The following is a 288,358-nucleotide window of genomic DNA, read 5'->3' as shown; positions in this document are numbered from 1 at the left end:
AAGTATAATCACCAGAAAAGCTGCAGCAAATCTCTTGATGTGCTCTATGTAATTCCATTAAAAAAACACAAATACAGCCTCCCGATCCATTTTGTATAACCTTTGTCACCAGAGCTCACTGACAGATGTACAATGTGTTTCACATCAACTCATTGTGTGCATTATGCAATTTGATAGGAATTACGCCTTATGCAATTTTATGGAGCAGTTTGTGGTCACCACGTGTTATTAAGAACTGCTGTGTATCCTGAAGACTTACACTACATCTGACGTCGATTGAAAAAGGGCTTCAGAAAATAAGAGTGTGGCATGGAATCAGTGTGTCTAGAAAGGTAAAGAACACATACAACTGACTTTGCAGCTGATGATAAAAGGTAATGGTAAGGCTTTGGGGGGTGGGTTGAGGGCTCTCCCAAGAGAATATACACCTCTGTCCTTTCAGGTTCACTTATGATCGATGGCAGAAGTCAGGGAATGGGATGGTGATGGTGGTGGGGAGAGGGGGACCCAGGGAAGCTACATTTAGAACCCTAACTCTGGGAGGGGGAGGGCATAGCTCAGTGGTAGAGTGCGTGCTTAGCATGCATGAGGTCCTGGGTTCAAGCCGCAGTCCCTCCATTAAAAACAAAAACAAAAATAATTACTTCCCACAAAAAATTTAAAAAAAAATTTTAATGAAAGAAAAGAAAAAGAAAAAGAACCCTAAGTCTAGAGTACTCACCCTTGTTCCCCTCCTTTCCTGGTCCTGGATTGCCCCAAGGGAAGGGGGAGCTTGGAATGGGGAGAGCCCATCTAAACCACCTCTGTGATGAAAAGAAGGTCCTAACTGATTGAGTGGAGGCTGTAGGGGAGGGCGGATCAGGATGCCCAGGGAAACACTGAAGGTGCTCGTGGCGTGGACAATGGGATGTGACCAACAGCCAAAGCACATACACTATCTCCTTTCTCAAACCAGGGCTGTCCTCAGGACGGCTTTCCCCCAGGTCTGAGTTCACCCAAGACGTGAAGTGCGTCAGTGTGGAGAACCTCATTCCAGTACCTCGATGAAAACTGAGTCTGAGACTTCCTCCCGGTGAACATTTACTGCACAGGGGAAAAAAAAAAGATAGGCGACCCTTTCCACATTTAACACATGCACACACAGAACCACTAAGCCATAAAGTAAGCTCAAAGACGCTCCCTGCAAGGACTACAAAGTCCAGACCTTACAAAATGATAACCAGGACTTCATAACTCGTAACTCCACGCACGTGAGATTGCAAGTGGAAGGCTTTTTGAACTGCAGCCTTTACATCCCAGTCCAATCGCTCTCTCAGCTTTGAAATATCCACAATCTGAATTTTATAGGGATTATTTTTTATTATAGGTAAAGCAATTAAATCTCCATCCTGAAGGATGTAAACCTTTTAAGGCCCTTCTCAGAATATCAAAAGAAAAGGAGGCTTATATTTAACAGGTGTGACAGCCCAATGAAGGACATTTCATTGAACAAGGGCTTGACATTATCCAGTGACAAATACTTAAATTAATCCAAAACATCTTTTGGATAAAAGGGATTTCAAAAAGAATTAGGTCAACCACAAAACTTTATATAGAAAGATCATCTAATGTATGAAATACTTAAAAATCCTAATTCTTGTGGAATGTGTCAAGCGGTGTTTTTATAAAAGTTCTTCCTTTTAAATTATATTTTATTAACTCAGAACGACTGTATTTCATATCTGTCCTGTGGCACAAAGAGAGAGTGAGTGTGTCTCCATTTCTTGTATTCTGTTGGCCTTTCAAATGAACTCAATTGATTTAACTAGTTGAAATTGATTTCCTACTGTGTCACCTTGATTATGGACCAGATTGAAAGGGATGCTGAGCCAGTAGGTGGGGATTGGATTAGACAATAAGAACTTCCTAACTATGACTGAAATTTACAGTCAGTGGGAGACGATGTCCTAACTTTGTAAAATTCCGGGATCGTAAGATTTTTCAACATTAATAACCTCAGCTTTGTAGTAGGCTTAGTATGTGCTTTTTTGTCTTCTATGAAATTCTCTCTCCTTTCTCCCCTCCCCTCTTCATCCCTGTCTCTGCCCCCTTTCCCTCCCCTCCCCCTCTCTGTGCAGTGTATTTTGGGGAATGGGAGAAGCTAGCAAGTGGGTGCCCCAAATGAGACTGTTTCAAATATTGTGGTTTTTCTGAACTCATTTTTATCCTGTTCTCAGTGATAACTTAGACTGTTGCAGTCATGTTCTACTATGAAAGTACAGTTCTTTATTCATAAAGCATGCTCTTTTGACGGCAAACGTAGTATTATTTTCAGCATTGTTCTCTATTACTAGAATATTCGGTACTAGTGATGCTGTTGAAGGGACTTTGCTAGGGGAATGCAGCCTTATAGAGCAGTCATTGCTGTGGACCCCGGATTTCATCGAATAGGTTGAGAATCTGTTTACTTTAAAGCACTCCCCTAAATGATAACAGTGCTTCTTGTGGTGAGTTTTGGACATGAGTATCTAAGAGGAAGATTTCAAAATACAGTGAGTTTTCTTGGATCTGGAATATTTGGAGACTATTTCTAAAGAAAAGGAACCAAAATATGCAATTGATAGTGAAGGGGAGAGACAGGTGAATGGCAACATTTTCACTTCTGTGTTGCTGGTGAGGAGTCAATTTTGCAAACAATGACCGGAGCACAGATTGTAAAAACGGACATGACCCTTTTACTAAATAGGCACGTTTTAATATTCATGCTGCTTTTTGTGCCATGACCTCAGAAAGAAAAGGACTGCATGCTTCTCAGAAACTTAATCTGTTTTCAATACTTGTTTTTATTGGTATCTTCTCTTGGCCACCTGTGGCGAGGTGGGTTTGCATCCCGTCTAGCACGGTGTGCCTGTTTGTTCAAGAAATTTCCTAGGAATGCATCTGTCGTTTGTGAAGGCTGTCCATTTAAAAGAGAAACACTTCCTTGGAGAGTTTGTAATGGGAGGTTCTCCTATCAAAGATCTCACTCTGGCATCTCTAGGGTTAAAGAACGTCTCAGAATCTATAGGTCCTGGAGAAGGCGGTTTCTAAACTCAGCTGCTTAGATCCATCCTATTTTTTTCCCCAGCAAACAGGAAATGGAGCCCTGACGGCTTTTTTTTTTTTTTAAACTGGAAAGTGCGCGGGGAGGGGGCACCCTCATTATGCCCACTTACAACTCTGAGCCTGACCCAGACTTGGGGGTCTCTGTGTGTTTTTTCTTCCCTCTCTCTCTCTTTTTTTTCTTTTATTTTGGCAGACTTTTTGGAATGTCTGGGAGCTAAGGGCTTTGCTTCATGGAGCAGAATTCTGAAGCAAGAAAAAGAGAAAGTTATAGACTAAACCACAGAAATGTAAACACGTCTGCAGCTAAAATAACTCCACTTTCATTGAAAACACTCCTCCTTCACAATCAGACTTCTGTGTGCTATGGTCAATAAAACTGCATGTTAATAGCGACCAATTAATAGATTATGTTGCCCGGCCTTAAAAGTTGAGGGAGTTTTAATTATTATTTTTCAAATTAAAGGAGTGCTTATTCCCTCCCTTCCCTTGGGGTTGGGGGGGACTTAGCTTTCTTTCTGGCTGTTTGCTGAAATTCTTGGCTGTTAAAGTTTGGAGAGAGAGGGACATGAGTAGCTTTCACTTGGTTGGAAAGGGGAGAGTCTGCGAGCGGACGCTCTGGGATGGGCTCCTAGCCATCACGCAGGGACGCCGCGACGGCCCCCGCGGGACATGAGTGAAGAGCAGCAGCACTCAGGTAAGCGTGATTTTAATGTCAGAATTCACTTATGAACTACAGCATCTGGAGGGGCTTTGCACAGTGTCCCCCAGGCGGATGAGCCCAACTTCGAGACTCTTCCTTTTGGAGGCAGTATCTTGAGGACACTATTCTCACGAGGGCTGCTGTCACCGCGTCTGTCCGTCAGGCCGGGGTGTCTCCTGGATTTCGTGGCATCCTCCAGACCGCACCCTGCTCCTCCTGAGCCTCCCCCATCCCGTCCCGACGCTCTCTCTGGACGCGCAGGTAGTGACTCCGGGTCTTATTAAAGCCAGCGGCACCTGGCACCGCGTCTCTTCATTAGCCTGAAGGCGACAGCATCTTTATTCTGATCAGCATCGAAGGCACTCGGTGGTCATTTTAAACTCCCGAAACAACCAGTTTTAGCTTAAATTTTTTTTTTTCGTGTGTGCAACGACCGAGGTTGGGAGGGAAAATTTACTTCTCGGTGAGTTCCGTAGAGCAAACACCTCTGCGGCTGCCCCCACCTCCCTGTCCCTCCCCGCCCCTCCCCTCCCCTCGCCTGCTCTCCGATCCTCGCTCCTCTCCCCTCCTGGAGGCGCGTCCTGGGTTCGTCTCCCGCCGGGGTCTGGACTCGGGCTCACTGCGTCCCAGCCTGCGCTCCTCCTCCTTCTCCTCCTCCCCTTCTTCCTCCTCCTCTTCCTCCTCCGAGCCGCCAGCCGCGTCCTAAACCCGAGCAGCGTCCAGAGCCGCCCGCGCCGCCCGCGCTCCCCGGCCCGAGGGCGCGCTCACAGGCACGCGCGCTCGCAGCCCCACGCGCGCGCGCGCGGACATCCACGCGTACCTGAACCCGCGCTCGCGCGCGCTCGCAGCCCCCGCGCCCTGGGGCCCGCGCGCCCCCGCCCCGCCCCCGGCGCGCACTCCGGGATCGCGAGTCGCGCGTCGGGGCGGCCGCCCTGCTCGGCGATTGGCGGGAGCCGCAGCCTCCCGGAGGCCGGCGCCCACACCATGGGCTGAGCCCGTCGGCGCCCAGGGAGTCAGTGCCGCCCGGTTCGTCGCCCACGGCCAGGCACGCGCTCGGGCACACGCGGGCGCGGACACGCGCGGACACCCACGTGCGGGACACGCCCTCCCCCGACGGCGGCGCCGGCCTCCGGGTAAGTCCCGCGCCCCGCGCGCCCTGCCCGGCTCCCACGCCGGCGGCGGCGGCGGCGGGGACGGTGGTGGCGGGGTGGCCTGGCTCTTCCGACGGCGGCTCGGGGGACAGGTGGGATGTGTGACGCTGGGAGGGACGGCTCGTCATTGCCCGGGTCCTCAGAAGGCGCGCGCGGTCGGGGACGGATGGAGGGGAGCGGAGACCCGGCCAGCGGCGCGGGCCGGGAAAGCAAACCGCGGGGCCTCGTCTGGGGCATCCAGCAAGAGGTTATTTGTGGTCTGGAATGGAAATAAGGGTTGAATTAAAGCCCACGCTCGGCTGAAAGTAGAGACCAGGTGTGGGCTTGGCTGTCACTGCGGGTGGGTCGGCCTGTGCGGGGACTCGCCCTCCGACGGCGCTCTCGCCGCGCGCTCACAGACCCGGGCTCCGTCTCCGTTTTTTCTACTTTTCTGCCTTTTCACCTTCTGACACTTCAGCCCTCAGCTGCTATGTTGATGTGTTTTACAGTTTGCCACGGATTGGCAAACTTGGCATGTTTAAAAATGCAGCGTGTATTTTTTAAAAATCAGCTAGCCTTCTTGGTTTCTGACTGAAATCCGTCATCCATTTATCACGATTTCATATTGGATAGACGTTTTACAAAAGGTACTGCATAGATTTACTTTTAACATATTAAAGCGTAAGATTTAGATGTTATTATTAATAGCAGACTAACTGCCCAATAAAATGGATAAACAATTTCAATGCAGATGCGAGCTTAATACAATTCTTCGTTGATATAAAGATCATTTCGTTTATTCTTCAAAAGAACACATTCATCTGTGCCACAGATTTCCCACCCTGCGTGTTTCTGGAGCTTCTGTAGTTCAGAAAACTTTCAATGTGAATATTTATTTTATTATTTTTATTTTTATTTTTATTTTTATTTTAGTCTTCCCTGGGTGACATGCATAGAGCACAGTTTATTTACCACTGGGGCTATTTTTGAGTATTTTCAATTCTGTCCAAATAGTTTAGCGCCTTTAACCGGGCTGGGCTCCCCATCACCTTATCACCCAGAGAACTGGCACATTCCTGGGATTAACCCTTGCTCTGCCAGCAGCAGCCTACGCTGGCTCTTCACGAGTAGGGAAGACCAGGCAATAGAAGTTCCATTAAAACCCAACCAGATAAATTAACTCACCGTGTGCCAAATTATGAATAAGCCAATCATGCCGCTGAAATTACAATGCTAGCAGAAACAGGGCGAGCTGTGCAAACTTGTGGCTAATACGCCGTTTTTTAATTCCAAAGAAAGGCTTTGGGAGTGCTAACGCATAACAAATGCTGTTTGCGGTTTGGTAGCCCTGGCTGCCATTTGAGTCGGTGACTTTTGGAAATTAAACTAGCAAATGGGTATTACATCTTTTTGAGTTATTTGCTTAGGAATATATAATTCCAGTTACACTTCAAATTTTGGTTTCGTCGCTCTTCTAATACTTTATAATTGCTTCATTTTATTTTTAAAAATTCAAGGGAGAATTGTGAGATGTTATTTTCCATGTATCTGTTACTGCATAATGAATTCTTAGCGATTTAATCTGATGTGCCTTCTTTAGCTAAATTTTTGAAAATTCTTGTTTCCCATTGGCTGGATTATGTTATAAGGCTGCATGTACATGTGTTTATAAACATTCCCCCCTCCACTTCTTCTGTTTTGTTTTGGCATTAAGGAAAAATCGTGTTGAATTGCTGATCTCTTAAAAATCAGATATTTTATTTGTGGTAAGAGCTGAGATCCCAATGGAGTGCCAGTTACATAAGTTAGATGTGAAGCATTTCCGAAAGATGTCAACATTGATTCTTAGTTTACATACTGTATTCAAAAATGTTATATATTGTGCATCTGTGGAATATAGCATATCTCGTAAGTAGGTAATAGTAAACTTTCAGCTTAAAAAAATTAATATTAGCTCTGATATTTTTTCTTGTTAGCTGTCCTTAAACAGCAACCAAAAATAATAAAAAGGGGGGTTCCTTTCTTCACAAGACAGAGGAGCTAATGTTTCTAAAATCTTCCTGTTCCCCAGTGAAAAGCCATAGCAGGTCAGCCTCAGTCGTATGATAGAGAGGATGGGGAGACACTGTCACGTTGAATAAATGTTAGTGTTGCCCGCTCTTCCACAGAACTCCATTCAAGAGGTGTCAACATAGAGACACCTACATGCTTCTAATGAGACTGCTGGAGCCTGGGACGCAAGATGTGGTCCAGGCAGCCTGGATCAGAAGGAGGTCGTTATGGGCAGAATCCCAGCGTTTGATGCTGCGAGTCAGTTCTCGGTTTAAGCTGGGAGTCAGTCTCTCTAAATGCAGGTCTCTTTGTCACCTCCTGGCTTTATCACCCTTAGCTCCCCAGGCAGGCTTTTCTAGTGAGGAGGAGAAGGCAGAGGGGTCTCGTCTTCTTTCCCCAGTGTGTAAGGGTACTTGGGCATTCCCTGGGAGGTGTTGTCCTTCAAAATACAGCCTTTGTTTATGATCTGCACCTTGAATTGGAAACTCTTCAAACCTTTGAAGTAGCGTCTGTAAGAAAAACAAGCTGATGCATCAGAGGTATTCAAAGATTTTGGACCCAATTTCAGAAAATTCTGATACCTAGTGGCAGCAGTGGGAGCTGGAGTTTTGGGGGGACTTTGAAAGTCCCTGCAGTAGTTGGTGCTCCTCACCCATGGGGTCTGCCAGCCCCCCTGTATTGTTGGTATCATGGTAGCATCTTCATTGGTACCTGTTCGTACCCTCACTTGTACCCTCACAGTTGTCCTTTGTATGTTGTTAATAAACACCTCAACACATCTGTGGATTCAAAACAGTTACTCTGTAGATAAAAACAACAGAAGTTTCCAAGGGCTGGACTATCTTCGGAACCACTTTTTCAAAATAACCAGCGGGAGATGTTGTCCTTCTGACTTTTTGCCTTTTATTCTAAACATTTTTGTGTTGAAAAGAGAGAGGATTTGGTGCCTCGTGTCTGTAACACTGCAAATCTAGGGAAGGCAGTGAAGGCGGGTGACCTAAAATTACTCGGCTAAATTTAAGTGTAAGTAAGATGTAGACGACACCAAGTAATTAAAGGGTGCATCTCAAAACGGAGCACTGGCTCTGAGCTTCAGAGTTAAACTAACTTTTAAGTTTCTTCTATTTTTATAGTGGCATGTCATAATCTGGAAGACCCTGATTGCGTATGAGAAACAGTAATTTAACAATGAAAGTAAGGGGTTCAGTTACCCTGACTCAGTGCACATTCTTAAGCTTGTGCGAAGGAAGTTTAGTATGGGCGCGTGAGAAGACTGAAATAGCCTTAGAGTGTTTTGTAAAATCCGTCTTTTGAATTAATTTGTTAAAATCATAATCCTAGAGAACTAGATTGAGGTCTGATGTAGGACGGACCGTTAGCATGCCTCGGGGTTTCTAAAACCCGGATGCCCTTGCAGCATCCCCTGTAATTTTGAAGTTTTAGTAGGAATGAGATTTTCCCACGCTGGTGTCCCATATGGGGCTCCTCTTCTTGCTAATAGTATTTCCATCATTATCCCCCCAGGAAAACCTACTCTGGGGGGAGAACAGACCCCCTCTGGGGGTAGGAAAGAGGATAGGCACATCTATGGTGAGTTTTCAAAAACAGGAACCCCTGATCTTCACTGGATTAAGGGTTCAAGACAAAGGTTCCCAGATCTTTATTTAAAAATGAAGAAGAGTGTTTGCACCTCAGTTCGAGTGCAGGGGAGCAAAGCGGGTTGACCCTTTGTGGTGATGTTGGTGATGACCCTCATGTTGTCATATTTCCACTGAGCGAGTCTCTGTTTTTGGTGGGGGGATTCGTTTTCTCTGGGATGGAGTAGAAATGTGAGTTGGGGGTGCTTTACTGAAGTAGTTAAGTTGCAAAGCAAAAGACAGACAAAGTTGGAGTGCGCATGTTTTTCTGCACTCCAGGCGGGGAAGTCTGTGTGACCCCCTTGAGGACGTATGAGTTTGTGAAAAGTTGTAAACTGCATTGTGGAAATGGGTCACTGATGTTCACCTTTCTGTCTGGACTCAGCTGGACATCAGACTCCGCACTCTTCTGAACAGCAGGAGAACTTCAGAAATCTTACTATGTCTGTTAACTATCCATTGCGTGAAATTGGCAAGGGGAAAAGTGCTCGTCCCTCATCTGTGCTGACGCTTGGAATTCTGCATGTGTGGGAGTGAATGAGGAGCTCAGGCTTTTGAGAAGAGACTGAAAGAAACTGTCATTCAGAACCTGGTGGGAGGGAGGGGATGATGGAGGCGCCACGTAGGCAGGTGAAACTTGGGACCCCACGAGTGACCAAGGATAGATTCAGGATTCTTACCCGGGACATACATAGAATTAAGCTGAACTAAATAATAGCTGAACTGTGTGCTAGTAAAATGGGACGTTTGGAAACACAAACCACGCACACTTGCAATCTCAACATCAAACTTTAAATTAAATGCATTAGAAAGCTGAGATTTCTTTTATTAGGAAACGAGGTAAAAACATTCAGAGAAGAAACCAGTTGGTGGCTTAGGAACATTTTAAGAAGATCTCATACTTTAAATGGCTGCTCATTCAAATGCTATCCAACCTCACAGAGCTGATGTGAGCCTGCTGTTGGATTTACAAATCCGAGTCTATAATCGCACAGCTTTTAAGCCTGTCTTGTGCAAAGCTTGCTCTTTTTTTTGGAGTGCAAGTTACAGCAGCAAGATGACAGAATAAGGGAAAGTGGAGGGAAAATTCGCTCCTGCTATATCGAAAAGTACTTCTTAGGCTATTTGACCCTGGCAGTAAACATTGCAGAGTTTTAAAATAGAAATAGTGACAGTAAAGATCAAATCCAGGGAATAGCGTTGAGTTTTTTTCTGGAGAAGAGATGTTAGGTCAGCATGTTACCAGCATTTACTGTAAGTTCTGAAAGTCCACCCTGAGCCCTGCCACTGAAACAGAGGAAGGGTTTGTTGCTTGCTGGTTGAGGAGTCAAAATGAGAGGGTTTCACAGTTGAAACAGTGTCAGTTCTGAAGTGGCTTATAATCCTCCCTCATGATAAAATCCATTGATTTTTGCGGTTTTCTAAGCCCTGTATGTATAGGTGATTAAACAGAACGCCCCAGCAGAGCAATTTACCCTGCGTACTCGGTACCCAAATTGTAAACTACGTACTCGGTACCCAAATCGTAACAGTGGACTCTAAGTCCAGAAAATCATCCCATCAGAAGGCAGAGCTCACAGTAAACTACCGGGAGGCAGACAAGGGGTTACGTTTGTGTAGATGTTAAAATCGCATCTGGAGCTACATTCTACATCCATATAAACTTTTCTTTGCAAAAATTAAGCATTAAATCATGTTGAATTTTCTTTATTCAATTTGAGCAACCTGGAAACACAGTTCTTAGTCAAAACGTATTGATCACCTATGAAATGAGAGCACTGTCCTCAGAGATGGGGACATGGATCATGCAGGGACTCTTAAGGCGCTGGGCACATCTAGAGATTAGAAAAGCAAATGTAATGGAAAAGCCAGAACATTCTGGCGTGGAGCGCGCCTGTCCGCCTGTCTGACTCCAGCCACTAGTGGCCTGCCTGAATTATTCTCTGCTCAACTAGATGTATTGACAACATGTAATCAAAACTCCAGCCCTTTCCACACCAGAGAGCTAACAGCATTCAGTCTGAAGGCAGCGTCCTCGGGCTGAGCACCCACAGGTGGAAATTCGTGCGGGAGGTTGTGGGGAGGGCCGAGTGGGCAGAGGCCGGCTGCGGTCAGCTTTGCCCCAGGCTTGGAAGGTTCAGGATTCCAGCCGAGGAGGGGTGTTCTGAGTCACAGGAGGGCAAGCGCCAGGAAGAGACTAGAAGTGCCAACTGTACCGGGGAAAGGCCGGCCGACCTTTCAGTGCCAGACGCCCTGCAGGGCACTGTGGGGAAGCCTCGGGTCCTGCCTTCAGGACCTGAAATCTAGAAAGTGCACAGGCCGTGGAATCTAGAAGTGGGTAAAAGCACAGGCCACGAGCTCCAGAAAGGGGTGAATGCACAGGCCAACGATATTGGCACGTTCAGCAGTGCCACATGCTTGCGCCAGGCCAGTGTGACAGGGAGCTGGGGCCCAGGGGTTGTGCAGGGATGGAGGCAGTGGTCCCTGGGTTCTCGGATGCTCCGCGTTGGGCCCACGGCCTAGCCCGCCCCCGTGTTCACTGTAGGGCAGCTATGGGCCCTTCTCCCTTACAGACTCTGGGGAGAACTTCATTTTCAGCCTCAGCGTCAGGAGTCATCTGAACTGGACACGCAGCGGGGCCCTGTGTGTGCCTGCGCTCCAACACGTGTGTGGGGCCCCGTGGCCGGCTCGGGGGGCTCCTGCCTCCTTCGCTCCTCTCCATCTTCTTACCCTTGCTTCTGCTTAGCCTCATCTCTCTTCTTTATTTTGCATCTACTTCTGAATTTTTTTTAAAAAACTTTTGTTATATTGCATATGTCCTCGGAGATCACTTTAAATAGTTTTATGGAACAAGATGGAGTGTAAATAAAACAGTCCACTTCATAAGACTCATACATCAAAGAGTGATCTAGACCACCTCCCAGGAAGATGGGGAAATGCACTGGGGTGCATTGGGGTGCACTGTGACATACGTTGGCTCGAGAGGGGCAGGGAGGAGGGCAGCATTTGGCAGGAGTTGGGGGAGTCAGGCCCTGCTGGTGCTCGGAGTCGGGGAGGTGCCACCTGCGAGCTGGATCACGCGGTGCAGAAACTGCCCGACCTCTGGTTTTGAAGGGACCAACCTGGACACCTGTTTCAGTAACCTGAGTGTGAAGTGAAAAGACCGGGAATAAAGTCATCTTGCAGAAGGGAAAGGAGATGTGATGTTTGGCACCTAGTCACTGACCTTGACATCACCAGGTGGCACAGATGTGGGAGACCTGCTGACCCAGGGCGTCCTCACCACGGCCCTGTGAAAGAGCTGCCTCGTGGCCCCCATGTTCCAGAGTAGCAGAGTGAGGCTCCAGAGTGCTGAGTGATGTGCCCCAAGCGACGTGGCTAGTCAGGGCGGGAGCAGAGCCCAGGTGGGTTGACTCTGGGGCCTGTGCACAGATCCCTGTGGCTGCGGGGAGTTTTCTTGGTCAGAGCAGAGGGTCCACTGGCAGAAGGAACAAGAAGGGACCAGGGTGACACAGAGGCAGAGTTGGTGGAAGGTCACAGCAGTGCTGGGCAAAGGAAACAGAACATGAGTCTTGTGTAGTTTTAAATTTTCTAGTAGCCATGTTAAAAACAGAAAAAGAAACAGATGAGATTAATGTTGATAAAATATTTTATGTAACACAGCATGTCCAAAATATCATCACTTCAAACATAACCAACATACAAATATTAATGTGCTGTTTTACATTTTTTTTCTATATTGAATCTTCAAAATCCAGTGTATTTACACATCCAGCACCTCCTTACTTGGACTGGCCACGTTTCACAGGCTCAGTGACCATGCGTGGCTGGTGGCTACTGTATTGAGCAGTGCAGGTCAAGAATGCTCCGCATAGGAGCTCAGCTTTAATATAATCAGTCACCATGAAGTCTGCTCTGTAACTTGATCACAGGCATAGAATTTTTGTGACTTCGTATCTCCCTTGGCGATATCACCCCATAGATCGCGCCGGAACCAGATATGAGAGCAGTAGAAAAGTGAATGCTGGCGTGGTATGTTCAGTATTAAATCTGCAGTTTTCCAATTCAAGGGATCGTGTATATATGATTTCCTGTTGACTCACTTCCTGCTTTTAAAAGGCAAAACCAAATATCTGCTTGCAGACTGAAACTTGGCATGGGTGGTGACAAACAGTGCTGCTTTTGTTGGAATCACTCTTTGACAGCTTCATGCATCAACATCTTATTTGAGTTTTCCCTTTTTAAGGATGGTCCCATGCGATGATGTATGTCTCATTTTGCATGTGGACAGAGTCTTGAGTCTCATACAATTGATCGTTTTGAAGAATAGCATGCTTGAGGTGCTAGAATCCCAGAGAAAGAGAGGATAGCCATCAGACGGGCTGCGGCAGAATTAACTTCTCAGAGCACACGTTCACATGACTTGGTGGCGGCAGACTGCATCCAGGGCAGGCCCTTCCCTCCCGCTGTGACACTGAAGTTCCCGGCCGTGTCCTTCTGTGCATCTTCCTGGGTAGTTTGTGTTCATTCCTGCTCGTGCAGGAGGGAACTTCACTCCCTTGTTCTGGTTTATGTTCCTGGTGGGCAGTGCTTAAACCGTGAACAAAACAAAACTGGTAAATGAAATAGGGGTGCCTTTTCTGAACTTCAGTTTGCCGGGCAGAATCTAACACCTAATTCAGGCCAGTTATTGACAACCAGATACTGAAAGGAGAAAGAATACTGCAATTTACTAAAAAAAAAAAAAAAACAGAAAACTCAAAACTAACAAACGTGGCTTTGTGTTCCAGTCTGTGCATCGCACATCTCTCATGGCCGGGGCGCTTCATTTTAGGTCAGCGTGGGATAAACCCTCGTGTGAGAACGTTTGTGTTGGGCAGGGTCGGCTTTGCTGTTTTCCAAGAGAGGCAACAAGTTACGTTTTGCAGCCCAGTCCTGTGTGGTTCAACCTGGAGCCCTGGCCTCCAGGTGAGATCCTGTCAAGGTAACCGAAGTTCTGTTCCAAGATCTGCTGCCTGTCCGCTCAGTGCCGTCCGCTGCGGTCAACACACCGCTGTCCTGTGGGAGTACAGATTTAATCTAAAGTCTAAATTATATTGGAGAAGCCTGAAGCACATTAAGCTTTCTTAAATAATTCACTTGGGGTTATGTTCCATGAACATGTGTAAATATGAGAATGTGCGAGGCGAGTGGTCTAAACACAGAATGAATACGAGACCACAGTGATGGGAGCCACGTGTGCTTACAACCTTGGAGGGAAGCCCGTGTCGTCGCTGGTGCCTGGAGCCTCAGACGGGCAGCGTGGCTCGTAAGGGAAGGTTGCTGTCCGGTCGCTTCTGCGTGTGGTCCCGACAGTTTACCACTTCGTCAAGTAAGATCTTGGAGACAAACCGCTTAGGCAAGGTTGACACGTCGTGGTGCAGCTCTTGGGGGTGGTGCCGTGAAGGTGACAGGGACCCAGCAGGGATACGTACCCTGGCTGCACAAGGATTCCCCACCAACTGCTCAGGCTGGGTGTTTGTGGGCGTGAAATGGCCAAAATGTGCTCTTGGAAACTGCTGTATTTAGTTAAACTTGGATTAATACTGTCAACTGTGCAGGGTGATTTTTTCCCCTTCAGGCTGAACTTTCATACGCCATAGGGATGTGTGGGCGGATTCCGTGGCAGAACCAGGAACACCCAGCAGTCGCGTCACCCTGCAAAGGCACTGCTAAGCGTTTCCCTGTTCTGGGATCTCTGAATTTACCGAGGCCCCCTCTGCAGCAGCACCCCCGTCTCTCCTGCCCTAGTCTTGTTTCCTTCAGTCTGGGCAGCTCAGTTTTGGATGTCAGTGTCAGTGAAGGTTCACCAGGGGTGGACACACACAGGGGCTAGAAGAAACCAGCCGGCGAGTCTAATGAAATCAGGCTGCAGATCTGAAGCGATTTGGGAATGCCCTGCCCCTGCTTTCTGTCCTGTGTCTGGTTTTCATGGAAATTTGTGTCTGGGAATGAGGGGGAATTGGAGTGGATTTGCTCGAGGCAGGTGCCTGCGTTCTTTGGCGTGGCTGTGAGCACTCAGGTCCAGGGACCTCCGCGGAGGGGCGGGAGTCTGAGGCCTTAGGAGATTTGATGAGCAGCACCATGCAATCTTTATAAGACGGAGGATTTTTGCAGACTTCCTGATTTTTGAAAATTATTCATAAGTCTGCCTTAGGCTGGGAGTTTTAGGAGAGAAAACACACTCCAGTTACTGTCCCTGCTCCACACATTACCCTTTGAGGTCATCACAGAGTTAGTCCGATATCCTGTGATGCTGGTGTACATGGCCTCTGAGATTATGAGTAAAATGACCATCTCTCTCCGGCACGGGCACAGCCCGCACGGGTCAGGAGAGCAGGCAGCAGCATCATGGGTGGCGCTGTTGGAAATATAGGAGACCTCACCGAAGGGTTGGGACTAAATTCTGCCCCCCCTCCCAAGATTAAAGAAGATTAAAGGAGGTGTGGAAACAAGGATGAGAACTAGTTACATCGGCATTGGCAGAGGAAGCCAGATTAAACAATGTTTTTCAGTCTTCGCTCCAAGCAAGTAAAAATAAGAATTGCACATCATACACTTGAGAAAGTTAAATGCCTGCTTCCTTTTTGAAATAAACAAGATTCCTAATAGACTAAGGCAAGGCAAAGATTGTTTGCTGGGTTGGGTACTTAATATGGGATGAAATGATGTGCTGAGAAATCTTAAGTTCATCGACGTTTAAAATAACAGGTCATTGTTTTCAGATAAGTACAGTCATCTGCTTCCTTTGCATCCAAACGTTAGCTCTTTATTTCTTTCCTTTTCTATTTGTTGGTTTTTCTTTGGTTTTGTTTCTTGTGCCAAACACCAACTGGCTTCGAAAACAAGAGAAGACACGTAATTGAGTTGTGAGTTAAAGAGTATCTCAATGCAGCGTAACTCTTTCAATCCCCAACTTGTGGGAATTACCATGGGGACGTCCTGAACAGACTGGAGTAAATGCTGGCAGTGTTTATCACTGAAGCATCGGTGCTCAACGCAGCAAGAAGTAGCGATATTTTGTGATGCTGTTACCCTTACGCTTAAATTCATCTTTTTCAACCTTTTTTCATGATCAACCCCCTAAGGAGTCTTTTCAGACATTTTTTTCCTTAATCACACCTCTCCCACATGAAAATTTAGTACCACAGATATCCTGAATATATGTTTAGGAATTTTACATTTTATGTGTATATATATATATGTATATCTACAGTTAGATCTGTGCTTTGTACATAAAAGAGCAAGACATTTTTTTCATCCTCCAAGAACAGATTTTAGCCTTCTTGGGAAAGCATGTCTGAACTTTGAAAAAGATGCTGACTGTTTAAAAGATGACAGATGCCAGTCCATGATCTGAGAAAGGACTGAAAGAGAGGAGGTGATCCAGAGGCAGTCAGGACGTTACACTGGCTAATCATTTGCCCTTGTATCCAGTGTAGCCTGAAAATGATAGTCATAAAGCAGAGGCAGTTGACAACTGCTGGAGTATTTCTCAAAGGGCTCCATCAGACCTGCACTACCGCTGACCACACGCTCTCCGTGTGAGCACAGGTCAGACTTGGTGTACACAATCAGCAAGTCTGCAGAGACTCCCAAGTTGCAGAAGCATGTCCCCAGGATGGGGGGTCGTAAGCCCTCCCAGAGGCCAGTGTGCCCTTGTGTGTCAGCGACTGGAGAGGCCACCTTGACGTCCCATCAGCAGAGTCTGGGCAGGAGAAGCCCTCCTCGGCTTCTGCAGACAGCACTCCCCCATCGTCTTGATGTAGAAATGCAGGTCGTGTGGCCGACTGGATGCAGCTGGATCCCGCTGACGCTAATGTTTCCCCTCCAGTAAAAATGGAAATATATTAAAAAATAAACAACCAAAAAAGACATGCTGAGTTGAAACCAAAAATCAATCAGAAGAGAAAAACACTTGGGCCAGTGTCAAGAGAAACAAAACTGTGCCAGCACAAATTTTTACGAAAATGATCACTGAATAGTATTTCCATGAACAGGCAGCTGACTCAGAGCTGGAGGGCGCGTGTTCTGCGAGGCAGAGTCTGCAGCCTGCCCACGCCCGGAGCTGCCGGCACCGCTCAGCACACTTACTAGAAGGGACCCAGTGACACCGAAAATAGGAAAAACTGCATGAGGGAAAAAACAGATTCTTAGGAAGGGAGAGACGGGGTTGCTGTGAAACCAGAGGGGCTGGGAAGAAGCTCAGATTGTGTCTGAGTCACCAGCAGTCCTGTCAAATCTGCTGGGTCTCAAAGTGAGTAATGATATCCAGAGTCCCTTCTCTTCTAGAAAAATCAAGTGATGAATAACGTTACTGTGAGTGTGGAAGGCATAAAGATTAAGTTTTTTGAAATGCTTACCTCCAGCTCCTGGTACACGCAGTGTTAGAATATTTTCTGGCAGCATACTTCTTTCTGGAATGTCACAAAGAAGTCTGCTTCTGTCGTGGTGGGAGATCCAGGTGGGCGTCTGGTCCTGAGCATCTTTGAGCCTGTGATGTAGAGCCTAGCTGCTCCTTCTGCCCCTCCCCTGATGCTGCCTGTGGATTTGGAAGGTAAAAGGTACATTTTCATGAATTCTTTTCGCATCTGTTGTCTGCATTTTAAGAAGTGCTTAACTCCAAGCAAGTAACATTTAGTTATGAAAGCTCGTTCCCCTCTTCTTCTTGACACATGATCTCTGTAAAATTTCTTACGGACAGACGTTAATTTGAGTCAGCCACGATCCACAGTCAGAATTTTGAACACCAAGCAGGAGGAGCGACCAAGTGCTACGTCGTGGTCCCACGGAGCACAGATTTGGAAGTCTGTGAGTGCTTGCCCTCAAGAATCACTTTTCAAACCATAACCGCTTTCACAGTGCATGCCAGGGTAAAATCACATTGTTGTTTACCTGTTTGGTCATAGGGCCAGATTAGATGACACAGCACGATGTATGCCTGAACGCTTGTTTATGTTAAATGTATTTCTGTTACGAGTTGTATGTCTGGTCTTCTCCAGCTCTAGTTGACACTTATTTCACGCTGCCTTTTCTGGGGAATTCCCTTTGAACTTTCTAGTTGGGACCGTTGACTATAAAACAGTCTAGGAATTTAGAAAATATCGGGGATCCTGACCAGCCAGGGTCAGTGATGACATGAAGTCACGTCTGTATCCAGAAAAAGTAAATATCAAATACCACTTAGTTTCCTAGACCATTTCAAAATTGTTTCACTGCTTGGCTTAATTTTATTTAATATAATTTTTTCTGTGGCATTTCCCCCCCAAATCTTTTAATAGCCAAGCTATTACATATATATATATATATATATATATACATATATATGTATGTATATAAAGAATATATAAAATCTAGTACATAGATTTCATGTGTACTGTACATATAATCTATTGCATAGATTCTAATACTACAATAATCCTGTAAATATTGTGATAACCTCATCACCAGAGTCTAGAATTCAGGATAAATTGTCTCTTCTTAGGCTGCATTCAGAGAAGTCCAGGGAGGACCCCAGACTTACTGAATTCCACTCTGCTGCTAATTCCTCAGGTAGAAAAAGACTGTCCTCTATGCTGATCTCCTTCTGTGGGGTTCCCATGGGATGAGGCACTGACAGCCCGTGTACAGGGAAGGCTCCACACCTAAACAGAAGCCTTCGCAAGGCTAGTGGGATCTGGGAAAAGTGCTTCTAACACTGGAGAGTTGAATCCCCTTTAAGAATATAAAATCTTAATTTTTTAAATTGAAGTACTATCAGTTACAATGTGTCAATTTCTGGTGTACAGCACAATGTCCCAGTCATGCATATACGTACATCCCTTTAAGAATATGAGATTTTTAAAAAGCAAAAATGTCTTCTCATCATGTTATAGTGTGTTGTAATAAATAGAAGCTTCTTTTATTTTTTTTTGAATTTTTAAAAAATTTTATTGAAGTCTAGTTGATGTACAATGTTGTGTTAATTTCTGGTATATAGCACAGTGAGTCAGTTATGCAGGTATACATGTATTCTTTTTCATTATAGGTTTTAACAAGACATTGAATGTAGTTCCCTGTGCTATACCATAGGGCCTTGTTGTTTATCTGTTTTATATATAGCAGTTTGTGTCTGCTAATCGCAAACTCCTAATATATCCCTCCCCCTTTCCCCTTTGGTAACTATAAGTTTGTTTTCGATGTCTGTGAGTCTGTTTCTGTTTTGTAAATAAGTTTATTTGTACCCTTTTTTAGATTCTACATATAAATGATATCATATGATATTTGTCTTTCTCTGTCTGACTTACTTCATTTAGTATGATCATCTCTAGGTCCATCCATGTTGCGGCAAATGGCATTATTTCATTCTTTTTTATGGCCGAGTAGTATTCCATTGTGGGTATACATCTGTGTGGGTACACACACACATATCTTCTTTATCCATTCATCTGTCATTGGACATTTAGGTTACTTTCATGTCTTGGCTGTTGTAAATAGTGTAGAAACTTCTTTCAGAAGGAATTCTTCTCAGTAAAATCTCAGTGTCTACTCACACTGGTGTGCAGACAGAATGCCATCCTAATAAATGGAGCCCCATTTTTCACTGGAGTCAGAGAGGCAGTCATTGTCCCTGCATTTTCCCTCCTCTCTCCATCCCCTGGCTTCGATTCAGGCTGGCGTCCCCGAGTCCATTCGCAGTGGATGCATGGATGTCACCCACAGAGGGGCGAGTGTGGCTGGAAAGACCCTTCTGGGGAAGACGGCCAACTCTACTCATATTTGCTGAGTGAGTGGGACAGAAAGGGAGGAGGGTGACAGAAGGGACTGACTGTTGTGGTCATGCTAGTCTCTGGGGCGCCCAACCTTCGGCGGAGGCTGGTTTCTGTGGGTGCTGTGCTGTGAGTCTCCCCTGCAGAGGAGAGGGACTTTGTTACCTACCCCACATCAACAGCCAACATTCCAGTCAAGGCCTTTCTGTTTCTCTCCTCATATTTACTTGAAATCTTTCTGAGAACGTGTGGAATTTACATAAACACACAATGTAATTATTTTTTCCGTTGACCCAGAACGGTAATTTTCAAATGATCTTGCTGGCACAGAAAATGGCAGCTCACAGGTGCAAACCGATACATTCATGGCTGAGTTGAATCTTCCCGCGACCTTTTGAGTGTGGTTCTTGTGGTTTGGGATATTTCAGGAGAGGGCTGATTGAATGGGTTCTTTTCTGTTCTGCACAACTCCTGTGTGTCTGTGTGTGGTCTGAAGATCTGTGCTACGGCAAGAAACTGTTTTGCCTCTTAAATAAAGGACCAGGGACTACTGCGCTCTTGGCTCAGGGATGTGTCAGGTTAGAAGCAGGAAGAACCTGCAGACTCGCGGATCCACGGGCTGCAGGTAGGGTTCATGGAGGGCACGCAGGCTTGCTAGGTATGTCCAGAAAGATGTTTTTGTTCCCCCACTTGGGGTTTTAGTTCTGAGACTACCAATTAAACCATCCCATAAATCCTCCATTATAGGTAGTACAACCTAATTTTAGATTTCCTGCTTGCTCCAGTGTCCGGCTTGATTGCTACTGGTTGGCGAAAGGCCGGGCCTGGGAGGCAGACTGTTCATGCTGTGCCATGTGTTTGAGCCCTTTTCTCACATATCTGGGGTTTGGTCTTAATTCCCTGACTGCTTTTATCTTAAGTTTTACAAACTTCTGAAGATAGAGTGATTTGCAGCTTACTCTTTTGAGTGGGCAGCTTTGAGGCAAAGAATGAGGGAAGGGGGCACGGAGGAGGGAGTGGGCGTGGGTGGGTAAAGCAAAGGATGAAGGCCCTTTGCCATTTTTGCTCAGAATACAAGGGTCTGTCCCCTGCGGGTGTTTCCTATTTTGTGATCCGTAACTCAGCCCCTTCCTTGTGCTGGAAGCTTCTTAGGAAGACACATTCATGCCCTGAATGCCCACCTCTCTCCACACCTTCTACCAATGATCCTGAATGTTAAAACGAGTCCAAGCTCACACTGCTTGCTGCACCACCGGGCATTAAATCCAGAGTCGTTGGGGCGAGGACTAGCGACTTTATTCAGAAAGCCAGCAGACCAAGAAGATGGTGGACTAGGTCCCAAAGAACCATCTTCCCCAAGATAGAATTCAGGCTTCTCTTATTCTAAAAGGGGAGGGGATCTTGCTGGGGGTTGCAAACTCTTGGTGTTGGAATCCTTTGTCCTTGCAGCTGTCCATGTAGGCCGGGTCATGGTGTTCCTGTAAACCTCCAACAAGATGAATGTCATTCTCTGTTCTGCAACTTTTTATCTCTGTATGATTGGAGAAGTATTATACTTTAGATCAGAGCCTTGAGGATGGGCTCTCCTGTATATTTCAGGCTCTAGGCAACATTCTGGGCAGAAGCAATAGAAAACAGAGGTTAAAGTAAAAGAAACAGACCCAACATGGAGTCACATTTGTTCTTCCCTGTGGCACAAATGGTTTAGCGGGGCTGGAATTTGGGGGATTGGCAGGTGTGCTTGGGACTTCCTCATTGTCCTTCTCAGAGTCACAAATCCAGTGTCTGGTGTCCTGGTGTTATTGCAGTAATAACAGCTCCTCTTTCATCCCTTGAATTTAGGAGGTCAGTGGGTGTGAGGAAGTTACAAGGACATTCTGGGTCTGAGGCAGCCGAACGCTGTTACCTACAAAGGAGAGACAAAACTCACGGGAAAGTTATTCTTTCCCCCTGGAGACTTGTCAGGGAGCAGTGTGCCCTGAAAGACTGGCTGAGAGTTTGGGTGTGTCTGTTTGTATAGATTTACTGGCCTGGGCAGCAGTGGGGCATGAGGTGAAATCCACGTGGACAGTGTTAAAGTGTTTAAAGTCACTTACAGGTGACATGTCTGAGCATTTTTGAACTTTGAAAGGCAGTATCTGCAATACACATTATCTGTAGTACTTTTTCCATTGGAAATGTTAGAACATACAAATAGACAAACATATTTAAATTAAATCTTTCCACACTCAGACATTATGGCTATAGACAATGATGCATTTAAATCTAGGATAGTGGCGATTTTTTTCGTGTACACCTTTTTCCAAAAGTGAATCATATCACATATGCCTATTACAACTGTGTTGTAAGTATCTGCTCATGTCAGTAAATATGCTTAATGAAATATCTTTTTTCCCACCACATTATTTTAAGACTATCTAGAATTCCATCGTATGACCCTGTCACAATGGACTTAACCAGCTCCCCTGTTGAGTATTTATGCTGTTTCCGGTTTTCTTTATTATAAACCAAGAGTTCTTCATCTTGGCTGCAGAATACAGATGTCCAGGCCCCAATCACAGACCAGTTAAATCAGGCTGTCCTGGGGGTGAGGCCAGGAGTCAGAATTCTCACGTGCTTTTAGGGTTGAAGATCACTGTTGCAAACCATACTGTAGAGTTTACCAAAGACTAGGTTACATTATTGGATGTGGAATTGTAGGGTCAAGGTTGTGTGCCTTTAATCTTTTGATGTGTATTGCCAAATTACCATTCAGGAATTTTTTTTTAAACTTATTTGCACTCTAAGATTTAAGGCTTTTAAAAGGTGAAGGATGAACAAATTTGCATGTGGATTTGGGGAAGAGGTTTGCACAACACCCAATAACTACACCAAGCTGTTCGGCTTTTGCTAGTTTTTTGTATTGTAACGTGACCTAAATAAACAAATGAGCGTGTTACTAAAATAATGCAGAAGGGTGTGTTTGGTCAGACTTCAGGGCAGACACCACAGCCCTGACAATGAACGCGTGACAGTCCCTGGGGACGAGCTTTGTGCCACCTGTAGTCTCCTGATCCAGCCTCAGAAATCTCTTGCACATCCATCTGTTCTTCAGTTTATTCACTCTGAAGGTCCCCTTTGATCACTTTCCTAAGGTAATTGTTATTTTTCTCAAAACAATACATTTATAAGATTAAAAGTTGTATCATATTTCCACACGTATAATGAAAAATAGCAGTTCTCTGCCTGACGCCTCCAGAGGTAACTGCCGTTCTTAGCTGTTCCTCTGTCTTTTACTTCCATGTTTATAAATCCCGGGCTCACGCAGCTCCTTGATGAGTTTTCAGTTTGGACGCTGTCAATTTTCTATTAAGGAAGGTGAAAATTTGCTCATGCCCCACCCGTCCATCCCCTGTTCCTCCATCCTTCCGAGTATTAAGCAATGACGGTTACATTAACGTTCACTTCTTTTTTTGTTTGTTTCACTTAATGTGTCATCGGCATATATTTATTATTATTTACATTATTTATAAGCATTCTGTGCCCCTTCCACAATTTTCTTAGCTGTTTCCCTATCATTGCATACTTAGGTTGTTTCCCAAAACATCAAAACACATTAAAAAAAACCAAACTTACTTCTCTCCTTATTATACAGCATTATCTCTAAACTATAGAGCTGTTTGACCCTCACTGCTAGTGAAGTAACATGCCTTTTTGAAAACCTTATGGAGCATGATGTATTAGATACAGAGTGGTTGAAACGTGGTGGGAATGAAGCTTCTTTATCTGTGTGGGAAGAACATGATGAGGTATGAGAAATAGTAACAGAGTAAAATACATTGAGCATTTTATATGTTCTTGGTGCAGAACCATCTCAAATGCTTGTGTGTATTAACTTGCAACTCACAGCCCCCTCAAGTGGTAGTTCTATTATTATCTCCATTAATGTTCACCTCTGACATGATTATAACTGTGTGACTGTTACTAGAGGTGAGCTGGATGGTGTGCTGTGATTGCCTTTTGTTTTTTTCCTGGGATTTGAGTGTTGCCTTAGTTTTTCTATGTATTTATCAATGATGCCAGTCAACTCCCTAGCAGGACTGGGATCTACCAGGGTGGGAGGCTTCATTCGGTAATCTCCCAGATTTTTGGAGGGAGGGGAGAGGATGTGCTTGGGAGCCCTGTGCTCTTTGGTTCCAGCTAAGTTGGCTGCTTCCAGGCACTGGGGAATCTCTTGTCCTGGACTCCTTGTTCTCCCCACCCCCATTATCTCATCTGCCTAATTCTCAGGGTGGCCCTCAGCTTGGCCATTTGGCTGGGCATTCAGTTCTCTTTAAAAATCATTTTCCTCAAGACTTGGAAAATGATGCTTCGTTGACTGCTGATTCCTATTTCCTTTTCCTTTAAATTAAAGAATAAATGATGTACAATATTTTATAAGTTACAGGTGTACAGTATAGTGATTCACAATTTCTAAAGGCTATATTTTCCTATTTCTTCTCTTTGCTTTCAGGGATTTCTCCTTATTCATGTTGTTCTGAAATTTCATAGGAATATGCCTCAGTGAGAGTTTTCTTCCTTTTATTGGGTTAGGTGCTCAGGGGCCCTTTCTGTCTAGAAGTTCAGGCCTTTCTGTGATACAGGAAGTCTTCCTGTATTATTTCTTTGATAATTTCCCTTCTGTTTTTTTTTTAGTGTGCTCTCTTGGAACTCTCATTAATTGAGTTGAATCTCTTCTCTGATTTTTTAGTTTTTAGCATCTTTTTTTTAAGTGGTGGTAGTATCTATTCTTATCTCCAGCATCTTAATGATAGTTTTTACAAGTTAAGACATCTCTTTTACTGTCCTGTCATGTCTTTTACTTTACTTTTTCTCTGTCATCCTGTCATCTCTTTTACTTTACTTTTTCTCTGTTTATGTTTGATCTCTCATGTTGGAGGGTTTTCTCCTGTCTGGTGGTGCTTGGATGCTTGTTTTGATTAATAATGAATCACCAGGACAGTGACCAGGACCCTGTGTGGGGTTGTTAGCTGGGGTATGTGCCATGATGGGGCCTGGCCATGGCATTGAGGAACAAGTGGCCATCTGGGAGCTTTTTCTTTGAGGCTGGTTGATATCTCCAGAGAAGGGTCCTGCATCCTTCTGTCCTGGGGAGGGCAGTGGAGCAAGGCTAGGGTTGTGAGAGCCTGGCTGCACTGTGCTGAGCGTCAAGTAGAAGAGAAGGTCCTGGGGGCAGTGTTTCACTATTTACTGAGCTCTCTTTCTAGTGCAGTACCTCATGTCCACACTGTGCAGGGCTTGGGGTCCTCACCATCTCTGGAGATTATCTGCCAGGGTGTGGATCGACACTTACTTGAAGGTGGTTGTGTTTTCTGCAGCCTCTCAGAGCTCTCTTCCCAGTATTGGGGAAAGCCTCAGATTCCACGTGGATTTTTCTCCCTGAAGAGTCCCATGAGCCAAGCTTCCTCCCTGGGTCACACCCCATCCCCAACATTTATTTCCAAAGTCACCTGCACCATGTTCCATCCCTTACCATTTAGTCCTTTGTTTTCCCTGAAATTCCCAGGCAGTGTGTTTCATGGATGTGAAAATAACGGGAACTCTTCTGGTCTTGAATCCATTCAGTTAACATGTCTGCAGTGCTGAATATCTTGCTTTTATTATTATTATACAGATTCCGAGGAGAACTTCTAATGGGCAAATAGGAACTCTCATTGGAACACATACATGTGTGTATACACACACACACACACACACACACACACACAGAACCTGTGAAGAGACACTGTGAAACTGGCAACACCACAGATTGAAAAAGGACAAGCAGAATATACAACTGAGCAGGAAACAAGTCAATACACTATTACATTCGGTTATTAGTATAGTAAGTTAAAGACAGTGGAATTATTTTAAAATCTTCTTTATTAGTAATATTAATAATTAAAGTCATTAGTAATATTAACATAATAGTAGCTGCTGCTCCTTGGGTCTCTCATACACTAGCTCATTGTCACAGCAGACTTGCAAGATGGACATTTTAATCCTGGTTTTAAATAGAGAAACTGAAGCTTGGAGATGTTAAGTCACTTCCTATAGGCATCTAATTAGTGGTGCAGGATCTGCTCCAATGTGTGGGTTCTTCACACTATGCCATGGTTGCATTCAAAAAATTGAGTCCAAATAAATAAAGACTATTTTGAACATTCAAGTTTTGATTGTAGTAGGAAATCCAAATGGTTGTTTCTTGAGCTCTCAGTCAAGTATTTCTTCATTCAGTCAGGTGCCGTTTGCCAGTTTGCAGGTAGGTCATTTCCTTCTGTGAGCTTCAGCAGAAAGGCGCACACCTACACAATGACATGCACACAGACATGAATACGTAGACACGCATACGCCCCTTTCAGGAGACTATGAAGTTCAGGAAGACGAAACGTTCGAGATGCTTTTTACACTGACCAGCAAACACAGAGAAGCTGATGCCTGAGCAGAAGGATCTTCATCTAGGTCTTCGTTTAGAATAGATCATCACTGGACCAGCTTTAGATCTCAGATCTGCCTCCTGTTGTGTGACATTCTACAGCATATTTCTCCTCTGAGGCTTTATTTCTTTCCTCATTTAAAGTCTCTTCCAACTTAAGAGTCCTTGATTCTTGGCTGTAAACTGTAATGGATGTTTTCCTCTTTCCTTTTTGATAGTTTGTCTTATTATTTAATAAAGCCTTTTGAGTAAACATTTGATTCCTTCTAAGTAGGACAAATATGCAGATAGTGCTCACCTATCCCTCCAAACACAGACCCCAGTATTTTAGGTAGAATCTTCCTCTCCTTAGGCCATTGGAATGAGAGAGGAGCTCTTTGGATAACATTCTGCAGCATTGCAGCAGTGAGCCATGGTGGGAGATGAGATATTGCATGGGTTTATAGGAGCCAAAGTACATTCCTCCTTCGATAATCCCCTTTGAAATGAAAAAATGGTTCCCTCAAGTTTTTTTTGTTTCCAGCTTTCATCTGCTCCTCACCTGCAGGTGCTTCATTCCTTGGCATGAGTAAATACCTTCAGGGAAAAGGAACCAGATGTCTTTTTTTTTTTAGAGGAGGTACTGGAGATTGGACCTAGGACCTCATGCATGATAATCATGTGCTCTACCATTTGAGCTATACCCTCCCCAAGGAACCAATGTCTTAAAATTTTTTTTTTTTTTAGTCCAGGAGCTCTTTATTCAAATAAAATTGTACATAAAAGCCCAGTAAGTAAAACCTCCTGCCAAAAGAGTGGAACCCTTTTGGTGGAAGCCAGTCCCATCTTGCCCCTCCCTGTCCCACCACTCCCACTGTACTGAGACCTTCTTTTCCACTGGAGACCAAGGTCAAAAGTACTGCCAGCTCTGTTCTGTTCAATTCTTGCATGAGAAAATCGACACCTGTCAAGTCCCTTGCCCAGTATTGTCGAGCTAGTGATTGGTAAAGTGGGGGCCCTGCCCAATATCTTACTTCCTGCATCTCATTCCAGCTTAGTCATGCTGGAGCCAAGCATGTTTGGACATTTGTGGCAATCACCAGAGGGGACCTCTGTCACTGTGACCCCAGACTTCTATGGCTCAGTTTTCAACCGTACAGTTGACCTTAACCTACAGGCAGAAAGTTATTGCAAAGATGTTTGTTGTCATATTGTATTTTGCACTCCATAACTGTGTTTTAAAAGTATCACACTGAATTCTTTTGTGATAGATTTGGGTTTTAGAAATGAGAACTTTTTTTCCCCCTTAAAGGAAGACATACCTGTGATGTTTCAGGATTTTTTTATTTCTTTAGTTATGTACTATTTAGTTATCTATGAATATACTATTTTTTTTATCCATCTCTCTCTGTGGTTTCTTTTTTAATGTGGTACACGTGTTATACTGACTAGCCAATATTGATACATTATTACTAACTAAAGCCTCTTGTTTCCATTAGGATTCACTCTTTGTGTTGTACTTTCTATGGGTTTTGACTGATGTCTAAAGCTATATATCCATCATTATAGTATCATACTGAATAGTTCTACTATCTGAAAAACCCTCTGTTCTCCACCGTTTTGTACCTCCCTTTCTCCCTTCAAACCCATGGCAAACCCTGATCTCTTTAAGGTCTCAGTATTTTGCCTTTTTCAGAATGTCACATAATTGGAATAACACAGTATTGTGATTTGGGGGGGGGGCTTCTTTTGCCTAGTAATATGCATTTAAGGCTCCTCCATATCTTTTTGTGGCTTCATAATAGTTCATTTTTTATTGCTGAATAATATTCCACAGTATGGGTGTACTACAGCAGGTTTATCCATTCACCAATCGAAGGGCATCTAGGTTGCTTCCAAGTTTTAGCAATTACCTGCATGGTTTTTTTTTTTTTTTTTTTTTGGAGGCTGGGATGGAATTTGCAAGAAGAGGTACTACCTCCAGGTGAACTGTTATGCGGTTGTCATTAACATAGAGTCTGATGAGGGGCCACCTGTACGCACCCATGCAAAGAGACATGCTTATATTTGGTACAGTGAATGTTGCAGATGTAGTATAGGTCTGCATCATTTTAGGTTTTGGTTCAGATTGTCACCTGAAATGAGTGGTGAAACTTTGCTGAGCATTCTATCCTGACGTCACTCGGAATGCACTGGCATGCTCTCCACAGAGTGTGTTTTAAAAGTGGACTTCATAGAGTTTCTGGTTGGAGGAGAGGTAGATTGCTACCTTCACTACATCTGTTTAGAACCTAGGATAGAAGTTTTTTCTCCACATTCTTACTGCTCATAGTGCCTCTCCCTGCATAGTCCTAGGGATAGGGAACTCACTCCCTCACTAAATAGCACCTTCCACTGCAAAATAGCTGTTTGTCAGTATGTGCTTCCGTAGACTGACCTCAGATTTTCTCCTTCAGCTGGTCTGCTTTCACCTTCTGGGATGACACAGCAAAGTGGCTGCTTTTGCTCTCTAATAGTACTATTAGCACGTAGCACAGTGCCTGGTTCTTAAAAATCTTATAATAAATATTTATCAAATAATCTCAAAGCTGAACAGATGAATGAATGGACATTTAACTGACCTCCATATATTTCAAATGAGTATTTCCTTAAACTTCTCTTTTTCAGGTAAAATGCAACTAGTTTTGTAAACCCCTATTTCACGTAATTTTTTTTTAGAGCTATTATATATTGATTTTATTTTTCTGGATATATATATATATTTATCAGTGTTCTTCTTAGAAACTCATGCCCAGAATAATCCCTAAGAAATCTGGAACCATTATTTTCTGTGATCTGGGCTTTATGCTTCTAACTTTGTGTTACCTCCAGGGCAGCCCTGTCATACTGCCTTTGAACACAACCATGTTTCTTTTTGACATCAGCTGCTGCCAAGTTCATGGTAAATAGGAAGACCCTCAAAAAGTCTAAGCAAATAAAATAACCCAAACTTAAAATTGTATCTTATGAAATTGAATAAATGACACTTAATTTTTTTCTTAAAAAAATTTAATCGTTTTTATTTTATTCTTTTTTATGGTTGAATAGTATTCTATTGAATATATATAGACAGCAATATATATATAGAGAGAGCAATACATGATGTATATAGATATGCCTAAAATAGACTAAAATAATGCCATTTGAAGCAACATGGTTGGACCTGGAGTTGTTATACTAAGTAAGCTAGAAAGAGAAAGAAAAATGCCAATATCTCTTATATGTAGAACCTGAAAAAAAAAGGCCACAAATGAACTTACCTACAAAACAGAGACAGACTCACAGACAGAAAGCAAACTTACGGTTACCAGAAGGGAAAGGGGGTGGGAAGGGATAAACTGGGAATTTGGAATTTGTAGATGCTAACTACTTTATGTATAATGAGAAGGAATATGAAAAGGAATAGATGTATATGTATGTATGACTGAAACATTATGCTGTGCACCAGAAATTGACACAACATTGTAAACTGACTATACTTCAATAAGAAATAAAATAAAATAAAATAAAATGGATAGGCAATGAGGTCCTTCTGTGTAGCACAGGGAACTATATTTGATACCTTGTGATGGCTTATGCTGAAAAGGAATATGAAGAGGAATATATATACATATAACATATATATAATATGTATATAATATGCATTATATATATATAATATATATATGTATGAATCATTATGTTGTAAACTAGAAACACAGTGTTGTAAATCAACTATACTTCAATAAAAAATAGTGTTTTGAAATTGTTACCTTAATAATGAATAATTTTAACATAGAATATGTAAAACTTCTGAAACAATTTGACTTTAGAGAGCAAAACACTATACAGAAAATTGGGAAGATGAAAAGAAATAAGAAAACAAAACCCCACACAAACAATAAAGACACCAAACCAAAGCTGAAATAATTCACACGTGTTGACGTGGTGTGGAACAGAATATGCGGATTCACTGATAACAATGACATTTATAAAACATTCACTCTCTTCCAGCCAGTGTTCTGTGCTTTGCACGTATGAACTGATTTAATCCATACAATAGCTCTGTGGGGAGCACATTTTTGATAATACTTTTTTTTTCCCCTGTGGCAAAAAATGCATAATATAAAATTGACCATTTAAACCATTATTAAGTGTACCATCAGCAGTGTTAGGTTTATGCAGTGTTGTGAAGCAGGTCTTCAGAACTTTTTCATCTTGCATATCTAAGACTCGGTCTCCATTAAAGACTGACCCCCCCATCTTCTCCCACTCTAGTCCCTGGTAACCACAATTATGCTACATATGTGATGTCTTAGGATGCCTCATGTAAGTGGAATCATACAGTATTTGTCCTTCTGTGGCTGGCTTTTTTCACTGAGCCTTGAGGTTCATCCATGTGGTAGCATGTGACAGAATGTCCTTCTTTTTAAAGGCTGAATAATATTCCATTACAAATATATACCACATTTTTTTTTATGCATTCATCTGTCATTGGACACCTGGGTTGCATCCACCTCTTGGCCAGTAAAAAAGGCTGCTATGGATATGAGTGTGCAAATATCTCTTTAAGACTCTGCTTTCAATTCTTTTGAGTAAATACCCTGAAGGAACTGCTGGATCATATGGTTATCCTATGTTTAATTTTCTGAGGACCCTCCATCCCGTTTTCCATAGAAGTTGTACTATTTTATAGTCTCACCATGGTGTGTAAGAGTTCCAGTTTCTCCATATCTTGGTCAACACCTGTTCTGTTCTTTTCTTTCCTTTTCATAGTAGTCATCCTAATGGGTGTGTAGTGGCATCTCATTGTGGTTTTGATTTGCATTTTTCTGATGGTTAGTGATATTGAGCATTTTTTCGTGTGCTGGCCATTTGTGTGTGGGGAGTCACTTTTACTACACGCATTTTAAGGATAAGAAAATGGAGGCAAGGAATGATTACTCCACTTGCTTGAAGTTATATAGATAGTAAATTATGGAGTCAGAATTTGAATCTGGTGGGAGGAGGGGTAAATGAGGAGTTTGGGATTAACATGTACATACTACTATATACAAAATAGATAAACAACAAGTATCTACTGTATAGTACAGGGAAAATATATTAATATCTTGTAATAATGTATAATGGAAAAGAACCTGAAAAAGAATATATATATATTATACATATATATAATTGAATCACTTTGTAGTACACTTGAAACCAATACAACATTGTAAATCAACTTGTACTTCAGTTAAAAAAAAGAGACTTTGAATCTGGACAGTCAGCTTGAGTCTTACTTTCATCCATGGTGTTCTAGCCTTCCCTATGAGGGGAGAATTCTACTCTTACAAGTAACTTTTTTCTAACATTCTTCCTTATATTGGGCTCATGACTGGATTTTGAGCAAGAGGAGTTGGAAAGAGTCTCTTTCTCGCCTCCCTCCTTCCTCCCTCCATCCCTCCCTTCCTTCCTTCCTTCTTTCCTTCCCTCCATCCCTCCATCCCTCCCCGGCTCAGCTGCTGTATGAGGGGAGGGTCCTTGGAGAATGGAAAGGTTCCCAGGACAGTGTCTCCTGTTGTCAAAGAGGTTACACACAAATCTGAGCGACTAGTTGAGCATCCCTATAATTTGTCTTCCAAACGCAAAGTGAAAGAGGGCACAATGATTGTACTGACAACAGGCTAGCCTAGAGCGGCCCTGGACAAACCAGAAAGCATGATTCCCTTCGAGATAGGACAGCTCGGAAAAGCTGGATAATAAATGCTAAAAATAAGGGAGGGTTTGAAGTGTTCTCAAACCTGAGCGATGACTTTCTGTAGTGGTGATGCTGACGGACTGATGATTCCAGCGGAAGCCACTGAAGCTGGGTTTCCTCAGCCAAGCACACCCTCTTGAACTGTCTGCAGGATTTTGTTTGCAGACCTTGGGTCTGAAGTGATTCCTGACTTGAGGCAGTAGACCTGGCAGGAGACAGGTAATGCCAGGAGGGCTGAGTTGGGGTAAGGGCTGTGGCCTCCAGAAGGTCAGAATGGGGGCAGAGGGACTCTTCGCCTCCATGTACAAATAGATCTTTGCCAAAACGGGGTGGAAAAGGCGTGGGAATCAGGTGTGCATGTGCAGTAACACAGAGTTGTTCTAGTGTTACTGAAGATCACACAGATTTTGTCCAAAGGAAAGGAGTAAAAGGAGGGCCAAAACTGGGACCATGCCATCCCTTAAAAAGGATGAGAAGGCTATAAAAGTCTTCCCAGGCTGTGAGTTATTTCGTCTCTGCTGAAAATGACATATATAGCAGCCACGGAATGTTAAGTTACCACTAAAAGCCAAAATCTCCCCCAATGCGCTTTCAAGAGACGAGACGTGTGGGCGATTCGTGTTCCTGATTCTTCCTCCTGCCATTTTTTTTTAAACCAAACTTTCTATGACTCATAAGAACTCCCGTTCCCTCTCTTAACGGTGTGACTGTGTGAAATCTTGTCCTCGGTACGCTGAAACTTTCAACAAAAGAAGCCTGGACTGGAAACAAAGTGTAGGGAAGGATGCGTTTTGAAGACATTGAATCTTTTTCCTTGAGGGCAGGATGTACTCAGAGTTGAGGCAAGCGGGTGCCCTGGAGAAGACAGATGTTTGTTACTCACCTGAAAAGTCATGAATGTGCCAGCGGGTGCTTCCTGGTCTCTCTCTGCCAAAGCTGAATGCAGCCCAGATAACAACAGCTTGTTTTGCATTCAATTATTCCAGGTATTTAAAATTCTACAAAATAGATGGGGTGAGGCATTAAGGAAGCGGCCTTTTATCCTCATCGTTTTATTTTTAATTATATTCTTTCTCTTTCTTCTTTTTCTTTTCTTTTTCAGTATTTCTCAATTTAGCTGTACTAACTCCTTGGAGTATAGGGTGAATAACAATTTTTGTGTCACATCCCTATGAGGGTCCAGATTCCTTGTATGTTGCCAAGCCAAGCAAGCTTATCAAAGAAGAAAGAACTCACTTTGTTATAGCTCTTCCTCAAAGCTCCCCCTTTCTGCGTGTGATCCTAGGGAAATCTTGAAGATGTGCAGCTTTGTGCCAGAAAAACATTTGCAAGGTGATTTTCCACTTGTGCAGAGATGGCTTGTTGTCTGTCAGTACTCACACTGCAGTAACAGAACTCTTCCTCAGTGCAGAGCTCCTGAGTGTTAGCTGACATGATGGGTGCCCAGAACAAAGACCGCATTTCCCAACTTCCCTTGCAGCTGAGTACAGCTCTGTGACTATGTTTCTGGCCAACAGAACATGGGAAGAAGGGCTCCATGCGACTTCTAGGAAGTTGACCTTCCAAGTAGAATCTTCAAAGGGAAAGGTGTGCCCTTCTCCTCTCCTTTCCCCATCCTACGTGCTGGATTGCTGATGTGATGACTGGAGTTGGAGCAGCCATCTTGTTATAAGGAGTAAGCTGTGTGTTGAAGTGGCAGAACCTCAAAACAGAAGGAGCTGTTAATCATACCAGCCCTTATCTGTGTATTTAAGGTATGGTTTAAGCCACCATTATTTTAAAAAACTATATTCTAGTGAAATATACATAACAAAATGAACCATTGTAACCATTTTTAAGTGTGCAGTCCAGTGGTATGAAGTACATTCACAGTGTTGTGCAACCATCACCACTCTACATTTCTCAAAATTTTTCATCATCACAAATAGAAACTTTAAACCCATTAAATTAACTCCTTATCTTAGTCAGCTCAGGCTTCAGTAAGAAATTACTATTTAAATGCTTAACAACATTTAATGCTTAACTACCATTTAATGCTTAAAAAACATTTCTTATAGTTCTGAGGTCTGGAAATTCTGAGATCGGGGTGCCAGCATCAAGATTCTGGTGAGAGCCCTCTTCCTGCCTGCAAACAGCTGCCTTCTTGCTGTGTCTTCCTGTGGCAGAAAGAAAGAAGCAAGTTTTCTTTTGTATCTTCTTACGAGGGCACTAATTCAATCATGAAGGCTCCACCCCATGATCTAATTACCTCCCAAAGGCCCCACCTCCAAGTACCATCACACTGAGAATTAGGGCTTCACCAGATGAATTTTAGGGGAACACTATCAGTCCTTAATACTGCCCATTCTTCCATCACCCCCCCAGCTCCTGGTAACATCTATTCTACTTTCTAACTTTATGAATTTGACTACTTGAGGGACCTCATACAAGTGGGATCACACAGTAGCTGTCTTTTTGTGTCTGATTTATTTCACTTAGCATAATGTCTTCAAGGTTCGTCCATGTTGTACCATGTTTCAGAATTTCATTTCTTTTTTCAGGCTGCGTAATGTGGCATTTTATGTCTATACCATATTTCATTTATGTGTTCATCTGTTGATGGGCATTTGGGTCATTTCTGCCTTTAGGCTATTGAGAATAGTTCTGCTATGAATATAGTCACGCAAGTATCTGACTCTCTGCTCACAGTCCTTTTGGGTATAGATGCAGAAGTGAAATTGCTGAATCAGATGGTTATTTTACGCTTCATTTTTTGAGGAACTGCCTCACACTCTTCCACAGTGGCTGCACCATTTTCTGTTCCCACCAGTAGTGTCCACGGGTTCCAGTTTCTCCACATTCTCACCAACACTGGCTATTTTCTGTCATTTTGATAGTAGCCATTCTAATGGGTGTGAAATGCATTTCGTTAATGACTGGCTCTTCATGCATGTGTTGGCTGTCTGCATATCTTCCTTGGAGAAATATCTGTTCAAGTCTTTTGCCCCTTTTAAAGTTGAGTTGCTTGTTTTTAAAAGCCACCATTGTTTTTAGTCAGTGTTATCTCTGCTACTCGCAACTAAAGTGAACCTAACTGAGCAACAGCTCTTTCTCTTGGGTTGTGATGAGAACCTGCTGGGTGGGAGGAGGTCACAGAGTCCTGGTGTACTGATTCTGGAAGTCAATTGTAATTGCTTCTAGTCTAGGGCAAGGAGCATGGGTGGTTTGCCCAGAGAGAATGGGTTACCTGCTTAGATACTGAGCAGGGATGGAGGCCTTAGGTCTCCTACCTCCTGTTCCAGAAGTTCAGATCTCACTGCCTCCCACTGGAGGTCTACAGGCAGACATCTGAGCTTTATATATTCCTGTGCAGGGGCTGCAGGATGTTGCGAATTGTGCACTCAGCATGGGAAGCTTTATTATTGGATTGTAAACGTTACCTACCTAAAAACAGATCATTTCTAAGCATTAATAATACTGATAGTAATAACCACAAAAATAATAATGATGATGTTAATTAGTTTAGGATACTTCGGTGGAAGGGGACACTTTGGATGACCCTAGTCATTTATAAACAAAAGCTGTGTATTGCTTCTCTCTTTATCTTTTGATGGAAGAGGAAGAAGTTAATCGTGCAGACATCACAAACAGTGATTGTTCATTAGAAATTGTGTAAAAATGCCTGACTTAGCCTGGTTGGCTCTGAGCAAGACAGGTGTTATTCTGAGAGCTTGGAATACGTGGAGGGAGGAGGCGAAAGTTTGATGGGAAAGGGATTGGGGCAGGGGAGTGGAGGTGCTGGGGACCCCCTGGGAGGCCCCATTTCCACGGGAAGCGAGGCCTTGGGAAGGAGGTGGCCAGGTCCTCTGACCTTCCCAACTGGCCGACTCTGCTGTGTCCCTAGTGGTTCTGCTGTAGATCTGCCCCAGAACAAACGCTCAAACTCTCTGCTTGGACCAGTAGCTGGGGACGGGAGGTCGTGTGTTTACGTGAGGTCATCACATTCATATTTAATGGGTTTGTGGTTCTGGGTAGCGTGTGGGGCCCATCAGTGACTGACGGCTCATGTGATCCCTTAGACAGGCGAAGCTCTTGGGGACTTTTTTAAATGGCTGAACCCACGTCACTTTCTCAGGACTCTGTGGTCTTTGTTTCTTATGGCATGAGTGGAAGTCACTGTTGAGAAAGATGATAAATACAGAGAAGCAAAAGTAAGAAAAAAACTCCCTGTAACGTCTCTGCCGTTAGCCACTATTACTGTGTTGTCTTACATAGTTCCAGAGTCTCCTGTGCATAGTTACATAAAGATACATATTGAAAAAACACTACATCCCTTTTTTGTATGGCAATATCGTGACTGAAAATATTGAGATCAGATGAATAAGCAAGTCTGTCTAATTCACGTCTCGAAAAAGTTGGGAAAACACTGGTACCTTCGAGAGGCTCTGGATTTCATTTATGCTCATCTTCCATAATATCAGATAATGAAGATAGAAATGTGGACTGGGATGCATTAGCTCTCACGTGCTGGATCACTAAGCGTGTTATGCAGCTGACTTTTTGTTTTTCCTTGTAGCACGGACTTCTCAAGAAAGGAAGCCGTTTGTTGAGTTATATTTGGGTAGAAGCACCTTCAGCTGGGCAACTGCTTCATACTGTGTCCGGGCCATTGTAGCGAATGCTCAGTGCTCAGTCTTGAAAACCCTGAGTTATGATCTCATTGGGAAAGGACCCTCTCTTTGGGTCACAGATTCACCTAACATTCCCAAGGAGACTTCTTTGGTGCAGTTTTACATGAATGCCTTGAGATTTTTTACTTATTTATTTATTTATTTATTTAAGCTTTTGCAACCCAAGTACTGCCTCACAAGAAGGCTTCAAAAACATTCATTTTTATATATGAAATATTAGATATCTGTTTCTGTTGCTTTTCAGTTAGTGTTCTTTCCTGCAAATAATTTTTCTTTGTTTTGAGCTTTTAAAAAATATTTTGAATGTAAAGTGCTGTGTAAGCTTTGATAGTTTCATTGTTTCATCGGCCAGTGCATCTTTGCAAGTGACACACCGTGGATTTTAGCACTTCTCCATCAATTATGGATACAAAACTGAATTTGGTTGGTGTGTGAGGGATTGTACGCACGTGGAAGAGCTGGTGGAGCTGAGACTCAAACCCAGGTTGTCCCTCGAGGCTGGAGGAGACAGGTGCTCTAGGAGGACCCATGAGAGGCGGACAGGGATGGCTTCTCAGAAGAGCTGGCACGTGCATTGGATCTAAAGGGCAAACACCAGTTAGCTGGATTGAGTAGGGAGGAGGCTTCCAGGAGAAGCATATGCCATGGTGTGCCATCTAGTGCTTGTGCATTCTGGACTACAGCGTGTCCAGTGGTGCGCTGAGCCTGGGCCACAGCATGGGTGGCGAGGAATGGCCAGAGGTGACCCAGAAGGTAGGAGGAACCTCTGAGTCACATGGTTGGTGAAGGAGCTTTACTTTAAGGCTTCAAAGATAGCCTGAAGGATGAAGAAAGCTGAGACGATTTAATAAATAGTTTTGCAATTTGAAATGAAAAGCATCTCAAGAATGTTCTTATTTGATGTGATTACTATGACTCTGAGAGCTTTAAAGCTTTTTTTTTTTTTTTTTTTTTAATTTGCCAGGGAAGGAATTACTCCCTTGAATTGTGTTTTATTGAAGATGAAGCCAGGGTGTCCTTTAAGAAATCTAATGGCCGAATGTTATGAATTGCACTGTTTAGTTATGGAAGGATGTTCTTTGTGCTTCCTAGGCAAAGGGCCCAAATGCATAGATTCATTTCAAGTTCAAGTCGTCCCAGGCAGGTGAAAATCTCTCCCTTAGTCGTAGGTTTTCTGTCAGTACGAAGCAGCACATGGGCTTCATTCCTTTAGGCTGAACACAGCTCAGTCTGGGACTTTCATTCTCTGTTGCAGTGATGGGTAAAAGAAGGTAGCACATATAAGAGCTGTGTTACACCATAATGCTGCCAAATGTGCTGTTATTGTTCAGGTGACAAAGCCCCCAGATGCTGCCTGACAGATGAAGAGATAAATGAAATCATGTTTTGAGCATGACAACCATTTCAGAGATAATGTATAAAGATCTTAAATCTCGTTGGTCTTCTGTAAGTTTTAATCTAATTTGCACTGCAAAAGAAATGAGTCAGTGTTTTCATTTCTTTTCTGTTTACTTCATGCAGACTGTGTGTGTGTGTGTGTGTGTGTGTGTGTGTGTGTGTGTGTGTGTGTGTGTGTGTTAGCTATCTGATATTGAAAGAGATCTAGGAACCCTTTCATTTAGCAATGGCAGAATCTCATTTTCCTAGTTATCAGCCAGTCTTCAATCTCCCACATTGATCTGGCTGAGAATCCAAAGAGGAATGCTGTTTAGTGAGTTGCATTTACCTGTGGAGAGTGAAAAGCCCAGATTATGGTCCCAATGAGGTCCTATCCAGTCCCCCTACTGAATGGAAAGCCTGTGACAGGTGTGCCCCAGTGCACTGGACGGCAGCATCTGAGGTGGCTTCCAGGGTGTGCCCACCTTTCTCCCAGGGACTTGACACACCTGAGGCTGCACCTTTGTGGTGTGGTGTGACCCTGAGCCTCGCCAGTGCTGAGTCAGGCTGACATCCAGAGCAATCGCTTGTTTGTTTGCTCAGAGACTCAAGGGAGTCTCTGTCCTGTGTCAATTGCCAGTCTTCTGCACTCAGTGAGTGGACTGGCTGGCTGCCCACCCAAGGCAAAGATTGTCTCGTGTTCATCTTTGTTTGTAAGCAACTCTGCTAGCTCATCGATCTTGTAAATGCTTGTGGAACTGAGCTACACAATGACTCATATCAGAACCCTCTTCAAGGCTGGTTTTCACTGTGGGAAAGGCACCAATGGGGAGTGCAGTGGACAGCACCTAAGTCTGGACGTTCCAATGGTAAGCGGGGACCATTTCCTCTTCTTTCCTTGGGCCGACCTTGCACATCTCCCTGAAACACTCTCAGACTTGGGGGCCTGGCATCTTTGAGGTGGACTAACTCTGCTTCTTTTGGAGGTACCTCCTTAGAGTGATTAAGCTTCCTTGATATATTAGTTAGGTTTTGCTGCAGTAACAAACAGCCTAAAGCTCTCAATGGCTCATCACAGCAATTATTCACTTCTGTCTTGGAAGACTGCAGGTTAGATGTGGCTCCGTTGGGCTCCATTCTGGGTCCCAGGAGGTCGAGCAGAAGCTCACAGGTGGGCAGAATCCTATGATTCCTCTTGGAGTTGCCCCCTGTTATGGGCACATTTTTGCATTTGCCCACAGTTATTGGTCAAAGCAAGGTGTGTGGACAAGCCTAAAGTTAATGGGGAGGTGAGTGCCCTGTGCCCACGGGAAGGCCAGGGCAAGTCACAGACAGCGAGTGAGACTGCATTCACCCTGTTATGGGAGGGATGGAGTTTCCAGTTGGAACAATAATTGACAATAATCTGCCATGATTCCTTTATCACAGAAGGGAGTTAGTTTGTTGCTCCCTGTGGCTTCATCCAGTCTTGCGGCTTCCAGGACCACCCACGAGCCTATGACTCCCAAATATCTCCATCCCCGATGGTCCTTCCACACTCAAATTCCTGCACCCAGCTGTCAACTTGACATCTTACTGAGATGCCTAGTGAGCATCTTTAAAATCATTCCTCCAGTGGTCTCTGCTCTTTTAAAATATGCTGAAAACCCGTGGCACCATCCTTAGCTCAGAGGCCAGAGGTGAAATATGTTAGATTCTGTCTAAAGCCTCCCAACTCAACAAGTCTGTGTGTAAGTGAGTGCACGTGAATGGCTTCCAAAGAGGTTCCACTTTCCAAGCTCGAGACCAAATTTATCAGCCTGCTGTGCCCACCTGCTGCCCACCGACCACATCTGCAGTGGGAAACTTGACTTAGCTCTGGACTAGTGGGCAGAAAGCCCTGTGCTTGGACAGTAGTTAATGGTGGTGCCCACATTCGAATCCACATCTTTCTGTCTTGTAAATCCATGCTTTTTCCACTACACAGATGTCATCAATAAAATCAGCTGCTTGTGGCATCCTTAAAATCTTGGTGATGGGAAACATCTTTAACAGTTCAGAATCCCTGTGCTTTTTTAAAATTTGTTGAAAAAAGTCTGTTTATTATTCATGAGACAGTGTAACCTGTATTTTGAAATAAATAAAACCAACGTTCTCTTTCGTTGGTCATTTTCGAATTACAATACTGTTCCTTCTTAAGCAGACAGACTGGCTGCGGGGCTGCGGAATGCACTGGGGATTCACGAGCTAGATGCCAGAGGTTCTTTTTGGCTATTACGTATGGGCAGTGGACTTGACTTGGCATTGTTTTTAGTCCTGGGAGTAACATACAAGAACAAAAGAATAAGTCACAGCTCTCCCGCTGCACAACCTCTTCAACGCCCGAACCAAACCCAACCCACAACTGACCACATAAAACCAGACCAGTCCAAACAGCCAAAGAGCAGAAGATCCTTGCTGAAGACTCTAAGATCATGTTGAAGGGATATAATCCTGATTTATGGAGCCTCTTTATCTAACACTTAAAATGTTGGTTTTCGGAGGGAAGACAGCCCAGATATCCCAACAGCGCAGCACTTCTGCTTGGCTGGCGTGCTGTGGGTTGTCAGTGGGCTCTTCACCACATATTTTCTCATTCAAGTGTGTAAAGCTTTTTTTTTCTTTTTTTTTTTTTTGAGCTGAAATAACACTAAGCACATTCAGAAATCATCCAAAGACTGCAAACTTTATCAAGTGTCTCCTTTCCTTTTGGGACTGATTTCAGGCCATTAGACTGTAACCTACATAATTTTCTTCCTCTTTTGTTTATGTTGGTATTCTCATAATAACTGTGATGATTTATATCCCAGGACAAAATTAATGCTCACAGTACTGAAAAGTGATGGCAGGGATGCTCCGTGAAGCCAGAGTACCATAAATTCATGGATACATCAACGCACTGAGATGGGGCAATGGCTTGACTAGCTAATTTATGAAGCTGTAAGGCTGGTAATAAATTCTGGCCCTATAAACTGTGTCAGGCAATGTAGATTGAACTATAATAGATTCACCTAGTACATAGTGCAAGGCCTCCTGAGCTCTCCCCATTAGGCAGAATCTCAGAAAAGTGATGCTTGGAGGTTTGCCAGAAGAGCTTGTGTGCCATTTTGTCTCTTTCTGCGGGAGATGGAGGGCCACGGTGTTAATGAACTGGGAGGCCAGGGAATGAGGGAGGCCGGGACTGCAGTGAGATTGAGTTGGGGACAGAGGAGGAAGGGAAGAAGGAAGACAAAAGGGGAGGGAGAGAATGAGGAAATGCCACAGCGGGGAGGAGACATTTACACGTGCCCAAGGCTGTTCTCTGGATACTGGGTCTGTGGGCCACAATTCCAGACCCCACTGGCCCACGAAGCTGGAGTCCTTCAAATACTCTCAGCTTGGTATCTGGACTGCCTCGGGGATGAGGAAGGAAGCAGGTCTATAGATGGAATCCATCACTGCGCCATCTTGGGGAAGTTGGAGATGGATGGCAGCAGAGCCCCAGGAATCTGATGGAATTGGAAACACCTAGCAGACGTGATAGTCTTCCCACTTAACCCAGCTTCACAGGACCCTTTAGAACTGCATCTTTGAGGGGTGGTATAGCCCAGTGGTAGAGCGCATGCGTAGCATACACGAGGTCATGGGTTCAATCCACAGTCCCTCCATTAAAAAAAAAATAATAAAATAAATAAACAGAATTGCATCTATTTAATGTTTTAGGCTCCTCTTCAATTCCTTCCTCAGTCAGTAACTTTGATTGTTAAGTGCCTGCTAAATTTGCCTAACTGGGTTCTACTCTCTAACACAGAGTCACTCACTTAGTTGTCCCAGCAATCCAGGGGGCTTAGGATAATTTTATTCCCATTTGATAGTTGGTGAAACTGAGGCACAGAGTTGTAACTGCTAGCGAGTGGTGGAGGGGAACTGGAGTGCACCTCAGTGTGCCCGATCTTTGTGTGCTCCGACCCCCGTCCCAGGGCTGATGCACTAGTTTTCAGCACAGAAGGCTCTGCTGGCTGGTCCTGAATATCCCCGTGTTGTGGAGGAGATGATGTCGTCACCATGTTCTAGTGACAGAATAGCGGCATTGCCCACGGCCATGGTCTTTCTCTAGAAGAATCTTCTGAAGGGCTCAATATTATCCATTTTATTAAGATCTGAATTTTTAAGCTTCAATTTTTTTTTCTTTCTTTACTTTTTTTTTTTTTTTCCAATAAGGGAGTTTGATCTTTCTTGCTAGCCTCATATGTTAAGGTGATTTAAAATGCTACCAACCAAGCCTCTTGCTTTTGGGGTCAGAGAATGTCAGATTCAATGTAAGTTGCTTTACAATGATCACTGTTACTTTTTCATTGCCGACTGTGTTTCTAAGGGGCCTGCATAGAAATTTCTACCAATTTCTATCCTGAAGTTTGCTGTTTCCACTCCTCTCATCTCCTGAATGAATGTTTATTCCCAGCTGCTCTTTGGGCCCTGACTGTCACAGACCACGAGGCTACTTTCATGCCTCAAAGCATCTTATGCTATGGGGTCTTACTGCAGTCGCGGTTTCTGACTTTTGTGGGCTGGTTGTTTTGGGGGCCTGGATTCTGCCAGTTTCCCACATATGGCTCTGCCTTGGTTTTTCAGTATCTTTTTACTCTCTAATCTGACTGCTGATGGCCTGGAAGCCTCCATCCCCCATCCTCCCACGAAGTGAGCAAAAGTTGTACGTGACACGCGTGGCCTCCTGCCCGCTCCTCATCCAACCCTTCCGCTGCTGCTCCAAGCTGCCCTGTTTCCCAGCTGCTGCTCCAGGGGCTCATCCCCCATGGGAGCATCCCCACGGGCTGAAGGGGGCCTTCCTTGGCCTCTGCTCTGGAGACGGAGTCTTCCTGGTGCTGCCTCAACACAGGATTCTCAACAAACCATTTGGGAGACAGATGACATTGTTTCTGTCTGAACAGGTCTCGTCAAATGTTTATGATGAGGAACTGAAGGAAATCTCGCTACGACCTGAGTGAAAGGGAAACTTTTTCAGTGACTCAAGTCAGTATACTTGAGTTCAGGACTCGCACTGTCTCCTGGTCAGTGGGTTTTATCCTGAGCTGAAGGGGTGGGGAAGGAGGTTAAGCACACAGGGTGCCCACTACACTTATTTCTTCTTTGAAAACTCCATCAAGACCATTTGTTACCAAGGCCAAACTTGTTCTGCTCACCCCACAACAGGCTGGTAAATTGGGAGACAAGGTGTTGGGGCAAGGAATAATGACTTTATTCAGAAAGCCCGCGGACTGAGAGGATAGGGTACTGATGTTCTGGAGAACCATCTTCCCCAAGTCAGAATTCAGGCCCCTTTTATACTAGAAAAAGGGGAGGGGTGTGGTTGGTTGTTGCGAACTTCTTGATGTCAGAATTCTTTGTTCTTGCAGCTGTCCATGTAGGTCAGGTCCTGATGTCCCTGTAAACTTCCAAAAGAACAAATGCTATTCTCTGTTCTGCAACTTCTTATCTCTACACTAATGGGAAAGTGTTCTACCCTTAAGGGCCAGAGCCTTGAGGACGGGCTCTCCTGCTCTAGGCCACATTCTGTTACAAAAGGTGCAGAACCAGCAGGACCCAGCACAGGAGACCGAGCCCAGGGTTGGAGCCAAAGGAACAGACCTCATATGGAGTCAGGTTTGTTCGTCTCTATGACACATTTAAAATGAAGGCAGAGGTAGGGGTAGGTACAGCTCAGCGGTTCAGCACATGCTCAGCACGCACGAGGTTCTGGGTTCAATTCCCAGTACCTCTGTTAAAACATAAGTAAACCTAACTACCAACCCCCCCCCCCCAAAAAAAAGAAGAAGAAAATGAAGGCAGAGGGATATTTTTCAAGACCACTTTAAACTGATTAAACAAAATGTGCTCTTTAATGGCAGCGGTGGGGAGAACTGGCATTCCTGGGCAGGCTGTCCACTCACCCTTCATTTGGTTTGGGGAGAGGCTGAACCCGGGCCTGTTTGCAGGACCCTCCGGGGAGTCGGTTCTAGATCTGCTGTGGTTGGAGGAATGGCCGGAAAAGAACATTTACTCTGGGCCTGAGGTGTTCGGGGCCCATGTTTGCCCCAAATAGCTCTTTCCAGAGGAATTTTTCATTAAATTTCTTTATTTAAGACATATTTATGGTACCATTGAGTCTTAGAATTGGAAGAGTCTTGAAGTTGTCTCTGCCAAAATTCATGAGGGAAAAAAATGACATTTACCCCAGACACAGCCTTGTTATTAAACGCGACTCTGTTATCCCAGGTGGAGGTCATTCAGAAGTTGGGTTTTTCAACAAGAGACTCACGGACATAGAAAACAAACTAAGGTTACCAAAGGGAAAGTGGAAGGGGGACGGATAAATTAAGAGTTTGAGATTAACAGACACACATTACTAGATACAAAATAGACAAGCAACAAGGACCTACTGTATAGCACAGAGGACTAAATTCAGTTTCTTGTAATAACCTATAATGAAAAAGAATCTGAAAAAATATGTATGTATATGTGTAACTGAATCACTTAGCTGTACACCTGAAACTAATGTTGTAAGTCAACTACACTTCAATTAAAAATAAAACTAAAAAAAAAAAAAAAAAAAAAAGAAGTTGGATTTGGAGAAGCAGACTGTGATGTGACTCCTTAGGTCTCTGGGCTAGAAATCCAGGCAGATAATTGGATGCAGTGCCACCTCTCTCAATATATTCTTTTGAAAACAAGTTTTATTATTATTTTATTTTGGCAGTGATGGGGGGAGGTAATTAGGTTTATTTATTTTTAGGGGAGATACTGGGGATTGAACCCAGGACCTCATGCATACTAAGTGTGTGCTCTACCACTTGAGCTATGCCCTCCCCACCTCTCAATATATTCTGACGCATGGATGGACCTCAGGTTAAAGAAATATCTCGTTTCCTTTGGCAGTCTCCAGGGAGTTTCTTGGTTTTCTGAGTAGTGGCGCTTTGGGAATCCTTTGTCTCCAAGAACATTTCAGAAGTCAGTATATATGTTAGTATGGACGTCGATGAGCAGGGGTAACGGGAAAGCACTGTTCTCACCCTCAGTGCTTGTAGTGGAGTATGGGCAGCAATCCGCGCTCTTAATTTAAACGTATCCCTTCCCTTTCCCAATATTCATCAAAATATTTTTTTTTGGAGTCTCAGCCCAACTTTGTGCCAAATGATTAAGAGATGACAAGCAATTCTCCAAGGAAGAAATACAAATGATCAATAGACACATGAAAAAATGTTCAATATCACTAATTATCAGAGAAATGCAAATCAAAACTACAATGAGGTATCACCTCACACCAGTCAGAATGGCCATCATTCAAAAATCCACAAATGACAAATGCTGGAGAGGCTGTGGAGAAAGGGGAACCCTCCTACACTGCTGGTGGGAATGCAGTTTGGTGCAGCCACTGTGGAAAACAGTATGGAGATTCCTCAAAAGACTAGGAATGGACTTACCATGTGACCCAGGGGTCCTGCTCCTGGGCATATATCCAGAGGGAACCCTACTTCAAGATGACACCTGCAACCCAGTGTTCATAGCAGCACTATTTACAATAGCCAAGACATGGAAACAGCCTAAATGTCCATCAACAGATGACTTGATAAAGAAGTTGTGGTATATTTATACAATGGAATACTATTTAGACATAAAAACGACAACATAATGCCATTTGCAGCAACATGGATGTTCCTGGAGAATGTCATTCTAAGTGAAGTAAGTCAGAAAGAGAAAGAAAAATACCATATGAGATTGCTCATATGTGGAATCTAAAAAACAAAACAAAACAAAACATAAATACAAAACAGAAACAGACTCAGAGACATAGAATACAAACTTGTAGTTGCCAAGGGAGTAGGGGGTGGGAAGGAACAGACTAGGATTTCAAAATGTAGAACAGATAAACTAGATTATACTGTATAGCACAGGGAAATATACACAAGATCTTATGGTAGCTCACAGAGAAAAAAATGTGACAATGAGTATATATATGTTCATGTATAACTGAAAAATTGTGCTCTACACTGGAATTTGACACAACATTATAAAATGATTGTAACTCAATAAAAAATGTTAAAAAAAAGATGACAAGACCTTAGTGCCTGATTAATAATAATCAACCATCCGTTCATTCACTAAACATGTCTTAGTGCCCGCTGTGTGCCAGGTGTTGCCCCAGACACGAGGATCCACAGTGAACAGCAGGCGTCACTACAGCCCGACCCAGGAGGGAGCTGCCGTCAGCTCTCACTGGCTCATAAGCACTGGTAGGGTACTCACTTACCTTCCTGAGTCTGCATTCAGTGCCATCACGTTGGTGGCTGGAAGCTGGCCACAGTGGAAGTATTTGCACCATGGAAACTGGTAATCACTATAAATTGGGGCTTTTTTCCCCTAAGAAACAGACAACACTTTTTACCAGCACAACCCTGGCTCACGCTTCTGTTGTGATAATCAGCCATCAGGTATTATGTGTATAATTACAGGCATATCTTGTTTTATTGTGCTTCATTTTTTTTACTGTGCTTCGAAGATAAGTGTTTCTTTTACAAACTGAAAGTTTGTGGCCACCCTGCATCGAGCAAGTCTATCGGGGCCATTGTTCCAGTAGCATTTGCTCCCTTGGTGTCTGTGTGTCGCGGTTTGGTAGTTTTTGCAATATTTCAGACCTTTGCATTATTATGATACTTGTTACAGTGATCTGTGATCAGTGATCTTTGATGTCACTGTTGTAATTGTTTTGGGGCCATGTGAACCGTGCCCACGTAAGAGGGTGAACTTAATCGATAAATGTTGTGTGTGTTCTGACTGCTTCACCAGCCCGCCTTTTCCCCATTCATCTCTCTCCCTCTCATCTGGCCTCTCTATCCCCTGAAACACAACAGCAATATTGAAATTAGGCCACTTAATAACACTTCTCAGTGTTCAAGTGAAGGGAAGAGTCAGTGGAATGTGGCAAACTTCTTTATTGTCTTACGGGATTGCTGCGGACACCCCAGCTTCACAGCCACCACCCTGGGCAGTCAGCAGCCATCAGTACGGGGGCAAGACCCTCTACCCAGAAAAAGTTTGCAACTCGCTGAATGCTAAATAGCATTTTTCTTTTTTTAGCAATAAAGTATTTTTAGATTAAGGCACGTACATTGTTTTGTCGGAATGATGCCCTTGCATGTTTAATAGACTTCAGTCTTGTGTAAACGTGGCTTTTATATGCCCTGGGCGACCAGAAAATCCCTGTGACCCACTTCACTGTGGTGGTCTGGAACCAAACCCACAATCTCTCTGAGAGGGGGTGGGCCTGCGTTTAAGGTCATTATTATTCTTTGTATAATATAAACGGTTCATTTATTCTACGTGCCAGATGCCTTACAGACCTTGTCTCGGTAGCTTTACAACTACCTCTGAGTTGGTTTCTATCGATTAGAAATCGGAGGCTCAGGGACGGTTAGGCATTTAACTCGGGTCGCACGCATAGTAACCGTAAGAGCCAGAGTCGGAGCTGACCCTGACCTCAAGCCCACGATTCCCGCCGTCTGTGCTCCGCTGCCTCCTTCCGGGAGACCTTTCCAAAGGGCCGCACGTGCATTTTAACAGGTGCTGTCCACACGTGCGGTGGCTTCACCTAAGGGCATAAGAATGAACTTGGGGAATTCTCGGTCCCGTGTCAAGTCAACCAGGATAAAGTTTTGTTCAGATAATCATTTTACTCAGATAATTCAGCACCTCTTAAGTTTAATTTCCATCACTTGGCATTTTATCTATTGGCGAGATCTGTCTATGGGTGGGTAGCACTAGTTTTACCAGTTAAGTTCTGCAAGCAATTTATTTGCTTTGTTGATGTGCAGAATTAACGGGATATCTCAGATTTTGTGGTGCCTCTCTGCTTCTTGTTGTCCTGGGTAATCTCATTTCTGAAAATGTATTTACCGGGCAGTGGTGGAATTCCTGTCTTGATAATAAGGAAACGAACAGGCTGGCTGATACATCACCTCCGATACACACTTACCCACTTACGACGTCCCAGGCAGAACTGGAAACCCCCAGGCCTCCCCCAGAGAGAGCCTGTTCTGGGGATCTTGCCACACAGCAGACCAGAAAGTTTCAGGTGTACAGCAGAGTGATTCGGTTTTACATATACATAAGTATATATTTTCTTTTCAGATTCTTTTCCATTATATGTTATTACAAGAAATTGAATATAGGTCCCTGTGCTATATACAGTAGGTCCTTATTATCTATTTTTTTTTAATATATTAATGTGTCTATTAATCTTTTTTAAACTCATGGCAGTTTAACAGCTGGGTCTCATTTGTGAGTTTACAAAACAGTCTTAAATGAGATGATCAATGTGTCCCCGGCTCTCTGGAGTGGACACCTCCGAGTCCCTGCCACACTGACCCAGCTGTGTCTTGAAATGCAGCGGACGCAATGGACATTTCACTTCTGCTGATAAGAACCAGCAAGCAAACCAAGATGAACTGGGACGTGGGGGGGCGGTTCTCCCTGGTTACCCTTGTATGTCTTTCATGAATTGTGAGCATGGTTTGCAAACATAATCTGCTGCTTAGAAATGTCAGAGCAAATAACTGTAATGGTACCTAGCTGCTGTACATCTTCATCTTTTTATTCATGAAAATTTAAATAATTCTCCAGTTGAAGTGGATGATGGAGGAAGGCAAGGGGGCATTCATTTCTGAAATGAACATGTAAGACTTAATAGGTGTGAGATGCTCTTTTTTGTTTGATTTGTTTTTTTTTTGTTGGAGCGAGGAATAACGATTTTATCTGGAAAGCCAGCAGATGCAAATGCTTTTGATGTAAAAGGAATCTGCCCACATTACACGTGATTTTAGCTTTATGAAAAGTAAGCCTTCTATAAAGGAGCCACCATGAATGATGAGAGAGAATGGAAAGTATTTTATAACCAAATAAAGTCTCCAAGTTTTACTGATACGCTGTATCAAAATGCTACTCCCATTATGTTATTTCTAAAAAGAAAAAAAAAGGAAAAAGAAAAAAAAGTGGGAGAACTAATTCCACTCAATCTTTTCAGGAGACTTTTTTTTTTAATCCAAGAAATTGTTCATTAAGTGCTCTGGATTTACAACTCCTTGTTTTTTTTATTGAGTTTAAATCAATCAGTCGATATTTTAATTGGTCATAGGAGTAATGAGAGAACAATGTGGTATGAATTTTAGTTCGGAAAGTTATTTCTGAGCACATTTTTAAGGTTCCACTTAAATAGTGTTTTAAACTTTTCTAGACGTTTTATGACTATGGTTTTGTGAAGTGGAATTCTTCAAAGCCAGGACGTTGCTAGACCCTCAGGACATTTTGTGTGATTTTTCACATGGCTGGCGTTTGCCACAGTCTTGGAAACGTCACCCACATTCTTCCTATTTATGAGCTAGAGTACGTATAGCTTACTTGACAAAAAATGATTTAAAATGGCTCCAACTAAATTTAGTTTATTTAAAAAAAATTTAAGACATTAACATGTTCACTCAGGAAAGAAGTATCACACAGAATGCTTCTTTATTTTTCCTGCTTAGCATGAATTTCATAAGCCACAAAACTGAAATCTGCCCCCCTCGTCCCCCCACGTTTTGTCGTAGACTCGCATCACCACTCAGCTAACAGATCCCTGTTGGGTGCTCCCTCTGTGCCAGGCCTTTCTTGGATGCTGAGGATACAGCCGTGAGCAAAGCAGACTGAGGGCCCTGCCCTCGGAAGTGTCCATCCTCCCCAGGGAGACAGTGAAAAAAAAAAGAGACACACAGCAACAGGGCCTGATTGGGAAGGAATGAGAGCTCAGGAGGAAAACCAGGCAGGCACAGGGAGCAGGGAAAATTGAGGGTTAGGATTTCATAGTGACCAGCAAGGGGAGGAGTGACCTCTGGGTGAAAACCCACAGGAGGGGTCTGCTCTCTGGGGAGGGATATTCCAGACGGAGGGAGCAGCCGGCAGGTGCCTTCCAAGACTGAGGAGCAGGGAGGAGCGGGGGCAGGGGCTGGATAGAGGGACGGGGAGGGCTGGGGATGAGGTCAGAGAGACTAGGGGGTGCCGCTTGTGAAGGACGCTGACTGGCCGCTATGAGGACTTGAGTCTGGTTTCTAATCTCTGTGGGACGGGAAGCCCAGCTTTCAGGGTTCTGAGCAACAGAAGTGACATGCTGTCACACATGTTGTTACGAGATCACACTGGTTGCCAATGAGGATGGTTTTTTTTTTTTTTTGGTCCAAAGCAGAAGACACATGAAGCTAAGAGAATAATCTGGATGAGAGATGGTGGTGGCGTGGCCCAGGGTGTTTCCCTGGGGGTTGGGGGCCGGTATATGACTTTCCCGAGGTGGTTTGGGTGTGCTGCTTGAGGAAGCCGCAGTTTTGGGTCTGAGTGGCTGTCAGGGGTTTCACATCCACGTGTATCCCGCCTTCCGCCCATCTTGGTGGTTCCTGGGTGTTGGGGATTTTTGGTAGCAGCACCGTGAGGAAGAGCGACGAGGGCCTTTTCTTCGAGCCATCTTACTCTAGAGCTCCTTCCCTCTGCCGTATGATCGTCCTCTTTTCCAAGCTCTCCTTGGACCTCCTCTACCTCCTGCTTGTCCCTGCTCTGTGTGCACGACCCAGTGCTGGACGGGAGAGGCTGCCCAGAGGCACGTCGCTGTGTGGTCGCAGGAAGGCGGGTATCATTCCTGAGGTTTCCTTTCTCACACCGCAGAGTGGAATGATTGTTCGGATCAAAAGTTCATTGTCCTTAAGTGCCGGTACAATTGCAATTCAATATCTCCTGCCTTGGTTTGCATGCTGTGTTTTCATCGAAACTTCGAGGAATCCAGCCCCCTCCTGCGAGCCTCATACTGCTCAGCTCAGGTTTACGATGGAGGAACAGGAAGGTGGAGACGTGGGTGGATGGGAGCCAAGTCGACCTGGGCAGAAGGGAGACTGAGGCCACGGGGACGGGCTGCTTTTGCGTGGTGACTGTTGCCGTCACACAGAAGCAGGCATGGCTGTGAGCTGCCAGCAGCCATGAAGGTGTGCCCTTCACCCACGGGGATCTGAGCTTGGATCTGACAGAATCCAGCTGGTTGAGAAAAACCTTCCAGTTTTCATTCCTCCCTGGGAAGCTTTGCTCTTGCAGGTGGGAGAAAGTGAAGCCTTAGCTGCACTCAGTTACTTGCCGTGTGTTTGAATGCTGTGCCAAATCACAGACCCCCGTGAACTCGCCCCTCCCTCCCCATCCTTCATCGTGGCTTCTGGTCCATCCCACACGGAGGGTTCCTGCCAGAGCTGCGCTCAGAGGAGCAGAAGCTGTGTTAGAAACAGCTTTGCAAGTTAGAACGGCTTTTCTTCTTTAATTGTGTGTATTTGAAATACACAAAGCCCTGTCATAATGAAACAAACAAAAATCTATGTACTCACTCACCCAGTTTAACCTTTGCTGACACTTAGCTGTATTTTCTGCATATTCTTTTGAAAGAGATACAACTTACAAATGGAGTCGGTGATTGATGTATGTCCCTTCCCAGTCCCGGCCCCCCCCTCCAGGGGGTAGCCAGAAGTGGGTGTGTCTTCTACCTCCTCACCTGTCTCCACTCTCTACACGCACATGCCACCCAGCTCGCATCCACACAGGTGCACACACCTGTATTCTAGCACATTAAACATGTTTACACAAATAGTATTATTCCATACACATTCTTCTACAGTTTGCTTTTCCACTCAGCATTATGTTTTGAGATTTATCCACATTCGTATGTGCAGATCTGATATCTGTAGCTTCCTAGAACAATTTTTCTGGTGGTTCAGTTATAAGTTTTCATAATTTTCTTTGACTCATCAGTATTTTGATTAGGTTTTCATTTAAAAGCCCCCCCCCCTTTTTTTGAGATGTCTTTTTGTTATTTCTAATCTTGCTTCGTTGTGGTGAGAGAGGGATTCATTCTTTGGCATTTGTGGACCTGCTGCCTACTCAGTCTTTATGAATCTTCCACCTGGCCGTGAAAAGAGTGTGTTTTTTTCTATCTGGGGCTGGGTCCTTTTCATTCCTGTTAGATCTAGCTGGATCGTTTTCAAGTCTGTCTGTAACAGGCACATTCAGCAGTTTTTTTCACCCTCTGCTTTTGTTCATGATGAATCTCTTCCACATCCCTTCTTGCTGACTTGCTGGTAGATTCAAGAAGTTTCCAGTCTCCTTCAGCCATTTACAAAAGTCTGGTATAGTCTAATTAAAAACTCTTACATGGTTTTATCTCTCCTTCCTCCCTAAACGGCCCCCCCAGGCATGAGGGCCAGGCACGAGGATAGGGAGGGGGAAGTCTGTCTGTCATTTGTTCCCCACCTGCTTCCGGATCCCCCGTGTGTGGGGCAGGTATAGGATGAAACGACTTTTCTGGCTGCTTCTGAAGGAGATGCTTGGCTGTCGCTATCTGTCTGATGCTGTCCTGCCGAGACCCGCTGGGTAGCAGCCCATGCGTGAGGGTATTGGGGTTGGGGGGTGGTCTGCAAGGTTCCCTGGAGTGGGAGACCCCTTTTGGTCTGATTGCTTCCAGGCTCCCTCCGCTTGCCTTGGCGGGTCTTGCGGGATGGGCAGCCTTCCTGACTCCCAGGCTCATCTCTGTATCAGCAAGAAGCTTCAAGCCTCCCTGTCTCCCACAGCATCCACAGCAAATGCATCCTCGAGCGGCCCCTATGTGCACTGGCCAGGGCCACTGCAGCCATGGCTTCATAAGCCCAGGCCTCGCATCTCTCTTCAGAATGTAGACTACCAGACCCCTCCACATTCTCAGTTCTGTGTTTGAGCCACCAAATCTCTGGTGGCGGGTAAATTCTCACAAAACGTCTTCTGAGGACCATTCATACTAATTTTTTTTATCTCTTTGATAGAACAGTTTTTGAAAAAGTGACAGTTTCCTTCTATAACCTATAACAGATTTGTCTATTTTTCCTTATAATTCTGTTAATTTTGGCTTTCCAATGTTGGGGCTTTTGTTGGGTGCAGAGAGCTTCTAGATTTTTATATATTCTTAGTAAATCACTCCTTTTTATCATTAAGCACTGCCCAGCTTTACTTCTGATGACTTTTGTCTTAAAACTCTATCTTTTCCTGATATTAAAATTGCTGCTTTTTGTGGCAGGTGGAAACTTTCTTGGTGCATCAGGTTTATCTTTTCCAACAAGTTTATGTTAAACTTTCCTGTTCATTTATGTTTTAGATTTGCCTGTTGTAAACAGAACACAACTCCAATTTAAAAAACAACCCCCAAAAGAGGATGTCTGTGTTTTGACAAGTGAGCATGAGGCATATAAGGCATATTTATAATATACTTACCATGTATATTTGTGTTTATTACTGTTAACTTATTTTGAGCTTCTTGTTTTTACTCCTTTTCTGACTTTATCAAATGTATTTATTCCTCCTCTCCCCATCTACTGGTTTTGGAATGTATGTATTCTAATTTTAGTCTGATTTTTTGTTTGGGTTACTCCTACAATTTTACAAGTACTTCTCACCTAACAAAGTCCAGAGTTAGTCAGTGTCTCTATCCTCTGTCCACACAAAAGCAAGCATCTGACTCTCACCCTGCCTCCCGCCTCTCGTGCTGCTGTTGCCATGATCATTAGTTCTACTCTGCTTTCAAGTCCTTCTCAAGTTGATCATTGTTGCCATGTTTTTAATTGTATTGATGTTTACCTGGATTTGTCAACTGCTTACTCATTTACGTCGTGTGCCTTTGCTTCTTGAATTTAACTTTTTTCCTCTTTGGGGCTTAATTTCCTTGGTCATGAAGATGTATGTAGGTCTTTTTTTAGTTGTCTATGAGTAGTAAAATCTTTCAGTCCTTCCCTCAACATTTCAATTCCCCTTGTTCTTTTTTTCATTAAAATTTTTTTTTAAATTGAAGTATAGTTAATTTACAATGTTGTGTTAGTTTCTGGTAGACAGCATAGTGGTTCAGTTCTGTACGTATGTATATACGTGTTTTTCGTTATAGGTTATTACAAGCTCTTGACGGTAGTTTCCTGTGCCATCAGTAGGACCCTGTTGTTTACCTATCCTTGGGTTTTGAGTGATCACTTTGCCTGACAGTCGTGTAGGTTACCGGTCAGTTTCCCTCAGCACCTGGAACACACGGTTTCATTGTGTTGTGGCATCTGTCCTTGCCGGTGGGAAACCTTGTATCCAGTGCATTGGCTCCTTTATAGATGATCTCTTCTCTGTTCTCTGGTCACTTTTAATACTTCATCTTCGTCTTCCATGTTTCATCCTTCTCTGACTAGATGTGGATTTAATTATATTTATTTTGCACAGGAATTCTTTTCTTTTTTATTCTGAAGTCTTACTGATTTCCTCAAATCTGGTCATTATTTCCCCCCAAGTATCTCTTTGGAATTTTTTTTTAACCCCCAGTTTTCACTGTTCACTCATCATAGAAATCCTGGTTGGCGCTGAACATCGCATTCGAACATCCATGCTCCTTAACACCCTCTCTCTGTGTCTGCCTCACTCCTTCCTACTTTCTAGGTAGTTCACAAACTTTCCCATCATTTATGAATGGTTACTTTTTAAAATTGTCTATTACGTGTTTCATTTCTGGAGGCATCTTCAGTTATTTCAGCTCTGCTTGTTATTGGTTTATACTGTCCTGCTTTTCGTTACCGTCTTAAATACTTTTTGAAAAAGTCATTTTCAGTTTATCTTGTAGATTCTTTTGGTTTGATCTTGTTTGGGGTGGTTATCTTCCATTTTTTTGCACCTGCTACCTCTACTAACATCTATTTGTTTTAGTTTTTTCCTTATGTACTTCGTAATATTTGCTTGTGAACTCATCTTCAGTGGAAATTAATTTTTCTTTCACTATAAACTAAGATGTGAAAGTGTCCCTACAGAGTGGGTTTTCTGTTAACTTCTGCCAGAATCCTAGGGGTTTTGATGATTATAAATCAGTCTATCACACTATCACACTATCACTCTATCTATCTATCTATCTATCTATCTATCTATCTATCTATCTATCTACATCTGTCTATCAATGCTAGTATGCACTGTACAGATAACAGAGGTGTGGTTTTGATTTCTCACAGATAACTTTTTTTTCCCCCTGCACATTGCCTTGGGCACTTACCAAGCTTCCTTGCTAGGGAGAGTCCCAATTCTAGTTCTTCTGCCTCCCCTGGGCCATAAGCTATCTGTTTTGTCCCTGCTTGGGCCTTGGGACATCTCCATACCCTCTCCAGTCCTTAGAACCTGTATTTGTGGCTCAAATTCCTATGGGTTACTGTGATTTCAGCTAGCACTCACCACTCTTGCTTTTATTTTCTCATTGATTCTGGAGCTGAAGGATTTCTTTTTCTTCCTTTTGCTCTTGGCTACTATACAAGTTCTTGTTCTGAGTGGTGAGTGCTGGGTGCTGGTGGTTATTTGTTCTATAGCATTTTAGTGTGCTTGTAGTGGAAATAGGGCCTTGACTGTCTCAGAGGAGTCTGCCATGTGGTGACCTAGGATTGCTTTTTAGGAAGAATATTTATTGTCCTTCTAGTTAAGCTGAGGGACACAAGGGGTATTCAATAAGAGATAACATTTTTTTAAAACTGCGGATGTCAGTGGATGCTGTACCACTCAAAGAGGGTTTTCTTTATATAATTTTCTATTATTTGTGATGAAAGCATTAGGATAGTGTTGATGGCTTCCTGATGGCTTAAAAACTGGACAGAAGTGAGAAGGAAGGAAGGAATTAAAAATCATGCCCTTCATCTTGTAGGAAAAACTGAGAATTTGGCAAGAGAGTAAACCTTCAACTATGGGAAGGAGGAAGTTGGAAGGGAGGACAGTTGGAGAAAATGATTTCATTTATTAAGCACTGAAGGTATTACTGTTATTATGAGAACAGTTAACGTGAGACCTATCCGTTTAACACCTTTTCAAGTGTGCAGTACAGTACTGTTAACTACAGGTACAGTGTGAAGATTGTTTTAAGGGAAGCCAAAGTAGAGTCTTCAGTTAGAATTGGAAAAGAAAAGAGGGAAGAAATACTCTCTCTGGTTAACATCTCAGACTCCCACTAAGACAGCAAATGGATGGTGAATCTTGTAGTGGCTTGAGATTAATAGGAATTTTATGAAGATTAAAAAATCTCTCCTGTTCAAGCTGACCCTACCAGAGAAGGGTCTTTGAGTATGGCTTCTGCTGTTCTTCAGGACCTAACAAGGATATGAGAATTGGATTAGTACTTAGATAAGTTACAATAAATAATAATCATTATGTATGCATTGTGAAAATGATAAGAGAGCTAACATTTATTTCAATATTTTTGGAAAGACACACTCCGGTAGTATAGAGAAGTGTGTGTGCTTGGACAGGGAATTTATATTTGTCTTTTGATCTCCTACTCATTATAATAATATATATTCACTCAAAACTTCTTTTAGTGTAATAGTGCCATTTGCAGCAACATGGATGGACCTAGAAATGATCATACTAAGTGAAGTAATTCAGACAGAGAAAGCTGAATACCATATGATACCACTTATGTGTGGAATCTAAAATATGACACAAATGAACTTATTTACAAAACAGAAACAGACTCACAGACATAGGAAACAAATTTATGGTTACCGTAAGGGGAAAGGAAGGGAAGGGGTAGGCTAGAAATTTGGGATTAACAGATACAACTACTGTATATAAAATAGATAAACAACATGGTCCTACTGTACAGCACAGGGAACTAGACTCAATATTTTGTAATAAACCATAGTGGAAAAGAATGTGAAAAAGAATGTGTGTGTGTGTGTGTCTAAAAAACTGAATCATTTTATTGTACACCAGAAAGTAAAATATTGTAAACCAACTATACTTCAATAAAAAGTAAATTTAAAAAGAAACTTCTTTCAATTTCAAAGATAATTCTATTAGAATATTAAAAAGAAATTAAAAAACTTTGACATTGTCCCAATTACACCATCCTTATGCAACTATTTTCATTTTGCATTTTATATCACATTTGTGTATTATCTTTCCTGGTCATAATCATACTGTATATAATATTTTGTATTTTCTTATATTTATTTAACGGTAAATGTTTTCAGGTGTCTAATAAAATTGTCATAAATATTTATTTAACGGTAAACGTTTTCAGGTGTCTAATAAAATTGTCATAATTCTGTAGACATTTTAGAGTGGAGACTTGATATTAATGTATAGGACTAGTAAAATAAAAAAATAAAGGGAATCAGGATTTTCAATTTGTTTTAAGTAAGGACATTAAGAGCAAAAAAAAAAAAAAAAGAAAGATATAATCTCAAAAGAAAGGAAAATACCTTCAGTCACTGTAACTTAGCTGTGTGAATAAAATTACTCTTTTTCCACTTTTCCTCCTTTTTCTCCAAGGGTGGTTGAAAACATCATCAGGGACCTTTCCTGATACAAGAGCAGGGTCAAGTGTTCCTTAGACTGGGCGATGTCTAGAGGAACTTACTGATTTCTGAGTTTGTGATACTTGCTTGCAAAATAGCTGATTAATTCAGTAGGACCAGTGAGAAACCTGGCTGTTTTAAATGGTGGGCCTGAAATCCATCACTTCCCACACAGATGGAGCCTCCCCAAGCAGCCCTGCAGCAAGGAACCCCCAAAGGATGGCTCTGGTGTTTGTTTGTTTTAATACAATTTTGTCTTGAGAATCCTGGAAAATGTCCAGATAAGTCCCACTGTTAGAGACATTGGCATCTTTCTCTATGTGCATCTTTGTTGAAAAGGATATGATTTGGACCTCTTTCAGATCTCTTCATGTGACAGAGATACCCTCTCAAGGAAAAGTTATTTAAGATACAAGGATATAAATTAAAAGTGTAAGTTTTTTTAAAAAATTGAAGTATAGTTGATTTACAATGTTGTGTTAGTTCCTGGTGTACAGTATTGTGATTCAGTTATACATATATATTCTTTTTCATTATAGGTTATTATAAGTTATTTACTATAATTCCCTATGCTATATAGTAGGACCTTGTTGTTTATCTATTCTGTATATAGTAATTTGTATCTGATAATCCCAAACTCCTAGTTTATCCTTCCCCTTGCCTTTCCCCTTTGGTAGCCATAAGTTTCTTTTCTGTATTTGTGAGTCTGTTTCTGTTTTGTAAATAAGTTCATTTGTGTCATTTTTTTAAGATTCCACATATAAGTGATATCATATATTTGTCTTTGACTTACTTCACTTAGTATGACAATCTCTAGTTCCATCCATGTTGCTGCAAATGGCATTATTTCATTCTTTTTTAGGGCTGAGTAGTATTCCAGTGTATATATGTGTACCACAACTTCTTTATCCAGTCATTTATTGATGGGACACTTAGGATGCTTTCATGTCTTGGCTATTATAAATAGTGCTGCTATGAACATTGGGGTGCATGTATCTTTTTGAATTAGAGTTCCCTCTGGACATATGCCCAGGAGAGGGATTACTGGCTCATAGGGTAACTCTGTTTTTAGTTTTATAAGGAATCTCCATACCTTTTTCCATAGTAACTGCAACAAATTACATTCCAACCAGCAGTGTAAGAGGGTTGCCTTTTCTCCACACCCTAAAAGTGTGACATTTTTGAACTGGCTTGATTTGACATCACTGCATGGTGCCATGGCCTGCACAGGATTTTGAATGTCACCTTGCCTGGGCTCCTGCCTGAAATAAGTCTGGTCTCACCCTGCCTCGATGGCCCAGTTGCGCTCCCGCCCCGGCCGTGGCGAGGCTAGCTGTGCTCAGCAGAGGCAGAAAGTGCTTCAAGGGCTTTTTTGATGTGGTTTATCTTTCACTTCTCAGGAGGAAATTCATTCCAACTGGATATAATTTTTTGAGGACTTTCACCAGATCTTAAAGGTTCAGGAATGAAAGGCTCGTGTGTTTTATTCAGGAAACTTCCAGCTGCTGAAAGGAGTTGAACGTTAAGCATCAAATCACTGGTGCTCAAAGATATTCTTCAAAAGGACTTGAGAGAAAAAAGAGGGAAAAAATGACAAAGCCAGCACACGAATGTGTTAGTAAGCTTTACTTTTACCATGTGGTTGCCAGGGCTGCTGGTTACGAAACACAGAAGCACTTTTAATGATAATTTTGTATAATATATGATAATTTAGTGAAACATTTTAATGATAAGGGTGAATTTAAATTACCGTAAATATATCACTTGGTGCTTTTTCAGTCCTCACCACCTTTCCTCCCCGTTTAAGGTCAATATTTATCAAAAATTATTTGATTTTTGCATGCCTAATGTTTGTACAGCTGTTCTTTTTTTTTTTTTTAAGTTCCTACATTTGCAATGAAAGTGTCAAAAGTTAAAGACTGAAATTAAATCAAGAAGCAGGAGGTTTATGCCAAGCTCGCATAACAGGATGAAACGTGTTCAGAAAGACAATGAAATTGGCTTCGAGGACCTTCAAAGTCTTCCCAAGTTCAAAATACTTTTCATAAAAATAACTTCCTTTTAAAAATGTGCTTGTTAGGCTTTGACTTCTGCTCCTTTTGATTTTTCGATGCCTATGAATTTATTTCAAAGTTGCTTCTATGATTATTCCAGGAGAAAATGGTTATCCTCTCTCCTTAAAGTGGTGACTGGAAAGGCTGGCAAACAGAAATAGAAGGATTGATAAAAATAGAAATAGGGGTAAAATGTTCATGGGAGCAAGTCCAGGGGGTGAGAGACTTGGAGAGTCAGGGTGTCTGAGAATTAAAATGGGGGAAATTCCTCTGGTATGGGGACCATGTTTAGCTGTGATTCTGTGCCCTCCCGTGTCCTCCCATATCTCTGCGGAGTTCTCTGGTTAGCCTTTGGCAGTGAAAACTCAAAATAGTGTCAATATCTGTCTATTCTCTGTGTCTATCTATCTGTCACCTGTCTGGCATCTTCACCTCCCTACCTTCATCTCTGTGGTTTTTTTCCTATTGAGCAGGTCTAGTCCAATAGTATGGCATTGGATTGCTTCATGAGTTAACTTAGTACATTGTCCTTGTCCTGAAAGAGATTAGCCTCGATTTCTTTTAGTCTTTACAAAACTCTGTAGGTCTTTCGGGACCGTGGTACCTTCGCAGTTGAGCCTTCATTTAGCGTCCTCGTCGCTGGTGTTACCTGAACGTGAGGTTGGATTCCTGCCTCATGGGGCTGCTGAGTTTTAGGTGCTGTCATCTGAATTGCTGGGAGTGGGGAGTGGGGGTGGGGGTCCTGTGACCAATTCTGGAATCCAGTGGCTCTGAATCACATGACGTCCATCACTTCCAACAGTAGAAGCTAAATGAGCCCCAGGTCGTGTGGGTAGAGGAGATGTTTCTGGCCATCTCTTGTTCCCTGGAAACCTGACTGCTGTAATCGGAGATGAAAAAGACCCAACAGTGACACCACGCGAATCTCTGAGCCAAGGATTTCCGAGTGGGGCTGGACACACAGGCACGTTGGCATCGCCAGGGCTGCCTTTCATTTTCAATGAGCTCAATCAGAGCTTAGGAATGGCCTGGAGTCTCAGATTGACATCCTGTTGGCTCACCTGCAGAAGATACTCCATATTAGTTACCGGTTGTCTAAAACAATTAAAACATAAACACAGAAACAAAACAAAACAACAAAAGCCTCTTGGCGTATTGCGGCCAGAAGTGTCTCTTGACTTTAATTCTGCTTTCAACTGGTGCTATGATTTCATCTTTGTTAAGATTTCTTATTATAGCATTTCTTGGCCAAATAAAATGGAACTTCTCTTACCTGCTCTCATTCCTTTCAAGAGCAGGGAGGGGTGGTGGGCGGGACTGATGACGTCCTACAGTCCTGGCAGGAGATGGGCTGCCACCTAGGCTGGGGACACTCCAAGGTCCCATCTGGGCCCTTTCATTCTAGTTGAGATGGGGGACTGCCTCCTGTGGGGCAGGTGGAGACCCTGTGACACTGCACTGGAGCCGAATCCTGTCCCTTGGGGGACATTTTCTATCTCACCCACCCTTTCCAGAAGGAGAATGGGAGCCCAGCCATGAACTTGAAAGTCTCTACACAGTGGGACATTTCCTCCAGCCCCTGGCCCACTACAGGCCAGTACTTCTAAGTCTGATGTCATCAAAGTTCCTGGAGGCCCAGCCATTCTCCCATCCAGGCGTTTCCACCCACTACCTTTGCAGTCCCAGGTGAGCTGAAGCCAGGATGGGGAGGTGGGGGGTGGTGGGGGCGGGGGTTGGGGCATGGGTGTGTCATCAGCCTGGAACAGTGACAGATCTGTCAGTGTTTGTCCAGACGCGTTTTTCCCATTTTGGCCCAGTCCCCGACAGAGGACCCTACTCCTCCCTGATTTTATGTCTTCTTGCTTCATCTCTTGCAGAGACCAGGTGGGCTGTTGCTCACTCTTGGCTCACCCACGTCCTCCCACCTGGCTGGGTTACAGGTTTTCCGCCCAGGGCTGTCCACCTCACTAGTGCAAAGCTGAGCATCTGGGTTTCAAATGAACTGGACTCACTAGGATGCAGTGAATGAACTTGATTTACTTTTCCCAAACTCATGGCTCAAGTCTAAAGCACCTTCCACGCCCGTTTCAGGTCTCGTAGGTGCCAGACTTCCCTGGCACTTCCAGGTACTAATTAACAGTCTAGGTTTCAAGTACTGAGAAGTCTAGATAAGTCTAAAGACAAGTCCGTGCCCAGTCCTTTTAAATTTCCTTGGCATGTTGAGCTCGTCTCAGGATTGGAACGGCCTCTGGGGCTGCGGCCGCCCCTACATCTCCCGGCCCACCTCTTTCATGCCTCCTTCCCGCTGACCTTCGCCTCTGGTCCTCCAGGGCTGGGGCAGGAATGGGCGTCCCAGCAAGGGGCTGCTGGAAGGCTTACTCACCAGGGCGTTGTGAGTTGGAAGGCTGAGTCCGGAACAGGGGCTGTCCTCCCGGGGGTGTGCTGGAAGGCTCCTCAGGGCTCTTGCCGGGGCTACAGCTCTCTGTGGCGTGGTGATGGGTGACGCTCAGTGTCTGTCTACCTGTGACGCCCTCTTTGTAGCTTCTTCCCGCCGCAGGACACCTCCAGCCTCCTTCTCTCAGGCTTGACTCACCCTGGAAGTCTGGCAAACTTCCTTGGGGCCCGTGGGACCAGAGGATGCTCAGGCCATTGGTGGCAGCTCAGCGCGCTCCCACCATGGCCCTTTTACCTACCTGCTCTCAGGTGGCTGCAGGCTGCCTTTCTGAGAAATTCTATAGGGTGGGTCAGCAGGTTGGAAACTCAGGCAGGAGATGGTGTACCAGTCATTTGGTTTTTAATTGAAGTGATTTACAGTATTGTGTTAGTTTCAGGTATATTTCAAAGTGATTCAGTTATACATATGTATATTTTCAGATTCTTTTTCCTTATAGGTTATTACAAGATATTGAATATAATTCACTGTGCTGTACAGCAAATCCTTATTGCTTATCTATTTTGTTTAAAGTAGTTTGTCTGTTAATCGCATACCCATAATTTATAACCGCCTTCCCCTGGTAACCATAAGTTTGTTTTCTATGTCTGTGAGTCTGTTTCTGTTTTGTAAATAAGTCCACTTGTATTATTTTTTAGATTCCACATATAAGTGATGTCATATATTGTTTGTCTTCCTCTGTCTGACTGACTTCACACCATATGATAATCTCTATGTCCAATGTTCCAGGCTTGATTCTGAAATTTGTAGGGCAGGCTGGCAGGCTGGACACTCTACTAGGATTTCTGTGTTAGTCTGGAGGCAGAATTCCTTCCTCCCCTCAACACCTGTTTTTTCTCTTAAGGCTTTCAACTGACTGGGTGAGGCCCCCCATGTTAGGGAGGGTCATCTGCTTTACTTAAAGTCAACTGATTGTGCATGTGAGGCACATCTACCAAATGCCATCACAGCAACACGTAGACTCGTGTTTGACCAAATGGCTGGACACCATAGCCTTGCAAGTTGATGCATAGAGTTAACCACACAGCAGGGGTTAAAGGCCTGGCCCCTTGCCACTGACTCCCGGCTGTGAAGGGCTGGCTCAGCCAGCTTGGCTGGTGCTCACCCCAGAGGGCTGTCTGAGGCCCTTCCTACGGCTGTCTCACCGTCCACCCTTCCCTGCTGCCCAGGCCTGCTTCCTCCTCGCCATCCACAGATGTTGATCCCACAAGCACACCCTATGGAATGCCCTCCACCTTTATTTCCAACTCAAGTTCGCTTCCCTGGGAAGCCATCCCGCTAAACCAGTTAACTGGCAAAGCTGAGTTGCAGGAGTGGACACCCTGCCTTTACTGCCCTGGGTATGAAATTCACACACACTGGAAGCACTTGCTCTTAAATGACCTCTAATAGGTAATTATTAATGTGATTCCAGCGGACAAAGTACTTCAAATTCACAAGTCCCCAAAACTCATTGGAACTTCTTCTCCATAAACGATCTGATGCAGCTGAGTCAGTAGTTAGCATTTATTGAGGGCTTGCTGTGTTTCAAGAACTCTTCTAAGCTCTTTAAATATATAAAATATAAAAATAGATTATTAAATATATTACTTATATATTTAATATATAAGTAGCTATCACTATTGCATCCCTTATAAAGATGTTTAAATGGAGGCACAGAGAGGTTAAATAACTTGCCCAGGGTCACACAGCTTGTCTTCTCTCACTCGTGAAGGTGTCAGCATGATGTGGGAGTGTCTGGAAGAGAGTGATGGGGTTGTCTTGGGTTCACACAGCCTGCTCAGCACCAAGGGCAGCTGGAGTGTTTTCTGGGCCCCAGGCCCCAGGTAGATCGAGAGCAGTGAAGTGGTGTGGGACCAGGGTTTCATTCTCCAGAGCAAGTAGCAGGCTGGTGGTTGCAGGGAGAAAAGGGAAGACGGGGATGTCAGAGACTGTAGCTGAGCTCTCATCCCAGACCTACTTTACTGGTGTCTGTGCAGCTTTCCTCTGCAAGGCTCTTGGTTCGGCTGCCTTTTGTTTTTGGAAAATACTGGTGGACAGATGGGGTGGAGAGCGGGTGGTGTGATGTCTGAGGCCACACCACGTCTGAAACATCAGTGAGGGGAGCATCTGCTGGGAGGGTACCCACGACCAGCTCAGCCTGAAGTAACATTCTTGAGCCTTCCTAAGAAGACCACCGCAGCTAGGTGAGATTTTAGGACATCGATTCAGAAAATAGATTGCCTGCACTTAGCACTTCAGAGACATCTGGTAAACTGAGGGAGAAGCTGGGAGGCCTTAAGGCTAATCTTTGCACGTATCCATATGTGTGGACTTTCTGTCTTTGGGACGTGAATTAGTTCTGAGTGACCCGTCCAAGTGTAACAGTGTTCAGCTCTCTAAGGGAAGTCTTCCCACGCAGCCTGGGTTTTAACTGAAAGAGGTTCATGGATCTTGGGAGGGGGCCCTGCGGTGGAAATGACTCACGGAAAGGGTTCAGGGAAGCTTGTCTCCTGTTTGCCTTCTCTGCTGTTGAACCAGCGTGTGGCTTTCCCTCCACTGAAAAGACAGCAAGGCTCATGGAACAAGTAGAGGCTGGGCTTGAATTCTGAGTTCCAGTCCCTGCTCATCCACTTCCCAGATCTGTGGTCCTCGCAGACCTCAGCTTCCTTATCAGACGATGAGAATGGTGATAACCCCTTTCCAGCCGTTCTCTGTAAGTGGGTGGACCGATTGGTGCCACCAGAGGCTCTGCGATCTGGACAACGAATGAGGCCGTGACTCCCACCCAGAGAAACAGCAGGTGCCTTGCCGGGTGAATTGGCTCCTGACGCACTTATTCTTTACACAAAAATCAAGATATTCCATCTGCTCTAAAATGAGAGAGCCAGCCTGGAAGATTTGGTCTCGGGACAGCAAAACCTGGCCATACTTCCGAGGCCAGCAAAGAGGAGTCCAGGTCCTCGAAAGCTCTTTTCCCAGCAAGAGGGGGAAAGGGCTGGAGAAACGTTCTAACTGTGTCTCATGAGAGCTGCAGATGGAAAACGCAGAGAAATTCCAAGCCAGAAAAGAATCCCGGAGCAGCGTGTGGGATCAGCTCTGCCTCCCAGGGGGGCGCCCACCCACCACCCACTGGCTGAGAAGTGCCTTTCCATCTCCCTGCCGCCCCCTCACGGCCCACATCTTAGCATCCCCCCACCCCGCCCCGGGAAGCTCTGATGCTCTGCGCCCTGGAGAAATCCAAGGACAGTCCCTGCCTGGGCCAAGCTCCGGGGCCCCCGTCCACCTCGCCCAGCTCCACGGGTCGGGGCTGAGGCTTGGGGCTGGAACAGAGCGCCCCACCTTCATCAAGACCCCGCTCTCCTGCTTTCCACCCTCTCTCCTTCTCTCTTGCCCTCACGCCCCGCTGCGGGTGTTTCCGCTCACCCTCCATCGTCCTGCCTCCTTCCTTACTGGCTGGACCACGGCAGCAGCCTCTCCCTCCCTGCACTCAGTCACCTCGTGCATCTTCCCAAAAGCCTCTTTGAGAAGCTCCGTTCCATGGACGCTCAGAAATCTCCAGCTGCTATGTTCAGAGTAAGGGCGAACTTTGCGGCGCGTACTTCTGGGCGCTCCCGATGGCTCCGTCCAGCCCTCTGTGATCCGGCCACCATGCCCAGCGCCCCCACCCCGGGCTCTCCCTCGTCTCTGCTCTTCTAGAACCTCTGCCTGAGGGACCAGCCCAGCTGCTCTACACAACCTCTCTCTGAGGCCGTTGCCCTGCTTTGCAAAGCCCTCCTCAACCACCTTGGGAGACGGCAGGGATGATTTAGATGTTGTTATGCTGCTGACAGAGGCTTTTTCTCCCCTGTCTCGGTCAGTCCTGCCCCGCACCCCTTCATAGACACACATTCCTCAACCGCCTCGCACTTGGTGGCCTGTGTCCCTCATTTCCGCTGCCTGAGCTGCCCTCCTCTCTGCGTCTGTACACATCTTCCTGTTTTTCATCAGCTAATTTAAATCCTACCACCCAGAGCTGAAGCTCCCTTTCCTGTTCCCTGAGCTGTCTCAGTGCTCCTGACTGGGGCTGGAAGTCACCCCTTACTCTGCACTGTGCAACGCTAGGCCACACGCTAACGCCCCTGCAAGGTGTGTAGGCTCTCTGGGAGCGAGAGACACACCTGGGAACTTTCTCGTCCTACGTGCCCCCTGAATACCTATTCAAGGTCTTGGCAATGACGCATTTCATGGAAAATTCTGTGCGGATGGGATGCAAAACTGTACAGCCAGGGGCATGTGATAAACCTCACGTCCTGAGTGTCAGTGAAGGGCATTTGTGGCGAGGCTGCTGATTTCTACTTAAATATATGAGAGGATTAAAAAATCTTTATTTCCAGACTGTGTCCAGTACAAATGAGGCGATTGTGATGCAGTTCTGTTAAACTAGTCAAAAGTCAGTGGACTCACAGACACAAAAAACAAACTTAGGGTTACCGGGGGGAAAGTGGGGGTGGAGGGATAAATTAGGAGTTTGAAATCTTCAGATACTAACTAGTATATGTAAACTAGGTGGACAACAAGTTTCCACTGTAGAGCACAGGGAACTATATTCAATATCTTGTAGTGACCTATGATGGAAAGGAATATGAAAACGAATATATGTATGCCCATGGATGACTGGAACATACTGCTATATACTGGAAATTAACACAGCATTGTAAACCGATTATACTTCAATTAAAAAAAAGAAAACAAAGTCAGTGGTAATGGAAGAGCCAGTTCCAGTGCTCCTGGTGGTGAAATACTCATCACCAGAGGGGCCAAGTGTCTCAGCCAGGCCAGCGGGCACAGAACGAATTTCATGACGAGTTCGAGGTTCTTTGAAATTTCTCACTCTAAGAGCGTTAGGAAGCCTTTTTCAGTTGGTTCTCTGAAAGTATTTGGCAGTTTGTTTTTTAACAACAGGGCAGTGATGGCAGATACCATAGAGAATTGCCTGCATTATTGGCAAGTCTCAGTATTTTTTCCATTTTTTTTTCTTTCTGCCTTTACGCCAGCAGATTTTCCTTAGAAGAACTTCTAACTCTCCCTCCCTGCCTTTCCATACTATATTCAGAATAAAGACACCTGCCTCCTCCAAGCATCAGAATGATGCCGACAGCAGGAATTTCATCTCAAAATGATGCTCTGTAATATTCTTTGGGTCCCTTACATGTGATCTCTCTATTAATGTAAGTTATTTTTATTTTTATTCTGTTATAGATCATCTTGCCACGCAGGGATTTTGCATTTCTTAGTTATAATACTGAGCTGTTAATACAACATTGATTAATTGAACCGGCAATTAGTTATTTTGTATGCAGCCTCTAAAGCAATGATGCGTGAACAATGTTTAAATTTTTTTTTTTCTGCCCAGTGCTGTTAATTTAAAAATATGAAGCAGACCTCATTGTTTGCAGGGATGGTCATTGATGCTTGTGCTTTCTCTAGGACGTGCCCTTGCGATTGTACCAAGACAAAATTCATGCTGGAGGCCAAATTTGCTTCTCACACAGACTTTGGGATTCTGTTCTCAAAGATATGTTTTGTTTGATGAACTTTCTTAGAAATACACAATGTTCCTTTAGTCTGTGGCCTGCTTGTCAGTTGTCTGCTGTTATAAAATGACTAAATATTTATGTTTTTCCAGTTGAGCTTAGGAGGAAAAAAAAACACAACTCTGGTAAACGTGTTTCCTTCAACAGAGGCTCAGTGTGAAACAGGAGAGAAGGAGTATTTATGGTTGTTTTCCGTTTCTTGATGTCACCCGCCTTTCAAGCGCAGCCTGTTTTCCTTCAAATGTCCCGTGTTTACTGGGGACCTCGAGGCAGGCTGTGGTCCCCGGACCGAGGTCGGGGGTGGGGCTGTTTGGCCGCTGTGTATTTCGTTCTGGTGGACACGGCGGCACATCTCCCGCCCTGCCAGCAGCTTGATCAGCCTGAACGCTGTCATGTGCGCGTGGCAGCGCCGAGAAGGAAAGACAGACCCAGCGCTGGTGCTCGGAGAGCATCACGGGCCCCAAAGGCGCGTTCACGACTAGATTCCTGTTGCTCTCTCCATGGAAAGAACCCAGGAAGAAGCATGAAGGATGGAGGTGGATTTAATGCTGTGAATGGTGAAAAGATCGACCCTGAGGGACGAAGTGAAACGGAACCAAACAACCACAGAAGAAAACAAAACAAAACGGACAAGCCGCGTCCGGGCGTGGCCGTGACTCGGCTCAGACGTGATTCATGAAGACTTTTGCCGTTTTCTTCTGGCACAACTGCTCTGGGATATTTTTCCAGCATTTTTCTATGATGGGGAGGAAAAGGAGCCCCTTTGGGGAATTCAAAAAGATGCCAAGAATTGCCTCACTGCGTTCTCAGCTATAGCGGATCACGCAGCACAGGGATTTACGAGTGGAAACGTACGTGCACACGCACGCGCGGTGTCAGCTTGAGGGGAGGTGACCATCAACAGAGCACATCGGGCTACTGACTGGGTTTGGGAAGCAGCTGGGCTTGTGCGGAAGCCATTTGAGAGCGCTCGCTGCCGTATTTTTTGGCTTTGGGACTCCGTCTCCCTAGTTTTCACTCTCCCCGCAAGTGACATGTCGCGGGGATTTAGGCACTAGGAGAGCGGCTGGTTTTGGTTGGTCTTCACAGACTTCCTCTGCCAGCCATCACCCCGTTACTTCCCGACAGCCGCAGGGCCCTTTTCTCTGCTTGGCTCGGGAGCACAGGTGTGCCTGGGCTGGCACCTGTGGTCTTGCTAGAGAGATCACCTGCATCTCCGTTCACCTCTGGACTCAGGGACTTCTGCTGGTTTCCTGAAATTGCCCATGATAGGAAGAGCTGCTCCACAGAAATTGTTGAGCGCTTCATATCAGAGGTGTGCCCCGTGGAGAGCCGGTTGCTAGCCATCCAGTAGCGCACCACGTCTTCCGAGGCTCTGCGGTCCCAACCACCTGTCAGAGCTGAAGTCGCGCCCTGGCCTTTCCTCTGACTCTTCCAGTCTGGACCATCCCTGTTCCTCTGTCTCTAGAATCTGTCTCTACCACAGCAACACTCTTCCCTCTATTCTGCCCATAAAGATCCCTGCTTTGCTCATCCTGAACAAACCAACTAGACGAACAAGATAAACCTTCTTCTAGTTGGGCTGTAAGCTTCTTGCGGGCAGGACTGAGTCCTCTGCGCTGAGGCATCCCTCGCTGCTGCCACTTTCTGAAACACATAGGCACACAGCAAATGTTGGGCGAGGGGATACCTTAGTCCTTTCTCCTTGAACTACTCTCCCCTTTTCTCTTTTTGCTGTAGCCTGTGTTGACTTTCACATCTCTGCCCAGACGTCCACTCTGGAACCTTTGGAGAGGGGCAGGTCGTTGGAGGTCACACAGAGGTTTCGGCTTGTCGAATCCAGTGCCTGTCTGGCAACGTGTGTGGCTGGTTGGTTGACTGAATTTCTCATCCTTATTCAGCTGTCTGCAGCTTGATGCTGTGACTATTTCTGCCTCCTGAATGCCCCTCCTTGGCATCAGGACCTGGATCTTTTCAGCTTGCTTCTAATTCTCTGACTGCTCCTCCTTGTGTTCTTAGCTGTCTAATTTTCCTCCTCCAGTCTCTCAAATAGTTCATGTGCTGTTCTCAATTGTGTTCTGCTTACATAACTCCGTCATGGGAGTTATTCTGCAGCTGGGGGTTAAACAAGGCAATGGGGGAGTTAATATTTACGATTTTTTCTTTACAACCTTGTCTTTCCCACTAGACTCTGAACTTACGGCAAAGCCCACCCCTAGTTAGTGCTTCTCAGTGATTGCACTGGAGGAAATGGACTTAGTGCATATTGGATAGATAGATGGATGGATGAATGGTGGCTGACTGGCTGGCTGGATAATGGATGGATGATGATGAATGGATAATGGATGGGTGAATGGATGGGTAGATGGATGGATGATGGATAAATTGATAGATGGTAGATGGGTGGATGATGACGGATGGGTGAATGGATAGATGGATGATGGATGGATGGATGGAAGAACAATTTGAATGAATGAATGGATTTGAAGGGCAGGTTGCACTTAGATCATGGAAGGAGAAAAATAGCAATGTGACTTCTTAATTTTAGAGACAAGTCATCAACATTTCTGAGCTACATTCAGAGACTAAAAGACACTCTGTAGTGTGCCTCTCCCAGGTATCTTCATACTTTTGCTCCTCTGTCTCCTCTGCCTTCCTTGCTCTCCTCCGCATTACCACCCAGTGAATACTAAGTGCCCATGATATATCTACCCCTTTGAAGACGCACTGCTATTCCACGGTGCTGGGTGGGATTGGTGCCTCCTTTGTACTTGTCTTATGACTCTCACCACATTCTGCCCACAGTCAAGTAACTAAAAGTGTAATTCTCCCATCAAACCTTTTTATTGAAGGCATATCCTAAGTTACTCCAGTACCTGGACACTCAATGCATATGTAGATTGAGATAAGTCACTTATCTTGGTAATAGTTATTTGTTTCCCAAGTCTTAGATATAATGTTGTTAAGTAGGGAGATTTATGGGCTGGGCTAACTTCTGGCAGATGATTTTATTTTAAAATTAGAACATAGTTGGAGGGTGGATATAACTCCGTGGTAGGGCACATGCTTAGTGTGCATGAGGTCCTGGGTTCAATCCCCAGTACCTCCATTAAAAAATAAAGAGAAAGAATTAGAACAGAAAAGTGTATTCAGCATATCTGAGTTGGAGGCAGATAGTAAAAGAGGAAGGTGACTCTTTTGAACATAGACACTGGCTAGACAGGATGCTTTGTGCCTACAGAGTTGATTAAATCTGCTCTTCTCCATTCCTGAGCAGAATCCCAGGCAGTTGCCTTCATTTATTCCCAGATCACAGCATGTTGGTTTCATCCTCAAGCTACCTCCTCTCATGATCTTGAGATGGCTGTCACAGTTCTGAGTGTCACACAGACGGGACAATATCACATGACCTTTCTTTGTCAGCCAAGAGACTTTCTCCAGAAGTCTTCTAGTCACTTCCCCCAGTGTTGAGTTGCCCCAAATTATGTCACATGCTCATCCTTTAATCAATTGGTGGCAAGAGGAAAGGATGCAGTGATAGAATTTAGCCCTGAAGTTGGGGCAGGGTCAGCCTTCCCCAGGGCATATTGGGAGGTGGGTGGGCTGCACACCCAAACGATGTTGGGTTTCCTCTGTCAGGAAAGGGGGCAGCCAGTATGTCTGCTGCCTTTGTCACCTATGTGGGCGGGGCTGTAAACGGACCAGCAGGCGCTTCCATGGCTGCTCACCATGACTGTGGGGTGCGTGCTGCCCTCTGCTCCTGGTGTCAGGAGTGGGACAGAGCCTTCTCACAAACAACAACAGCTGTTGTTCACTCAAGATCCCCGTGTTTTCTGTCAAGAAGGCAGCTCTTCGGGACATCTAGTTTTCCATCTTTCCAGGAGTTGACGTCCGCGTATGAAACGTTCACTGTTGCTGAGACAAGGTGGCCGCGAAAATCTGTGTGTAGGGAGTGCTCCTTGTCTGGTGGTTTGGGGAATGAGGAGGTTTCACATACCTGAACGTACAACGCCTTGCGCGTGTCCACTTGGCACTGCCACAAACTCTGTCTCATTGGACTTGCACCATCTCTCTTTTACCCACAATTTGCAGATGGGCAGATGGAGGGTGAGAGTGCCTACTGGCCACTGGTGGTCAGCACCAACCCGGCTCTGAGTCCAGGTCTCTCTGGGCACCATGGCTGCTTTGCAAATGAAACCTGCCCTTCAGGTGCTCACGCGTGTTTATTAGCTTTGACCATTTGCAATGAGAATTTTCCAACTAACACAGTCACATGTGTTCTTCTGCCTCTCTCTGCGCAGAACATGGGGCTCCCTAGATCATCAAATCTGGGGGGATGGGGCTCATAGCAATTGACCATGGCAGGGTTGGCTCCCACATTCCTCGATTTCTGCTTTCTGCAGGACCAGGGGCTGTTTGGCTGCCTTGAGCAGTTTGCTCTCATACCAAAGTTCCCAAATGGCTGTGTTTTTGGAGTTCTTGCACAATTTTCTGACTTTTTTGCTTTGATGGGGCTGGCTGTTACCTCATGCGGCTGGTAGCGTGTCTTTCTCTGGCAAAACTCCCCTCTCCCCAGACTCTGTGACATTTTTTTGGATCCTTTGTGGCTTCTCAGCTGTGTCATGGATAATTTACATTGTCAGATAAATACCTCCTGAATAAATGAACTATTAATAACACCATAATGCGAATTTAAAAATACCATTGCACATACTTAATAGAATCTTCTCTGGGCTTTGCTCTGGTCTTTAAGTCAGATCCAACAATATTCCATCATAAATCAAGTCGTTCTTTTGGCATAGGAGAGGTTTTGGCACAAATGTGTACTATAGGATGACACAACATAGGAAATTTCAGCCATGCTTTTTAGCCCTCATCCTCTTTGCAGCAATTGGAAACTAAATATTGTTTTAATCGCTTGTCCATGGAGAGCATTTAACCAAGTAATAATCAATATGGGCTTTTGGATTTAGAGAAAAAGAAATTTGGCAGCACCTTAATTAACTCAAGATCTGTGCAGCCACGCAAAGCAGGACCTAATTCACTGCTGTCCCTGCCTTCCCTGCTGAGTGGCCTGTCACCGAGCATGGGAGGCTCCCACGGCTCCAGGAGGCTGGTTGGTTATCCTACATCAGTGTGAAGAATGCACTTTGAAATTGTGTTTAGGATTATACGATCATTTATCAAGGTGAATATTCTTGGTCCTGAAAATTTGTAAAACGTCCACAGTTATAAAGAAGAAAGTAAGACACCCTTGAAATTCATGCTGGAAACTCAACGACCACTTCTGGTAGCGAGTTCATGTGCTTCCTCAGAGTCTGCCTCCTTCTCCTTCTGTCTTCCCTCTTGTCTGTCATTTATCTGTTTTCTTTTTCTTTTTCCAATATTGGAATCAGACTATAGATATGGTGTTGTACCCTAATTTTTTCCCAAGAACTTGGGTTTTCCATATCCTACCAAACCCTTTGCTCCACCAGTTGGGCAGTTTGGATTAAATGCCTTGAAGTGCAAGCCCACGGCCTTGAGGCTGGGGGCCTCCTGGGTGGAGTGGGAGCTCAGCTGGCCTGTGGAACCATTTATAAATAATATTGCCCATTGCAAATATTGATTTTGATGCAATACTTAAGGCATTTTCTAATTTGAAAATATTTTCAACTGAAAAAGTTGCCATTTGCAATTTGTCATGTTGTGAGGATTCTGTTAAGTGTAATAAATATTATGGGATTGGATATTTGACTTGGAAAGTTGCATGAGCACAAAAATTCCTGTATCTCCAAAAAAAGTGATTGGATTTTAGAGTTATACTGACTGGCATATTCTAAGAAAGATTTTTGTTTTTTTGGTATGGTAGTGCTCGAATCTCTTAAAAAATGCAGATCCTTGAAACATCTATGAATTGAAAGAATTGTTTCTTTCCTGGGGCTAAAACAATTGTCTAATTACTGTTCTCAGGATGTTGAATAAACCCCGTTACTTTTTGTTTGGACCAGAGAAATGTGCTAAAATAAATGATCTGGAGAAACTATTATTACTAAAGCTGGGGGCTGTAAGGGAAGGAAAACATTTTCAAAATATTTTCTTTGCAAAATTAGATGTGGGCTTCAGTACGTTTGTTCAGGCTTGGCCTTCATCTCATTCCTACTTTTTGCTTCATAATGCTGCACTTCCTTTAGAGAAATGTTGCCACGACTCCCACCCCCTCACTTTTTTTTTTTTAAAGGGAAGGATTTTAAGTTCATTCCGATTTTAAGTTCATTCCCCTTTTAAGCTATTTAAAAATAATGTTTAAGGGATAGGTTTTGCTGCTAAATGTACAGTTGATCCTTGGTTTAAATATTTGGAAAAAACCAAGGTTTAATATATTTAAATTCTCTTTCAGGTTATTTCAAGATCTTTGAAGACCCAAGAAAAGCCGTGTTGACCAAAAAAAAAAAAAAACAAGACAAATGACTCACAAAGAAAAAAGATGGGGAAGCCAAGGGCAATTAAAGGTAAAGCAAAAAACCCAGATAATCCCACCCTCCTAGTCCAGAATTTTTTTTAATATAAATATGTGAGTATTTTGTATCTTTAATATTTGATATTTGTGGTCCCAAACCTCCAAAGACTTTTTCTTGGAACCTTTGATGTACTTTGAGGGATTGTATTGGTTCCATTGATTCTCTGCCCAGCACCCTCTGCCCAGCACCCTCTGCCCCAAATAAGTTGCCTCTTGCCCAGTATTACCAGTTCCTGCCCTCAACACTATAGAATTTCAAAATCACTGCTTTCTAAGTACTATAGCCATCATGACTCCTTTTTCCACCGCCTTCTACTTTCTTCTGCTCCTTCCAAAAGAATCAAAGGGCCAAGGACGGTGTCTACAGATCTGTGCTTTTATGATGATTATATTTTTCTGTCCTGTTACAAGATTTGGCTTGTAGTTATGTTATAGTCATTTTATTTGACTTCAGTCAAAACCTCATTTCGAGAGGCACACACAGGGAGTGAGTCTCTGCATAATGAATGCAAAAAAAGTAAATAAATACAGGTAGGGGATATCAGCATTTTGTCTACAAAACATGCCCCACAGTTCTGCAAGACTGTCAGACTTCCCTCAAAAAAGCATTCTAGGGGTGGGAAGAAATGATAATGGGGCCCACATAACACTCATGTGGCCACAGAACTTGAGTCTCTCCTCTGCTGAAAATAAGCCAGGAGAGGTGAGTAGACACTGTGGAGTCAAATGTGGTCCCTGAGGCCACGCCCCGTCAGGGCCTGGAATCTTCATCACATAAAATACGGAAAATAAAGGTGTATTAGTTTGCAGGGCTGCTGTAACAAAGTACCCCAGACTGGGCTTAGACAACAGAGATCTATTCTCTCCCAGCTCCGGAGTCTGGATGTCTGAGGTCAGGGCTGGGGTGGGGCTGGCTCCTTCCGAGGGCATGAGGGGGAATCTGCCCCGGACCTCACTCCTTGGCTTGTGGACGGTCATCTTCCCCCTGGGTCTTCACTTGGTCTTCCCTCTACCTATGTCTCCGTGTCACAATGTTCCTTTTTATAAAAAAAAAAAAATGGGGACACCCGTCATATTGGATTAGGGCCTGCCCTGATCACCTCTGTGAAGACGTGGTCTCCTAATACAGTCACATTCTGAGCTACGGGGAGTTTAGACTCTAACACACGAAGGGTCATGTGATTGATGTAGATCAGCCCATGCACCAGCGACTTGTATTCGTTGGAGAAGATAAGCTGTGTCCTACTGCAGAAGTTCAGTCTCTTATTTTTAGACAAATGTAAAGGTACATTTGATTCCTTGTACCTCCGCCTCCTGCTGGTCTGTCTGGCTTACTTGTGGGGCGGGCAGGCACCAGGGCTGGGACTAGGGTAAGCCAAGCGGGGCACCACATTTAAGGAGGTTCTCCTTCTCATATGCTGATTGTGCACCTGCAGGAGCCCGGGAGGGAGCACCTCCTTAAATCGTGAGTCCTGGGGGGTGGGGGTCTCCCTTGCCTCTCCCTTCCTCCCACTCCATGTGGGAGACTGCTGCCTGGGGAAGAATCAGACCTGTGCAGTCCTTAGGGTAGGCTTTGCTGGTGACGGACCGACACGCCTCACACCCACTCTTCTAGAACCAGTGTGCCTAATGATGAGCCCAAGCCATGAACAGATCCACTGTGATGAGCTTACACAGAGCCACCGTGCCTGGAGTGTCTTCACTTAATGACCAGTTAGCTTCAAGTTAAAAATTCAGTTTTGAAAATTAAGAGCAGAGGGAAAAATTAACAGTTTATTTCTTGAGAATTATTTTTCTCAAAATCGCAAGATTTTATGCAGTATCAAAAACGTTGCTTTCCTGTCCATAATGCTTACCACTTAATAAGTGTTTTCAAGTGCCTTGCTCTGGTAGAGGCTTCTGAGGCAACATTCAGTTTAATCTTCACGAAGGCCTTATGGAGTAGGCGGGGGAGGTTAGCCAGAGAGTGGTTCTATTTGGGCCCTAAGCAGTTGGAAGAGCTATTGGCCAGATCTTGTGTTCACACCTGTGTGAATCGCTAAACATCAATTTGGAAGTGGTAACTGAGGGTGATTTCCCGTCCTGACGGCAAATAGGTGGTGTCTCTTCCAACACCATCAACCAGTCTTCCAGCTCTCCAGCACCAACTGAGCACCCTACAATTTGATTCAATTCAGAGTTCGCGTCAGACCCCGCAGGCTGAAGACTCCATCCCACAAGATTGCCCCACCCCAGCCCCCTACTCCAGACGCCAATGGAAAGTATCAGGTCCCTAGGTTACCCACACTCCTGTCCAACTTGGCTACAAAGTGGAGGGTTCCCCCAGTACCCCCTTCAGGATTCAGTAATTGGCTAGAAGGAGTCACAGAACTCAGGCAAATGCTGTCCTTACAGTTTATCATAAAGGGTATGGGTGAACAGACAGATGGGAGTTCACAAGGTGAGGTGTAGAAGGGTCCTGAGCACAGGAGCGTCCATCTCTGTGGAGTTGGGGGGCACCACCCTCTCAGCACGTGGGTGTGTTCACCAACTTGGAAGCTCTCTGAATCCTGTCCTTTAGGGGTTTTATGAGGATTTCATCATGTATGCAAGACTGATTATGAATTCAGTCTCCAGCTCCCAAAGGAGGGGGTGGGGCTGAAAGTTCCAGGCTCCAGGCAAGGCTTGGTCTTTCTGAGTCCATGCTGAAGCTGTCTGGGGGTCCGCCAAGAGCCACTCCGTTAGAACAAAACCTGCTTCTGTCACCCTCATCACTCAGGAAGTTCCATGGGTTTTAAGAGCTCTGCACGGGGAACTGGCAACAAAGACCACATATGATTTTTATGCCACAGTAACGTTATCCCCATTTCACAGATGTGGCACTAAAGGCCATGGAGGATAGCATGACCTTTTCTAGGTTTCCGAGGAGGAAAAGAGGAAAACCCAGTCTGGCCCCCACCCCCATCCAACTCTGCCCCTCTACTGGGAAGCTGCTGTGCCTTCTTGGAGTGCCCCCTGGCCGCCTCCCCTCCCACGCCGACCCTGAGGTGCCTGGGAGCCCAGAACTCCTGCCTGGACGGGCCTGATCATCTTCCGGGTCTTCATGTGCCTCTTTCCTGGAGCCCATCTCCTTGGGCAGGTCCTGTGTGTGTTTCCCTAGGCCTGAAGGATGGCCAGCAAGGTTGCTGTTTAACAGAACATGGCCATATAGACTGGGTGTCCGCATGACTGGGAGAAGGTGGGGAGTGCCTCGCCAAGGGGACAGAACTGGGTTGGGAAGAGAAGAGGGGAAGGGCGTGTCCATGTCTGTTCTGGCCCCAGCCCTGCAGATATTCAGGGCGACTCTTGACCATTTTGCAGCATTGCTTCCCTAATTACAGTCCTCTTGGACTGTTTTCCTCTTGGCCCTGTGCACCAGTCCACACTTGGTGCAATTATAGCTAAAGCATCCCAAATCAAGTATTTGTGTCTGTTTAGTAAACCATTGGGCTTTTAAAAAGTAAGAATGAAGATGGGAGCATTTTATTTTTCAAACTACCCGATAATAAAGGAATACTGGATCATGAAATGCAAAGTCATAAACGCATACATTCCCAAACGAATTTATCACAAGAAATATATATGAAAGAAAAGGGTTTTTAGACAGCGTGGATTCAAGTTCTACGAGGGTTCAAGGGCAGGTAAGATAGAAAGCAAAAAGCTCCCACAGTGACATAAAAGCATCATGTCATTCATTCATCAACGACTGAATATTTGAGAAATGACCATTAGAAACATAAAAGTAAGTTAGAAGTGCTCTTCAAAAGTCCACAAAATACCTCTCAAATGACAAAAAAGAGCAGGCACCAGATGCCCTCAGAGACGGTCGAGGGCATTTGTGGAGGGAGGAGGAGCAGGAAGGATGGTAGAGCTTCCATCCTCCTGAGATTTAGGTGCGTTGCTTTTTAGGGGGTCTGGTTTGGAGATTCGCAGCACCATTCACATTGAATGGCTGATGAATCCCTTGGGTTGACAGTGATCCTGGTGGTGGCGGTGGGTTAGGGTCACATGCTCTGACTCCCTGAGATGGGGGAGCTGGGAGGAACTTTTGTTCCTGCTTCCCTGCCTTCCTGCCAACCCACATGCCTCTTGATCTTCAAAACTCCTTGGCGGCACCTCCTTGGCTTTCCGTGTGAGTCCGCTCTCTCCCTGGTCTAAGTATTCCCCTCACCCCTCGTTTGGCACTGCCACTGGCTGCCTGCTCCCAGAACTGAGCTCTCGGTGTCTGTGTGAACTGTTTCCCCATCTCCATCCCTTGAGGGGTGGGACAGTGTTGCATCTGGAATCTATACATGCGCTTCCCTGCAGTTTCATCTTTAGGCATTGAAAATATCCCAAACTTCCCCATAAAAGATGCGAGACATAAACAGTCGTTATTAAGTTTATGTCTTGCTTTGTTACAGACTGAATGGCCTTGGTAACTTCTGTGATGTTTCTGTGGCCTTGGATATCCTGAATGTCGAACCCATTTCATTGCATTTGGAATCCCCAGCAGGCTGGCAGGGTCCCACCATGTGAAGTGAGAAGTCAGCTGCCCCTGGGAAGGGCTCTGAGAATCCCAGAGTCCTCTGGTAGAAGTTTCTCAGTTACGCTTCAGTTTTTCCAAACTCATTCTGAGGGCGGGAACGGGGTTTGAGATCATGTCTCTTAGATGGATGGAAATGGTTTGTTTGTGGGTTGGGATGAAGTTGGTTTCCTTTGAAAGCCCTGGTGGAGTCTCCTTTCATCTCTCTAGCTGGGAAAGTTTCAAGGGGCACCTTGGTAACCTGGTTATTAAGAGCATGGAATGTATATCAGTGATTTACTGTCACAGAAATGCTGTGTAACAATATATCTCAAATCCCAGCAGTTTAAAACAAGTAGCATTTGAACAGCAAGGTCCCCTCCTGTTTAGCACAAGGAACTATATTCAATGATGTGTAGTAACAGATAATGAAAAAGAATATAAAAATATACATATATATATGTATAACTGAGTCACTATGCTGTACATCAGAAACTGATGCAACATTGTAAATCAACTATACTTCAATTAAAAAAAAGACAGAAAAAATTTCCCCTAAAACAAGAAACATTTGTTAGCTCTTGAGCCAGTGGGTCGGTCTCAGGTTGACCTTGCCTGGACAGTTTTAGGTTTTGCTGTCTCCCTCCCATGCCTGGAATCTGTTGGTCCCTCAGATGGACCATCTAGAGTGGTCCTGGCTGGGGAGACTGGGTGACTGGGCTTTGCTCCGCGTGCCTCTCATCCTCAGCACGTGAGCCTGGGCGTGTTCCCATGGGGGTGGAAAGCTGCAAGTGGAAGCACTTGATGCCTCTGGAAGCTTCGGCTGGGAACCGACACACTGTCCTTCTGCTGAGATCTGTGGGATGCAGCGAGTCCCGTGGACAGCCCCCGAATGAGGTCTGGGGCAGCGGACTCTGCCTCTTTAGTGAGAGGAACCACAGTCACGTGGCAAAAAGCGTGGACGCAGGGAGGAGTGGAGACCTTGGACCATCACTTAATCTACCACAGTGTGACAGTAAAACATCAGCTGCTTGGTCTCTGTCTTCTCTCTGTATCTGGAACACACGGAATTTCGATTATCTGTGTGTGGAATGAGCTGTCCCCAGCCGAGTAACCTAACAGAACAACTGATTTGTTCCTTGTAACCCTTTGGGCTGAGCGGACTCAGCTGGACAGTTCTGCTTCTTTTGAGATCGGCAGGGGCTGTGGTCATCGGAGAGACAGCCCCTCTGGAACGTCCAGGATGGCTCCCTTGGAGGCCTGGCACATGGTGCTGGTGTCCGCCGGGCACCCAGCACGGGCCTCTGCCGTGTGGCTGTGCTGGGACAGGGGACTGGGTTCCCAGAGGCAGGGAGGGCAAGCTTCTGGTTCTTTCAAGGCCTAGGCTGAGGCTTCTGTGGCGTTCTCAGGATAGGGGCTGCCATTAAGTTGGCTTGGGGTCTGAGGGGAGGGGACGAGCTTGAGTGCGGGGGACAGGCCGTGGCACGTGTGTGCAGGGGGGCCTTGTGCAGGGTGAGCTGTCCCAGAGAGGTGCTGAAGCCTACGGGAAGAGTGTCTGTTCCTGAGCGTGGGGTCCTGCAGTGGTGGTAGGGGGGGCTTCTTTTTTGTCAGGAAGGCTCAAGGATGGAGCCTGGTGACCCTAGGAGCAGAGTGGTGTTTTCCTGAGGTGACTGCTGCTCTCCTGGGTAGGCCGTCTTGGGGGAGTTGAAGGATTCCACCCCCCACCAGAGGAGCCGGTTCCCGGAGACCTTTGGCCAGGCCCCCTCCTCTCAGCCTCTCCTCTCACCAGTGCGCCAGAAGCCGGGTTACCTCCAACAGCTACTCAATGCAGTTTCAAGACAGTGTTTCATTCCTTTTGCATTTTTAACGACTATTATCCCCGCAAAGGACTTGCTTTAGACTTAGGGGGAAAAATTGCACACTTTCCAAAATTGAGAAATTTCACTATAGTAATGTCTAAGGTCCCAGGTTTGCCATTGTCTGGGCCAGCCAAGCTCCCCTGATCTTGGGCGGACCCCATGGGGCTGTTCTGGGGATAGGCCCCCAGCATGCAAACCTGGAGCTGAAGGCCTCCCCTGAGAAGCCCGTCTACTTTGGAAGTGGATGGGTTTGTACCGTAAGAGGGTGGAAAAGCCCAGAACACAGAGGTACTTGGGACGCCTGCGAGTGCTCGAGCATATCCCTGGGAGCAGGTGTTCGGTAACAAACCTGAGGGTCAGCCTTTGTGTCTGCTCTGCAGTCTTGTAGTGAAGATGTTTATTTTTATCTTGCGGTTTACTCCTGCTAAGAGGCATGGGCTAGATTTACGAAGAAGAAACAGAAAACACCAAAAAAATAATAGTTAATTGAGAAAAAGTGATGGTACCTTAAAAAATATAAATTAGAAGAGGTATTTTCAGTGCCAGAAAACAACAACTGATGGCTAAGATCTACAGAGAACCAAAGACTGGTTGGGGAGTGGTCACTGGAGCCTGGAGCCCTGGGGGTGGGTCCCGAGGATGGGAGAGGTCACCAGGGAATCCAGATTGTGGCCAAACATGGAGGGAGCCTCCCATGGGTGGAGGGAAGGTGTAGGGAAGAAATAGCCCTGTCCTCTCCTCTCACTCGCTGATCTCCAGATGGTGTCACATTGATCAAACCTAACCGGAGCTCAGCTGAGGCAGCTGACAGGGGTCAGCCCTGGTGGGGATAGTGCAGGGTGGGGGTGGGGGTGGGAGGTGGAGATGGGGTGGGGCAGACAGACAAGAACCAGAACACACTGGTTTAGAATCTGAATTAAGGAATATATTGGATGAAGTATTTATCCCTAGAGTATGGGCACGTTTAAATTTAAATGAATTAAAATATCTTCAAAATACTGGGTAAAACCTGTTAATTATGTCAAGCCAAAATTTCTTAGAGTCAGGCCAGTCTGACTTGAATCCTGTCTCTGTTGCTTATTAACCAGTGGATCCTGGACAAATGAGTGACCTCCCTGGGTGTCCATGTCCCCAGCTGGACAATGAGATTGAGAACGCTCAGAGTGGCAGTCAGGGTCAAATGAGAAATGCGTATGGTGTCCTCAGCCCAGGGGCTGCCACTTAAGCACTCAGTGTACAGTAGTTGTGCTTTTTATTAAGAGCTTAATTATGAAGCTGAAAGACGTGTAGAAGGCATTAGCTTCGATAGAAACTTCAAAAGTCCAATTCTCTCAATATAATAGAAAATGTTTCATTTTGGGGGTCTCGTTTCTTCCTTTAAACAACCACTCAAAGATGCTGCCCATGTAAAATGATGTGTGTGAACTGTATTTGACTTGGATTTTGGGGGGCCTGTCATATTAGGGTTTGGGGGACTAAAAGTAAGTGATAGTCCCAACAGGGGAGAAGTGGGTTTCCTAGTCACTTCATTTACTACGCATACCTAAAGACAAACATTTAAATGTGGAACCCGGGATTATTTTACCATGGGTGTGCTGTGTTCAGTTCTAATGGAAAACAAAACAGAAACGTGGTTGTTTATTACTGTTTGTCTTGCCCCTTTGTGTCTCCCAGCTGACTCAGGTTCTGAGCGGATGCTGACTCAGTTGGCCTCCTGAGGGACATGATTCAGACTGTCCCGGACCCAGCAGCTCATATCAAGGTAGGTTCCATCTCAGCCAGGAAGCTACCCCTGGCTTCCCCCTGCACTGATTTCCATAGATGCCTGCCTCGCTCTTGGTGAATGCAGGGCTCAGCCAACCACAGCCGCGGGCCAGTACAGTTCTGTTTTTATACAGTCCTGGAGCTAAGAAGATGGTCTTCATATTTTTCATTGATTGAAAAAAAAATCAAAGGAAGACTAATGTTTCCTAAGGCATGCAAATGATACAAAATTTAGATTTCATCGCCCAGTCTCATCACATACTGTCTAGGGCTGCCTTCACACTGTCCTGGCAAGTTGAGTCGTCTCAACAGAGACCACATGGCTCAAAGCTGACAGTATTGACTCTCTGGGTCTTTGCAGACAAAAGATCACTGACCCCCAAGTTTACATCTAAAACCACATCCAAAGTCTCCAACTTCTGTCCTAATTCCATCTCCTTCATGCTCCCTGGGTGACCTAGGAAGAGACGGGAGGGTGAGCGCTGGGGTTTCTGACGCTCCGCCATCAATTTATCGGGGCATGCCGACACTTCAGCGCCTTGTCGCTTCACACCTGCTCAGTGACAGCCCTTCCCAGCGGGCGGGGCGCTCTGGATGTGAGAGAATGGGGAAGTGGGGCTCCTGCCAAGGAGCTCCTGCCCGCAGGGAAGCCCCTCAGTACTATACGTCCATGTGGTCACAGCCACCAGGAGGAAATGAAGTGATGGTTTTCGGATACTTGACCCAAATAAAAGTTGCAAAAGAAGTTGGGGCTTGGGCTGCGTAATCCAGACGGGCTGTCTGCACCTGTCCTGATTGGCTCCGCCGTCCACGCTGGTCCAGCTGACTCACTCCACTGCCAGTGTTTGACTTTCCCTGTATTAATTCATTTCCCCACATGGCCTGGGAGGTTTCCCTAATTTATATGCTTTACCTAAAACATTTATTGAAAATGAGAAGTGGCTTATTAAAGGAGAGGAAAGTTTATGGTATTGAGAAGTTTACCTTTTTGCGGGGGGACTAGAACATAAAATGCCCTCCGAAATCACACACACACACTTACACTCACACTCACACACACACACTCACACACACACTCACACTCACACATTTTAAAAGCAGTATATTTGGTAAGTGTTAAGTACCACATGCAGCTCATATTCATATATATTTAATTGCTTTGAAAATGTCATTAGATGTAATGAGTTTAATGCATCCTTTAAAATTCGTGGGAGCTCCTGCAGTGTCAGAAATACAGGGAGTCCCAGGGCCGTGGAGGGTTCTGAATTTCATCCAGGGACAGAGAGAGGCGAGCCTCTGGGGACACCATCGTTTGATTTCTGTGTGATGGTTTATTGGGGCTTGGTAGTCATGTCTACAAAAATGCAAGTGGGACGTCCTGTGGCTGTGATAAGGGTTCTTCAGAACTATCTGGGACACGTTTGTAAGTGTGTCTGTGGGCACACAGATGGGGGGAAGGGGCGTTCTCCTTTTAGTCTTTGTTGACCTTGAAGCAGCAGGATGTAAATAAAAGCTGTCGGGGAGGGAAGGTGATACAAGAAGTATCTTCTGTTCCTCAGAGTCTGAGTGGCGACAACTGAAATCCGCTTTGACTGGAATTTTGTTCCTAACCAACCAGAAGGATAAGATCAAGTCAGCAAGAAATTATCAAAGATTTTTAAAAGTTAATTCATTAAGTGCAAACAGCCAGGCAAAGCTGAGAAACGTAGTCCCGAAAATGTGTTTAGTGCAAACGTCCTGTATTTGATCTCAGGAGTGAGCTATGTTTTCAAATCTGATTTATCTGATTGTCCTCATATCAGTTGACAGAAATAGAAGCGAAGGATAATTTTGAGAAGTGTGACCCTGAGAGTTTCTTCAAAACAAATCTAGACTCAGATTGCTTCTGTGTCTCTTGGAGATGAACTGCCAGTTTAGAGTTGCAGGTGCCAATAGCTGATGTTGACTTAGAGGTAGAGAGAATTCTAGTAAAGACATTTGTTTCCTTTGTACATCTATCAAGCCCCACCTACTTGAATTTGCATAATTCTTCCTGGACTTCGTTTTTTTCCCATGTATGAAACTGGTGTCCTTGACAGGGAAGTCAGCAAAAATAGATTGCCTTTCACCATTCCCTTAAAAGCCCCGATTTGGGGAATTTCTTCAGTAGATTTTCTGTGCTGAGAGGTTTCTGGTTCTGGGCTGAGGAATGCAGCTTTTACTTCTGGGAGAGGAAGTTCTTACAAATGACACAGGACTGGTCCCACTTGACATGTTAATGTAGATAATGGAAGAGTTTGTCTTTGGCTCGTTGCTACAGAAATGTTTTTCTCATCTGGAAAGGATTTGAATTCGCCACAGAAGTGGCTCCCCATCGCAGGTGTGCAGGGAGATCACCATAAAGAGTTTAGCATCCCTGACATTTGTCCATAGACCGATCTGGACGAAAGATATGTTCCTTTTGTATTTAAAAAGTGTATTCTGCATAATTTCCCATAGTTCTTTTCTGCTAGAACAAGTGACTTTTATAGGTAGAGCTTTAAAAAGGAAGGATGGTAAATATGAAATACAATGATATTTTTGATTTAAATAATATAGCAGTTGTGGCAATTGATTTACAAAGAAAATGAATAGAACCTTAAAAACATTTTTTAGCTTATTCTCTGTTGGTGGTAATAGTAAGTCATTAAGCACATTTTGACTTGTCTGTCTTTGCTGGCCCTTCCAAGCACTTTCTTATAGTAGAAATTATGGTAAGTGTCCCACGACTGTGCTCTTAGCTGCTCAGGGCATGTGACCGTGCCTCTGCTCCGCTGAGGGGTAGTGCCTTTCACCACCAGAGGTGGACCCAGACTCGTCTCCTGAGAAGGGAAAAAAGACTAGCAAATCCGTTTTATTAGGATTTGACAAGGATTTTGGTCATGAATTCTCATTCTCAACTTGCGTCATTGCATTTCCTCGTAAGAGGTCCACTTTGATAGCTTCATGGTCTCACATTGTCCAGATGAAGAGGGTGAGCAGATGAGTCAAGTTTCCAGCCTTAAAGAGTTGTGACATCTTGTGCATTTTGCCCGATGAGCACATTTTGTAGTAGTTCCCTTTGCCAGTTCACCAGCTACATGTGTCGGAACTGCCCAGGCGAGGACTGAGAGGGGAACAGTCTGAATTTTAGTTCCACCCCGTGGATCAGCAGCTGTGTGGCTTAGGGAGGCTAGTTCCCAAATCTCTGAGCCGCTTGCTCTTAGCTAGGTTCATGCTGTGGATAAGAGCGAGGGTGCTGACGTCCGAGGACTCGATTTGAATTCTGCTCTATCATTTACTAACTCGGGGATCTTGTACCAGGTCCTCTGTCTCTCTGCTTGGGTTTCCTCTTGTCTGAATTGAAAGCGCCTGCTTCCTGGGGTCAGCATGAGGATTCAGTGAGTTATTATAGGTAATACACCCAGCCCCTGCTGAGTGCTTAGCTCTGGTGAGTGCTTGTGGTCTGTAAAATGAGAGTAACAGATCCATCTCAAAGGTGCAGTATTGTCCTGTCTCTAATACATACGGAGCGCTGTCAGCATGTCTTAAAAAATATTGAATTGAGTGAAAGAAAATCTAAAACAGAAGGTGCTCAGGAGTTTGGGATGAGCAGATACAAACTACTATATACAAAACAGAGAAGCAACCAGGTCCTACTGTGTATGTACAGCACAGGGAACTATATTCAGTAACTTGTAATAACTTACAATGAAGACGAACATGAAAAAGGAATATATATATATATATATATATATATATATATATATATATATATATATATATATATATGTATAACTGAATCACTATGCTGTACACCAGAAACTAACACAACACTGTAAATCAACTATACTTGAGTTAAAAAAAAACAAGTGAACAACCAGAAACACCAGAATGAGCTGTCTGGCACAGTACTATTTACATACAGGAAATGCATGCTGTTAGGAAATTACTTCTCACACAGCATTGTGTACATTTCATGGGTATGTACACATCTGAAACATATCATGACCACATCAGAGGGGATGAGTACATATGTGGGGCAGGCTGGCTGGTTGCTTTGAGAGGTGATTAGGGGATAAGGGAAATAATAATAATAATGATAATAATAGAGATAATGGCAGTACCTAGCATGGAGGTTTGGATGTGGCACAGAAGGTCCTCTCCTACACACTGATGGGACTGTTAAGTTGGTACAATGCCAGTTGTGCTTTGGTACCCATTTGGCATTGCCTACTGAATGATGGGCCCACCCTGGGCTCCAGTAGCTCCATCCCTACTGCAAATGGGCACCAGGAAATATGCACAAGCAAAAAACTAGAGAAACCCATATGCCCACTGAGAATGTCTAAATTAATTATGGTCTAGTCCCTCAATGGAGAACTATACAGCAGTGAAAAATAAACTACCAGCGTCTACCTGTGTCTGTGCATCAATGTGGATGATTCTCAAGGTTGAGTGAAAAAAAAAGTCACAGAAGAATAAACAGAGTATGATTCTGCATATAAAGATCAAAAGGAAGCACAACAAAAGAACATATGTTGTTCAGCGACACACACATATGAGGCAAAAAGAAGAACAAAGGCACAATATGTATATAATTCAGAATAGGAATTGCTTTGTGGGAGAGGGGAGAGCTTTCGTGGGGGCTCAGGAGGCTTCTGAGGTCTTGGTATTGCCGGTTGTGGGCTGACAGGTACGTGCAAGAATGTTTGCTTCTTATTCTTTAAATGGCATGGTATTACCTATCCTATTGTGTAAGGAGCAATAAAGAACTTAAGATACTGAAAGAAGAGAAAGGGAAGATCGCACTGGGAGGCTCAGGGTAGAATTGCATTTGGGGAGATGCCTTCTAATTGTACACTATTCTGCACCGCAGCAAATCGTTAATGTTAGCGGTCACTTGGCCCAGTGCTGGTCTAGCTGCTAAGGTGGGCGGGATCCAGCTCTGATCAGGTGATGTCCAGGCAGCAGCTCTAGTCATTTCTAAGTTGAGTATGCTCACCTGCCTTTAGCTCTGTGAATGGCTCCACTGTACCCTTTTGCAACAAGGAACATGTCTCTGACTCATTTGTTCATTCATTCATTCATTCATTCATCAAACATTTATCAAAGCCTTCCACATACTCACAAGGTGTTGGGAATGTGGATGTGGGAATAAGAGACCATAAAGACACAGCACCTGAAATCCAGGGCACAGGTCACATGCTCCCAAACACATGTTTTGGACACAGCATGGCCCAGGGTCTCCCCCACCCCCTAGCTCGTCCACCCTACCTCGTCCCTCTCACAGCCCTGTGCTCAGCCAGCATTACTTCTTTCTGGAGAAAGCCTGGCGGCCCCCAGGGTCCTCCTGTGGGTGTCACACCTTGCTGGTTATTCTAGGTGGAGCATGCAATGTGCTCTGCTGGCCTGATGGCTCCCAGGTCCAGCTCTCCTGCCACTGCAGCTAGAAATGGCTGGAGTTTGTCACTGCACTGACAGTGACCCCCTGTCCTCCAGGGGAGGAAGCCCGGTTCCATTCTGGTGTCCACTTCTAGCTGATGTCCAGCTCTTGCCCCCCAAGGTTTTGTATGAGGTTCGGTCACAGATACTGGACCACGGGGTAAACAGTTTCTCTGTTCTGGATTCTAGTTGCTTCCACATGTGGAGAAGGACTGAAAAACTGCCTTACTCCAGATTTGTTTCTAATTATGATCCCCTCCATCCTGTTCTTTTTCCCTTTTACTTTTATATCTTTTGCTCATTTTTATGAGTGTCTTGGGGCCAGATGGTCTAGGTTTGATGCTTGGCTCCATTTCTTATCAGTTGCCTCAGCTGTAAGATTGGGTAAATAGTGCACCTGCCTCATAGAATCATGGGGGTTAAATTAGAGTTAATGCTTTTAAAGCACTTATTAAACACTTATTATCACATTACATATTATTATTCATATATTGTAATGTCATTAATATCATGATAATTATATATTATAATGCATAATGCCATATATTACATATTGCTATCATTTATATGTTATAGTAATTATATAATATTCTTGTACTATTAATATGTGTTACCAATAATATATTATTAACATTTATATATAAAACACATTATAATTAATATATTATTAATGTTAATAATACAGCAATATGTTATATTATTAAAAACTAAAGCAATTGTATAATATACCACTATATTATTAATATGTAATATTCTATATGAGCATATTTTGACAATAGCAGTAGAAGGGGAGAAGGAAGAAGAGGGAATATTCTGGAAAGAACTGGAAAGATAATAGGGTCAGTATTTGCCGAGAACTGAACTGCTGAAATGACTTCTTTCCCACGTGGTTCCGTGGTTGCCTCTCTGGAAGTAATGCTAAATATTACTGACTATAAAAGATTCTAAACTTAAACTCTGTTTGTGTTTCATAGAAGGAAGGGTCTGAAAGAGATTTCAGAAGTAGCCGGCATTAAACACGAGGTCACTGGGAAGCCTGAGAACCCAGCAGATGAGCAGGGTGCTTTCAAAGTAACACGAAGCAGATGCGAAAGTCCGTGATCTGCTTCCCGAGTACTGAGTTCGGCGGCTTCTGTGGCAGGCGGTGACTTACCCCATCCCCATGGAGAAGGTGGATCTCACTGCCGCGCTCCTACCTGAGTGACAAAGGACCTATTGAGTTTTAAGTATTTTGCACATATTTGCAAACCTGATTTACAATGATTCTGCTTCCTAGGAAGGTGGAAAGTTTATCCTTTAGAGGATATGCTCAACAGAGGCCAGAGTTTTCCTCCCCGATCTGTGTGCTGTGAAGATGATGTAAGCCTGCTTGATACACTGCCTGTTTTTTCCTCAATAAATCAGCTTTGATCAGATTCCAGTGGGGTTAGCACATCCCCACCAGCCTGGCGGCTCTGGCTGTTTACAGCTGCAAGTTGATTTTTTGCACTTTCATTTTTCTGTAGGATGGTGGCATTTAATTAAACACAGATGAGCAAATTTGCTATAATTCCCACCAATGCATATTAGTTTTATAAGCAGAAGATAATTTTAAAATATCAAGATATTTGATAAGGTAAAATTGTGGAGCCATCTAACATCTGACCGTCTTGCCTGCAGGCCTCTTAGGTGAGGTTTGCTGGAGGAGGGCTGTGCTTTCTGTCCCTCCCTCCTGGCTTCCTGCGTCCCTGGGGACTGAGCTCGGTCACCTGCTGGGGATTGTGCTCAGGGTGCATGCAGCGGGGCCTAATGGTGTGCTCCCCACAAACTGGCAACTCCTTGTTAGGATTCAGTGACACTCGCATTCAGGGAGGGCACCAGCTTTACCAGAAGGTGTAAACGGGGGTTGGAGGAGGTTGAGATCATGTCCCTGGAGAATGGTGAGGAGTCGTTTGTGCTTGACCTAGAGCCCCTCTGGGGCTGTTTCCTCCAGAGGTGGTTCTCTAAAGGTATCCCGGAGATCGAATCAAAATGCAGATTCCTGGGCTCTCCTCCAAAGCTGCTTCTCCAGGAGATTCGGGTTGGACTCAGAGAACTGCATGTTAACAAACCCCTGAGGTGTTTCTGTGGCGCTTGCTTAGATGATGAATAATTACTAAGTATTAACCTCACCTTATGGTAAATCTCAAAGCAGCTGATTTTTTTTTTTTCCTGTCTACACTGGAGGCTGCATGATTCTGCAGCACAGCTCTGAATATCCTAGTCACACGTGTAAGGGTTTGGAGAACATTATTTGGACTTGGGTTTCAAAAGGCCAGCACATTTCCTGGGCTCTGTGATTGGACCTGCAGAGGGCTGAGAGGAGGAGCTGGTGGGTGGAGGAACAGAGAGGGTGCCAGGTGCGCGGAGAGGAAGACCACCACCCTTGGCAACATGGGAGTCATTGGTGACCTTGGGAAGAGTGATTTGCATGAAGTGGACAAAAGCCATATTGGCGTGTCTTCCAGTCCAAAAGGGAGAATAGATAAGTGCAGATAGCTTGTGCAAGGCAGCTCTTTCCACTTAGGATTTAGAAGGTTTAGTGCTCAAAATCTTGTATACATTTTATTTTAATGATATTAACCCTGAGCGATGTCATATTTTTTTTTCATTTAAGAGGTATATATATTTTTAATTTATTGAAGTATAGTCAGTTTACAATGTTGTGTTAGTTTCTGGTGTACAGCATAGTGAATTCAGTTATATATGTATATTCTTTTTCATTATAGGTTATTACAAGATATTAAATATAGTACCCTGTGCTGTACCGTAGGGTCTGGTTGTTTATTTTATATAGTAGTGTGTATCTGCAATCCCAAATTCCCAATTTATCCCTTCCCACCTGCTTCCCCCTTATAACTATGAGTTTGTTTTCTATGTCTGTGAGTCTGTTTCTGTTTCATAAATAAGTTCATTTGTATCATTTTTTTAGATTCCACGTATAAATGATAACATATGATATTTTTATTTTTCTTTCTGATTTAACTTTACTTAGAATAACAATCTCTAGGTCTATCCATGTTGCTGCAAATGGCATTTATTTCATTCTTTTTTATGACTGAGTAGTATTCCATTGTGTGTGTGTGTGTGTGTGTGTGTGTGTATCACAATTTTTTTATCCCTGATTGGTTTTGATGTTTATTCTGCCTGTTAAATTTTACCCTCAGAAGATAAATGTTTTTATCTGCTTGCACCTATTGATATTTTTCTTTGCTGTCTTTCCCTAGCTTTTAAACTTAGAACATTCCTATTTTTCTTGCTCTTTTGTGTATTTCCTGGTGTTCTGTATCTCTTGTTTAACAGAAATAAAATAAAATATATTTATTTTAAAAGCCACCAAGAAAGTCGTTCAGTGTCCACAGAAAGCGCACAGCAGTGCAGATCCCCTTGCATGGGGAGTTCTGCGTTCTGTGCAGAATGAACCCATCCTAACTTGGCAGCAGTGTTTTCTGCTCGTTCCCCCTGGAGGGTAGATAAGCAAAATGTTCAACAACTAGCCTGGGCACACCAATCAACGTGGGGCAGACCAACCGGATGAGATCATGGTTGGAGACAGCGGGGGTCCCTGTCTCAGTGTTTCTACCCTTCCTCTGGGTGCCCACTCGCCAGGGAACTGACTCTCCTCCTCCATGCTCTGCTGGCCCCTTGCTTTTATTTTTCTGTCCTCCCAGTCTTGACATTGGGTCCTTGTCATTTGTCAGTGCCTGTTTTATCTGCTTGCTAGATTATACATTACTTCCGGTGATCACATACTCAGCTTTGTGTCTCTTATGGTACCTCATGCCTGGGAGATGCTTAACATACAGGTGCTGCTTGAATTAAATAAGCAGGGGCCCCAAGGAAGCAAGAGCCACACAGGGCCTTTGTTCTGTTCTGGGACATAATGGCCCAGTTCAGTGTTTGCCAACTTTTTACCCTTCATTCTTCCTCTTTGTAGGTGTGGTTATAACCACACAGCCAATTTGCAGACTAGAGAATGTGTTCTCAAGGGCAGTGTGTCTTAACTTTTCTGTATATAGTTTTGTATATATAATTAAAGTTTTTATTTTTTAGAACGGTTTTAGTTGCACAGCAAAATTGTGCAAAAGTACAGAGGTTTCCCATATGCCCTCTCGCCGCACACGCCCACAGCCCCTCCCACTGTCAGTCTCTCCCACTCTTGCGGTCCATTTGTCAACAGTTGGTAAACCTGCACTGACTCATCATCATTACCCAGAGTCCACAGCTTACATCAGGTCCCTCTTGGTGGTGGGAACGCTGATGTGAACATAGAATCTTGTCCATTCTGTGGACTTGGAAAACAGTGCAATAACATGTTTCTACCATTAAGTACCATGAAGAGTAGTTTCAGTGCCCTAAAAATCCTCTGTGCTCTGCTCACCCATTCCTCCTCTCCCCCCGCCCCCACCCTGCCCCTGGAAACCACTGATCTTTCTACTGTCTCCATAGTTTTGTGGTTTCCAGAATGTCCTATAGTTGGAATCGTACAGCATCAAGCCTTTTTCAGTTGGCTTTTTTTCACTTTACTGGTATGCATTCAAGCTTCCTCTATGTCTTTTCATAGCTTGTTAGCTCATGTTAACTTTTTTGAATCTTAGAACTCTTTAAAAATTTGGTGAATGTCACAGATTTCCCCCCGAAAATAAGTGTGCAGGCACACACTCACATGCACACACACACATTTGTATGCTCACAGATCTATTGAAGGAAACCCAGCACCCCAAGCGCTCCGGCCCCGGAGGCCCAGGGATCCCAGGTGCTGGCGATGCAAACCCCCCTGGATGCAGTTGATGAAACTGAAAATGAGTTTTCATTTGCACCTAACTATCCCGCTGGAAAACGCGTGGCCTCATGAAGTCAGTGGCAAGACAGGGCTGCTTTGAACAAAGCTTGTTTCGAGGCACGTTCTTGGTCTCAGTCCAGTTCATTCTGCAGCTTGATATCTGAATCAGGCTTCTCAGACCTGACTGTGCACGGGCGTCACCTGGGGCCCCCGGGGGGCCTTGAGGTGCTGCACTTCCGGGGACCAGCCTTCTACAGCGAGGCTCTGAGCCCTGGTTCTCAAACTACAGGTCACGAGCCAGTTGTGGGAGGAAGTGGGTCAGGGCCAGTCTTAACAAAAGGCAATGGGATGGAACGGGAGAGTGGAAACTATCAAGGCGTGAGGCATATGGGGAGGAAAAGCATTCTTTCGGAAATCTTCCGTGTTAGTTACATATGTGTAGGTGCAGACGCCGGCCTGGTTATACAATATGGTTTCTTACTCCAGGTACATTTGGAAAACACCCCTCAAGTTTTCGTGAAGTAAGAAGTGAGGAAGAAAGCACCTCCCTTGTCGTTTTACCCTAAAAAGCAGTGGGTTTGCAGGCATAAAATTGCACACGTGTCTCCCTGGATTTTGTGGCTCTGATTCTGGTATCCAGATGTTGGGATTTATCCCAAAGCAGGGACTGTAAATAGCAGAGAATTTTTTTTTCTTTTAATTTTAAAGATCGAATCCCAGGGTTAAATTAAAATCCTGGTTGTGTTTTGCTTAATCGAGAGTACATGGTACTTCTGAAAATGCACTTTTAAAAAGTAAACAAATTGAACCGAAGCACGGCTATTAATTTTCTAGTGGCTCTTTGTGGAGTTTCTGGAAAGTACGTTCATTTGCATTATACCTTAACCGCTAATATGCTGCTGTTATCAATATCCAAAAATAAACAATGACACCAATTTATATGGACTCCAAATTAGCCCCATAACATTTTACGATAGTGGTATTATTACGCCAACTGAGTTTGAGGCTGACAGAAATATGTAACCCTAACCATGTGATTCTTGTATCCTTTGTTTTCAAATCCAAGTTTAAAGTGTCTTTATGTTTGAGTTTTATCATCAGAACTGAAAAGTGTGCGCCTAAGGTAACAGTCAAAAGTAAGTCAAATTTTCATGATTTAATGTTGCTTGAAAAAGCCCGCAATTCAAACTCTTACTACCATGATTATTTGAAAAAAAGGTTACGTAAATTTGCCTATTTCATGACACGTTACAAAAGGGGTCTGAAGCCTGCAGGTGAGACTAGAGATGATGGGTGAGTTTCCAATTTGACCTTCAGGGAAAGCTGTCCTGGAAGAATTATACATAAAATAGGCAATATTAGCTGTGAACAAAGGCATCAAGAAAGAAAACAGACCCAAAGAGGGAAGATATTTTTATCTTCTGAATAATTTAAACAATATGCTGCTGCTCTTACTCCTTCGTCTTTAGGAATGGAAAATTCACGTATATTCAATAATAGGACTTAAAAAGACCTGTTACTTTATTCCTTAAAAGTGAAATTAAAGAAACACCAAGGATTTACTTTATAGCACAGGGAACTATATTCAATATCTCGTAATAACTTATAATGAAAAAGAATCTGAATATACATATGTAACTGAATTACTTTGCTGGACACTTGAAACTAACGCAATACTGTAGATCAACTATACTTCAATTTAAAGAAAACACAAAGTAAGGCAGGGCTCTGGTGCTTCTGCTTTCTCAGGTTTACAGTCATTTTTGCAAAGTGATTTTGATCTTAGCACGGTTCAAATAAAATGGATTAGTAATCAATAAAGACAAAGCAAAACACCTTCGGTGACATAAGGCATGCCTGATGAAGAAGTGTGGCTGTGAATAAGAGAAAGTGACACAAGTTGTTTTTGTATTTTTGTCATTTTCCGCAGCTTTATTTAGATATAATTGGTATTTAACTTTGTGCCAAGTTTAAGGTGCACTGCGTGGTGATTTGCTACATGTATGTTGCAAAGTGATTAATAGAGCTAGTTAGTATCTCCATCCCTGCACAAAATTCTTTTTTTTCCCCTTTGTGGTGAGAACATTGAAGACCTACTCTCTTAGGAACTTTGAGTACACAGTACGGTGTTGCTAACTATAGTGATCATGCTGTCCATTAGATCCCAGAACGTATTCGTCTTATAACTGGACCTTTGGACCCTTTGACCAACAGCTCCACGTTTCCCTCACCTCCAGCCCCTGGCAGCCACCGCTGCTCTGGGTTCCTATGACTTTGGCTTTTTTGAGATTCCACATTTAAGTGAAATCATACAGTATTTGTCTTTCTCTATGTGATTTATTTCACTTAGCATAGTGCCCTCTCAGGTTTTTTCTTTTAAACACATTTTACAGTATTATAATGTCTAAGTCTGAGAAAACCTTTTGATTGATATGATATAAATAAAGTGAAGGATTTTTTCAAGTATCCACGATTATTTTTGCATCAAATGAAAGTATTTCAATTTACCTGAAAATGTAAAAGTCACATGTTACATACGATACTAATTATTTTGTATCATAATTACAATAACATTTCAATCATCCATTCATGCACTGAGAGTTAAAATTTACGATGCTTGTTCATTTCCTTTGAAGTGGCCAAATAACATGAGTAGTGGGAATTGATGAAATTTTAATTTCTTGAAAGTTGATCTTCGTGTTGGGGCGTGGGGAGTCACTCTTCCCTGGTGTTGGTTTTAGGAGCATGGTGTTAGTTGGGTCCCCTGGGGAGCAGATGTTAGGATGGAATGAGGAAGGCGTGAAGTTTACTTGAAGGGGAGGGGCGCTCCGGAGAAGGAGAAAAAGAGGATGAAGCAGGATTCGGCAGAGATGGCCTCAGCCGGGGTGCAGACTGGACAGTTTGACCAGCCCACTGGGAGCTCTGGAGCAGACATTGCCTTTGGAGTGGTCCAGTGATGGGCAGAAATGGCCAGGCTCTCAGCCCCCACCTCCGCTGTGGTCTGTCATTGGCTCCAGGGACTGAGATGAGGCAGAGGGGCTGCGAGCAGCTGGAGGCTGTTGAAGGTGAATCCTGGGTTCTTCCTGGGCTGCCAGGAGCATCTGCAGAAGCAAGAACAGGCAGTAGGCAGCCCCTGTGAGAAACCTTGCAGGGTCAGCATTTGTTTACATTGTTACTCCATCCTTTCTTTGGGGGGGGGGGTGCAGATTTACCCTTTGCAGGATTATCTTCTGCTGAGTAGAAATGCCCTTTGTTCACAAAACCTACGTGATGTTCACAACATGGAATAAATAGCCTCTTGTCCTTGGTGCCTGGGCTGGGGCACTTCACTGCTGGGAAGCTCCACCATTATCAATGGCCACCCTGATGGAAAGTTGGAACGCTTAAAAATAATAGGTGATTATTAAAAAAATCCTTTTAAGACTACTAATTCTGTTGTTTGGATGTTTTTGGGTTTAGACCTCCGGATAGACAAATTTTTGCTCTATTTGTTGTATTATCTGTCTTTTGTTACAGTTCAGGGTGGACATTAAATTTCTCTTAGGGCTTTTGGTTAAGTCTTTGATTGGTTCCTCAGATCCCAAGTCTGAACACCCGAATCATGGTGGTCATTACATCAACCTTCGCCCCCCCACGCACTGGAGATCAGGATTCAGGCTTTATTCTAATGCTGCCTGGGGCCTGGGTTGCACCACTGTGATCCTCAGTGCTTGAAATGAAATCGTTACCAAACAAAAATTCCTGAGCCAATGAGGCCAAACAAACCAGAATGTTGGAGTTTGGAGCAGAGAAAGGTTTATTGCAGGGCCAAACTAGGAGAACGGGTGGCTTGTGCTCAAAAAGCCCAAACTTCCTGACAGTTTTTGGGGAAAAGTTTTTACAGGCAAAATTTGGGGTGGGGGCAGCCAGGTGTGTTTCTTCTGATTGGCTGGTGGGGAGATAACAGGGCTGTGCTCCAGGAGCCTTGTGCTCAGCCTGAAGTTACCATCCTCCACATGAGTGGGGGCCTTAGTTCCCACAGAAGATCTCAGAGATACAGTTAGGTATGTTCCTTGAGGAGGAACCAGGACCCTGCCCAAGGCTGCACTGTTGTTTCCTGACTGCTCCTCCCTCTGCGTTCCCTTCCTTCCCTGGTGAAGCTGCCCTTTGGAACTCAGGGAAGGTCAAGGAGGCTGAAGGAAGCCTATGTCCTACTAACAAGAAATGGAGGACATGGAAAGGATCTGTACGAGGGACCCTGCTCTGTTTCAAAATCAGATTCAAGGGGAGGAAATTGATTTTGTACCAAGTACCGTGCTAGAACACAGAAAGGTCCCCTCATGTGCGGTAACCAGGAGGCAGCTCTACTCGTGTTCCTGCTCCAACCTTTTGCTTCTACTAGACTGGGGAATTTGTGGACCAGAAAAAAAAAAATGGGGGTGGATACTCACATGGGTTTCCTTGTTCTACTGCTGGCGTCTCCATACCAGGCTCCTTCCAGACTTTCTCCAGCAGGCGCGGGGGCGTCAGCGCTGGGGGGCTTCCTCTCCACTGCGGGGCACTTCTCACTCCCCTCCTCCCTGTGGCACTCACTCTATTTGCGCTGTGTCCCCAGAGGAGACTGAATCTTGACCTCTCTTCTCTTTCTTGGCTCTCTGATATTTTCTGTACATTCTGATTATCCAGTCCATAATTTTGGCATTATTTTCTGTGTTTCTCTCCATCATGATAAAGGACCTTGCACCTTTTCCACCTTCCTCTGTGTTGATGGTTAACTGTTTACAAATATCACCATTACGACTTTGTTTCTATTAAATGTGCCTTAATGTTTTTGGTTTATTCATTGGAATCATTCCCTCCCCCCCCCCCCCATTTTGCAGTGTAATTTTTAAAGTTAATTTTTTTTATTGAAATGTAGTTGATTTACAGTGTTAGTTTCGGGTGGACAGCAAAGCAATTCAGTTATAAATATACATACATATACATTTTTTCTTTTCAGATTCTTTTCCATTATACGTTATTACAAGACATCGAATAGAGTTCCCTGTGCTATACAGTAGGCCCTTGTTGTTTATCTGTTTTACACATAGTAATGTGTTATCTGTTAATCCCAAACTCCTAGTTTATCCCTCCCCTGCCCTTTCCCCTTTGGTAATTGTAGTTTGTTTTCTATGTCCGCGTGTAGTGTAATTTTTGTCACCTCTGTGTGTGGTAAGTATATCTGGGAGGTTTCTTCATGTCTTACTCTTGGCTTCCCTAAAGCCACGTTCTTTACTAACACATGATGGAAATAAGGCTCCCCAGGAAGAGCTGCTCCAGACTGGAGGGCTGCTGTGGCGACGGTGAACACTGATCTACCTTGTATTTCCATGCCTTCACTATTTACCATTTGAGAATTTGGAAAGTGTTGGAAAATGACTTCTTGTTTGAAGCACACTTGCAGTAACCTTAGCCTTTGGACTAGAAGCTCTTGGATGCCTTTGGAAAAAGAGGACGCCTCACAGGACCTGAGGGGAGGGATTGTGATTCACTCTTTCTTAAAAGGAAATTTAAATGTTAGCACTGTGATTTTTGCAGCCAGTCCTCCTCACTTACTAGAGTGCCAGCACTCAGGTATGTGGCCATTTGACCGAATGAGCTGGACTCAGGAACGTGTGCGGAAACCTTACTTTTCTCATCGCTGCTCCTCCCCACCCGCTAAGAGGAAGTACCCTCCTCTCAAATGACATCCCAGGTCCATTCAGAGTTTTTATGATCACTTGTAATTGTTAACGCACAATTTTATTTTCAGGTATTCAGAAATCCAGTTAATTCTTAAACAAACTCCAATCTCCTATTCAGGTTCAGGGTTCATGCCTCCCTCGGTTCTGAGCTGTTTCAGGGTGAGAAACTTCAGTGTCCACTTCTCCTGTCGGCTCCTTCCTCCTCCTGTGACCTTGAAATCAGTGATGGGCTGAGTTCACCAGGTCGGATTTGGGGTGGCTCTAAACATATTCTACCTCACAGTTTGGTGCCTCTCTTTAGACAAGGGCTTCTGCCAAAACTCTAAGTTCCCCTAGGAACTTAATGTCCTGCTCCAGTTAAAAAGAAAAAGAAAAAAATAGTACATTAACTATAAAGTGCCAGTTGCCAACAGCGCATATCAAACAATTCCAGCCATAACAGAATTTTTAAAAACTTTGTTCGCTTACTGACACCCAAGGAACACCTTGTCCATCTCCCCCAGTTTCAGTTTGTTCTGTATCTTTAGGAGCAAAAAAAGAAGTAAATATACAGGTGGTACTGAGGTGAGCATCTGCTGGAACAGTCACCCCAAAAGATGTCTATACTTAGAACATTCCAAGAATTTTCTGAAGAATCAAGGGAAATTGTCCACAACACGTACCGGTTTTCCCTTGTGCTTAGGATTTAATCTGCCCCTTCAAGAGCTTTTCTGTGTAAGCTGTCACTCTGTTCTCTTTGGTTAAAGTCCCAAGGGTTCTAAGTGGTTAAGCATTTAACTATTACTGGGAATGTTTTGGAGCAGCCATTATGGAAAACAGTATGAAAAAAACTGAAAATAGACCTACCATATGATCCAGCACTCCTACATATATCTGGAGGGAACTCTAATTCGAAAAGATACACGCACCCCAATGCTCACAGCAGCACTATTTACAATAGCCAAGACGTGGAAACAACTTAAATGTTCATTGGCAGATGACTGGATAAAGAAGTTGTGGTATATTTATACAGTGGAATACTACTCAGCCATAAAAAGAATAAAATAATGCCATTTGCAGCAACATGGGACATGGAGATCATCAGTCTAAGTGAAGTAAGCCAGAAAGAGAAAAAAAAATACCATTTGCTATCACTTTTATGTGGCATCTAAAAGAAAAAGCACTTGAACTTATTTACAAAACAGAAACAGACTCACAGACAGAAAATAAACGTATGGCTGCCAGTAGGGAAAGGATGGGGGAAGCGATAAACTGGGAGTTTGAGATTTGCAGATACTAACTAATAATATATAAAGTAGATAAAGAACAAATTTCTGCTGTAGAGCACAGGGAACTATATTCAACATCTTGTAGTAAACTATAACAAATATGTACATATGTGTATGCATGACCGAAACACTATGCTGTACACCAGAAATTGATACAATATTGTTAACTGACTATATTTGAATTAAAAATTAACCATTATCATTTAAAAATATACTAGCTTTTTCTCAAGCTAGTATCTTTGGTCACTGATACTCACCCATCCCTGAAACCCCCAGTGCGGCCCTCAAAGTCTGGGAGGGGAATCCTGATAGCACATGACACAAAGTCTTGCCAATCCACTTAGAACTCGCGCCCTGGAGGAGCACCATCAGAGTGAGAGCCAGTGGGGATTATACAACTTTACAGATCTCTATGTACCAGATCTTTTAATTTTATACTAAAACAGCATATTGCACTATTGAAATTCAATATGGAAATATTTCTTTTGGTATTAAATAAGAGTTTCCAGAAATGCATATGTTAGCAACTAAAAATAGAGAAAGTCCCAAATTTGTCATTTTTCCATAGTGATAGGAGAGACTTAACACTTTTCTTGGCACTCCAAGGAATGCAATTCATGTTATCACTGCTTCCAGGTCACAGAAACAGAGAGCTTTCTCTTCGTGAGCACCTGCAGCTCTGAGTAGCTGAAAACATGAGCTTTGGGCGTCTTCAAGTGCAGAGTCTCACGAAGCATGGGGTGGGGCCGGGCGGCAGGTGCCGGGAGGTCCCGTAACTCTCACTGAGGGCGACTCCCGTGGAAGATGTCAGTTCTCTGCTGGGTAACTTCGGGTGACTGGGCTGGGCTCTTTTAGCGGTGCTGGGCGGGAGTGAGGGACAACCTCGGAGTTAATCAGGGAAGACTAACAGCTCTAACAACCCCCCAAATTTCAGTGGTCCAAAAAAAGTTATTTCTCTCTCAGCCCAGTACAGGGGTTGCTGGTGTGGTGGCTCTCCTGGGTATCTCTCTTGTGAGCGGTGACGCAGGGATCCAGCCTCCTTCCCTCCCAGCCTCTGTCTAGATTTTGCTCTTCTCTGTGTCCGCAGAAGCTGTTCATTCAGCCAGTTGGTGGGAAAGAGAGTGGACGCTTATGCGGGAGTGTTTCATTGGTGGGCTTCCACCCACTTCCCATTGGCCAGAATTCAGTCATGTGACCACACCTGATTGCAGAGGAGACTGGGAAATATAGTCCACCTGGGTGCCCAGGAGGAAAGGGACATTGGCAGATGCTTGGCCGGTTTCCCCTGTGCCCACGAAGTGCTGTAAAACCTGCTTGGATCATAGAGGAGGAGCTGCAGGCCCGTCATTCCACATTCCTCTCTCCATACTGACTTTCTTTTCTTCCTCTCTGTCTCCCATGACCACAAAATAAGTTTTTTGTTTTTTGTTTTTTTCTCTCATGGCAAAACTCTACATGTCACTGTGAACAACTGAAAAAAATAATTACATAAAACCCCATCAACTCGGTAACAATAAATATTTTGATGGACAACTTTTCAGTTGGGGTAACAGGAAAAATTTTAAGCTTCTATGGGATTTTTTTAATTGAAGTATAATCAGTCACAATGTGTCACTTTCCAGTGTACAGCGTAATGTCCCAGTCATGCATCTACATACATATATTCCTTTTAATATTCTTTTTCATTAAAGGCTGTTATGCAATATTGAATATAGTTCCCTGTGCTATCCAGAAGACATTTGTTTTTTATCTGTTTTTATATATAGTGGCTAATGTTGGCAAATCTCAAATTCCCAAGTTTATCCCTTTCCACTCCTTTTCCCCTGGTAACCATAAGATTGTTTACTATGTCTGAGAGTTTGTTTCTGTTTTGTACATGAATTCATTAGTATCCTCTTTTTTCTTTTCTTTTTTTTTTTTAGATTCCACATGTAAATGATACCATATGGTATTTTTCTTTCTCTTTCCGGCCTACTTCACTTAGAATAATGATCTCCAGGTCCATCCATGTTGCTGCAAATGGCATTATTTTATTCTTTTTAATGGCTGAGTAGTATTCCATTGTATAAATATACCACAACTGCTATGGGATTTTGATGAGAGGGTTGGTGCTCACATCTGGGATATTAAAAAAAGGAAAAGGAAGGATTTACTGATAGAGGGACAAGATGTGGCCGTGGGAGATGTTAAAGATAACAGGGTGAGCATGCTGGACCGGGAGGCCTGGAAGACGGGGATGCCGTTTCTAAGAATAGGAAGGTTCATGAGGAAGTGAAGGATGGAGGTGGATAGAAAAGAGAAGGGAGGAGAAGTTTGGAGAATTTGGTTACTGACCTTCAGCTTTGAAGAGTTCAGCAGGAGGCAGGTTAGAGCTGACGGGACAGCGTGGAGCTGGTGGGTTCTGAAGACCACTGAGGAGGGGAGAGATTTACCCCTAGGAATGGGTGTGGTCACATTGTGAAAGCTCTCCCAGTGGAGTTCTCTAGACGTCATCTCGCAAGGAATGAAAGAAAGCAAGTGAAGTGACAGGCAGTGTTGACTGTCTGGTCTTCTGGGAAACATGCTGGCGAAGCCCAGAGCTCTACCATCTTTGTCTCTGTGTCTGAGAATCGTAGCGCCTTCCTGGCTTAATTAGCTTTTGCTGAAACAAGGGAAAGTGAGATATTGAATGCTGGCTTAAGTGGAGTCGAGAGATGTTTTGGATTCTTTGTTTTAGAGTAGAAGAAATTTCTCTTGCACAGGGAGAATAGCCACTGCTGGAAGAAAGATGGAAGGTACAAAGGGAAAGGACAGTGGGTAAGACGGCATGTTGGAAACCCTTGGCAGGGCTGTCTCACAGGCTTAGCAGGAGGGGTTCAATTTGGAAAGACACAAGAGAGATTTTTTCCTCTGAGTCCCAGAAAAAGGGGAGGAGATGGGTGCAGCTACTGAGAAACCTCGAGCGGGAGAGGCTCACATTGAAAGAACTCACTTTTTGTGGCTTCATTCTTCTTAAGAAGATGAAAAGCTAGATCATCCTCTAGGAGTGAAGCGAGAGCCGGTTTGGGGTAAGAGAAAAATAGAAGGCTTCCAGTGGCTGTGCTGGCTATTTCATAGGCAGTGGATTAGAGAGGAATGAAAAAAGTTAAAAAGAGTAGAAGTAAATTCCAAATGAGTTTAGAAAGTGACAGGATTTGAGGTAGACCCAAGCAGTACAGGTACATGATCTCCCCAGTGATGCTTGGTCTGTGGGATTGGGGTGGAGGAAGAAAAGGGGGTGCCCAGCCTCCTGGTTAGGGAGGAGAGGAGAGATTTCAGGGGACCAGTGTGCTGACCATGGGGAGGTAAGTGAGACCGTGAGTTGACAGGGGGTCTGGGAAAACAGAGACCAGGCGAGGAAGAGGGGGCTTAACAAGGGTACAGGGGGTTTCAGAAAGAGAGTGAGGGCGAGGGAAAGATGGAAGGAGAGGAGGCTGTGGTTTGTGGGAGGGATTTACTTAGAGAGACTTCTGCCCTCGTCAGGTCAAACCCCGCCTGGGCTGTGTACCTTATTTAATCATTCTCATCGTGCTGGCTGGCTCGAATTTGGGGTTTCAGTGTTTGTGAGAATAGGATACCCTGGGAAAGGAAATGTAAAATCGTCTCTCTTCTGCCGCGGGAAGACGGCACTTGGAGTGTTTAGTTCCAGACATCTCTTTTTAACTCTGTTTTCTCCGCAAAGCTTGTTGCCTGAACCTTGGGAATCTGGAACAGGACCCCTTCTCTGCTGCTGTCCTGGTCCAGGCCTCCGTGGACCATGGCTCTGCTTTGCTTACCAGTCTGCCTCCTTCTGCTCTAACCTTTCGTGGGTCTGTTCTCCAAGCAGCTAAAGTGACCTGTTAAAACACTGAGTTAGACCATGTCACTCCACGGCCAAAACCTGGAAATCAAGGCCAAGTCTTCACGTTGTGCCGTCTGACCATCTTGATCTCATCTCCTACTGCCTAACCCTTTGTTCTCTCCGCTCCACCCACACAGGCTTTCTTGGTGTTTCTCAAGAATTCCAGGCATGTTCCTACCCCAGGGCCTTTGCAGTTGCTGTTCCTTCAGTCTGGAATATTCTGCCCACGTAGAGCAGCCCATTCCCTCCCTTCCTTTAGGTCTTTATCACCTTCATAGTAAGACTGTCCCTGTCCATCCCTCACGGTGCCCCCGCCCTTTACCCCATTCTCCTCAGTTTTATCTCACCTTCTAACATGCTGTTAATTTTTGTCTTTTTTTTTTTTTTTTTTTTTTTTTACTGCATGTCTCCTCCATTGAGGTGGTGAGTTCATAAGAACTGGGGTTTTCATTTCGTTTGTTTGTGGCTGCAGCCTTACTTCACACAACAGTTCCTGGCACAGAGCAGGGGCTCAGTAATTCATTGAATGAATGAATATTGAATTAAACCGGCTGCAAATGTTGCAAATGCATATGCTTATGGTAGAAAGATGGGAAAACACAGAAAAGGATAAGGAAGAAAATAAAAATAGTCCAAAATTGTATCTAGAACTAATCTCCACTAACATTTCAGTGTCATCTTTTTTTTTTTTTTTTTAACCTACACACAGAACGAATGCGTCAGTAAGGATACTGGCAAATGGAATGTGATGGCATGCCCAGGGGGTAAATAAAGATCTGAAATCACATCATCTGAAGGACATTTTGAGGGATGTTTGGCCTGGAGATTAGAAGGCTCTGGGGAGCGTGATGAAAGCTTTAGATATTACTGTGTCTAAGACCAATTATACTTAGTACTCTACATAAGTCTAGGTTAGCCTGAGCCTCCATTGGTGGGGAAGGCTCCAAAAGGGTGATTTCAGCTCCATAGAAAGGTCGGTTCTCTCCAGCTGGCCACCTTCTAGTGGGGCTAAATTCTAAAAGACAGAACTTTCCATCACTAGTAGTTCAGATAGAAGCCCGATGGCCACACGTTAGCTGTGCTCTACTTGGGGGTCTCATCTGAAGAATCTCAAATTCAAGAAGCTTCTAACAGGTTTAAACCGGTAACAGTAACTTTGCCCTCAGTAGAGGGACATTTCTTACACTCCTGTGGACTTTTTTTCTTTTCTATAAAATATCCTAATTGTTTCCTATATTGTAATAATTTGTATGAAATAACTATGTAGTGTTTATGTATTTAATTTTTGGTGATAAACCCCTTGGTACTCACAGTGTAAGTGTCTGGGAAGAGTGTGAACTAGCCATGCATTAAACCGGATCAGACAAGTCATTGGTTTTCTTTTAACAGAAGGATTTCTTGATTTTTAGAAACATACTCCTCCAGAAACATCAGGAACGCATTAAGCTACATAATAACTAAGATTTTAAAGCCAGGTTTTGAAGACCCTCTAAACCCAATTGGGATAAACACGGTAAAGCTTGTCATGGTGATGATGTCATCTGTCCCGTAAACATCTTTCAGCCTTGGGGGATCACCGCAGACCTATCAGTAGAATCCATAAACAAACCATTAGAAAATACATGCAAAGGAAAGTCAGTCATCTGAGCAATTTAACTGGAAGAATCACAGGGCATCTTGATGGATCTGTAAGTGAGCTGAGAGCACGAACAGTGCATTGTATTTTCGCTTGGAAGCTGTTGATTTTTCCCGTTGATCTATTTATAAGGAGAATGACATGACTTCTATTTGAATTGCCCTGCTAAGTATGTTACACGTTATATATTTTAAGTCAGTTTGAAATAAAACTTCTTTGGAATAAATTTGATGGCACTTTAATTTCAACCATTCACAAAATAAATTTTCAATTGTTTAAGAGTCTGTGTAAGCCTGACAAATTGCCTTAAAATGCATGTTATGATCGCTTTTTCAGTTATTATTACTGATACGGCAGCTGTTTAAGGCTTGTTTTGCACTCCAGCAAGTGGTAATCTATGGCCTAAAACAAGTCCTTCCTGTTATTAAAAACGAAGTGCAATTAAGTGTATTATCATAATGTAAGGTGAAACGGGAGACAAAGCACTTTTTCAGCCAGAGCTGTCCAGGCACCCGCCTTCATGCTCTAAATTTATTTGGATTACCAAAATGAACGAGGGGGTTTTTACTCAGGTCACTGCGGTTGAGTAATCTGGACTTTTCTTCAAATTTCATTTGAATGAAGCGCTTTAAACAGAAACATCTGGGCGTGTAAAAGCCTGCATCAGAACTCCTACAAGGCAATAAAAAGAGTAATAAGAATTTATAATTGGATGGCATCTTTCATCCAGATGGGTCCGACAGCATTGTAAAAGCTCGTTTAGAAAGCAAAATAGATACACAGCGGTGTGCTTACCACTCGCAGTCGTGGTCCAGCTAAGTGAAATTTGAGGTGTACAAACTCCCCCTGCCGCCAGACCTGCCACAGCCGCCAGACTGCTGCAGGGGCAGCTAAGGAAAGGAGCTCTCGCCCTGGGGTGAGTCGGATCCAGACTTGGCCTCCTCACCTGACCCTCTTTATCTGCCTCCATCGTCCCCTGCGGTGTGCCGCCCACCACTGTCATCACCAGAATGTCCTCTCACTGAGAGCTTGGAGGCTGGTTAGTCGGCTGACACGGGCCAGTGTTTGATGGAGGCAGACTGAGAAGTTTCACACCCAGAAGAGGCTAATCCCTCAGAAAGGTGACAAGGGACATTGGGAACCTCCCAAGGCAGGGTCTGGTGCTTGCCTCCGTGTCGATCTATCACGGGGTGACTGAGGCTAGAAGCCACATTTTAGAAAAGGTAAATGTAGAACGAAACAGGTGAAATTAATTTTAATCACGTGTTTTCTTTACGTGCTTTAGATACTGTGTCAGTATCTGCTGAGAAAAGCCAGTATATCCAAGACGGAATCCTTTCAACATGTAGTCAATATAAAAATGATTAATGAGATATTTCTTTTTTTTTTTTTCTGTATTAAGTCTTCAAAATCTGGTGGTATTTTACACTAACATCGCTTCTCAATTTGGACTCGCCGGCTCCAGTGCTCAAAAGCCACACATGACTAGTGGTTGCTGTAAGGGGTCCCTGATCTAGAAGTTACCATTTTTGTTGGGATCCAGAGATGCTCCATCAGTGAGGTGAGGACCGTCACACCTGCACGTTAGAACCTAGGATTCTGATGGCATAAGGAAGAGCGTTTACTTCTGTCTGTGGAGGCTGAACTGATGTTCTTGCTTCCCAGTTGTCCAGGATAGATGCTGGGAAGTCTGTTCCTGGGGGAAAGGATTTATGCAGCTGTGAAAGGAGCTCAGTCTCGTTGTACAGAATAGAGAGTGTATCTTGGAGCAGTGGAGCAGCTGTCCTGGTGGTCAGAGGCGAATCGTCAGCAGAGCTTGAATAAGAGTCACAGGGAGCTCTTTGACTTGCCGGTTACAACCAGGAACCCAGGGCACTTCCTGTCTCTGTCTCCCCGTCAGTATCAGTCATACCTGGTCACGTGGCTGAAAGCAAAGTGCTGTGGTACCTTGTGAAATTGCACCCCTCCGATGAAACCATGGAAACCGACACACTGGGTCACTCATTTGGCCACTTAGCCCTAGGACAAGCTTTGGCCAGAAACCAATTCCAAAAATCTGGAATTGCCCCCAGCCAGTGCCTCTCCCATGGCCGCTCAGTTGGGTAGTTAAGTGGGCAGTGACTGCCAGGTGCCTCGTTCTCATTAGACCCCTTCATCACCCTGGACATGTTTCTATCTCTTTGGTCCAAGAGCCGTGAAGGAAGGAGGACCAAGTGGATCCAGGACACATTTAATTCTATCTTCCTTTCATAGCACTAGCTCCTGAGATGTTATTGACCAAAAAAAAAAGTCCATCTGTTAAATTTATCCACTTTTTTTTTTTTTTTGGTTAAACAAAGACTTTACTTGCAAGAAGAAATTTTAGGGTTGAAATAATTTAGGGCACATCATTTTGGCATTTCTAAGTGCAGACTGACCATGACTAATTGCACAATTTTAATCTAACATTTTGAAATATGAACACCCATGAGATCCCGTTGCCTCATCTGCTCCCGCATCCTTTTATCCACCACACAGAGTCTCAGGCTCTGTGTTGGGTTCTGAACATTCAAAAACGTGGCCTGTTGTCTCCAAATGTAATGGTGGGTACAGCTGTACAAACAGGAGCCTTGATGGAGGATGCGCAAAACACTGGGGACACAGCAGAGGGGGTGACATTCCAGGAGGAGGCTTCACTTAGGAAGCGAGTCTAGATCCGGTATGGAAGGATGGAGAGGAGTTCTCAAGGTAGTTTACAAAGAAGGGAGAGTATTTTAGGCCTGGGAGAGAACGGCTGTTCTGGAAACCATGGTTATTTTTATGGGGCTTCTTCTTTCTGAGGCTCATCCTTGCCATTATCTGATCAGCTTTATAGTTTGGGCTTTGGATTGAGATGTCACAAATAGCTCTGGTGGCCCCCAGAGTCCCTGTGTGTAGGTTGGGTTTGGCTGGAGCCAACCTCAGTGTCTACTTGGAGAGCCCAGTTTCAGGGCTAACTTACCAGCAAGATATTTAACCCTGGTCTGATGGAGGTCCTCACGTGAGCTCTGTTTCTTGGGGCGCAGAGGGAGCTGATGGCTCATGGCCCATGTAATGCTTGTCATCAGCTATAACAAGCTAGGCCTGGGTCCAGAGACAGCTTGTGTAGGCAGGGCAGAGCCACAGAGAGGATGAGACAAGAAAAAGCACCAAGAAGTGTTGATTAAAAAGAAAAATTATGTGTGTGTGTTTCTTAATGGTTGAAGATGTGTATTTAATAGGAAGTTCCTTCTACCCTTGGAATCCCAGAGCGTTTTATCTGTATCCCTCTGGTGAAAAGAGAAGTTGTGTCAGGATCCAGCACGTTAATTTGTAAACACTAGTGAATATATGGGGCCAACATGGCAGCATATTTGAAATGGCGATTGAAGGGAAAAAAATCTAGGAAACACAGCAGCTTTCAGCAAGGAACACATTGTACTTTGTATTTATGTCCCGGCAATGTCTTGAAATGTAGGGCACATCCCTGATTCATCTTTGAGTCTTTCAGGCTGAAAAGCTGCTAGGTGAACACATTGTACGTTATCTGTACATGCCTGCTGTATGGAGGGATGAATGAGGGAATGGAGGAAGGTGCTCTGAAAATCATGAAATAATTCTCAGCGTAAGACATCGCATAATTTTTGTCTGTACTAGGTGCTGAAAAATCTTTTATATTTTTAGTTTTAGTAAAATACACCTAACATAAAATTTACCGTCTTAAGATTTTTAAGTGTTGTACAGTTCAGTGATGTTAAGTATATTCACATTGTTGTGCAGCCAACCTTTAGGACTTTTTCATCTTGCAAAACTGAAACTCTGTACCCATGAATCAAAGACTTACCATTTCCTACTCTCTTGAACCCTTGGCAACTGCCATTCTATTTCCTGTTTCTATGAGATTTGACTATTCTGGGTGCCTCATAAAAGTGGGATCACACAGAATTTGTCCTTTTGTGCCTGGTTCATTTCACTGAGCATAGTGTTCTCCAGATCCGTGCATGTTGTGATGTGTGTGTCAGAATTTGCTTCCTTTTTAAGGCTGAATGATATTCCATTGTACGGATGGACCACATTTGTTTATTTGTTCATCTGTTGATGGACGTTTGGGTTGCTTCTACCTTTTGGCTGCTGTGAATAAGGGTGCTGTGACCATTTGCCTACAAATACCTCTTCAAAGTCTTGCTTTCAGTTCTTTGGAGTACATATACAGAAGTGGAATTGCCAGATCCTAGGGAAATTCTATTTTTAATTTTTTGAGGACCTGCCATAACGTTTTCCATGACAGCTGCACCATTTCACACTCCCACCAACAGTGCGCGAGGGTTCCAGTTGCTCCACATCCTCACCAGTGCTTATTTATCATTTCCTGTTTTTGTTTTTGATTTTGTAGTAGCCAGCCTTCTGGACGTGAGGTGCAAAACTCTTTTTCAAGATTAATGAATGAAGCCATTGCGCACCACTTGCTTGTCTTCAGTCGGTCAGTGCCTTTTAAGAAATTCTTCCTCAAAGCAGACTGTATTTTGAAGTCCTAGGCTTCCTATGTGTGACTTTCGAGAACTCCTGGACTTGAGTGTTGTTCTGGCCATCACAACTTTGATGAAACACCCAAAACAACCTACTCTCCCAAACTCTAAAAGAAAAACAGTAGAAATTGGTTTTGAAAAAAATCACAAATTGGTCTTCTGTCAACAATGACTTTTGGGCCCATGCAGAGGTTCAGATTAGTAGGTAAGTCATCTCAGGATTGTAGGCAGAGACTGAAGATCAGAGTGGACCTATGTTGTATTGTCTGTCTTGGGAAATTAGTGAGTGAAGGAGCTGTCCAGCAGGAGAGAGGCGAGCTACGAAGACTTTATTTGCACATAACATTCTCTAGTTCTTTGTTGCAGTACAAGTAGAAGTGAAGCGTTTGGTGTGCGCTCTTGTGTGTGTGTGTGTGCATGCACGTGCGTGTGTGTGGCAGGGTGGGGGGAAATGTTTCTTGTGTAGGAAAAAAAAGTCTCTGTTTACTCCTGAAACTCCTCTTGCTTACTGTATGAGAAAAAATATAAACTTGCCAAAGGCGGGCAATTTTAAGAGCATGGATACTGTGACATCGTCCGGCAGAGTTAAATATCATTTGAGCAGCTGGTACAAGAGCGGTTTGCAATGAGTTACGAGGCTCTGAAACTTTCTAAGTGAGTTTACGTGCACACTTTGTGGCGTGATATGAAGACTTTCGTTTAGCTTAAGTGTTTGTTTTAATGAGGTACTGCCATGTAGCTCACTAAATGGAAAACATCTGAGGTACCCCAGGCAAGAGAGAAGCAATAACTCTACAGATTTTTGAAGAAGACCAGTCATACCACAGGCTACCATTATAACAGAAAAAATAACAAGAATTTTAATACAGTTGTCTGGCCAAATATATTAATTTAAACTGAATGCCTTTTAAAAAATATTATAGCTGTGAGGCAGGACGTTCCATTGGCAAGCATCTTCAAAACCTTCATTTTAGAGGATTCATTGAAAATTATTGAAGTGGGGCAGCCCCTGCCCGTCCGCGCATTTGGAGGAACCACTGAAAAGTCTTTGATCATTTATGTGAGGCTTCTTTGAGTTTGACACACAGAAGCTAAAATAAGAAGAGATGCATTTTTAAGCGGGTTGACTTCTTTGCATTTGAATAAGGGCGTGGCCGATAGACTGATAGCAGACACACCACGGCCATGGAGAATTCGAGAGTCAGAACACTGTGTGGTTGTGCTTTCCAGGTCAGCAGTTCCAGTGCCCGGCTTGAGTTCACATTCAGTAATTGGTCTGATTTCTGTTCATCTCCACTGGAAATGATCTTAGAAAAAGGTGTTCTGTGACCTCGCTTGGGCGCTGCTTCTGGGTTCTAATAATTCTCGTCTGGAGAAAAAGGACATCTTTGTGTGTATCCTTTAATTTAGAAATCTGACCCCTCCAAGCGCTGGGCTTCATTTTCATCCAAAAAGCATTTTGCTGACTTCCAGATTCAGGAAACACAGAGATGAAAAAGAGATAGTGCCCCAGGGAAGCGGTGCAGCTTACTAAGTAGTTAGTTTTTACCAAAAGTCTCAAAAGTCAGTTGATGACTGCTAATAGCTCTGGGAAGCTTGTTGGGTCAAGTGATACACTCTTATTTTATTTTTTTGTCATTTTTTATCACTTCTTCTATTGAAGTATAGTCATTTTACAATGTTGTGTCAATTTCTGGTGTACAGCATATTGTTTCAGTCATCCATATACATACATAGATTCCTTTTCATATTCTTTTTCATTATAGCTTACTACAGGGTACTGAATATAGTTCCCTGTGCTGTACAGTAAGACTTTGTTGTGTATCTGTTTTATAGATAGTCATTTGTATCTGCAAATCTTGAGTTCCCAGTTTATCCCTTCCCACCCCATTCCCCCTGGTCACCATAAGTTTGTTTTCTGTGTCTGTAAATCTATTTCTGTTCTATGAATAAGTTCATTTGTGTCTATTTTTTAGATTCCACAAAGAAGTGATATCAGATGGTATTTTTCTTTCTGTTTCTGGCTTCTAGTGATGTAATTTTTAATTTGACTCCTTTATATTTCTTTTGAGTCTCCCTCACGTGAAATCACCAAGGAGATGGTCGAGGTGATAGCTTGAATATCTGTAGAGGTCCCTGCCTTGCAGGTGTGTGGCGTTTGGAGGGAGCTGAGAGTGTGTTGAAGGCGATGTCATCAAAGGTTCCTGCTGGTCAAAGTACCTGAGAGGACAGGTGGTCCGTTCTCAGCTTCAGCACAGTGAGGGACGAGCGAAATCTCTTCTTGGAGCTGCTCTCCTCAGCCCAGTCCCTGAAGCTTCCCCCGTTACTCCAGCCTTTCCCGTAAAGCTCCCCCTTTAGACTCCTCTCCAAAGAGTCACCTGTTTCCAAACTAGACTTATTTCAGATGAAGGGATAATACAGACGTGGAGACTTCTTTCAGTTTTGTGAAATAACCTTTTGTAACGACTCCAGGAATTATCTTCCATCAGGTGAAATGGAAGCCCACGAACACATTTTCCCCTGAATACTCTCTTCATCTCTGGCTATTGGGTCTTTATTATGTGGAAAAAAATTGGTATTTGTTTTTCTCCTAAAGCCAGAAATGAGCACATTTGACTCACATATTAACAGTTCATCTTGTCAAAACTTCCCTGTGTCCAATTATCATCGGTTGTCGTCTGTGTCTGTGAATAATGGGAAGAAAACCTCCCTGTTTCTTATCCAGGATTGTCTAGACTTACTGTGGTTCTAAAAGCAACTAGGAAGATACAAAATATTTATTCTTCTTACACTAACCCAAACTTGGCTTTGCAGTGAGAGGCAAAAGAGAAAAATCATATCATAATATTTTTCTTTTTTACGTAAGTTTTTTCTTTTTAATGAACTGATTGTCTGTGGTTGTTTTACATGAAAGAATGACCCTGTGAGGCTTTTTCTGGTATGGGTTCTGCGGAGTGGCCTGCGCTCGGCTTCTGCCTGCCCTTGCCTCCCAGCGCTCCCCGAGCCGTCGTGTGTAATTGGAAACATGCTCACACAGCAGCACTTGACTCGGAAGACTGGTACAGACGGTTTTTCCCAGCTTTGTTTGTTCTTATTTTGTCCCTTTGCCATGATTTTTTAAAAGTTGAATTCAAATTTGCAGCTTTTAAAAGAAAACCACAAGAACACGATTTTTAATCCCTCGAGATTTGTTTGCCCCTGTTCTACATATAACGTAGCAATTGCTTTCATAGAGCCGAGCCAGACTTACCGAAGAATTAAAAACGGCATCTCTATTCATTTAGGTTTCAAAAAAAGTCTGTTATCAGCTGAGGAAGAACCTGTCTTCCCAACGCAAAGCAGAGGTTTTTACCCTGGGCGAGTCCGAGGGGTAAGGGGAGCTGTTTACACGGATCCTTCCTCAGAACGTCAAGGAAGGGTCAATCCTTGCTTTAAGTGGTAATTTTAGCCTGTAGCCAGATCCCAGTCTTGGGGGGAAGGAAAGTCCTGGAAGAACTGTCGTGTGGCCACATGTCGAATGATGTCACCAGGCGGGGGAGGGCACCAAGAGACGATGAAGACTCTTAGGGCTTACTTTATTTGTGAACTGTTTCTGATTATCCCGATTTGCGGGGAGGAGGGGTCACTTTGAATAACGACGCCTTGACACCCCTTCCCTGGGGAGTTCGCACCCCTGGTCACCAGATGTGTTAGGGCAGGCGCAGCGCGCTTTCCGACCGACTGTCCTGTGAGCCACACGTGCTCAGATGCTGCCCTCCATTTATCCTTGCTGAAGGAAGGCCACATCCGAAACCCGCTCCCCCAGTTAAAGAAGGGCCTCGATGACGATGGTTTATTATTAATGTCCACGCCTGTGGCCCAGTCATTGTTCTTTGGGTGTGACAGCTGAGCATGGGCTGGAGGTCAGCAGCGGGCAAATGGAGCCCTACTGGTCCTTTCGAGCTAAATGTTAAATACTGTGAGCATTTTCTGAGGTGAGAATTTTTGTGTTTAGACATAACCAGAAAACCCTCGGTTCTAAACCTTGAAGGGACTTTGAAGATCTTTGCTCTCGCAGGTCTCTGCGTTTTCAGCTTCTCCCTTAGAAGCTAGAAAACTACAAAAGAATCCAATTGAAGTCAAATCCACCATCTTGAAAAAGGTCACTCTCCAGCCTCCGTCACTGTCGTCAGGAACGCCACGTACTAGTTGAATATGTGACTGCCCATGGATGAGAGAGTCAAGGAAATGACGTGGTCTCCTCTCCAGGGAACTAACAACGTAGATCAGGGGTGGAGGGAACTGAGAGCTGTACCTGCCCACCCCTCACCTGGGGGAGGACTCTCCCCAACAGAATCCTCACAGATGGCACGCGACCTTCTCTTGCCTCTTTCTGCTCCTAGGGGAACCTTTTGGCCTTTCTGAACAGTTCATCCTTTGGTCTTAGATAGACCCTCCAGAACCACTGAAACCCAAAGAGTAAGCAAATTCCTTTTTTAAGTGGAACCTTTTAGGTATTTGAAGACAACATACTCTGCCTCCCTCTGAGCCTCATTTTTTTTTTTTTCTTTCCCAACACAGTGCCCCTGGTTTCCTCCCCTGTCCTCTCCCATGGGTTCTATTTCTTGTACCATCCTGGCTGTTCCCTGGTGGATGTGTTCCCAGCACTAGCATCACTTTGTAAAATACCATCGCTTCCTTCTGTGCTGGTCAGACTACTTAAATAGTAAAAACTAAAAGTAAATGTGATCTTTCAGATTTGATCCAAGTAGCAGAGTGTCTTAAACTGTGGGGTGCTCTCTCTGAGTCACCCACAATGTGTCATGAGAGCCTATTTCTCCCTACTTTGACTTGACTATCCTTTTATATGTGTGTGAGAAGAGATTTACTGGAGAACTTCACTACATTTGTATGTGTGGTTAGTTATATAAATAGTTACTTGCACATTAGTGCAGATAATTCACAAAAATATAAAGTTAGAGACAGTCTGGAATCCTATTCTGCAGAAATGACAGTGATGGAATGTGCCACTCAAAATGAAAACAACGTACAATACGGGGTCTGTATGTGTAAGATTATATGTGTGTTTATTTTTAGGTTTGGAGAGAGTTATGAAAGGATGGGCACCAAAGTGTTAACGATGACTTGACTTTTTAATAAAAAGAATGTGATACATCTGCATCCATGCTTGTATGTATCTCCATCTCTGTCTGAACCAAGACTGCCTAAAAGGACTAAATATGTAAAGTGATGATGTGTATCTTGACAGAGGGACTAAAGATACCCATCAGTACGTTACATATTTGATTCTAATTTGATATTCTGTTGCTTCATATTGTTACCGAGTCCAAACTCATCCTGCTCCCTGCATGACAGGCAAATAAAAAGGGGGATGAGGTGTTGGGGCAAGGAATAATGACTTTATTCAGAAAGCCAGCAGACTGAGAAGAGGAGGGGACTAATGTCCTAGAGACCCATCTTACCCAAGTCGGATTTTGGGCTCCTTTTGTACTAAAAGGGGAGGGAGCGTGGTTGCTTGTTGCAAATGTCTTGGAGTCAGAATCCTTGTTCTTTCAGCTGTCCACGTGGGTCAGGTCATGATGTTCCCATAAACCTCCAACAAAACAAATGTTATTCTCTGTTCTGCAGCTTTTTATCTCTATGTGAATGGAAATGTGTTTTTACTCTTAAAGGTCAGAGCCTTGAGAATGGGCTCTCCTGTAGATTTCAGGCTCCAGGCAACATTCTTTTACAAAAGGTGCAGAACCAGCAGGACTCAGCACAGGAAACAGAGCCCAGGGTTGGAGCTGAAGGAACAGGTGTAACATGGACTCAGACTGTTCTTCCTTTCTGAGGTATAGTTGACATAGTTTCTAAGAAGATATCGATTGCTCCCCCACTTAGCTTTCCCCCACCCCAGTTCTACCCATCTTAGTAATGGGACACCCGTTCACTCAGATGTTTAGTCCCCAAAACTTGGCATTGTTGTTTCCTCTTTCTCTCACATCCAATCCATCAATATGTTCTGTAGGCTCTGCCTTCCAAGCACATCCCCAGGTGTCCGCACCTCACCTCCTCCACCACTGCATCTGAATTCCAGTCACGAGGCCATCCTCTTGGACTCTGAGATGGCCCGTCACTCGTCCCCCTGCTCCCACGCTTCCTCTCTTGGCCCTTCTAGTCTCTTCACCGAAAAGTCAGAGTGTTTTCTTCAAAGTGCAGATCGGGTGGTATGTCTGCTGAACAGTATCCCATGTCTTGTTCAGCCGTTTGAATAAAATCCAAACTCCTTTGCATGTTCCTAAGGCCCTGCACCATCTAGCCTGCCTCCCGGCACCAGCAGCGCACTCTGCTGCAGCCGCACTGGCTCTAACTGGTTCTAGAACAGTCCACGTTCATTCCCACCTCGGGCCCCTGCGCTCCCACGGCCCTGGGCACTCTTCCCCGTGAATTGTCTGGCTGCCTCCCTCACATTCGTCCCCTCTCTGCCCCAGATTCACCCCTAGAGAGCCCAGCTCTGACCACCCTACCGAAAAAGAGCTATTTCTCATCTCCCAGTGGTTTTTACTTTTTTTCAAAGTATATATCTTTTTCTTTTCTTTTTATTGAAGTATAGTCAGCTTACAATGTCCTGTCAATTTCTGGTGTACAGCATCATGTTTTAGTCATAGATAACACGTACACATATTCCTTTTCATATTCTTTTTATTATAGTTTACTACAGGGTATTGAATATAGCGCCCTGTGCTATACAGAAGGATCTTTAGTTTGTTTAATTTATATATAGTAGGGTATATCTGTTAATCCCAAACTCCTAATTTAGCCTCCCTCCTTCCCCTTTGGTAACCATAAGTTTGTTCTCTACATCTGTGAGTCTGTTTCTGTTTTGTAAATAAGTTCAGTTGTATCTTTTTTTTTAAGATGTCATATATATATGTATGTGGCTGTCCATATATCAAGATATATGGAATGTTGACAATGATATATGATAAGTGATATCATAGGATATTTCTCTTTCTCTGTCTGACTTCACTTAGTGTGATCATCTCCAGGTCCATCCATGTTGGTGCAAATGGCATGATTTCATTCTTTTTTATAGCTGAGTAGTATTCCATTGTGTATATATTCCTCATCTTCTTTATCCAGTCATCTGCATCCTATGATATTGTCATATCAACACGTGGCTTCCAGGGCCACCCCACCCCACTGTAGCAGGGGAAAGAAGAGCACATAGAACTCATACCTGTCTGTGTGTTCTATTTGATACCTGGAGCACCAGTGACATCCTTCACATGTGTTCACAGTCCAGTGGCCAGAGTCTGTCACATGGACCCACATGAGAAGGTGAAGGAAGAGAGTGGGTGATGCTTTTACAAACCAAGGAACACCAAAGATGCCACCAAACCAGCAGAAGCTGGGGGACCACCAGGGGACACACTCTCCCTCACACCCTCAGAGGGAACCAACAGAACCATGAGACAATACGTTTCTGTTGTGTAAGCCCCCAGCCTGGAGTACTTTGTTGTGGCATCCATACAAAACTAACATGCAGCCCTGGTGGAAGTGAAGTCACTTAGGAGCTCCGTGTTGTGCCTAACTCGTTGGCCTGTTGAAGATAATCCCACAAAACCCACACGTGACAAATATGGTTGTTTAGTAACCCCTGAGCTCAAAGCTTTTCCTGGCAAGGCGGTTCACACGGTATTGAGTCGTCCTTTGGTCTTTGACAGACTCTGCTCTTAATGGAAAGTTCCAGCTCTGTCTCTGGTGTCCCTCCAAGAGATGGAGCTGGGGGTGAGCTCCACTGAAGAAGAGCAGAAGCGGCAAACACCGTGGGCCACCTTTCAATCAAGAGCAGTCCTCTTCAGACCCTCCCTTGGGTCCACAGTCCTGTCCCTCATCAGCTCTGTGGCGTCCTGGCTGGGAACTCGACATTCTAAGGAATGATTTCAGGAGTCACTCCTCAGCATTCACTAAGCATCATCCGTGTCCTGAGCAGGCAGGAAGCTGCCTACCACAGGGGTTTCCAGACGAGGGCGTATTAAAACGCGGTTTCCTGACCTTCCTCGGAAATGCTGATTCCGATGGGAAAGGGGGTGGGAGCCCCAGGTTTCGAGGGAGCCGCGCCTCTCACCTCCATCCAGCCCCCCAGCGGTGCTGCTGCTGCTGCTTTGCAGATCGCGTTCTGAGCAGCTCTGCCCTCCCCCAGGACCGGTCCACGCTCTGTCCCCCGCCTCGGTGACTTTCCTTCGCACGACTTCGGTTGGTTGTTGTGCCCCTGGATTTCACCGAGAGCCAGTGTGGGGCAGACCATGCCTTTGGTGTCTGTGGCCGTCTCGGACAAGTCCTCCCAAGCGCGCTGCTCGTTTTGTTGCTTGGTTGTCCCTCATGGAAAATGACCCTCAAGTCTGAGGATGTAGGTAAATGGACTCTCTTCTTATTTCTGGATTGCTTCATAGATGGTAAAAACTCTGTCCTCCTGTTTCTCTGGTTACTTTGTCTAAAAAGATGCTCTGAACTAGGAACTTTCTCAAAGGCTACAGCTTCACTTGAACAGAATGCCTAACGTAAAAATTTCCAACTCTTAGCATAATGCTTGATTTTTTTTTCTTTCATGTGTCCTAATAATGTTCGTATAACTGCTTTTTTTTCTTTAAAAAAGTAACTTTTTCATTACAAAGTTAATAGTGGTAGATATTTTAGGAAATAAAGTTAATAAAAAGAAAAATAACCCCCCCTTAGACCCATCTTGTGGAGATAACACCTATTATTTTTAGGTATTAGTCGTCTAGTTAATATAGAAACTTATTTTAATTAAATTACATAATTAAATATAATTATATTTAATTAATTATATAATATAAATTATAAGAACATAACATACATTTATTTTAAAAATAAAATTGAAACGATTTAAATTGCTGAAATTAAGCATATTTAACTGAGAGGTTTATTTAGTGCTCTATTTGTTTATCTATATAATCGTATCTTCTGCCCTGACGTAGTCTCCTATGACATAGTAAAGGCTCTACTATATTCTCACAGCGCTAGTTTGACTCTTTTAGGTAGTTTCTGGTTTTTCACTATCATAGACAAAATTGTGATTAATATTATAGTAGATACATGTAATTTATCTAGTATAAAATTCTGGAAATGGATTTATTAGGTGAGAGAGAGGAAGGGAGAGGGAGAGAGGTGCAGAGTGGAGCGTCCATTTTCCTCCTAATCACCTCTGGCTCTGGGTTCCTGCTTCTAGGGAATTTGGTCCATTCATGGATTATTTCACTTTCCTTGACATTCAGTCCCTGTCCTCCAGCCACGCCCCAGAGGAGAGAGCGTCCCCTTTCCCTGAGTTTCCGCAGTGCCTCGCTTTGCACAGCATCTGTGTATGTCACGGACCACAGCCTCCCTGCTTCCGGACTCCTGGTACAATCCCCCCATCTCTGAATTCACGCCCTCTCCCACCCCGGAGTTCCCGTTCCCCGACAAGAGTCGAAACAGTATTCTTTTCAAAGACTGGAGTCCAGTGTATCCCTGTTAACATCACTGCCTCACGGAAGAATCCAGCTCGATGTTTGCTCAACCCCTCATCGGCTCAGTTGGCTCCCAGTCAACCTTATACCCACAGACCCGTGTCTCAATCAAAGGTGTGATCGCTAAGGAATGGTGAATATGCTGCCATTTCAGGCTTGCTTTCTCCCTCTCCTTTGCCAGTTCTAGGATCTGACAGATGTACAGAGATCAGTTTTCCCCTTAATATAACTGTGCCTCTCCTCCCCTCTAAGAAGCTATCCTGGCTGAAGTCAGTTAAATAACAACACATAGGAGGGAAAGTCAGTGGGATCTTGAGGGTGGACTGGACCGTGGGGCTGAGGCCATGAGATGGCTCTCAAACAGCCGCTAGAATCTTGACTTGAGGGTGGGAAGAACGCCGGAGGGAAAGCACCGGGGAGACCTCTGCACTGGGTCCGGATCACGTTTCATTGAAGGTGAGACATCTGGCAGGCATTTGGAGGTACAGATCTGAGTCTCGAGGGGTGTCAGGGCTCGGGTAGCTGTGAAGGCATCAGTCTAAGAGGTGGATGTGAACATAGCCTCTCTCGGAGAAAGTAGGGGGGGACCTGATCGAGGACTACTGTCCAGGAGAGGTGGTGGAATGGGAGCCAGGGAGGAGATGTGGGTGGTGTCACCTCTTCTGCCAGGATCCTCACATCACACCAGCAGACTTGGGTCTTAAGACCCCTCTTAGGTTGTCTTTCCTCATTTTCTTGCAATATCTGAAATAAATTTCCCTTTCAGTTTTTCAAATTCATTTTCTGATCTCTTTTCAGTAATTACATGTGCTGTTAATGCTGCATCAAGCTCCACTCCTTTCAACAGTGGTTCTGTGTCCAAAGCAGCTCTCACTCCTTCTCCGATGGATTCTTAATTTATGACTGGTGGTCTCGTTCTTTGAAATTAGCACGAGTCCTTCGTTTTGCATTCGTTCTGTACTTTTAAGAAGAATTTCAAACAGAGGAGTCTTGGGAAGTCTCTTGCAGGAGCATTTCAGAAGTTATTTTCAGAAGTTATTTTCAGAAGTGCTCAGGTCGGCCTGGGAGGTCACCCATTAGACTTGGAAACATTTCCAAAATGAAGAACGCTGTTTCTGCCGCCGGAATTCCTTGCTCTGGGGAACCCGTGTCTTCTCCACCTCAACCTCACTAAAGAAAACCTAACCTCTCTCACCTCTTCTGTATTTTGGAGTTTCTAGTAATGGGATGTTTTGTTATCAAGGATTCTCTTGCTTCTTACTGTTTAACTGTGCAATGATGTTTCTAAAAATGCTCTGAAATGGAGCCGGGAGAGTCAGCGGCAGTTTTGTTGCAGCTCTGTGCCTTTGGGTGGCTGAGGCTGAGGGATTTCAGTGCAGGAGCTCATTTAGTTCTGTGCCGGTTCTGTTGATGAGCCGTTTGAAATGAGCAGCAAAGAGTCACGTATACGAGGCATCGACTCGCCTCCCAGCCAGCTGTGGTTGTGTAACGCTTCCTGGTCCGGTGGTCAACAAGTTGCTGCCACTTGGTGACATACTTGAATTTATTCTTTGTTTATAGAAATTCCAGCCAGAAAGACTCACAGTTTTGGCAGTGGATTAAAGCCATTTAAGGTAGATTTTTGACACTGTAATTGAATGTGAGCACAAGTCAAATAGTGCTTCCATATTCCTGACAGTGGGGAGGACTCCAGAGCTGGCAGTGTCACTGTCTAGCTCGGGTTAGGTCTCAGGGATTCCAAAGAAAGCTTTGATTTGTAAATGGTTGGGTCGAATGGTGCCTTCCAAAAGTGTATCTTTGAGAGGGTTGAACTACCAAAACAAATGAAAGAAAATTGGATTAATTTGAATAATTCTGTTGCTTTGATTCCAAATCCTTGAACACCTACAAAAACAGAATGCCTCTTAAAAGTACAGCTTTGCTTTTGGACACTGGGACTCTGTTTCTGTTTCTGAGCCGGAGGAACCAGCCGTGTATTTTTAGATGGATGGAGGCGTCCAAAGGAGAATGAAGGTAGCTGAGAAGCCCTTCCAGGGTGCTGGTCGGAGATGACTGGGCTTCTTGGAGCTTTCGGCATGAATTCCTTTCAAATTGTGTTTTTGAAAACAGATCCAGGCCCTTTCTGTTATTGATTGTTTTCATATGAAATAACATTGAAATCCAGTAGCAAATTGGGCTGGATGTAGATGAGTATTCCACATGGGTAACTGGGACTTTACTGAGAATTACGCTAATGGATGGAGTGAGAATCAGACACAGAACACTAACCCGGGTTGGTAGCCCAGAGGCGCAATTCAGGACGACCACTAGTTCCGTGGTCAGAGAGCTCTTTGTTGTAACTCTGGCCCTGCCTCTTACTTTCTGACTCTGGATAAAGGACTTAGCCTGTCCCAGCCTCAGTTTCTTCATCTGTAAAATGGGAAGAATAGCATCCAGTTCAGAGGATTGTGGTAAGAATTAAAGATGAATGATTAATGTACACAAAGCATTTACTGGGATTCCTGGCATATGATAACTTAGTAGTGTTTATACCATAATTGTAATAACCAGTACCACTCTTTGGATAAAATAGTGAAGAGATGTTTTCTTAGAAAATTTTTTTTTCCTGAGTATTTTGGGGGAGATGTCAGTGACAGCTACTCATTAGAATGTTTATTATAAGTACAGACTGGGTGTTATATAAGATATAGCAACAAGAACAGCACTCTCTGGATTCTGTGAAAAGGCACAGGGAGAACATAATGGATTATTTATCTGCAGTAGACAACCGACTATTGGATAGACAACCGACTTTTAAGATACCAAATGCCCAGGCAGCAGCTGCTTGGGAAATGCAGACAGGATCGGCGCATCCACCCACACTATTTTCAGCCTGCCCTCCCCGCTGCCTAGGTGTGTTTGTTAAGAACTATAGGCCCTTTAGGGAGGGAACCTGGAAGCCTGTGATGCAATGGCATCGAATGAAAAGATTTTGAGTGGAAATCTGGGCTGCCCCGAACACAAAGCCTCCTTTGATAAAGCATCTTGTGCAGCCAAAGTCGCTCCCACGTAAGAAATAACTACCCTAGCTCATATGGAGCAACTCATTTCTTCCCCAAACACGTTTTATGTCCAAAGGAAATAGTCTAATAGGGCTTATACCTTCTTTTTTGGGTTGTTTTATTTCCATCATATTGTATCTAAACAGATGGTCGGAGCAAGATTGCTCAGATTTTTACTGGAAATTCACATGAGAGTAATAGCTCTGTCTTTGGGATCGGCTTGGAAAATCCTGACACAAACAAGAATTTGCTTATTCCTTTTGTCTGGTTGGAAATTGATTTATGAGACAGGGCTGCTGTTGAACTTTGATAAATACCTTGGGAATAACTGATCGAACTTCCACATTGTAAAATGAAGCCACATACAGATAATTGCTTGATTAAAATGAAATATTTTGACATGCTTGAGCTGCACTATAAACTGATAATTAAACATAGTTGGGGCATTTTACCATTGCTAGTAGGGCAGTTACGGCCAAATCCACTTTATAACTTTCAAACAGCTTTTATTGATTGTTACTTCACACAGTCATTTGTCATATTGCAAAAAAGAGAAGGCAATTCATGTATGGATTTTTAATTTCTGGTATCCGCTTCTTGCCACACCAATATAATCCATCTTTTCAAATGTAAGTAAATCAAGATAAAACCTTTTATTAGTAAATTTATAGATACTAAGAAAAGGGAAACCAAAAGTGCATATTTTGTAAAGACCATTACTTTAGAAGTAAATCTTATGTTTGAGAAAAAAATGCATATCTTATTTTATACCTTTTAATTTGATTAATTACATTTTGCCAAAATTTACATATGAAAAACAGGCCAGGCTTATACCACTTCTTAATATTCAGATATACATTGCGAATACCAGATCAAGAGCACCACAGGTAAGGGTATCTGGATCTGAAAATATCCCCCTAGAGAGCTTTTAATGCTTACCTGGTCATAATCGCCTGGAGCTCCAGGTAGTCTGACTCCTGTCTGCTCAGAGGAGCCTGGTCATCTTTGTGCTAATTTGAGCTGCAAATTCCCAAAACATTGCTTAAGTTGTTCCCTATTTCAGTTTCCAGAATTCAAAAGCTGAATTGTGATTTCTTGCAAACAAATTCAATGACCTTCATTTGTATCATTCTCTTCTCTCATTTTATTCGTCTCACTGTGCTGAACTGTGTTGTATTAAATGGAGGAAACCTTTCCTAAGAACCCTGAACGTGGCTGTTAAGTTCCTCACTTTGTACCTTTCTGGTAAGTTTCCTTTTTGTGAGCTGCTTTTGTCCCAGAGTACGACCCCACCCATCCTCTGGGGAGGTAGCATTAGAACAGCGTTTAAGGATATGAAGTACGGAGTGAGAAAGGCTTTGCTTCGGGGTTGGTGATTCCCATTCTTACCGCCCTAATTAGAACTATCCCCTAAATGACATCTCAGCTTACTGTGACTGTGGGCACATTACTTAATTACTTTGGGCCTCCGTACCTTCAGCTGTAAAATTCAGCTAATAATAGACATCTAGTGAGGTTTTATGGTGTCTGGCCGAGGGCTTGGCTCCATATGTAGTTAGTGGCTGCACTTTGAGCTGCTGAATGTTGCCTGAGAAAATATACAGAACCATGCTGTCTGGTCTCACTCTGCATTTGGGACCACAAATCTCTGATGGGCATTCAGGGCTGCATGGAAGTCCTCCTGCGCTACCCTGAGTCATAGGCTGGCTCTTCTTTTACTGCTCAGCTTCTAAGTGGTGGACAGTCCCAAGGCTCAGCTTTAATCATCTTGTCTCCATTCACCTCCCCCCTAAAAAAATATGATCCAGTCACAAGGCTTAAATACCCTCCCCCCCAAATTTCAATGACTCCCAATCTTCCCTCCCTGTTTATAACCATCTCTTAACTGGTATCTCACCATCCATATCCATGAACAACTTCAACCTTAAGTACGATCCTGACCTGTCTTCCCTAAACTTGTATTCTCCAAGTCCCCCTCATCTCTGTAAAGTGGAAACACTATTTTCCCCTTTGCTCAGGCCATGCAATAAAACAAAACATTCAGAAACCACAAATCATCACTGATTCTTCTCTTTACTCTCTGCGTCCAGTGTATCAGCCAGGCCTGTCAGCTCTTCCACCCGTGGCCCCTGCTCCATCATCCTTCACCTGGATTGATGCAGTAGATCTTAATTAGCCGGGCTCTCGCAGCTTCCCTTGGTGCGTGTTGACAAAGCTCTCCTTTACGCAGCAGCTGGAGAGCCTTGAGAGCTGGAGAGCCTTGAGGGTCAATCACGCGCTCTCTAGTTCATCTGCAGCCCCAGTGGCTTCCCGCCATACTGGGGATGAGCCCAGACTCCTCAGGGTCTTGCCCACTCTGCAGACACCAGATGAAAGCACTCTGCCCTGGCTCACTGTGCTCCAGTATTCTGTCTCTCTGATGTGCCAAACTTGCATCTGACTCAGGAATATTGAACTAGCTGGGCTCTCATCCGGAGGGCTGCTTTTCTGCATCTGTCAATGGCTTCTATTTGTTGTGCACGTTTTAACTTAATGCCACCTCCTCGGTGAGGACCACTCCTCCCCAAGGGCCACTCCTGGGTCAGGGCCACTTGTCACTGAGGGCCACTCCCTCCAGTTCCGGGACCCTCATGGAGAAGCAGCCCTCATTGAGCAGTGGTGGGGGTCAGGAGAAGTGCCCATCATGCTTCCTCTCTCTGATGTCCTCTTCTTCCCACCTGGGAAAGGTGGGATGGACACATGACTGCACTGCACCCCTTTTCACTCCCAAATCCCACGCGCCATCTGTAAACGTATCCCCTGGGTGACAAGTTGTGATCTGCTGACCTGACTAAGAAAAGTGGCCCTGGAGGTTTCTTTTCTTCCTTCCTCCCTCCCTTTCTTTCTTTTTTTTTTTTCTTTCTTTTTGATGAGGGATTTTGCAAAAGGTGTTTACACAAAATGCTTTCGATGACCTGCTCTGAGTTTCCCTTATTTGGCATCTAATTGGATGACAAAGTGCTTCTCAATTACCCCTTTCTTTCAGATCAGGGTCTCTGTCCTAATCTGCATCTTATCCCCGTAGCCAGATGTAGCTTAACTGAGAGAACAAGCGAATGCACTCTTCTAACATCTAGTATTTCATGGTTACACACAGATTTTTATTAATTTTTAAAAATTTGAAGCATAACGCAGAGAGGAAATTACCTGAAGGGTAAATGTGCACCATGATTAATTATGATATCGGGAACAGCCCCACCCATGCCCCTCCCTGGTCCTTACTCCTCCCTCCCTCTGAGGTAGATTTTGTCTTAATTTGTCATCGTTTCCTTGCTGTTCTTGGCAGTTTTCTCATCTAACTGTGCGTACTTAGTCTCTAGAGTGTCACGTTGCCTCCTTTCTGATCTTTATATACCTTTAATAGTACATTATATTCCTTTGCGTCTTGCTTTCACTCACCGTCACACTTACGACATTTCACCTATATTGCTGTGTGTAGTTTCTTCATTTGCTTTGGTCTAGAGGGTCCAGTGCGCCACACTATGCCACACTTTACTGACTCATTCTCCTGCTGAAGGACAGTTGAGCTGTCCCCAGCATTGGCTATGATGGATAACGCTGCTGAGAGCATTCGTGTCTGTGTCTCTTGGCGCACATATGCATACGTTTCATTATGTGTTGTAGTAAGTGGTGAAACTGCAAAGTCTTTCATTATACAGATGTGCTGGGTTTTCTCCATTTATGTTTCCAGTCCACTCTCCATCCTGCTCTGCCCCGCTTCTCACCTGGGAGTTTGACATCTGTGGACCACAGCAGATGCACTCTGGGGTCCTCTGTCTCCCACTGAGTTCAAATCATGAGAAACACCAGAAGGAAATCAGAGGGTAGGGGGAGAGAGAGAGTTCAGGTATTTTTTCCCCAACTTTCTCTCTTTGGCCACAGGTTGGCAGTGGCTTCTCTCTAGGGAAAGCCACAGCTCCTCCTGTCCTCTCCTATAGTTAAAGCTACAGCTGCGTCTGTTTCTAGCGGGCAATAACCACTTCCTCTGGTCTTTTGAGCCTGAAGAGCATGATGCCTTCCTGCTCTTGCTAGCCCTTGGGACTGCATCACCCTCTGGTTTTTACTCATTTCTGCCCTTATCTTTGTAAATTCTTTCATTAAACTCCCTGAAGTTATACCTCTTTGAACATGCTGTTTCCTATAAGAACCGTAACTCATAAATAAAGATACACTCCAAACTCCAGCTACGTGCAGAAGTCTTCCCTGCTCCATATCTTTATCAAAAGTATTGTTAATCTAATGTCATTTTAGACATTCTGATGTATAAGTTGTGTTATCTTATTGTGGTTGTAATTTGCATTTCCTGGATTCCTAACAAAGTGGAAGACTTTTTCATATGTTTAAGGGGCATTTGATAGCCTCTTTTATGTGTGCCTGTTCAGCTTTCTTCCCTGTTTTTCCATTGGATTGTGTGTCTTCTTACTGATTTATTGGGGTTCTTTACATATTGTGCATAGGAATAGTAGATTAGATGTGTTGAAAATATTATCTTCTACTCCATGGCTTGCCTTTTTATTCTTTTTATAGTGTCTTTTTGATGAAAAGACATTCTTAATTTTTTCTTAATTTTAATGTAGTTCAATTTATCAGTCTAACTTTATAGTTAGTGTTTTTGTGCCTTATTCACAAAATTTTCTCCATTCCAAAGTCATGAATACATTTTCCTATATTATGTTGCAAAAATTGTTTTCCTCTCACATTTATACCTGCAACTGACCTGGAATTGATTCTTGTGATGATGTGAGTTAGTTGTCGAATTTCTTCTTCCTATTTGGATATCCCGTTTTCTCAGCACCATTTTCTAAGAATTCCTTCCTTTCTTGACTGCGCCGCCTGACGCCTTTGTCCAAAATCAAGTCTGTTGATCGATGGGTGAATTCGTTTCTGGACTCTCTTTGCTTCTCCATTGTTCTGTTTGTTTACGCCTGCATGAATACTACTCTGGCTAATCGCTGTGCCTTTGTAATGTTTGGTAGAGCAAATTGCCTTACCTTATTCTTCTTTAAAAGCATCTTGTCTATTTTTGGCCTTTGCATTTTTATGCAAATTTTAGAACTGATTTGTCAAGTTCTACAAAAATCTTGTTGCAGTTTTGTTTGGATCTACATTGAATCTGTTAGTCAGTTTGAAGAGAACTGACATCTTTACAGTATTAAGTCTTTCAATCCATGAATATGGCCTCGCTATTCATGTATTTAGATCTTTTACAATAACATGTTGTAGTTTTCTATGTAAAGGTTCTGAACATCTTATATTAGACATAGTCCCATATTTTAAGATTTTTGATGCTAATGAAAAAGCACCATTTAACATTTTTATTTTCTATTGATGCTGATACACAGAAATAAAATTTGAGTTTACTATATTGACCCATAACTAGCAAAGCTTCCAAACTTATTAATGCTAATGATTCATTTCTAAATTCCTTTGGATTTTCTATGTGAAAAACTGTATCTTCTGTGAATAGTTCAAGTTTTATCTATTTCCCCCCAATTCTTTGGCACTGTATTTCATTTTCTTGCCTTATGTACCAACTAGGGCGTCTGATACAATTTGTGACACTTGTGGTGGTGATGAGCCTCTTTCTCTTTGTTCCTGACTTTAAAAAATTAGATTTCAGTGTTTCACCATTAAAGTATGTGGCTTACTGTAGGGTTTGATAGATGCCCTTTGTGATATTGTTAAAGTTCCGTTTTATTTCTAATTTATTAGGAATTTATATCGTGTCTGATACTGAATTTTATCAATTGCCTTTTCCTCTTTTATTTCAGATTGTCATATGATTTTTCTTCTTTACAATGTAAATTTGATAATTTGATTGAAATAACCTTGCATTTTTAGAATATTCCCAACTTGATCATAGGACATGTTATTCTGTTTTATATAGTGTTGGATTTGGTTTTCTGGGGTGTTTTTTTCAGATTTTTTGAGCCTGCATTTATGTGTGTGAGATCAGCCTATAATTTTATTTTCTTATAATGTCCAAATGACATTTTGATATCAAGCTTTCCTCTTTTTCTATTATCTGGGCAAATTTGTCTAAGACTGACATTAATTTCTGTTTAAGTGTGTGTTGGAATTTGCTGATAAATCAATCTGGCTTGGAGTTTTCCTTCTTCATTTTTCTGAAAGAAAGCTTTTAGATGATTTAATAAATGTCTTACAAATCAGGAGTTCAGATTTTGTGTTTCTTCTTTGAAGTTTTGGTAAATTGTATTTTTCAAGAATTTTATCAATTTCAGCTAAATGTTCACAATCATTGATAGGAAATTGTTTATAACGTGCTCTGGTAATTCTCCTAGTGTCTGTAGGATCTGTAGCAATGGGTCCTTTTTCATCCTTGGCTGGTTATTTCAGCCTTCTCTCTTTTCTCTGTTTATGCTCATCAAGGATTTATACGTGACCAATCTTATCAAAGAAGCAGATTGGGCTTTGTTAGTCTTCCCCATAGTATACTTATTATCTAATCTACAGGTTTTGTTTTTATCTTTTTAATTTTTTTCTTTGGGTTTTTCTAACTTCTTAAGATTAATACCTTTACTTGTTTCCCGTGAGAGATTAACCACAGGAACTGTAACATTATTGTCTAATCCGTTTCATATTTACTCTTTTGTTTGCAGAAGCAAACCTCGTTCAAGTTAGATTTAGGATATAAATAGTCCCCACAGCCATGTCTTCATGCCATGTCCTAAAATGTGTTCTAATCAGAAGCGTTTTATGTCATGTCCTTTAAATTCCTCTTTTTTAATGAAGTATAGTTAATTTACAATGTTGTATTAGTTTCTGGTGTACAGCTAAGTGATTCAATTATATATGTATATATATTTCTTTTTCGGATTCTTTTCTATTATAGTTTATTATAAGATACTGAATATAGTTTCTTGTGCTATACAGTAGGACCTAGTTGTTTTCTCTAGATTGTTCTTGTGAATTCTCATTGCCCAAATAAATCAATAACAAATATCTATGTGTGGATGCCAAGATATTTCCTTATTTTTACCTATTTCTCGGAACAGTCTTACCTGCAGTTTCTTTGTTCCTTTCATGTTGAACCAACTCCTTTACCCAAGTTTTAAAATTTCTTATTCCTAAAATATTTTGACACTTTTCCCCCTACAATCTGAACACACTCTAATCCTGTGGGACTCCAATAAAATTTCATTTTCCCCAGGAGTCTTTTATTAATGATCTCACTTGTTATTTTAATAACATTAATTTAACAAAATAGATACTCAGATATTTCTTGGATAAGTGAATAAAGCTCTACCTTTTTGTATCTGTATTGCTGTGTATTTATGTTATTTATGTATTTTGTAAAGTCTGTTCTGTAGTTTATTATGTTTTATTAGTATACTTAAATTTTGTGGCATTTTAATACTTCTGTATTCTTTGAATATGAATTAAAATCTCTCTTCTGATTACAGAAGTAACGCTTACTTCCTACAGCTCAACTTTCCCCAAATGTTTGACTTGAAAAGAGGTAATTATCCCATGACCCCAGCCTCTAAGCTGAGGTTTGTTATCTCAGAATGTTTTCTCGGCAGTTACTAACATACATCTGGTGATTTTTAAAACCTTATAACTTGAATAATTTCTGTGCAGTGAATTTAGATCTCCTTCTTCTTAATACTGTGTAGTGTATTTATCTAGTCTCTGACTGCTAGCATTCAGTTTATTTTAATTTTTTTACTATTGCTAAACAGTGCTGTAGTGAACATTCTTGCAGCTGCCTTTGTCCACTGTGAATATTTCTAAAAGGTGGATTTCTTGAATGGAAATTGCTGAATCAAAGGATAAATTACCTTCGGATAAGGTTTTAATCCTACTGAACGTGAATGAGCGTTCTTTCTCCACATCCTTGCCAATGTTGCAAAAAAATTAAATTTTTTCACTTATGAAAATATTATATGTGAATAGGCCCAAAATACTGTGTTTTGATTTTCTTCAACTTCTTCCTTACTTTGAGTTTCTTGAGTTTCTTTTCATATTTTTTGGATAGTATGTAACTACTGAAATGTTGTGGTAGTGATTTGTTTCATTGATGTTATTTATTTAATTTTAAAAAATTTGTATTGACATACAACATTGTGTTAGTTTAGATGTGCGACATAATGATATGTATGTACAACATACTGTATCTGCACGTATTATGAAATGACCACCACGGTAAGTCTCGTTAACATCCATCATTGCACTTACTGACACATTTTTTTTCTTGTGATGAAAACTTGTAAGATTTACTCTCTTAGCAACTGTCAAATATACAACACAGCATAGTTAGCTGTAGTCACCGTGCTGTACATTACGTTCCCAGGATAAGATAAATATCTTTTAGTTGGGGGTCTATGCCCTTTGATCACCTTCACCCATTTTGCCCACCCCTCTCCTGCCGCCCCTGGCGATCAACAGTCTGTTCTCTGTATCCATGAGGTTTTTAAAAAAATTATTACTCCAGTATAAGTGAGATCATGCAGTGTTTGTCTTTCTCTTTCTGACCTGGCTTTACTTAGCATCATGTCCTTAAGGTCCATTCATGTTGTCACAAATGGCACAAATTTCCTTCTTTTTTCTGGCTGAATAATATTACACTACACATGTATAAACCACGTTTTCTTTATCCATTCATCTGTTGATGGGTACTTATGTTGTTTCCATGTCTTGACTACTGTGAATCATGCTGCGATGAACATGAGGGTACAGATACCTTTTTGAGGTGGTGATTTGTTTCCTTGGGATAAATGTCCATAAATGGAATTGCTGGGTCATATAGTAGCTCTATTTTTAATTTTTTGAGGAAACACTTCATAACACTTCATACCGTTTTCCATAGTGGCTGCACCAATTCCAACAGTGCCCAAAGGTTCCTTTTTCTTCACATCCTAGTCCAACACTTGTTATTTCTGTTTTGGTGTTTGTTTTTGATAATAGCAGTTCTAACAGGCATGAGGTGACATCTCATTACGGTTTTGATTTGCATTTCCCTCGTGATTGGTGATGCTGAGCGCTTTTCAGAGTTCTTTTACGTCCTGTTGGTTGGAATGGCCAACATGCATTCTTATATGTGCACCAACTATTTGTTTATGTAATGTTTTTTAGGTCAGTATGTCTCATCTAACCATACACTTCCCAACTGGCTTTCCAGTTTTTCATTTATACATAGACTAAATTATATTGTGAAGTGGATCAAATTGAATTGCTCCGTTCCAGTGTTTCCCAACTGGGGTGATTTTGCCTCCATCCTCAGGGACGTTTGGTAATGTCTGCAGACAGTTTTGGTTGTTATAACTGGGGTAAGGAAGGTGCTTCTGGCATCTAGTGAGTTGAGGCCAGGGATGCTAACACCACCCCCAAAACAAATAACTATCTAGCCCAAGGTGCGAAGCTTGGGAAACCCTATAGTCTGTTCCAAATAGCATTTTAGTGCTTTAGTGATTTGTTCTTCTGTAAGTATCCTGTATTGCATCTAACCTAAGGCACATAGTTGTTTTCAGAAATTGGGATGTGGCCACAATTGATGGATAAGGGAGTATTATGGCTAATTTTGTTTGGCTGGATATTTTTTTTCTTTTCTGGTGATACATTAAATCATGGTGTGCTTCACATTTTATCATCCACAGGCTTATATTGATGAAACATGATAATATGACTCTATCTTATCCTTTCCTTTATTTATATGTACGCACCAATCACATCTCAGTGTAGGGCTAAGAGGTCCTATGTAGCGTGGTGGTGTAATTCCCTTAGTTACAGACATCAAAAAACAATCAGGCAGCACTATGTACAATAGCCAAGACATGGAAGCAACCTAAATGTCCATCGACAGATGACTGCATAAAGAAGTTGTGGTGTACTTATACAATGGAATACTATTCAGCCATAAAAAAGAATAAAATAATGCCACTTGCAGCAACTTGGATGGACCTAGAGATCATCATTCTAAGTGAAGTAAGCCAGAAGAAAAAGAAAAATACCAGTAATATCAATCATGTGTGGAATCTAAAAGAAAGAAAGAAAGAAAGGAAGAAAGGAAGGAAGGAAGGAAGGAAGGAAGGAAGGAAGGAAGGAAGGAAGAGAAAGAAAGAAAAAGAAAGAAAGAAAAAAAAGAAAAAGAAAGAAAGAAAAAGGACACTATGAACTCATCTACAAAACAGAAACAGACTCACAGACATAGTAAACAATCTTATGGTTACTGGGGAGAGGGGGTGGGAAGGGATAAATCTGGGAGTTTGAGATTTACGAATGTTAGCCACTATATATAAAAATAGATTTTTAAAAAAAGTTTCTTCTGTATAGCACAGGGAACTATGTTCAATATCTTATAATAACCTTTAATGACAAAGAAGATGAAAAAAACATGTGTATGAATATGCATGACTGGGACATTGTGCTGCACACCAAAAATTGACACATTGTAACTGACTGCACTTCAATTAAAAAAAAAAAGAAAAAAATCAATCAGTGTCTAGCCTTGTATCTATGGTCATTCTACTCTGTGCCCGCTTTAAGGTAGAAAACAATATTCAATTGTCTGGGACAATTTTGTATTTGATTTTATGTTGAAATAGTTCCTCTTGGATTTAGTAAATAGACATAATATTGATAGAATGTTCAGATTTAGTGAAGGATGATTGATTCCTTCATTTGGAAAGTTCTGTATCTTTCCTGTATCTGTTGATTTTTCTCCCTCATTTCTATTCATTACTTTTAAATTCAGGAAAATGATGGGCAATTAAAATGGTTTCCATGATAAGGAACTATTTTAAGTAGCTAGGTTCTTTGCCCTGAAATTCTGTGTTTTCTCACGTTTACAAACACCTAATTCAAGGAACTCTCCCCCTGCTCTTACTTGAGAAGAGGTAACAACAGAAATAGCCCATTTTCAGGATGAATTCTCTCCTTTCAGATCTTGTTCCGTGAAAGGCAATGATCATCTAAACTAAAACACAGATGACAGCAGCACAGTTTTGTGGAGAGAGCTTTTGTTCCTGGCTCTTATCGGAGAAAATCTGTATGTGTTCAGAGGGAAATGGATTTTAATGTGGACTGTCAATTCTTTTTTGCATTTATAAGTGAGAGAAAAATTAGATAGTTAAAGGGTGGCAGTTTTGAGTTATTAAGAATGATCTGGATTAGCCTCAACTTCCCTGGGTCAGTACAAGGCAGCCGCTGACACTTCGCATCTGGTTTTGGTTTGCAGTAACTAACAGAGAGGCACGAGGTATGTGTAGGGCCATTGTTAGCGGTCTCCGTGCTCTTTTAAAGACAAAGCGCTCCCCACTCCAAAGGTACTGAAATACTTTTAACTCCAATTTACAGATTAGGCAGAACCTCTTAGGTGAAGGGTCACTTAAGGGAGTTGAACAATTTCTTTGTGAACGTCCCAGTTTTCTGGCTGTTAAAGAAAATAATAAAAGAAAAAGAGCTCCCCGGTGCAAGAATTCCATAAAACAGAGAGAGGCGTGCGAGACACATTAATGGTTTCCATTCCTGATGAAAAGCTCCAAACAGCTTTGAGTAACATGGAATCAAATATCCCAGATCCCAGCCCAGGCGGGGCAGTGAGGCTTGGGTGCCCGGCTGTCCGGGAGGGGCACAGCGGTGCTCCTGCGTCCCCGAGAATTCAGCACAGGGGTTCAAAAGCAGGACAGCTTAGCTTCTTTAACGAAGTCTCAGATATTCAGGGAGAAATCCACACAGGGCTTTTGGGGGGTGAGCACACCGGACTGTGGTTCTCGGAAAAAGAGACCCACTGTGTGTCCCTGGGCTTTCTGCCTTTGCCCACAGTAAAGCTCTCGGCCAGCGCTCGGCCAAGCCCACCGCCGCGGTCTTCCAGATGGCTCTCATTAGAGTCCAGAACTGACCGGTGGGAGCCCCCAGGCGTCCTGGGAGCCGTCCAGTCGGCAGTGGGGACGGAGCCCCTGGTTTCTAGGAGCTAATGTTTCAGGACAATAATAATGACGCCTTCTAAACACTAGGGCTTTTCTTTCTCGTGACTGAAGGGAAGGGATCCTCTCCCTCTGCTTCTCATGTCCCACCCCCTTTTCTGGGAAGTCACAGAGGGGGAAATGAAAGTTCTCCCACATCTCCTTGGGAGACAGATCTAGGGTTGAGGAGCAGAGCTGTTTCTAGAAAGTGGGAGTGGGGCACCAGCAGCGTGGAGCCCGAGAGCTGCTGGCCGTGGGTGTGGGCTGAGGATGAAGGGCAGGAGCAGAGCCGGGGAGGGGGGGTCCCCCTCGGGGGGGTCCGGTGACCCTGAGGCCCGTGCAGGTTTAACGAGCAGAGAGGGAGAGGGCAGGAGAGGAGACTGGAGAGCTGTCACCCTTGTGTCCTTTCTCCTGAGCCAAAATGCTGTTGTGGTTCTGGCTTATTTCTCTCCCCAGCCGACACGTCAGGTTTTGTTTGTTGGTTTGGTGGAGGGCTGCTTCTCTTCCTTCCTGCGTGTTCCGTGGCAGACACAGAGCTGTGTATACAGTGGGTGCCAAGAAGGTTTGATGAATGGATGGATAGTCCCGTAAGAAGCGTATTTTCTGCTCTAACAGTTGCCAAGAACAACGGCTTGCCCATTCCTCATTGCTGTGTAACAAATCACTCCAAAACCTCGTGGCTTCCAATCACAATGATCATTTTAGTACTTACTCTTTTGCATGGTTCCGGGGCTTGACTGGCCTGCGATGGTCGCTTCTCGCTCCGGGTCTCTCAGGTGGTTGCAGTCAAGCGGCAGTGGGGCTGGAGTCAGCGCACACCTTGCCTCACTTACGCCTCCAGGGGTGGGTGTGGCTGTTGGCTGGACGGTGACCTACACGTGGCCTCTACACGGGCCTGGGTTCCCTTTCAGTATGGTGGGTGACGTGTAAGAGTGGCTGTTCCCGAGAAAACCGGGTGATTTCACGTGGGAACTGTATCCTCTTTATAGGTAGCCCTGAAAGTCTCATAGCTGACCTTATGCTATAGTCACAAGCCCGCCAGCTTGGATGGGGGCAGTGTCATTGTCACCTTGTGACAGGCGTATTTGACGAGACATCTTATTGGACCATCTTAGGAAATACAGTTGTCATGGTGATACAGCGAATGCCAAGGAATGCAATGACTGTCATTCAGTGCATGTGAAGCCAGCCCTGCTGCTGAAATACTTTTACTGGAAATAATTGTAGTCGGGGTTACTTTGGAAAATGGCAAGGGCTGTGTAACATACAAATGGGAGCCATTACTTCACTTTGCAGTTCAGGTCCGTCTGCTGCAGATACAACACGGTGCAGGCAGAATAGAGGGCAGAGACTCATTCACTCAGTCGTGTTTTGACTTGTTCACTCATTCAGTATTTATCTGTTCTTGTTGAATATCCGCTCACTGCTACGTACTGTTAGATCAGTTATTGAGATGGAAGTCCCATAACCTGCAGAGTCAGAAGACCTCTTAGAGACCCTTTGCCTTCTTCCCTTCCCAGTGCCTTGCCCTGGGGGACTTGCTCAAGAAAGTCACCCCTTAAGTTGCCCAGGGCATGTGGCCTGCACACTTGGGAGAGGAGGTGGCAGGTGGTTGGGGGAAGGGGCATCATGGAGGGGGTGGATAGGCAGCCTCTCTCTGTCTCTCTCTCTGCATCTGTTTGTCTTCTGCCTGCCTGCCCACCTACGTATCTGTCTGTCTATCTATCCATCTATCCATCCATTATTCTATCAATCTACCTATTGATCTGTTGATCTGTCATTGTATCTATTCTATCTGTCTGTCTATTTATTCTGTCTACCTACCTATCATTCTATCTATTAATCTACTTATCTATCGATCGATCTATCATTTTATCAGTCTATCCATCCATCATTCTATCTATCTATTCTATCATCTATTCAGTCTGTCTGTCTATCTATCTATCTATCATCAGTCATTCCATCTATTTATCTACCTGTCATTCTATCCATCCAGCTATCTGTCTAGCTACCTATCATCTGTCTGTCTTCATCATCATCATCATCTACTTTGCGTGAGTGTGAGAGAGAGAAGTGGGGCAGGCATGGATGGCTCACAACTTCAGCAGCAGCTTTCATCTGAATTTTGACTTGAACGTCTTAAGAATCGGCCATGAAGCAGTAGAAACCAGCTGAGCAGCACATGCGCTGGGCCCGTCATGAGGCCTCTCACTGTCGGGACCTCTTGCCTGTCCCACTGGAGTGTCAAGTTCAAGTCAAACTTTGTCCCTCGAGGGGCCCTCCTGGGCTGCCCACTGGCAAGCCAGTGCTGCCCTTTCCACTGCTCCTGATTCGGTAGACGTTTTCATTCATTCATTCATTCAGCAAATGCTGGCTGAGTGCCAGCACGTGACAGAGCACTGGGACCTCAAGGGGGCTGCCACTGGGTGCAGGAGGGTGGCACAGAGCAGCCTGCTCAATGCATGCTGATTTCTCCTTTGAACAAGCCTGCAGAGTCACTGATTGATGGACAGATGGAAAATTGGCATGGGTGAATTAAATGACTTGTTGAGTCACTGAGCAGCTGAGGCTGAAGCTGGGCTGAGGTCTCACTGCCCTGAGCCGAGGCCTCTGTGGTCAGGGTGCCCCGCTGGCCTCGTGCTCCCCAAGATGTCCCCCAGGATCCCCCCACCAGCATGTGCATGTCGGCTTCGCCTGCTGACACAGAAGGATGCTCTGCACGCACATCCTCAGTTTCCACCCAAGCCCGCTGATGGTTGGTAATTAGCATTGTGGGTGCTGACTGCGCTGAGCCCAGAGTTACTGTCCTCCACTCACCATGTCATGCTGCGTCACGGTGTCACCGTGTCTTCCTGTGTCAGCTGTGTCACGGTGAAGCTGGGCAAGGAGGCCACTGCTGTCACACTTTTCAATGCCTTGTCCCATCTGCCCTGTGTCATTTATGTGCCAGAGTAAAGTTTGTTTCCCTTTAAAACTCGCCGACTCGCAGATGAAATACTGCCTTAATTATCCTTCTGTAGAACACACTGAAAATGAATCTCTGATCCCCTGGCAGAGCGAGAGGAAAACCCGTCGTCAGCCGCGGTCACCGGTGCCCCTTCACATGCCAGTCAGAGATTTGCCCACGTGGCCCCTCCTCGGGATGGCCAGGAGCACAAACAGCTGTCACCTATTGACCTCACTGTCCCTTGGTATATGCACCAAAGTGGAAGGAAAAAAAGGAAATACTGCAGGTATTTTTAAGTACAAGTGAGGACAGAAAGAGGAAAGCTGCAAAATCGGTTAACTTTTTTGGTTTTGCAGATATTTGAGGCCCTGCGTTTTGCTTTAATTGGGTAGCATTTTGCTGACCCAGAAGTCAGCGTAATTGCATAATAGGACTGTTTTCAAGAAAACCCTCACATTTAGTTTTAGAGCTTTTATTTCATATATATTTATATATACCTTCATAATGTGTACCACTTGCTAGGTGACACACTATAAGCATATTCCAAGATGCTACATTTTTTTTTTAATAAACGGGGGAGCTACGAAGTATCTCTTGCGTATTATGGTACAATCCATAACCCTGCCACAGTTCTCATCTCTGGAAGGAATATCCTGATATCTGAGTTTAGGCAAAGTGCTAGCCCTGAAACCAAAAAATAAATGTGCTCAAAGTTTACTGTCTATTTGTTGGAACCTGCACGGAGTACATATTGAACCATTTAGAATTATTGTGAAATAGAATATTTTCAGGGTTTGAAATTACTATTATTTTTTAAAATGTATTTTTATTGAAGTATAGTCAGTTTACAGTGTTGTGAAAGGATGAGACCGATTTGTGGAACAGTCTCACAGCACACGTTTTGCTTGTATTGTTTGTTTTTTTCACGAGGTGGGGTAATTAGGCTTATTCATTGATTTCTGCTTGGAGGAGGTGCTGGGGATTGAACCCAGGACCTCTTGCGTGCTGGGCATGCGCTCTGCCACTTGAGCTATGCTTTTCTCTTTGAAATTATTAACCGTGATACAGAACCATTAGACAGCATCCATGGTCAAATCTCAGCCAGGAGAATGATGCCTTTAGTCTTGTGCAGATAATTTCTGTTTCTTGATGTTCCACAATGATGAACAATTTAAAATTTTCAGAAAAAAGGTCTACATTATGACTGTTGGACTTTGATTTTTAATGGATAAAATGAGACAACTTTCTAGGATAATAATATCAATTCAAGAAATATGAAGGCAAGATTTAGGCGTACTCACATGCTTTCTATGGTCCTTTTAGAGGGACATTTGGCGCCCTCTTGTGGCAATAATCCAAGCCATTCGAAAGGAAATTCCCTGCAAAGCTTACTTCTGGTTTCCAGGTAGCGAACAAAGCAGTGTAGTTCTTTTAGCCAATAGGTCATTGCTTCCTAAAATTCTTGAGGCAAAATGATTTTTTGTGGTTGTAAGTTAAGGACAAAATAGTACCCTCTAGGCAGATTGCTTATGTTCTGGCCTGTCGCTGACAATACATTCAGAAAGAACGTTTCCACTTGGCCCCAAATACTGTGGTTTTTCCTAGATTATGTGCTGTGATTGTTTTGGGATCAGATGAAAACTAAGAATTAATCTACAGCATAGTTTTGATTCAATTCAGTGCATTTAAACAGAATGAAACAAATTTTTTTTTCATGAGGGTGAATTTGAGAAAAATTGGCCTATACTCTGTACCTCTAAGAGGAAACGGTTTCTTTACCTCGCTTTGCAGAGGAGAGGATACAAGATGAGCTAGCGACTAGCCAAGCCGTCACAGTGAGACAGACTGTTCCACACACTTGCCTTCAAGTGTGGGTCTAGGGCTCGGTGATGCCTGCAGGTTGCCTGATCACACGCGTGCGAATCAAAATGCATTATTTACAGCAAACATTTTCTTGCTTGGCTTCATCTCTGCTTCCGTGAGCAATGTAAACAAATCAGCAGATACATAAACCAGTTCAGTGATGTGGAAAGAAAAGACATCTCCATTCATGACTAAAAGCAGCCTTAATAAACAGGGCGTGCAATTGTTGAATGCAGGCGTCTCTGGAAATTTCCATTAATTGGGTGACGTGATGGTGCTGTTTGAATGATCTTTCTTTAAGAAATAATTTATAAAATAATTACAGAGCAAGACAAGAATAAATGTTGACATCCAGTATCTTATAAATGAGACTGACACATGTAGGAAAAACATTTAAAAGACTATCTAGTGATCAAAATCTTGAGTTAATTTCAGCAGCCCTGAGGAGCTTCTCAGGATGGCCAGGGATGATGGCTGAGGACAGTGTTTGGGACACAAAACCCCAAACTGAGAAGCAGACAGAGGAGCAGGATGGCTTTTAGGCAGACAGCCACACACCTTTGTGCCCTCTGGTTATGTGACCTGGATGCAGACTGCCTTGTGGTGGCCAGTGGCAATTTGATGACTATAACATATATACTCATTTATGCCTCAGTTATATGGATGAAGACCTTGAAATGCATTTAATGGTTCACAAATTGTATATAGACACATGATCACTGAAACAGGAAATTTAAATATCCTTTTAACAAAATTATTGTGTCAAAATAATTACTCTTGTTTCTTTCGTTTTTGCTTCTTAATTTTTTTTTAAGCCACAAGTAATAAGTTGACATATTTAGGGTTCCTGATCCTGGTTTTAATACTTCTTGCATTTTTAGAAGCACTGGAGTTGGGTAAGAGGCAGAGTTGGCAAAATGGGAGAATACTTGTGATGCTTATGAAATTGCGCCCCTGAAATCATTGCTCCATTTGAGCCCATAGAACCGAACTTGACATAACATGCTTCAGAATGAAGGAAGTTGCAGCTCGGTGTTGAGAAGTTGAGGATTTAGTGTGTGATAACAGCTTCCTTGGTTTAGATTAGTTCAGATCAACCAAGATGCTGAAGAATATGCTAACCACTTAGAGAAAGTGAGAAAGTGTTGAAACAATAGTTATTAAAATTGTAATTGGATGATTGCTTAAGGTGCTGCTGGAGGATATGCACCCCGCCAGCCTTACCCAATGGAGTGAAACCGTGCTCCTGGCTGCGCTCTGAAGAGAAAGACGGTCTTTAACCAGGATAAGGTGGGTGACTGTGGGGACTAAGAGTGCCCTATGCTGTATCTGTTCTCAGGAGAAGCCTCCAACTGACAGAGATGGAAAAGTTCCACTGAGGGATGGAGTTTTCCACTGTGGGGGCAGCTCCAGGTGCAGATCCTTATCTGCAGTCGCAGGCACGTCCCTGGCAAGAATCCTTGGGACGTCCTTCTTGCAAGGTTCTCGTGAATAATCCAAACGTTACACATTTTAAGATTCATGTGTCATCTTAGGGACAATACACAGCACTTTTGTCCTATTGTTTTGCCCTTAAAGAGTCTGCATTTCATGGTCGGTCCCAGGCTCTGCAGTTTTGTGTGGGCGGAATTTGAGTCGCCGGACACAGGCTTCCTGAATGCAGACACCAGGGACTGGACAGAGTCCTGGCCCTCTTGTTTCCCAGTGCCCAGCAGAGGGCCAGGCAGGGAAAAGACACTCACTGAATATTGGCTGGATGGAATAATGCTAGGACCATCACAAAACACAGGAGCGTCTCCTGTGTTCCTTACTAAAATTAATCAAAAAGAGCTATTCTAAAAAGAAGTGTGCATTAAAAAAAATCAATACCTCTATTTTACGTGTAGGAAAACCAAAATATTCTATAATAAATTCATCGTACAATGCACAATATAGTCAAAGCTCTGAAGTAGAATTACTGTCTTAAGCATGTCCCATCTTCAACCAATAAACATACTCCTCTTAGGAGGTGAAAAAATAACCCGAATTAAAAATACTGAAAGTGAACATCATGAATACGTACTGGTGAATAATGAATATTTCTATGTCACTCTAAACTCTTTGGATTCTATGAATGAGCGCTCCAAGGTACAAATACTTGTTATGGCTTCCTATGTCTTTAAAATAGCCTCTAAAATAATTTCCAATTTGGTAACCCTAACAGCTAATGCCATTTTAGTTTTACGTAGAATTGTATCATAGTCGTAAAGCTAAAGTCACAAGAAAATAATGACACTGTCACTTGAAGATCATCTCAGGCTTCTGGTCACCATCTGTCTAATCAGACATCCTTTAATGATTGCCAGCGGCAAGTCTAAGGAATTCACGATCGACCTCCTAAGTACATCAAGCAACGTGCTAATCCAGCCCGAAAACTGCACCTCTCGGGGAGTGATGGAAGTGTTAGCTTTCTTGGTGGTGGTGGTGGCTTCCTGGGTGTGTACGTCTATCAAAATCCATCAGAGTGTACGTCTGAAATATGTGTAGTTTACTGCACAGGAACCACACCACAATGAAGGTGTTAAAAAAAGACAGTGGCAAACAACAAGGACCTCCTGTGTAGCACAGGGAAATATGAGGATGTGCATTTTGGTGAGGACAACACGGGGCCTGACAATGTAGGTTTCATGTGCCGCATGTTATACAGACACTGACAAAAAATGGAGAACATTGCACGTTACTCATGGAACTTCCACGTTAAAATGTAGCCTATGTTTATTGTATCTGATTTTTAAAGAGAGAAATCTATGGGAAATGTTTATTTAACACTGTATTACAAAAATTTTAAAACTCAAAAACAGTAGAGCAGATAATAGGATGGAGCCTCATATAGTTAGAGATTTGACGATTGGACCATCTTGTCAGATTTGCATGGTGTTAGTTTCGGTGAATTCTTTTAAACAAATGATAGAAATTATTACACTTTCATCTTCAGTATTTCAGGGAACAGCTCTATGTAATAAGGACATTTTCCTACAAAAGCATTATTGAAGCTGTATAGTTAATGATAAATATAATATGATGGAACCGCCTTCATCTATTCCGATTTCTCTAGCAGTCCTGGAAAAGTCTTTGACTTCTCATTTGTTCGTATCAGTATCTAATCATGGACCATGATGTGCATTTGGGCTTTGGGTTTCTTAAGTTCCATTCACCCGAGAACTCCCCTGCCCTGTTCCTCGCTTCCTTCCCCATGACACTGGCTCGCTGGACGTAGTAAGCAGAACTTGTAGGACAGGGGAGCCAATTTTACTCGACTTTATTATTTATTTATCTATTTTTATTGAAGTTATTGTGAGTGTTTTGAAAATACGGATGAGCCAAAGGAGAAGGGTGGAAGGTACAAAAAAGGAAAGAGTCTCTCCCATTCGTCCTGTAGCATGTAACCAACCCATATTTCTACTTTGCCTTTTCATTTTTAACAAAATGAGTCTGGGATGTAATTCTCCTTTACAGCCTGACTTAACTTAGCAGACCTCATATGATAGTTTTCTGTATCCCTGTAAGCATTCATCTGTGACATCGTTTTCCTGCGGTATTTCAGTGATGATTATTTCATTGTATGCGAGGATCAGTCAGGTCAGTCATGAGGGGATCTTCTGTTGCGTCTCCATCCAAGTTGGTGGCCCGTTAACCTCTTTGCTACACACTCAGACATCGTTTTCAGACCCACATTGCCTTCATCCAGACTGTTCTCGACTCTGACCTTCCTCTGTAGATGCCACACAGAGAAGTTTGTCGGAGAACAAGGATGACAACTTGTTGACTGTTTAGAAAATGGGAAGGCGTGGTTTCAGGACAAATAAATCACAGTGTTCCTTTTATGAGAAAGTGTTCGGTCTGTTTTACATTCTTTCCTTTCGCATTTGGAGTAAGAGATGAACAGGCTTTGGTAAATTCATGGGTAATGGCTCCAGGATGGGTGAGTACAAAATGGGAACATGCAGTTTTCTCCCACAGGTGCTGGGGTAGGGGGAGCACGCTGTTCCAGCATGGTGTTTGCTGTGTCCCAGGTTGGGGTGGAAAAGGATCCTGTCCTGACGCATTCATGGCCGGATGACCCGGGTGGAGGCCACTTATATTGCTCCTGAAATGGATCTGCATGGTGACCTGAAGGGTGGCTTCCCCCCAGGAGGGATGGTGTCTAGGTGGAGGGACAGCCCGGTCCTTCGGCTCCTGCGTGATCTGGCATTGAGGCCATTTAACAGCAGAGGCTTGGGTAGCGGTGCTGGGAGGGTAGAGTGATCTTCAGACGACCTCCTCCTGAATAATATTTGGGAAGTGGTTTCTGCACTCCTGGAGTCTAATTCATAGATGTGCCTTAATCAGCCGCCAGTTGAAGTTTGTGGTTTTTTTTTTTTTTAAAGAACTTTGCCTCCAAATGTCAGAGATGGTGCCCTCTGCTGTTGTAGGTGTGACGAGTAACTTTCTTTGAAGATGATAGAAATCAATCAACATTTACCACTAGAGACGAGGAAGATGTGCATTTTTACAGTTTTGTAACTGGATTTATAACTCATTATCTCAAAACTGCATTTTTCTTGCATCTCTTTTTGTAGTGTATGCGTTTTCAAAATTAGACGCAGTGAAACTTACGGATACACCCTTCAGGAAACAGACCAAAGAGTAGCACTGGGTTTGGTTTGTAAGTTCCAGGCTAAGGTATTAGTCTCGAATAAAATTTTATTAAAGAATAAAATACATGTTTGTATATACATAGATACACATAGAGAGACAGAGATGGAGAGAGAGCGCAAAGTAAATGGAATAAATGACCAAAGGGGGAGTGACTTGTGCAGGATGTTAGTAACGCTTTGTATTATCTTGTAATTTTTCTCTTAAGTTTGAGATTATTTCCAAATAAAGAGTTTAAACACTGACTCTTTGCTGTTTGATTTGAATTAGCCCAGAACCAAGGAGTGAAGGGCAGGCCCTGAAGGGAGAATTAGCTCCCCATTAAGTGCTGATGCTTCCCCAGTGCAGAGGACAAGAGAAGGGCTGGGTTGGAGGCCAGGCGGCAGTGGGGAGAGGGCCACAGGGAACTCTCTTCCACGGCTGGTTTTGTTAGCACAGGGGTCTCCCTCCTCAAGGCTGCTCTCGGGGAACTCTGTAGCAGAGCACTGCTTATTGGGGTCCTACGGTTAACGCTGAAAATCAAGGAATCTCGGTGGAGCCGAGAGAGCCCTTTTCCCAGCACTCCTGAATCCTGGCGGAAGCTGCCCAGATAAAACAACTCAGGACTTTGAAATTTTAGGGGAAACACAGTCTTAATCAGCCTCCCATTTCATTTATTGTTCAGAGATGAAAAGAGCGGAAGTCAACATCCCCTCAAAATGTGGATGCTGACAGCGCGGCAGGTTCTGAGTTTTACACAGAACAAGATTTCCTACATTTTCTCGCTTTCTCTCTCTCCCCCTTTCTCTCTATTTTCCTTCCTTCCTCTTTTTCTTTCCCTTTCTTTCCTTCTTTCCTCTCTTTCTCTTTCTCCCTCCTTCTCTCTCTCTTTCTCTCTTTTTCTCTTTTCTCCCCCTCCTCATCTTTCCTTCTCTTTCCTCTGTCCTGACACTAGGGGAAGTCATGGGGACAGTAAAAGACACAGAAACCCAGCCTCGTTTCTCGAGCTCTGACGTGGGCAGGCCTGACGTCTGAGTGAAACCAAGTCCCTGACCCTCCGCCTCTGAAGCCCAGCGCGGCTGGATGACTCAGGGTTTGGTCCATTGTGTTCTGTGGGTCCCCGGTGGAGACCACACCTCTTTACTGGTCCAACTTTAACTAGCGTAGCTAGATTCAAAGCAAAATGTTATTTCTTCCAGAGAACAAGTAATTTCCTGAAAATGAGTAATTAAAAGGCCTGGAATCCTCTGAGGAATGTTCAGGCCTGCATTAAGTGGGCTTCCTTCGGGTGGAAAACGGACGTGTGGCCCTGAACTTACAGCTTGGATTTAAAAACATTTCATGAGGATGGGGCATCTCCGTGTCTCCGGGAGTTCTCTCGGGGCCTGTGGCCTGCAACGGGGATGTTTGTCCAAGTGGGGCCAGCTTGCGGATAATAATGAAGCATCTGTAGTCATTCAGAGCATTTGGTTTTTAAATAAATATTTGAAAGCAAGAATTTGACAGGTTTATTTTCCTCTTTATTTCTTTTAGTTACTTTAATTCAAGAGTCTGCATTTTCAACCGGTTAATTGGGGCGCCAATAGCAATGACATATGTTTGGAAGGAGAAAATGAAACTATTCTGTTGAACAAATGAAGGTGGTTAAAAATCAGCAGGCGAATGGCTGCCATTAAACATCGTCGCCTATTAATGTGAAATAAGTTCCACCTGCAAAGTTTCCTTTTATGAGAAAGGAGCCGGGAGTGGGGCGGGGGGCTCGAGTCCTGTGTCCCAGGTGTGTGGCGGGTCTTGGGAGATGGGGCCCCAGTTGGCCTGGTCCCTGGGTGCCCTCCACGCCCCAGGACCAAGATGCCCGCCGCCCACGTGAAGCCATGCGGAGTCCGGCCACATCTGCATCCTGCCCGGGGCGGCGTGTCACACGGCCGTACACCGGGTCACACCTGCTGTGGCAATCCCAGGCCCGGGCAATTGATGTCTTTTTTTTTTTTTTAATTAAAAAAAAATTCTCCTGGCTGCATATCATCAAGAAAAACAACATTGTTTTCAGGGTCTCTTATCTCTCCACTCCCAAATATCCTGTTTCTTCGGGCTGGGCGGCCAGGACCAATAGAAACCTCTTCCTGCCATTGGCTGACTTCATTTCCCAGACTTAGCACAATCTCATCCGCTCTAAACAACCTCATCAAAACTCCTTTCTGGTCAGAGAGAAGCAATAATTATTATTAACATTTATTAGCGATCAATAAACGTGATTGCATTATGGCCAGCACGATTAAGGTAAGGAGAGGGCTCCTCTCACTTGGCAAAATCTTATGCTCGGTACTCTCTTTCTTTGGTTTCCTTTATCAACGCAGATAAGTTAGGATTGGGCAACACCCCCACTGCCACAATAGAGGACAACAAGATTTCCTTTGCACTGCCTAGTAAATTTCCTTTTTCCTACTCCAACCATCCGCAAGGCTTAAAAACTTCAAACTCAGAAAAAAATTGGGGTTTCTAAATTCACTGTTGAGTGCGGTGGATGACTTTTGCAAAAGCTTTCCAGAGCGCGTCTGAATTTTCCTGTTCTTTACCTCTGTCCCGGCGCCTGGATGTGTGTCTGCTGGAAGGCCATGGATGTGGAGAGGTTGGAGGGCAGGGGCAGAGAAAAAGATGGGCTTGGAAATGTTGGACTTTCGGATGTTCATGAGTGATTCCCTGGCATCAGGGGTGCCGGCCAGTCCCAACGGACATGGAGAGATACCCGGGCGAGTGGCGCTTTGTCATGGGACGTGCAAATGTTGACTTGATTTTTGGAACCTTCATGCGGAGAACGGAGCGTTCTCTTAACTCGAATGGTGGTAATTCGGTTTGTTTGGTTATGTATTTATCTTTAATAAAGTCCTTGCTCCTCTGCACTGTGAGTAAACTTTCTTCCTCGCGATGGCTGGTCTGTGGGAACGGGAGAGCTGTGGCCTGTCGCTTCTCTGTGCTCTGGAGTGTGGGGTCTCATGTGTTGATTTTTTCACTAATGTTTTTGGTTGATAGTGTAGAGAGATGAAGGTGGAGGTGAGTTCACATAGGTGGGAATGTAAATGTGGACTGGTTCCTGGATGTGAAGCCAATTTGGTGGTTTGTTCAAGTCAGAAGGGCAGAGTCCATGAAGTGCTGGTCTGTTGCATTGTTTTCAAGGCCACCGTGCCTTGGTGACATTTGTAGAAATGAAGATAAAAAATCAGCACCGAAAACAGATACCGAAAGGAGGAAAAAGAAAGCTTTCTGGGTGGGATGTCTTTCTCTTTGCCGCATCTAGGTGAGAAGCCTTGGTTTTGTTTTCCTCAAGGGTTGTAGTTAATTAGAAGGCTCATGCATCTGGAAGTTTGCCCAGAATTGGGCCAAGACAGTTTCAAAAATCCTCCTTGGTTTGCTTTGAAATGTTTGTAGGAGAGGACTTAATGAATGCCTGTTGTCTAAACTGTGTTTCAGAAGTTCTGTTCAGTTTTTATTTCTCAATGTATGCTTTATTTTTCAAGGTATGTACAGTAATGTGTAAAAAATTCATGTATCAAGGAATCCAGTCTTACAGAGATGTTTCTTTCTTTGGCTTCAAGGATTAAAGTCTGTAAAAAAAAAAAAACTACAGAGAAAGGAATTTTAAAATCCGGGGTTTGACGTCTTTCAGCTACATGAACAGGAATTATTTGATTTTATAACCCCAAATGCTACCCTTTTAATTCCTATTTTTACCCTTACTTGTGTCCATATTTCATAGCAATTGAATCTAATGTTCTGTGTTAGATTTGGAAGAGCTTGAGTACCATGGTGTGTATGTGTGTGCGTATGTTTCAGAAAAGCCTGTGTATTGAAGGACACTGAAATAACAGACCATCCTTTAGAGTGTGAGGTACATTTTGCAAAACATACACATGTCATACTGTTTAAATTAAAGTATACATTTCTGAAGATATGAGGATGTTTTTGAAGCTTGCCTGTTTGGTGAATTTCAGGGTGGATTTGGAGAAAGTTTACATTTGTCCGGGTCGGACTCTCCGTTTGCTTTAACATTTGATTCCACTGCATTATTGCTATGTTGTATACACCTCAAGAGGACTTTAAAAGTGACTTCAAGTGGACTCTTTTTAATCCCCTGTTAAAATAAAATAGCCCTTCTTTATAGGTAACTTCCTTTAAGATGGGTTCTGCTGGGCTCTCTGGATAAAGTAATGAGATGATTTTACAGACTTGTTTATAGAGTGGAAAAAAGGAGACCCAGTCTGTTGACTACAGTTTTAATTATGTTAGTGCAAAGCTCAAATTAGCATAGGGAAAATTACGGCTGTCCGTTGGAATTAGGAAACTTTCTGTCATACAGGCAATTTCCAGTCTCAAACGCACTCTGTTTTTTTCTTTTGTTGTTGTTGTTGTTTCAGTAAATAAATCAATTAGTTGCTCAAATATCAGCTGCACTGAATTTGTCAAGTTGGGACTCCACATCTGAGTGACTTTTTTTTTCTTGGCATTAATATCTATCAGACCCTATGAAGCACTAGGAAAACCTAAATGTTTTTATCCTGTCTTGATGATTCTCACCATCATTTTCCCTTGGAATTTTGGAAATGGGAACAAAGTGTTTCCACTGGAAGAAGTAAAGGAATTTTAAGAGCTTATGTGAGTTGTCCCCACTTATCTTTAATTGTCCGTGAATTTTAAGATCAGATGAAGAGTTTTAGCAAAAATGCGTAAGCGTCATAGGTGATGCTCCCGTATGCCAGTCATGGTCAGTTTGGAGCTTCCACCTGCTTTTGGACCAGCTGACAATCCCGAGGGGTGCCTCACACCCCCTTCCTTTTTCTCTCCACAAAACAGAGCTGCGTTTGCTTACAGACTCGAAGGAGCCAGTGGTTAGACTTGGAAAGTTAAGTTTTTGCTTCAGTTAGGATTTTTAATCCAATCTCCCAAAGATTTCCCTGCTCCTTTTTCCTATGCCTTGGGCCACTTGGGAAGTCTAATGAAGCCTGCCGTCCCTTCTCAGAAGAGTGCTTTGACATGCGGGAAAGGCAGTGCAGAGAATGAGGAGGGAAGCTCATTCTGCTGAAATCCAGTTCCATCCCTGGACTCTGTGGGTGGTCCGTGAACCCCAGGTGACATCCTCTGATCCTGGAACTTAAAGGTCTTTAGTCTTCAGGATGGGATTGTGGGGATTTTCCTTGATCACAGGTCGGGCACTGAAGGACCAGGGGAGAGCAAGTTGCAAACAGCAGCGTGAGTGGCGAGCATCTTAGGATCAGACAGGATATGGGAAGTTACTAACAAGGCTTCTGCGGGAGAACACCATTACTGTTTCAATTAGTTGTTTAAAGAGGTTACTTTCTTTGATGTGACGAGGTTGGAGGGTTTTGATAATCAGTACGATACCACTTATGTGTGGAGTCTAAGCTATACAACAAACGTGTGAATGTAGCAAAAAAGAGCAGATTCACTGACACAGAGAACAAACCGGTGGTTAGCCGTGGGGACAGGGATGGGGGAGGGGACCCACAGGGTGGGGGAGTAAAAGGGCAAACTGTTACGTGTAAAATAAGCTGCAAGGACATAGTGTACAACACAGGGAGTACAGGCAGCATTTTATAATAACTAGAAAGGGAAGATAACCTTTAAAACCTATGCATCACTCTACTGTACATATAATAGTGTACAGTAACTATAGTAGGAAAAAAGAATTAATTAAAAAATATAAGGCTTCCTTTATCTATTTTCTGCCTTGCACGTAGCAGGCACTCACAGAATATTTGTTATCATGTGTGAAGCCAGCTTATGTACAAGCTCAGGGTTATACGAAGGGAGTTCATGTCTTCGTAGGATGTTGATGGAGGTGATGGATGGGTTTAATGGCTCTAGACGCTTGAACTGTCCCCAACCCCTCAGCCTAAGTGCAGTTTGAAATGTTTCTTCCCTTGTTACTTGAGGGGACTCTGTGACAACGGAAGGCGCAGAATACATGAAATACTGCTGTCCCACTATGTAAACGTCCTGTTTCCAGAGCAGTCCCTATCTCCTGTCCTGGCTTAAAAGTGGAATTACGGGCCATTATTTTCAAATGACTTGGAACAGTGGGTGGCTCTGGACACAGTCTGTCCTCTTGGGGCTCAGCATGCTTCTCCCCAGCTCTCTGAGCCTGGGCACGCCAGCTTGGTGGCTGTGGAAAAGGGAATTGGGAAGGATAGAGTTTGTGGATAATTTTTCCCATTAAATATGCTTACGTGGGACTACAGTGCTCTCAGGGCATGTTCTGAAAGTCTGAACCATTTCTTAATTATTTATGTTTTCTTTTTAAAAAATTTTAAAAAATTAATTAATTTTTAAACTTTTTAGTGGGGAGGTAATTAGATTTATTTATTTTTAATGGAGGTACTGGGGGTTGAACCCAGGACCTTGTGCATGCTAAGCATGCACTCTGCCACTGAACTATGCCCACCCCATCTATGTTTTCTTTAAAGTGATTATTTCATTAAAATTGTTTTTTTACAAAACAGATTTTTGCTGAAGTGCCCCCCCCACATACACTTATTAACGTCTCTTGAAAAAGCATCTGTAAAAATAAAATACATTGATGGAACAACTGTTACTGGTTGCCTTCAGAAAAAAGAGGACTTCTGTGTTCAGAACTGCAGACTACAGGTTTCCTCTGTGGGGACCCAGAGCAGAACATCCCGCCTTGGCGTCCTGGTAACTTGGCAGGTGGATGATTGAGCGGCAGACACAGAGGAGAATCACAGCCGGGGAAGCCGTGGGAAAGTCAGAGCTGGAGGCTGTCCCTGGAGCGTACGACCTTCTGAGAAGAGTGTGTGACAGGGACAGTCTCCAGGCCTTTCTAGTGCTGGGGGCACACCTGCTGGGGGAGGATCTTTCCTTTAGGGCGGGGAACGCCTCCAGCGCAGCAGGGACCCGTCCTCCCCTCTTGTCCTGGCAGAACGGGGGACAGCTCTTCTCTGCCTGGGGATGCTGTCCGATCGTCCCTGAGGTTTCTTTTCTTATATTCTGTGGCCACAGACATACCTGCATTTGAAGCCTTCCTGGTCCTGTGACCCTGGGCGAGGGCCCTCACCTGTGTGACCCCCGTTTCCTCACCTGTGAGGTGGGAGCATGTGGCAGGTTCAGGGCGGTGGAGCCTCTGGTAGGTGCTCAGTACCTGGTCGAGGCCCTCAGACAATCCAGGTTGATCTCATCTTTCCTAAGAAATCGCATTGTCTTCTGGCCCTGCTTGGAGTTCTGTCTGTCTTCCATTTACCCGGCTTCAGCTGTGAAGCCCAGAGACAATGTGACTCTGTTCTCTTTCTTCTGAAGAGACGGGGAGAATAACAGGCCGCTTCTGCGTGCAAATATCGCGGCCTCCCAGCCAGGGCGGGGTACACGGGGGCCAGGGGAGGTCGGGGGTGGGGTGGTTGGGGGTAGCTCAGAAGGGTCCCTGGATAAGGGTGTAGTGGGACAGGTAATAAACCCGTGGGCAGGAGAGCAACTCGGGGGCCCCTGAAAGGCACGGCTGGTCAGAGGGTTGGTTTCGTCCTGTTTTGAGGGTGGAGGCTGTTGGCTGTGTTACTGACGGAAGGCAGAGGCCTGAAAAGGCATCTTGTTCCTGATTAGGGCTGGAACCCGGCTACTGGTATACCTCCACTGACCTAGCCTCTCCTTCATTTTGAGAAATGCATCTTGTTGTTTTGTACAAATTAGAGTAATAAAACATTCTCACTGTAGAGAAAATGAAAAAAAGAAATCATTACAAAAATCAATAGAAATTGCTCCTAGTCCTAACCAGCTAGAGAAAAAGCACCAACATTTGGTGTGTGTCTCCCTACTGTCTGTCTGTCCTCTTGTCTGCCTGACCATCCTGCTTTCTCAGTTAATGTTGTTTTACACACATTTCCCCGTGTCACTAAAATTTTTTGATAAGCAGAATTATATTCCATCTAAAATAAGCATTATTATTTATATAACCAACATCCTGTTGTAGGAAATAATATTGCTTTCAGTTTTTCACTAGTTACATTGCAATGCACTCTATACAATTTGTTAAAAATGTGTTTTATTAGTATTGGAGCTTAGCAAAGACCAGTGGGTATATATATATATTTTTAAGTCACTCAAATTTAAATATTTGCCAGTTAAAAAAAGATGGCCAGTTTACTCTCTAGAAAGGCTGTACCAGTTCCCACTTCCAGCCCTTAACCAGTTCCACTGCACTCACAACAGCTCTTGAGTATTTAACTCTGAATCTTTGCCATTGCAACAGGCAAAAGTGGAGTCTCATTTTTATTTGTATTTCCATAATTATACTATTTCATTACTTTTTTTTTTTTTTTTTTTTTGCTGTGAACCTATTTCAGCTAGTGGCCACTGTGACCTCTGGATCTTTTTCTTAGTTATACTTTCATTCCCTGTTTGATCACGTTTATTTCCCACATATTTCCCCTATTGGATTTGGCAGAGGCACGCTTTATAAAGGTTAAGATTATTGCTCATTCTGTCCACTCCTGTGCTTCGTCCTCTCTCTTGTGAACACGTTCCCCCAGCTCTGCTCGTGTTTGTGGCCGTGACTCTGTCTACTTTTGTAAACCACAGAACTTGTACTGTTGTGATAGTCTGTCCACCTCTTTTGTGTCCTCGACAGAGACTGGCAAAGTGTTGGGATTCAATAAATATTTGTTGAGACAATACTTTTTGATTAAAATCCTTTGAAGTTGTAAAGAGAAGGTTCAGGTATCAGTAATATAATCATCATTGCAGATTTTAAGTCAATGTGTTTCTTCAGAGATGGTTCTAATTACATACAAATTAATTAAATAGAATTAAATTGCTGTTGAAAGGAGCATAGAAAAAACGTTTGTAAAAGGCAGTTGTGTCTTGAGTTCATGATCCAGATGAAGTCATTCTCATAACGACTAGTTCCATTATTTGGGGAGGGGTGCTGGGGAGGCAATTAGGTTTATTTATTTACATATTAATTCTGCCATTCTTTATTATGATGAACAAATAGAACTTTCTATCATGTGAATTTCTCTTGTTCTGATACCTGTATCTTTCAAAAAGCAAAAATCTTAAATACTTACTTATTTTTAATGGAGGTACTGGGGATTGAACCCAGAACCTTGTGTGTGCTAAGCAGGCACTCTACCACTGAGCGCTACCCTCCCCACTGCGGCTCATTCTCTGCCAGGCTCTGTGCTGGAATCTCACAGCATCTCAAGAGATGCTCACCGCAGCCTGAGTCCTGGTGCTTTCTGTCTGGATGAGGAGAGAGGACTACAGAGGCTAGGGAACTTGCTCAAGGCACACAGATGTCTTTGCTTCCCTTCAACTTATCATCATACGATGTCTTATCTTCCCTGCTATTTGCCCTTGCTCCAAATATTAAATTACTATACAGGAAAAAGAAAGCAATGTATTAAATGATACAGTGATGCCTTAAATAATGAAATTTATTGTAACTGGCTAACTCACATTCTCACTCTTGTGTGAAAAAACCCCATTGGCCACAACGATTATTTTCTTGGTGACGAATCTAGATAAAGAACTAGAAAATGCAAAAGCTAAAACTCTAGCACCCAATTCTCTCTGCTTGGTGACAAGAATTCTGTCCATATTTGGCAATAGTCACGGGACAGAGGTTCCAGAGGCCAGAGCGGCTGCTGATTTAAGTTCCCTCACCCCAAGGATCCACTTCCTTGGCCTCATCTCTGAGTTTTCCATGAGGCCTTACAAAGGCTTTCAGCAGGGCTGTTCATGGAATTAAACTCCGGGAAGGATGATAATCCGCTGTTGGGCACAGATAAGTACTGAGACATTTAGAAAAGAAATGCCAAGGCCAAGCACAATTATTTATTTTTAAAGCCACATCATAATCCACTCATAACATTCACATGAAGGCTGTTACTTCAAATGGTTTTGTCTGAGACAATGCATGTCAGATTCTGGAGAATAAAATAATGTTTCTAACATATTATGCAGAGGATTCACACTCCTGAATCTAATACAGTGGGTTTTCAATCATTCTACCTTGATGATTTAACATCTTTCTCTTCGTTATAAAATTACAGTACAGCACATTGTCTTTTTCATTTAACAATACTGACACAGTCAGCACTGAAGAGACTCTCCCGTCCCCCCTTCCACTTCCCCTCTCCAACCCCATCCACATGGTCCCCAAATCCGTGAATTCAAATCATCAGCCAATAGCAACTTCACCATCCCATTCTCTTTGGATCCCTTTGGGTCTTATTGAGTTTTATTTTATTTTTTTTAATTCTTATTTTTTAGTGAAGTGTAGTCAATTTACAATGTTAGTTTCATGTGTACAGCAAAGTGATTCAGTTACACACATACATACATATTTAGAGTTCAGATTCTTTTCCATTAAATGTTATTCGCTGTGCCCTACAGTAGGTGCTTGTTTATTTATTTTATATACAGCAATGTGTCTCTATTAATCCCAACTCCTAATCCCTTCTATTTTTTAAAGTTAACTGTATGCATATGATGTTCACCTTTGAGGAAGAGGAAGCAGTTGAAACAACCCTTCAGAATTTGTCAACACAATTAGTTTGTGTCTCAATTTGAGGTAGATTTCCCAAGAGGTTGCTCCAAGTCCAAAAAAAAAAAAAGTATGTGGTCTTAAATTGCAAAGTCCCCTCAGGATCTGTGTTGTGTGGAGGTGTTGTTACCTGGTGTTCACCAGAAGCACTGCAGGTGCACAGAGCACAGCCCGCGTTTATCTGATGCCCCGGGAGGGACTTGATACTCTGTTTCTTCTCTGCATCCTTAAAATAACCTCTGTGGGGAAAGGATTGGTTTTATCTTGCTCACAAGGAAAGGGAGGCATAGAGGCGAGGCTGGACTGAGAGCTGGGGGCTGGGGCTTCAGCATGCATTCAGTGAGACCTCAGCAGGTGAGCGCACCTGTCCTGGCTTTAGTTCCTTCTTGAGGAAATGGGACCGCTCTTCCTGGCTTTCCACCCGGAGGAGTCACTCACCTTGTGATGTCTGGCTATTTCCATTCGTAAAAGGGAGTCACCGCTAGTGTAATCCCATCACACTCCTTCTAGGACTGTGATGGGATTAACCGAGTTGGAATTGTATGGAGCACATCCGAGGTCCTTAATATTTGTTAGCTAATGTGATTATTCACAGGAGTACAGTACACTTTCCTTCTAGAAATAAAATGAGGAACCCCACAAAAGATAACCCCCTCAATTTCTCCCACAGGTTGTGAATTGATTCTTTTTTTTTTTCCAAGCAGCCAGTTTTCCTCTGATTAACATGTTCTTTCTCTTTATTAAGAAATAAAAACTCTTGCTGCAGAGTGAGTTCTCAGTTAGTCACAGGACTTTGCATTGTTTGTGACGGTGCCCAGGGAGGCTTGCTGCTGAGTTGGCCTGCGCTTCTGCACGGCCCGCCCTGGAGAAGACCTCTGGGGTCTCGCTACCCTCTGCTTCTCTCTCTGTTTCTCAGTCTCACACTCCTTCCTGCCCCTTTCTTTCTCTTTGCAAGAGTTAACAACCCAACGGGAGCTTTTAAACACAGCAAGGACAACAGTGAGGGTGAGGAGGACTTCCCGAACATCTTCAATGCTCAGGGGTTCGCCTGGGACCTGCTTCCATTCACCCCACGCTGCCTCTCATAGGTGCCCAGTCAGTTCTCTCATCCCAGGGCACCTGGGACAGTGCAAGCTTTTCATCTGGAGTAAAGAAATAAAGAGAAGATTGGCAGCAGACTCTGCCTGCTCCAGGTGCGAGTCTCAAAAGCGGTAGCCACACGTCTCCATCTGAGTTCCGTCTTTAATTTCATCTTGTGTGAACTCCTAGCACTAGAAGCATGTTAATATCCACATATAAAATAAGAATATTGCCCCAGGTCAAGGACAAGTGACTTTCTGGATTAACCATTCCATTGATTTAAATTAACTGGGAAGTCTTGCTGACTTGACCTGTTCAGCCAAAGACCGTGACTCCATTAAGCCTGCGAGAGAGGAGGAGAAGTAAGACGGACCCTCCAAGAGCAGCATCCCAGCCACGAAAACCGTGCTTTGTTCTTGGGCATCCCTGAGAGACAGGCTTCTGTTCTACCCAGAAAACTGTTCCCATTGACTCACTCATTCTTGGAAGCACAGTCATATCACAGGCAGTTTTGATAAGAAGCTGGTTATGAAATGAGCGCACATATATTTTTTTTAAGCCTTGTTTTTTGGACATGGAAAACATCTTTTTTTAGACCGCATGTTTACTGCTTTGGTAAACAGTAAAATGCTGCTGTAGCAATTACCTTGAGGATAAAGGGTTTGTAGACAGATATTTCCTGCGTTCACTTCCTACACAGATAGCCAGCCCGACCAGGGGTGCACCGACGCAGGAAAGGCTCCCAGTGGAAACTTCCTCTGCAAATGCACGGTCTGTTTATTCACTATCTCCCCACCAGAGCGAATGAGCCTATTGCTACAGATTTTCTGGCGGAATTCTCTATCTTGAAGTAGGTGGAAATACAGCATTTCGGTAATGGCTTTAGTCCCTTGTTCTCAGCCTTGGTCTTCGCTGGTTTGTGGGGAGACGAGTGTAACTCGATTAGACAATGTCAGTGAGCAAGGCTTGAGCCCTGAGGGCATCTCAGTCTCCTTTGAATCCTGGAGAATGATTCATGAGTCTGCTTTTGTCTTTGTTGAAAAATAAGCCTCTTTGAGATCCAATTGGAGGGTTTTTCCCCCCTGTGGTTATTTAGCATAAAGGTCATTTTAGATTTTGCTTTCTTTGGCCAAGCAGAGATCACCCGATTTGGGTACAGAAATCTCAGTGCGCAGATTGTTCTCTGCCGATTTTACACCAGTTATTAAATTCCAGTGAAGGCATTGTTTAGGTCCTTTGAACCAAAGCAAATAAAACCACAACACACCAACACTGAACAATAGGGAATCATCAATTTTCCATCTACAGGATATGTCCTTACCAACTGGCCCCTTTGTAGGGGAAAGAAAATATATCAAGTCAACAAACAGTAACACTGAACAATAAACTAAACAAAATAAATAGCACCTGAAAGGCAGTCAGCTCCCGCCCTGGCAACGCTCCAAGGAGCGATGTTTACATGCTCTAAGCATGGAAACCCGACGGCTCCACCCAGATCTCCTGCGGGTCCCTGAAGTAATGAGAAGACTGAGCCCCTGTTCATTGCTGGGTCACTTCGTGCCAGGGGACCTCCCTGATCAGAAAGCACCTGTGAGCTTTGCGTCACAATGGACGAGAGGATAGACAGTGTCCGACGGCGAGCCTCCCTCCAGAGCGTGTCCCATAGGTACTGCTGGCTGTTGAGCGGGGGAGGCAGGGACAACATCTGACCCTGAGGGGCTGCCAGCTGTGGCCGGGGGTAGTCCTGCCTCAGGAAGGTCCTAGTACACGAACGCACTCCGGTGATTCTATTTACACAGTCACTCGGCACGTATTCTGGTGGAATTGACATGCAATTGCCCCAAGCGGCATTTTTCTTTTCAAGACTCATTTGTTTGTGGGCTTTTGCTCATCTGGTGGGAAGACCCTGTCACATGTCAGGAGCCTCCTGTTTGAATGCAGGTCTTTCTTCCTCCGCACCTGTTCCCCCTCCACCTTTATGGTGCAGTTTTGTTACCTTTTGGTGAAACTGCATGAAGCATCTCCCTACAAGCTTCCTTCCCGATGCTGCCTTCCGCCACTTCTGCTTTTTTTTTTTTTTTTTTTTGCAAAATGACTTCTCTGATCTCCTCAGTCTGTATGGGTGCTGGTGCCACGGGGATCACAGTGGTGTGGTGCTGGTGCCGGGCTGCAGCACTGGGAGACTCGTTTCTGGTGCGGGACGGAGCCCTGAGAGCATCCTCTCTGAAAATCACCACTGCTTGCCCGAGGATAGTGGACGGTTTTTGTTTTCTTTAGCCTGAAGTGAATACAGGTTCAGTATATTCACTGGATAACGTATCGTTTAAACAACAAAACAGTAATAAAACCTTTGCTCTTTTCTCCTGTTTCAGAAACAATTATTGTAGGGGTTTAAAAAATAATTTAGAAAGGGAAGTTAAATTCATTGATATCACCCCATCAAGGGTCTGCTAAGGCTTGATTCTTTTTGGATTCTTTTGTCCTTTTTCCATGTACATAGGCATATTCTTTAAAAAGAATCATAGAATTCGAGACATTAGACTCATTTTAATAGTCCCTTCCACTGCCTTTTTCTCCAGGATAGTGAAGAAAAGAGTGAGGGCTGAGCTTTTATGATCCCCTCTAGAGATTAAGGCCCCATGTCCCTTCCTAAGGACCCAGTGTCTTATTACGAAGCAGGACCAGACAACCGGGGAGGACCCCTGTGCCAGCGTTTCCTAGCAAGGGCCCTTCACTTTTCTGTGCCCCGGTTTCCTCATCTGGAGACTAGCTGTAATAACAATAACAACACCTGCTTCTTGGTGGTGGTGCAAGGATCAGATAGCTCAGTACGTGTCCTTGCTTGAACAGTGATGTGTTCTCATGTGCTGGTGTGCGCTCTTTTTTGGTTACTAATCCTGGTCTGATTCTTAATTTACTCTCTTGTCTTACTTGCTTTTCCTGAAGTGATCAGTTCTTGATTGTGTTCACCTCTATTCATCTTTTAAGAAAATTCTTATGTTTTATTGAAGTGTAGCCAGTTTGCAATGTTAGTTTCAGGTGCACAGCAAAGTGATTCAGTTATACATATACATACACGTATGTATTTTTTCAGTTTCTTTTCCATTACAGCTCATTACAAGAAATTGACTGTAGTTCCCTGTGCTGTACATCTGTGCATCTTTTCAATGGATTCCTCAAACACACTTTGGATATATATAGCTTCTTCTGAAGAGATGAAAGTGTTTCCCTGCGTTACTGGTTTCTTTCTTGTACCGTTCCTTTGAGGAGAGTGGAGTAGACACTATGGAGTCTCCACTGCGAGTCCATTTAGGAGTTCACGCAACACGTTAACCAAACTTTCAGCAGCTGAGCTCAGCTGCATTTTTATGAGCCCAGAGAACCAATAGTTTTGAGGATCCCAAAAGAAAACCAAGGTGGAGGGAGGGCTGCAAGACGCTCACTGTCTCCTCGCCAGCCTTTTCCCAGGTCTGTGCCAGTGAATGAGTGAATGAATGAGTAAATGAATGCGTTCCTGCAGTGGGGGGTCACAGCTGGTCTCTGGAGGGGTCCTCATGCGGAAGGCATCAAGTGTTAATTTGAACCACATGGATTATCCTATTGCTAGTTAATGTCTATGACTAGGAATCTGTGAAACCCACTGAAGACCAGAAACTCTCAAAGCACTGCTTGTTAAAGTTCACCACTTTATGCTGAAGTCACATGGCTGTCATCATGTAATCGTTTATCTGTGCTGACCACACCTGGTAAGCAGCCGGCCTTTAGTAAACGTCTATTCAGTAAATGAATATCTGCCTGGGTGATAAATGCATGAATGCGTGCATTAATTACTGAGGTGGTACCTGATGGCGTCATGGAGAACTATTTCATTTCATTCAGTGAGTGACTATTGACTTCTTGTATGCAAAGCAGTATGTTTTTTGCCCCCTAGAGGTTAGGAGAGAAGTTGTACGTGTTGATCAGAAGACAGAATTCTCCCTATGTCTGGGGACTAACATCTTGGGTGCCCCTGTATCTCATCTGAAGGCATTATGTGTCCTAAAGAACCCAGCTGTGCTTGGGAAGCTGGGATGACCATGAGGCTGCCCAGCACCTACTGGGGTTTTTGAACATTTGTGAGCACATGCCCGAGAAATGCATGTGTCTGTGCTGGGGCCATGGATGGAGACGCTTCCATCTGCAAGGTAAAAGCAGAGATGCAGTTCTCAGAGCCTGCATGTCGTTACCTGCCACTTGTCCAGATGAGGCAAAACCAAGCAGCAGTTTCGCTTTGACTGAGTGAGGACACCTGCAAGTATTTATCCAAGGTGTGCAGTGGGTCATTAAATGTTCAGCTGTAACAACCCACTATGCAGAAGGTCCTCCTGGGCACCACGGAGTGAAGGTCATGTTTAATGGATTACGGGGGGCACCATTTCTTTCCCCTCTTTGGTTACTGCACTCGCTCCTTAGAAATTTCAGTGAAGCTGTAACGTGATCTCTTCTACACGTCTGCTGATATCCAAGGGACTGGTTCACACTGAGGGTTTCCATGTTCACTGGTGAGCCAGGCAGCTCTTCCAGTGCTGTAATTAGTTTATAAATGACATCTGCAGTGGATATGACGTGGGAGAGCATTTTCAGAAATAGCTAAGTTCCGTATATGTAATTGCAAGGTAATCTGCTTTATGAGAAAGGTCGACCTGAACAACCAACTTATCTAAGCCAGATCATAAAATTAGGTTCCCTACCGAAATCTTAAGTTTAGTGAATGTATTATTAACTTAATAAGCTTTACTGGTCAAAGTACTATGTATAAGCCAAGGAAAATGTCATCTTAAATAAAACCTACAGAATTTGGTTCTCTTTTGTAAGATTTTTTTTAAATGAAGCACCAACCTAATAATTTTTCAATCTAGTAATTTAAGAGTTTGGCTCACTGTTATTTCTCCAGCACCTAGAGCATAAAGTGCGGCTCACACGTATTTGCTGAATGAACGGACACAAGAATAAATGACCAAATGTGCCTCAGAGTCTTTCCCCGAGGGAAGCACGTCTTCAGCAGAATATGTGATTAGAAGAGGTCGGACTTGGGTCCTCTCCTAGTAAACACTGCAATCCAGTTTTTAAGGGGTTGAAGAGGAGGAAGCAATGTTTATCTGGGAGTCAAAAGTTGGAATAAAATTGGTCATTGAGGAGTCCAGTGTTTTTCAACCCAATTATCCTTTTGAAAATTATTTTTCATTTTTTTATTGAATTTTGCAATGTGTTAATTTCTGGTGTATAGCACAGAGATTCAGATATATGTATATGTGTGTGTATGTGTATATATATACACACCTTTTCATATTCTTTTCATTATAGGCCATTATAAGGTATTGAATATAGCTCCCTGTGCTCTACAGTAGGACCTGGTTGTTTATCTGTTTTATATATAGTAGTTAGTATCTACAAATCTTGAACTCCCAATTTATCTTTCCTCTCTCTTCCCCTCTGGTAACCATAAATTTGTTGTCTATGTCTGTGAGTCTGTCTGTTTTGTAAATAAGCTCATTTGTGTCTTTTTTTTCCCTAGATTCCACATATAAGTGGTATCATATTGTATTTTTCTTTCTCTTTCTGGGCTTACATCACTTAGTATGATGATCTCCAGGTCCATCCATGTTGCTGCAAATGACATTTTATTCTTTTTTCTGGCTGAGTAGTATTCCATTGTATATGTATACTATAACTTCTTCAGCCCAATTATCCTTTGGATCAGGAAACTTAATTATCTTTAGGATAATTAAAAGGCACTCTTAAGAGAACTAGGATTTTGTTGAGGAAAATACACACATGACACAATCATAATTTGACCAATTTCTCCACAAGTGTTGCTTGGAAAAACATCCTAAAGAAATTAGGATTTAATTCCCATTGGCTATTTTTCTTTTTTTCTCTTTAACTTCTAACATTCTTTTCAAACAAATATTGAGAGATTTAAAGATGTTTGGTGAAATACCTTCCCACCTGATGATGACTTTCATTAGAATCCGAACAGACGTTTTTCCCTCAGTGGTACAAGAGACACATTTTCCTAAGCAGAAAAATCAGGGCGTGATTAGACAAAGGTGTTTACGTGAAAAGTTTTACAAAATTAGAGTTACTCTGAAAGATTCAGGCTCTCTGGTTGCTGTAGCCCGGGCGTCAGCTCAAGCTCTTGTGGAAACTGTACTGACTGTAAGGCAAATAGTGGGCTACACAATGCTCTGAAGTGACAAATTTGTTGTTAAAAACAGCACCCGCAGGTAGTGGATTAGTCCCCTAGAGTTGTGGGGCTTCAAACTAGAGATGTATTCTCTCAGAGTTTAGGAGGCCTGAAGTCCAAAATCCAGGTGTCACAGGACTGGTTCTGGAGGCTCTGAGAGAACCACTCCAGACCCCTCTCCCACCTTCAAGTGGTTGCCTAAATCCTTGCTTCTCTCAGATTGTAGCCACATCACTTCCATCTCTGCATCTGTCTTCATGTCACCTTTTCTCCGAGTCTCTGTCCTTTTTGGTCTCTGATGAGGATGCTCTCAGATTTAGGGTCTGCGCTAACCTAGTACAACCTCATCTCAGTCCTCACCCTAGTTACACCTGCAAAAGCCCCATTTTCAAATAAGGTCCCCTTCCGAGGTTCCAGGTGGGCTTGGGGGCCACCCTTCAGGCAGGAAGGAGACAGAGCAGGTTTCAAGGTGCAGCTTCCCCTCCACATGTTGCTTGCCGCTGAGAAGAGCAGGTACGTCTCAGTGATAAATGCTAACGACTGAAGTGCCAGGGCTGGGCTTCTTACCTTCATGCTTAGGTAGAAATCACTCACGTGTCAATACCATTTTGGAATTCGTCAATACGATTTGTTTCACTGGAAAAAAATACACAGCTTCACAGCCTGAATGTCAGCCATTACATCGTTAAGTGCAGGATGGCGATCAAAACTAAAAATCACTGTAAGGCAAAGTGTTTACTCTGCAACCGTTCGGTTTCACAAGATATTGAGGCTGATGCTGTGGTTGCCCTTATCTCATCGTTTTGCGCCGTGCGTGTCGAGAACTGCAACAAGGTTAGGGCAGCCCGAGCCGGCTCCTCAGAGTCACGTGGGGACTTAAGCAGCCGGTCACCCGCATCCTGTCTCCCGGCTCTGAGGGGTTGCCTGCAACCCTTGCCTTAGACTGGAGCTGCAGCACCTGCGTCTCTGCATGTCTCTGCATCACCTTTACATCTGCTGTCTTCACATCACCTTTGTCTCTGAGTCTCTGTCCTTTCTGGTCTCTTAGAAGGATGCTTTCAGATTTAGGGTCTGCGCTAACCTAGTATGATCTCATCTTGTGAGATGAGTCTAGACTGATGGGTGAGTCTAGACTGATGGGTGAGTGTGCCGTTTACATCCTATAAAACAGTGATTCACGTGCCCTTTTTCATCACCTCTTTGAGTTGAACCTGCACGCTCCTGAGGCATAAAATGACCTCATAAACTGCATTACCATCTGGCCTGAAGGTTCCGTTTTTGTCTTCTGGCTGTACTATCTGCAGAGGTTATAATACATGGAGGATTTGGAACCAGAAACACGAACGGCCCCTAAACATTCTGCTCTTATGTCTTGTGAAAAGGATCTGACCCTAAGTTAAAAAAAAATTGAACTTTGTCTTATCACGGATGATGAAGGCTCTGCAAGATTTTCTTGGGAAAGAAATGCCAATTTGAATTGACCCAGTCAGGGGCTTTGGTCACATTTGTGCATGTCCTTGTCAACTTCAAGTACACATGATGGTCACTCTGGGATGAAAAGTTGGGCTAGAGCTCATCTCCACCTGGTCTTAGGCTAAGACACCGAAAGCTCCCAGGGTGACTGGGAGAACCGGACCAGTGGAACCCCTTCCTAGCATCAGCTGGGCGGCAAATGCAGACATGGTCTGTTCTCCGTGACGAGGGAGTCAGTCCACGTGCTCTCCTCTCGCAGCTCCCGCTCCCGGGGGTAAGGATGTTCTTACCCACGGATGGCAGGAGAAGGCACGTGTGAAGCAAATAAGTGCACACCCTGGAAGCAAGACCTCGAGGCGGGGGTAGCCTGTCCTTTTGCAGTAACACCTCCCCATGTGACATGTGCCCTCTGCTGTGACACTGTCTCATGCTGTTTCTAGAGGCCAGTCCAGAGACAGCACAGGAGATACACTCCATGGAGACTCAGCCCTGCTGTGGCCCCGCAGACACCCCTCCCTCCCCCCGCCGAGGCCTCGCACATCGTGACTTATCCATGGGAAGACGAGCAGCTAGGTTCAAAGGAGAGATAAGACGTAATGTTAGGATGGACTGTTTGAGGGGGCTGTCTTTGGTCATCATCAAGTCTAGATTAAAATCTCGGGAGAGTGGATTTGCTTAGAACAAGCTAAATGAATGTTTTCCCTCCCTTTTATTCTTTTCTTCTTATTTTTAAAAATCTGAGTTACAGTCACACCAGCAGACAGGTTAGTCATGCAGAATATCTGCCCCTCATAGTACTTTGTATATGGACTTAAATATTTTTCTTGTTGAAATGCTGTACGTGGGGTATATTTTGCACCCACCTGGGTTTTTTAGCCAGTTCTAAGCTTTCAGGGCTCTTAGCCTTTACCGATTTATTGTTGATATCCTGCAAATAAACAACCTAGTGACTCAGTGTAAACTGATGCTAAAGAAAGCTATTGCCTGAGTGAGACGTCAGATGGCCTCAGAGATTCCTCTTCAGTGTTGTCAAAGTTATTTTCAACCGTAGGTAGCAGATTTCCTAACCACTCGGTATTTTAGGTGCGCCAGCTTGGTTAGCTCAATTGGTTACAGCACATGCTGATAAAGGCAAGATCACAGGTTTTCTCCCCCTGGAAGCTAATAACTTCTCAGAGATTAAAAAAAAAAAAATCCCTTCTGTGACCACAAGCTGCGTCACTGATGCACATGCCATCGTGGTTGGAAGAGAGGCATAGAGTGCAAGCGAGGGGCCAGCTCGGGGCAGGTGTCCCTCCTGTTGGACAAAAGAAATAGAAGAGGATGGGGGAGGGTGTAGCTCAGTGGTAGAGTGCGTGCTTGGCATGCATGAGGTCCTGAGTTCCATCCCCAGTACTGCCATTAAAATAAATCAGTAAATAAACTTAATCATCTCTCCCCAAAATAAAACAAAACAAAAGAAACATAAAAGGAAAAAAACACTAAGTTTGTGTTTCTACCAGCAGACATGCGTTTCCACGTGTCCAGCTCCCTTAAAGCTAGTGATTTTATTTAAAAATGCCCCAAGTGATTTTTCATGCTAATAACTTGCTCAAACCGAGGCCCAAGTTACCTGAGTTATCAGCCCAGCCGTGACCCACCTGCCCCCAGGACTTTGTCATCACTGCACATCTGCAGAAAGAGGCCGTTTACGTGGAGTTCAAATCTGGTTGTTTAGTCTACAAGGAGGGGGGAAGGATCCTGTCTCTTTAATGTTTATAACGGTTGGACAGAGCTTGTCGGGTGAAGGTTAATTGCTCTCCAGTTTAAGCAGTTGTGTGCCCAGATGGGTTATCAGGGCTGAACACTCGTTACAAGATTAATCTCATTTCCGACAAGACTTCCCTTTCCTTCAACTGATTTTTGCCCAGCCATTGGAGCTGTCATCGGCCGTTAAAAGAAGGGTGATTACTCTGGGATATTCATGGTGGTATGCAGGGAAACAATGCAGAGCAGTGTCATATCTCAGGGAACATCTTTAGGAGAACACATTTCGGGGGTGTTACGAAGGCCGAGGCTCATAAACAGTGGGGACAATCAGACCCCTTACACCAGCGCTCCCGTGAAAAGGCGCAAAGCCAGTGTGCTGCTGCGGGGCAGGACCCTGCTCCCGGATGCAGAGTGACACTTCGGGCTCTGTTTGCTGCTGAGGATGTAAAAACAACTGGACTATGATCGGATCTTCATTCTTAAGGCCCCCACCTTAGCTATGAGGAGCTCTCTTTGCTGCCGTCCACCTGGAATTCTGTGACGGGAGACACTTTATTTAATTCCTGTGCACATTTCAGTTTGATTTCTGAGATTTCAGAGATACCATCTTCAAATATTTGCCTAAAAACAGGAGGCAGATTTGTCTTTATTTGATGACAAGTGGCTTCACTACTTTGGTTTATTTTGAGAAAATTTCCCAAGAGCAACGTCATCTCATCCCTTTGGGGTTTGGCTTGTGAGAATCCACTCATCAGTGAGCTGTTGGGCACCCATCGTGGCCATGGGCGCTGGGGGTACGTGAAGGGGGATGGACAGGCTCACGTGGCGCTCTCAGGCTCATGGGGATGGGGAGGTCTGACAGAGAGCACAGCGCAGCAGTGATGGTACATTGGGAGGTGGGACATGTGGGTATCAAACAGGAGAGAGACGGGCTCTATCTAGACTAGGTGGTTGGGGCAGGCTGTCAGGCGGACCCCCCAAGGAGGTGTGAGGACAGGGGTCGGGTGTCCCGTGGAAGAGTGTTGTGGGCCGAGCGGAGCAGCAAGAGCAAAGGCCCTGAGGCAGGGACCGGCTTGGGTGTCTGAGGGCAGCCACTGCGCTTATGCAGCTGGAGGGGAGAGAGACTGGGCTGCAGGCGGTGGGCATCATGGCCTCGTGTAAACTCATTTCTCAGAGGAAGTGGTAAGAAGAACATCCTACTGGATGAAGAGGTCCACCTGCGTCACTTGTGGTCAGTTTCCCTCTCTGATAGATGTGAAAAGACTGGAGTGCCTTGGCATTGGGTACCATTTCCAGGAGCCCGGGGTAGACAGCCTGGAGGAAGTTACATTATGTAGGTTTCCTTTTCTTCTTCTTACATCCCATCTTGGTTACATTGCCCTTTTTCACTGGCTGGGCTAGTTTTCAGTATTCCCCCCTTTTCTTACATTTCCAAGTGCCTTTGCAGCTTTTTCAATTCCAGATTATTCCATGCAACGTGTTCAGTGGTTAAGCACGCGCCCTTGGGAGTCAGGCAGCTGGGGGTTAGAATTCTGTTGTTCATTGGCAGTGCGCTCCAGGCAACTCATTTAACTGCTGACCCTCTGTTTCCACATCTTTAAAATGAGGCGATGGTAGCTCCCACTTTAAAAGATTAACATGCAGTGTAGATGCAGGAACTCACACAGGCACTTGTTACAGCGAGAGTCACATTGTGATCGCGTCATTAAAGTTTTTGTTACGAAGACCCTGTATTGTCTATAATGGCTCCCTTATTTAGCACTGCTCATTTCACTACGAAAAGGCGGCATAAATTATCATTAAGTCTAGAGATATTTTTGTTGATTGAAGACTTCTTGTCACAAGATTTTCTCAAGAAAAAAAAAACCAGGTGAGATAATTTTTTCATTTCAGTATTTTTTTTTGTTGTTGAGTAATGTAAGTTCTTTAATGTTAACAGTATGTCTTTAATAGTAACATAGTGTAATTTTTTAATTGAAGTACAGTCAGTTACATTGTGTAAGTTTCTGGTGTGCAGCACAATGTCCCAGTCATGCATATACATACATATATTCGTTTTCATTACAAGATGCTGAATACAGTTCCCTGTGCTATACAGAAGAAACCTTTTTTTTAATCTAAACACCTTGTTTTTTTAATTCTGAAAATAAGGGATATGTAGTGACCACTGTCCACACAGGCAGGAATCTCATGGTTTTCAGTGGTCTTTGAAGAATACGTGCTTTATCTGTCCCACAAACCATCATGTGGCTTAAAGAGATTTTTTTTTAAATCCACAAGAGGCACATGGTTTTCAGGGTGAAAAAGCAGAAGAGAAGACAGGCAGGATGGAGGTCTGAGTTGCTGATGTTGTGTCTCTTTTGAGCCCATGGTGGCCTTGAGGGGCAGAAGGCGGGGCCCTGGGGACCCATCAGGCTCTGATGCTGGAGGTCACCTGAGACCAACAGAAGATGGTAAAGCCAGGGATGCTCGGCCAGCATGCCGACTCTGCCGTCGCTGAACACCTGTGAAGGTTGCACTGAATGGATTCCAGTCTGCGTGGGCTGCCTGATTTCTCGGCTTTCCTACCGAGGAATTCTTCGTTTCCCTGTTCGAGAATTCTTCTAAGGAATACTCAAGCCGTGACTGCCTCAAGGAGGGTGGTGCTGAGAGGACTGACAGGAAATTCTCAGGCATGACCATTTTGGGCAGTGGATTCCAGGACCAACCATGGGTCTTACCTCTTACAGTTACTCCACTGGTGACTCATCCATCGGCGAGAATCGCCCCACCCGGATTTCTCTGCTGTTAAGGGAAGGAAAAACTCCTTCAGAGATAGATTTACTCATGAGTCAACTTTTGACTCTTTTCCTTTAGCCTCACTCTCACGCCAATCTGAGGGAAAAAAATCGCTTGGTTCATTTTTCCAACTTCTTTCCTTCTTTGATGTTATATACGTGTATATAAAATATTTCTACCTGTTTAGTTCCAAACTCACCCACTTTACATACGTAGAAAGAACATAAATGAACTTTAAAATAATATATGTACCGTATGTACAACTTTATTTCACAAAATAAGTCTCCCCAAATTCCAAATGCCTTACCCACTTTGACGATTTTCTCTTCGCCACAAAGTGAAGGCTATTTCCTCCTTGACGTTAGTGTGCTTCATAATTTTTGACTCCCAAGCATGAGTCAGTTTATCAATCGTCAAGATAGGATTAAGTTTGAGCATTACAATTTCACCACTCCCTGGTATCGAAAATAATTGTTTTCTTATTTAAAGTATTCCTCAAAAAAATAACAGTTTTATGTATGGAATTAAATGTAGGATCATGTTAATATCAAAACATAGGCTCAGTGTCTCAAAGAACAATAAAAAGCTGAACAAAATGAACGAAGGGGTTTACTAAAGCACTCTCCTGCCTGGACAGGGTGTGAGTGATGTCAAGATGGGGTTGAAGTGATTGGAAATCAAATTTAGGAAATTGCTCGATATGGCTCAGCTCAGTACAGAGTGTATTTATGGAGATTGCACGGCGCCTGTAACTGATGAAATCTGGGTCATAAACTTACATTTCAGAGGCAATTAGCACCTCCTTACGAACCTGAGCAGCCTGGAGTGCAGGCAAAGGGAGAAAATTCATCTTTCTGGAGACCCCGGGTTCAGAGTCCCCCTGAAATGGCTGCAGTTAAAGCCCTGGGGTCAGGACCTCAGTCCTTCCCTCTCCTGCCCCTATTTCCAGAGCCTTGGCATGTGGGCCCACAGGATCTGACCAGCCCATCTTTCTGAAGCACAGACTTGGCCACTCACCTGCAGAGCTTTTCCAGCTCCCTAGCGCTGGTAACAATGCCCTTGCGGCTCAGCGGGGCAGTCGGGTCCATTCGAGTCTCAGCCCAGGGACCCTCTGTGTCCTGCCACCTGCTACCCTGGGGCCATGTTTAGGGGTCTCCAGAGTGGTGGGGAGTTTCGGGCTCTGCTCATGTGTGCCGGCAAAGCCCTCCCCTCCTCCAGGGCCCGGCCCCAGCGTCACTTCGCTGTGAGGCAGCTTGCTTTATTCACTCCAGTCCTGCCTACGAACGTGCTTGGAGAAAGAGTCTCATGACTCTAGGGTGGTTTTAATACCAACATTACAGAAGGAGGGGCGCCCAGAGGTATGAATTCCGGTCCTGGCTGTTCTGCGATGGCCAGGCACTTTCTCATCTTTATTAAAAGGGGTTTGGAGTGGGAGACGGGGAGCACGTTCAGTTTGCTATTCTGCGTTCTTGAAAAGGGCACCATGACCTCTGTGTCAGTGGGATCTGTCCAGCCATTTTAATGAGCTGGGGCTACCACTGCCCAAAGTCACCCCTGTCAGACCCCTTTGGGGATCTGTCCTGAAGTTTAGCCTCATTTCAGAAAGTATGTCCACTGCTATGGCTTCTGATGCTCATGTGATTTCCTGAGCCTGTGGTCCCTCATTCTGTGCAGAGCGGACACAGGGGAGTTCATGGCATTGGCCATGATTGTCACATGAGATACCACCACTTCTGGAATAAATGTAATCACCAGGGTAAAAAGGTACAGAGTAGGGGTAACAAAGACCATCTAAAAATGGCACAGAATCCCCAAATTATTTCTAGTTTATTTAAAAAAACCTGAGATAAATTTAAATTTACAGAAGAGTTGTAAAGATAGTACAGAGAGTTCTCATATCCCCTTCACCCAGCTTCCCCCATGTTAGCGTCTTCCATAACCCGGGTACAGTGGTCAAACTAGGAAATTAACATCGGTGCGATGGTATCGTCCAGGGGTCGGGAAACTCGGCTCACATGCCAGGTCCAGCCCACTGCCTCCTGTTGCAGGTACGTTTTATTGGCATGTGGCCACGCCCATTCACCTCCGTGTTGTCTCTGACCACTTTTGCACTCCAGTGATGGGGGTAAGTAGTTTCAGAGTTGAGCGCATGGCCTACAGAGAGAAAAACATTGACTCTCTGGCTCTTTATAGGTAAAACATTTGCCACCTCCTCCTTTCAAAGGAACCCCACACTTTATCCAAATCCTCCCAGTTTCCCCTGATGTCCAGGCTCTGATCTTGGGGGCTCAGTGCGTTTCCTCGGCAGAACGCCCTAGTCTCCCCCAGTCTGAGACAGTTTTATGTTCTTTCCTTGTCCTTCATGACCTTGACATTTGTGAAGAGTACCGTCCCTCACGTGGGGATTGTCATGCCGAGGCAGAGGTTGGAGATTGTCGGGAGGAAGATACTGCAGAGGTGACGCGTCCTTCTCGTCGCCTCAGAGCAGGTGGCTCACGACATCACTGTGTCTTCTCGCTGGTGGTGTTGACCTGGATGGCACGGCGAAGGTGGTGTCGGCCAGTTTCCTCCACCACAGGGCACTGCTTTCCCCCTTTACATGCCTGATTCCTTGGAAGCAAGTTACTAAGTGCAGCCCCCCCTCAAGGGGAGGAGAATGAAGCTTTATCTCCTGGAGGCGGAGATATCACAGATTTGGGAGGGTGCATATGTTAACATAACAACCATTACTAGTAAATCTTTTGAAGGAGATCATTTGAGGGCATTCGAACATCTTATTTCTCTTTAAATGTATCGCCCACTAGTTTGAGCGCCCATCCGCATACCTGGTCCACAGCACTTAGGACTGTGGGGCTCCGAGGCGGATTTTCTGCTTCCCTTACTCCTCCTGCGTTTAGTATTTGGGGCTCTTCTGGGAAGAAGAGTTCTCCCTTTCTTCCCACTTACTCACTTAATTCCGTCCCTTGTTTACATCAGTATAGTAGGCATTGGATGTTTATCTTATTCTTTGAGTTATAATCCAGTCTCTCATTATTTATTTTGTTGCCGAACTTGTTCAGGCTCTGGCGTGGGGAGCCCTCCCCTCCCCCACCTTCTCTCTCTCTCTCTGCCTCTTCGTTGTGAGTGCACTGGTTCCTCTGTCCTTTGACATGTGTCTGCCTCTTTCTACTTTCTTTTTTGAGCACTTCCCCCATTTCATGTCACAGTACATCTTTATAGACTGTTCTATGTTCTGAAAACATGCTACACTTCAAAATCCCACCTGAGAAGGGAGTAGATGGGTGAGGAGGTCCTGGGCAGTCCGGCCCCTCTGTGGCTGCTGCTTGCCTCTGGCTGGGTCTGCAGCCAGGGAGTGGAGGGTCAGCCCGAGGAGCCAAGTTCAAGTGTGGAGGCGGGGCTGCAAAGCTCATTTCCTTTGGTCAGACTCACAGACATGGGAAACAAACTTACAGTTACCAAAGGAGGTGAGGGATAAATTAGTAGTTTGGGATTAACAGATACAAACTACTGTATATAAAATAGATAAACAATAAGGACCTACATTTTAGGTTATTGCAGAATATTCAATATTTTGCAATAATCTAAAATGAAAAAGCATATGAAAAAGAAAAAATGTATGTATGACTGAATCACTATGCTGCACACCAGAAACTAACACAACATTGTAAATCAACTATGCTTCATTAAAAATTTTTTAAAAAAAAGCCTAATTTCCTTCAGGCCCTATAGGGGCTCTTCAAAATGGAAAACAGGAGAGAGGAGCACAGTGAACACCAAGATATGGCAGAGAAACATACACAGTCTTGCAGGTCGGAGCTCAAAGCTGGCCCGTGTGCAGTTCCCCTCTTTGTGAAAAAGAGAATCGAGCTTAGGAGCTGACTTCTTTCCTCCCCCGGCCACTGTGATTTAGGAATGCCTTTCTCAAAACATTCATTTTTTCCCCTTTCCCTCCTGACCCTTAAAGCTCCATCTCCCACCTCTTAGTATGCCAGCTCTCTGAGGGGCCCTGCCCAGTACGCTTAGCTCAGAATGGGTAACAGACAGTGGCACCATACATGGGAGCCTCTCTAGACTCATCGCTAATATGGCATGTCTCTGTGGGAGGGTCAGTTACAGATAACAGACTCACAAGCAAACTTTTGGAACACGACCCATGTATTTATCTATAAAGCAGGTATCATAAAACCTCCCCTACGTCTAACATTGGAGTGGTTAAGAGGACCAAATGAGATGATGATCAAAAAGCGTTTACTAAACTGTGAAGTGTTCAGCGTATCATCCAGTAAACGACTGTGCATAATGGCTAATCTAACATCCATTTCCTAGCGTGCTAGGGCATCACGTGTTACAGCAGCACCTGGAGGTGGCGTGTAACAGTGCATCTTGTCATTTGTGCTGTTGTTCCTCAAATGTTCAGTGTCTGGGATGTTCCAGGAGTTGCGCAGATTCTGGGGAAGCCAGTCTCTGTTCTCCAGGGTTTTACGTTCTTATGTATCTAGTCTTTCAGATGATGGTCAAGTAAACAAATATACATATACATGAATCATACATGCTGTGCAATCAAAAAAGGCAGGCGAAAGAGAGTGATGGACAGAGGGCTGGTTTTGGAGGGAGAATTAGGGGTGCTCCGCTCCGAGCCTGTTAGGTCTGGGGTGCTTTTTCAACATAGAAAAACCTAGCCAGGTCCCTCTTTTCCACAATAGGTTCATTGAATTCTAATATTTGCAAGTGAAATCAGAAAAGGGATTGCTTTTCCTCATTGACAGATAGATGGGCTTTGAGTCATGTTTGCTCATTTAGGCTAATGAATTCTCAGACTTTTATCTTAATGTTCACATTCAGGAGAGAGAGGAATTAAATAAAATTAGACAATCACTGATGCTAACCTCTTTTTTTTTTAACTTACAGAAAGCTAATTATCATTTGGTCATTGAGTAATTTTATTATCTGCTTAGCATGTTTAATTAGGTTTGATACTCATAATGAATGTGAGGCAGATTTGCTTGGAGAAGTAGAGATGGGATAAAGCATAAACGCTTAATGTCGTTGGAAGTATCCAGAAGGAAAGGGACTTTGGTCTCTAACTTTTCCAGCAGTTTGTCATTCTTCGATGAGATCTGTGGGTATCGCCCTTCTCAGCGGGAGGTGCTGTTGGAATTTTGGGTAGACTGTCTTCCTTGATTGTGTGGAACTAAACCGTATTTTGAAGATGTCCTTGGCTTTGCCCGCTGATGGTCAATGCTCCCTCCCTGGTCATGAAGACCCAAAGGCCCCACTTTAACCAAACACCCTCCTGCATGGGAGACAAGAGGCACTTGCCTTTAGTTGAGAACCAAGATCTAGTCATTTCTGTAAGAGCTTTCTTTGTTTTCCCTTATTTTAATATTTAAATCAAGTGACAGAACTATTTACCTGCTTTCATCACTGACTTCCATAATTTCATTTTAGTCTTCATACAAATTAACGTATTTTAAAAAACTCTAACGTTTATGTGTCACTCACTAGCCTCCACTATGGTGAACTGAGCTATAATATATAAAGCAGAATATATAAGCTGATTGTAAACTTACAATATATAAGCTGAATCTGTGTATGTGGTGTGGACTACCTGGCCTATAGAGGAGCCAGCGGCATTTCTGCAGGCTTGCCAGCTGCATCACTTTGACCCTTCCCTAGCTCATGGTCCAGTCTTAGGGAACAATTTCAAAGTGTCTTCTGTGCTGGCCTTTCTTGTAAGTAGTTGGTGTAGACTCAACAAACACATCTTCCACTATTACTCAATCTTGTAGTATCACCGTATGGGGATTTTAATAAGCTTTTAGAAAAAGAAATAGAATTTAGTGGTGCCAAAGTTGATTGGACTTTTTTCAGTTTTCCTTTTTTATATTCTGAAATCTGTGTTGGTTTCATTTGGTTCCTGGTACAAGTTTTGCTTAGGAAGCAAATCCTACAATTTGCCTGGTAGACTAGACAAAGCTAGGGGCCAGGATATAGCCTCCCCAGTATTCCTTTCTTTCTGCCAGTTATCTATCACTTTCATTCGTGCAAGTTGGCTCACCTACCAGACTTTTCAGTCAGGTAGAAACAACAGTGATGATGGAGAACACTTACAGAGTACTGATTGTATGCCAGACATTGTATTAAGTGTTCTATTGAGCAGAGCAGATAAGACAGGTGCAGTCATTGTCCATGGTTCACAGACAGGGACACAGAGCTACAGAGAGGTTAAGTAACCAAGTGGGGCTGCATCCATTTAGTGCCTGGGGATATAGATGTGAATTTGATACATCCCTGCCCTCCTAGAGCTTATCGTTTAATGGCCTGAGACAGAGAGACAAACCACGCAAGTGTAACAAAGTTGTACACAAATTGTAAACATCTGTATGCAATACACATGCTACAGCTAAAAAGACCAAGTTCTAGGGAAATCTTTGTAGCAAATATTACAAGTGTTAATACCTGTAATGTATAAAGATTATATTAGACCCAAATGAGACTGTGTATATACACAAACTCTGAGCATCATCCCACTAACACAGGCCATAAGCCTGTACACTTATTTCCCTTCCCAAGTAAAAGCAACATATGCTTACAAGCTGCCAATAAATTCAGTTTTTCACTCCTCAGTTTATTTGAACATAAATATGAAAAATAATTGGTGATAAAATTTTTCTTAAAAATTAATATCACCTAAAAGAAAATAAAAGGAAACATTTTGCAACAGATCTTACAAAGAAAGAAAAAGAATAGCCCAAAGCAATTAAATAAAATAACTCTCCAGGGAAAAGGGAATGCAATTAATTATGTCCGTATGTACTCATTCGTTTTCCTAAGACAGCAGGATCTTCCAAAGCAATAAAACCCAGCTCACATAGAAGACATGTGTGAGCATTTGTGGCTGAATTTCTGTAAGATAATGGCCTGCAAATGGCAGGTGGATGGAACCCTCAGATTTTCTTTTAGGAGATGTTGAAATTGTATCACAGTGAGCAGCACAAAGTGGTGAGGCAACACAGGTTGAACTTCAGCACAGATTTCTTAGATTATCTGACTGAAACTATTCTTGGTAGAAATGCTTCTGTAGTGGACACTTCCGTTCCATCAGGGGTCTCGGGAGCTACGATCTGAATGGACAACGGCCTCGAAGCGTGGTCTTCAGGTCCCATTTTCATCTTAGAAAATAAGACTGTGGTTGCCAAAGGGGAAAGGGCAGGGGAGGGATAGATTTGGAGTTTGGGATTAACAGACACATGCTACTATATAATAAAATAGATAAACAACAAGGACCTACTGTAGAGCACAGGGAAGATACATTCAATTTCTTATAATAATATATAATGGAAAAGAATCTGAAAAGGAAAAAAAAATGTATATGTATAACTGAATCACTTTGCTGTACACCTGAACTAACATTGTAAATCAACGACACTTTAATACAAAATAAAATTAAAAAAAAAAAAAAAAGAAAAAGTCCTTAGGAACTGAGGCCAATGCTCTTGGACTTTTGCTTGTCTCAAGTTTAATGTTTGCTTTTAGAAAACAATTAAGTTCACAGTATCCTTGCCATGTTAACCCCAATTTCCCTGTCCATATCCAGAGAAACACACGTGTTTTCCAGGGGCCAAAGCTTCAGAGCAGCTTAACAGGCCAGCGGGCGAGAAGTCAGGCGTGGGGGCCACGCCAGTCAGGAGCTAAGCACTGCTGATGAGCTGACGGTTCAGGGGGATGAGGAAGGTGCAGCTCTGTATGAAGCACAAATCTCACCCACAGACGGCCTTCCCCTGGCCCTCCGCCCACAGCCCTTTCATCTGGAGCACTGATCGGTCCCAGTGCGGATGGAGAGGGTTTTCACCTTTTCCCCTTTTCCACACCCGGCTGCAGATCATTGGCTGTTGGCCAGTGAGATGTTTTAAGAAGGCAGGAAACCGGAGGGAGAGAGACAAAGGCTCAGACAACTCCCAGAGTGGGTGACAGGCCACAGCATGACTGACTCCCATTGGATGTGTGTGTGGCCCATGTTCATGGATGACACACTTGCCCTCACACCCCGCGAGTGTGCTTTAATTTTGTTAGCCGAGCTGATTTCTACATCACGTACCAAAAAAGTGTACGTTTTCTCAGTATGCAGATTTCACTTGGAATTAACCAACTGCTTGTGTGACCTGCACATGTGTACTGCTTTTCTCTTGTTTGAGCCCTGAGATGGAGCTACTGAGTGATTCTTGGAAGCCTCAAAGTCAAGGTGCAAATTGGTGGATTTCTACCCAGCCTCAGATCAAGTCCTTTGAAGTTGATTTGATGAGAGCACATTTGACAGTTATAGAGCCCTTCTCTGAGTGTCTTTTGGGGTTCCTCCTTCTTGTTTTCATGTCTCAAATCCCAGCACACTCCCTCCTGGCCTCCTTCCTCTCCTCCTCCTCCAACCCCCACAGACACACCTGCCCCCACTGCCCCTAACTTGTTAGTACAGTGCACTTGCTTTTTGAAAAAGCGTGTTTCTGATTTCACACTTCGATGTCCGACTGCTTTTGGGAAAACTGTATAATGTACAGAAGATCTGGAGCCAGCTAGGAGGAGAGAGGTTTGTTTGGGGCAACAGCACAAGAACCCAGTTCACTCCCTCTAGTGCCCACGTCAGCGTGTGCGTATTGCCTTGGAAACACTTGCAGCAACAGAAGTTTACAGTGACGTGTTCTTGCTCGTGAACTTGAGCTGTGGCATGTTTTTTGCTCTCATTTGTTGGTCTTTTCTCTGAACTGTAAAGGGGACCTCATCCAGATAAGGAGCAAGGTCCTTAACTCGGAGACTTGAATCCCAGGATTGGATCCTCATTCCGGCGGTGCGTCCAAATGTTTCTTGAATTAGTAGAAGAGGAGGATTTTCCTACAAAGTTGAAATGATACAGGTCGTGCCTTGACAGGTTAACCTGCTTCTTCTGATTGATCGGCAGTTATCTTCATTGCTCAGATCACTAACAAGTGACTGCAAAAATAGTTAACTGGAATAAAAAAATCCCTCTTTGCAGGATTTATGGGTTTCTCGGGGCCAGAAGATGGTGGGATGTTAGCCTTTATTTCAGGGCAGGAGAGCAATGCGGTAGGATTATCGTTCCCACAGAGAAGGGATCGCATCCCTCCCTCCCTCCCTTCTTTCTTCCCTTCTTCCCTCTTCCCCACTTTCCTTCCTCCCTCCATCATCCGAGCAGTAGACATACTTACCACCTACATACTAAGAGTTCATGCAACAGACAGTCACTGTGTGTGCATCCGGTGTGGGCACTTTTCCGGGCAGCAGTGCAACATCACTGAAAAAAATCCCTGTCCTCATGGAGCCTGCATTCCCTAGCCCTGACGAATCTTCTCTTCTCCCAGTGTGTTTTGTCCCTCCGTTAAAGTGATTACAGTCTGTCTAGAATAGGAGACGTTGAACATCATCCATCTTTAGATCACGACCACCAGTGCCCGTGGTAGTTGCTTTGCACGAGGTGGGTGACCTGCTACTTGCTGTTTGAATCAGATACCTTTGTGATACCACTGTTTTAAAAAGAGGTACCTACGGGTAACTCCTAGCAAGGATACAAACAGGGGGGGTCTTCCAGTTTCCAATATAGGAAATGGGTTTAAAAATGAAAACAACCTGGTCAGGTTTTTTTTCATTTTCATGTTCTTTTTCATTAAAGGTTATTACAACATATTGAATATAGTTCCCTGTGCTGTACAGAAATTTTGTAATTAATTTTTATAATAGTGGTTAACCCTTGCAAATCCTGGTCATTTTTTAAAAAAAAGAATCACCCTTAGCATTAATTGGAGAGTACCATGTGCAGCCCAGAGATGCGCCACGTGTAACAAAATGGACACTTTGGGGGATGGGCAGGGAGTCTGTGCCTGGGCCCTGCAGCTCCTTAACCTTGGGACCAGTTTCTCAGGCTGGCTCACATCCAGAGCACAGGCAGCTTGGCAGTGGGAGGTGGTCTGCAGCCCCCACTTATTTCCTGCTGGTCTGGGGTCCCTCATGGACCTCCTCCTGTTTTGTCAAAAGAGGCGCCACTTTCAAGAAGGCTCAGCTGGAAACATGTCTGTAGGTCGTTTGCAGCTAGGAGCGGGAGGGCAGCCTGCTTCTTTAATAGATTATGTACAACGTTAGGGAGTCTGGGGGCCAGCCCTCAGCAGGTGGGATGCATAAAAATGCCAGTGCCCTGCCTCTCGGTGTTTTCAGTTCATATATTCTGAATTTAACATATCACTAAGTGCCATCCTGGGATCTTGGGAGACTTAAGATTGGCTTTTATTTTAATGAGAACTCTCTGTTGTAAACCTAAGGGGATGGCCAACCAGTTTCCTTTTTGCAGGGTACTTAGCTACTAAAAATATGTTCTTCGTAAAGTGTCTTATCACATTAGACTGTGGGTTACCTCCGAGGAGATAGACTGGGTCCTTGCCAGTTTATGTCCGTCCAGCAGCGGTCCTCAAACTTGTGGTCCTGGGACCCTTCACGCTCTGACAAACGCCCAAGGGTGCTGAATGGCAGTGGGTGATATGGGTTCTGTCTATTGATGTTCACTGAATTAGAAATAAAAATTGAGACATTATCAAAACATTTATCTATGAATTCTTTTTAAAACAAAAATAACAAACCCATATGTTCATTTAAATAACATTGTCTGTGAAAAATAACTATGTTTTCCTAAAAGATACTTAGTGAGAAGAATGATGGTTTACGTTTTTGCAAATCTCTTTACTGTCTGGCTTCACAGCCGACAGCTGGGTTCTTCTAACTGCTGCTGTAGTCAGCCTGTCGTGCTGTCACGTGTCCGTAGCTTCTGGAAAACTGGACTGTACACCTGTGAGAGGGTGAGCTCGGAAGACGCACATCATGCCCTGGTGTATGTGGAAAACTGCTGAGCGTCAGACTTCCTAGGAGGGTCTTGGGACGCCAGGGGGTTCCTGGAACACGCTTTGAGAACCACTGACCTGGAGTTCTTTAATCTGGCACCTGACAGTGTGCTGGGCTGGCGGGGGAGGGGGCCACAGCAGTGAATTAAGTGGACACATGCCCTGCCTTGTCATGGGTTGAATTGCGGCCCCTAGGTTCATCTGTTGGAGTCCTAACCCCCAGAACCTCAGAATGTGATCGTGTGTGGAGATCAGGTCCTTGCAGAGGTGATCAATTTGATCTGAGGTCATGAGGGTGGGCCCTAGTCCAGCAGGGCTGTGTGCTTACAACAGCGGGAAGTCGGATGCAGACAGAGACCTGCGGAGAGAGGAGACTGTGTGAAGGCACTAGGGGAAGACGCGTCTAAGGGCCAAGGAGGGAGGCCTGGGGAGCTCCTTCTCTCACGGCCCTCGGAAGGATCCCGCCTGCCCACACTTTGATCTTGGATTTCCGGCCTCCACGCCTGGGAGGCAGTGAGTTTCTGTTGGGTAAGCCCCTCCATCTGTGGAACATACAGTCCCAGGAAAGTAAAACACAGATGACGTACTGGGTGTTGGAACTGGATTCAAAGGTGGCCTCCAGGCCTGTGCTGGTGGCTTGAAGAAGATTCAGCAGCACAAGGGGAGTCACCCTTGAAGGACGAGGAGGCGCGTTCCACCAGAGAGCTGGGCGAGGGAGACTTCTCCTGCACGCCTCCTTCCTGCAGCACCTGCAGCGTTCTGTTTGAGGAGGAAGTAGCTGTTCATCCGCATCACTGCTCAAGCCCTGGAACTTTCACTCCAGCCCGAGGTGAGCGCAGGAAGTCGTGTCCTGCCCTGCCGTCGGACGCAGAGCTCCCCAAACCCGCAGGCCTCCCCCCAGCTGTCCTGGGGGCTGAGCATCACTTTGGTGCTATGGTTCCTCTTGTTGCCAGAGGTAGGTCTCCCTGAGGCCGCCCTTCGGAGGGGTTGGAGCAGGGGAGCCCCACTGAGGTATTTCCTGTCTGTGCAAATCCTTTTAAAAAGTGGTCATGGCCATTTACAGGCTCTCTGAATGACAAGCACATATTCTGAATTCCCACAGTTTCTGTGTACAGTGACGGACAGAAACTCCCACGCGTCAGGGGACAGAGTGTGGCTGGGATGTTTTATGAGGTGTGGCTTTGGGTGTACACATCATGCGTGCCTTCGGGTCACATTTAATTTTGAAGATAATAAAGCTTAAAGGATAGAAGGTGTTTTCTTTGCAGAGCTCTTAGGAGGTGGAAAATATTAGTATCTCTCAGGAAAGAAGACAATTCTGGGGTTTTTAGCCAAGACATGTAGGGAAGCTCCCAGTTCACTCCCAGTACAACCCAGGCCCTGCCGACAGTCCCTGGCCTCAGCGGCCCCCTTGCTCGTCCCCTGCCAGCACTTCCTCCCCCTCCTCTCCTGTGATGACACTTCCTCCCTGGCTATTCCCAATGCCTTTGTCCTACTCTCAAACCCTGGTGCCCACCCCTGGCCTTGTTCTGCCCTTGTCGCAGCCTGGAAGCCTCAATCCCTCATCTTCTGCAAGTTTGCTCAGGTCTCACCTCCTCCATGAAGGCTGCCCTGATTACTCTAAAAATAGCACTCTGCCCTCACCTCCTCCTCTTCCTCAATCAGCCCTACCTTTTATTTCTTTTCAGAAACTTACCACCTCCTAACCCAGCTCGCAAAACAACGTGCCTGCAGTTCACCTTGTTAATCTTGTTAGATTGTGTTCTGATGTAGTAGGTCTGGGGTGTGGCCTGGGATTCTGTGTATCTGACAAAGCCCCAGGTGGTGCTGAGGCTGCTGGTCCAGGGATCAGACTTTGAAAATCAAGGTTTGAATTCACCTAGAAAGAAATCATTTATTTTTGTTGAAAAAAAAGTTGAATAACAAAGGGAGAAGCCGGGAGTGTAGATTTGACGGAGCTGCGAGGAGCTCACTGCTGATTTGGGCAGGGCAATAGCTGCCCAGACTGCAAGGTTTTTGCTTTTTAATTTTTTTGTTGTTTGTTTGTTCTTTTAAGGGGGAGGAGGTAACTAGGTTTATGTATGTATAGATATATATGTATGTATGTATTTTAAATTTTATTACTGTTTTTTAATGGAGGTACTGGGTAGAGACTGCAAGGCTTGGGGAGTGAGTGGAAGATGAGAATTCTGTAAAGAGTTATAAAATATTTAAATAGGTATGGCCAGTTTTTGGTCCCATTCATCACCAGCTGCCACCCTCATCTGCTGACACCCATGTGAACACGTACACCTTCTTCTGCTTGAAATCCAAGTAAGAAGCTTAGAGACATTGACCTGAGCGAAAGTAAAGTGAGTGTTAGAGATTAATGTGCATGGATAAATTCTGGGGAAGCACATTGTGATTGTGGAAAGACTGCATCAGCATGAAATGCAGGAATTAAAAATTCACCTCCAATGTGTCCAGGCCCGTGGGATCCCGCCTGCCCCCACCGCCTGCCTGGACTGGGACTTTCTGGGGCTGTAGGGGTGTGTGGCTCCAGTTGGCATGTGTTTTAATCAGGAGTTTAAGGCTTAAGATTCAACAGTAGCCAAAGTGGTTTCCTGACTTCCAGTTGTACAGGTCTTTACATCTTGTTTGAATTTTTAAACAACTTTAAAGTGTCTACAAATAGTGCTCAGTGCAAACCTACCAGACTGGAAGGCAGGAAGGCAGGAAGGTAAGTCATCTTTTGTTCTAAGTAAGTTGCTCTTTTAAGTAGACCTGGCCCCATGTGACTCCGCCCCCATAGGGCTCATTATGCAAATTAACGGGTGGGAGACTTAGAAAACCCCACCCCCTCTGAAAGGGGCTTGCCCCACACAGACCCCGGCCCTGTGGGCAGGCCCTCACCTGTCCAGCAGGTCTCTTTGCGCCTGCACCATGTGTACAGCGGCGCACACAATCCTGAGCCCTGGGAGCTTCCTCTTTCTCGTGGAAAAGGTGGACAGTTATGAGCATCCATGGCTCTGCTTTCTCCAGGGGGGTTTGGCGTAATAAGTAAGGAGGTCCCGGGTAAGGAGGCAATCTAAAATCCAAGGTCGAGATCCTGGGGTCGACATCATTAAGACTTTCAGGCCACCAAGCTGCTCTGCAGGTTAGAGTTGCTTTGAATGAATCGTCTACAGATTTTTTAAGAGACTGATTACAAAGGGGTTCAGGAGAGCCTTGCCGGGCATGATGTGTGTATGTGTAGTTTGAAATTGTTGGACAAGTTTACAATTAACGATTCAAACGTACTGGGTTTTGAGATCAACACTTCCAGAGTCGTAAAAATCAAGTCTCGCTGGCAGCCAGCTTGTCGGTGCGGGAGAAGTGTTCCGATGACGGGTCCTCCCCGCCGCCCCGAGCTACCTCATGGGAGGAGAATGAGATCAGTGCAGAGCGTGAACAAAGGTTACGATACCCTGGCTACTTGGTCCCCTTTCTGTGCAGCAACCAGGGCAGATTTATGTGCTGGAAAATCTGGTGCAAAGCACGGGCTTTAGCCTCCCAGCCCCGGGGGACAGAGGCGTCATCACTCATGGAGCAGAAGTGAGAGCTTGGCAGGGCTGGACCCTCACAGTGGGTGAGCCGTTGGCTCTTTCCAGGGTGGGAGCCGGCGTCTAAGAAAAAGACAATGTTCATGTTCATGTCTGCTTTCTACATTGTTGCTGGGGGTTGAGGATAGAAAGGGGGGAAGGGGGTCCCTAGAGCACCGTGGGTAAAGTAGGGGCTTCATACATGCTCTCGTCTCCCAGCCTGAGCGTCCCAGTTCCTGTAAGACTTTCGGTTAGTAGAACAGTGTTTTATTGGTACTGGGATGTGTTTTACATGCGGAACAGTCCCCAGGTTTCCGTGCAGGAGGTCAGGTCCTAACTGCACTGGAAAACGCGAAGTGAACGCTCAGGGTCTCGACTACCTTCCCGCCAGGAGCACAGAGGAAGTCATGCACGAGACTCGGGAAGTGAACATCTGGGGGCAGCACGGACAGAGCCCACGGCTCACGTCTACCCTGAACTTGCAGGGACTTCTGGCAGCTCCCCAGGTGATGGAGCTCCCTCTTCTGCACATGTCTGCTCACAGACAGAGAAGGTGGGCCTGCAGTTTGGCTGTGGCAGGAAGAGATTTCATTTTGGTGCAAGGAGGGACCTGAGGGAGCATCCGGACACCAGACCCTCATTTAATAGAGGAGGGAGGCCATAGCCCCTGGGCATGAGGCACGTGGGGTGGCTGAGCTGAGGGAGCAGCTGCATCTCACACCAGTGACCCTGTGTCTCTGCTGTCCCTTTTAAATTCTTACGTGCATCCTGACACTTGCAGATGGAGTCTGGTATCGTGCACCCATTTGGAGGGAATGGCGTCACTTAAAAAACATTAAGGCTGTTGTATGCCTCCCTTTTATGGGAGATTTGGGATTGGAGGCTTGAAGGCACAAGAGAGATACCTGATGGAAATGAGCAGGACCAGGAGCAGGCTGGGGGTGGAGGCCAGGACATCTGCTGCTGTCTTGTGCTTGCCAGCATTTCCCATGGTGCCAGAATTTTCTCATGAATAAAATTCTTGGAATTTTATCGAAAACAGTGCATCCATGTGTCAGGAACTCGTGGATGAGACGCATTCCAGATGTGCAGTGCACTGTGTTTTTAGCGCATGGATGTGTGTTTTGAAAAGCCAAGCATAGAGCTGCCTATTTTTTTTTTAATTGAAGTAGAGTTGATTTACAATGTCGTGTTAGTTTCAGGTGTACAGCATCGGGATTCAATTATACGTATATATATTCTTTTTCAGATTCTGTTTCATTATAGGCTATTAGAAGGTATTGAATATAGTTCCCTGTGCAATACAGTAGGACCTTGTTGTTTCTCAAGCTGCCTGTTTTTCTTGGAGCTCCTTCTACAGGTGAGAGGAGTAATGTACTGTCCCTCCCTTGGTGTTCAGAGAGGGCTGGTTCCAATGGAGGAAAACTGCAAATGGCTTTGTCACCTTGCGGGTGTGGGGGTGCCGTTCTGAGGGTCCTCTGTGCTTCTTGGAACCTGAATCACCCGCAGCCCAAGCTGGGCAAGTAAGCTTCAGAAACCAGAAGGGTAGAAGAGTTCCCTGAGCTTCTTAGCAAGGCTGCAGTAGAAACACTTCTTTGTCCAAGTTTATTAAAACCCCCGCGAGGTTTTAGGGAAAGTTAAACTGAAAAGCATCCTGGATCCCACATTCTGGAAGAGAAGACCTTTCTGGGGAGTTTGAGGAACATCCACTGTGTGCCATGTGTAATTCTAGGGAAAGAGATGGGGATTATAAGAACAAGGTATATTCATTCATTCATTCGTCCATTCATCCACTCATTTTACAGAAAATGCCAACAGCATGCCAGGGAACATACCAGCTGTTGAGGCTACAGTTTCCAGCAGGGGATCCAGATTCCTTCCTGCACAAAACTTGAATTGATATCGAGCAAACTGATGTAGACTCACAAGTGAAAACCCATGTTAAGAACTGGACCAGGGGTGGTAAAGGCTAAATCACATGGGACTAAGTGCTCTTGACAATAAAAGATGCCACCCCATCTTCCTCCCCATGTTAGGCAAAGAAACCTGACTTTTAAATTTAGGACTTACAAAGAATGGCATACAAGAGATGATGTACTTTGCCTGGCATCTGGCTTGTTAGAATTGAGATGGATCATCCAGACCACTGCCTTGAACCACGGGGAGAAGGCAGGTCAGTCACGTCAACTTCCCATGTGGGGATAATAGTTGAAATGCAATAAATAATTTTACAGACACTGGCTCATTTGGCCCATTTAACAGCCCTGGGTGGGAGCTGGGCAGCTGGTATCAACACCACCTTTATTGACACTCAAGCAAGGATGAGTTGGTACTACTTAAACTTGAATACACACGTGTGCCCAGGGAGCAAGGGCAGCTTCTAACTCAGGTCTTCTGATCCCGAATCCAACAAATCCAGTGCCGCCGTGCACAACCCTGCTGCCTCCGACATTCTGGTGCCTCTCCGTTGTGTATCCGAAATTTGGTGATAAAAAGTGAACAGAAAATAATCTTTCCATCTCAAATGAATTATTAAAATTAGATAAAAATGAAGGCTTTTGATGAATATTCCCTGCGTGTTAGGCGATGACAGTGATGAGAAAAACAATCACACGTATTGAATGTCCGGAGTAGAATCAGCCCCACACAAAAGCAGGGGGATGCACAGAGATGTGAAGGGGGTGGCGATGGCATTCTTTGCACTCATTCCAACTTAAAACACACGAACAGGATGTTTCCACACGTGTTTTTACACTTTTTGTTCATCTCTAAAGAAATAAAGAAGCCTATGGGGGGAAAATGTGTTTCTTTGTAGAAGAACAAAGAAGCGATTAACATCACTTACACATTGTTTCTTTTGTTGTTTAAAAAAATTTTTTTATTGAAGTGTAGTCAGTAAACAAGGTTGTGTTAGTTTCTGGTGTGCAGCATAGTGATTCAGTTATACATATATATTCTTTTTCATATTCTTTTTCATTATAAGGAGATTTCTTAAAAAACTGAAAATAAGAGTTACCATATGATCCAGCAGTCCCACTCCTGGGCACACATCTGGAGAAAACTCCAGTTTGAAAAGATACACATGCCCCAGTGTTCACAGTCGCACTGTTTACAATAGCCAAGACGTGGAAGCAACCTAAGTGTCCGTAAACAGATCTGGATAAAGAAGATGTGGTCTGTATATACAGTGAAATATTATTTAGCTATAAAAAAAAATGAAATATTGCCATTTGTAGCAATGTAGGTGTTTCTTTTGGCTTTTTTAAAAAACCGCTTTATCAAGCTTGATCAGCCCACCAAAGGCCGTGCTGTGTGTGTAGTGTGTGCAGCTTAATGAGTTTGGAGATAAGTGTCCACCTGTGAAACCATCACCACAAGCAACGCCGTAAATGCATCTATCACATCCAGAAGGTTCCTCCTTTGTCTTTATTTATTTTATATATTTTTGTGATAGGAACACTTCACACAGGCTCTACCCTCTTAGCAAGTTTGTGCGTGTACGACAGGGTTGTGCTCCCTGCCACACGGTGCTGTGCGGTGGGGCCCTAGGACCGGATACCTTGCGTACCTGGAACCTGCACCGTCTGATTGCCAGGCTCAACACCCCTATCTCATGCTCATTTCAAATGTTGCAAAGAACATGTGCATAGAGCTGAGAAAGGCAGAAGAGTTGTTTAAAAATTGTTTGTTGGGTTTCTAATTTCCTGAGGTTCATTTAAATCTAGTTTTCACCACGTGGAACACAACTGTTCTCTCCTTGAAATTTTTCCTCAAAGCACCTTCCACAGTATTTCTAGGATTTCTGCTTCCCAGTTGAACGCGTCTCTCCTTGCTTTGGTAATAATACTCATTTTCTAGTAAGCCTTATTTATTTCGCATGTTCCCTAGCTACGTACAGTCCCTAGTTGAAGCCGATTGAAGCCGATGTAGATTCAAGGGAACCGTGCTCTGTGGCCACGTGACTGAGGACGTGGTGCCAAGGCCTTTAGCTTCCAAACTCCTGATCGGTGGCGGCTCAGTTCACCTCACAAGTGTGTATTCTGTCATTCTGATGTGATAGACGTTTCTAGACTCACAGCATTATGATGGGGCATTCATGTAATTTCATGACTTAGCTCTGTGGTTAATACAAGCATCGACTGACAGGTGATGTCAAGAAGCTATTTGGATGCTAGGATCACACACGCGTATGCGTGCGCGTGTGCACACACCACACAGAGCACACAAAGCATCCTGCCCTGAAGATGCTCGTATCTTAATCAAGGGAGGGGCTGGAGGACAAATTATGTGAGCAAAGAGAGTTCCCTGGACTGGCTGGGCTGCTCAGAGTTAAGGAGAAATCCAGTGAGTTCAGAGCAGGGACATTCGACTGAAGGTCTTGAGGGGACTGATCTCTGGCTCAGTCTTTTCTAGAGGGATAAGCTGAGGGCAAGGAAAGCACCCTCGAGGACAAGAAAGGAAGAAACAAGTGAAGGCAAAAAGGGAAGAATCCTGGGTCTCTGTATCATTTAGGCACCACCTGCCCTAGTGGGTGTGCTGACCAATAAGGACTGGGTAAAAGTCCTCTAAGGCGCTCGGGTAAGGAGAGAAAGAGTAATGAGTGTGTGTGTGCGCGCGCGTATGAATATATATGCTTGTATGTATGAATATGTATATAGGTGTGCATGAATATGCATGTGTGAATATATATATTTACATGTATATGAATATGCATGTTATATAAATATAATTATGCATATATACATGCATATGTACACATGCATATGAATATGTATGAATATATGTGTATATATGAATATGCATGTGTGTATATGGATACATATGTGTACAGATATAGGTATGTATGAATATGCATGTACTTGCATATGACTGTGTACATATATGAGTGTGTGTGTGTGTGTGTGTGTGTGCACACAGGTATATGAATATATTTGTAAGCTTGTGTCCACACACCAGTCATGGGTCTCATTCTCTCAGTGCTGGGCTGGTCCTGCGGTTGTAAACGTGTTTGATACTGAAGTGATACCACATTGGAGAAATACACTCTTTAGATGGACTTCATTTGCCTACGTACATTTTTCCTTTGAGGTTAATCCAAGATTTTTTTTGGTGTTTCTGAAGGACTGAAATAGCAATGTGTTAAATGAGAAAAACGTGAGCACAAAGCTAGATGCCGCATTTAATGTATGATTTTAATGTTTCCTCCACTGAAGAATGAAGAAAGGAAAACAGTATCAAGAAGGGGCAAAAATGAGGCCCACGCAGCTGGATGAGGCATCTTTAACTCACAGGGTTTGACTTTTTTTGTTCTGTGACTTAAAGACACCGGTGAGATGAAGCTTCTCGTCCATGAGATGTTGGCAACACCCACTTGCAAAATCCACACTGTTAGCATAGACTTCCAAAGGCTGGCCTGTTGTTGGGCAAATGATGGCAGAATAGAGGTCTTCCATGGGTCTGTTGTTTTTTTTTTTGTTTGTGTTGCTTTTTTATCCTCTGGATGTGATTAGGAGCAGACTTTCCAGAAGCATCTACTGCATGCACTTTGCCTTGAAGAGAAGCTACAAACAGTTGGGCTTGAGACAGCCTAGAGAATAGTTTTCCAGTATCATTAGGTCTGCAGACATCCCTTTAGGGACACTGAGTGGCACTGGCTCTAGTGTATTTATCAGTGGTGTTCCTATACCTGCCCTGTTCTTCCTGTGTTGTATTTACGAGGAGAAGTCAGGCATCCACCTACAGTGAACACACCCCAGTACATTGGCATCATCTAGCTACAATGAAAAGAATAGGTTTGTTGATTTAAATTATTAAGTAAGAAATACTCATTCTTACAATTGCTGCATAGCTTTTAGAGCGGGTTGTACTTCGAAGGGTCCTTCCTAGCTTCCAGCGGGCTTTCCACTTACTCTCCTGATGCTGTAATTCCATCCTAAGAACCGGGATGCTGAGCATTCCCCCCCCCCGCCCCCCTTCCCCGCTTTTCCCACCTCTTCCCTCCACCAGCCTCTCCCCTTCTAGGACGTTTCATCTCTCAGCGGTGCTCTTCCCGTGGCCATAGTGAGACAGGGGTGGAGCACTGTGCGCCTGACCTCCCTCAGTCCAGCCTCTTCTTCTCGTGGCACGCAGAGGGTGGTGAGGGCACAGCCTCCAGGAGTGAGTTCACTCCCCGGCCCGAACCCGGCTTCTGCCTCGTCATCCCACGGACATCACTCTGCTTCTCAGCCCTGACTTCTCCTTTGGGGCAGGAATGACGCCTGACTTGATCAGGCTATTTTCAGGACTGGGTGACCATATTTCACAAAACTTAAGATGTCATTGATGAGAAAACAAACCATTATGTTATCTGCCATCAGAGGAGAAGAAACGCTGCCGATGACCCATGACTTGCCATCAGCTGTGGGATGCACCCGGCTTTCAGAGCTGGTAAAATGGGAACAACGATGTCTCTTAAAATCAGTGAAACAAGACTTACAGGGATCCTGCAGGTGAAGTGCTTCACAGGGTACCTGGTTTATCATTTGATGGATCAGCTGTTAACGCGTCAAGAGAAAAGGGCAGGAAGGCACCTCATTCACCTCAGTGCAAGCAGTTACGTAATGAACCAGATTCTGCTTGGTTCTGCGCCGAAGTAATGCATTTAAGATGACATTGGCTGCCTGAAGTGGGCACTGTCTTGTGACTGCAAGGACTTCTATAAGTTTTGTCATTTGTTTTTCATAACTGTTTGAGACACGTAAGACTTGAGGAAACTGAAGGTCGATTTGGTACTCTTGTTCTCTGGTCATTCTCTGAATTTTGGAAAAACACTTAAGAATCGTTTCCCTCCGTGTGCCTCCCTGGCTCCCGCTGTGAAAGAGAACTGATCGTTCTTTGAGACTTTCTTCATTTCAACACTCTGTCATGCCCAGATCTTCATGAAAATTTACATACGTCAGTTTCTCTGTATGGACACTTCAGGATTTTTATGAACCATGGGAATCAAAAGTTAGAAACAAAATTGAGCCCAGACTCTTTACTTGATTGTTCTTTTGACTGAAACATCTCAAAATATTCATCTGTTATGGAAAAAAAATTCATCTGTTTTGAGACCCTGAAAACTTTTACTGGAAATGTCAGTATGCTTAAAAGTGCATTTGACTTTTAATTTTCTTTTAAAATCTAAGCATTTTGGATCCTCTGTTGTACCCAAATCTAGTTACTTAAAAATAGAATCGTGTTTTTGTTTCACAGGATGAAATATAACCTGGTTGAGTTCACCTTCTGGAACTCTCGGTCAACTGTTATCCCATGACCCGAATCCAGAGACACAGTCCTCATGCGTTATTGATGCATTCGTTATTCAAATGAAATAATAAACACCATATACTAACACAGCGGTCCCTCTTGTTTGGGGGCAATTTGCTTAGAATTTATGTGTTTCTCAAAAGTTCATAAGAAATGGCTTTGGTAGCCTGCCACTCGCCACGTCAGAATATCCCAGCTTTTCCTGGAGCTACAGAAAATACACCCCCACACGCGAACACACACCAATCTAAAGTTCAGGTCTTTTTATAGTAACGTAGAGGCAAGCATATTAAATTATTTTGCCACGTGTCTGCCAGGTTTTGACTTTTTTTTTTTTTTTTTTTGAATTCTGTGTTATAAAGCAACCAAAGCAGTTCCTAAGCCCCGCGGCTGGTTGAAGGTTCTGAGAGAATAAGCCCTACATGTTAATAAGGCATCTGCCAACACCTTTGGCAGGTAGGCAGGCAGGTAGGTGAGACCACGGACGAGGAGGGAAGCCAGGCGGCAGGGAAGCAGGGACGGCCTCGGTCGAGGCCAGGCAGGGTCCCTGGCAGGGCTGGCGTGGAGGCACTCACGTGTTCCTGGTTACCAGCCTGTGTGCAGCGATCCGTTCTGGTTTTAATCCTCCTGGGCTCGATCCTCTCCCCGCTTTGAAGTCCCAGGGCTGCTGGGGTGGGAGAACCCCCTACCTCAGCCTTTGTCATTCATACCCGAACCAAAGGGATGATGAAACCTGCATGTAATGTAACAGAGTCGAGTGGGCGAACAAAGGCGAGCCGTGGGTCCCTAGCGTTTGTTTTCTTTGAACAGCAGTTAATTTTATTGATCATCCTTGACGAAGCAGGTCTCTGAAACCACCCTTCAGCGTCTTTTTACTTACCTGTTGTTAAGTATGCTCAGTTGGGGTGTGTGTGTGTGTGTGTGTGTGTGTGTGTGTGTGTGAGAGAGAGAGAGAGAGAGAGTTGGTTCGCTTATTTGTTTGTTTCCTTTTCCTGACTTGTACTTAACTCTAGGGGTTTGGCTGCACTGGTTTACTTAGAATCACTTTGGGGGGTACTAGATCCAGAATATGGGCTGTATTTCACCCCTTTTGAAATTAGATGTTTCTCCTGAAGCTTTCTCATTTTTTCGATTGTTTCTCTAGTGAACAAAAGCAACTTTCGGTATTCTGAAGTGCATGGCCTTTCTCATTTTTAGGCAGGATTAACTTGGAGGAGAATTTTAAGATATGAGGAAAAGATGTGTGTCCCCCCTACTCCGCCTTATCTCCGGCTTTTGTAATTTTTTTTTCTCAATCGATCTCAATTAACTTTGATTTCTTTCTTTAGGAAACCATGTGCTGAAATAATGCTTTGCCAGATGTGAGAATGGGTTCCTCCCCCTCCAAACGCACACTGAAGCCTTGTTTTAGTTCTAGGATTTTGGTCCATTTGAAAAACCGTGTGCTTCATTTATTTGGTCAGTGGACGTGTTTGCAAGAACACCCTACGTTATCTTGGGGATAGACTAATATTTCAACACTGGGACGCTTTCTGTTGTGAAAGCCATTTTCTTTCTCATTTGTAATTTACAGCTTAGCCTGTCCCTTACATCCAACCTGTTTCTGCCAATTTCTGATACAAGTTGCATATTTATTCAGGTTTCTCTTCATTGGCGAGCCAACGCTAACATTACATAGTATGTTATTCCCCTCCAAGCCTTGGTCCAGTCTGCAGGACCAGGCAGGAGGAGGGGGGCAGCCTTCAGCCTGTGTTTTGTTCAGAGTGTGTCAAGCCATTCTGCCCAGTGCTGCGATGGGAAGGGAGGCCCTGCTGTGCAGAACTTACTGAGGAAGCTGTCGTTTGCCTTTGTTCATTAGCAGGACTGCACTAATTCCATGGTGCCCATTTTACTTTTAAGCCCATGCCCTACGTCCCCTCACTCCGTTTGTGACCAGAAGAGAGAGCCTCACGACCCAGGCCCCGACATCTCCCACGCCCACTTCTACACAGCGGACTTCAGGGCTGCTGCCTGTTGGTTGATGTGTTTGATTTTGCTGAGTGTTCAAGATGCCTTACTTTTTTTCCGCCTCTCTCTTTCTTGTTCCTGATGCTGGCTCTCTGGCTCACACAACCCACCCTTCTATACATTTTGTGTTACTGTTTAAACCCCCAGCTTCCTCTTTCCCAGTGTCACAGGGCTGTGATTCTGAGGGACGTTAGAGAAGTTGGAGGTGGGGTAAGGGTTGTCATGTAAGCACGGGCACCTGGCCACCACTCTGCGAGCCAGAGCTTGGAGTTTGTTCTTTGTGGTTCTCCCCCACTTCACTGATTCATAGCAGAGGGTGCCCCACGGTGAAGTTCATGTACTTGGGGAGCGATGACGAAGTTAGTCCCTGGGCAGGTGGGGGATGGAGTGGTGGAGGATGCACTGGGGTAGGGGTCGGGGGCGCTTTGTGAAGTTGCATGTGTTCCTGAAAGATTCTGAAACTTCTGGGAAGGGAGGGAGGTGTCGATCTTAGAAAGGCTGCTTCGTGAGGCTCTCTTCCTAATGCAGGGGGAGCATCCTTGCTTACTTAAATGTTAGTTCAAATAAGAAGGGAGTGCTAAGGGAGACACACACCCCAGACCAAGGACTGTAAGAAGGGCATTGTGGGCCATGGGGGCAGGAGGGAGCAGGTGATAAAACACTAGTCAGCATCGTCACTGATTTCCCTGACTGATCCTCGGTGGCTCATCTCAACGTGAGGCTCGGACCTTTCTGGATCTCAGACTTTCTCTGGACTGGAAGGTCTCTACCATACTCACTGGCTCCATAGTTCCCATTTTTTTAAAAATGTGTGACCGCAGCCAGCATTTGCTTCTCGCTAGCCAACAGCAATTCCGAGGGCACCAAAGGGCTGAAATAAACGTGAGCTACCACACAGATTTCCACCCCCCGTTATAGAAACCGAAACTGGAGTGTCTCGCAGTTACTCTGTGTAGTTGCTGCACAGTGTACCACTCAAGGAGCTGGAATCTCCAGATCAAATTTGCCTTTGCTGATTTGGCCGTTAAAACAGAAGCACAGCCGTAAGCTCACCACTTGTTTGACTTAAAGCCACAGAAGAATGATCCAACAATGACAGATGTCGACTTCTCACCAAATCATGCAAAAAAGAGCAAAGATATGAACAGAAAGTAAGGGGAAGAAGGAGCTAGTCAGGGATTCAGATATTTTAAACATCCTGGTATTTGGAGGCACCTGGATATTTTTTTTTTGGTTCATTTATCACCCAGATGTTCACCATCATGAAAACACGACTTGAAACTCTCTTCCGGCTGATAACTTAGAAGCGGAAAACTTCGTACCCCTGCCTCTTTGTGCCCCGTTTCCCCCTCACTCTTCTCCTAAGTAGCACTTCTTTCAGCTCTCCTGGGACTGTGGCAGTTTGGCCATATGCTTAAGGTGTTAGCCGTCACATTTCTTTTTTTAATCTTCATGACCGTTCTGTACCCTGTCTGCTTGAATTATAGATTGCATTTGTCAAATAATGACACTTGCAATTGGATGTCTTCTAAGACCTTTGAAATTCAACTTCCTTGAGTTGAGATTAAAGTGGGTATGATCCATCCTGCTGCAGCCAGGCCTGGGATGTTTGGAGACCTGCACAGAATTTTTTCTAGGCTGGCCAGTTCCAACTCTTACCGTCTGGAGGAAAGAAAGCCAGCTACTTTATTCTTCCGAAAGGTACAAACGGATGCCGTACGAATTCCCTAAGATGGGGTCCCAGGTGGAAATGACTCTGATGTCAGCAGTGTTTTGAAACGTGACTGTCCTTCGGAGTGTCTTGACTCTGTGTTTCTTTGGGCATGCAGGAAGCGTTGTCTGTCGTGAGTGAGGACCAGTCATTGTTTGAGTGCGCCTACGGCACGCCGCACCTGGCCAAGACGGACATGACTGCGTCCTCCTCCGGCGACTATGGACAGACATCCAAGATGAGCCCGCGCGTTCCTCAGCAGGACTGGCTGTCTCAACCCCCAGCCAGGGTCACCATCAAGATGGAATGTAACCCCAGTCAGGTGAACGGCTCAAGGTAAGGAGACCGACCGCCGGCTCCCGCTCTCCCAGACACACCTCTGGTTCCCCATCCCTAAAAGAGGCAAAGTGGACACGGGTCGCACTTTCCCAAAGCCCACTTCAGAAAGTGATGCTATGGGATGGTCCCCTTGGGCAAGGCTGAGAAAATGTGTTCCCCAGGGGTTTGCGCTGAGGATCGAGGTTGTAAAACCAGTAGTATATTTACCGAGAACTCGCTTTGAAGATGTGGTGTTCAATTCCATTTCCCAGGCGTGAGGGCTTGGTGGGAGGGGGCCTCGCCCACATGTGGCAGGATTCATCTCTGAGGTTTTTATTGCCCGGAAAGTAAGGCTGTCTGGTGTTTTTGTGGAGTCAGAGTGTCAGCTAGTGGCCGGGTGGTGCCGCGCGTGTCCAAGCAGGATCCACTTTGCTGATGCATCCGCTTCCCTGGCCTGCCGCCCCTCCCCACCCCTCCTCCTCCTCGGTCCCCTTCTTCGGGTATTGGCTGTTTATTCCTCTCCTTACACTTAAAACCAAGCGCCAGTGTCTCTCATCCATGTTAGCTTTCCTGAGTTCGCCATGTTAATGCTGCTGCCACGTGGAAGGCACTAGGGAATCATCGACTGTCTGATCCCTGGCACGCAGAAGCAGTTCATCAGATCCCGTTTTGAAAAGTAAAGTTGATTTCAGTTATGATATCCTACCCCATATACCTTCAGGAAGAACAACATAGACTCTGAGGACAAAGAAATCATGATTCCTTTTAAAAGTTGCATAGTCTGCCTAGGGTCAGAAGACCAGCTTACTTTTTTTCAGTGATTTATGATGTATAAAGCCCTTTTACATCCATGACCTGTCAGTCCTCCACGCAGCCCTGTGAGGAATGCTTGTCCCCATTTGATGGATGAGGAAACTGAGACCCAGGCATTCTCCTGCTGACCCAGATTATCACTGAGAGTAATTCAGAATGTGGATGTAAACCAGGGATGTTGTGCTCCACACCCAGTGCGTTTTTCCACTCTGTTGCAGCTGGAATAGGCCCTTTTTGCAATATATATTTTAATGCTAAATATGTTTTTTTAATTGTCATGTTTTATAAGTGTTGGAAACCATTGCGTCAACTTCTAGTGTGGTGTCGATGAAGGTGCCAAGTCAGAGTCCTTAGCGGGAATGTCAGCGGTGAGCCTGGGGGTGCCAAACAGGGGGACGGGAGGTGCCAGGACTCACCTTCTCAGGCGCTGAGAAGTCTGCTCCCGTCTGTGCATCAAGTTTCTTTTTGAAAGTGGGAACAGTAACTCTGATTTTGCAAATTAGCTATAACTCTGTTCCTGTAAATGGAATTCAAGCCAAGGCAGGCCCTTCTTGGACCTCATCAAGTGATTAAGTCCTAGACTTCTGAAAGGACCTCGGTAGAAAATGCAGTCGTGGGGTCAGGTTACCGGGGTCCTGGCAAGTTAATCGTTGCGTGTAAGTATGACACATGTAAAGCCTCTCCATCAGATAGTGTCTCCACTGATCACTAAGTGGGTGTGTTTCTGAGACTGAGAGGCATGCTGGGTAATCCTGTTCTGCAGACACAGCAGTGTTTACACAGAACAGCTGTGGGGTCAGCCCTGGGAACACGGATGGCTTCTGTATTTGATCCCATACATGCCAGGGTTGTCCCGGTGGGAGCGCTAAGAGCAAGAAATACATCAGCATGTGTGCGTGTGCGTGTGCGCACGCTTGAGAGAGAGACTGTGTGTGTAAAGAAGAGATTGTGAGAGAAATAGAGATGGTGATGGAAAAGGAGGAGGAGAGGGACGAGGCGAGAAAGGGAGACAACACTTAGGGCAAAGGGCGCCAGGATGGCTTCCAGCTGGCGAGGAGCAGAGCTTGCCGCGCCTGGGCCCTGGTCGGCAGAGTCCGGATTAGGGCTGGCTCGAGGAATGCCCGTCTGGATTCAGCAAGCTTCACAAAGGAGACAGAGTGAGGAGGTGAGAACGGTAGTGCAGAAGCAAAACTTTCTCTTGTTCTCGCTGAGTTATTCCTGAATTTAAATAAACACACACATACATACCCACATGCATACGTACGTACGTACACAGGTACAGACAGACAGACAGATGTACGTACATACATGAGAGAGAAGCGTGGTTCCTTTGACACAGGCCTGTGCCCCCTTCCATAGCTGACGTCCACTTGCCCTCCTGGCTGGGCTCTGGGGCCACCTTCCCAGCTCAAGGCGGTCCCTGCAGGGATTTGGGATGGGGTCTAGGGGATGGGGAGCTTGAGGCAACCCAGAGCCTGGCTGAGGGGCTTCCATTTCCAAAAAAGACGCGGGCCCTGGGAGATTCTCCCGCATTCCTCAGCCGGCTGATGAGGTAGGCTCCTGGGTCCTTCCTCTCAGGCGGGTGCAAAGCCGCAGGCTCAGCGGAGGGTCTCTGTCCTGGGAAATGAAATCGTTTTGTGAGGAACTGGACCGTTTTCTTGCAAGGGAACGCCAGAAGTGCCGGTGTCTTCCTCTTGCAGGCCCTTGTGGAATTCTGAGATTGCTCAGAATGCTGATGTCTTGGAAGTTTTCAAGGTAGCTCCAGCTTTTGCAGCAAACTGGGGTGTGTTTTGGTGGCGGATACCGAGGGAAGTCAACCCTAGTGTGGTCCTTGTCTTCTTCCTGGATGCACGGTGGCACGGGCTTGGCAGGCACGGTCCAGGAGGAGGGCGCCAGGGACCTCACCTGCTGTGATCCAGTCTCGTGCCTCCTTGAAGGAGAGTGGCGGTCGTGTCTGGAAGTTCTGGGAAAGGACCTCAGCTTTGCGGGACTGAGCCGTGATGCAGACGTCAACTGGTCACCAAGTACCATCCCTCCTCACTCCCAGGAATGTTCTGGGGAGACAGGAGGGTACATGTATTGATCATCTTGGTAGAAGAGGCTTTTGCCTGCCTGTCCATCCCCGAGCTCCATGGATCTGCAGGAGTCGAGCATGGGGCCTGGACCGATGTCAGTCATTGTTCTCCAGAGCAATGGAACCAATGGGATATGCGTTTAAGAGACTGATTTTGAAGAACTGGCTCACACGGCTGTGGACACTGTCAAGTCTGAGATCTGTAGGGCGTACTGGCAGGCTGGACACGCAAGCAGGAGTAGATGCAGCAGTCTTGGGGCAGTGTTCCTTCTTTCTTAGGAAAATCTCAGGGTTTGCTTCAACTGATGAGACAAGGCCCACCTCCATTCTCAAGGATTATTTCACATCAGTGGCCTGTAGATGTTAACTGCGTCTGTGAAATACCTTCAGACCAACACCTCAATTGGCATTGGATTAAGTCACTGATGTGATGCACTGGCCCCGTGGACCCAGGAAACTGACCGCACCTGGTATTCCCAGCCCCTTTGCTGGTCAGTGGTTAGTGGGGCCATTCCTTTCAGACATTCAAACCAGTGTTTTCTGAGGCCAGTTCCCTGTCATTGAAGGGGCTCAACCTGGCTGGACGGGAAGCGGTCGCAGGGGTTGTGCATCAGATCGGTGGTTCACCAGGACCAGCCTGAAGGCTGGGACCTGGTGGAATACTACCAGGTGGGTGGTGAGGCATCGTCTGCTCTTCGGAACATGACAGCTGCCTGAAGAGGCATGGAGGGAGGAAAACCCAAAATTCATCTGTGGGGCTAAGGCTCATTTCAGCTAGAGGGTTAGAAGAGGCCCCACAGGCAGGAGGACTGCCGGGATCAGATCCACAGGTTTGGCTGACTGGCGGCATCATCTGTACGCATGTCAGCTCCAGCCCCGTAAAACGGAATGTGGACCTGCATTGGCTCTGCTTTCGCTCTGGAGACCTTGAATAGCACCTCAGGTGTACCTACCCTGCCCCAGGTGTCAGGGAGCTGGAAGGGCTCACGGCAGAGATGCTGCAGAGGAAGGGGGAGGATGTGGTTCTCTACACGAGCACCAGGGATGGGGGAGCAGCTCCTGAAAGGGCCACTTCCCTGTGTCTTCTGGGAGATGGCCCACCACCTTGAAAACACTGGCCAGAAGTGCCAGGGAGTTAGGGATTGCAGCTAGAAAAGTGAGCTTGTGTGTGGTGGACTTTGATGTAGCACATTTGCCTCTTAAAGTCAACTTCATGGGGAATTTATATAAGTCAAAAATTGAACTTGAGCTAGAATGTGTGGGCTGTTACCTTTGTGACCCCTCATTGCTCAACACCTCTCTGGGGAAGAGTTCTCTCTACAGCCTGGGTCTTGCCAGAACACAGCCCAGCTCTTTCCATGTGAGATACTGCCCCTGGGAATGGTCCTCTCTGTCTGTTTCTATCCATCCATTACCCTCAGAGGGAAAGGCCAAGACTTTGGGAGGAGGGAGGAACTTAGCTTCCCAACCAAGTGATGGAATTCTACCAAACCTCAGCCCAAACGTGCACACAAGCTCCTGAAATGAAAAACAAGCAGAGAAATGAGCTCTGTTGCCGTTATAACAGAGCGCTGCAAAAATAATAAAAGGAAAATGGGATAGAAAGGGGCCATGCCTGGTGAGCCACCAGGGCCACCACTGCAGGTTTGGCTTGGTGGTGGCTGTATCAGAGGACACAGTTCTTGAAGACGCTAATCCAATTGCACGTTGTGTGGACACAGCACATCATGTCTCAGCTTTAGTGGTCCACAGCCACCTTGCCTCTCCCCTGTCTTCACTCCAGTCTCCCAAGTGTTCACATAGTGGGGACGTGGAGACATGTCAGTGCAGACGAGCTGGAACCTGCTGTTCCCTGTGCGGTGCATGTGCACGGGGGGCCCGGCTGGGGCTTAGGGCCGCCTAGCCTCCGGCATGCCCCCTGCTAACGGCCGTAATTCTCTGTGAAGTTCCTAAGGCTCAAGCCACTGTGGACCAGCAGGACAGGCCAAGAAACAGACACATGCACACACACACACACACACTCACAAGAAAATTGCCTTCCACTATGAGCAGGCAGTGTTGGGTGCAAAGCAGTCCGCTTTACTCTATCCCAGCATCCCTGCCTCAGAGATTCAGCCGAATCTCAGGCAGGTTGCATTGGGCATCTGCTTCATCCTTCCACAGGCAATGAAAAATCCTGGTAGCCTACCTGGAGGTGATGGCAATTCCATGCTGGCCCACCTGGAGGCTCACTGCAGCTGAAACGGACTGAATTTGTGTGCTGGGCTGTGGGCCCTGCTCCTAGCCCAGGGCCCAAGCCACCTGGAGTCGTTAACCTATTGTTTAAGTCATTGGTTGAGGGGCCCCCTGGTGCACCGATTCTCAAAGTGAGGCCCCAAATCCACAGCTTCAGCACCACCTGGGAGCTTGTTAGAGAAGCAGATTCTCAGTTCCCTCCCAGACCTGCTGAATCAGAAGAGACTCTGGGATGGAGCCCAGGGCTCTGTGTTTCAACAGGTCCCCCAGGGGATTCTAATGCTCACTGTTTTGAGAGCTGCTGCCCTGTGGCAGGATCCAGGGAGGTGAAGACCAGGACTCCCCGGAGCTGGGTGAAGGTGGCTGGTAGAGTGGATAGTCTGGGGGAACAACGTGCAGAGGAAGCTTTGCTCCCAGGAAGCCCGTCTGCCTGGGCGCAGGGCACGGCCCTCACCTCACACCGCGGTGGTGTTTGTCTGGCTGAGCCTGTGTGATGAGAGACTGGGCCTTGCCTCTCTCTGTGGTCTGGGAAGGAGATTCACCGTGTGCTGTGAGTAACTCCAGCCGAGAGTCAGAGTGCGGGATGCTCTTGGCGTAGTAGTTAAAAAGCCTGCCATCTGCATTGTGATGACAGAGGAGGGGGCTCCCTGATTTGGTCCATCTTGGTGTCGGGCGTGCTGGTTAGGCATGCAGGCATACCTTCATCCAACAAGTGACTGAGCACCTTCTGTGTGCAGTCAGTTTTAGGTACTTTATATACAGTCATAAAACATACAAAAAAATCTGTCTCACTTGGGAGATGCATTCAGTTTTTGATGGGCAAGATGGCCATTGAACCAGATGACTGATTAAAGTGTAGCGGGTTAGATTGTGGTAAATGCTAAGGAGAAAAATAAAGCAGGGAAGAGGGTGGCAGTTCTGGATGGGGCAGCCTGAGAACGTCACCTTTGAGACCATGACATCTGAGCCAAGCCCCAAAGTCAGTGAGGGAGAAGGTCCCGTGTTTAACCAGCAGAAGAATATTCCAGGCAAATGGAGTGGTAAGTGCAGAGGCCCTGAGGTCAGCCTGACATGTTGGAGGATAGCTGTGGCTGATGTTTAGTGACCAAGGGGAAAAGTCAGGGGAGATGAGATTGAGTGACGGTGGGGCCAGAGAGGGGCTTTGATCTTCACTCTGAGTGAGCTGGGAGACTGTTGGCTATAAGCAAAGGAGGAACATGCTGTCACTCAGATTTGGCAGGATCTCTCTGGCTCCTGTGTTGAAGTCAAGACTCACGAGGAGACCCCTGCAGGACTCCTAGTAAAGGATGGTGAGGCCTGCATGAGGGCGTTAGTGATGGAGGGGTGGAGGAAGGTGATTGCGTTGTGGACGTATTTGGAAGGCAGCACTGGTGTATTTTGCTGACGGGTTAGACCTATGGAGTGAGGAAGAGGGAAGTGAGAAGGAGCTCCTGGTTTAGGGGTTGTACCTAAACGAGGGATGGACAAACTACAACTGGGAGTCCTCCCGAGATTCAAGCCGCGGCCCCTGGAAGTACCAGCCCAGGCAGTGGGGACGTGCACTGGGCTCTGATAAGCACCGGGCAAGGTGGGAGGGGCTCTGGGCGCCTCGCTTGAGTCCAGTGGATCTTACTCGTTAAACCAGTGGTTCTCAGTCACCGTGGCTGTGCCCCCAGGGGACATTTGGCAATGTCTGCAGACACGCTGATGGTCACAGCTGGGGGGGTGTTCCTGGCATCTGGTGGCTTGAGGCTAGGGGTGCCACAAGGATGCCACTTAACATCCGGTCACACACACACAGGACATCTCCCCCCGCCCCACCGGCCTGCTCCAAAACAGAATGGTCTGGCCCCAAATGTCAGTAGTCTCAAGGTGAGAAACCCCGCACTAACCCATTTATTTGCCGTTTACTCTTCATCATGGGCTGTGTTAGCTGCTCTGAAGATGGTTCATCAAGGGTGAAAAACATTCTGTGAGGTTGCATGACAGGTCCAAGTTCAGAGGGATGCTCTGGGCTCAGCCACAGCAGGGACACAGGCAGGAAAGACTCCCAGAGGAGTAATGTTAACATTTCTACCACATACTGTGATTTATTAATAGACTGTAGGATAAAATATATCATCCGATTTCCTCCTTACATCTGAGAGATGGCTTTAAGATTATACCCACTTTACGGATGAAGACCATTGAGTTTCCAAAAGTTTCCATAACTTGCTTAAGTCTGCCTATTGTGGGCCACGTGACCCCAGGCCTGCACTCCTCTTCCTCCCTCAGGCCTGCTTCCTTTAGCCAGACATCTACCTCTGTGTGGACAGGGATGGTGGAGTTTCTTCCAGGTGATGGACAAACAGTATGTCCAATCTTCTGTCCTCTGAAAGGCGTTCAATCCAAACACAGCCCATATTTTGATTTCTTGGGTATATTACACGTCAAGAAGTTTTTCCTTTGTCTCATTTTACTTCATGACAGCAGATCAGTTCACCTGGCTTTCATCTTCACGTTACCTTCACGAGGTGACTCCAGACAGAACCACGTTTTAAAAATCATTGGTGTGATGGGAAACCCGCAGCACAAGCCTAGCAGTGGCTCTCAGGAAATACTTGTGAGGCTGAAATTATAAATTAAAAATTCCCAGTTTCACGATGGGGACTGTTCAAGTGTCCTCTGCGTCATGACATTGGTAGAGGCCCTTTGCCTGGGGGAGGAACTGCTGCCGACAAACACTGAGTCTCTTAACGTCAGATCCTGTCATTTAACTTGCAGTGCTCAGTGTGTGGCATTTGAAAGCGGCTCATTGGAACTGGTCTCTCGCTGGGCCTGGACTCTCTCACGCCGTTCTGCTTTGTTGCACTGAGATCTGACTTCACACGTGTATTCTTACATTTTCTGTAAGACTACGTATTCTCTGAGGACGGTGAAATATGCAGCTGTGATCGCATCTGTTCCTGTCTGCCTCGGGGCTCTGAACCGCGCTGGCATGAGAGATGTCAGGCTGGGTCACCTTCCAAGCGGTGGGCAGCGCGGGGTGGGAGGAAAACCACCGGTTTTCCCGTGACAGTGCGGTCGGGTGGTCACAGCTTATCCCCCTTGTCAGGGGCCTTGTGTCTTTACAGATGTCAGGTCATTGGGCTACAGGGCTGAGACGGGGACTGAAAGGGAAAAGTTAGTGAGGGGGACAAGTCCTCTGTTACTGCCTCTGTGTCCAGAGCAGACTTTCCCTCATCTGTCGTCCGTGGCGTCACTCATGACCGTCTTTGCCTTCTCTTGGGATGTCGAATGAAGGGGCACCATGTGGAGGAGAAGTCTGAGAGCTGTACCCTTCCTTAGGATGCAGGGGAATCCCATCCGTCACCGTGGGTGTTGATAGCAGGGACAAGGGGACTGTTTGGCATTTTCTATCTTAAAAGTAAAATCATCTCCATTAACCAGGATTTACGTAGTCTGTTGGGCATTTAAAAACCTGAAGCTCCGTAATGGCTGTCGGGCTTAATTCCTTCCTCTCTGAAAAGTGGAAGTGCTTCGAGAAAAAAACCTCACGAGATAGAAAAGTCGCCACATGTCGTTTTTGTCACATGGCTATCTGAAGAGCGCTCATTCAATAGAACACTTTGCCTCCATTAAACAACGAATTCTCAAGAGGATGCATTTCCCGTTTTCAAAGGTCTAAATGTGAGATGGTCCTGATACCCGTTTTCAGCTGTTAGGAGAAATACGTATTTAAATAATGAAACTTTCACGGGGAAACTTCAAGCTCCTTTAAGGGACAAAGAACTAACTGTTGGTGGTGACGTTTTAATTAATTTAGTCTTCAGCTGCTTGGGAGGAGGGGGAACGGGAACAGGGCTGGGGAGGAGGGGGAAGAGGCTGAAATTCCAGGTGTAAGAAAGAATGTTTAGTAAGGGTAAAAATAACACACAGCTGTGAAGACAAACATCTCCAGTTTCACTTCGAGCCCGGGCTTCTGCATGAATCACTGCCGAGCTCCGCCCGCTGCTCGGGCCGTGGGGTCTGAAGCAGCTTTTCCACTGCCTCTGATTCAGAAATAAAACAGACCCACAAATTACCCCGGAGCTCTCCAGACAATCCCCTCCTTGTCTGGGGTCCTAAAAATACCTTTTGTGGTGACTACCTCAATTCATGCCGTGAAGCTCGATTAGGGCTTGGTGCGGTCGACTTAGGCTAAGCATGTGCTTTTAGGATTCTTAGGAGGAAAACCACCTGAGGACGGATGGATTCCTATTCAGGCTGGAGCCAGGCCTGGGCTGCGGGCCCCCGTCGGCCTCCTTGGGGCCCTCTCGTGGAGCTGACCTCTTTGGACCCTCGGGGTAGAGCTGCCAAAGAAAGCGTTTGTATTTCCCCCATGCGGCATCATCACCAAGTTCTAGACACGAAATCGTCTAATAGACTAAAAAGAACATTCGGAAAGACAGTGACATTCTAATAAACTGAGATAGGCCGGAGATGGCAGGGGAGTAGACATTAGCTTGCTTACCCACCTAAGAGTTGGAGGTGCTGTGGAATGTGATCTTCAAGGGTGGAGTTCATAGAGCTGGGGAGGGGGCGCTTCACCCATTCAGATGCAGGCACCACGAGAGTAGGGGCACTGACGGCTCCCCAGCACCTGGGACAGTGCCTGGCGGAGAGACTTGCTTCATGAGTATTTGTTACATGCATGAATGAATCGAGGAGACCCAGGACCAGTTGGCGGGGAGAGTCCAGGGAGTGTGCATTTGTCCAGAGGCACTGTGGGCCAGGGAAGACTTGGGTTGCCTGTGGCCAGAGTGGACTGTATTTGGGGAGGATCACTCTGGAAGCAGAGAGAGGACTCTCTGGAGGGAAACCTCAGGACTACTCCACGTATTCTCAGAGCACGTGATGGAGAACAGGGCAGGGGAAGTCATCCCCAAGTGCAGAAGGAATCCAGGAACAGGAAGGACGATGGGGCTTGAGGAATGGGTGGATTTTCGAGGAGATTGGTGGGTTGGCCTCTACCCACTAGAAGAAGTTATCATGATTGCCCAAATTCGATTTTGACTTGCCTTGGACTTTCTCAAAGGCCTGAGTGCCTCCGCTAACCGTTGTGAAGTGAGGGTGAATCACAGATCTCATGGGGCTGGTGAGCTCAGGGCTGTCGCCTGGGGCCACGTACAGTGACATCTTTGGATAAATGAGGTCCATTCATGCGCAGCACATCCTTGTAAAGCCAATAGCCACGTCTGTGCCTTTGCACTGCGGGCGCTTTCCATGATAGAATCGGCCCCGCTGTTAAGTAGACTCTGATGTGAGAAGACCAACGTCAGATGCCAAGTTTATTTTGTTTCTCAAAAACCAAGGCCCTAATTTTGATTTCTCGGTATGCTTTTAGAGGCACGTTACCTCCTTTTCACAAAAAGGGATTGTGTATGGAAACAGCTAAATGAAGCTTTTGTCTTGGGCTGGGATCCACTTAATCTTAAAAAAATATTTGATTGACTGCTTTCCCAGTGCCTCTGTCCTGGTCCTCAGTTCCCTCTTCTGAGTCACAGGCACTCACACTCTGCTCTCTTAGCACGGGAGCTTCCTGCCCGATTTCCTCACACTCCTGAATGTTTGCCCATCATCTCTGCAGAGCCTGCGCCGTGCTGAGCGCCCCAAGGAAGTTTTGGGAAGGAATATATGACATTCAACTGTAAATCGAGGTGGCCAACTTTTTTTAAACTGAATTTATCAAAGTTCATGTGTGTCCAAATAAACATGGTCATCTTTTGTGTCTTCCAAGAGGCTCTTCCTTTGCATGTGGCCATCCCTACTCATTTCACATTTGCCACCCTCTCCATGACTGTCCTCGGGGCCACTCCCGGGATATTCTCCCTGAAAATACCCAATAGTGATGCAACCGAGTGTTCTGAGGGTCCCTTCCATCATATTTTGTGTCTGTGAAAGAGACTACACGTGCAGAGTTACCAGGTGAGGTTTTATTGGGTGGTGGTCAAGTACTTGGACTCAGGACCCCAACTGTCTGGATTCAGATCCCAGCTCCTCCGCTGGTGGTGGTGTAACCGTGGGCACGGCCTGTGTCCAGCCTCCCTGCACATCACCTGCAGCACTGCTGCTGCCTATTGGTGTTTGACCTTGTGGGGCTGCTGTGTGGCTGAGACGACTAGTAAGAGCTGGCACGTGGTATTTATCGCGTGCTAGGCACCATTTTAAATGTTTCAGCCATAGTGAAAACATGAAAAGAGTTTGGAGCCGTCCCTAGCATGAGCAAACAGTCAAATACGGGATAGAAGGTCCAAAGAAGAACCAAAGAAGGTTTGTCAATATTTGTTTGACCACCATGCATTAGGTATTCGCAGAGGCAAATCTGAATTTAAAACATCTAAATTAGAAGGTTGTGGAAATTGAAATATACAGCACTCCAGCTCTCAAGATGTTTCCATTTTTCAAGCATTCTTTTTCTTTTTCTTAAATCTTTTTGCACTCATCTGTCTGGTTGGCCGGCGTTCTCCAAAAACAGTGTCAAGAAGATAAGTATGGAGCACTGGCTGAGGACACACAGTCTCCTGATTTCTGTAGCTGAAGTAGCTGAGAGCTGTGTGCCCAGAGCGCCCTGCTTTATCACCAGCCCCTCCTGGCCCTGAGTGGAATATTCTTAGATCTGTTATGGGATGCTGGGAAGGATGCTGCTTGCTGCATCACCCAGTTCTCTCCAGGAGAAGCCAGGAGAGAAACTTCTGTTAAGTTTCAGTCCAGGAAAAGCTTTGCTTCTGCTAAATAATGGGTTCATTGGTATCTTTCTGACACCTTGAATTGTCACAAGGTATACTTCCTTCTTTGCTTGGGCTAGTAGAAAGTTCAGAGATAAACTGATGTCCTACCTCTAACAACTATAAATAGTAAGCTTACTCGATGTGCTGATTTTATCTCTTGATTAATTACGTTTCCACTCTTACGTAACATTCACTTCCATTCCTGTGATCATTTATATTATCGTTTTGTCTTGTGTGCATTTTTGTAATCCACCTCAAATGTCACATAGTTTGAAGAAGGGCAGGGGACTAAAATATATTCAGAGCCACCACACGTACACATAAATACGCCAGAGTTGCAGAGAAAAATGATGGACTCTCCTCCTTAGAAAAATGTGAACGTAAGTTAAATGCGTATTCATGCCAGTAGCTTCTGGAGAGTCTTGCCTCGGGGCTTGGGAATGGAGTTTCTTCCAGGCCTCTGATTCTGTAACCCTGTGAGAACCCCGTTGGGTTTGGTAGCCTGTCCAACTTCTCACCTTAATTTAAATTGAGTAAAATTTCCAATTTATTTGCTGTTCTTTGCCATGTTCTTTCACCGTTAATTCGTAATACTAGTATGTTTTAGGGAGTTAAGGCCGATGTTCTCATCTCACCCGAACTGAATTCTCCAGATGCTACTTGAGAGTGATTAGTTAATTGAGGCTCAACAGGTGACTTAGTTGGGCATGAGTCCCCAGCTGTCAGAAGAAGGGCACCCACACCCCATCTTGTTCATCATGAAGGTTGAGGGGTCTTTCTATGCTATTTCTGCATTGCCCAGGGTGACCGCAGTTATGCCCAAGTGGCATGGAAATGTGTGAGACTTGCGGCAGAGGTTAAGCTTCTAAAGTTGTGCGGCTCCAGACACGTTTTATGGGACTCTGGGAGTGACACACCCAGTTTTTTGCCCCTATCCCTGCTGTTGTCCAATGCCTTTCTGAAATTCCTAGTCTGAGCCAGCCTTCCCCTCTTGGGGTGACCCCAGCCCAATGTGGAATTTCTTCTGCTGTGAGCAGAGGGAACCAGCTGTCTTCCTGGCTCCCATTCCCTCTCACTAAGGCCACATATTGTATGGGATTGTCAAGACCAGCGTTTTGTGGGTTATAATTAGAACCCAGACCTGAAAATGTGAATTTGAGAATACGGTTAAGACACAATAATTTTTTATTTATGTCATTGTGGTAAGAGCACTTTACAACTGAGACTTACCCTTTAAACATATTTTAAACAGTGTACATTACTGTTGACCAAACGTACAAGGTTCTACAGCAGATCTCTTCTTTCATTTTACTTGGCTGAAACTTTATGGCTGTTGATTAGTAACTCCTATTTCTCCCTTATTTACAAAACAGAAATAGACTCACAGACGTAGAAAACAATTTATGGTTATCAAAAGGGACGGGAGGGATAAATTAGTGATTTGGGATTAACACATACACACCACTGTGCATAAGATAGATAAACAAGGACCTACAGAATAGCTCAGGGAAATAGTTGTTGGTCTGAAGGGTCCATGATCCCCAGTGTCCCCTATTTCTATAATTCTATACATCTCTTTGACTTTTAAATTTGACTTTTTAAAAAACAAATTTTGACTTATTTATTTATTTACTTATTTATAGTTCTTATTTTCTATTGAACTGTAGTTGATTTACAATGTTAGTTCAGGTGTACAGCAAAGCGATTCAGTTACACATATGCATATATACTTATATACATTTTTTCAGATTCTTGTCCAGTATGGATCATTACAAGAAATTGAATATAGTTCCCTGTGCTATACAGTAGGTCCTTGTTGTTTATCTATTTTGTATACAGTAGTGTCTATCTGTTAGTCCCAAACTCCTAACCTGTCCCTCCCCACCCCTTTTCCCCTCAGTAACCAGTTTGTTTTCTGTGTTCTTGAGTCTGTTTCTGGTTTGTAAATTAAATTTGTATATATATATATGTTTTTAGATATGCCTTTTAACTTTTTTAGGTGGTTCACTGCCTTGCTGGAGAAGACAGAATTTATGGTGTGTGGTATACTGCAGGCCCTGAATGAAAATGGCCCTAATGGATGAGTGAATGAATGAATCTGAACATTTAGTGGCATCTTTGTACAGTTGTTACTTAAGTTACGCTCACCACCTGAGTAGCTTCTGAAGTCTTTTCCTAAAGGACCAAATCCCTTTAACTTTCCTCCCTAGTAACTTCTCTCCTTGAGACAAATAGACCAAAACATACACACTCCACTCAACTGATGGAATTTTCCAAAGGGATAGGAAACTAAGTCTCAAGTGAAGGTGTTCAGTGTTTTGATGTTAGGATGGGTCTTTTGGAGATAAATGTTTGAAGCCAGGAAAAACAGCAGCAAGAGGAAATAATGCATGTGTAGCAGCGATGGAAACATAGAGGATCTGCACCATGGGAACTGAGACCACTATTATTTTCAAATTTCCTTCATGTTAGTACAGCTGTGAGGATGCCATGAAGCAGGTTTATGTATTTCCAGGCCCGTCCTGGGCGACCCCATCTATAACCTCCATCCACAGGCTCCGCTGCTCCTTCCTCATTGTCAACCCTTAGCTCCTCCATCAGCACTAGGCATGTGCAAGGGATGCTGAGAACAAATCTGTATTTTGAAAGTTCCCAGACGCTGAACAAACTCTTTCCAGGGCCTTTGGTCTGCCCTCCCTGTCCACAGCCTGCCATGGCCTTTGGGTCTGGAATGACCTCTCCATCCCACCTCAGCCCTGTCCTACCCAGCACGTGCCCTCCTGCCTCCGATGCCTCAAAGCTTCTCAGACTTGAAGGTCACATCCATGCCAGGCCTATAGTTCCAGGATTCTGCAAGTTGGCTGCCGAGTTCCAGCTAAAAGGTGTGAAGGAGACAAAGGAGGGCCCGTTGGAGTGGAGCTCACAGCCGTCAGGGCCTCAGATATTGGGGTGGAAATCTAACATCCTGTGGATATTTGTAGATTCCCAAGAGTATGAAAACCCTGTGTTGGGCAGCACTTGGGAGGAAATTTCCAGATGTCCACCTTAGAAGAACTCAACCCAATTACCAAGACCCCTGCAGCTACAGGGATCGTGGGTTAATGGTCTGTGGCTTAACCACCTAAGAAGGCACTGACACATTTTTCTGTTTCATCCACTAAGCTGGATTTTCTGTTTGGTGTTTCCCTATTGCGTATGATTTCACTGTGTCCGGTAACTTTCAGATCTCACTTAAAAATATATATAGTCCCTTTTTTCTTTTTCTAGAAAAGCATGCTTGTCTTTATCCACGTGGCCTTGGCTGCCTGGACTAACAGTGGCCCTGTGGGCTGTGAGCTGTGAGCTGAGGGCCAACAGCCGACTCCTTCCTGCAGACACACAGCGGGTTTCCCACCCCAGTCCCAGTCCTGTGGGGCTCCTGGGGTCCCCTGGCCTGCTGCCTCCCAGGAGGCCAAGCCTGTCCTTTCTCTGCCTTTGGGCCTGCCCCTCAGCCAGGAAGACAGGGAGACTTCAAACTCCATATCTAAAGACTTGGCTGCTGGAGTTGTAAATTCAACACAAGGATTTCCTTCTGAGGTTTTGAAGAGGCGTGTCACTCTAAGCTAAACTGAGTGGCCCCAGGGTCTCCTCCCAGCATCTGTGCGTGTGGCTGGTTATAGTCAAAGGGGGAGAGCAGGCCACAGTTCACTGTTCCCCTGTGAATGTTTCCAATCCGCTGTCACAGATGGGGTTTTGACGTGACAGTTTCTGAAGGAGCTAGCTGGAGAAATGGAAGCCAGGTGGAAGGTTTGCATCCCATGTGCCTACCCTCTGCTTCCACCGAGCCTGGGCACCGTCGTGGTCTGCTCCAGCTGCCACCGCAAAATACCGTAGACTGGGAAGCTTAAGCAATAGGAATTTATTTGTCCCAGTTGCAGAGACTGGAAGTCCAAGATCAAGTTGCCGGCAGGCTTGGTGCCTGGTGAGAGCACTCTCCTTGGGTTGTGGATGGCTGCCTCCTCACTGTATCCTCCGTAGCAGAGAGAGAGAGGGAGAGAGGGAGGGAGAGATCTTGTCTCTTCGTCTTCTTATTAGGACACTAATCCAATCCTGGGGGCCTCACCCTCAGGACCTCATCTAAACTTGATTATCTCCCAAAGGCCGCACCTCCAGATGCCATCATGTTTGGGACTAGGGCTTCAACAGGTAGTTCTTGGGGCAAGGGTGGGGACACAGTTATTCAGTTCATAACAGACCCCGTATTTGTCTTTTCACACACATGTGTCTTCTCCTCCCCCTTCCTGGCTTCCCTCTGCGGGTCCCCAGAAGACCAAGGAGGCCCGCTTTCGGGTGGCCGCGGTAACGGAAGAATGTGTCTTCTTCTCCTGCAGAAACTCCCCCGACGAGTGCAGCCTGGCCAAAGGCGGGAAGATGGTGAGCAGCCCCGACACCGTGGGGATGAGTTACGGCAGCTACATGGAGGAGAAGCACATGCCGCCCCCAAACATGACGACGAACGAGCGCAGGGTCATCGTCCCCGCAGGTCAGAGGCTCGCGGCCGGCTCTGCGGTCCGCAGGCCACGCCTTTCTAGAGCTTCTTTCAACCCTCTCTTCTCGCCCGTGGCTTTGCTCACCCTCAGCCGCCTAGCAAGATGCCTGTCAATGGAACCCATGAGAAGTTGGTCTACCTGTGACGACATGTTCCCTGATCTGTGTGTGTGTGTGTGTGTATGTATGTGTGTGTGGCGGGGGGAGAATCCATAAAAAGTGACCTTTCTAAGGAGGACTCGCCCTTTCTCTGAGATGATTTGGCAGAAAATCATTTTTCTTTTATTTTAAGGACACCAAATAAGCCTCTCTTTTATGAAATGCTGTTTATACTAGAAGGCAGGCCTTTAAAAAATTGTTTTCTAATCTGGCAGAACAAAAAGTTGGGAACCCTATAATGTGGTTCCATCTCAAAATCTGAAATTCCAGCTATCACTGGCTTATGCTAACTCTGGGAGTCAGAGTAAGTCTTTACTGCAGAAGTTATTCTAAACCCAACCCGCAACAATAGCTCTGGATTTGAGGAAGATGCCAGGAATTTATTTATTTAGCAAAACTAAAGGTTTTAGGAAGGCTGCCATCAAACTCCTCAGAGGAAATGCACTGCATACAACGCAGAGCATCCCAGCAACCACAGCATTGGCACCGGCAGCCACTGCTCGGTGGGTCCTCACTCTCTAGTAGGTGTCTGGTAAGCGATTTGGAGACATTGAGATGTTGGTGCCGTGAAATTCTAGGAAACCAGAAGTGTCCTCATTCCAGTGACCTGATATGGAAAATGAACCTCAGAGAGGTCAGCACACAGTTGATAAGAGGCCGAGTTGGAACTCAGACAGGCCGGCCTGACGCCTTCATTCTCTGCCTTCGGGTGTTGGAATGCATCCCAGCGCCTTCAGTAGCCCTGAGGGCTCCGTCCCATCACTCTCTGAAGCCACCTGGTCTCCGTGTGGTTCTGCCTCAGCCCCAAACCCTTGACTCCAGGGAGTTCTGTCCTTCATCAGGGCTCCGTGCAAACATCTCTCCTTTCCTGGCCACCGCCTTCTAGAGCCGCCCCTCCCCCAGCGACTCTCAAGCCCCAACCTGCGTCGTTTTCCTTTATTGCATGTTCCCCTTGGTCGCCGTCGTGGATGTTGATGTGAAATTTTGCTTATTATCTTCCTCCCTCCATGGAGTGGAAGCCCCACAAAGTCCTCCCGTCCATGGCCAAGCACAGGGCCTGGCACGTAGCAGCTCAGTGAATATTAACTGAGGGGAGGAGGGGTGAGAGGGTGCCCAGCCGCTGGGCAGTACCGCCCAGGAAGGTGTCCGTGGGCGGAGGTGGCGCAGACTTGATTCTCCCTTGCGCCAGAGCTCACCTCACGTCACCTCCGTGACCCCCTCCACGGTGTGATTCCCACCCCGCTCCTTATTCTCTGTAGGATCACATCCCGCGGACTTCTCTTTCCACCACCTTCCAAACAGGAGCGTTCAGAGTGCAGAGCGCTTGGCATAACGTCCGACTTGGGTTCATGGTGGGTCTCCCTTCAGGGCTGGCACTGTGGTTTGAAGCAGAATGCATGAAGCTGATTGCACGCAGTTAGGTGTAAGAGGGGTCGTCCTTCGGGGCCACCCCTGATCCTAAAGCACTGCTGTAAGACTTCTGTGGGAGACGGTGGGCATGGAGTGTCATGTGTGCCTTATGAGAGGGGCAAAGCTGGTTCTGATACTCCCAGGAAGGCGATCAACATGTATAGAGAAGGCATGAATTTGGTTTGATCGTGACAACTGAACTGTGACCTGAGACCCGTCACCTCTTGCCGTGATTTACAACAGGAAGCACCCCTGTGAGTGGGAAAACACACGGCAGTGCGAATGCCCGAGTTGCCCGTCCTGGGTGTGTGGCACCTAAAAGAGGCTTGAGAACAGGGATGTGCCTGGGGAGGGCAGGGGTGCTGCTGCCTCAGACACGGGCTGGATAGGAACAGGGTGAGGCAGAAGCCCAAAGGATGTCCGCCCAAGCCCAGGTTCACCTCACCCCTTGCCTTCCTCCTTAAGAATGTAATTTCTTCAATTTAGGCAAAAGAAAGTCTTTAGTTCTCTAAGATGGGAAGAGAGTCAACCTGAGGAAAGGCCCGCACTGAAGATTCTCATCTTGGTTGCTCGTGAAATCACATCCTTTTCACTGAGGAGGTCCTGTTTCTGTCTTGCTATCAGTGCGCTTTGATGCCATCAATAGCTTTTCCGGAGGCCAAGCATGTGGCTTCAGATATTCAAAAATGAAATGTCTGCATTCAAACGTTTCAAAATACAAAAAAATTCAAAAAAAAATTTAAAAACCATTTTGAATTCAAACGAAAATGAATGTTTGACTGCAAACATTCAAAAATGAAATGTTCAGAAAACAGGAGAGATAGTTACATGGAAAGAGGCGTAGGACCAGTAGAATCGAGGCAGAGCGCCCAGCGTTTCTGAGCTGGGTCGTGGGTACTCAGAGAACGGCAGTTGGACGGGTGGGAGGAGGATTACGCAGATTGGCTCATATGGAGTTTTTGTGTAAAGGCTGGTTTCATCTCCTGAAGAAAGTCCTCTTTCAGCTGTTCCCTCCTTTGGTTGCTTCACACCAGCACGGAGGCAGTTATTCAGTTAATGGTGTTTGTAAGAGAGCTAATTGTGGCTGATTGTGCAAGTTGTGAGGCTTTCAGTTATTGGTCAAACCTCACGTATGTGTGCTCATACATGCACACGAATGAACACACACACACACACACACCCCTGCACTGCACCATCTGAATGATTCCCCGGTGTGAAGACTGCAGGAACTGGGGGCAGCTCTGTTAGCCACTGGATCTCTGCTGGAGCTGTGGGATCCAGGCACCTCGCTCAGGCACATTTTGGGCACAAAGAGGTCTGTGTACATAGTGGGAGTTCTCCAAACCCAGTTCCGACTGGTTCATGCAGTTCCTACTAGTTAAACATATCGATTGGTACTCATAAAAGCAAATCAAAATGATAGCAGGAAAAAAAACATTAATTATTCCTAAGCATTTGCACCTTCAATCAACCTCATACCAACATTCATCTTCTAGACCTAGAAACGGTCCCGGTGCACACTGAGCAGAAAATCAGTGGGTAGACAGAGAGGAGGGAAAACAAGACCTGGGGGCACTGTCTGCATTCAGATTGGGCTCCTGTGCCTGGATTTCTCACTTCTCCAAGTCCCTGGTTCTGAGACTCACTGCCTTTAATTAACTCAAGAGCTTTAAAGAAACTCATAAAATACCCCTTAATGAATAAATACATGCCTTCATTTAATAAATTTACCCTGTCTCCTTGTTTCACAACAAGTGTAAGAAAGCTCACCCAAATGTAAGTAAAGAAGCCAGGTAAAATCCATTTTTAAAGTAAATGGATTAGAAACATGGGCTAAAGTAAGAACTTAATAGAGGCAGTGAGACCAGGAGTGAGGTTTGTATGTTTATGTATCTGTGCTTGTATCTTTTAATACAAACTTTTAAATCCCACACAACTGCAAAAGGTGGGTGTTCTTTGACCCCTAGGGGTCAGCAGGCTGAGTGAAGGGGATGTCTCAGTCAATACGTGCTTCAGTGTCTCCAGGAGAAAAAGAAAACTAATGTGGGCGGATGGCCCAGCTGGTAATTCTGAGTCTGGAGAAAAATGCATTCCTCGGTTTGTCATAGGAGGGTGACAGGGAAGGCACGAGGAAAGTGCTCAATCAGTAAGGTCACCAGACACTGGGGGGGGCCCTGGCTGTTGTCCTGGCAAGATTGGTGATTGTACCTCTCCTTCTCGAGGTGTACTAGTTAGATAAGACATCACACCTGTGCTTTCTATCTATCTATCTATCATCTATCTATCTATCTATCTATCATTTGTTCTTTCTCTCTCTGTCTCTATGTCTGTCTGTCTGTCTATCTGGTGTGCATATCTATGTGTCTAGGTCTACATCTCATGGGGTTAGGCTGTTTCTTAGGCTCATGGTTATAGATCAAAATATCATTCAGTGCCATCAGTCTTAATTAGAGGGGCCCCAGACGTGGGTGACCTAGTTAAAGGGCTCTTTGTCACCTCAGCTTAATTTGGAGGCTGCCTGGGAAATGTTTCTCCAAGTATGATCAGAACCCCTTGCATCAGGATTCCCTGGGAGACTTCTGATTTAACCATTTAAATTTCCAAACTTCCTGAATCCGGGTGCAGGGTTGAGGATTCTACATTGTGAGCATTGTGAACACATTCCTGGGGGGTTTCCACGCATGATAGGGCTCTGATCCAGAGGGAAGACACTGAAGGAATTTTACTCTAATAGAGCTTAGTTATTTTGAACAAAGGCATGATATGTCACTTTTGGAAGAGGGAGTTGACAAAATGGAAGAACAGAAAATAAAGAACAATTGCACAGTGACATCCCCCTCACCCCACCTCCCCATGCAAAAAATGAAGAATTGCTTACTTGTAGGAAGGAAATTTGTCTTCCTAAAGCTGCTTTTGGGGGCTGGCATTGGCTGGCACCATAAATTCTGTAAAGAGCACATGTCAAGGCATTCACAGGAAAATCCTGGGCCAGTAACAAAGCACAGCATACAGTGTGCAGGCTGAGAAAGGAGCCCTGCCGCTCCATGCACCGTATTGGCACTGAGCTCCATTCTGACGCCTTGATCAGGCCCAATACTCGGCCTGCATCCATTTTACTGTGTTTTGATCAACAGTCACAACAACTTGGGAACAACATGGAATGTGAACGCTGGGGGTTTCCAACTCTCCTTCACCAAGGCTGAGAACGTAGACCGATGTTTAGAAACAATGGGTCCCCATCGTGCAACGGAACCAGTATGTTCTAAAGCACGTAAGTTTTGTGATGTCTCATGAAGCATCTGCATCAGGGATGCTGTCCCTCTGTGTGCTGGGCAGCCTCTGGCAGTCATTGTTACTTTTTAGGTGTTGACAGTGTGCTCGGTGATTTGCTAACCCAGAGGGCCAGCAAAGAGGAAGGCATGGTCTTCATCCACTTTTCTTAAATGTTGCAAAATACTGACCAAAATGCAAGAGAACCTCGGGTTTCAGCAGCTTACATCATTGTGAAAAGATTTTTCTCGCTGTTTGTATTCCCTAAAATAAATGCCGAGGCGTCAGGCTTTTCAAACACTTCTATTTTGACTTTCTAAGTCACCTTGAGCCCAGGTGCTCATGGTAGTCAGAAGTCTCAGAGATGGAGTTGCCACATTTATCCCTTCACTGGTTCATTGTCTGCATTCATTCATTCACTCATTGAATACCGAGCACTGATAATACCCCAGTCACCAAGAATAAAAGCATGATTGTGAACTCCCTCTCCATGGCCCCCAAAATGCATGGCTGGAACTACTTGTGTTGTGTCTAACCTGGGCCCTCTGTGCGGGGTAACTTGTACTCAGTTCGCGAGGTGTTCCCTGGGTGCCTGTTACTCTGATGCTGGTCACAGAGGAAGTGACCAGAGCCTGTGAGACGCAGATAAGGACCGGACACATGAAGTAAGTAGTTTGTGACCGGAGAGTGTGTGATTAAGAGCTCAAATGAGTGATTCAGATGAATGTTTCAACATATCTGAGGAACAAGATGACTATAAACGCGACTCATAAAGAAAAGCTGCCTTTGGGCCCTCATGGCATGATTTCTAAATTCCTTTGCAGCCTCCGCCATTTGCCTCGGCCCATCCTGCCCTCTGGTCACATGGTGCCACTGGTACTCTGCGTGGTCACCATCCAGTGTCTGCATTCATGCTGTTCCCCCTGACGGGGTGCCCTTCCTCCTTCTCTGCTAACAAATCCTTCTCCTTCCTCAAGGCATCTTTGAGATCCACCCTGTCTAGGAAGCCATCCTCGGTCTCCTGACGTCTTGTTTCTCTGACAACATCTTACCAGTTCTTTCATCACCACACTTAATTTTGTTTTACATTATTTAGAAAATATTATATATTTTATATAATGTATTATGTTACTTATAATGCACCTGTATACTGGATGTAGCGTTTGAGATGACTTGTGAACTAAAAACTGATAATCATGTGAACCAGTGACTGAAGAAACAGAAATTCGGGGTTGTACTAGGTAATTACAATGATTAAGGTAAAACCAAGATCCCATGAAGGAAGAATGTAGCCAAGTTGGCCACCGGCTTGGCCAGGATGCTGTAGCTGAGCCCCCAGCATGGCTTTGAGCCACATCCCTGAAGCAGATACTTCATGAGACATCACAAAACTTACGTTCTCTAGAACATATTGGTTCTATTGTACAACGGGGACCCACTGTTTCTAAACATTGATCTACGTTCATGGCCTTCGTGAAGTGAGTTGGAAGCACCCAGAATTCACATAAGAAGAGCCATTTGGGGAAATTATCTCCATTTTCAAAAAGAAATTTCAGAGGGAAGGCAATGTTTTTCTCAGCGCAGAATCCTGAAAGCAGCATTCCTGGACTTAACGCTCGCAGTTCACCGAGGCCACAGCTGTGACCGCCCTCCTCCCTCAGTGGCCGTGTACCACATGGTAGAAACCTGTTTCTTGTGACGCCCTCCATGAACAGAGTGAACTGCACCAGCAAACAGCTCAGTGCAGACAGAGAGCCAGCGTGCCCAGTGTGAGTCTTTTTGTTTGTCTGGTTTATTAGAAGGTCAGGATTTTGCGTTCTTGGAGTGGCAGAAGGCTCATGTAGCCTACACGCAATCCTTCCAAATGTGGCATCTCTGAGCTGGGCTTGAAAGCAGATAAGTAACGAGTCACAGAAGAATATACTCTCCAACCAAGCCCAGATGGCCAACATATGACGATTTAATCTTACTAGAGTTATTTATAAGCCTGTCTGTTCCATTAGATTGTGAGCTTCGCGGGTTGGTGATTGTATCTTTTGCATGCTTACCCAGAGGACAAAGCAGCAAGCTGGTGGCCTGTGTGCAGAGGTCACTAAACGTGCATTTCTTGATTTAATGGAAATCCAGATTTAGTTAGTGGGACTCACAGATCACAGGAGTTGGAGCTGCAAGATTCTTGATGGTCTTAGTTCAACTTTGTATTAGGTTCTTCAAAGAAACAGAGCCATCCCGTCTCTCTTTCTTTTTGTCTCTGTCTCTCTTGTCCTCTCTTTGCTTTCCTCATTCTGCCAAGTAAAATGCTGCTTTTTCTAGAAACACCCTCACAGATACACCCAGAAATAATGTTTAACCAACTATCTAGGCGTCCCATGATCCAGTCAAGTGGACACGTACAATTAATTATCAGAAATCTCTTAAACATGAGAAAATGGAGCCCTAGAGAGGTGAAGCAACTCTCCCGAGGACAGACTCACAGATGGGCGAGACCAGACCAGGCCCTAGGCCTGTGTTCACTTGTACTTAAAGCACTTGTTGGTAAAACTATACATTCCTTTTTCTTTCTAATTAAAGTATAGTTGATTTACACAATTTTGTTAATTTCTGGTGTACAGCATAATGATTCCGTATTTTTGAAGATTATACTCCATGACAGGTTATTACAAGATAATGGGTATAATTTTCTGTGCTGTGCAGTATCTCCTTGGTGCTTATCTGTTTTATGCATAATAGTAGTATCTCTTAATACCATACCCCTAATTTATCCTTCTGCCTCCCCTCTCCCCTTTGGTGAGCACAAGTGTGTTCTCTACATAAACTACGCATTTCTTTATTTTATCTTGTCATGCTTCTGAACACCCCCAGGGATCTCTCCCATTATGCCTGCACTATGGAATGTGTTTCTATAAGCGTCTGTTTTACAATTTTTTTGTGTGCTAAGTCAAGCAACTAAAGAACCAAACCAACTAAAACTTAAAGCCTAAAACCAAACCTAATTATATTTTTAAACTATGAGCTGAGTCGTGACTGAGGAAACTGCAGTTGGGTTTTATATGTGTGTGTGGAATCGTAAAAACAGAAATGGCGAGAGCCACTATCTGCGGAGTGTACACAATTGTCAGGCACTTGGCCATGTACTTTGTTAGAGAGGTATTATCTCATTTAAATCCCACAACTACCCTATGGTGTCGGTGCTATTTACTATTCTCACTTTACAGATAAAGAAACTAAAAACTAGGGGAACTAAGAGAGTTTCCCAGGATGTCCCAGCTAATGATTTGGAGAGACGGAATTCTGACTTAGTTCTGTCTGAATCTAGAGTTTGAGTTCTTATTCGTACACAACAAACACCATCAAAAGTGCCTGGGAAGAACACAAGGGAATAGAATGATGGAATGTATTTGTGAGATTGTTGCAGAGATTCTGAAATGGCCTTTTCAAAAGATACTCTGTTAATACATAAAGGAGGGGAGGAGATGTTCACAATTATCTACCATGCTGTTCAGCACTTAACCCTACGCCTCCATGATAATGATTTATCTGTTTTTCTTGAAAACCAAGAAATGAATAGAATTGAATTGAAAATACCTTTGATTTAACAAGAGTGACTGAGAAGATGTTAGTAAATGTAGAAAAAAATTAAAATAGATGATTCTGGCTTGGTTCCTCCTGTGTTGAAGATCCCTATGGGGAGAGTTAGGTTTATTTATTTTGAAGACCCCTATGGGTCACCCACAAGGCAGTTCAGTGGGCCCATGTAGAGCTTGGGGTTAAAATCTTTTATCGGAAGTCATCACACTTGAGTTCTAAACTGTGCCATTTCTGAGCTCTGGGAAGTCAGTCTTGCTGTTCCTTAGTTTTTTTGACACCGAAATAAAGATGATAGCAATGCGTACTTTATCTGGTGCTGTATGGATTGAATAAGACAATATGTGTGAAATGCAAAAACAGTGCTAGGGATATAGTAGTTCTCCCAAAAACTGCAGCTCTTTTCATATTTGATCAGGCATTTGGGAGAAAGCTCTAGATGCAAGCGATAGCATGTGTTACGGGTTGAATTGTGCCCCCACAAAAAGATATGTTGAAGTCCTAACTTTCAGTGCCTTGGAATATGACCTGATTTGGAAATAGAGTATTTTGAGATTTGATCAAGCCAAGATGAGGTCATGAGGGTGGGCCTAATAAAATGATTGGTGTCCTCATAAAAAGGGGAAATTTGGATGCAAACATACACAGAGAGAAGATGTGAAGACATGGGGAGAAGGCCATGTAAAGATGGAGGCAGAGATTCGAAGGATGCAGCCCCTAGGCAGAGGAACACCAAGGACTGCTGACCACCACCAGAAGCTGGAAGAGGCAAAGGAGGATTCTACCTAGAGTCCCAGAGGGAGCGCAGCCCTCCTGACACCTTGATTTCAGACTTCTAGCCTCCAGAAATATGAGATAATAAACTTCTGTTTTTTTAAGCCACTTTTGTGGTGCTCTGTTCTGGAAACCCTTGGAAAGTATACAGCATGCATGTTGTAATTAGAACATGGGAGTACAGAATGCCCAGTGATGTCTATGGAATGAGGAGAGTGGAGGACCAAGGACAAAATTCCAGGAGCATCAACATTTAAAGAGGGGCAAAGAAAGAAAACCAGGAAGGGAGAAACCTGTAAGTAGAACAAGTCATTCCACTTCTAACACATGATGAGCATAAGCAGTGTTGTCATGGCATAACTACAGGGAGGCAACAGGGCAAATAAAGAAAAACAAGATCCCCAAACTAGATAATCCACTCAAGAAGAGTTGAGACTGACTCCATCCAAATAGTTTGGCATGTCAGAATGTGAAAGATATCTTTAGAGCCCAATGAAAATAATTCAGTCATGTATTTTTTTAATTAAAACACAATGGAATTGTTGATTCTCACCAAGTTGAGAGTAGGCATACTTTTTCTTAATTTTTTTTTTTTTACAGTTTTTGGCTCTTTCATAGGGTTTAAAACACTTCATTGGTACAATTAATTTTTTGATAATCGATTAATTAATAAATGAATCAAGTAGAGCAGAGCATGAGGTAGTTTGATGGTTGCACTGAAAGTGGAAATGTTTTAAAGTAAATGTTAAAAAAATGCAGAGAAGACTCTTGGTTCTAGTGAAATATTGAACTTAAAAGGACGTCTTGCAGAGCACCTGGAAATGATGCCTAGACTCTAACATCCTTTTAAATGCACAGCTGATCTGAGGAGAAAGGTCAGTGAATTCCTTAGGGATTAAAGACAACGGAGAGAACTGAGAATAGGGCACCCCATTCTTATGTGATCACCTGGTTGTCTTAGATGGCATGGATGGGGTGGGGTTCCAATGTCTATGATACAGAGGTTTGGATTTTAAAGGCCAGTTGCAGGCAGGAGATGAGATCTTGGGCTTGCACAAAGCAGGAGTTGGACATGATCCCTCCCATTATCCTATACACACGTGCACAAAGCTGTGTTCCAACAATCCCAGTCTGTGAAATTAACCATTGAAAAGAGATCATGGGCTAGTGATAGCCTTGGGCACCTGGCAGAAGTAAACACAAAATCTTGGAGAAGCATTCCTTCAATTCAAGCTTTACTAAATTCCTACCGATAAAGACCCACTGAAGATGACTCTGCAACCCAAATTACAAAAACAGGAAGAAACCATCTACCAAGACCAAGATTTAGCAGAAACAACAGGCAACATGATTAAACCCTCAAGAATGTTAGATATTTGAGTAAATGGATTTTAAAATGACTAGATCCATAAAAGAAGGAGTCAAAAAAGAGGAAGAAGACATTATGGGAAAGAACAGACAATCCTAAAGAAGAAACAATAGATTTCCTAACAACACAAAAACAGTCTTCAAGACTCAGTGTCAAAAAAATATCGAAAACTCAGTAGATGGGTTCAACGGTTGATTTGATAATGCTGAATACTGAATTAAAGGAGGGAGACTTGAGAGTGTTCTCAAAGTGCAGCACAGTGACAAAGAGGTGGAAAATAAGAAAAAAAAGTCAATAATTGGGAAGGACTCATGGTAATATCCTATGTAGATCTAATAGAAATTCCAGAAAGAAGGAAATAAAGAGAATGGAAGAGATGAAATATTTGAAGAGATAAAACCTAAGACTTTCCCAAAACTGATGAACAAAACCATTCTCCAAATACAGGAAGCACCAGTCAGAGAAGAATAAATAAGAATTAGTCTGCTCTAATCACATTATGGTGAGACCACAGAACACCAAAGACAAAGTATTTTAGAGCCAACTAAAGAATAAAAACAGACTGTCTAAAAATAATGATAGTTATGAGGCCAGCAAACTTCTCAACAACAAAACAGACCACAGAGGGCAGTAGAGGAAAATCTCCAGTGAGCTGGGGGAAACTGACAAAACTCTAAATATCTTCTGGTCTCTTAACCTTTTTTTTTTTTTCTCTCTTTTTTCTGCCACAGACTCATTTAGTAACTTGGTAAAGTCAATGGATCCTTTAGAATAATATCTTTAAATAAACTTCAGAGGAATACAAAGGAAACTAACTACATAGAGAGTACATTCTAAACTATTATGTAAATTGAGAGTGAAATAAAGATACTTTCAAACAAAGGGTGAGAGTTGGTTGCTAACTGACCTTCACTTTAGGGAGTAACGCAAGATTTAGTAAACAAAAAGAGAGAACAGATCTTAGAAGAAAGGAGTGAAATATAAGGACACGGTTGCAATGAAACTGGTTAATATGAGGGCAGATCTAGCAAGAAATGGATGTGAACTGACAACACAGCGTCCTATCTGGGGAGTAGAGGGACAAGGTGGAATAGAAATACTGGCCAACATTATCGGATAAGATTAAGGGTGAATGACTAGAGTTGAAGGTTCCCCAGATCCTTGCATTCTTTGGGAAAAGGACATTTGGTGATTAAATTTAGATTTTGTTTAAAGACTGACAAACAAAGAAATAGAAGTAGAATGTTGAACAGTCAACCATTAGAGAGGAAAGAAACAAAAAAAAAAGGAACAAAGGAAAATGGATGAATCCAATCAGACATTTGGAAAGGAGAACTAAAGAGGAACAGACAGTAATAGAAAGCATAAAGTGGTAGAAATCAGATATGTCAGTAACAATAAATGTAAGTGACCAAACTCGCCATGAAAGACAGAAAGTGATAAAGTAGATTAAAAAAAAAAACTCCAAAGTTAGTTAAGTACTATTTACAGAAACATCTACCACAGAGAAGGACTGAGAGCAAACAGATGGGACAAGACATATTAGTCAAATTCCAATCAAAATAAAGCAAACAAGAATGGAAACAGAAAGCAGAAAGCATTACTGTAGAAAATTAAGGGTTATCACATAATTTTTAAAAGTTTATATTTATAAAGAATATATAAAATGATAAAATTGTAAACACATAATAACATAGTCTTAAAATACATAAAGAACTCTATGGAGAAATAGACAAATCCACTTTAGTGAGAGATTTTAATTTGGCTTTCTCAGCATTTGATAGATTAATGATGTGAAAATTACGTATGCGTTACTAATTTTGATTCAGTGGTTATTTATAGAAATCTGCACTCAACGATGAGAAGATATGCCTTCTTTTTAAGCGCTCAAAGGACTTTTGCAGAAATTGACCATGTCGTAGGCCACCAAAAGAGTAACCACCAGGATTTAAAAAATCACTTTCATGTAGACTTCATTCACTGGCCAAAGTGCAATAAAATTCGAAATCGGTAATTATCAATGCAATAACTGAACTCCATTCATAGTTTGGAAATTAAAAGGTTCAGGAATAACCTTGAGGGTAGGTTCTTTACTTGAGATCAAATTTCAATTTCTGGTGGAGTGAAGCTCAGATTTGAGCCATTTCTCTTTATTGGACTTTATAAATGTAAGTCTGTTCCTACGAGGCGGCAAAATGTTAAATCTTATTTTTGCAGGCTTCTGAGTGTCTTGGAGAGCAGACTGGCGGACTTGCCAGGGTCTGGTTTTATAAACAAAGACCTCATAGGATTGTGATATGGCTTAGAGGTACATTTTATTTTTTTTGGTATTTGTTCATTACCGAGGGTGATTTTTCTATCTGGAAGCCAATATTTTGCATTGCTATTGTTCAAGACAAATGACACTCAGGGCTTATATTATCACCAAGTTGGTTCTTGCTTAATCTTGCTTTTATTCATTCCTCTTGGGGGGTCTCTGAAACAGGATGTTTGCCTGCATGAGATATTTTGTTTCATGAAGACGCAGTATGTCTTCAGCAATGCAATATCCTTTTGCCTAATTTAAATATCGACTTAATATTTTCCTGGCAGCAGTGGGGCTCTACTAAGTCAGAATCCAGTTTCAGGGAAGTGTAAAAAAAGAAAATTCAACCCTCCCCCCCAGCACTGCTTGACCCCCACCTCCAGTACCTTAAACAGGGCAACTCCAGAAGACAGCTTTGCTTTTGTTTGTTTTAATCCCAGTGTACTGAAATAGCATTCATAAACTTTTAGATATTAACCATGTAATCGAAGATACAAATAAGAGGCTTTAGAGAGAGAGATGGCTTTTTTTTCTTTTACCCTGTACCGCGAATCTTTACCATTTTGATGTCCGCGAAATGCGGGGTGATGATACAGATGTTTTCAAAACAATTGGCCTGGAGGGCTGCACGCAAAACAGCTTATCTCCAGTGGCTCATAGTTCATCTGACAGAAACCCCTCCAAAAGCTTCTTAAAATAAAGCAATAAATCAGACTTCTGTGTTTAAAGGAAGAGGCTGCTCCTGTGATAATAGATTGCCTATTTCATTTTAGCAGAGTTTGCAATGCAAAATCCAGTAGGTGGATGCATTATTTCTCTGCAATATGTTATTGTTGGCAAAGTGCTTTCACATACATTATCTCATTTACTTTCCAATTCCCCTAGCGTTTCACTTAATTACCCACAATAAAAAGAAAACAGATTCCAGAGAGGTTAACTTTTACATCTAATGAATGGTTGAGTCAGAATCCAAATATGGCTAAGCTGGCTCCCAATAAAGCCTTTTATTTTTATCACTAAGTTTGCTGTGCTTGATGTAATTTAAGACATTCGTTGATTCCTTAGACATTTGCAATGACTCTGAAATTCCTAGATCATAAAGTCCAGTCTTCTTAGCAAGATACTCAAGGCTCTCCTTGGTCTAACCCCAGCTTTCATTTCCACCCTCATATGTTTCTGTGCTCCCTCTTAAACCCTCGACTCCAGCTACACTGAAATGCTCACATGTCCCTCAAAACATCACGTGATTCATGCCTCTGTGTCTGTGAAGCTGGGCTTAAGCTCTTCCCCTCAACTAAAGGGCTTCTCTGCTCTGTCACCGTCTGTCTAAATCCTTTTTGTGAATACAGGCTCAAGCCAAACCCTTCTGGTGAAACCTTTCCCTTTGTTCTGGTTGGGACCAGTTGCTACTTCTCTGTACTCCCACATCCTGCTTGGATAACCCAGATTTCCTTCTGCTTGGTGGGTGCTGTTCATGGCTGCCTCCCTCGGGAGACTCTCAGCATCTTCGTCTTGGCCGCCTCTGAATCCCTGAAGCACCTGTCCCTGCAGCAAATGCTCAGTAACTCAGTTAAGTTCAGCTTAGTCCCTATCCTGTTGGAGTCATTCCTTAGGTCCTTGGAGTCTGCGTACTGTTTATGGAAGAAACCCAGGCTCAGTCTTGAGGTTAGGTGACAGGTTTTGATGTACTGCTACCTGGAGACAGAGGGTGTGGGGTCACACCTGAACAGAGGCAGAGGTGACCCTTGGTTGGGGCTCATTCTGTCACTCCCTCCCCTTTCTCCCTCACATGCATAGTTGGGGGTCAGGAGAAGGGATAAATCCTGCTGAATCTTGTGGGACCTTGGGAGCCGCCTTCTGTGTTGGTGGGTTGGGGCAGAAGCAAGAAAGCTTTGCTGACATATCTTGGGCCATGGAGGAAACCTAGGGCACTCTCTGTGGAGTTGAAAGGTGAGCCAGGACCCAAAGCACTGACCTGAACCCTAAAAACACTCTCTGTAGTTGTATCATCCATCTGCATCTGCATCCCTGGTGACCCAGAGAGCTGGGGGAGAGCCCGGCAGGGGCTCTGTCACCGAGGCAGCGGCTGGGCCATCAGTCTTGTTATCACTTCCCTGCCCAGAGATTCACTGTAAGTGCTCACACCTCAAGGGCATGGAGGACAGATGCCCAAAGGAGGTGGTGAGTGTAGGTGAGGGTAAAAGAAAGGGTGATTCCTCAAGCGGTGGGTGGTGTGTGGGCACAGGCATGGGGTGTTGGTTCAGGAGATGGCAGCTGGTTGTGTGTGCTGTAGGATGAAGGGGGCGGTGGTTGGGGATGACACCCATGACAATGGTGGGGCCCAGAGCCCTAAGGGCCACATGCTTCAGGCTGAAGAGTTTGGACTTATCCCTTGCGAACTATTCTCTATTACATCATCTGTAGAGTAGGTCCAGAATTATGGCGCCCATGGACAGGTTGGAAAGGAGCATCTTCATTTACTCTATCAAGTGTCCATATTTTGTTTTTAATATTCTTTTCTTATTAATGTATAGGGTAGAGGTGCGGAGATCAAATTCCAAAAGGATACAGGAGTAACGTGACTTTGTGTAATTTTATTCTTTTCAAATGAAGCAATTCCTGTTAACAAACTGTATGAGAAAATAACATTAAAATTCTATACCTTTGAAAGTTTTATAAAAACACACACACATATATATATATATTCCTTTGTAAGACCTTGTTTTGATTCTAAAACAGGGGATACATTTTTTCATAAATAACTTTTTAACCAAATAACTTATTGTAGAAATAAGAGAAGATATACAATTCAGTGAAAAGAAAAGAATCTAAAAATCTTCATTACTTTTTCCTCAGAGACAGTAGTTGCCATTTCACTGCATATCCCTCCAAAATTCTTTCCATGGGTAGATTTGTATTTCTTTGTAAAATATAATTATGCTACCGTAATGTTTTCAAATTTTTAAATTTAATCAATTTGACTTTTTTTTTCATAGCAATAAATATATTCAGCAGTGTAATTTTTAGTTTCTAACTATCACAGGACTGTTCCTAAATGTATTCTCTTTTTGCGGGACATTTAGGGTGTTTCCAGTGTTTTGCTATTATAAACAACGCCACAAAGAACATCCTTGAAAATAAATCATTGCGCACTTCCTCTATTATTTCCTTAGGGTAACTTTCTAGAAGTGGAATTTTTAGTTCAGAGATGATGCACATTTTTTAAAAGGCATTTGAAATATATTGCTGAATTGTTTGTTGGAAAGGTTGTAGTGATTTATGCTCACGCCAGCAGTCCCAGAGAATTGCCGTCTGACCAATCCAAAGTGAGAATTTAGAGATAATAACAGAGCAGGTCAAGGAGGAATTGGTCTCTAGGGTCTTGCATGCGATTGCCTTAAAGTAAAACTGAATGAGCCATTATGACCTTGGCCTTAGCAAGGGAAACCAATTACTGGGCAAACCAAGGGACAGTGGAGAGCTTGGACCTCTTCGCTGGCTGTCTTCCTCAGATGTCATCTGACTGTTTTAACATGAGCCCAGTAACTTTCAGGAAGATGTTGATGAATCATTTAAAAAATATCTGATTCCACCATTAAGAGAAGAAAATGCATTTCTAGAGTGAACTGATTTCTAGGAAGTAGTTATACCAAAACGTAGTCCTCCCATGTTGTTAAAAGCAAAACAAAACAAAAAGAAAGCTTTGGCTGATATCTAGCAGAGGAATTTATAGGAAATGACTTGGGGACCCCTATGGAAAGGATAGCCTTCCGTGTGAGGGGGCTGTTTAACCGTCCTCTGCACAGAAACAAGGAAAGAGGACTTGAATTAAGGGCATCATCCTAAGGGCAATATATGATCTGATCCTGCATCATGAGGAAGTGTGACATACCATGAGAAAAAGGGGGGGAAAAGACCTTCTGTGGCAACAGTCTGGGGTTTTGAACATTTTATCCCTGGAAGCACAATCCTGACCCAATGGCAAAGAGCCATCTGAACTTCAATGAGTTGGGCAAAGTTAACATTCAATTTTCGCAGACTAACAAAATGTTTCCATGTGTTTGGATTACCAAGGGGTGCACACACCTTTCTGTCAACACTGCCATTTGAGCTTTTGGAGAAGTTCTGCTGCAACGGGAACGTTTCCTAGTTTTCAGATTCTGTGCACCGATGGTTGATTGCGAGTGTGAGTCGTGTAGCATTGGTTGAAATCCACTATGTACTGGTCATAGAGGACTCGCGGTCCCTGTGACCAGCAATTCCATATCTTGGTGCTCACCCGAGGTCAGCGCTTCACCAAGGGTAATGTGCACATGGATCAGCTGAGGATCTTGGGAAAATAGACTCTAATTCCGCGGGTCCGAGGGGGCTTCTGGGATTCCGCATTCTAATGAGTTCCCAGGGGATGTGGCTGCTGCTAGGTCTCTCAACCACCATCTGAACAGTGAAGTCCCAGGGTAGACGGTCTGAACCGCATTAAAATTACCTGGACAGCTCACGCCTGGGCTGCCCCCCAGCAGAATTCAGTCAGAATCCTCGTGGGTGAGACAGGTGTCAGTAGGTTTTCATTTCCCCGTCATTGCCCAGGCAGCGGACCAAGGCAGGCTCCTTCACATGTGTGCAGGGAGGTAGACACAGGGATGTTCATCAATAAGTAAATTGGGTATATTCATAGAGAGGTGCCCGAGAGCTGCTGAGATAATGGAATATACCTCCATAGCTTAACTTGGACACACCTTGAAAATACAGCGCTGAGCACCAAAAGCAAATCAGATACCACTGATGTTCACTTTAAAGGCACAAAACAATAGATGTAGTCGATCTGGTAAGAGATACATAAGGATGACGGCTGTATCACTTTAGGATAGAGGTTACTCCTGGGGGGTCCAGGAGGGAAATGGGATAGGAATGGATTCTATCGGATTTGAAATAATTTCTTTCTATTAAAAAAAGATATGAAATGGTAGAGAATGAACAAAAGAAGGGAGGGAGGGGGAGGCAGAAAGAGAGGGAGAAAGGAAAAGAAAGAAGAAAGGGAGGGAGAATTCTAGTTTCAGGACTGTGTCTGGTTGTTTCTCACTGACTTCTTAGACTGAAATGTGTTCCAGCAGGACACCGCCTGCCCATTCTCAAGCACCTCAGAACATTAGTAAGACCAAACAAGGTTCTAAAATTATTAGCTAGAAAGAGATTCAGAAGGGCTATTTATTCCCACAGTAGATGTTTCCACTTGTGATGACCCGAACATCATGGCAGGCTTGCCTGCTCTGGGCCAGTCCAGAGGACCAAGACCAAGGCTTTCCATCTCTCATGTGAAACAGACACAGGAGAAGCAGCCTCCGGAGGCCGCAGTGAGCTGAGAGACCCTGGGATTAGAGCTCTGGGCTCCTGATTCTTGCCCTGGTGTCTCTCAGCTCTCGGGGACCCCAGGAAGGAGCCCTGTGTGCCAGTGGTGCCCCGAGGACCCCTCCACCCAAGCTGTTTGTGTGGGGTGCTTCCAGCTTGTGTTTCCGTTGGGGATCACCTGCTCCTTCTCCCCAGGGCCCTGTCCTCCTGGTCCTGCCGGGGTCCCCTCCCATACATGGCAGTGGAGCGTGATGCTGCCTGCATCCTGTGGGGTGTTTCTACCACAGCTGTGGACTGTGGAAGCCAGCCTGCCTCCTGCAGGTGTGAGTTACTGGCAAAACCAAGTTCCCTGCAGGAAAGGCATGTAACTGACAGCTCTCTCTTAGAAACCCAAGCGCACAGGAGGTGCTAGCCTTCTGGTTGACCTCCACTTTACCTCCAGTTCTGTGCTCCATAGTTTTTCATCTTTCATACAAATACTGTTGTGTTTTTCTTGGTAATCTGTAATTAGCAACCTCCTGACATGTGTGGTCTTAGTTTCATATAAAGATGCCAGTAGTTTTCTAAGGAAAGAAGATTTTCATTTATTCTTATTTTTTCCCCCATTCTTTCTTTTTTTGGATTGAAGTACAGTTGATTTACAGTGCTGTGTTAGTTTCAGGTGTGTAGCAAAGGGATTCAGTTACACGTACGTCTATAGCTATAGCTGTTCTTTTTCAGATGAATAAATGAATAAATAAAAATGAAAAGAAATTAATAAAAAGAGAAGCCCATCCCTGTGGGAAACCTTGGACTAGCTGAGCAACAGGAGCAGGTGGTACGAATAATCCTGAACTTTCAGAACAATTCACCTGGAAGACAGTGGTCTCTGACTGAGTCGGTTTGTTCCCCAAAGATGATCTCCTGGGACCAGTCACCGAGCCTGGCTTGAGGCCGTGCTTCTGGAAGAGCAGGAGGGGTGGTCTGGAAATCTGTGGCTGGCGGGAGATCCCACCTGGGATGTGGCTCTGCCCAGAAGTTTGTCTCCAGGAGTTGATCAAATGTGCTTGCATCCCCTTTCAGATCCTACACTATGGAGTACAGACCACGTCCGGCAGTGGCTGGAGTGGGCAGTGAAAGAATACGGCCTTCCGGACGTCGACATCTTATTATTTCAGAATATCGATGGAAAGGAACTGTGCAAGATGACCAAAGACGACTTTCAGAGGCTCACCCCGAGCTACAATGCTGACATCCTTCTGTCGCATCTCCACTACCTCAGAGAGAGTAAGACGGTCCCCACTCCAACAGAGATCCCTGTCGAGAGGTTCTTGTTAACCTGAGATGCAGAGAGGTCCATCCTCTTTCTGCCCCAACCCGATTCCCATTTAGGATTGAGAGAACTGAATGCTTAGAAGGTGATGACTTAGATGAATGTGTAGTGAGTAGCCCTGCTGCCTCCTCCAGGGTCCCCCAACCAAGAAGATCACATGTCAGAGGGAAACACATTGTTTATTATTCATCCGGTCACCCATTATTTCATCTCCACGATGCCTAAATTGAAAGAGGAACCTTACAGAAAGGCTCCTCCTTGATGAGAATTATGGAGTTTATCTTCCCTAAAGCCGAACGAAGCTCCCCTTCCATATCCCGCTGGAAGATGACACGAGCGAAGTGTCTGCTCGGTGTCTTGAGGTGTGGCCCAGCCTGTCAGAGTGGGAATGGCATACTGGCGATGAGAGGCATGAATCCACAGAGTCTGCTGCATGCTTTACTTCTTCAAATGTCAAGCATGATCAGAAGGAGATGTAGACGTAGTGCAGCAATGGGTGGTGTGAACTCTTGAGTGTCAATGCTTTGCCTGGCATCCCAACCACTTTTTCCTGGAATTAAACATGGGCCCCCCATCCAGGTTTTAACACGCTAACAAGTAGCAGGGCCATGGACAGATTTCCAAGCAGCCCTTAATATTAGGGTGGGGATTGGGGTGGGGATGTTTGTCTTTCTTCTTCTTCTTCTTCTTCTTTTTTTTTTTTTTTTTTTTAAGGAAGGTCATTCGCTCTCTCTTTTTTTTCATTTGGATGTTGCTTTGTGTTTTGTTTTGTAGCACCTCTTCCACATTTGACTTCCGATGATGTTGATAAAGCCTTACAAAACTCTCCACGGTTAATGCATGCTAGAAACACAGGTAATGCTGGCCCTGCCCCTCCCCACAGGACAGGCATAGGCTCTTGTCTGCAGGCTGCATGCTTTCCAGGTAGAACGTGGGACGTTCATCAGGTTGAGGGGTCCGTGGTAGGTCGGAGACTCTGTGCTGGAGGCACACAAGGCAGGGGGCGCTCTTCGGTCCCTGAACACTTCCCCCTCTCCTCGCCAGGGGAAGGATTTCTTTCAACCAGGAGCTGGGTGGAATTAGCCTTTGGCCATAGCCTTAGCCCATGTGCTGGATTACAGTCAGTCCTCCAGTAGGCACTGTGCTGATTATAGAAACTGAAAGCATCTTCTGGATAAAGGGACCCTTAGGATTCTCCAATTTTTTTCCCTTTATAAATTTTTATTGTTAAAGGAATGTTGACTTGGACAAGCAGTTTTATTTTCCCCTTTGGTAAAGGCTTAGGCCATTTGAGTTGTCTGGACGTTAATCTCCTCGCACAGACTGTACCTTTGCAAAAGGAGGTTGGAGGGGATGTTGCTTGTTTTTTGTGAGCTTTGGTTGAGAGGGAAACTGTGTTATAATTTTGGCAGATATGAGATTAGTTACTAACCGAATACCTGCTATCCTGTGTCTAACCATTGAGTCTACCTTTTATGTATTTGTTTGTTTATCTGTGTATTTGTTGTGCCTGAGCCTTGTGGAGTTTAACATACTGCTTCTCCCCAGCTAACCCTCCTCCCTCCCGTCCTAGTAAAGGCTGAGAGTAGAGGCTGGGCTTTCTGTGGATGAATGTTCTCCTGGTCCCATGCATTTCCTCCCTCCTGATGGAGACACAACAGAAGCATGGCCTCAGGCTGCTCACCCCCCGTACCAGCCTGCAGGGACCCTCTGCCACCCCCAGGCTGGGGAGAAAACCATCGAGTGTGGGAAAGATTAGGTCACCGCTCGGAAGCAAGCCAGCCAATTCATGGGCAGCCCTTCCATCGAAGTACAGCCATTTCCCAAATAGTTGCCTTGTTCTTTCTAAATGTAGAGTGTGAGGGAGTCCAGATTTGAGAATTACAGAGAAATGACTAATGGTCTTGGTTCTCAATATTCAGAACTGAGTAATCTAAAGTCAGAAAAAAAGTTGCTTTGAGTCAATAGTGCACTTTTTCAATGTAAGTTGCACATATCAGCCTATTAATGACCTTGGGCCAGAAATACCAAGTTCCTTAGACAAAGTCATCTCCCCCCTTCAGAAACACCTTTGAGACACACACTTTCTGATAATTTCATAGTTGTTTAAAAGAACTTTTAGCAGTAAGTGAAAGTTTCAAAAAGCTCTGATTTCATTATTTTTGTTATTGCAAAACCTAGAAGCAACTGAAACACAGAACAACCAATTCCAAATGGGCTAAACTGTGAAAAGGGGGTTTGTTTTCCGCCCCTGATTTGAGCATTGATTGAGAGAGAGAAAGGGAGAAAGTGCTTTTAGGGAGAGATGTGGATTCATTTTTAATAAGATCCATACATTCCTTGGTAAAATAGTCATAATTCTTTGGTACTTACTTTCCAAGGGCTCTGTAAGATGTTTTATGGGTTTTTATACACTTTGATAATTAAAACACCCACCATAGAACTGTTTTAATAAAATGAGCTTGCTGGGGATGGGACAGGGGAGGGGCTGGGAAGACACACAGCAGGGCTTCAGGAGGAAGTCGCACAATCAGAACACAAGACATCTTGTGCCAAGCGGGGCACAGCAGAGCTCCGCGTCCCCTCCCGTCTTCAGGATGTGTCTCTGCCCCGTGTGCTGGCCCTCCCTCCCGAGTCTGTGTGGCAGGTTCCAGGAGGTGGTCTCCCTCGGCTGTCACGGGGCAAAGTGGAGTAGGCGCTGTCGCTGAGATGGACGACCACAGCCAAAGACCTTCACGTGTTTTGTCTTTCCTTTTGTCTGCAGGGGGTGCAACTTTTATTTTCCCCAATACTTCAGTATATCCTGAAGCCACGCAAAGAATTACAACTAGGCCAGGTACGCAAACACCCTGTGTCATCTGGTCATTGAGGGACCTCCCAGGATGTCCCGGGAGAGCCGTGACCTAAGTCACGTGACACAAAGCCAGCTCATCCTGGATCTGAAGCGAGTCCTAAACAGTCCTGTTCTGCCTCTGGGGATCTGGAGCCTAGAATCAGTCAGACAGTTCGTTCAGAGGTGGCATGAACAGTCCCTGAACTGCGGAGTTGAAAGCCGGTCGGCCCCTTAACTAGCTGCTCTCGATGCCTGGCGATAAAGGATCAGTCCCATTTTGAGTTTACAGAGGCATATCCGTGTCACCTGTACTGGCCAGGGAACAGCGCAAAGCAAGAGGCATTCCTCTTACATAGCACTAGTGACGCATTCCCAGCTGTCGCCAGAGCAGGTGGTTTCAGAGCAGAAGCATGCCATTGATAAAACTTACACCTGAATCTTACTTTATGTCTTTCCCGATGACTTACTTAGGTAATTAATGTATGTGTCACTCACACAAAAATATCACGACTTATCAGGTGCCTATTAGTGCCAAGCAGGACGTTAGATTCTGGGAACCTAAAGGTGACCCAGACATCAGAAAGCGCCCTGTGCTCGGAAAGCCGGCCTGCTCCTTCCCACATGTCCACGGAGCGCCTCAGCGCCAGCCCCAGTCACACAGCCTGGGGTTCCAGATGTTTCAGTAGAGCCACCCAGAGCCAGACGCAGACTCACCCACGTAGATGTTTAACCGTGCAGGCTAGTAACCTAGATCTGGGGAGACAGACGGGGATGTTTAACCTAAAGCACTGACTTTACAGTAGAGGCCCCACCTCTAGGGATAGAGGCTGTCGGAGCAGGAAGGGAAAGGAGTCCATCCCCCAGGAGAGGAGGGAGGAGGCTTCCCGGAGCAAGGGCCGTGCACCAAAGGAGGATCAGGTGTTGCCGGGGGAGAAGGAAGGCTTGGCATTGGGCAAGCATGGTTTAAATGTCTGTCCCCTCCCCGGGACGTACAACCCCATGAGCGCAATGACATACGACAGCCTCGTGATCGAGGCCACAGGATGGTTTCTCTATATTCACACATGGATCTAGAATTCCGTCTTCTTAGACCCAAGCTGTTGGGCTTTGACCTCTGTCACGTGTCCAGGCTGCACGAGTCTCAGTCTGAACTGGTCCAAGGCGCTAAGCTTGCCGCTGCTCTTTCTGCCCAGTGCAGAAGACGAGGGGCCAGGGAGCTAAACAGCCCGAGTGAAGATGCTTCTCAGAGCTGTTCTCACCCTCACACGGCCCTGGTACCTCGTAGTGACTTCAGGCTGGCGCTCTTTTCTTCTCCAGCCTCAGAGAGAAAGTTTGCTCCCCTGTTCCTCCTGGGCAGGTGGTGGACAGTGTCAGCCAAAGTGCTTAGTCTCCTCTGTCACAGGCCATTTAATGGTAGACGGGGAGGGAGGACCCAGGGTCTGGAGTGAACTAGACTGGCGCTAAAGAAACCCACTGTGCAAATTGAAAAAAAGGAAAACTGAAGTGCACACGTCCCACTAGCTCTGGAGAATCCCGAGTTCACCTCCAGCAGATGCGCCCTTGGGAGAACCTGGGACGTGGAGGAAAATTGCCATGATTTTGTGAGCCTTCTAAAGAACTTTCCATTCATGCTCACAAAAATAAAAGCGATCTGTAAAGCATTCGGCCAGGGTGTGTTTGTTTGAAGCAATCTCATAGATGCCTTCGGTGGAGTTGCAAAAGCCAGGGACTGTGAGCTGGTGTCAGGGTTGTGCGGAAATATCGCTACGCTGGTCCTGAGAGTTGGTTCAGTACAATGGTCTGCGCAACCAGCTGGCCTTCTTGCTCCGTAGAACAATGGATCCTGGAGCTTCCTTTTTTCCCACTCTGTTTTAGGGTATGGTGGATTTTGAAGACATGGTGCCTCAGGTGTTAGAGAGGAGAGTGGCTGGGGTGTGATGGCTGGGACACCCCTCAGCCCAGGGAGAGACAAGGGTGGCCAGTGCTAATTCACCTAGCAAGGCTCAGATCATGCTCTTCCTTGGGTCTGTCATTTGAGGATGACTTGAAAGAGATTCAGTTTGTCCTAGAAATACTTGTTTTGATGGCTGCTACTGTGATTTTGAATGGAGATGCAAATGTTGGTCTCTGAGCTACAAAGAATTTAAATCAGAGTAACTGAGCCAGAGAACTGTTTGCTGTCAGCCAGATTCACGGATTTGACATTGAGTAAGAGACTTACTTGTATACCTTGGGCAGACCAGCGATAACTGCAGGAGAGATTTTGTCAGTATGAGAGCCTATAACAGGTCAGAGGGAGAACTTTGTGGTGACCCAGGGAGGATGGGCATTGCAGGAGTCACTGAGGGAGGGAGTCACTGGGAATCTGTGACCCTGTGGTCAGTGGGCATCTGACTGCTTTCAGGAGGGGTGACTGCTGACTCTGCTTGGGAGAGGTCCTTGGGTCCTTGGGAATAGAGACCCGAGTCCCTGTTCCCAGGCACTCTTGGTTTTCTGTGTCCCCTCCATTCCTACATCCAGGGAAGCCGGGGACCCCTTCCTCCCGCACATGTGGAGTCCTCCTTCCTGGTGCTCCCTCCCCACACCCCCTGCCCCTCCTCCTTCTTTTCCTTCCTGCCTTAAGTAGCCACCCCTAATCTGCCTTTTCTTTTCATAGCCTGACCTTCCAGTAGGTCATGTATCCCAGTGCCCCCTTACTGCCTGCACTCCACGGACCGTTCAGCGACCTTACAGACAGCCCGTGACGGACAATACACTCTATGTTCACGCCCCATCCCCTCTCTTGCCATACTTGTTCCTGTTTATTTTTTCCAAATGTTCCTGATTCAAAATGCACCTTCCTTCATGATCCCTTTGTTGAATTAACATTTAAATCAGTTCCTCCTCTATTCTTGGAAAGTGCTAGCACATAGGCATAGCAGTTTGCCTTCTGTTTTTATGATCATATCTTACGGTGTCGCATCGGTTTCCCAGGTAGTCCCTTATTAATACCAGAAGCGCTTTCCCCGTCTCCCCCGTAAGCATCCTTCTTTGCTGAACGCATGCCTTTTAGGGCCGTGGCCCTTTGAGGACTCAAGGGGCATGAGTAGAGACAGTTCTGACTCAGAGGAACTTGTGAGCTGGCTTTTGACCTCGAGATGTGCCACCCTGCCTGGCCTCTTAGAAGCAGTGTCTGCGGAAGCTGTGGGGTGTGCCGAGGACTTTCTGTAACCCCGCCCTCCCCTTCTCCATCACCATGGCGGCCCACGCCCCATGAGGCGCACTGAGGATGTTATCAAGAGCCTGGAGAGTTGGGCCTGTGAGTGCAGCCTTGACTTTCACTTTTCAGCTGGTGCTTCTCAAGGGTTTGTCAGAATCTTAAATGATTCCTCCTTTGGCGTTGGCAGCTGGGCGCCACTTGGCATCTCCAGTCACCACGAGACAACACAGCTGATGCCCTTTCTCCTCAGTTAAGTGCTCTGTAAAGCCTGTATCACAGCAAATGACCAGAAATGTGTATTCTTTACTTTGCCCAGGCGATGCTGTAGCCACAGAGATCTGCACACCTGGGAGGGAAGGAGAGGCAAATGCCCCCAGATCTCCATGTCTTTGACAGAGGAGTTTAGAGAACTGTAGGAAAACTAGAGGAAAACCAGAGGAAAACCAGAGGGGGTTGACTTAATCATGCTAGTAGGCTTGACTCTAAAAATTCCTTGCATTAAATAGGGGCTTATAGATTGGTTTTGGGCGATAGCTCTCAGTCTTTCTGTCTTTGCCACTAGCATCTAAGTTCACTGAAGGTGGGCAGATTTCATCCTTTCACAGCCAGTGTGCAGGGAGCCAGGGACCTCTGGAGTTCCTTTGTCAACATGGCGTGGATCCTATAGAATGAAGATAAGCCCTCTCGTGATCCAAGTTCTGGTCCTTTAAAAAATAAAGTGGTGGGTGGACGTCAAGAGGGCTAGAGGGCTGTTCTTCCCTAAGCTTGAAGAAAGGAGAATATAAAAAATCCGGCAGGAAGGGCAGCGAGGATGCTGACATAACTCATTGATGTCCAGGGAAGGGAGTGGGTCGGGGAGGAGTCTTATTCAGAATCAGAAACTGGTCGTCACTCCCAGTAAAGAAACAGAGGTGCTGGTGTCGGGAGAGCCAACGCCAGGCAGACTCCTGTGTGTAGTTTCCTGTTTGGGGGTCTAGATCAAGGCATAGAGCGTTCTTCTTTGGTAATCCGTATGAAATAGGGTTACTAAGCTGCCTATGAAATGGCTTTTAAAAAGTTCAGTTTTTAAACATGATCTGTTACATAAAAAATAGCAGGGCCAATGCCAGAAAGCAGCCTTCCCTGACACAGGACCTTCTGCCAAGGGCATGAGTTAATTACCTTGAAGATTAGAGCTAAAGGGAAATGGAGAGTGGGTGGAAATGACACCAGGAATTAAATGCAAACCGTGTTCTCACTAGAAGTCCTGTGATCTACTGTCCAGAAGGGGCTAATGTACATGGAATAACAATTTTTCAAGCAGCCAATGAGTAGAACTGCACAAAACTGGCCCTGTTGGAGGTGGTGTAGCTGCTGACAAGGTCCCTGAGATGATTGTCTCTCATCTCCACAGGGCTTAGCTCAACAGTCCCCAGTGTCACGTCCCCCAGGAGGGGGCTTGCCGCCCATGGCATGTGATCGGTAGCTGATAAGAGTCAGAATTTCATGAACAAAAACAAAAGCCCACTTATCTCCCAGGGCAATATGTTTATGAACACATTCATCATTGTTCATATAAACATCTCAGATTCTTGGCTGAGAATCAGACTTAGAGTTGTTTAGGTCCGGACTTACTTTCAAGGGAGGATGAGACATGGCTTTACACCCTAAGGACTTTATGAAGAAAGCGTCTCAAAATATTTTTCTCTGAGTAGTTTGATGTTTAATTTTTTTCCAGCCACCTTTCAGTGGGCAATATTTTTAGGTTTAAAATAGCAGCCAACTGACCTACTGACACTTGCCAGGAATTCCATTCGTGGTCTCATATTTCAGGCAAAAGCATTCAATCTAGAACTCTTCCCACACATACGTGTATTTATATATTTATTTATTTATTTAAACACACTCAGGTAGCATTTCTGAAACCATTATCTGTAGGAACACAGATTTCTAGAGGAGAACAGTAGGAATTGTCTACAACAGGCTTTCTCAAGCTTTAGCGGGCGCCCAAGTCAACTGGGATCTTGTGGAAATGCACACTCTGACTTAGTAGATCTAGAGTGAGATTCTGCATATTTGGGGGGAAGGGGGGAGGTAATTAGGTTTACTTATATTTTAATGGAGGTACTGGAGATTGAACCCAGGACCTCGTGCATGCTAAGCACACATTCTACCACTGAGCTCCACCCTCCCCACGAGATTCTGCATTTCTAACAAGCTCCTGGATGTTGCCAGTATTGCTGGGTCTGTGGACCACACTTTGCAAATTGAGGATCTAGAACCTATTTCTGGATTATCTGGCTTTTTCACTTGGTAGACAGGAACCCCTTGGTGATACACCTGTCTGCTCCTGAAGTCGGCTACATGCTCTTACATTGCCCTGCTAATCGATTTTTCTTTCTGAGACAATTCTCAAATTGAACCTCTGGCTAAGCATTTTCTAGACAAAATGCAACTGGATGAGAATCCGTACGCAAATGCTCCCTGAGACATAAGTTGAAATTGAGTTGTAAATTGATAGCGGCTGCAGATTTGATTCCCATGTGTAACCTCAACACCAGGAAAGTGAGAATCTGAGGAACTGGGTGGGAAAGGCTTACTGTCCAAAGATGCAAAAATGCCAGCCGAGAGGGAGTGGTGAGCAATAGCAGAGTTTCAAAAGCAAAACGATCGACCTCAACCAGAGCTCTGGAGGGTAGGGTTTCACAGACCACACTCATCGAGATGCTGTGGCCAAACAGACTGAATAAATTAAGGCAATTCTGTGTTGGATTTCACGTTGCATTTCACTGCTATTCTCTCTGGGAGAGGAAAATAGGAAGAGACACATCTTTTGCAACATAGTTAAGCTTTTTGAAGGTTGACCCACCAAATTTCCAATTTTAAACAAGGTTTAAACATGGCTCTGCCCTCCAAGTGAGATTTTATAGCTATCTCCAGGTGTCTGGCAGCAGAATACCTGCTGAAGAACCTGGCTATGGTGTTCAGCTGGCCCAGAATGACACATGGCATTGAACTGAGAACCATCAATCCAAGAAGATGTAGTTTTGAAATAATTCTGTAATAAGAGTGCATGTGGAAATAGCTTTGTGTATGCAGAGTTAGTAAGAGCATGCATAATAATGTTTCTTGAATATATTTGTAGTTAAAAATTTTTTTACAAAGTTTATTCCAGGAAGAGCAACTCATTGAGAGATAAAACTGTTTTAAAATATTTTTGATATTTTTAAAAGAAACTTGAAATGACTTAGAGTCATAATCATTAACAGAACTTGCAGTGAGCCTGCAGAAGTATAATTATTCAATTTGCATATGCAAAGTGTGGAAGGTTTGTGGGACAAGTGGCAATACGTTATAAACACAAGAAAATCATTGGCGTATACTTCTTTTGGGGGGGGTAATTAGGTTTATTTATTTTAATGGAGGTCCTGGGGATGGAACCCAGGACCCCGTGCGCTCTACCCCTGAGCTCTGCCCACCCGCTCCTCACTGGCTTACCCTCAAGCTGTCTACAGTCATTGCTAACATGTTGCCGGGGCAATACTGTCTCAGTCTTGCATCTGATTTGACGCAGTTCATTTTAGAGAAATTCTAAATTCATTAAGAGAAGGAGAAAGAGTAGACTTTGGCATAGAAAAATAACTAGAACTTGCAGACTGATTTAATATAAATGGGTGAGAATTTAAAGGGCAAATGAGGGGTGGCTGAGAGAGGCAGCTCGCAAATGAGGGACTAAGAAGGCAGTGCTCGTTTCCAGGGAAGGAGAAGAGGAAGGAGCGCTGAGTGTCATTTGGCGGATTTAGGGTCAGACCTCAAGCAGGAATCGACTGACTCGTCAGCGTTGAAGGAAGGCTCTGTTTTCGGACAGGTCATGAAGCCAGTAGAGGGGTGGACCTAGGTCAGCCCCAGCTGGAAGCAGGGCACGTTAGGCTGTAAGAAGCGTTTGATGGAGTCTTGACCTGATTGTAGGACATTACCTTAAAGAATCAGCCAGCTCTGAGAGACGCCATCAGTGCGAGTTTTCAGGTTAACGGGGGAAAATGTTAGCTTAATAAAATAGACAACATCATAATTTGTAAATCAAATCCAAATCTCATGGAATCCAGGTTGAATGTCCCTTTGGATAACTGAGTTCTCTTGCACAATATTTATTCTGATAAATAAAACACAAAACAAAAAAGCACACGGAATAGCTGTTAGAAAATTACATCACTGATCTCTTAGTCAATTTATTTGTCTTTACAGATTTACCTTACGAACCACCCAGGAGATCAGCCTGGACCAGTCATGGCCACCCCACCCCCCAGTCAAAAGGTACCGTGTTGGCTTCCGCTGCCTTGAATCCTCACATCACAAGGCAGAGGATAACTGTTGAGAGAGTAAATAATAGTTTCTGTAGCCAGCCTATGCCTTCTCAGCATGAAGTGTTTGTCCCTTTGGCAACAAAGCACAACTCACCTTTAAATGCAATGGCTCTTTCTCTGTTGGGGTTATATCTATTTCTATAACAAAAAGAAATGAAAGAAGTGAATTTTATTTTATTTTTTAAATATTTTATTACTATTTTTATTATTTTAAGAAGGAAGATAATTAGGTTTATTTATGTATTTAAATGGAGGTACTGGGGATTGAACCCAGGACCTCATGCATGCTAAGCAGGCGCTCTACCGCTGAGCTATACTCTCCCCCTGTGTATTTTAGACTGCAGTTCATCTTCATCTGTTTTGTAAACTATCTCAATTTTTTTTTTTTTTAGTTTTGGAAAAAGTAGGGTACAAATACATTTTTTAAAATAACGTAAAGCACCCTCTTTCTGCTACAGCATTTACATTGGGCTTTATTAGAAAGGACAATTTTTCCTTACCATAAGATGCTTCTTGTTCTAAGAGTAAGACTATTCTGTTAATCACTGAGGGAACTGATGGAATGATGATCAAAGACCAGTAGCCAAATGCAAGTTCCAGCTAATTGTCTCATTCACTTTTGGATTGTTCAGCTGCTCAGCCGTCTCCTTCCACAGTGCCCAAAACTGAAGACCAGCGTCCTCAACTAGGTACGTTTCAGGGAGCGTCCTGACGGCCATGAGAAAAGTGACGGAAATGTGTCAATTTCTAAATGAAATTCATGTTCTTTTGTGTTCTCTGTTCTTGCTCCGCACGGAAAGTGGGGGCCAAATGATTAGTCTACTTAACTGGGACGATTTGAGATTTGGCTAAAACATTCCCCCAAACCTCTGCAATAAATATGGAAAAACCCAACGGGCTTGCACACAGGCTGCGTCTTTGTGACGTGTGAGATGAATTCTTTTACTCTCACCTCCCAGGCCACGTGCAGCAGCGGCAGCATGTGTGCCAGGTCCAAGGCGGGGACACGGAGGAAGGCTGCTGCGGCCAGCACGGCCCTGGGACCCACTGTGGACTGAAGACATTCACCCCGTTTCTGTCCTGGGGTGGAGAGAGCACTGGGCTGGGTATTGGGAACCCCAGGACCAAATCTGAGCTTGGCCACCAGCAGGAGGCCTTTAGCAAGAAGCTTCTCTCAGACCCCCATGGCACCTTTTCTAATACAGGAAACGGCGCCCGGTGACTCTGGTGTGGGAGGCATTTTCCACTCCGAAGTCCGGGTCAGCCTTGTTCCCGCAGTTGCATCAGTCCTGGCCACAGCGATGTCTTTGGAACTTGACTTCTTTTCTCCTTCTGCCGTAGATCCTTATCAGATTCTTGGACCAACGAGTAGCCGCCTTGCTAATCCAGGTGAGATACTGTTGATCATTTTGTTCTTCCACAGCTATTTTTTTGGCGGCGGCTATTTTGAAAGAGAAACTTGTATTGCTGAGAAATCTTTTCAACTGAACAAATTTAAGTTTTAGGTCTCACTGGATTATTTGCCTAAGTGGAAAAAAAAATGGATCAGGCTATAAATTAAGATGTAGCTTCAGCAAAGAGCATTATTACCCAATCCAAGCTGTGGCGGTTTCCCTAGGGCTGCTCTAAGAAAGGGGCTTAGACAACAGACATTTATTGTCTCCTGGTTCTAGAGGACAGAAGTTCAAAATCAAACTGTTAGGGTTCGTTCCCTCTGTGGGCCATGAAGGAAGGAAGGAGCCCAGACCTGTCTCCCTAGCTTGTAGATGAGCCTCTTCTGCCTGTATCTTTTAGCCTCATCCTCTCTCTCTCTATCTGTGCCCAAATGTCCCTTTTCATAAGGACACCAGTCAGATTGGATTAGAGCCCACTCAAATGACGTTACTTTAATTTGATGACCTCTCTGAAGACCCTATTTCCAAATAACATCATGTTTTGAAGTCCTGGGCAAATCCAACGTATAAATTTGTGGGGACTGACACAGTTTAGTCCATCACACAGGCAGATAAAATTATATCTTAAAAAGAAGAACCGTAATTACAACCCTGAGGCTTCAAATTTAGCATCATCTTCTATGAATGGTCTGTTCCTGAGCCTCAAGGCTAGAAGAAAGTGCAGATTCTTAACGGACCCGTTTGTAACCTGTACCTCGCCAAGGATCGTCACCTGTCATCACGTTTCAGTGCCAACCAAATTGTTGGATTTGTTTGTATTCAGATCAGAACCAGCTGTGCTGGCATCAACTTCAGAAGTTCACAGCATATGTTTGCCTATTCTAAACAGCGAATTCAAATACCAGTATGTCAGAGGCGTATTGCAAATACAAGCTGGAATGTATCTTTCCTAAACATCGAGGCCAAAATGGGGTGGGAAACAGGACAATTTAGATTCCATCAGGATACATCCCCACGAGGGAATCTATGCTTTTGAGAAATATGAATATGGTCATTATCGAGCGCCCACATCTTTGACATTAGCTCTTGGTTGATGCTATCTAGTTCAGCAAATACTTTTTGAGCAGCTGAGCAGTGAGAAGGGTCTGTTTTGTTTATTGCTGTACCCCTGGGCCTAGGCCAGGTGCTCAGTAATTATTTGTTGAATAAATGAATGCGAGGAGTAACACGATACCATCCTTGACCCGGAAGCAGCTTACATTCCAGTGGAGAAGTGGACATAGGTTTTTCCCAGCATCCACCTGGTGGCCATGTCTCCTGGGTCTCTGGTCCCTCCTCATGCTTGTGCCCAGCGTTTCATATGCAGCTGCCTCTATAACCATTCAAATAAAAACGATGACTGTGTCTTGAGATGATCATTATCAGGAGTGCTTCAGGAAGACTGATCTGGCAGGAGCGGTCAGGAGAGATTAGAGAGGGGAAAAGGACGGAAGCTGAAACGCTCTGGGAAAGTTAACACAATGATGTGAAATAACAAACCAACGGCTCCCACCCCAATGATGCAAGTGCTTCTGTCTGTGGTCCCGGCTCCCAGGAGCCCCAGGAGGCCATTGTCTTCATCCTACAGAAGAGGAATCGGAGGTCCAGACAAACTGGGTAACTTTTCCTGGGTCACACAGGCAATAAGAAGGGAGGCCAGGTGTGAACCCTGACTCTCTGTCTCCAAATTTTTCTGTTTTCTTGCCCTAGACGGGCCCTGAGTGAACGGGAGGGAAGTGGGAGGTCTTGGAGAATGAGGACCAAGAGAACAGAAAGGAAGGATTTCCATTCCGTTTGACAACTGTTTTGCGCCTGGGATGGGTATGAGGTCAGGGATGAAGAGGACAGGGTCATGCTGCACCAAGCAAAACCAAACTGGCCCTTTCACTCGTACAGGTTGGCTAAATGAAACGTATGTCAGTGCCCATGGTGTCGCAGCTCAACGGTGTGGCTTGGTTGATGGCCTGGGGCCAAAGAGAGTTGCTGGCCCCTCAGCAGAGGGCTCAGTGTCTACTCACACGATGCCCGGTAGCCGGGGGATGCTCGCTGGTGGCAGAAGAGAGTTGCTGGCCCCTCAGCAGATGGCCCGTCTACTCACTCAATGCCCGGTAGCCGGGGGACGCTCGCTGGTGGGCTTAGAAGGACCTGGGGCAGAGCAGGGAGGAGACGGCCAGCCCACCCCTGGCCTGGGAAGATGCCTTGGTGCCTAACGGTTCAGCTGGGCTGGCACTGGGAGCAGGGACTGCCCCTTATGCCGCTAAGACCGTGCCCACTGGGCCTGGGGAAGATGGCAGCAGTGCACGTCAGATTTGAGGATAAAGCTGTATTTTCCTTAGTTTCTAGTGAGTTAGGTCTTCTCTCCATCTCCTGGGCGGTGGCTTTGTGTCAGTTGTATTCATGTGGCCTTTCCCCCTAAAACCAGAATGTCTTTTATCTTTCAGTTAATGAGAATGTTTCTTCCTGTTTGATTCTATTCTCCTATCCTCTGATAAGTAAATCCTTCACCACTTAACATTGCTGCCTCTGCTCGTTACACAATGCAAACTTTTTTAGAGCCATTTTAAAGGGAAGGATGACATCATATGGTATGAATGCACAAGATGGTAAGAGCATCTCAACCTCTCCGTCCCTGCTGAGAAGCGTGCGCCCCTGCATTATGATGTTCTGGATCAGATGGAAGTGACTTAGCCCCTTTACGTCCCACCAGAATGGCTGAGCATTCAAAGTGGCTCCTCTAATGAACAGAAATCCCCTTCCCAGGCATTAGCTTTCTTGGGAGCAAGAGTTCAGCGGCTCCCTTGGTGCCAACTGGATGGTCTTTAATGGTGGGCATTTAACTGCTTTATGCAGAGCTGGAGACCCGTTTAAGGATGCTTTGCCATTGATTAGGAGCTGGGAGTGTCCATTCTTCCACTGGGAACCTACCAAGCTCCAGGCCCGGGGTAGGGGGGAGGGCGACCTGAAAAGGACTGGAGGAGGGGGTGGAGGTGTGTGCAGAAGCCAGGCTTGAAGGCAGCATCGTATAGTGATTCAGCACCAAGGCCTGGAGTCGGGGTTCCAACCCATGCTGACCTGGGGCAAGATCAGTCACTCTGCCTCGTTGGGCTCTAATGCCCCCTGTCTATAGTGGGCTAGCACATGGCTCTGGGGAGGATTAAGTAAACACATGTACAGTGTTCAGAATGGTGTCTGGCACAAGTCAGCTTCCAGTGATACGAGCCACCCTGAGAACACCGTCATCCCCAGCTTCCACGCGGCCAGGGTGGAAGGGTGGGGGTAGCTGTCTCCCTTTTGGCATCTCTCCACTCTAGGCAAGGGAAGATCTTTCTTTAAACCCTGGTTTTCAGCTCAGACAAACCATAAGAGCATTCACGTATGGAGTTTATCCTCATAGTGACTCTGCAAGATAGTATATTACCACCACCCCCATTTTGCAGGTGAGAACACCTAGGCATATAGAGCCGGGTGAGCTGCTCAAAGTCCCATACGGGGCAGAGCCAGGATTTAGCTGAAGCAGTGCTGACTTTCAGCCACCATACGGTCTGCCCCTCCAGCAAGTCCCGTCTGAGCCATGCTGAGCCCCGGCAAAGCCTCGCATCAGGGACACGCCTGCTCCCTTGACCTTGACATGGTGGGGGATCCAGGCTGTGAGCACCCCCAGCTACTGCAGAAGGAAGCCCGAGTGTGGGGCTTGCTGGGCCCCCTCCGCTTTGTTTACTGCTCTGTTCCCCCGTCAGCTGGCGCCTGAGTGCCCTGCTCGGGGCCACCCCTCCTACTTGACCCACCACTGCTGAGTCACTCCCAGCTCTGCTTTTCTCTGTGGTTTATAAACCGTTTAGATGTTTTGCCCTTTTTTTTGCTCAGTCTGTACCTCTTTGCTACTGTGTTTCCCTTCTTTTAATCACATTCAGAGACCATTTTCCTCCTAAAAATGAAAAGATTGCCTTTGGTCTTCTCCAAAGCCATGCCTCGCACTGCTTCAACCCAGTGGGCTCTCCTGCAGGTGGGCAGCCTACATCTTTGTCCACCCCCACCCCCGCGCCTGCAGTCCTGCCTTTTTAGTTAATCACCCTGGACAAATCTAGGAGAAAAGCAGCTGCTCCTTACTGATGTTGCCAGGGTGTTACCAGGACAGAGGGAGAGTCCTAGGTGTGACGAGTTCCAAAGAAGGTGAAGAAGGCGGTTCATGAGGGGCAGGTGGTGGTGCTGATTGGATGGAAGATCCTGTCTTAGAAGAGCGTCTCCTTTTACTTGCTGGTTTGGCCAGTGAGATGCTCGGCCACTCTTAGACTTCCTAAATCTTAGGTACCTGTGTTTTGGAACCCCTATTCTATATTCTAAAATGCACTTTTAGTGCACACCATTGTTTTGACAGTAAAATAAGAATTAAATAAACTGCTTTTGAAATTCTGTGGCCGTGAGTAACTCATCTAACTGACCGTTGACCATGACTTCTCAGCGACCATGGTGCATCCTTGAGATTCTCTCTTGCACAGCAAGAAAATCTGCTGTAGACTGCGAACACAGCGGATTTTTGTTATATTAAATTTGACAATTAATGACCTTGACATAGTGCTGCACTTTGTAACATCTATTTAAACGTTAGTTGGTTTGCATTTATGGTTTTGTTCTCAGGTTTGGAAGCTGATGAATTTTGTTCATAGGTGTCTTCTTCCATAGGCCGTTGCAACGCTCAGAGGCCCCAAGGCCTGTGTCTTAAGGGCTGATGGGTAAAACAGTCTAGGGAGAAATTCTTCCTCCGCCCTTTCAGCTTTGAGTTTCTAGCCATGAATATAGGTTCCCGCCTTACTAGTTCTTCCGAAGCAGAAGAGCTAGGAAACCACGTTTGCGCACTGTTTTTATCCAGTACACATTTATCAAGGAAGCGGATGAACGACAGATTCCCAAGAGGCAGTGCCAAGGTTCGAATGGATACCAAGTAGAATTTTGGCTGTTTAGGTAGATCTGTGTCCTTATACAAAATCTGTGGGACTGCACTCTCTATGAGAGGAGGTTGACAGTGAATATTCATTTTCAAACAACGCCATGTGTTTATGTCGAAGCATATGTTAGACTGTTAAATCAAAAATCCATGTTTTTCCCTATTCCCAGGTCATATATGGAATTTTTTTTCAAGCAGTGATCCTATGGTTACACTATATATACTAAAACCATATGGTTTTCTCAAACTCCTCTTTGTATTTTTAAAAATGCATATTAATGAAATGTTGGGGGCAACAAAACTTGATTGAGAACAGTTTGAATATGTGGTTCTGGAGAAAGCAAAGGCTTCCATTGCGATGAACTACAAGCTGTTAATACATTTCAAATGTGTTGCTAGACTGAAAATGATCATTTTCCAGAACATATTCAGAAAAGGCTGACCTTTCTCACGATGCTATTGCATGGATAAATTCACAGTCATACCCATTTCCATGTAGCCAATGTGGAAACAAGGATTTTTGAGTTGGACAATTTATATAGGGAGCTAGTGGGAAGAATTTTGAGAAAACAAATTTATAATCACTTTTTACATTTCATCAGTTCCCTGAATAGTTCCTTTAGTCATTTTACCACATCTATTGGTATTACTGATGGTGTAAGAAGAGGTGGTCGTTTTGGTAATAAGCCCAAGGCGGTGCTGCAGCTGGAGTTTGGGAGGAAAAGCCTGCCTTCTACCCATTTTCAAAGCTTCTAAAATCTGCTTAGCACATCTCAGCTTCGCCTCATGCTCCATATTTCTGTTGATGTTTGCAGCCATCTCTCCTCTAGGGAGCCATCAGTCATCTTAAAGTATTGTGGCATGGTGACTAGAGCGATGTGCCTGGATTTTTCTCTGAATTTAATAAAACATAAAAGCCACATCTATATGCCTCTGGTGGGATCAAGAGAATTCTGACCGAATACACCCAGTTAAATGAGATCCATTGACTCAGCTGGAGTCTCGCTCGGCTCTGCGAGAGGCCTTGCAATCACTCGGTTTTGCAGTTTTCCTTTTGGAAATTCTGCTTAACACAATGGGCGTCGCAGCACCGGGGCAACACGTGGGTTTCCGTTAAGATGCATTTGCCTGAATACTGGAAATGGGTGATCTGGTTTGAAACAGAGCCAGCTTTTTTCTAAACTTCCTCATTTTGAGTGGGTTAATTCTGTTCTAGGAAAAAGCTTTGACAGAATTGCTTTCTGAGCGCCAGCAAAATGTTATGTTAGAAATAACGGTGTTTACCTCCATTCTCTATTTTTTTCCATAAACTTTTAGACGTCCATTTCCTAAATCTGACTTTTATTATTTGACTTGACCTCGCCAATATAAATGGTATTAGGTCATTATTGCCATCCATATAATGGCGCTCTCTGCCTCACAAAATAGGAAAAATAAGCCTTTCCACCCCCGAAACACAAAGTTGACCTACCTGCTCTGCTAAGGAAGTCAGAAATGGATGGAGCCAACTTGAACTCTGCCCCATAGGAATTCTTTACATTCCATAAAGGACTGGGACCTGTAGATCAGCCGGAGAGTCACCAGGAATCCTCATCTTAGGTCGGGTTGCTCAGACTCAGAGCTTGGGCTGGGGAAGCTTGTGCAGGTGATTAATGAAGCCTGTGTTTTCGGGACAGAGGAAGTGAGGAAGCAGGCTAGGGCAGGGAAAGGTTCAGGAAGCTTGTGGACTTAGCTGGGCTCTTGCTCCAGTCTGACCCCGTGGGGATCTCCGGGCATGAACAGCATCATAGGACTGGTCCCCCTCTGAGGCAGGAGGGCCGGCGTCTGGTACCCTGTGTCAGTCCGTCGGGGTGAGGGCTCCCTGGGGGTGGCTGAGGCAGTACCTGTGCAGCCAAGGGTGGGTCTCTGGGGAAGAGGGGAGCCTGGGGAGGGAGCTCTGGGTGGGACACTGACAGCACCCACCTGTATCCCTAAAGCAAGGATGCCTGGAGCTCAGAGTCTGTTCTCACTGCTGTTCTGTTTCCTTTCCCGCCTCCCAGGGAGCGGGCAGATCCAGCTGTGGCAGTTTCTTCTGGAGCTCCTGTCAGACAGCTCAAACTCCAACTGCATCACCTGGGAAGGCACCAACGGGGAGTTCAAGATGACAGATCCGGACGAGGTGGCCCGGCGCTGGGGAGAACGGAAAAGCAAACCCAATATGAACTATGATAAACTCAGCCGGGCCCTCCGCTACTACTATGACAAAAACATCATGACCAAAGTCCACGGGAAGCGCTACGCCTACAAGTTTGACTTCCACGGCATCGCCCAGGCCCTGCAGCCCCACCCTCCAGAGTCTTCCCTGTACAAGTACCCCTCGGACCTCCCTTACATGGGATCCTATCACGCCCACCCACAGAAGATGAACTTTGTGGCCCCCCACCCTCCGGCCCTACCCGTGACGTCGTCCAGTTTTTTTGCTGCCCCCAACCCATACTGGAATTCCCCCACAGGAGGCATCTACCCCAACGCTAGGCTCCCAGCCAGCCACATGCCTTCGCATCTGGGCACTTACTACTAAAGACCCGAGAGAGGCCTTTCTCAACCACATGCATCACCAATAAATTGCCACAAACTCTGTTGTAGAACATGAATCAGAAGTGCCTCAAGAGGAAGGACCACGCTTGACTGGGGCTGGGGGAGGACGCCGGGGAAGAGGTTCAAAGACTCTTAGCGGGAGGGGATGACTGAAGTATTGCTACCAAAATCAAGAGGATGCTACCAATGTAATGCACAAGGGCGTATCATCTGTGACCAACCTTGTAAAAGACATTGTAAGTAGAAGCATGAAGTCACAAGGACTAAGTGCCACAGAAAATGTTCTGAAGGCGTGTGGAGACTTTAGAGTGGACTCTGGGATCCTGCTCGTGCAAACTGGGGTTCAAGTAAAGCAACAGAGATCACACAGTCTGGACCGAACATGCCATTTCTCATGTCATTCTAAGGAAAACTACCTGTATTTAAAAAGAGAAACATATCACAAATAGAAGGAAAAAAAAAAAGAAGAAGAAAAGAGAGAGACAGTGGCCCATCCACAGACATGGGAACAGAACTCATTGGCATTTGCCCTTTTGGGGGAAATCAGATTCATTCCATTTGATGGAGAGCTCTCAGCTCTCTCCAACTGTGAAGACGACCCAAAGCTTCCGACTCCTTTCCAATAAGACAGGAACTCTGAGCCAAAGGGTGGGGCTGAGGATGTGTCCGGAGAGATGAGCGTGTGGATGTAGACAAAGGACCGGAGGAGGTGGGAGAGGAGAAAGCGGAGGAGGAAGAGGTGAGGACTGGGAAAGAAACTTCTCAAGCGGTAAAGACGGGACTCAGGACAGGGCTGGTTCTGCAGAGAACGAGTCATGGAGACCTGAGGCTTAAGGCGGTTAGAGTTTATACCAAATCCAGTGTCAGGAGGAGGGACCCGGCGTGATGGAGGAAAGGGAAGTCATAGAATTCAGAAGCAAAATTATGCATCTCTTTTGTTTGTTTGTCTATCAAAAGAAAATTGTAACTGGAATTGTCTGATATTTAAACGAAACATTCAGGACCTCGTGGTTAGGTGGAGGAGGGGGCAGTGCTCTCCAGGGGGTCAGGTAAGAACTAGCCTTCTTGGGGACCACAAGCCGAGATCACCTAGGCATCGAGGTTAGGGGGGCCCCAGTTTTCCTTTTGAGTCGCGAACGCTGTGCGTTTGTCAGAATGAAGTCTACAAGTCCATGGAGTCTTTTTTTTTCTTCCTTTTTATATAATAATTATATAACTTATGCATTTATACACTACGAGTTGATCTCGGCCAGCCAAAGATACACAAGAGAGACAATCCATGATCAAAATGTGGCCTTGAACATTAACTCTGTATGCTTAATGTTTACAATATGAAGTTATTAGTTCTTAGAATGCAGAATGTATGTAATAAAATAAGCTTGGCCTCGCACGGCAAATCCGATCGACACGGGAGTCTGCATTTGCACTTTTTTAGTGACTAAAGTTGCCTAATAGAAACGTGGGCTGCTTGCTGTGGGTTTTGTGTTAGGGTTTTCCTTGGTCCGGGAGTGCGTGCAAGGGAGAGGCAAGCAAATGGGATGTTTGGCACCCAAACGGCGCAGTCTCTCCAGCGCCTTCCTGCCCGCTCTCATTCCTCACCCCATCTGGAGCAGAAGGACCACATTTCACATGGGAGCCTCCAGATTTAAGCCCAGACTGGAAAAAGGCCTCGAAAGCTGAGGTTGTCCTTAAGAAATTCCAGATCCACACCCAGTCATGAATCGCCCTTAATTCCTGCTCTGATCATAAAGCAACCCTTGGATGGTGAATAAGTTATTGCTCTCAATGCCAACTGTATTGTTGTGGGTGAATAAAACATCACGGGTGGCTACAATTTCTCACTTTGGCCAGACCAGGGACAGCTTCTAAATCTGCGACCTGGCTTCTCCGTCAGAGGATCTCACCAGGTAGACTGTGGCCTCACCCTTCCCCACCAGGATAAATCTGGGTACCAGAGTCGGATTAACCAGCTCTGAGCCTGACATAGTATCAGACACAGTTTATTTCTCTGATCTAAAGTCAATCCCCCTTGACATCTCTTCTCTCCTACGGACCGCAAACGATGCCAGCCTTGGCCGAGGTGAAGGCGGTTCAGGAGGTGGGAGGCCAGGCCGTGGGAGGGAGCAAACCTGGGCAGCTCCTGAGCCTGAGTCAGTTTCTGACTTGGCCCATCTCATTGCCGTCTGGGGGCTTGTTTTGCACTCTGTAATCCTTCTGCGATGATTAAATGAAGTTGCCAAACCTCTGTGCTCTGGGTATTTTGGCAGTGGTCTTTCAAGTCCGTAGGATCCGATTACCAAAGCTGCAGACACTCGGCATTACTTGGATTAAAAGAAGTCCAACCATCAATCAGTTCCAGCAGCTTGGGAAAGGTCCACAAAGTGCCTGGATCTCCTTAGGGGAGATAAGTAAATAAATAAAAACATAGAAGCTGGCAGCTGGGACGCCTGCACTGTTCTGATGGAAGAGATCAGTCATTTTTATTTTGAGTACAAAGTCAAAGCACACCTACTTTCTGCATATAAATAGACATTTACTCGGATAATCACTCAATTCCACTCTTTCAGGATTGTATCGTGGGCGAATTAATATAAACAAGACACTGAGTCTCATATTCAGTTTTCACAGATGTTTTCAGTTAGGTTCCCCAACTGCCCCCCGCCCCTGTATCCGGATTATTAGCAAACTTTATGACAAGCATGAGCAACTGGGATCATTTTGGATAACATGCTAATGCTGAGCTCTCCCAAATAAATAATTCTTCAATTACATCCTAAAATAACGTTCCTTCTCTGCTCCTGCATAGTTGCATTCCAGAGCACTCTCCAGTTGCTGTTCATAATCATATGAAGAACCTTTTTCTCTCTGCTTTTCCCGTTTTGCCCTGACGTACACTCACCATGATCCCGGCAGAATCACTTCTACTGGCAAGGGATCTTCCCTCTTTTCTTGTTTTAAACAGTCATGGGGGCTTTGTACTTGGTGGGATCTCTGCAGATCCCTAAATCTCAATTAAGACTTCATTTTTGCTCCCAGTTTGATTTCCTTGCTATGAGTCAGAGGGGTTCATGATGAAGTGATTTGTCAGGACTGGTGCAGGAGAGGACTTTCTGCTCCCCGGGGCACCTCTGTGCTGCTGCAGCCCCTGCCACCTGGGAATGAGGGCCCGGATAGATGGGGGATGCAGCAGGGACCACTAACACCCGGGATGTGGGGCAGTGATGGCAAATGGGAGAACATGGAGGTCCCACAGGCCCCCACGTGGGACCTGTAACCTGTTTTTTTTTTTTTAATCTGGTTTAACTGTTTTTTCATTGTTCCACCCAAATGGGAGTTCTGAGATGACTACTCAGAGAATGAAAAACACTTTGGGCTACTCAAAGGTGTCTCAAGTTTTGTTCCTTCTTTTTATCTTAACCTTGGTTTAAAAAATGGGGGAGGTAATAGCTCAGTGGTAGAGTACCTGCTTAGCATGTGCAAGGTCCTGGGTTCAATCCCCAGTACCTCCATTTATAAGTAAATAGATAAATAAACCTAATTACCTGCCCCCCCAAAAAAATAAAAAATAAACTTCTTGAAGTCATAATCAGATGCAAAAAAACTTAATTTGTATGAAAAAATCTTGGTGAAATGTTTCCATGTCACATGGGGAAAAGATTGGATATAGAAACCAAATGTTAGAAATAACTAAAACCTCCTCATTTATCATAGAGCAGCAGTTCTCAGGGTAGGGCCCCAGGGCCGGAAGCAGCCTCCCCTGGGAACTTGTGAAGTCTGCAAAGTCTTCGGACCCACTGCAGACCTGCTGAATCAGAAACTCTGGAGGTGGGGCTCAGCCATCAGATCCAACAACCCTTACAGGTGATTCAAAAAGCAAGCTGAAGTTTGGGAACCACTGCAACGGAGGAAAAGATAATCTGTGTCTGTGTGTGGAGCGTTCAGTGTGAAATCTCAAACTTGTAACATTTTCCTTCCGTGGCCACATGAAAATCAACCATCAGGGAAGCCAGTGTACTCTGGAAGCATCATCCTGAGTTGCTTCTGACTCAGCTCTTCTGAGCAACTCTCCTCCCTACTGTTTACTCGCTTCCATGTGTGTTAGTTATCTACTGCTGTGTAACAAATTACCATAAACTCAGCAGCTGGAAACAACACGCATCTGTTATCTCGCAGTTCCCAGGTCAGGAGTCCAGGCACAGTTTAGCTGGGTCCTCTGATCACAGTCTCACCAGGCTGAAGTCAAGGAACCAGTCAGGACTGTGATCTTATCTGAGGATGGGGTCCTTTTCCAAGCTCCCTGGTTGCTGGCAGAATTTAGTTCCTTGCAGTTGTAGGACTGAAGTCCTTTTTCCTTACCAGCCATCACCAGGAGCCACTCTCAAGTCTTAGAGGCCACTAGAGGTCCTTGCGACGTGGCCCTCTCCACAGCAAGGCAGTGGCTCCTTCAAGGCCAGCAGGAGAACCTCTCTCCTTTCAAATCTCTGACTTCTTTTAAGTGCTCACTTGACTAGGTCAGGCCGAGGATAATCTTTTTTATTCATTCAGTGTCTAGTGATTAAGGGCCTTAACTATATCTGCAAAATTCAGATAACATAACTAAATCATGGGATGAGAACCCATCACAGTCAAAGGTCCTGCTCACACTCAAGCAGAGAGGATTCTGTAGGGCATGTACTCCAAGGGATGGAAAACTTACGTGCCATCTTAGAATTCTGCCTACATACCATGGATATACTGCCTGTCTTCTAGCATTTTCTAAAATCCTCTGGCCAATCAAACCTTTTTAAAACACACATTGCTCCAAATGCCAGCCTTGACTCAGCAGCACTATAAGCCTGAAGTCCTGGTCTCCATGGCTTCCTCTTCCACTGGCAATGTGGACTTCTCTGAACAAGTCTAAAATCTGGCCAGTCTGAAAACCTTTATGTTGAAAATGTAAGGGCAAGTGCTAACTTTTTAATAGTATTTATATATTTTTTGGAGTCTATGGAAGAAGCAGCCCAACTTCATTCTATATAGAAATAACTGCGCAAACTCATCTAAATTACAATTTTTCTATTTCAAATTAATTTTATAAAGTGAGATCCTTTCATTTGTTCTCTCATAAAAAGCTTTTACAAGATATTATTCTGGCAAGGCAATAATCATTTGCTTATCATTTGTGTCAGAACATGCTGACTTACAGACTCAGGAAGGCAGCATGTTAAACATAAGAACTTGATGAAAAAAAATAGGAGTTTTTCATGATTCATAGACACACAGCACATTCCCTAAAGAAAATAATAAAAAAAATGGTAGCCAGAATAAACTTCATAAGGCAGTTTTGAGATTGTACAAAGTCATGACTGATTGAGTGAGCACAGCCAATGAGTACTGATTAAAAAAGATCGAGATGCACCTGGAAAAGAGGTCCCAGGGACAGACTCCAGGCCTCTGCCCTTGACCTTATTTATTGATATCTTACTAGAGTGAAGACATAGAAGGTACTCTGACAACAACTCCAGATGCTGTGGGCTAAGGGGAAAATAGGTGACATTATAAGTTCAGCATTTTGAAGAGCAGGCTGAAGGGATGGGTCAAATCAATCAAACTTACTGGAGCTTAGTGATGTTAGGATCTGCATCACATTGAACACACCTAAGAGCTGGACTGAGCAAAAGCACAGGTGGACAGCACTTCCGGATTTTGCAGGTGATAGCAGTGATGATGTGGAATATTCAATATTTAATGAGCTAAGGGGCAGGGGCAGGCACTGTGCTGAGCACATCAGGTGCACTGTCTCATTACTCCTTCCAATTGCCCTCTGGATACCAATTAAAACTAAAAAATCCTGACACTCAGATGAAACAATTTACCTAGCTCACCTGCCCCCCAAGGTAAGAGAGTGAGCTAACGCTTGTCCCAGGACTGACTTCCAAACCTCTATTCTTAATCTTAAGCTATGTCATCTCATATTGACAGGACTTGGGAAAGAGATGTGATTGCCCAAAAGTAGGTTCCATTAAAAAAAAAATAGATTGTGAAAGAGAACTTATTTATTCTGTTTTGAATGGATGCCACCCACAACTCTGGACGTACATTTGCAGAGGCACACAGGCCAGCTAGAACAAGCCCAGCAGAGAAAGATGAGGGGAAAGAGGGAACCCAAGATTATGCCATGGGAGAGCAGGCGAAGGGACTGCCCAGTGTATCTATTGGAAGCAGGATTACATTTATGGTCCGTCCATCCAGGACCCAAGCACAGTGAATGGCAGGATTAAGCTGTCCATCATGCCCTCAGCTGTGAGATGAATGAACATCTGGAAAGGTAACTGTTGAGGCCAAAGGTGGACTCAGCAGGGATGCCCGTTGGCCAAACTCAAGGAAGAACTTTTTGACAGAGGAGCTCCACATGGAATGGCCAATCCTTTGCCCAGGAGTAGCTGGATGTGGATGTGCTCAAGGACAGACCATGTGACTCTTCACCAGATATTTAGCAGCACTTGGTAGGTGGACTAATTGGATGTAATTTGTATTCTGTAAAATGATGAAGATGATAAGGTGTCATATATGTACATGGAAGATCATGAAAAATGGTCTGAAATGTGTGATGGCTTGGAAACCCCACTCTTGGCCAGTATCACTTAGTCCTAAGGGCAGGAGCACATTTGGGGGTTAAACACTATATAGCCACTAGAAGCCCCCCAAATCTGCTTGTCCTGTGACTCTGTCTCCAGATTGAATTGAGCTCACTTTGCTTGGAGGTTAAAATCCATCATATCAGTTCAACACCACAGGGCCCTGGTGAATGGGGAGAGGCAGCTGGCTGGTGGGACTGCTGAACTTCCCCTCCACGTTTTCTCACTTAAGAGGAAGACCGCCCCACTGCAACACTCTCCCATAAAGGCACACATCGTGGGGGTTGTTGGTCACAGCCTGCTCAGCATTAGTCACGGCTCAGCTGGAAGAGTAAGGGCTGCCCCAGGGAGCCTCAGCCCAGCTCCAGACTCACCGTTTCCACCTCCCAGCAGGCCTCGGAGGCTGGGAGCCGAGCCTGGGAGCCAAGGCTGGCTTTCCACTTAAGATGCTATGGAAAGCATGGGAGCAGAAGTTAAATATGTAAGAAACAATTTGGGCTGGAAGTTAGGAAACCATTTGGTAAGGTCTCTTGACTAGAAGGCCAGGATATTCCAAGAACGTGGCAGGAGGTGGGCAGAGCTCGGAGTTACTCACCTTCTCCAAAGAGGGTGATACCCAGGGAGAGAGTGACCAGAATCGATTTCCAGCAGGGTAAGTCCCGCCTCTTCCTGTGGGAGGGACCGGAAGGGGTGGGGAGAGAGCAAGAGTGACTGTGGGGTGGTCACTGGGTTTCAAACCTACATTGTCTGGTCTGTGCTCACAGTGTAGTGGCCTTATTCCAATTAAGAAGAAAACACTAACATGTTCTAAATCACTCACTCAGGGAAGACCGAGCACTTGTTAAGGTCATTTAATCCAAGTTCACATGGCTGTTAAGTGGCAGGGACAGGATCCGAATGAAAGTCTGACTCCAAAGTTTCTATGTGCAGCCGCTGTGGTGTTCTGCCTGTCAAAGAAAGCTGAATTAGGAGTAAAACCATAGGCTGGGCACCAATTATTCATGAATTATTATTCATATGATGGTAGGAATCTGGATAAGACAGGAGGAAACTGGTAGGAAGGGAAAACAGTAAGTAAGTAAAACATTTAAAATTCTTGTATGATTCAAGACAAGATGTCAATATTATGGACAAAGCAAGATGTCTGCCAAAAAGAATAGTAATAAACTATAGATAAAGAAAAAAAGAAAGAGAAGAATCGTGTTCATGGAGTTGATGATTCAGTATTATGAAAATGTCGATTATTTGCAAAATCTAGAAATTGACTGCAATCCCTATCAAAAACCCCCAACAGTTTTTTTTTCCTTTTTACCTGTACAAGCAAATTTAAAACTTTATACAGAGGCCCAGATTAACCAAGACATTCTTAAAGAAAACACAGTCTATATCTTACGGGTTTTGTCCTCCCAGATACTAAATCTTAATAAAGTTCTAGTAATTAAGAATTACAAGGTGAGATGGCTCAGAAAGAGAAAAGTAGATGAATGGAAAAAAGATAAGTCCATAAACAAATCCACATACATGGATACCTAATATAATCAGAAATGATACTGAAGATCAGTGCAGTGAGAATGCACCTTTTAATAAATGGAGCTAAAATGGAAATCTATGTTGGGAAAAATATAATGGAGTGTTACATAATACCACACAAAAATCAGTTACATCTGGTTAAGGCTAAAATTTAAAATGCAAAAGCACAAAGATTTTCAAAGATCCTACAGAAAAATATCTTCATGACCTTGAGGTGCAAAAGAATTTTTTAACATGACAAAAAACTACAAGAAATAAAAGAAATATTGATAAAATTTTCTGTGTTAAAATGAAGAACTTCTTTTCATTTTAATAGATATCATTAAAGAGAGTGAAAAGACAAACTACCCTCCAGGAAACGGTATTTGTAACCCATATAACCTGCAAAGCACTAGTATCCAGGATGTGTAACTTACAAATCAATGGGAAAAAGAACAACAGAAAAATAATGTAAAATAATTGAATAGCTCACTTCCCAAGAGTGGAAACATGATGGACAATAAATGAATGGGTAGTGATCAAGTTCATAGTAATTGAGGATGTGTAAATTAAGACCAAAATGATATCCATTTTATACCTGCCGTATTGGCAAATATTAAAAAAATCCAATCATGAGCCATGATGGTGAGGATGTTAAAAAAAAAAAAAAAAAAAAGGAGCACTCATGCACCACTGCGGGTAGCAGAGACTGGGTACAATCTCTTTGGAAAACAGTTCGGCATTCTTTGGCATTCACTGTAGAACAGATGAAGTGTACACCCAAAATCTTGTTAGGGAAATTCCGAAGGAAACTAGGAACCTTTCACAAGTCCACTGGGATAGGACACATGAACCACTATGTCTCTCTAAGCATGCTTGTAATAATAACAACTGGAAACAGCCCAAGGATCCATCCACATTAGATTAGATAAGCCAGTTTCAGTATGTCCACCTAATGGAAATATATACAGCTATGAGAGAAACTCACAAATTTAACATTGAACCAAAGAAACAAATACCTGGAAAACACAGGCAATATGGTTCCATTTGTTTAGATTTCAAAAGCAGGCAAAGACAAATAATACACTGTTCAGAGATCATGCAGAGGTGTTCAAATAATGACTGAAAACAAGGGATTAATAATTTCAAGGTCAAGATAGTGATCTCCTCTCAGTGAGAAGAAGAGGGATGGGGTCAAGGAGGGAAACTCAGGTATTTTAAAAACCTGGCAATGTTCTTTTTCCATTGTGGGAGATATTTCTTTATTTGCTCTGTCCATTTATTTTAAACACTGTTCTGTGCATATGATGTATCTTCTGATACAAATGTCTTTTAAAATGCTGTCAAAAAGAGGACAAACACATAGACAGCCACAGCTTCACAGCCACCAGCAGCACGCTGCTGGAGCAGCGTTTAGCAGCACTGCGGAACGTGCTGCCCTCTGACTGCTCCCGGCAAAGGATGCTCCGTTTCCTCTGGTGAGGTGGCTGAACGTTCACTCTCAGTACAATGAGTTTCGGTATTCCCCAGAAAGCTTTACTTCCTCTACCAAGTGCTCTCTGGGGGTTAGCTACTGTTGATGAATATCTGTGCATCATTCTGTCTCTCTCTGGTCCCCTCTATGTCTTCTGCCTTCAAGAGATAGAGCTTAATTCCCCATCTTTTGAGTGTAGGCTGGGCTTAATGATCTGCTGCTAATAAATAGAAAGTAGCAGAGGCGATGGCGGGTGGCTTCTGAGATTAGGTGGTAAAAGGCATTGTGACCTTCTCTTTGCCTTCCCTCTTGGATAACTCACTCTGGGGAAGCTAGCTTCCATGTCAGGACACTCAAGCAGCCCTATGGAGAGGCTCATGGGTAAGGAACCCAGACCTCCTGCCAATAGCCAACCATCCATCCCCGATCAAGTCTTCAGATGACATCATTCATGGTCAACATTTTGACAAAATTTCATGAAAGATTATGAGCCAGAACCACCCAAATAAGCTGCTTCTGAATTGCTAATGCACAGAAATGTGAAATAATAAATGTTTGTTGTTTCAAGCCACTACATTTTGGGGAAATTGATGATACTGCAATAGATAACTAATACAACTTGCTTTCTCAAGATTGCTGCCTATGGGTTCTGCCCAACCTAGCCTATTGCGTTAGACTTTAAGAGAGGCTGAGCTGAGACAGCCTGGGTTGACCTCAGACCTGGTGATCCCTCTGCTTCTGAAATATCTTTGTCTGATTTTTCTCTCATTCTGTCGACAAGCTATGTGTCAACTCTCTGGTTTTCTGAGGCTAAAGAATATTGCTTAAAGAAATACTTTTCCCACAGATGAAAAGGGGGGGGTTACAGGAGCCTAGGACCCTAAAATTCTGGGTTTTGCAGACTGTAGCTGAAACAGTGTGGGTTTCCAAACCCCACAGGCATGCACTGGGTCCTACCTAATGTGCTGGCTGTTTGAACTTGGTTATTGTATTTAGCTTCTCGGAAGCTCTCGCTCCTTCTCTGTTGGTCAAATAATAGTTACTTAGGATTCAGTTTGGCTATGGAAGAAGAGCAATGGCTTAATCAAGGTAGAAGTTTACTCTTTCACGTCAAAATCCAAAAGTCTGGGGCTGGTGTGGCCTCCATGATGTCGAGAAATCCAGGATCTTTGTACCTTCTTGTTCCACCATGTGTGGTTATTTTGGTCAAATGTTCTAACTAAAGGCTCTAACTCCAAAATATTCACTGAAAAGCAAAAACTTGGACTTGGACCATGTATCCACTAGGATTCTACCAGAAAAACAGAACTAGTTGGATATGAATGAAGACATGAATGTACGTGTGCATGTATTTCAGGGAATTGGCTTCTGCAGCCGTGGCATCTGGCTGGCAAGGCTGAACTCTAGTGGGCGAGTCAGCTGGATGGAAGCTCTCAGGCAGTCCACAGGCAGAATTTCTTCTTCCTCACTTTCGCTCCTAAGGTCTTTCAACTGATTGGATGGGGCCCACCCAGATTATCAGGGACAATCTCCTTTCCTTACAGTGAGCAGACTATGGCTGTCAAGCACGTCCACAAGACACCTTACAGTAATACCTAGGTAAGTGTTTGAATAACTGCCAAGAGCACACAAGACATCCCAGGCTGCCGTCCGGTCTGAGACTGATTTCCCACAAGCTGGTCTCCCTCAAAGCTCCGTGAAGGCCAGGGACAGCTGAGCGCGGGCAGTGGCAAATCAGGGCCTTCCTGCCAGGTTACAGAAACTACACCTGCCAGGTTTGGATTTCGAGCCCTGGTTCGCCAGGAAAGGGACCTGTGCTCCCCAAACGTGAGTCTGAGCTGCTGGGACAGGGATCTAGGGAAAGCCCTGCCACCCCTACGGCTCTTGGATCCCGGCTCCAGGTCCTGCTGGAAGAGACAAGCTTAAGCCCCTCAAAGGGCAGGGGTCCCTCTCCTGCAGCCTGGTGCCAGGCCCTGCCAGCCCTCCATGGCCGGCCAGCCATGGGACAATGTGTCCACGGGTGACCCACGCGCCCGCTTCTGCTTCTGACTCCCTGAATTTTCTCCAGTTAATGCCTCCCAGCAGGTCCTGAGTGTGTGCGGGGGGATCGGGCCACGCGTCCTTGGTTGAGTGCCATCTGCAGGCCAGCTGGCGCCAGTGAGGAAGGGATGAACAGGAGGGACCAAGCACACGTGGCAAGCGTGCTCACTCCCCCAGCGCGCGCCCAGCAGCAGGAAGTCTGAAGGATGCACTCATTGCTCTATTAATATGGAAAAAGAGGAAGAAAAGACACTGGTAACTGTCCCTTCTGCCATCAGGGCTGCCACCAGCACACAGGGCCCCTTTGTGCAAATGAGAAAAGGCGCTCGCTTTGGGCAGCCAAACCCTCTGGGTGAAGGGTTCACAACAATGTGGCCTCCCCAGGGTGACACGCCCCTGGGCCAGGGGACAGGGCCTGACCTCGTGTCCGCCTCCACCTGCCCCAGCCCCTCAGCCAGCACCTTTCTGCGGTGCCCCAGGCTGCTCAGAACTGGCCGGACCTGGGGGTCAGTACTGGGAATCTTTTGTAACAAGCCTGTGCCCTGTGCTCCCGTTTGAAGGCTGTTTGAAGGCCGAATCTTGAATCTTGGCTCTTCGGAGACCTCTTTCCTGCACAGGTGCCTAAACAGCCAAGCTCGAGGGGCTCTGAGCTTGAGACTTTGTGAAGAAGCTGAGAGGATTTGATGACCACACCTGCAATTACATTTTTTAAGGAGCGCCAAACACTGCAAACTTTATATTTTCATGTCTAGTTGGTCTAAAAGGGATACAAATTGAGAATGTTCCTTCTCACAAGGGAGCTGCAGGGGACATCTGATTCTGGATTCCAGAAGCTTCCTATCATGTTGAAAATAGAACCTCAAACTCCTGGCCAGGTCTGCAGGCTCCGCAGGGCTCACCCCCGCGGCCTTCTCTAGTTTCATTACTCGGCCCTCCCCCTACTCTCCGTCTTTCTCAAACTCATCACCTTTTCCAAGTTCAAGCCTTTGCATGAGCAGGTCCCATTCCCAGGGCACTTTTTCTCCAGATCATCACAAAGCAGTCGTCTTCTTGTCCTTTGCATCTCGGCGAGGCCATCTCTGATCGCATCTAATTCAGCCTCCTGCATAATGCCACCTCCCCAGGGGTACTTCCCTCCGGGCCCTTTATCACTGGCATTCTCCCCTTTTACGTATTTGTCTTTTGTCATCGTCTCATCATTGCTGTTGAAGCTTCCACGAAGGAGAGTCCTGGCCCCCGGAGGGGTGACTCAGGAAGGGTGTTCTTACCTGTAAGGGACACAGATTTGGAAAGTTCAGGGCTAGGCCTCCAGCAGGATGCTTCCAGGGGCTTTGTGACCTGTCTTACTCTGTCTCTCAGCTTCATTTCCTCTCTGAGGGTTCAGCCTTAGGTGGGCTTGTTTTAGGCCACACCAACATAGTTGCCAAAACCAAACTTCAGGCTTAGGGACAATCTCTCAACATCAGCGCTATTGGCATTTGGGGCCGAATGATGGCTGTGGGGCTGCCCTGTGCACTGTAAGATGCCCTGCAGCATCCCTGGCCTCTACCCACCAGCATGCCAGTCGTCCCGGACATGACAGCTCAGAAACGTTACCCAGGTTTTCCCAAACACCCCTTGAGGAGCACCCCTGGTTGAGAATCACCAGCTACATGATGGCCTTTCAGCCGCTCCAGGTGAAAAAGCATCTCTTTTTCCCAACAGTGTGAAGAGGAGACTTGGAATTAAGCCTCCCTCCTGGACTTTGGTCCCATGCCCTTCCCTGAGCCCATCACTGTAGCCAGAGAAATGGAATACACTGATTGGCCAGCCTGAATCACTCATGTGCCATCGAGTTGGGGTTGGGTCAATCACACTCCAGCCTTTGATGGTTAAGGAGGAGTTGTCACCCAAAGGGAAATGAGGGAATTGTAACCAGAAGGGAAGAATTTTCCTATTCGTCTAAATGCAGTCTCTTTGGAAGAGTCTGCATTGTTATTTTCATGCCACCAGAGGTCAGCACTGGGCCATGCCATGCCAATGTCATGCCAATGTCATGGTGGTCCTCATACCCTAAGAAAATGCAGATGATTTTAAGTATTTTAATTCACAGAGCAGAGATCCTTAGCTGGGGCTAGCTACCCTCTAAACTGCATAGCAAAATTTTTTGCATTTGTGAATTTTTCTGGTGAGATGGCCCATTGCTTTCACCAAATCTCCAAAGTTTATAAACAGTAAGGTCCCACTGCACAGCACAGGGAACTAAATTCAATACCTTCTTATAGTCTATAATGAAAAAGAATATGAAAATAGATAAACCTATACTTATGTATAACTGAACCACTATGCTGCACACCAGAAAGCAGCACAACCTTGTAAACCCACTCTACTTCAATAAATTTTTTTAATTTTTAAAAATTAAAAGTAAAAAAAGAAAAAAAATTTAAAAAAATTAAAAATCCCCAAAGTTTAAATATTAAAAGCAACTGATCTAGAAATTGACCTCCTTGTTTCAGGAAGGATGTTTGGTATAAATGTCTTGGGAAAATAACTTAAACTCATTTTAATTCAAGTCCTCAGATATACACAGAGAGTATGCAGATTATTATAGCAAAGCTACCCTTCCCAGTAAAGAAGAACAGAGGAAGGGTTAAAACTACCTGCTTCGGGGCTATTTACCTTTAGGAGAGTGGCTTAGGGAAAGTGTCTTAGGAAGTTCAGACTCTGATGAGCCAAGACTGGAATCCTGCCGGTTGTAAACGGCCCATGATGGGGATGCTTCAAGGAGAAGTCTTCTTGGGTTTAGACAGTGAATGCAGGTGTGCCATCCAGCTCATGGCAACGTCTCAAACCCTTGTGTCATGCCAGGGTCATGCTCTATAAACTGAGGGCATCAGTGTACCCAGGACTTGATATATTTCATCTCATTTCACCATCCCCCAAACTGAGCAGATGTGGTTATCTCATTTGATAGATAAGGAAACAAGCTTCAAGACAAGCAAAGCCATTTCTTACGTAGCTGGTATCTCAGTTTGGGCTGCTGTCACAAATTACTGCAGGCTGAGTGGCTGAAACAGCAAACACTGATTTCTCATCGTTCTTGGGGCTGAAAGTCCGAGGGGAGGGTGCCAGCGTGGCTGGGTTCTTCGTGAGGACCCTCTTCCTGATTTACAGGTGGCGGTCTTCCTGTTGTGTCCTCACGCGGCAGAGAGGAAGCAAGCTCTCTCTCGTTTCTTCTTTGAAATGAATTAACTCCATCGTGAGGGTTCCACCCTCATGCTCTAATTATCTCCCAAAGGCTCCATCCCCAAAGGCCATCACATTGGAAATTAGGGTTGGTGCGGATCCTGGGTGCGTGGCTGACCTTGAGTAAATTAATTGACCTGTTTGTGGTCTATCCATACGATGGAACATTATTCAGGTTTTAAAAATAATGAAATTCTGACACATGTTACAACAGGAACTTTGAAAACATGCTGAGCCAAATAGACCAGTCACAGAAGGAGAGATACTGTATGTTCACTTCAAGGAGGTACCTAGGTAGTCAGTCATGGAGACAGAAGGTAGACAAACAGATGAACATCAAGTTCACGCTGTGCAGCCCGGGGAACTGTATTCAATACCCTGCAGTAACTTACGGTGAAGGAGAGCATGAAACGAATACATGCACGTCCATGAAAGACTGACGCGTTGTGCTGTGCACCTGAAACTGACGCAGCGTTGTACACCGGCCATACTCCAATTATAAAAATATATATATATATGAAAATTAGAATAGAGGTTTTAAAGGGCTGAGGAGTCAGTGTTTAATGGGGACAGGGTTCAGTTTGGGAAGATGAGAAAGTCCTGGAGACGGATTGTGGAGATAGTTGTATGACCGTGGGGGTGAATTTTACACTCAAATTACCTTTAATGCCAGTGAACTTTACATTTAAAATAGTTAAAATGGTAACTATTAACTTAAACATAGTTAAAATGGTTTATATATTTTTTGATAAAACAATTTCAAGAGTGCCCAAAAAAGGCTCTCAAAATCCAGTAACCAAATAATCCTTGAAGGCAGTGTATTTTTAAAAAATCCAAATTAAAGGAGAAAAATCCACGAGGAACAATAGCCAAATTTTAGATAAAGAGAAAGGGCATGACTGACTTCTCCTTTTGCCCCGGGCTCCACGAAGGCTCGGCCTGCCTCTGAGAGTCACCCTTCTCTGAGAGCTGACATCCTGGTCACAGCACGAGTGTGGTTTCTCACTCGGGTGGCAACCCCGCCAAGGCACAATTGTTCTCACTTCTCAGTTATATAAACTGAGCCTTCTTGGGGTTAAGGCAGTTGCCCGAGGTCAGTCCTGTGCCTCTGGCCTCTGCAGACCGACCTCTCCAGCTGTGTCCAGCTGAGGAGGAGGTGGCTGCGGGCTCAGAATGGAAGCCTCCCTGAGAAGAGCCTCTGTGCAGGTCCGAGGGCGAGCTGGAGGTCTCCGTCCTGCCCCGAGGCTCACGGGGAGCAGGCTAATGGGTGACTTTTCCTGCTGTGACTCTGCACTCATCTCTTTTTAAATTTCATGTTCTTTCTGATGCTGTGATCCTTCTAGGTCTGCAATAAACTGTAATTAATTGTTATTAATAAATATGTAAATCATTGTAAGGTGAATGAGTGAATGCATGAATGAACAAAATAAAAGTCTCACCAGTTTAACCCTGAGAAAGAACACACAGCCTTCTTGGCCACTGTCTTGGAAATTTGTGCCTGGGGTAGCTGTCGCTTGAGAACTTTGTAGGTTGAAATGACAAAGCGTACAGATGTTGTGACGCTTTTAAAGCACCATATATTAAATACATCTCTCTCTAAACCCTCGCTGGAGGTGGAGACAGAGCAATACATATTCTTTCACTTCTACTTCTCTTCACAAGTGGGTAAATTTCTGTATTAGTCACCAAACACTTACACGTAAGATGTGTTTGCATTTGAGGTGTCCACTAGCCGCACAGACAGCTGAGCTGTCAGACACCCCACTCACGGACAGACGAGCTCGTGTTTGTGGTCCGAAGCCATAGACTCTTCCCCTGGTTAAAGAGCCTTTTGTCTTGCAAAACAGGTCTAGGGCGGGCCCCCCAAGGGGCCTCTGTGGTTCCTTGTGCTCCTCTGAAACAGGGGACTTCCAGGGACAACAAGGTAGAGGGAGCAGTGACGGGACAGGTGGGAACCGTGTGTGCGCAGGAGACACACCTGCTCTGCCCTCTGGGCCTGCCCTCCTGGCTTTCAGTTTCTGGCCCCAGAGAGCTAACTGCACAGACGCTCCTGTTCACTCAGCCCGGGCTGCTCTAGGTCCTTGCCTTTTCGCCTGCGCTGTGCCTTCAGCCAGAAATGCCTCTGCCCGCTTCCACTCCCCCTGCTCCTCCCCCATAACCAGCGAAAGACCCTTGCTGGCTCAGGTCCAGTGCCAGCGCGGACACAGGCCGACCGAGACCTGATGAATCAGAATCTGCTTTGTGACAAGACCTCCAAGGGGTTCGCAGGCCCCTCCAAGTGTGGAAAGCCCTGTAGAGAACTCCTGCTGGTGCTTCAGTACTCAGCTCAGGGCCACCTCCCCCAGGGAGCCCTCCCTGAACTCCCACCTCACCCGAGGTTGCTGCAGGCAGTCTGGGCGCCAGTGCAGAGCCAACAGTGAGTGTGTAGGCCTCCTTCACCAGCACTCCTGGGCCCTGAGTCCGTCTCTCCACAGCCCGCACACCCTGCTGGAGGAAACCTAGGGTTCACCTTGGTCTCCCCACGAGTAGCGTCCTCACAGCTCCACTCGGGTAGACAGCGCCTCACACTTGGGAATCCTCCCCCTCCCCTCCAGCCCCTCCCGTACCTGCCCTTGGAGTCCCTGTGGTGGGACCCCCAGGGGTGAGACCACTGATCCCGAGGGCCGTCAGGGATGGCAGACACCTGGGGAGCCCAAGTGCTCGCCTGCTCAACCCTCTGTGCCCCAGAGACGTAGGCTTTCACGGGGTGTCACTCAGGGACGCTTGGCTGGATTTTTTCAGACTTCCTCTGATGAGAGTTGTTAAAAGTTCCTTCAAGTAGAACAAAAATACACAGGGTTCTTAGAAAAGTCTAGGAGTCGTTCCTCAGTCTTCTTCTCTGACCCTCCAGTCACCTGCACACGGTCTATGTGTTCTCCTGGATCTGTGTTTCACCCCCCGGCGCAGCCCCCAGTGCTCCACACAGACCCCTGTGAGCCCCTCCACCAAACTCCCCCCTCCCCCACCCCACCTTCTGCTCTCTCCCCGCCCACAGAGACCTGTGTAGGATACACATCACTCCATGTCCTCGGCCTCCAGCCCTCTCCCCCAGGTCTGCACCCTCCCCTGGTGTCCCTACCCTGCGCTAGAGAGATGTCTGTGCAGCGGGCCTGCTCCCCGCCCCCTCTCCCCCTCCCCGTCCTCTTTGCCCCATTTCCCTGCCCAGAAACCCAGTTCTCAGGTCTCTATACTCCTGTCCTCTCTGCCTGGAATATTCTGCCCCCTGACTTTCCCAGGCCAACTCCTCTTCCCTTTTAAAATCTCAGCATAAATACCACCTCCTGGTTTCGCACGTTGCACGTCACCCACTGGAGCTGTCTGCAGAGCAGAGATTGCCATCCTTTGTCTCTTTTTCTTTATTCTCTGAACTCGTCCCTCCCCGGGTCCATGGGGAGGGGGCCACAGGCCTCACCTGGCTGCCTTTTTCCATCACTCCAACACCTATACGTTGTCAAAGGTCACAGACACTCCAAACATACTAAATAAGTGGATGTGAATGAAGGCAATAGACACACACACACATTGGATCAAATAGAGTCAAGTGTGCTGGTCGTTCTCCAGGTTCTATGGGCCTTTTCTGGGCTGCTCTGCACCGGAGGCTGACTCCTGCCTGCCCTCCCCGGGTCCCCTGGGTGGCTGCCTTTTGCTCCAGCAGTAAAAGGAGGGACAGGACAGAGGCAGGGAAGGTTTCCCTGTCCCCCTGACGGCCCCTCGCTGCGCTCAGATGCCGTCTTCGCCCCTCATCCTCCAGACCCAGCAGTAAGAAGAGCTTCCTTACTGCCGGCACCTCAGAGCCCTCTTCCTCGGTCCCCCCACATCCCTGATGCAGCTCAGGTGACTGCCTGCATCTCAGCGCCCTCGGCTGCACCGTTTGGATGAAGGGTTCTAGTTGGACCCTTACTGAATCATCAGGTACCTCTCATTTTCTGTCGATATGATCTATGACTCTTTTGTCTATATACAAATTATATACCAAAACAACACCATTTTTATTTTCAACATTTATTTAATCACTTAAAAAAAATGAAACTCTAACTTTACATTTTCAGCTACCCACAAAGCAACTGAATAGGCTGAGTATCTGTACTGTGGTTGGCGTGTGTGTGTTTGCCATCAAGAGAACACTTTTTAATTTTGACTTCATAAATTTTAGAAATGTAAAAAAAGAGAAAACTTTTTAACAAAATAACAACAGTTAAGAAAAAAAATTACAAAACAGAAAGACATGGCTGCAAAATCTTAAGTACTCCAATCTGTGAGTTTAGGATTAATCTAATCCGATGAATTTAGGACTAAACTGTGAATTTAGGCGTACACTAACAAAGATTACCTAGTTGGAATGTGGTGCTATTTTGTTAACATTTTTGTTTTGTTTTTTTTTGTTTGTTTTTACATTTTTTAAAATCAACAGAAGTTGACTAAGGTAAGTGTTAAATTACCTCCTCAGTTTTGTAAAACTAGCCATTGCATACAGAAATGGTCTTTATTGTGTTCAACTTTTCCATTCATGTCAGACTTAATGGATGCTTCAAGTCATCGTGGGCATTCAACTCAAATCAAAATAAAATACTTCTTATTATGTGTCCATGAGAATTATACTGTTGGGTCTACATTTAAATAACACTACCATAGAGTTTTCATGCTATTCTAATAAGAGTAATTGTGGCATCAATTTAGCAATAGTAGCTTAACTAAGGAAGGAACAAACGAAATCCCTTCAACAGAAATACATGCAGATGGAAATGAAAATTTGAGAAAATCTTATAAATTATGTTTTATCTACTTAGAAAAGAACAATTAAGTTATAGTAGCTAAATATAAAGAGAAAAATCAAAATTACTTTCAAAAGAGAGCACACGTGCGGATGTTGTGCTGTGGTTGTGAGCGTCTGGACCGGCTGCTGTGAGCTGAGTCACACCTGCAGGTGACCGCAGGGCCCTGCTCCCTCACCGTGGTGCCCTCCTCCTTCCCGGGGGGCCTGATGGCCCAGGGCCCCCCCCCCCGACACTGCTGGGCCCCTGGGGGCTGCGGGCGGAGCAGCAGGAGCACCAGGGCCCCTGGGGGGAGGCTGGACGTTGGACTCGACCTGGGCCAGCATCTGCCGGGTGCGGTCACTCTCCTGTCGCAGCTCCTGAAGCTTTGCCACTGCCAGCCAGCTTTCCTCAGCTCTTTTCTCTTGGAAGCGGATCTCCTTGAGGTTGTAGGAGGTGGTTCTCTCCAATTCCTCGCCTGCGTCTTGGGCCATCTTCTTGCAGAGTTCGCGCATCTGACGTGTGGAGTCCAGGTCTCTACACGCGTTCAGAATTTCTAGGCAGAGGGAAACAGTAGCTTAGGATTAATCAGGGTGCACCCTCGTATCAAGTGACGAAAGTTTGCAGGAATTACATTGGGACAGGCTAACACCATGTGCCTCCTATCACGACGCCCTGAAAACAACAATTTCTTTGGTTTTCCGGACAAAAATACATAACTGGAATCTAATCATGAAGAAATATAAGACAAATCCGAAGCGAGAAACAGTCTACAAAATTCCTGGCACATATGCTTCAAAACTATGAAGGTCACAAAATTCCTTTAGAAGGGAGCTGAGGGATTGTTTCCGATGAAAACCCCAGGGAACATGACATCTAAATGCAATGCATGATCCTCGACTAGATCCTGGGCCAGAGGGAAGACAAAACACTCAGAGATGATAGTATCTGAAAAACTGACAAAATTTGAACATGGACAGTGGGTTAGATAAGCATTATGGCAGTGTTAAATCCCAGCTTTGGTCGTTGTACTATTGTCAGGAAATAGTAAAGTGTTCGTGGGGTCAACAGGCTTTATGGCTTTAACTTGGTCAAAAATTGTCAGCGACTGACGGTTTCTCGACCGGCCTTCGTCCTGCTGGGATAGTGCAGCAGCGGCTCACGCCAGGTCTTCGCTCACTTGCTGGGGGGATTCTCTTCTCAGTGAGAAAACACAAGATCGTACTAACGCTCCAGGGTGGTCCAGATCTGCCCTGGGCCCGCTGGGGCCAGAACGCCTCCTCCAAGGGCGTATCAGGGACCACGGAGCGGTCTCACTGCCTGGACCAGGTGGGCGTCCTCCTCCAGTTAACTCCACCTTCAAAGGCCCCCTTCCTCCTTCTCCCTTGCCGTTAAAATGTCTGAAGTGGTTTTGTGCCTGAACAGCTTCTGGCTCCCGGGCTCCCCACGGGCTTCTGTGAAAAGCTCTGTCTCTGAACGCCCACAATGGCAACGACCATTTATTCTCTTATAAAACAACAGCAGTTTACTCTCTTGTGATCCTGAGGGCCAGAGCTCTAAAATCAAGGTGTCAAACACATTTGATAAAATTCAACACCCAGTTATGATAAAAACTCTCACCAAAGTGGGTATAGAGGGAACATATCTCAACAGAATAAAAGCTATATATGACAAACCTACAGCCAGCATAGCACTCAACGGTGAAAAGCTCAAAAGCTTCCCACTAAAATCTGGAACAAGACAAGCCTGCCCGAATCACAACTCCTATTCAACATAGTCCTGGAAGTCCTAGCCACAGCAATCAGGCAAGAGAGAGAAATAAAAGGGATCCAAATTGGAAAAGAAGAGGTAAAATTGTCACTATATGCAGATGACATGATACTATATATAGAAAACCCTAAAAGGTCCACACAAAAACTACTAGAGCTGATTGAAGAATTCAGCAAGGTAGCAGGTTACAAGATTAACGTACAAAAATCAGTTGCATTTCTTTACACTAACGATGAATCAACAGGAAAAGAAAGTAAAGAAACAATCCCCTTTAAAATAGCACCCAAAGTAATAAAATACCTAGGAATAAATCTAACCAAGGGGGTGAAAGACTTATACATGGAGAACTATAAAACACTGATTAAGGAAATTAAAGAAGACTTAAAAAAATGGAATGATATCCCAGGCTCCTGGATTGGAAGAATGAATATTGTTAAAATGGTCACACTACCCAAGGCAATCTACAGATTTAATGCAATCCCTATCAAATTACCCAGGACATATTTCACAGAACTAGAACAAAGCATTATAAAATTTATATTGAACCACAAAAGGTCTAGAATTGCCAAAGCATCACTGAAGAAAAAGAAAGAGGCTGGAGGAATAACTCTTCCAGACTTCAGACAATACTACAGAGCTACAGTCATCAAGACAGCATGGTATTGGTACAGAAACAGACATATAGACCAATGGAACAGAACAGAGAGCCCAGAAATGAACCCACAAACTTTTGGTCAACTAATCTTCAACAAAGGAGGCAAGAATATACAATGGAATAAAGACAGTCTCTTCAGCAAATGGTGTTGGGAAAGCTAGATAGCAGCATGTAAAGCAATGAAGCTAGAACACTCCCTTACACCATACACAAAAATAAACTAAAAATGAATCAAAGACTTAAACATAAGACAAGATACAATAAACCTCCCAGAAAAAAATATAGGCAAAACATTATCTGACATACATCTCAAAAATGTTCTCCTAGGACAGGCTACCCAAGCAATAGAAATAAAAGCAAGAATAAACAAATGGGACCTAATGAAACTTACAAGCTTCTGCACAGCAAAGGAAATCATAAGTAAAACAAAATGACAACCTACAGAATGGGAGAAAATTTTTGCAAATGAAACAGACAAAGGCTTGATCTCATATGACTCTTATTAAGCTCATATGACTTAATAAGGAAAAAACAAACAACCCAATCCAAAAATGGGCAGAAGGCCTAAACAAGCAATTCTCCAAGGAAGAAATACAAATAATCAATAGGCACATGAAAAAATGCTCAATAGCACTAATTATCAGAGAAATGCATGTCAAAACTACAGTGAGGTATCACCTCACATCGGTCAGAATGGCCATCATTCAAAAGTCCACAAATGACAAATGCTGGAGAGGCTGTGGAGAAAAGGGAACACTCCTACACTGCTGGTGGGAATGCAGTTAGGTGCAGCCACTGTGGAAAACAGTATGGAGATTCCTCAAAAGACTAGGAATAGACTTACCATATAACCCAGGAATTCCACTCCTGGGCATATATCCAGAAGGAACCCTACTTCAGGATGACACCTGCACCCCAATGCTCATAGCAGCACTATTTACAATAGCCAAGACATGGAAACAGCCTTAATGTCCATCAACAGATGACTGGATAAAGAAGAGGTGGTTTATTTATACAATGGAATACTATTCAGCCATAAAAAAGGCAACATAATGCCATTTTCAGCAACATGGATGTTCCTGGAGAATGTCATTCTAAGTGAAGTAAGCCAGAAAAGCAAATCTAAAAAAAAAAAAAAGAACATAAATACACAATAGAAACAGACTCATAGACATAGAATACAAACTTGTGGTTGCCAAGGAGGTGGGGGGTGGGAAGAGACAGATGGGAGTTCAAAATTTGTAGATACTGACAAGCATATAAAGAATAGATAAACAAGATTGTACTGTATAGCACAGGGAAATATATACAAGATCTTGTGGTAGCTCACAGTGAAAAAAAATGCGTCAATGAATATATGTATGTTCATGTATAACTGAAAAATTGTGCTCTACACTGGAATTTGACATAACATTGTAAAATGACTATAACTCAATAAAAAAAAGTTTAAAAAAAAGTAACTGATCTAGAAATTGACACCCTTGTTTCAGGAAGGATGTTTGGTATAACTGTCTTGGGAAAATTACTTAAACTCATTTTAATTCAAGTCCTCAGATATACCCAGGGAGTATGCAGAAAATTATAGCAAAGCTACGCTTCCCAGTATAGAGACAGTCAGCGGTCTTCCACAGAGGTAGAGGACCAGAATTGGTCCCCACAGTGAGGATATAAAGGGCAGGCATGGACTTTACCCCCATCCACTCTCAACTGGTTGTGCAAACCACACTGAAGTGAACAGTCATGGATAAGGGAGCATTGGCAGAAGCCAGAGGCAGTAAGCTGATTCATATTTTAAAGGAACTGTTTGCAAATATTCAGAACAGCGATTTCTACCCTACATGCAAATAAAACCAACTCGGCGCATCTAAAAATTACTGATGCCCAGACCCAACTTTCAGAAATTCAGATTTCACTCATCCGTGGTTGAGCCCAGGGGTTGGCCCTTTGAAAGAGCTTTTTAGGTGCATCTGCTGGGCAGCTAGGGCTGGGGACCATGCGTGTGAGGTGGGGGTTGGGTGTGCTTGGAGAAGACAATATTTTTGGAGGAGTTTTAGGGGGAGAGAGGGGACACTAGAGAGAGAAAAGAGATCTGCGACCACTGCCTGCTGCCCGGGACCAGGGACTTCAGCAGGATAAGTGGGTAAAGCTTGGTTGTATCATTTGTGTTTGTAAATTGAGCTGTGTTGTGTATTAGGTGGCTCTGCCTCCCCTCCTCCCTTCCAGCGACAGTCAGTAAAAACCCACATTACTTGTCAAAGAGCGTGGATTCAGCTCCAAGTCTTTTGGATGTATTACTACGTAGGATGGCCCTAAAAGGAGAAAACACTTTTATTCAGGTAAACCCGCATTGCTAATTCACCGGGTCTCCATCATGAGGCAACGCTCTCAGAATCCTCCTTCTGTGGATGGGGAAGCTGGGGCTCAGAGAGGTTAAGTGACCTGCCCAAGGTCACACAGCTCCAAAGTCCAAGATTCACACCCAGGCCTGAGAGCTGAGGTCTCCTGTCAAAGGGGAGCCAAGTTTCTCCCCCGCAGCTGTCAGGACTCACAGATATTTGGCACTTTCTGTTTGTTGTTTGCTCCTTTCCCTTCGTCTCTTCTAAATCCTGTCTCCCTGACCACTTGTAACTTACTTTACATCAGCTCCCACAGGGTAAACTATGTGTCCCCTGAAGGGTGGATCATCACTTGCTTTCTTTTTTCCTCTGGGGAAGAGGCTCTAAGTCGTGTCATCAGCCTCCATTTTGCCAGCCCCTCCAGGAAGGTCGTCACCACCTGGTGGGCCAGCAGCCCCTGACAGAAGGCAGGCAGTGGGGGTGTGGGACCTGACCTGGGACTTCTGTCACCCTGAGGGCCGGCCAAGCAGTGTATGAGAATGTAAACTGTCACTTACCTCTGTCCCTGCCGGAGGCTTCCAGCTTGTCCCACTGTCCCTCTCCTGGGACTGCCCAGACCTGTACCCTTCTCTGGGGTTGGGCAGAAAAGGGGACTCTTTTCTTTAAACCAGGGGCAGGACCTTGATAAGGCAGCTCTGCTCATCAGGGATCATGAGGTTTCCTGTTTCTTCCCTGCTCTGGAATGCAGCAAGATTTGGGGAGGCCAGCATGCTGCCAGATGGCTGCCCCCCCGCACCGGGAGCCTGGCAGGGCCTGGACAGTGACCCTGCATTGAAGCTGTGGACACGGTTCTTTAGGACGTCCCTGTGGGTCCCTGTATGTGTTTGACTGTGTGTGGGTCTGTGTGTGTCTCTGTGTGTCTGTGTGTGTCCCTGTGTGTATCTGTAGGTGTGTCCCTGTGTGTGTGTGTTTTGCGAGCTACAATCTCAGAGCCCTAGTTCCTCTGAAACATCTTTTCAGTTCATAGCGATGGGGAGAAGTTTGGAGTTGCTCCCCTCTTTACTGCAGAAGGCCCCATGAAGAAGCCCCAGTGTTAGAAGTGTTTCTAGAACACACGGTGTGGTCACGGAGCCTAGAAAGCCGCGGGCAGGGAAGACCTCTGGGCCGGGCCGGAGGTGGCGAGGTGTCTCCGTGGGCGACGTGGAAGCGCGGGGACTCGTCCCAGCCGTCCACTAGGTGGCGCTGGAGCTGCGTGTCACGGCCACCGCGGCCGGGGACGCAAGTCCCAGTTCCCACCTCATCATTTGCCTTCTTAACTTCGATCATTTTAGTTTTTATGTAAATGAGGCATCTCTCACGTCTCTAGAATAAGTTGCAGGTCAGTTGTGAGGTCACGTCCAGCCTGCTGCGGGCTGGATCCCCAGGGGAGCCTGGGGGGTGCTTGGAAAGAGATTTTGAGATTGAATCTAGGCACACACTTCTCTTTTTGGCTGTGTGTGTGTGTGTGTGTGTGTGTCTAGGTTTTGTGGGCTGCAACCTCAGACCTCTTGAAATGTCCTTTCAGTTTCTATTGATGGGGAGAAGGTTGGATTAGGTCCCCCAGAGAAGAGGCAGCACTGGCAGATTTGGATCAACAGATCTGATGGCCCTTGGGGTATGGGAACATCCCAGTCAGCGAAAGCCCAAGCCCCCTGCAGATCGTGCAACTGGCCACTTCCAGGACCCAGGTGTGGTCCTCCTGGGAGCATCTGAAACCCTTCAAGCACGTGGGCTGTGTGTCCTACTGCGTCTCGGGGGGGGGGTGTCAGGTGCCAAGGGAACAGCCTGCATCCACCAGGGGTGCTGGCTGAGGGCTGCAGACATGATACTGAATAAAAACAGAGAGAACACGGACGACACACCTGTGACCCTCCTGTTGTTGCGACCTGTGAGTATTTCACAAAAGGCAGCATGTTTGTAACTCAGGATGCGCGGCTGGGCAGGGTGGTTTTGCTTTCTCTTCCTCTCAATCCGAACATCCTTGATCAATTTGACTTTTTGGTGGTTGATGCCACAGGGAGACAGCATTCCTTTGTAGTAAAACACGATTAAATTCAGAGCCAGAATCCCCACCACTCGCACTGACAACCTTTTTGCCTCTATTTGTGTCGTGAGAGACTCATTTAATTATTTCATCTCCTTTTCAGACAGAGTTCATAAAAACGGCTCAAATCTAACAGGGAAAATGTGTGCATGTGTATTCTTGATGGAGAAACTACGGGAAGACTCAGGCTGTAAGCTGCCCTGAGATGCCTTGTTATTTTGCTTTAATAGCCAGTCAATCTGTCATTTGTTCATTCAAGAATCAGTCGGCAAAGGAGGTGGAGAAGGAAACGAACGTGTGCCGTGTTTCTGAGGGGCCAGGTGCTCACTCTGCAAAGGTGTGCCTGTAGGGCAGGTGATGGCGCTGGGGGAGGGGAAGGGCTCACAGGTGAGTGCAGCCCGCAGACCACCTGCATGCGGTGTCGCCTGTTAACGATGTCTGGTGTTTGGTGTGTGGCCCAGGCCTAATCTGCTGGTACTGCACGCACTGAAGAAACACTGACCTGATGGGTAAAATTGTATCCCAGGGTGGCAAGTGCTGAGAGACAAGAGAGTAGCCCCCAAAACCAGCGATGGCAAACACCTCGCCCCCTCATCCATCACGGACCTGTCCCACGTGCTTTAGGGAGTAATTCATCTAATGCTACAACAAGCATTCTTGGTGGTTTCTGCAATCACCCTGGTTTTCTGGATGAGGGGCCGAGGCACAGAGATGTTAAGTAAGTCGCCCAAGGTCACAGGACAGAGGCTGATTGGAGGCGGGACCCTAACGCAGGCAGCCCAGCAGCACAGTCCAGGATTTTAGCAGCTATGCCCCACTGCCTCTGCTGACATGTCAGAAGGAAGGCCCTTTGTGTTAGAAGGATAAACATAATCCTCTTAGAGAATTAGCTCTTTGACGGTTTGGACTGATTTATAAATTTAGGGACTAGGACTGAAGCTTGGATATTCCGGTCAAAGACCCAGTGAGACAGGAGATAAAGAATGATGTGGATGGAAGAGAGGAGACCAGAGATATGCAAAATTCTTACAAATAAATAATTAAGAATGTTTCTCTGGGAAGAAGCCCTGGGGTTCTAATTGGAAACTGCAGTTGTTGGAATGAGAGGACCGGCCAAACCCCCCAGGGACTCGAGTCAATGCCGCTCTCAGCCAACAGGTGGCGCTGGTGCTCCCTAAAAGGCTAACGGCTGCCCATCTCACTGCAAAGCTGCCCCTGAAATCTTTAGGCTCCTATTTTGTGTGCATTGTTGCTTCAAAACATAGAAAGCCCTTACTGGGATTCCCCACAGCGGGAAACACCCAGCTCTAAGAGGCCGTTGTCGGCCGACCATAATCAACGCTTCCTGAGCCGAGGGCAGGTCTGGGGCCTTGAGCCTGGCCTTGGGGCCCCCCTCGTCTTGGATAAGGACGACTCTGTGCAGGAATTAGGACAGAGAACTTATCCCTCCCTATTGAATAGCTACCAGGTGAGCAGTTCCACAAACTCCTAATCCTCTCGACAATGACTCTGCTGAATGAGTTATTCTTTTTCTTAATCCCCAGTGCATAATCAAAAAATCAAGACTCAGAGAGGTAGGTTTGCTCTCCAAGCGTGCACAGCCCATGCACGGCTGCGCTGGGATGGAAACCCTGGGGTCCTTGCCAGCTCCCCTTCAGCCCCACCGCCCTGCCTTGGAGGATGGCGGAGGTGCCCGCCTGCACCCAGAGCCACCAGGGGCTCTGAGTATTACGAGAAGAAAAGAAGGTAAATCCAGTTTGTTTTCTTAGTATTTGCTTTTCTCTCAAAGGTGGAAGCCAATGTGATTAATTGAGGGTTTCAGTTAGCTGCGTGCAGGGGTTTAATGTACTTCCTGGTCCAAACTGCAGTGTGACGAATCACCTATAATCCATAGAGCTTAGTGCCTCTTACAGGACCGGGGGCTAAGGCCTCCCTTTTTAGGACGTGGAAGGCAAACAGAAGAGGTCTTTGATTTCAGGGTTCTTAAATTCCCCACCCTCTGGTCCTATTGACATCATCAAAACTTACAGGCAAAAAAAGAAAAAAAAAAAAAAAAAGCCAGGAAAGATGTGTCCTGTGGCTGAACTGAAGTTGAGGCCAGGTCCATTTGCTTATTTTTGCTTTTATTTCCATTACTCTAGGAGATGGACTGAAAAAATATTGCTGCGATTTATGTCAAAGTGCGTTCTGCTTATGTTTTCCCCTGGGAGCTTTATAGTACCTGGTCTTACATTTAGGTCTTTAATCCATTTTGAGTTTATTTTTGTATATGGTGTTGGAGAATGCTCTGATTTCATTCTTTTACAGGTAGCTGTCCAGCTTTCCCAGCACTGCTTATTGAAGAGACTGTCTTTTCTCCATTGTACGTTCTTGCCTCCTTTGTCATCAGCTAATTACCATAAATGCTTGAGTTTATTCTGGGCTTTCTACCCTGTTGCATTGATCTATGTGTCTGTTTTTGTGCCATTACCACACCATTTTGATTATTATAGCTTTGTAGTACAGTCTGAAGTCAGGGAGTGTGATTCCCCCTGCTCTGTTCTTTCTCAAGATTGTTTTGGCTATTCTGGGTCTGCTGTGTTTCCATACAAATTTTAACATTTTTTTCCAGTTCTATGAAAAATGACATTGGTAATTTGATAAGGATTGTGTTGAATCTGTAGATTGCCTTAGGCAGTATGGCAATTTTAACAGTATTGATTCTTCCAATCCAAGAACACAGTATGTCTTTCCATCTATTTGTGTTGTCTTCAATTTCTTTCATCAGTGTCATAGTTTTCAGAGGACCTACTGTATAGCACAGGGAACTAACTATATTAAACATCTTGTAATAATCTATAATGGAAAAGAATCTTAGAAAGAATATATATATATAATTGAATCATTTTGCTGTACACCCAAAATTAACACAACATTGTAAATCAACTATATTTCAATTACCAAAAAAACAAAGGCAAGGTCTAGTGATTCTTTTTCTCTCTCTCTCCCTCCTTTTCTCCCTCCCTTCCTTCCTTTTTTTTCTCTCCCTTCCCTCCCTTTTCCTTCTTTCTTTATCTTGGGTGTAGGATGGGGGAGGACTGTGTACAGCCAGCAGAGGAGGCAGACACCAGAGCTTCTCAAATTTCAACGTGCACACAAATAAATCACTTCAGGATCTTGTGAAAGTACAGATGCTGAGTCGTGGGTCTGGGGTGAGCCGGAGATTCTGCATCTCCAGCATGCTCTCAGATGCTGCTGCTGGGTGATGCTTCGGACAGCAAGGCATGAGGAGGTGTCAAAGGATGAAGCTCCCTGCGCTGGCCGAGCCTCCGTGCTCTGATGAGGACCCAATGGGGGCAGCTGACTGATGGTGTTGAGGCCCGGCCACTGCAAAGCAGCTGGTGTCACAGGGACCACCAGCCCCTGGGCCCCCTCAGACCAGCTGTGCTAAAATCTGCAGCTTCCCATCTTGGCTCTTGGGGACCTTTTCTTTTTTGTTGAAGTACAGTCAGTTACAATGTGTCAGTTTCTGGTATAAAGCACAACGTCCCAGTCGTGGGTGTGTGTGTGTGTGTGTGTGTGTGTGTGTGTGTGTGTATTTGTTTTCATACTCATTTTCATTAAAGGTTATTACAAGATATTGAATATAGTTCGGGGATCCTTTGAGGTCAACAGGCTCTCATCGCGTCCTGAGGAGGTGGACTAAAGAGAGAGCTGTAGAAATGGCAGCATCTTGTTGGGGCCCCTCGCTAGTTGATGGTGGGGATGAGAGGTCCCCCCTTCTGGCCCAATGCCAACTCAGCCCCACTGGGCTTCTGATCCCTCCAAGCTGGGAGGCTCTGGAACACTCCAGACGTGAGAGTAGGGCCTCACAAAGGGTTGTGCAGTGAACTGACAGCTCAGACCACATCTGAACTTCCCGGGGTGAGTCCCCATCTTGACAAATCGCCCAGATGATTCTGACCGACAGGAAGGTTTGAGAGCCACCATCACCAAGGTCACCTCCAGCTCTAAAAGCTTCTCTTTTCCAGACCACGAAGCTCTCCTCCTTACAGTGTCCCCGCAGGCTCACAGGAGGGGCTGCTGTACAGGATGTTGGGGTTCATTCCACCTCTTCCCTTCCCTTTGGAGGAACTGGAGGCCAGAGACATTCAGTCTTGGGGTGCAGCTGCTGAGGACTGAGCCCAGAGGTTTGGGTTCCTGGTGTAGAGCCTCCCCCAGGACCACCTCGTCTTTCCCTCCCCTCTCGGTGCCCTACTTTACCTTCTCCCTGCTTCTCTCTGTGGCCTGTTTCTCCTGTTTCTGAACCCTGCCTTTCTAATCCACCTCTTTGATCCATTCCTCATACTGACAGCTGACTGCAATTTCTCCCTAAATCCCTTATTCTTTTCTGCTCATACTCACACATTTTCTGTGCTTCCCAGCTGCTACCAAAAAAAAAAAAAAAAAAAAAAAGCCCAAACTCCTATTCTCTGAGAAGCCTCTGTGTTTTGCCATCCACTCATTTGTCACCATAATCACCCGCCATTCCATTCCGCATCTTCCAGATGTGGACTTAGAATGCCACCTGCCCTGTCAGTAAACAAAGGATGTTGCGGCCATCAAGCCATCAGCCACTGCAGCCACCCGCATCGGTGCACCCTGAGGGGACTCAGGATGGAGAAAAGTGGGACCCTGGCCCTAGAGAGCTAAGGTGCAGATCAAAGGAGTGATTTCAATGAGCCCAGACTCTTGCATTTTCCCTTACATAGAATAGCGCTAAACTCATTAACCTGAGATGTCCGGCTTTCTTTACCAAATGGTAATCCTTTGATGTTCTGACTACCAAGGTTTTGTTGCAAAAATTCCTATATATCCTGGCTCCTCCCTTACCTCCTGGGACCAGTCCCTCAGGGCTATCTAAGAGGCTGTCCTGGCCTTAAAGTCCTCAGAAAGTCTGTGGATAAAACATAATTCTCAACTTTTAGGTCATACTTTTTTTCAGTCGACACGGGCAACTGCTGTTTTAATCACTCAATTCTTCTCATTGTTTGCTTCCTCGGTTTGCTCATACTTGGAGACTCCTCTGCCTACAGCCCCTTAGCCCTTTGTTTCTCCCTGCCAAAGTCCCTCCATCCTTCCAGGCCAACAGCAATAGTCTCCCTCTCTGGGGACGTCCCTGAGAAGTAACCACTCCCTCCCCTGACTCCCTGCAGTGCTGTGCGTGGTGCTGGGAGGCTCTCTGCTGGGGTCTCACTCATCTCCCCGGGGCCAGAGTCTGGTCCAGCACAGGCTCCTGCAGGTGCAGAGCACGTGTCGATAGGCTGAGGGAATGAATGAATGATTGAACAAATGACTATGCGTAATGATGCGATATAACCATGTGAACTTCGTGATCTCTAGAAATTAGGCTTCTCCACCAATTACTGAAGGTAGCTAGGAGGAATTTTTGAGTCCTTACTGCAAAATATAAAATCAAATGTAGCACACCCTCAGTTTATCTTTCCCCAGATAGACAGAGGGCAGCAGACACACGACAGCACAGAGGGTAACCACAAAGGCACCGCAGGGAGAAAGAACTAATCGCGGCGGCCAAACTATCTGCTCTTTAGAATTGTTAGCGTTATTTATCGAGTTGATTCAGAGCTTTGGAAACTGCTCAAGCACTTATACCATGAGCTGTAAACTGCCCAAAACCACCTTCAAGGTCAAGTCAAACAGTTTAGACTTGGTTGATTTATAATAGACTGACCTTATTAAAAGAGCATGAAAATTGGTCCTTTGAGGTTCGATATGGGTTGACGTCAGAGACCTGAGCGATGTCTTCTCTGGGGAGGGTGGGCAACAAATCAGATGACATAGATTCTCTTATTTCATTTCAAAGTCTCTCAGGCTCCAGGAATCAGAACCCTCCCACCTTTTGCTTAAGTAAGTGCTCTCGCACTCGGGCTGTGGAACTACCCTGATAACCGACACAGAAGATGTTTTCCCGTGTCCAGCCTTCTCAGTTGGTTGTCCCTCCTGCCCGCGTCCCCAAGTAACTTGCAAACACTGTTCCATGTTGCTTCCTGGAACTTCGCGCGGGACAGTGTGGAGAGTCATTATTTCCATAACCGTCCACGGGCAATTTTTTTACTTAAACCGCATCTCTCCGACCCTCCTCTCGGAAAACAACCCAAACCGAGAATGTGTTTTCTTAACAAACCTCAGTCAAATATCTTGGCTGGTTTGCTGTTCTCTTTCAGCAGATTCCGGGAAACGGGGGTGCCTTATGAAGCCCCAGTGTGTGAGATTCCAGACGTGATCCTCCCATCCTGAAAAAGGGTAGCTGGAGGTCAGGTGCATGTGTTTTCCTTTTTTCCCCTTCTTCCTCTTCCTACTGCACACAGAAGCATAAGTTTAGATTTTGTTTGTTTGTGATTCTCTTTTTCCCTAAGTAAACTATTGTTTGTTAAAAACCTCTGCTCACATGAGTTTCCTCTCTCCTAGTGCAGATGATGACAATTACTGGGGAATTTAGCTACTTATTCCTGATGCAAATGGTGATGGCATCTCGAGGCATCTTAGCAAAGATACTGCACTCTTCCCTGTGGCCGCTGGTGCAGGAAAGGAGGCGAGACCTGTCTGTAAAAGTCCCCCTCCCCCATGAAATCCTGTCCCCAAATCAGGCATGATTATGCCCCACAAATTTTCATAAGCAGAGACATTTCCCCTCCAGGATCTGGGGTATCTAGGAACCCTCTTTCCTCCCAACCATCAGTCAATGAAATCAGGGTCTAAGGGACCCAGCTGCCCTATTTCCTGTCCTACCCTTGAGGTGAGAGGTCACCCATGTCCTGGAGGCTATAAAGTGTGTGACTCAGTTGCCTGCTTTATAATCACCCCGGGAGGGGCTGTAGCACATGGGATCCACCACCTTGACACTGGGTGCATTTTGGGGAGGCTTTGGTGTAGGACATTCCTAAGGGGATGCAAGACACCACTTCTGCCTCAAGAGAAGACTCGTCAGGGGTCACACTTTCCCCGAGACCACCTCCCCCACGTCCCTACAAATGATCTATTACTGAATTCTGTCTTGTCTTTTCTTTCAATCACCTACATCTCCTCAAAATGCATCCACATCTCCCTGGCTTCATTGCTGCCACCCAACTTAGGTTACTGAAATAGCTGTCCATCTGGTCTACCCATAGTATAGTATTGTGTAATTGGTAAGCGTGTGGTTTGCAGCTAGACAGCATGGCTGAAATCCTGGTTATTTATTCCTTCTGTATTTTAATTTCTTATGGTTAAAATGAGGATCATACTAGTACCTGTTTCATTAGTGTCCCTACCTCATGTAAACTTTTAAGTGTTTATAAGGCACATAATAAATCAATCAATGCAAGCTCACTGATCGTCAGTAATACTGCCCACTCTGTCCTCCCTCCCACCTGTCCTTCCCTCTGCAGCCAGAATAAACATCTGAGCGCTCTTCTTAAAGCCCATCCACGGCTCCCCGTTGCACTTAGGATGAAGACAGGGGCCTTTAATTGGTCTGAGGAACTGCTCGCTGTGGCCCTCACCCTCCTCTGCAGCCCTAGCCCCCACCTCACTCCCCAGATTCTCTGGGCTTCACCCTCGTGCTTCCAGGTCTCGAGCCCGCTGACCTCCTTACCACGAGACCTTCTCTGTACTTGCATTTTCTCAGCTTTAGGAAACATCTTCCTTTCCTTTTTAGTTGACGTAAGTCCTACCCATCTTATTTCTCAGTTCAAGCATCACTTCCTCAGGGGCGGTCTTCTCGGATTGCTTTTACTTGGCTCGTAAAGCAAGCCTGGCGGAGGCTTTATTTGTTTGGGGGGTTTTTACGTGAACGCTCACGACCCGCGCATCAGCACCGTGAGCACAGGAGCGGGCATGGTGCCTGGAGGGTGACAGGTGCCCGGCATTACCTGCCGGGTTTAGTGAGACAGTGCACTCCCGTCTTCCCTGCACCTCTTTGCTCCACCAGCCTGACTTGAAGGGCAGGGTAGAAACTCACCCTTTCAGGCTGTTATTTTCAAGCTGCCACGGCCTTTCCAATCTTCAGTTGAAGGGGAGAGAAACGGTCATGAGCAGATGGAGTTTTATGGTCTCCCATGCACATGTGCACCCATTATCTTAATAGACCCTCACGATGAAGTAACTCTCTCGTCGGATCGTTAGTCTCCCCATTTGGCAACGAGCAAACCAAATCCCTGCGAGGATGATTTATCCAAGATCATACAGCCAGTGACTGACAGAGCTCAGATGAGAATGAGGCCCTAGGAACCTAACTCCTGTATCCTTTCTGCTGTGCTCTGGTGTCTGGCTGCAGCAGAAACCCAGACAAGGAAAGGTGATGACGGCACCAAAGAAGGCAGCTCTGCCTTTTGTCCTTTCATTCTCCTCTCTGTCTTGGGGAATTTCATCTGTTCTATTTCCTAGTTGTCACAAATTGGGTTCCCTGGGAGCAGCTGTGAAATGGAGTTTAAAGGACAGGGTATTTATTAAGGAGTGCCCTCAAGACTGACATCAGTGAACAGGAGGAGGAGGACAGCCTGAGTGTGACAGGGAGCAGTTGAGCAGTGGTGCAGGGGAGACAGCTTCAGCTGACCCCGTGGGGACCTTGGGGGTTAAAATGACCAAATGCTAGGCCCTTATATGCCCTCTTCGATCTGCCATTTGCCTTGGACCACACTGGTCAGGCATCTCTTTGCAACTGAGGCCATCGGAGGGGGGGCCCACAGCCCTCCCGGCAGCTGAGGCCAGGTGTCCGTCATTGTGGGCGGAGTCTGGGCAGCATCCCTGTGTCTACGAAGCTGGTCCAGGCTTCCCGCTTTCTCTGCCTAACTGATGGTTTCTCCTTTGCTCCTCCGCCTTCCCTGCGTATGCAATCACCGATCAGTCTGGAAAGACTTCTCCCAAATGAGTCGCTCATGGTTTGTAGCCGAATGACCAGGGGTGGCTGTGTGTCTGTGTGTGGGGGTCTTCCTCTGTGATACTAGCGTGACGGTGGGGCCTGAGTACTTACAAATAAGCAGTAAAGGTGAGAGGAGCTTACTTGACCTTTTCCACTAGAGTTGTTCCTTTTCCAGCCTAGAGTTTCTATTCCTTTAAGTTTAATTTCTACAAAACTGAATGATTGTATAATGCGTATCCTTGCAAAAGGCCCAGTGGTCAAAGGCTCTGCATCCCAGGGACCAAGCTTCTGTTCTGCACTTTGTCATTCTTGGACGGCTTTCCCACGTGTGTGAGCTCCCCTATCAAGGCAGGCACAGCAGAGAGCCACACCTTCCTGGATCTGAGACGACATACAGAGGTGGGTATCATCTCAAGGCGATGGTACCACCTCACAGTAGGGCCAGGAGGAAAAGGTGGGTCTCTCAACACCCAGATCTCTTCATTCTCTTGATTTTTAATGAGGTCAGTCCCAGGGAGAGTATCCTTTTGCACAGTGGTTTAATTTTTGTGTAAATATCTCGACTCCTTTTATTGTCCAATTAGATTACTCAGGCTTTAAAGCTTGAGGTAATTTGCTTTCCTTTTGGGGTCAGAGGGGGCAAGAGTCTTTTTTCTTTTTTTTTTTTCCACTTTGCTCCTGTGAGCCTCAAGGGCCAGAAAGTGTAGACAGCAGCGGAAGCAAGCAAGCGGCTCAGTGGATGTCTAGTTAAGGTGCTGTCTTTACAGTAACAACAATGATGACAATGCTCCTGGCTGTGGTTATCATCATTATCTGCCTCTCTGGAAAGATGGGCTCTGATATCAACCGAGTGAAGCTTTACATTCGCTCTTATTTTTTCCCACCTCCTCTCTGCTCATCTGGGCTCTGAAAGGCGGTCTGTAAATCCCTGCCACAGACTACGGTTTTCAGACAGGCTAAAGATGATTTCGACTGGACTCGAGACTGATTTTAATTTTCCAGAAATAGACACAAGCCCGCATGAGCCCCACCACCTGGCAACTGCTGTGACTCGCAGCTGGTCTCTGTGTCCTTTCCTGTCTGTCCGCAGGCTCCTAATCTCCCCTGGCATCAGGGCTCAGACTCTTGCTGTGGGACCCGCACCCATGGTCACCGCTCAACCAAAGTGACCCTGAGACGGCCGCAGCATAAACACAGCCCCTCGGGAGTCGGGCGTCTGGGCTAAGCGAACACACGCTGGCTGCAACCCGGAAGTGGGTATTGTTTAAGGACTGTCACCTGCCCCTGACTCTGCAGCGCAGGGCTGGCCGGGCTCTGGAGTGTGTGCCTGGTCCGGAACCACACGGAGGCCAGCGTTTTATCAACACTCAACAGTCAAGTAAACACTTGATTCATTTACTTCTTCCTGGCTTCGCTCTCCTTGATAACAGAGGAAGTGTTCCGGGGGGAGAGGGGGACGGCAGTGTCGGCGGAAATGACTGCGCGGCTGTCCTTTGCGATGGGCTTCGTGCTCGCCAGAGCTGACGCTCACTCCCGGGCTGGTGCCGTGGCCGGGAAGGGGCGTTTCTCACCCAGGTCGGCCACAGTCTTTTGCAGCCTGTGAAGCTGCTGCGTTTGACTTGGTTGAGGTTGAGGCTGAGGAAGGGACTCCGGTTGTCATGAACTAGGAGAGATTGCGATTGTCTCACAGCCCAAGTGACTGAGAGCAGCACATTAAAGGGGTTGGCCCTTCAATCATCACACGATCCCCGCCATTCTCAGAAGCCCTGCTTGGCTCTAGTCTACTGTGATGCTTTGGGGCATTTACGAGGTCAGCATCTAGGGAAGAAACACAAGGCCAACTCTCGTTATAAATATGACTATAAAGCTGTCCATGACAACGTATTACAGTAGACAACCTGGGTGCTTCAGAGAACTTTACTCCTAATTTTGGGGAGTTTGGGGGAACTCCAAAACTTCCTGGGGAAGTGTGGCAGTACAGGTGGGGAAATGAAGAGGAACTTGAGAAGATATCTGTGAAGGGAATGTTCCCCCCTGGCCAGCTGAGGAGCTCCTGGGCTGGAACTCTCCATATACTTCTGACCACACTTGGAGATCATCTGGGGAAGTAAGATCACAGAAGAGCTCCCACCCACGTCTCACAAATGGGTAGGAGAGAGCAAGGCGCTTATGAGCAACACATTCAGAGACACAACCTTGGTTATAAGGAGCTGAAGTTTTCTCTCAGGGCAAAGACCTGACAGCTTTGCTCTTGGAGACACTCTGAGGCTGGCCTATCAGAAAGCAGGGAGAGGGGGGCAAGTCAAGCAGAGAAACAGGATGAGCACAACTTCGTCTTTCCACGAGCCTGGTGGAAACAGGCTCACCTAGCAGAGTGTGGAATTTCTAATCCTTCTGGTCTACCTGACTATTCCGCTCTACTTGGCCATAGTCAGAAAGGGTCTCCTGTTAGAAGCACTGGAGAACATGAATGTAGGGATGACAGGTAGAGCGGGCGAACTGGATGAGGGTGACCCTCACCTCCTGTGGGGGTGGTGATGAAGCCCTGCAAAGAGATCTTGCAAACTCTGAATTATTAGAGCAAAAGTGGTGATCATCAGTGAATTCTTGTGTCTGATGGAGTGAAAGTCTTGATAAATGCCCTCTCAAATCAGAGCGATTGCTTATTCCATCAATGTCTGTTTAACATTTATCAGCTGTCAGCAGTGAGCTATGCATCAGGGGTAAAATAAGGAATAAGACAGCGATGTCCCTGCCGTCACCGAGCTGAAGTGCTGTTCCGTGGAACAGCATGGCAGCAGTTCACTGGAGACATGGCTACCTCAGACAATGGTGCACACTTTTCTGGAACCCTGGCAGGCTTCACAGCTTTTGGTGGAGAGCATAAGAGATCTGAGCGTAAGATGCTTCATGCTGAGATCTTTGTATGGCCTCAAGGATCAAGATGCAAAGGTGAAGACTCAGCACAGAAGACGTCCATGTAAGCCTCTTGACCTCGCCAAGGCTGAGACACCTGACTTTGCTATATCAAGGGAATGGGAACTCTCGGTCACTCCAGGGACACCTTGGGCTCTAGCAGGGGTGTGTTTGGAACTGCTGTCTCTGGTGATGACGTCACATCTCTGTTTTGGCCTGTGGCATGTTGCCTTTGGCCGTTGGTCTAGGCTCTGCCCACATGTATCTTCTGGGTGAAGTTCTGATGATCACATGAGGTGCCTTTCCGCAGAGGCAAAAACAGGGTTTTTGGTCAGCGAGCAAAGCAGACTGGTGCCCCGCTGACCAAGATGCTGGCTGCGACTCAAAGTCACTGGGGGTGGGCACAGAAAATCCTCCCTTCTGATAACTGGTAGGGGCCTTGGGGAAAGAGTGGAGACTTGTGGTGGAGGATCTACAACTCTGGGCAAAAATAGACCTGGAAGGAAAGCAAAGGCGTGACTGCCAGGAACCAGGTCTGCTGGGAACTACTGGGGAGAGGGCCAGCCAAGAGCACCTGGCCAGGAAGCCAAGGGCACTGCAGCCTGTGTGCCTCCAGGCCCTGCAGGCTGGGCGAGAAGGTGCGTAGTTACAGGAACTATGTGTTCCATACCCCTCTCCCAAAGAGGGCAAGTTATCTGACAGCCCTGAATGTTCCTTGAAGGATAACAAATCAAAGTAGTGGAATCTGGTATCTATCTGGACTATGTGACTGTCAATTTTGCAGGGAGGTGATAATTCTTCCCCACCCCACAGGGAGGGCTATCCATTTTATACTTTGGTCTCCTATTCATCTTACTGTTTTCCTTATTAAATACTTGAGAACATGGGAACATATGAGGAGTTTTATTTTTTCCTATTGATTATTATACTTTATATTGTTCACATGCACCTTAAAAGAATGATGAAAAACCTATCTACCCCTGCATGTATTTGTAAGTTAGCATATGCCTGTTTCCATCATAAGCCTGAAAAAGTCAATTTCTTGGTAATAAATAAGACAAACATACAATATTCTATAAGATGAAATAAGATGATGACAATTGATGACAGTTAGAATAAATGTTATGTGACTTGATAAAATAGGTATCAAGTATTTTATTGAGTAAAATACATGAAGTCTAAAAGGAATCTCATAAAATTTTTATCTGCACATTTTATATAATGTATCTTGAAGAACTCAATAGTTGCACAAAACGTCCTGTTTACATTTAGAACAAGTGACAATGACCTAAACGGCTTTGACTGGTCTATATTCAGAACATCATAATATAGGTCCAGATACACTATCTCTAATTCCAACCTTCACCAATTAACAGAAATACGTATCAGATAAAGAAAGACAGGAGCCCTGCTGGTTCAATGGCCTTTATTTAATCATAGAAACAGACGTCTCCTCTGGAGCCATGGATGCATTCCAGTGAGGACAGTGGGCCACAGTATATTTGAAGTGGGTGAGACACACTCATTTTTTTCTTGTTTTACAGTGAGAAAAGGACTCGCTCTCAGAGAGATCAGTTTTAGGAAAGGGTACTATCCTAGTATAGGTACTTTGAAAACAGACTCAGAGAAATGGACGTAGACATTTGCTGGGAAGTGTTCTTGGGAGGTGTGCATGGAAGGAGGTGAGGAGGACAGAAGTGAGCCGAGGGAAGGGCTGCTGACAGCTGTGCCCCAGGAGGAGCTGGAGACTGGGCAGCGCGCACTGACGACAGGTACACGAAGCTGCCAGCACTGGCTGATGGAGCCGCCTTCTCTTGGCAGGAGCCCTGTGCCTCTGGTGAGGAGCTGGCTCTTGGGCTGACTTTCTAACCAATCATTGTGTGTCCTGCCGTCCAGGGTGACGAGAGAGCAGCCCCCACCCACCCCAGGCAAGTCCTCATGTGAGACGTCTTCTTTGTCAGTTAGGTGCACCGTGAGTTGGGACAGGTTTGGAGAGAGAGTTAGTAGATGGAAATTAGAAAGACGTCCCGCAGATCATTTCGGAAACTTGAGATAGAAGAGCTTCCTCTGTCGGGCCATGCGATGCTGCCCAGCAGGGAGAGGAGGGCGTGTATATGGCAGAAAGAACTGGTTCAGAGTCTGGGCCCAGCAGAAAGCGGGACAGATAATCAAGAAGTAAGCTCTTCTGT

At 45.0% G+C, this 288,358-nt stretch overlaps 1 protein-coding gene across 5 annotated transcripts; it reads left to right on the top strand.

The window, feature by feature from the left end:
• The first annotated feature begins 73,527 nt into the window (after positions 1–73,527).
• Positions 73,528–249,282, top strand: ERG (ETS transcription factor ERG). Of its 5 annotated transcripts, XM_031459501.2 has the most exons (11): positions 73,538–73,607; positions 81,671–81,758; positions 192,422–192,639; positions 208,863–209,014; positions 228,300–228,503; positions 229,324–229,404; positions 231,314–231,385; positions 238,806–238,874; positions 239,557–239,613; positions 240,266–240,313; positions 247,339–249,282. In XM_031459501.2, the coding sequence occupies exons 2-11, from the start codon at positions 81,720–81,722 to the stop codon at positions 247,857–247,859; spliced, it is 1,461 nt and encodes a 486-aa protein (XP_031315361.1). In that variant the 5' UTR covers positions 73,538–73,607; positions 81,671–81,719; the 3' UTR covers positions 247,860–249,282. The 5 variants fall into 5 exon arrangements, with proteins under 5 accessions (XP_064332056.1, XP_031315361.1, XP_064332051.1 ...); XM_064475981.1 differs by lacking the exon at positions 231,314–231,385 and having other exon boundaries at positions 73,539–73,607; XM_010998419.3 differs by lacking the exons at positions 73,538–73,607; positions 81,671–81,758 and adding an exon at positions 145,108–145,250.
• The last annotated feature ends 39,076 nt before the right edge of the window (positions 249,283–288,358 follow it).

This window comes from Camelus dromedarius, chromosome 2 (assembly GCF_036321535.1).
Source record: "Camelus dromedarius isolate mCamDro1 chromosome 2, mCamDro1.pat, whole genome shotgun sequence".
Lineage (NCBI taxonomy): Eukaryota > Metazoa > Chordata > Mammalia > Artiodactyla > Camelidae > Camelus > Camelus dromedarius.
The sequence above is the reverse complement of the archived record's forward strand: the minus strand, read 5'-3'. Positions and strand labels throughout refer to the sequence as shown.

Bases quoted from the DNA above. Each gene is read 5' to 3' on its own strand.
- ERG (XM_031459501.2), top strand. From the start codon at position 81,720: ATGATTCAGACTGTCCCGGACCCAGCAGCTCATATCAAG. The intron at 192,640-208,862 runs GTAAGGAGACCG...CTTCTCCTGCAG, and splicing joins AGTCAGGTGAACGGCTCAAG to AAACTCCCCCGACGAGTGCA. The intron at 228,504-229,323 runs GTAAGACGGTCC...TTTGTTTTGTAG, and splicing joins TCTCCACTACCTCAGAGAGA to CACCTCTTCCACATTTGACT.